Source organism: Scyliorhinus canicula, chromosome 10, assembly GCF_902713615.1.
Source record: "Scyliorhinus canicula chromosome 10, sScyCan1.1, whole genome shotgun sequence".
Lineage (NCBI taxonomy): Eukaryota > Metazoa > Chordata > Chondrichthyes > Carcharhiniformes > Scyliorhinidae > Scyliorhinus > Scyliorhinus canicula.
Genome location: NC_052155.1, coordinates 62,350,647 through 62,639,004, shown reverse-complemented (window position 1 = coordinate 62,639,004; position 288,358 = coordinate 62,350,647). Strand labels below are relative to the sequence as shown.

The following is a 288,358-nucleotide window of genomic DNA, read 5'->3' as shown; positions in this document are numbered from 1 at the left end:
ACCAGACGGGGTTCGTGAAGGGGCGGCAGCTCAACACGAACGTGCGGAGATTGCTGAATGTAATTATGATGCCGGCAGTGGAGGAGGAGGCTGAGATAGTGGTAGCGCTGGACGCGGAGAAGGCATTCGATAGGGTGGAGTGGGAGTACCTGTGGGAGACGTTGAAACGGTTTGGGTTTGGGGAAGGGTTTATTAAGTGGGTGAAGTTGCTCTACTCGGCCCCGACGGCGAGTGTAGTGACAAACGGGAGGAGGTCGGAGTATTTCGGGCTCCACCGAGGGACCAGGCAGGGATGTCCCCTATCCCCCCTACTTTTCGCACTGGCGATTGAACCGTTGGCGATGGCACTGAGGGGTTCAGGGGGGTGGAGAGGACTGACTAGGGGAGGGGAGGAACATCGAGTATCGCTGTATGCGGATGATCTACTGCTGTACGTGGCAGACCCAGAAGGGGGAATGCCGGAGATAATGGAACTATTAGCAGAGTTTGGGGACTTTTCGGGGTACAAATTAAATTTGGGCAAAAGCGAGGTTTTTGTGATACACCCGGGGGACCAGGGAGAGGGTATTGGGAGACTCCCCTTCAAGCGAGCAGGAAAGAGCTTTAGGTACTTAGGGGTGCAGGTGGCAAGGAACTGGGGGACCCTCCACAAGTTGAACTTTTCCAGGCTGGTGGAACAGATGGAGGAGGAGTTTAAGAGGTGGGACATGGTACCGTTGTCGCTGGTGGGGAGGGTGCAGTCAATCAAAATGACGGTCCTCCCAAGGTTCTTGTTTTTATTTCAGTGCTTGCCCATCTTCCTCCCTAGGGCCTTCTTCAAAAAGGTGATGAGTAGCATCATGAGCTACGTGTGGGCGCATGGCACCCCAAGGGTGAGGAGGGTCTTTTTGGAGCGGAGTAGGGACAGTGGAGGGCTGGCACTACCCAATCTTTCGGGGTACTACTGGGCGGCAAATGTGTCAATGGTGCGCAAGTGGATGATGGAAGGGGAGGGGGCAGCTTGGAAACGAATGGAGAGGGCGTCCTGTGGCAACACAAGCCTGGGGGCCCTAGTAACGGCACCATGGCCGCTCCCCCCCACGAGGTACACCACGAGCCCGGTGGTGGCGGCCACCCTCAAGATATGGGGGCAGTGGAGGCGACATAGGGGGGAAATGGGAGGTCTGTTGGCGGCGCCAATAAGAGGGAACCATAGATTCATCCCGGGGAACATCGACGGGGGATTTCAGAGCTGGTACAGGGTGGGCATACGGCAGCTGAAGGACCTGTTTATAGAGGGGAGGTTTGCGAGCCTGGGAGGGCTGGAGGAGAAGTTTGAGCTCCCCCCGGGAAACATGTTCAGATATCTACAAGTGAAGGCATTTGCTAGGCGGCAGGTGGAGGGGTTTCCCCTGCTCCCCAGTAAGGGGGCGAGTGATAGGGTGCTCTCGGGGGTCTGGGTCGGAGGGGGGAAGATATCAGACATCTACAAGATAATGCAGGAGGCGGAAGAAGCATCAGGGGAGGAGCTGAAAGCCAAGTGGGAAGGGGAGCTGGGAGAGCAGATAGAAGACGGGGCGTGGGCGGATGCACTGGAGAAGGTCAATTCTTCCTCCTCGTGTGCGAGGCTGAGCCTCATTCAATTTAAGGTGCTGCATAGAGCTCACATGACGGGGACAAGGATGAGCCGGTTCTTTGGGGGTGAGGACAGGTGTGTCAGATGTCTGGGAAGCCCAGCGAACCATGTGCATATGTTCTGGGCATGTCCGGTGCTGGAAGGGTTCTGGAAGGGGGTGGCAAGGACGGTGTCGAAGGTGGTGGGGTCCAGGGTCAAACCAGGATGGGGGCTTGCGATCTTTGGGGTCGGGGTAGAACCGGGGGTACAGGAGGCTAGGGAGGCCGGAATACTGGCCTTTGCGTCCCTAGTGGCTCGACGAAGGATATTAATTCAATGGAAGGACGCGAGGCCTCCAAGCGTTGAAACTTGGATTAACGATATGGCTAGCTATATTCAGCTAGAAAGGATCAAATTTGCCCTGAGAGGGTCGGTACAGGGATTCGCCAGGCGGTGGCAACCTTTCCTTGACTTTTTAGATCAGAGATAGACGTTCGGGGTCGTGGCAGCAGCAACCCGGGGGGGGGGGGGGGGGGGGAGGGGGGGGGGGGGGGGGAGGAGGGGAGGGAGGGGGGGGAGGGGGGGGGGGGGGGGAGGGGAGGGGGGGGGGAGGGAGGGGGGGAGGGGAGGGAGGGGGGGGAGGGGGGGGGGGGGGGGGAGGGGAGGGGGGGGGGAGGGAGGGGGGGGAGGGGAGGGGGGGGGGAGGGAGGGGGGGGGAGGGGAGGGGGGGGGGCAGCAAGGGTTGTGGGGGGACACGCACGACTGTAACGCGGGCAAGCCAGCTCGCTGCTCATGTCTGAAACTGTAGGCTGCCTTGGTTGTTAAGGTTGCGGGGGGGGGGGGGGGGGGGGGGAGGACTGGTGCGCGCGAGAGGGCGGGCGAGGGAGGGACATTTGCCTAGAGGGATTGTGTTGTAAATAATTTAAAAATTAGTAGGGGTAAATGTCTGTATGGAAAAACTCTTTCAATAAAAATTATTTAAAAAAAAAAAAAAAAGAATAATTTATACTGCAGATGAAAAGGGTGCCAATTGGTTGGCAAGTCCATTCCAAATGGTCGAGGCGTTGCCATAGAGAAAGCAGTGGGGGTCTACAGGCTCGCCAAGCTCCCGGAAAATTCACAGAAGGCGCAAGCTTTGAACATATCCCGTTTGAGAATAAGTCCCCGTATATGAATGTATGCCTCTTCTTGCAAGTGTATGAGATATGTTACAAGCTTGACTGGTTATCTTAAATTTGGTGATAGTGTAGGTTGATAGCACACTCAGTCTTGTTCAGCAAGTGCTGCCCAATCACAAAAATCACATCTAACAGCAGACATTTTGTATTGTGTTTTGCAAGTATGGCCTGGTCGAGTACGGTCTGTACTCTGCCTGCTACTAACAACTAAAAGAAGATGCTGTTTGGTTCAGTCAGTCAATCACTGGGAAATACAACTATGTACTTTGCAATGCATTGGCACTAAAATTAATACATAACATTGCTTAATTGTGTGGTAGGCATTTGGTCTGATGGCAGCATTATATTAGTAGAAAGTACCACTCATGTAGCCACTGCATGGTTGCAGCTTGCTCAACCTGTTGTTAGAACTTTTCAGACACTTTGACTTTATAGGGTAATTTGAAGTAGAACAGGCACGTTTCAGGTCAAAAGGTGGAGTCTTTGGTCCAGTTTCAGTTTACAAAAATACACAATGAACAATAATCTGATCAGGATAGCCATTGTTTCACGGGATAGATTTGATGCACTCATTTTCTGCTTCAATCTTGCAAAGTGAACAAATAGCTAGTTACAAGATCGCCGATAAGGCCAATCATCTACCGTGTACAGCTGTATGAACTGCAACGTTGGGCAATCCCAGCCAATTTTTTTGGCATGTGAGGCTATTCAGCCTGCCTTATCCGCAAAGCTGTAGTTGTCTCACTTCAACTACTAGGCTGCCTAAATGCCAAGAAACTTGGCTATCCATTTAAAACCTACAAAGCAGGTTAAATAAGTGGCTGGCAGCCTCATTAATGCAACTAAATTACCAATTTGCCTCCTCCCTGCATTTGTAAAAGCCAGAAATAAGCAAGTCGGAGATGGACACTAAATGTTTTACTTTTCACATACCTGAACTAAAATCATCCACACCAAGCACCAATAACACCCCTCGGCCAACCCCACCCACCCCTCCAACCACACCCCTGGCAACCCCCACCAAATCCAATCAGCTTTGCCGTGTTAAAGTCCCCAAATCATCAGCCACACTGCCAGGTGCAATACAGCCAATCGACACTACAATGAGACTAATTTGAAAATTTGATCAAGTTTGGATTTTGGGTCAATATAAGCTTTGCTGACAGACTTCAAGTGACACATTGCAAAAAAAAACTTGCTGTAAAATCATAAATTGAATATCACGCAGGCAGCCATGCAACATCTCCCATCTGTGCCAAGTCTGCTAAATAAATTTCTAATAGCCATTTTATTCTCACATAATAAACTTTTCAATGGACATTGAAAGTATTTTGCCTATTCCTTGGAGACTCCCCATTGAAAACTCCAAGTTGTGACCATCAGAGCTCAGCAAGTTCAGAACTTAGCAAATAATGCTGACAAAATACTGACTATAGACTTTCGGCCCATTGATTCCAAACAGGCAGAAATGTAGTGCTCACATTAGGCAATACTCATTACATTGAAGTATATCTTTTTCATGTAAAGTGAATAAATAGCCATCGTCAGTGAACAATAAAATTGTTTACAATCTTATAATACTGTTTCTGAAAAGATCTTGGGCGGGATTCTTTGGAAACCGACGGGCTAGCAACTCCGGCACGAAAGAGCGGCATGAGCCACTCCGGCGTAGGGCCGTCCCGAAGGTGCAGAATCCTCCGCACCTTCAGGGGCTAGGCTGCGCCGGAGTGGTTTGCGCCACGGTGGCCGGCACGGAAGGGCTTGGCGACACACCAACTGCCGCTGAAGGGCCTCCGCCGTGTGCTGGCGTCACCCCAGCGCCTGCGCAGGGGGAGTTCATCGCTGGCCATCGCGGACCGCTACACCAGCCAGCGCGGAGGAATGGAGTGCCCCACGGCACAGACCCGCCCGCGGATCGGTGGGCTCCGATCGCGGGCCAGGCCACAATGAGGGCACCCCGCAAGGCCAGATCCCACGCGTCCCCCCCCTCCTCTCCCGAGGACCCCGGAGGCCGCCCAGGAACCAGGTCCCGCCCGGTAAGTACCTATCGTAACATACACCGGCGGGATCCACCGAAAACGGGCGGCCACTCGGCCCATCGCGGGCCGGAGAATCGCCGGGGGGCTGCTGCTAGCGGCCGCCGACCGGCGCAGTGCAATTCCCGCCCCCGCCAAATCCCTGGCGCCGGAGAATTCGGCAGCTGGCGGGGGCGGGATTCATGCCGCCCCCCAGCGATTCTCCGACCCGGCGGGGGGTCGGAGAATCCGCGCCTTGAACTTCCAAATGCAAAATTATACAGAAAAAATTAATAATGACTTGAAAATTAATGTAGTTGATAAAATTAGATCAGAATCACATCTACCATAAAATGATTTGAACTTACATTCTTTTGCAGTGTGGGCATTTTGCCAGAGTGTTGAACCTAACTTCCATCCACTGTAAATAAACAAAACAAAATCAGGTCAGGGGCACAAATCCTTTTTTCAACTTAAAATATCTCCAAAAAGGTCATAAAGAACTTTCCATTTCTCAAGCACTAAACTTTTTTATTCCTTCGTGCCCTTGTGAGGGAAAAGTTTCAGACATTTTTCAACTGCAGCATCATATATTTGATTTGGACATCCACAGCAAATTTCACTTGATGTAACAGAAATGGTTTCAGTGCTGGTAAATGGAATTGTTCAATTTAATGACTTGGATTATGAGGCTCTTCGGGCAGGAACTAACCACTTTCATAGATTTTCAGAGGTCATAACCGCTCTGGTGACGCTTGGCTGCCTGCGTGTCTTTGCCAGGAGGCAACCAGTCAAGAGGCTGTACCTGGTGGTTCTGTTCAATCAAGGACGGCGGGTGTGACATGTACCTGGCTGCGCAAATGGGAAGGCCTACAGTATTATCCTGTCAGCAGTCCCACTAGGATAGGTGGGCTCTGCTGCAGCAGGCAGGAGTACACATTTTAGATACCAAACAATTTAGAAAAATTAGGCCCAAATTGACAAAAAAAAAGCCACAAGATCCAATCTTTCAGCCAAAGGAATAAACATTAGATCATATGATCATAGAAATGACCAGGTCATTCTTGAATGTTTCTATACGCCAATCCAAGGATGTACACATAAGCTGCATGGTTCCTAAGTGAGATCACTTTTAAGCTATCTGTAAAATGAAACCAGAAGTTATTTTGCAAATTTAACATTTGATGAATAGCAATATCGCAGGCAGGTTTCATCCTGCTTCCACATACATTTTCAGAATTACACAGAAACCTCTAAAATGACAGGTTGACAAGGAAATATTGACCTAATATTACCCTCCCAAACTGACATTCTCTCATACAGCCTGAAAACTACTGCCTCGTGTAGACATGCCTTTCCACTATTTTTCACATCCCCACTATTCCCGTTTCCTGTGATGGCCATTATCGATACCCACCCCCACCATTCTCACTTCCTGTGATGGCCATTATCGATACCCACCCCCACCATTCCCACGTCCTGAGATGGTCATTATCGATACTTTGTGAGTGTGGCTCTCTTAAATGGTTAGGCTCCTGACAAGAGAGTAATGTCCTCAGACAGTGTTATACGATGTTGCGTTAGTCATTCATAGGGTAGGAAGACAAGAAGTGACTCAAATGCTGGATGGCAGTTGTTTTTCATCTGTCTCTGGCATTCTTCCAATTACGTAGGATGATGGATAATACAGCCAACCAAATCCTTTGAGAATGGGGTAGCTTCATATGGTGCATTTTTGCAGATGTCTGAAGACACCAATCTGTGAGGACTGCTGGGCAATAAATAATATTTTGCATTGATCAAAAACAATGACTCATTTGTGAGCAATACCTAATAATTCACGAGAAATTGTGCTCACTTTAGCACTGCGAAATTCTTTTGATCACTGCTGAACTTTTCAGTAAAAATATTAGCAGAGACCTGGGGCAGGATTCTCCGACCCCCCGCCGGGTCGGAGAATCTCCCGGGGCCAGCGTCAATCCCGCCCCCGCCATCTCCTGAATTCTCCGCCACCCGGGATTCGGCGGGGGCGGGAATCGCGCTGCGCCGGTCGGCAGGCCCCCGCGGCGATTCTCTGGCCCGCGATGGGCCGAAGTCCCGCCGCTGACGAGTCTCTCCCACCAGCGTGGATTAAACCACCTACCTTACCAGCAGGATTGGTGGCGCGGGCCGGCGCCGGGGGGGGGGGGGGGGGGGGGGGGGAAAGAGAACCCCCTCCCCTGCGCATGCACCGGTATGACGTCAGCAGCCGCAGCCGCAAATGCTCCAGCGCATGCGCGGACATACGCCGGCCGGCGAAGTCCTTTCGGCCCCGGCTGGCGTGGCACCAAAGGCCCTTCACGCCAGCCGGCGGAGTGGGGACCACTCCGGCACGGGCCTAGCCCCTCAATGTGAGGGCTTGGCCCCTAAAGGTGCAGAGACCTCCGAACCTTTGGGGCGGCCCGACGCCGGAGTGGTTCACGCCACTCCAACACGTCGGGACCCTCCGCCCCGCTGGGTAGGTGAGAATCCCGGCCCTGATGTCAGTCAGATAGCAGGAAAGTTGCAAATTAAGTCAAGCAGAAAAGTTGTAAAAGGGAAAAAGTGGAAAAAGGTTGCAGAAGAGAAATAATCTTGTGAGTTAGCAGAACAGATAGTGGAGTGAAGCTAACTTTCTACATTAAGTAAGAAACATGCCTTTTTATTTTTCTAATGATACATGAACTGAAGTTGAACTGATTGTATCAAGTGACATCTTCTGCATGTTTGGTCCACTGCTTCACTCCAGTTTATAAACCAATCCAAAGAATGAGATGCCCAAAATAAAATAGAAACTGCTGGAAAAACAGGTCTGGCAACATCTGTGGAAAGAAAAACAGTGCTAACATTTTAAAGTGGCTTGGACTATTTTTTGGAACTCAAAACATTAACTTTATTAACTAAGAGACATTGAGCTGGATTCTACCTGCCAGCCCACCACAAGATCGCCACGGACGGGGCGCGGACCATGACATCGGACGGGAATTTCCAGTTGCCGGGTGGGCACGGCCGGAGAATCCCGTCCATTGATAATGTTGACAAAACTGAAAAAATAAAATCAGCTCTTTCCCCAAGAACTAGCTGGTTCTTCACGGAGTTCAGAAAGCCAATCACAATTCTGTAAAACTGAGCATCTTTGTGGATTGGTTAACGATGGAAAAATTGACCTATTCCTTTGCTTCATTTATATCCTGCCCATCAGAAATATCATATGCATATTGGGTCAGTTCCAAATATATACCAAATGATGCTGAACTCCACTTTCAGTACTTCAAAACAACCTCAGCTACCACTATGCTGCAATATTGTGTGACCAACATCAAATTATGTTTTTTACACTTTATTTCAGCTTCTTCTCACTAATCAAGGTCTTGCAAAGCCTTGACATTGTTAACCCCGACCTGAACTCCAGTAGCAAACCACTTACTTCTATCTCTGCAACAATGGTGACCTCCAGCCATGCTTGAGCTTCTTTCCTGCTGAAATCTCTATACATGTTTTTGTCACCTTGGTCTATTATTCCTATAATTCCTTGTTGATATTCTTCTGCCCATACTCCATGAACTCCAATTTAGAAAAAAATCAGCAGCTTAATCTCTGCTCGTGAAGTTACATTGGCTCCTTGTTTCTCAGTGCATGAAATATAAAATCTTCATCCCTGTCTTTAACTATATCCATGGCCTTGCTTGATACTATCACTGCATCTTCCTCCAGATATAATAGGAGCAGATGATGATCATTTGGCCCCTTGAGCCTGTTCCACCATTCAATAAGACCATGGCTAATCTGATGTAGCCTTCACTCCACTTTCTTACCTAACCCCATTACCCTTGACTTCTTTGTAGATCAAAAATCTATCTAACTGAACAATGAATATATTCAATGAAGCAGCCTCACTGCTCTCTGCAGAAGAGAATTCCAAATGCTAACAATCTGAATGAAATTTCTCATCTCCATCTTAAATAGGACACTCTTTAGTTTGAAACTATGCCACCTAATTCTAAATTCCACCATGAGAAGAAACATTCTCTCAACATCCACCGTGTCAAGGCCACTCAGAATCTTACACGTGTCAACAAGATCATCTCTCATTCGTCTCAACTCCAATGAGTATAAGCTCAACCCGCTCAGAGTTTCATCATAAGACAACCCCTTTATCCCAGGAATGAACCCGAGCTTTGTCTGAACTGTTTCCAATGCAAATGTACCATCCTTAAGTAAGGAGACAAAAACTGTACACAGTATTCTTTAAGTGAGGTCTCACCAATACGCTGTACAGTTGCAACAAAATTTTCCTACTTTCATACTCCATCCTCCTTGCAATAAATGCCAACATTCCATTTGTTTTCCTAATTTGCTTCCCATCAATCCTTCAGTCTTACTATTCACTCCCTTCTTTCACCCGATTACTGGCAGCGCCAACAGCTAGCTCAGCCCTGCTGCTTGGAACTCCTAAACTCTGCACTCTCCTCCTTACAAAAACCCATCCTTTCACAAAAGTCTTCAATCATCATTCCACTGGGAAACAAATATTCTAATTCCCATTTTTACTCAACAGTCAACTGGTTAATTTTAGAGCCACCGTTTCAGCCAGTTCCTGCCCCACTGAACCTATTTCTTCAAAATCTTCCCCCCTTGTCTAGTCTCTTCCCACCTAAATCCATGACTCTTCTGACACCAGAACACATTTCAAAAATTTCCAATTTCCTGGCCCGAACCACCACCTCTTCACTATGGACATCAATCTCTTGACACCTCCATCTCCGACCAGGGACAGTAGGAGGAGGGTTAGCTACTTCTTCCTTGAAAAGACCCAACCACTCACCATTCACCACCACCCTCCCCTGCCTGGCTCGACCTGTTCTCTCTCATAAACAATTTCTCCTTTAATTGTCATCTTGTGAACAATTTCTCCTTTAATTTTCCTCCAAATAAAAGGTATTGCTCTCAGTACCTAATTATGCCTGTCCTTTTGTAGGGTCTGTCGATTTTGCCTTGATGTGTTCTAGTCCTGCTCAGGCCTCATCTCCCAATGCTTTCTCAGGTACAGTGAGGATTGTATCTGTACCGCTTCATGCTCTCAACTCGAAATGGAAAATCTCAACTTTGCTTCCAATTTCTGCCTTTCTTTCATTTTCACATGACTAATTTCTGACACTTTCCATCCCTTCCTTGACTTCGGTCTCCATTTCTGGAGATTGGTATCGATTAATATTCATTAGAAGCTCAACTTCCAGTTACCTCGACTACACTTCCTCTCGCCCTGCTTCCTATTCTCAGTTTCTCAGTCTCTCTTACATCTGTTTCAGCAATGAAACCTTTGACAATGTGACTTTTGATACATTATCCTGTCTCCTTAACTTAGGATTCCCCTCCAGTGAGGCTGACAGGTCATTCAGCCATGTCCGCACTTCTGGTCTCACCACTCCCTTCCCTCCCAGAAATGTAATAGGATTTCCCCTTTCCACCCTACCATCCTCCATATTGCAAAGATTATCCTCTGCCAATTCTGCCATCAGCAGCATGACGCGACCACCAAACACATCTTCCCTTCACCTATCAGCGTTCCAAAGGGACTGTTCCCTCCATGAAACTCTGGTCCACTAATCAATCATCCTAATACCTCATCTCCTCACGGCATCTTCCCATGCAATCATAGGAGGTGTAATACTGGATCTTTTACTTTCTCTCTACTCACAATCCAACACCTCTAACCCTCTTTCCAGGTGAAGCAGCAATTTACTTGCACTTCTTTCAATTTAGCATACTTTATTTTCTGCTCACAATGCGGAGAAAGACCAAATGGAGATTATTCCGCTCGTCCTCGAGCATGACCCTGACCTCCTCGTTACTTGCCATTTTGAATTATCACACTTTGTTCTCAAGCTCATATTTCCGTCCTCAGCCTGCTATGTTCCAGTGAAGCTCAACAGGTTCTAGGGACAGCATCTCATCTTCTGATTAGGCACTTTACATCTCTCTGGATTCAACATTGCATTCAATAACTTTAGACCATGAACTCTTGCTTTAAGATTCAGGAACTTTTTTTTTGCAACATGCTATTTTAATTTTGTTTCGCTTTCAGACAGAGCTGTTAAATATTCTGCCATTCACACTCGCTGTAGACAAATGCCGTTTCTTTACTACAATCATTACCATTTGCTTTGCCTTTTGTTCTATGATAGCTCTGCCTTTTAATCTTTCTCTTGCTCTCCCTACCCAGCCTTTCCCTATTGTTCTTCCAGCTCCTGCACCCTTTCAACAGCATAAAACCCATCAGATCTTCAGAACCAAAAACAGGTAGAGAAGAGTCAAATTCAACTTGAAAAATTAACTGTTTCTTTTCCTCTGCCAGACCGAAGTATTTCCAGCACTTATTGCATTTTTAGTCAATGGTGCTTTTAGTTTTTTTTGTTACAGTATAGGTCTTAAAACTTTTCAGTCATTCACAGGTAGATCACATTTCCTTTTACAAGTGATTGGTATCTCAGGGGATTGTAACAATGGAAGTCCATGCGTGCCATGTTAATTGAATGAATTATGATCAAGTGTCTGCAGGTGGGGCACTCATCTGATAATGACTTGTGCATGTCAGAGGGGCTGGAGTAGATCATAAATGAAATGAAATGAAAATCGCTTATTGTCACAAGAAGGCTTCAAATGAAGTTACTGTGAAAAGCCCCTAGTCGCCACATTCCGGCGCCTGTTTGGGGGGGGGGGGGGGGGGGGGGGGGGGGGCGGGTACGGGAATTGAACCGTGCTGCTGGCCTGCCTTAAAAGCCAGATCTTTAGCCCTGTGCTAAACCAGCCCCTAAAAAGCACCCAAAACAGCTATTTAATTTTGATAAGTTTTTAGTTACAATACGCTAAAGACTTGATCATTTGTTGTTGTGATTGCTCTGGAGAGAATAAAGAGACAACCATTGAAACTGATGGTGGCTCGCAGAGATAGGAGCTATGCGTTCTTAATATCTCACTCTGTGAATAAATCTAAAACAGACTAAAGTTTGACTTTTGGTCCCCTCCTTCACCAACTGCTTTGAAGAAACTTAACACAGTAACAAAAGAAAGTTGCTGAAAGATGAAGGTTGGTAACGAAGATTATTTCTCCAGACAGAAGATTAAATTAGTGTAGCTTGTGTGAAGAATGGCCAAAAGCAAGTCTAAATGACAGGGTGCGATTACCTGCCAATGTTCTCAAAGCCTGAACGAACCTTACGCTTTGGCAGATGGGTAGATTGAAAATATCCTTGCAGTTGGCACTTCGGACTAAAGCAAGGATATTTGCAAGTTAAGTACAACAGAGAGTTGAGATAAAAGGTTCTTTTTCGGAATGGTAACCGGTGACAAGTGGTGTCCCACAGGGTTCAGTGTTGGGGCCACAGCTGTTCTCTTTATATATTAACGATCTAGATGACGGGACTGGGGGCATTCTGGCCAAGTTTGCCGATGATACAAAGATAGGTGGAGGGGCAGGTAGTATTGAGGAGGTGGGGAGGCTGCCGAAAGATTTAGACAGTTTAGGAGAATGGTCCAAGAAGTGGCTGATGAAATTCAACGTGGGCAAGTGCGAGGTCTTGCACTTTGGAAAAAAGAATAGAGGCATGGACTATTTTCTAAACGGTGACAAAATTCATAATGCTAAAGTGCAAAGGGACTTGGGAGTCCTAGTCCAGGATTCTCTAAAGGTAAACTTGCAGGTTGAGTCCGTAATTAAGAAAGCAAATGTAATGTTGTCATTTATCTCAAGAGGCTTGGAATATAAAAGCAGGGATGTACTTCTGAGGCTTTGTAAAGCACTAGTTAGGCCCCATTTAGAATACTGTGAGCAATTTTGGGCCCCACACCTCAGGAAGGACATACTGGCACTGGAGCGGGTCCAGCGGAGATTCACACGGATGATCCCAGGAATGGTAGGCCTAACATACGATGAACGTCTGAGGATCGTGGGATTGTATTCATTGGAGTTTAGGAGGTTGAGGGGAGATCTAATAGAAACTTACAAGATAATGAATGGCTTGGATAGGATGGACGTAGGGAAGTTGTTTCCATTAGCAGGGGAGACTAGGACGCGGGGGCACAGCCTTAGAATAAAAGGGAGTCACTTTAGAACAGAGATGAGGAGAAATTTCTTCAGCCAGAGAGTGGTAGGTCTGTGGAATTCATTGCCACAGAGGGCGGTGGAGGCCGGGACGTTGAGTGTCTTTAAGACAGAAATTGATAAATTCTTGATTTCTCGAGGAATTAAGGGCTATGGGGAGAGAGCGGGTAAATGGAGTTGAAATCAACCATGATTGAATGGTGGAGTGGACTCGATGGGCCGAATGGCCTTACTTCCGCTCCTATGTCTTATGGTCTTATGGTCTAACTAGGTGATACAGACATTGAAGTTCAGCAGCCGGAAAATTTAGAAAACCTTTTTGCTCTTTTGGTCACCAGAATATAGATCAATTAACATAAAAGCCAGTGGGCAATGCTTTTCTGAGGGACATCTTCTGAAACTGCAAAATACAAGGCAGATGCAGAAGGAAAACTATGGAAACTAAATGTGTCCAGGCCTGAATGATGCTTGCAGGGCATTTTTCAGAGATAGCTATACTGCCTTCAAGAAATAGATCCCAAAATGTTTTATTTGCATCATAATGCAAACCTTTCGCGCATCTTCAGAATGTACTTTGAGATTTGCAAGGTTTTTCTGCCGAATTTGAGAATGTGTGTTATAATAAGATTCAAATAGAATTTATAATTGGATTTAGGGCTTCTGGGGCTTTTAAATATTTTGGTTGAGGTATTAAGCAGAACAGCATTAAATCACCAATCCTACTTAGACAATATTATTCCTATCCCAGTAAATCGTGCTAGTCCTCACAGAATGATGATGTCATATCTAAAGAGACAGAGCAATCATGAAGCTGAATTGGTCAGTTGAACCAGGTGAACATTCTGGTTTCACCAGATGTTAATTTTGATGTGTTGGAATTAAGTACTATGATGAAACAGCCAAAAATAGAGAACATTTCAAGGGTAAATACAACATGGAAAGAATATAATCTGGAAAATGAGTTCCCATCCTGAGGTTACTCAAAGAAAATGCAATTAACTATAAAGAGTGATGCTTCACATGCCGCATGATAGTTTGTTTTCATTAATTTCAGTGTGGGTGTCGCTGGCTCGGCCAGCATTGATTACCCATCCTGAGTTGCCCTTGAGATGGTAGTGGTTATTGAACCACTACAGTCCCTGAGATATAAGTACACCCACAGTGCTGTTGAGGAAAGAATTCCAGGATTTTGACCAAGCAACAAAATCCTTGAATTCTGGTATTTATAGTCCAGCTGGCCATATGTTCTGGTCAATGACAGAGGGTTCACCCACTGCTGACTGCGATTTAAACTACACATTTACCACTTTATATTGCAGCCTTTGCAGCTTTGGTGCCAGCTCCATTCAGCGAGAGTCGGGAGGCATAGCACAGGGTGCAATTCCAGCACAGTCATGCCCTCTTTATCATCATGAATTGAAGACACACCACTTCTTCACCAACTTCCACCATTTTAAATTGACCTGTCCACCCCTGCACACCAGACGTCCCATCACGGACAGTGCTCATCTCTCGGACAATGCTGAACCCTCCCCCATCCCCGGCAATGCTCACTCCCGCCCCTCAAGCCCTGATAACGCTCATTCAAAATGTTCACTCCTACCTCATTGCCCGTCAATATCGAACCCCTCCTCACGAAAATCCTCAACCTCAGACAATGTTCAACCCACCCACAGTCCAATAACGCTAACTCCCTCTCACCAATGTTCACCCCCAATCGCTGATACTCATCCATTTCACTGCTGAACAATTGTCCAAGCTCCGTTACCCTCTGAAAATGTTCACTCACTTCCACTCCCCCAACAATGGTCCAGCCTCCTCTCTCTTCACCACGACCCCCCCTCCCCCACGCACACCGAACAATGGTCCAGCCTCCCTCGTACACCCTGACAAAGCTCCAGTCAGGTCAGAGGTGAGCACTGTTGTGGTTGCCATGGATTGCAAAGGCTTTGACACTCCAGCTGATTTGCTTACTGAGGTATGCTCCTGAGCAGGCTTCACTCCTGCCATGAAAAGCTTGAAGTAAATCAGTTGAAAAACCAGCATAGCTATAGGGTAAACAGCTAAATTTCTGTAGTTCTGGCCATCTGATCCCACTGTTGTAGCAAATCATATGTAGCATAAAAACAGCAATTGGAAGTTTAACCTTCCTGTGTACGTTTTGCACGCGTGCTTGTGGACTGCCTTAGGCTCCAGAGGCACATCATAGACATTTGCTACTCCCTAATATTGAAAGATTTGGGCCGATATATTTGATGGGTGAAGATGGGAAATATCCATCAGCTTTGGAAGCTAAAAAAATAAAAGGGTGGTTATGAATACTTTTGTTGCTAAACACTGGCAGTGAATATGGAATTCTATTTGACAAATGTTAAGATTCTGTACAGCGGACATAGTGACGTTTGTATACTGTAAAGATACTTCCAGTTGATTCCCTTATTTCCCCTTAAGTTTTGCCGTTATCATTTTGAACTATAGATGCATAATGGACATGTATCTTTAGTCAAGCAGCAGAGAGGAGGAATTCAACATAATGTATGGTGTTGCCAGCTTTGGACAACAAGGGCAGCACGGTGGCCTAGTGGTTAGCACAACCGCCTCACGGCGCTGAGGTCCCAGGTTCGATCCCGGCTCTGGGTCACTGTCCGTGTGGAGTTTGCCCCGTGTCTGCGTGGGTTTCGCCCCCACAACCCAAAAATGTGCAGAGTAGGTGAATTGGCCACGCTAAATTGCCCCTTAATTGGAAAAAATAATTGGGTAATCTAAATTTTAAAAAAAAAGCTTTGGACAACAATGCCAAGACTTTTCACTACCCAAGAGATGGGGTGGGACTCAGTTTGATTAATCAGCTGATGGCTAATGATTTGGCCAAAAGGCCAAATTTCTGACTCATAGCAGGTGGTGATTGGATTCTGCTCGAGTGGAAGGATTTTCAGAGACCTACGGAGTTTAATTTGACTCCCGGAAGTGCAGGGACAAGGACTTGTTCCTTCTCCAGAAAGGCTACGAGCGAGTTGATGTATCTGAAACTGCAGAGACCTAACTGAATCTACAGTGAAAACCTCGAACAAAAAGCCTGGACTGAAGCAAAGGTGTTAGAAACAACGCCTGAAACAAAGACTCTATCCTTTTACATATGATTTTCACCCCTCTCCTCCATCTGTGTTTGTCGGTCTCGTGTGTGTGTATATAGAGAGTTGGGGGGGGGGGGAAATAAAAGTGCGGGAAGGGGGTTAGGAACTAGATAATAGTTAACCAGTTGTTTATGTTGCATATTTCATTATAGTTATTTTGTAAAGTAATTGTGTTTAAATTTACAAACATGGCGACTATAATTATTGGGCAGCCAAGGGTTAAAGACCTTGGGTATTTTTCTAAGAATTATTGGTTAATAATAAGAATTATATTAATAATATTTACTATTGTCACAAGTAGGCTTACATCGACACTGCAATGAAGTTATTGTGAAAAGCCCCCAGTTGTCACACTCCAGCACCTGTTCGGGTACACGGAGGGAGCATTCAGAATGTCCAATTCACCTAACAAGCACGTCTTTAACCGGAGCAGCCGGATGAAACCCATGCAGATACGGGGAGAACATACAGACTCCGGACAGACAGTGACCCAAGCCAGGAATTGAACCTGGATCCCTGGCGCTGTAAAGCAACAGTGCTAACCACTGTGCTACCGTGCTGCCCTGCTCAATTGTGTTGCAACTCCGGGTCAAGTGGGGCTAACATTGATCACGCGCCAGCCCAGGGTGTCGCAACAACACCCATCGAATTTTCTGCCGATATTCATTTATTGTGGTAAGTACGCTCCACAAAAAGTGAGTGAGGAAAGTTAATGGATTGACCTCGCTGGCTTAAAACAAATGAAGTGAAAGGAAATCTCAAAAATTAAATACGACGATTAAGCATTCAACTCTTGGGATTGTTTTATAAACGTAAATGTATGTACAACAAAACAGACCAGTCAATTTAACCTTAGTGGCAGAACTACTTATAGAAACTGTAATCCGGGTCAAAATTAAGTCACTCGGACAAGTGTGGATTAATTAAGGAAAGCCAGCATGGGTTTGTTAAAGGCATGTCTAACTAATACAAAAGTAAAGCATGGCAGATATTGGAAATCTGAAATAAAAACAAAATTATGCTGGAAACACTCCGAACCGACGAAAGGTCATCTTGACCTGAAACATGTTACGGTTTCTCGCCACAGATGCTGTTTTGACCCGAGTATTTCCAGCATTTTGTTTTTGTTTCGTGTTTAACTAACTAGAGTTTTTGTTGAGGCCACAGAGGGGGGTTCCTCAGTGTAGTGAGGTGTAAATAGATTTCTATAAGGTGTCTGATAAACTGCCACTTCAGCAAAGTGTGAGGCCCGTAAATAAAATGGACAGTGCCAGAATCGATACAAAGTTGGCTGAGAGACAAGAAACAAGGAAGAGTGGTAAATCTTTCTGGCTGGAAGAAGTTTATAGTGGGATTTCCTCAGGGGACTGGATTGCCATTTTCTTGATATAATGACCTAGACTTTGGCACACAAGACATTTCAAAATTTGCAGATGACACAAATCTTTGAAGTACTTTTAACTGTGAGGAGGATAGTGATAGACTTCAAGAACAAATAGGTGGACCTGTAGCAGATGAAATTCAATGCAGACATGTGAAACTGATCATTTTAATTGGAAGAATGAGGAATACCATACAAGCTCAAGGGTAAATTCTAAAGCAGTTGTGGGGACATATGCAAAATTTTTTGAAGGTTTGTGGGCAGTGCATGTTGAAAAGTGATTAAAAAGACAAAGGGGTATGGAATTTATATATCAGGAACAGAATACAAAAACAAGGGAGTTATTAGCTCTGGGGAGATTTTACAAAGCACTGGCTTGGCCTCTACTGGAGTTGTGTGTCCAATATTGGGCATCATACTTTAAGAAGGATTGGAAGTATTTCGAGAATGTACAAAAAATATTTATGAGAATGGTTCCAGGGTTGAGGCTTTCCCTACTCATGAGAATTATTATGATCCCAGACCAGAGTGCAATAGTGGCTAGGATACTGAACCAAAACCCCAATATTTCAGTTTATTTATGTGGAAAGAATGATTCACTCTGAGTGATGGCATGAAGAAATAGGGCTTGGTTATTTTTTAAAACAAAATTTTATTATGACTACATTAATATTTTTAACTTCATACCCAAAAGGTACAGCTTACAATTTACACCTTAAATACTGCCACTACTACTCCTCAACTCCTCATTAAACATCAAGAAAATAAATATACAGCTCTCAATCTATCTTGCTGTGTGTGTGGATTGTGGACTCAGCATCAGGCAGATCAGAATTCAACTCCTCTCTCCAAAGATGTCTCCAAAAAACCCTTCTCTAAAGCTTTTTAACAAATAATGTCTCTCTGCATTCCTTGGCTCCTCCCAGCAATGACCTCATCTCCCCAAACTAGACAAATTATCTCTGCAGGCTGCAAAGCACATTAACTACCCAAGGGGCTTTCCCTGTCAAACCGCAGTCCATTAGTCCAGATTGAAAAACACATTACTTTGTCAATTTCACTTTCTGGCTGCCAGAAGCACGCAGGCCCAGCAAATCAGAATTATTTTTTTTTAAAAAAGATCATTGCAGTAAAGCAAACTCTAACCCCAGGCTTTTAGCCTTTAAATTGCCCAATACTTAGAATCCAATGTTCTTAAAGTCTTCCAATCATCACACACCTCCCTTAAAGAAAATGCACCAATGTAAACAGATGGCTTCATTTTTCTAACAGCCTTTAAACGCTAAACATTTCTTAAGATTAATTTCTTAAGATTGCATATATCTTGTACTCTATACGATCTATAATTTTACATTTTTAAAAAGGCAAACATCCACATGAATAAATCAGCAATCACATTTTCTCTTCCTGCCACATGTAGAATTCATAAATTAAACAGACGTAATAATAAACTCCATCTGAATAGTGTTGCATTTGGTATTTTTAATTTGTCCAAGAATTTTAATGGATCATGATCCGTATATAGAATTGTGTCAGATAAATTGTTACCAACATAAATGTTAAATTGTTACCAACATAAATGTTAAAATGTTGGAATGCCATTCGAAACTCCTATTGCTGGTCGAATATTTATTTTGGTGAATATTGAGTTTCCTAGAAAAATCCCTGTTTGGCCTTTCAATTCCTTCACCATCTTCCTGCAGCAGTAAATCACCAACAGCTACATCACTTGCATCAATTGCCACCGTAAATGGTTTAGCATAATTAGGTGCAAACAACACTGGTGCGGTGGTTAACACAGTCTCCACATTATCGAATGCCTTCTGACATTGACGTCTGCTGAAGTTTTGTGTTTAATTTTGCATTTTTATTTTAAAGAAGTTCAGTCATGGGAACAAGCGGGCTGCTGAAATGTGGCATGAATCTCTGGTGGAAACTATTCATCCTCAGAAATGTCAGTGCTTCTCTCCTAGCTAATGGTAATTCTCCAATAGCTTTCGTCTTCACATTCAGTGGAGCCATCTGACCATGTCCAATGGTATGGCCTAAGAAGGTGAATTTGCAAATTCGCTCAGCCAAATTTACCACTAAACCAGCTTCCTTTAATCGATTAAATAATTGTTTTAAATGTTCCAAATGCTCCTGCCATGTTTCACTGAACACCACCAAATCGTCAATGCATACTTCACAATTGTCTAGACCCAAGATTACTTTGTTGGTTAATCTCTGAAATGTTACTGGTGCATTCTTCATTCCAAATGGCATGACTCAAATTGGTACAGACCATTTGGTGTCACAAAGCCAAAACTTCCTTCGCCTTGTCTGAAAAAGGTACTTGCCAATATCCTTTAAGTACGTTTGGTAACAAAATGTGCTTTTCCCACCTTTTCAACACAGTCTTCCAAACGAGGAGTAGGGTACAAATCTGACTTTGTAACTGTGTTGACCTTTCTATAGTCCACATATGATTGTTGTATTCCATTGGTTTGGCTACCATGACAATCAGAGAGTTTTTTTTATTGGATTGAGCTTGTATGGATGTTGTTCATTGGGAATAGCATTTCCTATATCTACATCATGTATCATGGGCGGGATTCTCCCGTACCCGACTGGGAGGTGGGTCCCAGCAGACGGAGTGGTGTGAACCACTCTGGTGTCGACCCGCCCCAAAGGTGCAGGATCCTCCGCACCTTCAGGGGCTAGGCCGGCGCCAGAGTAGTTTAAGCTCCGCCGGCTGGCCTTTGACGCCATGCCAGCCGGGGCCGAAGGGACTCCGCGGCTGGCGCGAGTCCGCGCATGCGTGGGAGCATCAGCGGCTGCTGATGTCATCCCCGCGCGGGGGGGGGGTGTTTCACCTACGCATCGGCCATCGTGGAGACTGACACAGCCGACGCGTAGGAAAAGAGTGCCCCCCACGGCACAGGCCCGCCTGCGGATTGGTGGGCCCCGATCGCAGGCCAGGCCACTGTGGGGGCACCCCCCCGGGCCAGATTGGCCCTCACCCCCCAACCCTCTCAGATGAATTTTTCTCAATAGAATTGCCTCCTAAAATCTAGTTGATACATCCATTATGGTCAACAGATACTGATTCCCACTTTTTATTTTATGCAGGGGTCCCAGACAATCAATTAGGACCCGAGTAATAGGTTCTTAAAATGCTGGAATGGATATTAAAGATGCTGGTTTGATCACTGCCTGAGGTTTCCCCATTACCTGACATATGTGACCAGTACAGCAAAATTCAACTACATTCGTATGCAATCTAGGCCAATAAAATGTATTTGTATTTTTGCTTGAGTTTTCCTTTCTCCTAAATGACCCCCGACTGGGTCTCATGCGCTACCAGTAAAATATCCTTTCTATAACCCACCGGTAATACTAATTGATGAACTTCTACCCATTCCGCATCTGCTTGAATGTGTAAAGGTCTCCATTTTCTCATGAATACATTATTTCTAATGTAATAATACTCGGGTATACACTCAGATTCATTTCCGTATATGCTTTGTGATATAACAGCTTTATCTCTCAATCTTTCTGTTGTAATTCAATTTGCTTGAACTAAAGATTGCCGCTTCATCCACCACATGCTCATGTTCTATACTAACCATCTGATCAAACATGGTTTCTGACAACTGAACCTTAGTCTCCCTATCAGCACTCCTCAAGTTCTCTTCCTCCTGTCTCAATCTATGGCTTTTTGATGTGGTTCCCACACAATCAGGAAACACTCCCGAATACTCTTCTTGCAACATCTCAGTTGTTTGACTTTCCACTGGATTTTTAGCCACAGTAGTTCCCGGAGGAGTAGTTCATTAGGGACATTGGGCTATTGTGTCACTGTATCGATCAACATTGTTTAAGGGTCATTGTAAGCTATTTTCTTGTGTAATGTTAAAGATAGTTTAATTCTGTGTAAAGTAATAAAGTTTGTTTTAATATACAAATGTCAGGCAGGGAGGAAGTTGTCGAGCAAGGGAACCGTGGTTTACTAAAGAAGTTGAAGCACTTGTCAAGAGGAAGAAGAAGGCTTATGTTAGGATGAGACATGAAGGCTCAGTTAGGGCACTTGAGAATTACAAGTTAGCCAGGAAGGACCTAAAGGGAGAGTTAAGAAGAGCGAGGAGAGGACACGAAAAGTCGTTGGCGGATAGGATCAAGGAAAACCCTAAGGCTTTCTATAGGTATATCAGGAACAAAAGAATGACTAGAGTAAGATTAGGGCCAATCAAGGATAGTATTGGAAAGTTGTGTGTGGAATCAGAGGAGATAGGGGAAGTGTTAAATGGATATTTTTCATCAGTGTTTACACTGGAGAAAGACAATGTTGTCGAGGAGAACACTCAGGTTCAGTCGACCAGGCTAGATGGAATTGAGGTTCAAAAGGAGGAGGTGTTAGCAATTTTGGAAAATGTCAAAATAGATAAGTCCCCTGGGCCAGATGGGATTTATCCTAGGATTCTCTGGGAAGCCAGGGAGGAGATTGCAGAGCCTTTGTCCTTGATCTTTATGTCGTCTTTGTCGACAGGAATAGTGCCGGAAGACTGGAGGATAGCAAATGTTGTCCCCTTGTTCAAGAAGGGGAGTAGAGACAACCCTGGTAATTATAGACCTGTGAGCCTTACTTCGGTTGTGGGTAAAATGTTGGAAAAGGTTATAAGAGATAGGGTTTATAATCATCTTGAAAAGAACAAGTTGATTAGCGATAGTCAACACGGTTTTGTGAAGGGTAGGTCATGCCTCACAAACCTTATTGAGTTTTTTGAGAAGGTGACCAAACAGGTGGATCAGGGTAAAGCTGTTGATGTGGTGTATATGGATTTCAGTAAGGCGTTTGAGAAGGTTCCCCACGGTAGGCTATTGCAGAAAATAAGGAAGTATGGAATTGAAGGTGATTTAGCGGTTTGGATCAGTAATTGGCTAGCTGAAAGAAGACAGAGGGTGGTGGTTGATGGCAAATGTTCATCCTGGAGTTCAGTTACTAGTGGTGTACCGCAAGGATCTGTTTTGGGGCCACTGCTGTTTGTCATTTTTATAAATGACCTGGAAGAGGGTGTAGAAGGATGGGTTAGTAAATTTGCAGATGACACGAAGGTCGGTGGAGTTGTGGATAGTGCTGAAGGATGTTATAGGATACAGAGGGACATAGATAAGCTGCAGAGCTGGGCTGAGAGGTGGCAGATGGAGTTTAATGCGGAAAAGTGTGAGGTGGTTCACTTTGGAAGGAGTAACAGGAATGCAGAGTACTGGGCTAATGGCAAGATTCTTGGTAGTGTAGATGAACAGAGAGATCTCGGCATCCAGGTACATAAATCCCTGAAAGTTGCCACCCAGGTTAATAGGGCTGTTAAGAAGGCATATGGTGTGCTAGCCTTTATAAGCAGGGGGATTGAGTTTCGGAACCACAAGGTCATGCTGCAGCTGTACATAACTCTGGTGTGGCCGCGCCTATAGTACTGCGTGCAGTTCTGGTCACCACATTATAGGAAGGATGTGGAAGCTTTGGAAAGGGTTCAGAGGAGATATAGGACAGATGTCAGAGGCAGTTTCTTTACTCAGAGAGTAGTAGGGGTGTGGAACGCCCTGCCTGCAACAGTAGTAGACTCGCCAACTTTAAGGGCATTTAAGTGGTCACTGGATAGACATATGGATGAAAATGGAATAGTGTAGGTCAGATAGGCTTCAGATGGTTTCACAGGTCGGCGAAACATCGAGGGCTGAAGGGCCCGTACTGCGCTGTAGTGTTCTATGTTCTATACCATATTCCTATTTTGTGTGAAATCGCTCCTGGAGTGAGATATCCTTTCCTCACAGTCTTACAAAACTAAGGATTAAAAGCAAATTACTGCGGATGCTGGAATTTGAAACCAAAGAAGAAAATGCTGGAAACGCTCAGCAGGTCTGGCAGCATCTGCAGGGAGAGAAAAGAGCACACGTTTTGAGTCCAGATGACCAAGGATATACAACTTTCTTTGAACTACTGTTCTCGCCGCATCCTGAAGACACACTCAGTGGCCATGTGACGCCGCTTTGACAAAGGGTCATCTGGACTCGAAACGTCAGCTCTTTTCTCTCCCTACAGATGCTACCAGACCTGCTGAGATTTTCCAGAATTTTCTCTTTTGCTTACAAAATTAGGTCTGGGATCATAATCCCATTCTATGATTGTGTAATTATTTGGGGCCTCGAGAAGTGGGGTGTCTCACAATATAATGTTTTGTGCAGAACATGGTGGCTTGCGATTTAATTTTTGAAATGCCCAATTGTGAAATTAATCCAAATGTTTTTGGAGGGAATCAGCAGTCACGCTACATGGTTCATTGTTCTAAAAACCCATTTGGTTCACTAATGCCTTTAGGGAAGGAAATCTGCCGCCCTTACCTGGTTGTCTCTTAACTGCCCTCTGAAATGGCCCAGCAAGTCTCTCAGTTAAAGGGCAATTATGGATGGGCAACAAATGCTGGCCTTGCCAGTGATGCCCGCAGCCTCTGAAATATTAAATTATTTGCAAAATGCAGTGATCATCAAGTCAAACCTTGTACATCAAATCGTTTGCAAGTTAAAGCGTTTGGCCCTACCAGCAGCACTCATTTGGGCACAATACTGAAAAAAGTTCAAAATGTCCACTTATTGAGCAGTGAATGTGCGCTAATCAAAGTAAGCAAATGTGCTGGGGGGATAATTTAATTCATAGATAAGCTTTCCGAATGAATACTTGAGTTGGCAGATCTTATTCAAAATCATCAATTCAGTTAGTAGCTGCATACGTACCAGAAAGGTATTCCCACAATGTCCACACACCACACGTGTACCTTCAGGTTGCACTGGTAAGGCAGGCTGAGCAGGTTGTTCTTCTGGTATCAGCATTACTGGACCCAAATTGATTATGCGTCTGCTGTGGGAAACAAGTGCTGTATTAGATATTGCATAATGATCTCACAGCTCTCACAACATTCATCACTTGTTATGGCCATTGTTATAAGTTAGTTGCACTTCTATCAGACTCCAGCAAAAGAGAGGTTAGAAAACTACAAAGGGAATGCAGCCTAAAACATGTAACATGGACATGGTCCACGGACTCCACAAGGCCACAAAATGGCAGGCTTCTTGGGAGTCCGTGAACCGGTGCAATCGGTGATTGTACAGCACTGCTGCATGCAACACCCTCCACCCCAGGTCCCCCTGGGTGAAGGGGAAGACTCCTCCCGAGAGGGACCTCCAGTGGGGACCTCCGCCGCCAGACGGCAACAAGGCGCACCATGGCGTGTTCGTACGAAGGGAGAGGGTAAAGAGGTGAAGTGTGTGCAGCAGCAGTTCGTACAGGAAACCCATCAGCGGAGTGCGAAAAGGCACAGAACGTATTTCCGCGAAGCGGCTAGGATCATGGGGCACCAACCCCAGGGAAGGTTTCGGGGACTGGGGCCAATGTGGAATTCCATCCGGGCAGGGGTTCGCCCAGACGGGATACCACTGCACATCTGCGCATCCTCCAACCTGCAAGTGCTACCAGGTCCGAGCACAACTATTTTGAGGTCTCAGATGGCATTGGCCGCATGCCAGACGTCCACCGCCGCACATTGTGCTAACTCGTGGGGTGTCATCCAGCCCACTCCTCCACCACCCAGCACATCCCCGATCCTGGTCACCCCGGCAGTCACAGCTCGCTCCTCTGCCAGCCACTTGGAATGGTATTGGTGGAGGTGCGGATTCCTGAGCAGCGGCTCCCTGACGACAGCCACCACTCCTGACGGGGGGGCGGGGAGGAGAGCTGCAGCGCGAGGCGACCATGTTCCAGACTTTGAGCAGGTCCTGGTAAAAGACAAGCAACGCTTGCAGAGGGTAATGAAGACCCTGCAGATCTATGAACAGCAGCTGCACATCATAATTCAGGCCGTGCACCTGGAGGAAGAAATGCGTCGCCAGGGAAACTTTCGTGGAGGGGGCTCAACGTAAAGATATCGTTGCAGGGTCTGAAATCGGAAGGTCGCCACCTGGGTGCGAAGGCACACCAGGGCCTGGCCGCCCTCCCTAAGCGGGAGACTCAGAACCTCAGCAGCCACCCAGTGCAGTCTCTTGTCCCAGAAGGACTCTACAAATATTCTCTGGATCTTCGTGACAAAGTCAGGGGAGGGGTCAAAGTAACCAGCCGATACCACAACATGCAGGCTAACAGCTGGTTTACGACGAGAACTCGTCCCCTGTTAGACAGCACTCTGAGCAGTCCTGTTTGGCGTCTCCAGCGAGCGGTGACCTTGGTCTCCAGCTCTTGCTACTTAGCCGGCCAGGATTCCTCAGCCGGGCAAAGGTGGACTCCCAAGTAGAGGAGGCTGATCCTGCTCCAGGTGAAAGGCCTGAGCTCCTCTGGGAGCGGGTCCGTCTGCCACGGACCGACCAGGAGTCCAGAACATTTGGCGACGCGTCGGAGTACCCAGCCTGGCACTCTCGCATCCTCCGCCGGTCAGCAGGGTTGGTGAACATGAGGAGCATGTCATCAGCGTAAGCCGAGAGTACCACCTCAATTCCTGGCCCACGCAGAAGCAGTCCCGACAACATCCTCCGCAGGAAAGTCTCCACGCAAATAAAGTTGGCCAGACAAAGGGCAGCCCTAGCGCAATTTTCTCCCAAAGCGAAGGAGCGCCGTCAGGGACTCGTTAACCCTAACGAAACACTCTGCAGCAGAACTCAGATCCGGGTGACAAATTGCATCCCAAACCCAAATGTTTGCAGAGTTCCGAATAAATATTCATGATCCACCCTGTCGAACTAATCAAGGAACAGGAAGGCGCTCGACATACCAGCCCTCTGGGAATGATGGACTCATCCCCGGACCAGATGGACGTCGTTGTAGATTGTGCGGCCCGGGACCATATAGGACTGGTCAGGGTGGATCATGTGGTCCAGCACGGTGCCAAGGCACAAACACATCGCCTTCGCAAAAGTCTTGTAATCCGTGATGAGGAGGGAGACCGAACGGCAGTTTTTAAGATGGTGGAGATCCCCCCCTCTGTGACAGTAAGGTAATGGTGGCTCTGCACCATGAGAGGGCAGCACGGTAGCATTGTGGATAGCATAATTGCTTCACAGCTCCAGGGTCCCAGGTTCGATTCCGGCTTGGGTCACTGTCTGTGCGGAGTCTGCACATTCTCCCCGTGTGTGCGTGGGTTTCCTCCGGGTGCTCCGGTTTCCTCCCACAGTCTAAAGATGTGCAGGTTAGGTGGATTGGCCATGGTTAACTGCCCTTAGTGTTGGGTGAGGTTACTGGGTTATGGGGATAGGGTGGAAGTGTTGACCTTGGGTAGGGTGCTCTTTCCAAGAGCCGGTGCAGACTTGATGGGCCAAATGGCCTCCTTCTGCACTGTAAATTCTATGATATATATGATATCTCCCCGGTTGCGATACTTTCCCCAGGACACCCACATAGTCGCTCCCCAGGACGTCCCAGAACACCCTGAAGAATTCCACGGTCAGCCCATCCAGCCCTGGGGTTTTGCCCCCGGACAGGCTGTCGAGGGTGCCAGTCAGCTCCCCCAGGCTTGTAGTGGTATCAAGACTCCCGGCGCCCTCCTGGCCGACATGCGGCAGGTCTTCCCACAAAGCTCTGCAAGCATCCTCGCTGGATGGATCAGTAGAGAAGAGGGCGCCATAGAAGCTTCGAATTTGGTCCGAAACCTCCTCCGGATCAGAGACGAGGGACCCAGCAGCGGAAGGAGCTGCTGACGGACCCCGCGCCGTTTTTCCAGCAAGTAGAAGAAGAGGGAGCCACGGTCAATGTCAGTGAGGATCTGGATCCGCGACCTCACATACGCGCCCCGGGACCATACGTGTTGCAGGTCCCGCAGCGTGCCCTTCTTCTCTCTGTCCACCAGCCGCAGGTCCGTGTCCTCATCGGGCTGACCGAGACGTGACTCCAGGTCAAGTACCTTTTCTTCCAACTCCTCGACCCTGGATTTCCACCTCATTGTTGACCCCCTTGCATACTCCGGACAGAAAGTACACACGCGAGTCTTGCCCATGTACCACCATAGCCTGAAGGAGGGGAAGCCTCCCCACTTCCTTCTCCAGCCGGTCCAGAAGAGACGAAATGAGCCCAGGAATGCTTGTCCTCCAGCAGCAGGTTGTTAAAATGCCAGTACGTGGAGCACGACTGAGTGAGAGTCAGGGCGAGCCCCGCCCACCCCAGACGGTGGTCTGAGCACGGCACCTGCTGCACAGAGGCTGTCGGGACACGGTCAGGTACACCCCTGAAATGTAGAGGCCGTCGATTCTGGACGCTCCAACCCCAGGCCTCACAAAAGTGAAGATACTGGATTCAGGATGGAGAGTCCGCCAGATGTCCACCAAGTCAAAGAACCCGACCAGGTTCCTTAACTTCACCACCGCACGAGAGCTGCACTGGATACCAAGGCGTTCCTTTGTCCAGAGGGTGCAATTAAAATCCCACCCCCCAGGACGATGCACTTGCCCGCGGCGCGGCGATGGTGCCAAGATGAGTGGACACTTGTTTGAAGAAAGTTGTCTGCTGCTGGCCAATCTGTGGAGCGTAGACATTCACAAAGTGAAGTACCTCAACCCCCTCAAGAACCATCAAATGTAGCAACCGGCCTGGCACCGGCTCCTTGAACCCCAAAATCTCCGGCTGAAAATGTGGGGCCAAAAAGATAGCCACCTCGCCTAATCGTGAGGTTTTAGGGGACTCATGTAGAAACCCCCCACCACTCCAGGAGCCATGTGACTTTGTCCCCCGGAATGGTGCGAGTTTCCGGAAGGAAGCACGCCTCATACTTCCCGTCCCGGAGGACCGAGAAGTTCTGGAACCTGTGGAGCGAGTCCCTGCTGCTGTTAATGTTGAGGCTGACTATGGTCACCTCCACGTCAGTAGTAAAGGGCTATCTTCACCTTTTCAATGCTCCTAAAGAGCAGAGGAGTGCAGGCTCTTCCTCTTTAACATAGGCGCGGGTAGACCAGATGAGCAGCACCATGTCCGATCACCGGTCGAGGGCTAGCTGCACTCGGTTTCGGTGATCGCAGTTTGCATGCAGAAAGTCCCGGAGTTCCCCGCAGGGGATAAGAGGCAACTCTGTGTTGGGCAAGAGGGAGTCCACCGTCTCTCTGCAGATGGACCCAAAAATCATCCCATGCACCCCACCGAGCAGCCAACCTCCTTGGGGCAGTCGCCGTCTGGGAGCGTGTCGTCCGCCACATTCAGTGTGGCGACGGCATGATCCCACCAACCAGCCCTGGGTCTGCCTCGATCCCAGCCCCCGGACCGTCACAGACAGGGTTCCTCGCAGGCTCCTCTAATTGTATCACGCCAGAGGGAGGTGGCGGCTCAGAACCCCCCTCTTCTTGCCACGTCGGACCACCGGATAGGCCCGGGAACAGTTCCGGGAAAAGCTCCAGGATGGAGATGCGGGCTCCGACATCGGAGGCTGGGATGGAAAGGGGATTGTGGGGGAGGGGGGGGGCTCTCCTTGGCACGGGGCAGAAGAAGCCCTTGGGGGGTCTCGCTCACCTGGCGTCCTGCTCGGGGGTTGCGACAGTTCAGGGTTGACAGGTAATAGACTTTGTCTAATCACTTCCGGGGGAGTGGTGTAATGTCGAGGGGCAGGGGTCGGGGTGCCACCCTCTCCGCAACGGAGGGAGCCATGATGTTTCCTTCCTCCACCTCCAAGGTGCGGCGCCGCTTGCTGGGGATGCACTGCGCCGAAGAAACTTCCATCCTCACAACGCCCCCTCTTCCCTCAACACTCTGTCCCCGGGTTAGAGTTGGTTGCGTCTTCCCCGCCGGCCTGGGAGCACGGCCATCACTGCCTTCCCCCTTGCTGATCCGCTGCAAAACGACGCCAGGCCCAGTACACGACGGCGAGGCGCCAATGGACCCAGGATGAGCTGGGTGTCCGTGGTGGCCCCCGGGCCGGAGTCCTGGGTTGCAGGGGTCCCTAGGCTGATGGAGTCGGGGTACTTGCAGCCAATCCTCGCCTTGCGTTCTTTCGGGCCTTGCGGCCTGGTGGATGCCCTCCCTCCTCCACGCCAGAGCCGACTGGCCTGTAGGCGCCGGCACGGTGTCCCCCTGTAGGGTCAGGGTAGAAATGCCAATGGAGGGGGAGGAGCCGGCGGTGCCACTCGCAGCCACCTTGATGGCTTTGGAAGCGGGGCAGACCTTCCGCACGTGCCCCACCTTCTTGTAGGCATGGCACCGCACGCCATCCGCCGACCAGAAGATGCGGAAGGTCTCCCTTTGATAAGAGACCTCGAATCCCCCCTCTAATACATCCTCCCGGACCAAGCAGATGAAAGCCTGGCGCCAGAAGGAGTAGATGTGCCTGATGCCCATGTCCATATGCAGCAATACGTGGACGACGTTGGGCTTGGATTGATAAGTAAGTCACACTACAAAAGTCACCATCTACAATGAGAGAGAAGCTGACCATTTCCCCTTCACAATCAACGTTGTTACCATCACTGAATCCCCTACATTCAACATAATAGAACTTACCAGTGACCAGAAACTGAATTGGATGAGCCATATAAATGCTGTAGCTACAAGAGCAGATCTGAAGTTGGGAATTCAGTGGCAAGTAACTCATCCACTGACTGTACAAATCTTATCCACCATTTACAAGGCACCAATTAAGAGCATGATGGAATACTGTTCACTTTCCAAGATGAGTGTGGCTAGTACAACACTCAATGTTTGACCACAATCCAGGACAAAACAGCCGCTTGATGGGCACTCCATCCACCATCAATTCGCAGTGGCAGCAACATGCATCATCTGGCAGATGCACTGCAGCAACTCACCAAGACACCTTCAATGGCACCTTCCAAAATTGTGACAAAATACTTCATTAAGTTCAAGCTTCGCAAGAATTCAGGATTAATTGACTGGTTGAAATATCTCCATCAACATACAGTTCCTTTCTGGCAATGGATTCTTCTCTGGAGCATGTTTTATATTAATAGTGAGGCATTACACAAGTACAATTATTGAAACAATGACCATTTCAAAAGTCATGGTCAGCAGCAAATGCTATTATGATATCATCAATCTCATCTGATACCACCAGCATATTCTCACACCTGTCCTGCAAATTTTCTCAGGTACTCTCCAGATCGTCATAACTTTGGCAAAAAATAGGTGTAAACCCCGGAAAGATGCATAAATAGAAATTCCACTCATCATTGGGCTAAGTTACATATGGTCAATCAGGCGAAGCCACGAGTAATTCACATGCTAAGATTTCAGAGCCATCTGTTTGCGTAGTTGGAACGAGACAACTTTCACAACAATATGAAACATTTACATTTTTCGACAGCACACTTCACTTACAAGTGGATGCCTCCTAGACAATGACCACTTGTTTGTCACTTGTTTTATACAGAATATTTGTACTATTGCGATTGGAAAACAAGCTGCATCATGCATTCAATAAACATAATCTGAATAACTACCCATCTGAAGATATGAAAGAATCTCCTCCCCCAGCATCTATTGGGGGACAGATGTATCCACTGCAGATTGGCTAAGGTAGTAGATGTCCCCTTATGGTAGGCTGCAGGGTTTCAACTTTCATGTCTATGGGGAAATCCATCTCAGTGTCAGACTTTTTAGCAGTTGGTACAACAAATCAACAGCCATATCTTGCGTAGAAGCAGGTTTTCTTTGAAATGTTTAGTTGTGCGGAAGGAGGAAATTATGGAAGTAAACAAAACACGTCAGGTTGGATTTTAACTTTCACCATGGAGTAAAAAATTGCTGATAACAGATTGCCGGCTCTTTATACTACTTAGTCAATGGAAAGAAAAATGCAGCGGAGTGCATTACAGATGGTTGATCCGCTATTGCCAAGTTGTCCATATGACAGTTAAAGTGTGAAGTCTTTCCACACAGGTGTTGTTGGATCTGAATTGTCCTCTCATAAACCAGTTATCCCATATCTAAATCATCAAAGACTTAGAAACTTCAAATACCTTTGCAGCCCAAGTATTTTGTGGGGTTAAATAGTGGCAACGAAGAAACATATATCACAGAAGCAGCAGACTATCCAACAAAACCAACTGATGGACAGATCAAAATACAATTGGCCACATAAAAAATGCGTTTGCCAGCAACTTAAATCTTTAAGTGTCTTGCAGAAGTCAATAGACTTAGAATATATTTTACATGAGGAAATGTATTAACCATGGGCAGAGCCTTGTACAAAGCCATCAAGTTCAAGCAATTAACAGATTTCTTCAGATAAAGCTTGTGCATGCCTACTGCTTGACTGTCTTCCCAAAAAAATGCACATTTCCAAATGCTACCTGCAGAACTTATAAAATTTACACAGATTGTCAGATAGTCTCAATGTTATCACTTCATTAATGAACTTTTAGCTTGGCTATTCTTTCTTATTAAGAAAAAGGGAACCAATGACAAAAATGCATTTTTTTTAATGGTTAAAAATTGCCATTTTGCAACAAAAAATATCAAATTTTAAAAGTGTGACATTCATTTTGATGCATTTACCTCATCGGGTGTTCCTTTTGTTAACGAGGTTTATTCAATTAATTTTTTTGCCAAATGGACGATAAGTTGAAGATTTCTGCAAGCTCTAATTTAAGAAAATCGTGAATACCTATAAACTAGAATGCAGCAATTTCATACCAACCAGTTAGGTCTTGGACACCCAATGCGCCGTGATGTATCCTTGCAAATAAGGAGACAATTACAAGGGCATCGTACATACTTCTTTCCTGTTGGAGGATTTTTGATTGGCTAGGAGAAAAAAAAACAGCAATTAATTCTTCCATCAAGATTTTGAATATTTTGTTATTACAAAGTGGGATTATTTGTTATTAATCCCATCACGAATCCCTGCATGGCAGATGGTGAAATTTGAATTTAAAAAGACCTGGAATTAAAAGTTTAATGATGACCACGAATCCATTGTCAATTGTTGCAAAAAACACATCTGGTTCACTAATGTCTTTTAGGGAAGGGAATTTGCCATCCTTACCTGGTCTGGCGAGTCCAAATTCTCAGCAATGTGGTTCATTCTTACAATGCCCTTTGAAATGGCCTAATAGGCCTTTCAGTTCAAGGGGCTTAGGGTTGGCCAATAAATGCTGGCCTGGCCAGTGAAGCCCAGATCTCTTGATCGAATTAAAATAAGTTAAAGTAACGGCATACAAAATTTAAAATACACAATGCAAGTAAGAATCCTGACCAATTAAGATTTATTTGGATTAACCAGCCAATTGTTCCTTCTGGAAATACTGCCAATCTAAATATCCTTGTGTACACTGCATTAGGGCTTCTTTAAGAAACAGGAGAAATGGGATTGTCTACCATTTAATAACCGGCCTAATTCCATATAGCTGCCCTTGTCCTATATCCCTTAATACCCCTCCCGAACACCATAGACCACAGCAATTCAAGAAGGAAGCTCACCACTATCTTCAAGGACATTAGGGATGAGCAATAAATGCTGGCCTAGCCAGTGAAGCCACATCCTTGAATTAATTAAAAAACATCTTTGGTTAACAGCTACCTAGCAATCTCACATTTAAAATTCTAGATCAATTGAAATGTGCGGAAGAGAGCTCCAAACCTCTGCAATCGTGTTTGTAGAAGTGTTTCCAAATTTCACTCCTATAATGTCTGGCTCTAATCATAGACATTCCAACCAATAGGAACAGTTTATCTCTATCTATTCCCCCAACCCAGTCTCTTAATATCTTGCAAGCTTGGATAAAATAACAGCTTGCCCGCCTAAATTCCAGGCAGTGCAACCTGGGTTTGTGTAACCTTATCCTCATAATTTAACCTTTGGAGTGCAAGGATCATTCTGTTAAATCTACACTGCACTCCCTCCAAGCCCGATTTATCCAAATAAGGCTTGGTGCCCAGGACTGCTTGAAGTACTCAAGCTGTGGTCTAATCAAGGATTTGTATAACTGAAGCATGACGTCCATCCAATCACATAAAGGCCAATACTCCATTCGCTTTGATTATTTGCTGTACGAGGAAAAGGCATTTTAATGATCTAAATATCTAAAGCCCAAGCCCAAATCTCAGTTGTCCCTAGTTTTTCACCATTAGAAAATAGTGTTTTTTTTTAGCATTTTTAGATCTGAAGTGGATGATCTCACATTTGCTATTCACTGTAATTTTATGCTTCCATGTACACTACTTACAATGCCACCTTTCTATATATCATCAACAAAGTTTAATATGTGGCTTTCTAACCCATCATGCAAAACATTAAAAAATAAAGTCAATAGTTCACACTGGTCATATCCTTCCAATTGGGGGTGAGAGGAAATTCTATAAAACCAAAGTTTCTCAAAACCACTGAATGGGAGGTGGATCAAACCAGTCCTGCACATCAAAGGAAACAATGCTTACTTCCAAAGAATTTGCATTTTCATTGAATACAATGCTTTACTCAAAAACATTTTTGAGGATCCAAAGAAATTGATTTAGATACACAGATACATAGAACATACAGTGCAGAGGGAGGCCATTCGGCCCATCGAGTCTGCACCGACCCACTTAAGCCCTTACTTCCACCCTATACCCATAACCCAATAACCCCACCTAACCTTTTTGGACACTAAGGGCAATTTAGCATGGCCAATCCACCTAACCTGCACGTCTTTGGACTGTGGAAGGAAACCGGAGCACCCGGAGGAAACCCATGCAGACTCCGCATAGACAGTATCCCAGCGAGGAATCGAACCTGGGACCCTGGCGCTGTGAAGCCACAGTGCTAGCTACGCGTGGTACCGTGCTGCCCAGGGCTTACCTCCCGGAAATTTGATCAACTGAGAATTGCAAAGACTACCCAACATCTGCCAGGAGAACCAACCCAAAACAGATTTTTTTATTTAAAAAAGGAAAAGTTAAGAATAGGTCGTAACATATCCCAATATAACAATATATATATGCTGGAAAATCCCAAGAAGTGAAAGATCACAACATAAAGCCAACAACATATTTGGCCTTGGGAGAAAAAACTGCCCGCCAAGTTCAAAACAGCAATAACTGTTGTATTGTAGGTCATGAACCCAGCGTAACAGAATCTTGTATAGCACAAAGAATCTCAATGCTGCAGAATTTATTAAAGAATCAGTTCAGCACAGAAACAAAGTGATGTACAGTTACTGATTACATTGTAATAGGCATTTTTCAGTCAACAATTTTGAAAAACTGCAAACAATTTAAAGGGATTAAATTTATTATTCTATACAATACTCTACCAAAATATGCAAGCCAATTGATAATTCTGTGCAGATTTTTAATTACCCAATGCAGTCACTATGCACAAGGTCACAAGTATGTTTAAAAAACTAATGGGAAATTAATTTGTGAGTAAGTAGATGCGTTTCAGAGTAATTAATTATGCTGACTTTTACAGAGATAAAATACATGCAATCTTGACTGTATAAAAAACATGAAATCATGGGCATCCAGCTCATCATGTACTCTACTACACCTCTAGATCGTTCACTAATAGCCATCTCTGAACTATTCAACCCTACACTATTTCACTGCATTGGCTCCACTGACACCCTGCCTATGTCCTGAGCTCTGGAAAGCCCTCCTAAAAACCTCAAAGTTCCTAACTCTCTCTCTCCAAGCATTTTTATAAAATCCGGGGGGGAGGGGGGGATTGTTGTTGTATTGGGGGGGGGATTGTTGTTGTATGGTTGAGGTGCGTGAAGATTGAGCTGGGGTGGGAAATGTTTATTTTACCATGTTGATGTCATTGTTTACGTTACTGTTATAAAAATTTTCAAATACCTTAATGAAATATTATTTAAAAAAAGATTACGTGCTCAAGTCTGTGAAGTTGGGTTTGATCCATGATCTTCTCACTCAGCAGCAGGTAGCCCAAGATCAACCATGATCATATGGAATGGCAGAGCAGGCTCAATGGGCCATATGGTCTATTTCTGCTCCTATTTATTGTATTCTTGAGGATTTCACCATTACAAATGATATTCGACCCTTTGACATTGGATTTTCACTGTCCTTTGAATCTAGAAGTGCTTTCTGATATCATCGCTGAATGGCCTGTCAGTAATTTTATGTTTATGCCCCCTTGTTCTGGATATCCCCATCAGATGAATTGTTTCTATTTTTCTACCGTATCAAATACTGTAATCATCTTAAATACCTCAACTAAATCACCTCAATCTTTTATACCCAAGAAATATAACTAGTCTGTACAACTTTTTCTCATAATTTAACAACTTATTCTCATTATTTAACTGAGCCCTAGTATAATTCTGGTATATCTGCATGGCGCCCACTCCAATGCCAACATATACCTCTCGAGGTTCAATTATGTTGTTCAAATAGAGCTTTATAGTACAGCTTCTACCCCTTTTGTATTTCAGCCCCCTGGTAGGCATTTCAATTGCATCTTCACATATTTTTGTATCTGTCCACTAATTCTTAGAGAGTTTTGTACAAGGCCCCTTAAATCTCTCCACTCTTCACTTCTCACCATGGAGAAAATACTTTGCTGCATCTTTCTTATGTCCAAAGTGATTGACCTCAGGCTTTCCAACTCCATCTACCAGTTTTGCCGCTCAGTTAATTTATCAATGCCCCTTTGTAACTTTCTGCTCTCACCTGCATTATGTATTGTGCCACTCAACTTAGTGCCATTGGAAAACCCGAATACCACTCTATTCCTTCATGAAACTGTGTACAGCATTTGGAACAGTAAAATTGGACAGCTTCAATAGTACTCCATGGAAATAATCAATGAGATACAAAGAAAATTGACAGGGGAAGGGATTATGTAATCCACAGAAAATAATATTATGTTAGGATGTGTTTATTCAGAGTAACAGGATTGAAATTTATAGTTTTATTTTTGAGTAAAAAGTATTGCAGATTAAATTCTTGCTCCTTTGCATGGTATTCTATCAACTGTGTTAACTTTGTGGAATTCCCTACCACAAATGAGAGGAAATTAAACAATTAAGTGTCAATACATTTTCTCTAATATGAAAAAGTCGATCAGAGGACATGATCTTACATGGACACTAGACTTGCATATTTTAATTTTAGCTGCCAAATTTCATACAAGGTAAAAACGATATAGAGACTGATCAATGAGAGGAAGTGTTTCCACACTGACAAATGATTATTTGGTACATCCACACTATCCTTTATTATTGCCTGATCCACTATTTTGAAATTGAAGTTATGCGCTTGATTGAAAAACATGTAAGAAATAAGACTGCAATTTAATCTCCAAAGCTGGGGAACTTTGATATTTAAAAAAAAAAGAGGGCAGCACGGTAGCATGGTGGTTAGCATAAATGCTTCACAGCTCCAGGGTCCCAGGTTCGGTTCCCGGCTGGGTCACTGTCTGTGCAGAGTCTGCACGTCCTCCCCGTGTGTGCGTGGGTTTCCTCCGGGTGCTCCGGTTTCCTCCCACAGTCCAAAGATGTGCGGGTTAGGTGGATTGGCCATGCTAAATTGCCCATAGTGTCCTGAAAAGTAAGGTTGGGGGGGGGGGGGGGGGGGGGGGGGGGTTGTTGGGTTACGGGTATAGGGTGGGTTTGAGTAGGGTGATCATTGCTCGGCACAACATTGAGGGCCGAAGGGCCTGTTCTGTGCTGTTCTATGTTCTATGTTCCAAAGGAAACTGGAGTTTTGCCTGTTCCACCGTGCTTCCAGATCCTTTTTTTTTTAAAAGGAGAGTTGACGTATAAAAATAAATTGTGGGTTCATTTCAGTGTCAATCCTAATAAACAGGAGTAGCAGCTCCTGCACACACACAAAAGAAAGCTGCTTTCACAAATAATGATTTCTGGTTGCAAGATATAGACAAAAGAAATGTCATGAGCTTGAATATGGGCATGAAAATTCTTGTTTGGTTAATGACAGTCTGTGAGCAAAAATTGTAAAGGGAAATTTGTTACATCTAATATCTCAAGAGTATTATTTCAACATTAATCTACTCAGAATATTCGCAATATCACTGATAGTGTTCTAAATTTCCTTCAAATCCATAAAAACATTTATATTACACATAAGAAATTGTTCCATTTTGAAAATTCTAAAAATATATTAGGTTTCATAGAATCCCTACAAGTGCAGAAGGAGGCCATTCAACCCATCGAGTCTGCACTGGCCCTGAGCACCCCACCCAGGCCCACTGCCCCACCGTAACTCCATTTAACCTTTGGATACTAAGGGGCAATTTAGCATGGCCAATCTCCCTAACCTGCACATCACTGGACTGTGGGAGGAAACTGGAGCACCTCGAGGAAACCCACGCAGACACGGGGAGAACATGCAAACTCCACACAGAGAGTCACCCAAGGTCAGGATTGAACCCGAGTCCCTGGCGTTGTGAGGCAGCAGTATTAATCACTGTGCCACCCAATGCCTTTATAAAAGAGAAAATTAAGAACTATACACACGTTCAGGAAAACGGCTCTACATTGTTAATCATGAACTCCTATAATATTTAGATATTCTTACCGTGGCTTCATTACAAACAGTGCATTTAACAACATGCTGGTGGAGCTTGCCCTCCAAATTAATCAGGGATTGGCACACACGACAGTTTATTACTGGTACTCCTCCAACATCGGGACTCGCCACTGGGCTGTAAGGGGGTGGGAGCTCTCCTGTGAAGAAAAACAGATCAAAACGTTTTACAATGAACATCATTATAGAACAGGAATTACTGGCTCACCCGATGGGTTAGTGGATAAATGTTAGTTAGGTTGCTGCACCAGATCAGAAATGGGTGGTAAGGTCTGATCCCTGGGCTGATCTAACCTTGGGATATCAATGTGACAGTGTGGTTGGCTTCAGCAACCTTGAGCTCAGGAGGGAAGGAATAAAATAAGCCACAGTTCATGCTCATCATCGTATCAATTTATCGGTTTCTGAAAGTGTTTTTGTGGAAGCTAGCAAACAACAGAATCAGATTCAGGTCAGCAACACCTACAGAAAAGTAATGTGCCAATTGTTCCTGCCATATGCACAACTGTCGCATAAAGATACTTTGTAGGTTTTGTGAAATTATTTCTGTGAAGGCATTACTGGAAAAGTAAAGATATCTTTAACCTTTTTAACTTGCATTGTTTTAAAACACACATTATCTGTTGAATTTCTGCAATAAAACAATGTCCCAAAGTTAGCAGAGAAAGGAGATATTGATTTCCTCAATCTTAGTTACACACAAATACACACGAGCACAGAAAAGACAACCCATCTGCATTCTTTACCAGCAGCAGCTGCTCATGCACATGTAATTTTGTTATGAAGACTTCCAGAACTTTGATTCAGCAAACAATGACAGAACTGTAATTTTAACTCGTAATCAATCTCCTGCAGTATTGCTCGAGACAAGTTCCGAATGAACCATGACACGGGGAGCAATGGGCTTAGGTCAGGGTGCTCTTTCAGAGGGTCGGTGCAGATTTTATGGACCGAATGGCCTCCTTCTGCACTGTAGGAATTCTAAGGATTATGTAGCTGAAACAGGAATGCCCTTGTGTTCTGGTTCTCTGGATTTTAAGGAACAATATGTTTGATACAAAAGCCCTCAAAATTTGCACCGAATACTTGGATGTGTTGACTCCACCCAGAGTTTGTGGGAGCATGCAAGTCCTTCATTATCATGGCCAATGCACATCTCTGGACTATAGGTGCACATCCCGTAAAAAACGACTTTAAAAAAAGATCCAGTTTAGGTTTCTGTTCAATGGTAACCCTGAGGATATTTATAGTGGGGGACTAGGTGATGGTACTGCCGCTCATTCTCTTTTGTTTAGATGGTTATTGCCTGGTACTCATGTTACACTAATGTTACTTCCCACTTCTCAACCTCAGCCAGAATGTTGTTCAGGTCTTTTGCATATGGACACAGAATGTGTCCATAATCTGAGGAGTCCCTAATGTTATTTACTCTTACAGTAGGCTCTGGAGTTATCTGTATTTTATAACAACATTACAAACATTGTTGAATAAATCACTCAATGTAAAAAATAATTGTTCTCAGTTGGTGGGAATCATAGGGGGCGGGATTCTCCGAGCCCCACGGTGGGCTGGAGAATCAGCACAACCACGCCACGTAGCCCCGACACTGGCACGCAATTCTCCGAGGAGTGGAGAACCGGCGCCATTTGCGCCGGCGCATTTGGCGCGGCGCCGGTCGGGGGCCGCCGATTCTCCGGCCTTGATGGGCCGAGCGGAAATGGCAGACTCCCGGCGGCGCCGGTCACACCTAGCCGGTGGGAACTCTGTGCGCAGGGTCAGGGCGCGGCCTGTGGGGGGGGCCTCCGATGGGGTCTGGCCCGCGATCAGGGCCCACCTATTGGCGGGCCGGCCTTTCCAGCCCAGGCCCTATTTTGTTACGTGACCTTCCCCTGAACGCCCTCACAGTGTTGCGTTGGGGCCGACGCATTGAGGAAGTCCCGCGCCGCCACTGCGCATGCGCAGGTTGGCGCGGCACCCAGTTGACGCCAGGAAGGGAGGCTGGAGCGGCGTGAACCGTTCCAGCGCCATGCTGCCACCGTGGGGCCAGAATCGGTAGTGCCCGCGCCCGTTTCGCACCGTCGTGAAATGTGGCGGCGTTCACGACGGCGCGGACACTCTGCCTCCATTTCGGAGAATCCCGCCCAGGATCTCCCTACAGTGCAGAAGGAAGCCGTTCAGTCACCCATATGTCCGGTGTCACTCTGCAGAACCAGGATCAAGGTGAGTGGTCAATGGAATGCGCAGCAAGATGGCTGCCTTGCAGACCACGGCAATGGTGGTCTATGCAAGGACACCGCCCCAGTTCTGTGGGGGTTGACCCCGGCCACTGAGCCTGTTCCCCATCACCACAAACCTTCCCAACCCAGCTAGCATGGTAAGTGTCTGGCCTGACCTCCCACAGTTGCCCTTCTCCACATCCTACCTCCTCTCTCTCGCTCATCAGCCACAACGCCAGTTTCACGATTTTTAAAAGCACAAGTGAACCATGCCATCGGGAACTCGGCCCATCGGAGGCAGAGGACACGGACAATAACGGGTCAGGACCGCTAATCATAGAATCATAGGATTTCTTTTTCTGGTGGCATTGGTTGTGAGAAATGTTGGCCAGGACACTGGGAAAAGTCCCAGCTGTTCTGAGTTTTGACACAGGATATTTCCGTGTCTATCTGAACAATCATACAGGATCTCAGCTTAAAGCTTCATGCAAATGACAGCAGCAATGACAATACAGCCTTTTCATGATATTGCACAAGTATCGGCATGGTTCATATACTTAAATCCTATTTATTTTACACTTCCCTCCTTTAGCCTGCTGTGCTACATATACCCAACTCCTTATGACTTACTCACTTAACCCAGGCATCTAGGTAATTGCATTGGATAGGATTTGTTTATTGTCACGTGTACCGAGGTACATTGAAAAGTATTGTTCTGCATACAGTGCAGACAGATCATTCCATACATGAAAAGAAAATGCATAAGGCATACATAAAAGGCACAATGTAAATACATAGACTCAGGCATCGGGTGAAGCGAACAGGAGTGTAGTACTACTCAGTAGAGAAGGTGTGTGAAGAGATCAGTTCAGTCCATAAGAGGATCATTCAGGAGTCTGGTAACAGAAGGGAAGAAGTTGTTTTTGAATCTATTAGTGCATGTTCTCAGACTTTTGTATCTCCTGCCCGATGGAAGAAGTTGGATGGGAGGGGTTTTTGCTTATGCTGCCGGCTTTCCTAAGGCAGCGGGAGGCGTAGACAGAATCAATGGAGGGGAGGCGGGTTCATGTGATGGATTGGGTGGTGTTCACAACTTTCTGAAGTTTCTCATGGTCTTAGGCAAAGCAGTTGCCACACCAGGCAGTCAGATAGGATGCTTTCTATGGTGCATCTGTAAAAGTTGGTAAGAGTCAATGTGAATATGCTAAATTTCCTTAGTAGGATTCACAAGAAAAAAAAAAAGAGCCTCTTTCAATTGTTGGGTTAACATCACACTTTCACATGGTCTTCAATGAGTTGAGAATGTATATTAGAATATATATTACAGCACACCAGACTTTAATTGGCAAACAAATGTATTTATCGATGGAAGAGGCAAATAATAATAGTAACATAACATATACTTTATACTACAGAAAAAGATACTGTAAATGACTGAAACTGCTGTGCTTGTCCTTCTAGATGGTTAAGGTCATGGGTTTGTAAGGTGCTATTGAAGGGGCTTTGGTGAATTGCTGCAGTGCATCTTAATGATGGGACACATTGCTTCCACTGCAGGCCGGTGGTGGAGGGACTGGATGTTGAAGGTGATAGATGGGGTCCCCATCAAGCTTTGTCCTGATAGTATCGAGCTTATTGAGTGTTATTGGAGCAGCACTCATCCAGGCAAGTAGAGAATATCCCATCACACTTCTGACTTGTCCCTTTGCAGATAGAGGACAGGTATTGGGGATTAAGGAGGCGAGTTACGCTCCACAGAATTCCAAGCCTCTGACCTCCTCTTGCAAATTCATGAACACAAATGAGCATTCACTTATATAACATGTAGTGCCTTCAACATATCCTAAAACACTTTACAACCAACAGATACTTTAGAAGTACCGTCACCGTTGTTGTTGAAGTAATATCCTTTGCCAACTTCTACAGAAGATAATGCTCGACTATATCTCCTGACGACTTCAGACAAACTCAAAAATCTGATAATCACAAGGCCTTCAGAAAAACTGGGAACAGATTTAACTGGCTGTTAAATTCAAAAAGGTTTTAAAACGCATTTGGACAAATATCACCAAACGTTTTTATTTGGATAACTGGCTTGGAATTTCCCTGACATCTGGCCTCAGAATTAATGGTTCAAGTTAAGCTGGGTTATGATCTCTGGAATTTAAGCCATTTGTTTTTACACATTTTTTTTCATGGGATGTGGGTGTTGCTGGCTAGGCCGATATTTCTATTGCCCATCCCCAATTTCCCTCAAGAAGGTGGTGGTGGTGAGCTGCCTTCTTGAACCACAGTGGTCGATGTTTTGAAGGCATAACCACAATTAGAGAGAAAGTTCCAGGTTTTGACCCAGCAACAGTGAAAGGATAGCGATATAGCTCCAGGGCAGGATGTTGTGTGACTTGGAGGGGAATTTGCAGGTGGTGGTGTTCCCATGCATTTGCTACCCTTGTCCTTCTAGATGGTAGAGGGCACGGGCTTGCAAGGTGCTTTGGCAAGTTGCTGCAGTGCATCTTGTAGATGGGACACATTGCTTCCACTGTGTGCTCGTGATGGAAGGACTGGATATTGATAGATGGGGTCCCTATCAAGCTTTGTCCTGGCTGGTGTCAAGCTTATTGAGTGTTAGAGCCGCATTCATCCAGCAAGTGGAGAATATTCCATCACAATACTGACAAAAGGTTATTATTATTGTGCTTTTATTTTTAATGGGACAGGCATTGGAGAATCAGGAGGCGAGTTACTTTCCCCAGTTCTGATTTGCTTTTGTAGCCACAGTATTTATCTGGCTGTTCCACTTCAGTTTCTGGTCACTGGTGACTCACAGGATGTTGATAGGGGATTCAGCGATGGTAATGCCATTGAAAGTTGGATGCTCTCTTGTTGGAGATGGTTACTGCCTGGCACTTTGTATGATGTGAATGTTACCTGCCACTTACTTATCAGCTCAAGCCAATGTTGTTCAGGTTTTGCTGCCTAGAGACACAGACTACTTCCCAGATCATAGAATTTACAGTGCAGAAGGAGGCCATTCAGCCCATCAAGTCTGCACCGGTCCTTGAAAAGAGCACCCTACTTTTCTTTTACAAATTTAGAGTACCCAATTCATTTTTTTCCAATTAAGGGGCAATTTAGCGTGGCCAATCCACCTACCCTACACATCTTTGGGTTATGGCGCCAAAACCCATGCAAATATGGGGAGAATGTGCAAACTCCACACGGACAGTGACCCAGAGCCGGGATTGAACCTGAGACTTCGGCGCCGTGAGGCAGCAATGCTAACCACTGCGCCATCATGCTGCCTAAAACACCCTACTTAAGCCCACACCTCCACCCTATCCCCGTAACCCATTGGACACCAAGGGCAATCCACCTAACCTGCACGTCTTTGGACTTTGCGAGGAAAACGGAGCACCCGGAGGAAACCCACGCAGACAAGGGAAGAATGTGCAGACTCTACACAGACGGTAACCCAAGCGGGGAATCGAACCTGGGATGCTGGAGCTCTGAAGCAACAGTGCCAACCACTGTGCTACCGTACCGCCAGTATCTCAGGAATTGAGAAGGCTGCAGAACAGATTCACTGATGATTGCACAATCCCGGCTTCTGACCTTATGATGATGAAGAGAAGGTCACTGAGGAAGCAATTGAAGTTGTTTGAGTTAAGAACACTACCTGAGTTTACACATTCTCCCCATGTCTGCGAGGGTCTCATCCCCACAACCCAAAGATTGGCCATGTAAATTGCCCCTTAATTGGGAAAAAAAGAAATGATACTCTAAATTTTTTTTTTTTTTTAAACACTGCCTGAGGAACACCTGGGACAGACAATTGATCTCCTTCTTCCTTTTTGCTAGATGTGACTCAAACCATGGAGCTACCCAACCGCCCCCCCCCCCCCCCCTCCCCCCAACCACCCAAATTCCCATCAACCTCAAGTTTTGCTAGGGCTCCTTGATGCCACATGTATTCAGTCTAATGCTGCCTCTATGTCAAGAGCAGTCATCAGTCACTCTCACTTCACCTCATTTATCCATATTTGGACAAAGGCTATAATGAGGTGAGTTAGGAGTCAGCCTAGCAGAACCAAAATGGAATGCCAGTGGGCAGGTTACTGTACCAGGATAGAATTAAAACTAAACCTTGGACAAAGATCTTTTATTGTTATAGCATCCACCAGCTCCTGTTCCAGAAACTGGGAGTGTTATCAACCTCACCAAATCAACAAAGGTAACCAACAAGTCAGCAAGGTAACTGGGTCAATAGACACCTAGGTCAATGGGTAGCAGATAAAATTACACTTTAAACACAGCAATGATCCAGCATAACTGATCAGGAAAATACTCTTGCAGTTATAATTCTCAGCACAGACTCAACTAAAACAAAAATGAAAAGTTATAATTGTTGCAGAAGACTCACACAGAATAATATCTGTAGCTCTGGTCACCCAATCACAGAAATAACTGTAAAGAAAGTGAAAGAGTACTAAGATGGACAATGGAAATGATTTGAGGCATCTGAAATTTTAACTTATAAAGGAAATATTAAAGAAGCTTCTGAATTAAGAGTAGTTAATTTATAGAAAGTCTAGCAAGGAGTGATCATATGCAGGTAAAAAGATATATAGAACATAGAACATAGAACAGTACAGCACAGAACAGGCCCTTCGGCCCTCAATGTTGTGCCGAGCAATGATCACCCTACTCAAACCCACGTATCAACCCTATACCCGTAACCCAACAACCCCCCCCTTAACCTTACTTTTTAGGACACTACGGGCAATTTAGCATGGCCAATCCACCTAACCCGCACATCTTTGGACTGTGGGAGGAAACCGGAGCACCCGGAGGAAACCCACGCACACACGGGGAGGACGTGCAGACTCCACACAGACAGTGACCCAGCCGGGAACAGAACCTGGGACCCTGGAGCTGTGAAGCATTTATGCTAACCACCATGCTACCGTGCTGCCCCTCACAGGTGCAAGATCTCCTGCCATGACTACCCTTAAACCACTCATTTACTCCCTTTTAACAAAACATTAAACCGTTTACAAATACTATTTACTTACCTCCCTAAGGCTAACTTTACTTCCCTTACCCTGCTATGTTTACTTATATACGATTTTACTATAATGACCCTGACTTATACTTACTTGAGCTGTTTATCAGTTATGCCCCTCCTCCAAGAAAAAAGAAAAGCACATTTTATACTCATGACTGTTTCACTGTGACGCTGACTGCGATGTCAATGAGAACAGGAATCCGACCGTGGTGATTATGAAACTCAATTGTGTTCCGTTCCTGCCCGGACTGAGCTCCGCACTCAGACTTTTCAGTTTCACCGTCTCCCAGTTTTACCTAACTTCCTGTTGCCACCCAACGCCAAAAGAACTCTCAGTTCAGCCAAGCAGGCACTCACAGTGCAGACCATGTGAAGATTTAAAAAACCTTTTAACAATCCGACACAGATCTCACTCATATTAACTTGATAGTGCAAAGCTCCCATTCAAGAAACCAATACAAAGCTTTTAAATGTCCTCAAGTGGTTAATCGCTTAAAAAACAAAGACCCAACAGCAATGACAGCTAATCGTCATAGTCCCTTTAAACTGTCGATCAAACTTTGAACTCAGAACCCCCAAGTTATCATAACTAAAATTGAATCTCTACAGGTTTGAATAGCGGTTGAACCCCAAAAGATCAGAGTACTCCTCAGAACCAGTGTGATAACTTGTTATAAAACAGACATTGACCTACAGAATGTTTATACACCAAGAGCAACTGTCAATTGATATCCAGTCATCTTCAAGTCCACAATGTCACAACTGTGGCATTGCTATTTACAAGCTTCTTACCAGACATTCTATGGCTGATCTAAAAAGGTACATTCAGTGCTACAGTTACAGGGACGGCACAATGTTTAGCACTGCTGCCTCAGTGCCATGGAACCAAGTTCGATTCTAGCCTTGGGTGACTGTGTGGAGTTTACACCTACTCCCAGTGCCTGCATAGGTTTCCTTTGGGTCCTCCAGTTTCCTCCCACAGTTCAAAAATGTGCAGGTTAGGTGGAGTGGCCATGCTAATTTTCCCCTTGGTGTTCTAAGGTGTGCAGTTTAGGTGGATTGACCATGATCAATGCGTGGGCTTATGGAGATAGGGCGGGGGAGGGTGATCTTTCGGAGGTTGGTACAGACTCGATGGGCTGAATAGCCTCCTTCTGATCTGAAGGTATTCTATGAAAAATAAAAGAGAACATGGTTCAGCAGATAGGACTAGAATAAAATGCGGATTATCCAACCAATGCTCCCTTCAAGAATAACTCTCCTTTGGGAAGGCAGAGCACAGAAATTACCCACCTAGGTTCTGAAAATACCTGCCCATACCCCTCAACATCACCATCACCCTCTGCTACTCGAGACCCAACTTCAAATTGGGTCTAATTTTTGGAGAATGCTATTATCTCCTTTGGCTTTTGCAGTGCCTATTTTGTCTCAGTACGCTTCTGTGAAATACCTTATGATGTGTTTCCATGTTAAAGGTACTACATTATATTTCATTTGCACTTTTTTGATTGAAATCAATTCTACAACCCTACAAGTCATTTCAAACAACTGCTTGCAAAAAGAAGTCACCAAAAACCATACATTTTCTAAAATATTGCCTCAATTGGGTGGTTGGTAACCTTTGCCCAACAAAATATAATAATATAATAATAGCTTATTGTCACAAGTAGGCTTCAATTAAGTTACTGTAAAAAGCCCCTAGTTGCCACATTCTGGCACCTGTTCGGGGAGGCCGGTACGGGAAGATGTTGTAGCTTTAAGACCTTAAGCATTTTTAATGGTCAGACCCCATGTAGGGCTGTAGAGTTGATTTCAATCAAAATAAATGCATGCTAAATATAATGTAGTACCTTTAACATAGAAACACATCAAAAGGTACTTCACAGAAGCATCATGAGACGAAAAGTAGATGAGGAAAACAATTGTCATGGAGAATCTATTTGCTTTCTTACTGCCGAAATCAGTATGTTTTATATGGGAAGGAGTGCACCTTATCTTACACTTGGAAGTGTGTATTCCAATTAATCTATTCAGCAGCAAGCTTTCATAAGTTTAAAATAAAAATTATTTATTCTTCCATGTACTTACCCCTGATTAACAAGACATCACACTCGGTCTCACACGCACACAACATGAACAATGATTGGGTACAGATAAAGATAGTGCACTTTTTCGGATTACAATTAATTCAGTGAGGGCCTTGGAAAGCAAACAGTTCAGAGCAGGTTGTGAGGTTTCTTGTAGATAAATATCTCGGAGATTTCTCAGGTGAATTTTGAAACTGGAACAGGTTAAGTACTTTGCCTGGGTCTGGAAATAGCTGATGGCTGATGGATCTGCTGGGTTTGGGCAATAAGGCTTCAGTGCCTGAAACCAGCATTGATCACATGACCACTAAGTTAACATTACTTAAACCTACACAGTCTAGTCTAGTGAGAGAATTCCTTGCAACTTGGACCTGTAGCCACCTAAGATGGACACTGGGCTAACAAGATGGAGAATTGCTAAGACTGCAGGGAAAAAGCAGTTTAGCCAAGACAAGCAGTCTGCAAAGACTGATTAGCATTTTGCAAGCAGCAAAACTAGTTTCTGGCCAGGTGGAAGATCTCAAACCAAAGGTGTTAATAGCAAAACGCTTTGCATATTAATGAGGCAATCCAGATCTGGGCACACACAATGGCAACATTTGGGTTTGAATAGATACTTTAAGTGGATGTCCAGACAGAGCGGCACCAGAAGTATCCACCATAGAGACCGCCCCCTCCATCGAGGAGAGACCCTCACATTGGGGGAATTCAAAAGATATCAATTAGGATCTGATCCAATCGATACCTGAAGGTGAAAGCCCGCCCCAAAAAAGGCACGGACATTGGGGCCCTATAAAGATAGACCCCCACACATGGTCCTGTCTGTTGTTTTCGTGCTCCGGCTTTGACTTCGACCCAGAACTTCGACTTGTATCCTGACTCCAGCCGTTGAGCACCAGCCGCCGAACCGCAAGTGACAATACGACGCTCGCTACGCGAACCAGCCCCACTAGACCCCCAGCGACCAGCACACTCTCTGAAGGTTACAGACCAAGATCGAAATGAAGGCCTCGCTCCCTGACCTTGCCTGTTCCTGTTTAGTTAAGTATTCTGATCGCTTAGTTTAGTTGTAGCTTAGTCCCTTAGCGTGTGCATGCGTATTTATTATATTTTTAATAATAAATACTAATCGTTTGGAACTTACTAATCGGTGTATCGTTTTATTACTTTGAACCTGACCTTGGAATATTTGTGAGGTGTTTATACGGCACCTGGCGACTCCCGAGCTGAAAATACACATATAGAGCCTAGCAGTGTTAAGCACACGGCCTTTAAACGGAGGCGTGTTAATACACTCCAATAAACGCGAATTACACTCAAGTAAAACGTGCAACAGACCTGATGTGTGCAATTTGCAGCTCATGGAGGATAACCAAAGCAAATGGCAGTTAGTAGGTTTACACTGCAAGCAAATACAAAGCTAACTTTGTAATTTTCGACATATAATGTGGAAAGGGCTTATTCTCAGTTTGGACCTCATAGGAGAAAAGAAACTGGAGGATTGCCTAATTTGAAGCTAGTGGAAAAATGTACAGTGGGCTTTAAGAGTCTTTTGGCAAAAGAACGCGTCTGTCAGATTAGCTTTGAAGTATTGAGAAGGCAACCAGAACAAGGGATTGAAGCACCCACAGCAAAGAGGTGGTACATTGAAGTCTTCAGGGACTTCAGGGTCTTACTTCAGGCTGGTCCCAGCAGAAATAAACATCAGAATAAACATCAAATGACATCATAGTCTTTGGGGTATTATAAAGCTATGTTCCTTTATTTGTGAAAATATGACTTCTCAACTTATAACGGACTGGAAATATCGCACACTGATGTCAATGCTTTCGCACAGCAAGATGGGATAACTGGTGAGAAGTGAAGGACACTATCCTTGTAAGAATTAAAAGGTGTAGCAATGAGATTTGGAGTTCTGCCTGAAAGCCAGTAGAATGCAAGTTTTAAAATGGATGGTAAACAGAGAGGTTGAAATTGAGGATACAAATACATAAGTTCGCAGCAAAAAAAAAGATCGGATCAGCATAAATTGGAACTGAAATTTGAGACAGGCAGAGAGAGAGAGAGGGAGGGAGGCAGGCAGCGAGAAAGAGGGAGGGGAGGCAGGCAGCAAGAGAGAGGGAGGGGAGGCAGGCAGAGACAGAGAGAGAAAGAGAGAGAGAGTCACCCGGAGATCATCCGTTTTTTTCACTTCATCAAGGCCCGCAACCTGCCTTCCTCCATCGAGGAGGTCAGGACCGTGACCAGGGACTGCCAAGCCTGAGCGGAGTGCAAACCGCACTTCTATTGGCCAGACAGAGCGCACCTGGTAAAGGCCTCATGCCCCTATCAGCGCTTCAGCGTTGATTTCACAGGGCCCCTCCCCTCCACTGATCGTAACGTGTATTTCCTCAACATTGTTGACAAATACTCAAGAATCCCCTTTGCCATCCCGTGCCCTGACATGACCTCTGCCACCGTCATCAAGGCCCTAAACAGTCTTTTCACCCTGTTCGGGTTCCCCACCGACATCCGTAGCGATCGGGTTTCCTTCGACGTGTTGCATCAGTTCCTGCTCAGCAAGGGCATCACCTCCAGCAGGAGGGCCAGCTACAACCCCCAGGGCAACGGACAGGTGGAGAGGGAGAACGTGACAGTCTGGAAGGCCGTCGTCCTGGCCCTACGGTCTAGAAGTCTCCCAGTCTCCCGCTGGCAGGAGGTCCTCTCTGATGCGCTCCACTCCATCCGGTTGCTCCTGTGAGCTGCCACCAAGGTGACCCCTCACGAACGTATGTTTGCCTTCTCCAGGAAGACCACCTCCGGGATCTCACTCCCGTCCATGCTGACAGTCCCAGGGCACGTCCTCCTCCGGAAGCATGCCAGGATCCATAAATCAGATCCCCACGTCGTGAAGACCCTGCTCCTCCATGCCAATCCACAATATGCCCACGTGGCACATCAGGACGGGCGGCAGGACACAATCTCCCTTCGGGATTTGACACCTGCAGGTTCCCCAGCGACCATCACCACCACCCCCGACCCTACACTGTCTTACCCCACCTCTACTTACATACTCCACGAACTGGCACCCGCAGACCCACCGGCGACCATCACCACCATCTCCGCCCACACACTGTGCCCCCCTCCACTGACTCAACAACTGGTTGAAGACGAGGACAACACACTCCCGGACGCACATAGAACATAGAACAGTACAGCACAGAACAGGCCCTTCGGCCCTCAATGTTGTGCCGAGCCATGATCACTCCACTCAAACCCACGTATCCACCCCATACCCGTAACCCAACAACCCCCCCCCCCTTAACCTTACTTTTATTAGGACACTACGGGCAATTTAGCATGGCCAATCCACCTAACCCGCACATCTTTGGACTGTGGGAGGAAACCGGAGCACCCGGAGGAAACCCACGCACACAGGGGGAGGACGTGCAGACTCCACACAGACAGTGACCCAACCGGGAATTGAACCTGGGACCCTGGAGCTGTGAAGCATTTATGCTAACCACCATGCTACCCTGCTGCCCTTTTTTTTATACCCGTAACCCAACAACCCCCCCTTAACCTTACTTTTTTTTTTAGGACACTACGGGCAATTTAGCATGGCCAATCCACCTAACCCGCACATCTTTGGACTGTGGGAGGAAACCGGAGCACCCGGAGGAAACCCACGCACACACGGGGAGGACGTGCAGACTCCGCACAGACAGTGACCCAGCCGGGAATCGAACCTGGGACCCTGGAGCTGTGAAGCATTTATGCTAACCACCATGCTACCGTGTGCTGTAAGGCGAGAGGGCAGGAGACATGTCTTGACATCGGTGCCCACACCACTACCGGGACTGAGGCGATCACGGCGGAAGGTCAAGGCCCCCGACAGACTTGATCTTTATGACCACTTCACCCCCGCTGGACTCTTTTCTTTTAACAGGGGGTGAATGTGGTAAACCACTGTATTGCATTGTATTGTAGTGTTACATGCCTGGGCTTGTCCCTGCTGGCTCCGCCTGTGGCTCCTCCTCTCAGATGAGAGAGAGAGAGAGAGGGAGGCAGCGACAGAGAGACAGAGAGACAGAGAGACAGAGAGACAGAGAGACAGAGAGAGAGAGCGGGAGGAAAGCGGCGAGAGAGAGAGAGAGAGAGATGGAGAGGGACAGACGGCGTGAGAGAGAACGTGGTAGGCAGGCGGCAGGAGAGATTGGGCAAGATGCAGGCTGTGGGGAGGGAGCGAGCGGGAGGCAGGCGGCGGGTGAGGGAGAGGGCGGGAGGCAGGCGGCGGGGGAGGGAGAGGGCGGGTGGCAGGCGCCGGGGGAGGGAGAGGGCGGGAGGCAGATGGCGGGGGAGGGAGAGGGCGAGAGGGCGGGAGGCAGGCCGCGGGGGAGGGAGAGGGCGGGAGGCAGGTGGCGGGGGATGGAGAGGGCGGGAGGCAGGCTGCGGGGGAGGGAGAGGCGGGGGGAGGCAGGCCGCGGGGGAGGGAGAGGGCGGGAGGCAGGCGGCGGGTCCGCGGGGGGAGGGCGGAGGCAAGCGGCGGGGGAGGGAGGGGGGGAGGGGGGGAGGCAGGCCGCGGGGGGGGGGAGGCATGCCGCGGGGAGGGTGGCAGGCCGCGGGGGAGGGGGAGGGCGGGAGGGTGGGAGGCAGGCTGTGGGGAGGGAGGGGGTGGGAGGCAGGCGGCGGGGGAGGGCGGGAGGCAGGCGGCGGGGGACGGTGGGAGGTAGGCGGCGGGGGAGGGCGGGAGGCAGGCGGCGGGGGAGGGTGGGAGGCAGGCGGCGGGGGAGGGTGGGAGGCAGGGGAGGGCAGGAGGCAGGCGGCGGGGGAGGGTGGGAGGCAGGCGGTGGGGGAGGGCGGGAGGCAGGCGGCGGGGGAGGGTGGGAGGCAGGCGGCGGGGGAGGGAGAGGGCGGGAGGCAGGCGGCGGGGGAGGGAGAGGGCGGGAGGCAGGCGGCGGGGGAGGGAGAGGCGGGGGGGAGGCAGGCGTCGGGGGATGGAGAGGCGGGGGGGAGGCAGGCGGCGGGGGAGGGAGAGGGGGGGAGGCAGGCCGCGGGGGAGGGAGAGGGCGGGGGGGAGGCAGGCGGCGGGGGAGGGAGAGGGCGGGAGGCAGGCGGCAGGGGAGGGCGGGAGGCAGGGGAGGGCAGGAGGCAGGGGAGGGTGGGAGGCAGGCAGCGTGGGAGGGTGGGAGGCAGGCGGCGGGGGAGGGTGGGAGGCAGGCGGCGGGGGAGGGAGAGGGGGGGGAGGCAGGCCGCGGGGGAGGGAGAGGCGGGGGGAGGCAGGTGGCGGGGGAGTTAGAGGGGGGGGGGGAGGCAGGCCGCGGGGGAGGGAGAGGGCGGGAGGCAGGGGAGGGAGAGGGAGAGGCGGGGGGGAGGCAGGCGGTGGGGGAGGGAGGGGGGGGAGGCAGGCGGCAGGGGAGGGAGAGGCGGGGGGGAGGCAGGCGGTGGGGGAGGGAGAGGGCGTGAGGCAGGCGGCGGGGGAGGGAGAGGCGGGGGGGAGGCAGGCGGTGGGGGAGGGAGAGGGGGGGAGGCAGGCCGCGGGGAGGGAGAGGCGGGGGGAGGCAGGCAGCGGGGGAGGTAGAGGGCGGGAGGTAGGCGGCGGGGGAGGGAGAGGCGGGGGGAGGCAGGTGGCGGGGAGGGAGAGGGCGTGAGGCAGGCGGCGGGGGAGGGAGAGGCGGGGGGAGGCAGGCGACGGGGGAGGGAGAGGGCGGGAGGCAGGCGGCGGGGGAGGGAAAGGGGGGAGGCAGGCGGAGGGGGAGGGCGGGAGGCAGGCGGCGGGGGAGGGAGAGGCGGGGGAGGCAGGCGGCGGGGGAGGGAGAGGGCGGGAGGCAGGCGGCGGGGAAGGGGGAGGCAAGCGGCGGGGAGGGAGGGGTGGAGGCAGGCTGTGGGGGAGGGGGTAGGCAGGCTGTGGGGGAGGGAGAGGCGGGGGGGGGAGGCAGGCGGCGGGGGAGGGGGAGGGCGGGAGGCAGGCTGTGGGGAGGGAGGGGGTGGGAGGCAGGCCGCGGGGGAGGGGGAGGGCGGGAGGCAGGGGAGGGAGAGGGCGGGAGGAAGGCGGAGGGGGAGGGCGGGAGGCAGGCGGCGGGGGAGGGAGAGGGGGGAGGCAGGCGGCGGGGGCTGGCAGCGAGGGAGGGGGCGGGAGGCAGGCGGCGGGGGAGGGGGGAGGGCGGGAGGCAAGCGGCGGGGGAGGGTGGGAGGTAGGCGGCGGGGGAGGGTGGGGGGGGAGGGCAGGCGGCGGGGGAGGGTGGGAGACAGGCGGCGCAGTAAAAGGACAAAAGCAAGAGGCAGGAACAGGAGAGGAGAGAGAATTCCAAAGACGACGGAAAGAAAGTGAAATAATTCTGTGCAAACTGTGTAGAGAGATAGAGAGAGCCAAGGCAAGCTGGAAAAAAGTACTCCCGAAGTTCAGGACAGCGTAGTGATGCTGAAAGAGCTGGAGAAACTGAGGTAGAATCTGAAAGAGTAGAGGGAACTGAAATGGGTTTGGACCTCCTGCAGGAGGCGATGGAGCCTTGAGAGTTGGAGTGTCCTCAGGAAGAGCTACTGGGACTTGGGGAAGTAAAACAGATCAGTATATAATCCAAGGAAGTTGCTGTAACTAAGGAACGGCCATTTGAATCTAAAAGAGCCAAAGCCAGACCAGCAGCTGTAATAGGAAAAGTAATACAAAAGGTCAGATCAGGAGGAGCAAAGGAGATCCATGAAGGGCCTTCAAAGGTTAAACAGGATGAAGGGAGCTAGTAATCTGCTTAGTAGACACCTTCAGAGGGATCAGGGCTGTTCCCAAATAGACCAAGAAAGATGCCCTGTGGTAGTCGGTATTAGGGGTATTACGGTACCTAGATTGATGCTGTGAGACCATTGGTGTGGGAGTTACCTGAGACAGTAAGATCATTGGTGAAGCCTGCCTGCTGGTTCCGCCCAGTAAGGCGGAGTACAAGAGTCTGTGTCTCCCTAGCTGCTGCATTCTGTACCTGCGCTGCTGGGGGAAACATCTAGTTCAATAAAGCCTTCAATTGTCGTCCAATTTCACTTCTGGAGTCGTTGCTCAAGCATCAATTTATTAGACTAGATGTTAAAGAATGGAACACCGAATCAAGCCGGAGTGTCTGCACCTCAGCCCCCACAAGGCAAACTCAGCAGTAACCTTCAAACACTGGCTGGCGTGCTTCAACGGGTACCTCAGGACGGCCACAACTACACCCACGGAGGACCAGAAGGTGCAAGTTTTCCACTCGAGGGTGAGCCCAGAAATCTACACCCTCATCGAGGATACGGACAATTTCGAGGCTGCGATGGCACTGTTGAACGGACACTATATCGGCCCGTAAACCAGACATCTGCTAGCGACGAGGCGACAAATCCCCGCGGAATCGCTGGATGAATTCTACTGTGCGTTCCTGGTGTTAGGTAGGAACAGTGACTGCCTGCAAGTTTCAGCCAGTGACCACACAGAACTTTTAATCCGGGACGCATTGGTTGCAGGTATGCTGTCCTCCCAAATCCACCAGCGGTTGCTGGAGAAAGAGACACTAGGCCGCAAGGAGGCACGGGCCCTTGCTAGCTCCCTGGATGTGGCCTCCCGAAACGCCCGCACGTCCCCGCGGCTGATCCCGATGCACACCCCATCCCCCCACAAGCCTGTGCCGCCCGGCTACCAGGCAACCCCGGTGGGCCCCGCTGTAATTTTTTGCGGGCAAACCAAGCACCCCCGGCAGCGCTGCCCGGCCCGCTCCTCCACCTGCAAAGGGTGTGGCAAAAAGGGCCATCTTGTGGCAGTATGCCAGGCCCGGGCGATCACCGAGGTCGAACCAGGACCGCCACCACAACTCTCTCTGTGAGCGGCCTGCGGGCGCCGCCATCTTCTTCCCCAGGGACCACATACGACGGATGGGCGCCGCCATCTTGCACACCCCCAGCCATGTGCGACCAGTGGGCGCCGCCATCTTGGCTGGAGTCTCAGGACCCCGATTCAGATGACCGCACATCGCCCGAGGAAAATTTTCAGTTTGTACCACGACTCGCCTCTGACCCTGGATCAGTCTCGGCCCCGAACGCTCTCGACCGCGACGACTGTGCTCATCAAAGGGCGCGTAACATCCTGCCTGATCGACTCCAGGAGCACAGAGAGCTTCATACACCCCAACACGGTAAGGCGCTTTTCTCTTACCATCCACCCAGTTAACCAAAGAATCTCCCTGGCCTCCAGGTCTCACTCTGTACAGATCAAAGGGTTCTGCGTAGCTGACCTCACGGTCCAGGGAAGGGAATTAAAACATTTCTGGCTCTACATCCTCCCTCACCTCTGCGCTGCCACGCTCCTAGAGTTAGACTTCCAATGTAACCTCCAAGTTTAACTTTTAAATTCGGCGGCCCTATAGCCCCCCTCACTGTCTGCAGCCTCGGGACCCTCAAGGTCGAACCGCCTTCCCTTTTTGTGAACCTCACCCCGGATTGCAAACCCGTCGCCACCAGGAGCAGACGGTACAGTGCCTAGGACCGGACCTTCATTAGGTCGGAAGTCCAGCGGTTACTGAAACAAGGCATTTTTGAGGCTAGCACCAGTCCCTGGAGAGCTCAAGTAGTGGTTGTAAAGACCGTGAAGAAGCACAGGATGGTCATCGATTATAGTCAGACCATTAACAGGTATACGCAGCTCGACGCGTACCCTCTCCCCTGCATATCTGACTTGGTCAATCAGATTGCACAAAACAAGGTGTTTTCCATAGTCGATCTCAAGTCCGCCACCACCAGCTCCCCATCCAGCCGGGCGACCGCAAGTACACTGCATTCGAAGCAGATGGGCGGCTCTACCACTTCCTGACGGTTCCCTTCGGTGTCACAAATGGAGTCTCGGTCTTCCAACGGGAGATGGACCGAATGGTTGACCGGTACGGTTTGCGGGCCACGTTTCCGTACCTCGATACCGTCACCATCTGCGGCCACGACCAGCAGGACCACAACACCAACCTCCGCAAATTCCTCCATACGCAAAAATCCTTAATCTAATCAGCAACAAGGACAAACGCGTGTTCAGCACCGACCTTCTAGCCATCCTCGGCAATGTAGTGCATGATGGAGTTATAGGCCCAGATCCCGAATGCATGCACCCCCTCATGGAGTTTCCCCTCCCCCAAGGCTCCAAGGCCCTGAAATGCTGCCTGGGATTTTTTTTCATATTATGCCCCAACTATGCGGACAAGGCCCACCCACTAATTCAATCCATGGTTTTACCGCTGTCGGCGGAGGCCCGCCAGGCCTTCAGTCGCATCAAAGCGGACATCACAAAGGCCACGATGCACGCAATCGATGAATCCCTTCCCTTCCAAGTCGAGAGTGATACTTCTGACGTAGCTCTGGCGGCCACCCTCAACCAAGCGGGCAGACCCGTGGCCTTCTTCTAACGCACCCTCCACGCTTCAGAAATTCATCATTCCTCCGTTGAAAAGGAGGCCCAGGCCATAGTAGAAGCTGTGCGGCACTGGAGGCATTACCTGGCCGGCAGGAGATTCACTCTCCTCACTGACCAACGGTCGGTTGCTTTCATATTCGATAATGCACAGCGGGGCAAGATAAAGAATGATAAGATCTTATGGTGGAGGATCGAGCTCTCCACCTACAGCTATGAGATCTTGTATCATCCCAGGAAGCTAAACGAGCCTCCTGATGCCCTATCCCGCGGCACATGTGTCAACGCACAAGTGGACCGACTCAGGGCCCTCCACGAGGACCACTGCCACCCGGGGGTCAATTCTTCGATTCTTCCATTTCATCAAGACCCGCAACCTGCCCTACTCCATCGAGGAGGTCAGGACCGCCACCAGGAACTGCCAAATCTGCGCGGAGTGCAAGCCGCACTTCTACAGGCCAGAGAAAGCGCACCTGATAAAGGTTTTCCATTCCTTTGAACGTCTCAGTATGGACTTCAAAGGGCCCCTCCCATCCACAGACCGCAACACGTATTTCCTGAACGTGATTGACGAGTATCCCCGGTTCCCATTCGCCATCCCCTGCCCCGACATGACCGCAGCCACCGTCATAAAAGCTCTCCACAGTATCGTTACACTGTTCGGTTTCCCCGCCTACATACACAGCGATAGGGGGTCCTCCTTTATGAGCAACGACTGCGTCAATTCCTGCTCAGCAAGGGCATTGCCTCGAGCAGGATGATCAGTTACAACCCCCGGGGAAGCAGACAGGTAGAGAGGGAGAACAGAACGGTCTGGAAGACTGTCCTACTGGCCCTGCGGTCCAGGAATCTCCTAGTCTCCCGCTGGCAGGAGGTCCTTCCGGATGCACTCCACTCCATCCGATCACTGCTGTGTACCATGACCAACTAAACACTTTACAAACGTCTCATTGTCTTCCCTCGGAAGTCCTCCTCCGGGACCTCACTACCAACCTGGCTGGCAGCTCCTGGGCCAATCCTGCTCCGCAAACATTTGCGGGCGCACAAGTCGGACCCATTGGTCAAGAGGGTCCACCTCCTTCACGCTAACCCTCAGTACGCCTGGCGTACCCCGACGGCCGACAGGGTACGGTCTCCCTAGGGGACCTGGCGCCCGCTGGATCCCCACCCACACCTCCACCACCAACTCCACCCTCCCTCCCATCGGCGCACCCCACAGCCGCCCCCTTCCCAGGTGGATCGGTCCTCCCACTGGTCCCGTCTCGGGGCGATGAAGTTGCTGAGGAAGCCGAACCCACACTCCCGGAGCCACGGTTGCCCGAGCCAGCGCCTGCCTCACCGCCGAAACTGCGACGTTCACAAAGGACAACCAGGGCCCCCGATCGACTAATTGCTTCATTTTGAATGTAAATAAAGACTGGAAATAGTTGCGACATGTAATGAGGCAAAACACTGTACTGATGTATACCGGGTACCACGATAACCTCAACCTCACCACGGTATAACGCAAGACCACCACCCCCGCCAGACTCTTTTTTTAAACAGGGGGTGAATGTGGTAGTCTGTATTAGGGGTATTACGGTACCTAGGCGGATGCTGTAAGACCATCGGTGTGGGAAGTACTTGAGATAGCAAGTTCATTGGTGAAGCCTGCCTGCTGGTTCCACCCATTAAGGCGAAGTATAAGAGCCTGTGTCTCCCTAGCAGCTGCATTCTGTACCTGCGATGCTGGGGGAAACATCTAGTCCAATAAAGCCTTCAATTGTCATCCAATCTCGCTTCTGGAGTCGTTGCTCGAGCATCATGCCCCATTCAGCTGAAGAGGCACAGCAGAGTACAGAAGAAGCCGAATATCCACTTGGTAGCCGTATTCCAGGTTCATGGAACTCCCATTCTCGAGAATGAGTGAGAGAGAAAAACTGGACCAAGCCAGGAAATATGGGAATCTCATTTCATTTCCTGTGATGCGGAAGTCTCACAAATCTGTGTCCCTTCATTTTTGAAAATATGACTCTTCAAATGACTTGAAATGTTTCAATTTGAAATGAGACAGAACGGACTACTTAAAATACAAGGCCGCCTGCCTTCCAAGGTGAAGGTGTAAAACAAACACAGGTTCAAACAAGATGTTCAGATTTAAACGTTAATGGCCCCTGAGCAGATAACAGCAAAAAAACGAGTGTCCAAACCAGCTTTACCGCAAGTGAAACACTATAGATGATGGAAATCAGAAATAAAAACAGAAAAAGTTGCTTAATATTCAGAAAACTAAGCACCATCTGTGAAGACCTAATGTTATCACCGTCAACATTTCATTGGAACCCACATGACAAACGATCATTGCCTTAAATATTAACTCTATCTCTTTTTCTCCAGATACAGACTGACCTGCTCATCGAATAATTTTTCATTACTTCAAATTTTCAGCATTTGCACTATGTTCTTTTATTTTATTGCTTAATTCAGTGAGGGTTAACAAGGGGATGCCCCACCCACTCACTAACTAACTGGTTCGCCGTTAAGTTAGTCACCTTAAGCTACTTTGATCTAAAAGCAGATGGGGGGAGTCAACTCAGGCCAATTTATAAAGAGCAACTTTAACTCACTCCCAGTGAGCCAGAGAAGACACAGCCAGAGTGAGGGGAATAGGTGCTTTCTAATCCTTGGTAAGTAGTTTTTCTTTTCATTTGTTTATTTATTTATTTATTCTTTCATTTTTTGGAATTGTAGTTGTGCAAGTTAACATAAGAACACAAGAACTAGGAGCAGAAGTAGGCCATCTGGCCCCTCGAGCCTGCTCCGCCATTCAATGAGATCATGGCTGATCTTTTGTGGGCTCAGCTCCACTTTCCGGCCCGAACACCATAACCCTTAATCCCTTTATTCTTCAAAAAACTATCTATCTTTATCTTAAAAACATTGAATGAAGGAGCCTCTACTGCTTCACTGGGCAAGGAATTCCATCGATCCACAAACCTTTGGGTGAAAAAGTTCCTCCTAAACTCAGTCCTAAATCTACTTCCCTTTATTTTGAGGCTATGTCCCCTAGATCTGCTTTCACCCACCAGTGGAAACAACCTGCCTGCATCTATCCTATCTATTCCCTTCATAATTTTAAATGTTTCTATAAGATCCCCCCATATCCTTCTAAATTCCAACGAGTACAGTCCCAGTCTACTCAACCTCTCCTCGTAATCCAACACCTTCAGCTCTGGGATTAACCTAGTGAATCTCCTCTGCACACCCACCAGTGCCATTACTTCCTTTCTCAAGTAAGGAGACCAAAACTGAACACAATACTCCAGGTGTGGCCTCACTAACACCTTATACAATTGCAACATAACCTCCCTAGTCTTAAACTCCATCCCTCTAGCAATGAAGGACAAAATTCCATTTGCCTTCTTAATCACCTGTTAACCAACTTTCTGTGACTCATGCACTAGCACACCCAGGTATCTCTGCACAGCAGCATGCTTTAATATTTTATCGTTCAAATAATAATCGCGTTTGCTGTTATTTCTACCAAAATGGATAACCTCACATTTGTCAACATTATATTCCATCTGCCAGACCCGAGCCCATTCACTTAACCTATCCAAATCCCTCTGCAGACTTCCAGTATCCTCTGCACTTTTCGCTTTACCACTCATCTTAGTGTCATCTGCAAACTTGGACACAGTGCCCTTGGTCCCCAGCGCCAAATCATCTATGTAAATTGTGAACAATTGTGGGCCCAGCACGGATCCCTGATGGACACCACTAGCTACTGATTGCCAACCAGAGAAACACCCATTAATCCCCACTCTTTGCTTTCTATTAATTAACCAATCCTCTATCCATGCTACTTTACCCTTAATGCCATGCATCTTTATCTTATGCAGCAACCTTTTGTGTGGCACCTTGTCAAAGGCTTTCTGGAAATCCAGATATACTACATACATTAGCTCCCCGTTATCTACTGCACTGGTAATTTCCTCAAAAAATTCCACTAAATTAGTTAGGCATGACCTGCCTTTTACGAACCCATGCTGCGTCTGCCCAATGGGACAATTTCTATCCAGATGCCTCGCTATTTCTTCCTTGATGATAGATTCCAGCATCTTCCCTACTACCGACGTTAAGCGCACTGGCCTATAATTTCCTGCTCTCTGCCTACATCCTTTTTTAAACAGTGGCGTCACGTTTGCTAATTTCCAATCCACCGGGACCTAAGGTTTAAGACATGGCAGGAGATCCCAGACTCATGCCATGCTCCTCGTGTGCAATGTGGAAGCTCAGGGACATGTCCACTGACCGTGGCTCCTTCACGTGCAAGAACTGTGTCCAGCTGCAGCTCCTGTTAGACCGCTTGACGGCTCTGGAGTTGCGGATGGACTCACTTTGGAGCATCCGCGAAGCAGAGGACGTCGTGGATAGCACGTTCAGCGAGTTGGTCACACTGCAGGTGAAAATTACTGAGGGAGATAGAAAATGGGTGACTAAAAGACAGAGCAAGAGTAGGAAGGCAGTGCAGGAGTCCCCTGCGGTCATCTCCCTGCAAAATAGATATACCGCTTTGGATACTGTTGAGGGAGATGGCTCACCAGGGGAAAGCAGCAGGAGCAAGGTTCATGGCTCTGCAGGGGGAGGGGGTGAATAGCCAGCTGTTGTGGTGCACATAGGGACCAACGCTATAGGTAAAAAACAGGATGAGATCCTACAAGCTGAATTCAGGGAGTTAGGAGTTAAACTAAAAGGTAGGATCTCAAAGGTAATAATTTCAGGATTGCTACCAGTGCCACGTGCTAGTCAGAGTAGGAATATCAGGATAGACAGGATGAATGTGTGGCTCGTGAGATGGTGCAAGGAGGGAATCACATTCTTGGGGCATTGGAACTGGTTCTGGGGAAGGTGGGACCAGTACAAACCAGACGGTCTGCACATGGGCAGGATTGGAACTGATGTCCTCGGGGGGAGGGGAGGGTGTTTGCTAGTGCTGTTGGGAAGGTTTTAAACTAACGGGGGATGGGAACTGATGCAGGAAGTCAGAGGGAAATAAAACAGGGCCAGAAACAAAAAGCAGTTAGGGGAAAGTGTAAGGCATAGAAGCCATAGTCAAGAATCAAAAAGGGCTGTTGTACAGGGTACAGTGACTGAGGAGAGTGTGTAAAGGGTGGTCAATGCAGGATTGAGGGTGTTGTACCTAAATGCGCACAGTACACGGAACAAGGTAAATGAGCTTGTTACGCACATTGAAATTGGCCGGTACGATGTTGTGGGCATCACACAGACGTGGCTGCAAGGGGATCAGGGCTGGGATCTAAATATCCAAGGATGCATGTCCTATTGAAAGGACAGGCAGATGGGCAAAGGGGCGGTGTTGCATTGTTAGTAAGGAATGACGTTAAATCGATAGCAAGGAGTGATAAAGGATCAGAAGGCATAGAATCTCTGGGTAGTGTTGAGGAATCGCAAAGGTAAAAATACCCTGATGGGAGTTACGTACAGTCAAGATGTGGGGCAGAAAATAAATCAGGAGATAGAAAAGGCATGTAAAAAAGGCAATATTACAATAATTATGGGGGACTTCAATATGCAGGTGGGCTGGGAAAATCAGGTCAGTAGTGAATCCCAAGAAATGGAATTTGTGGCATGTCGAAGAGATTTTCTTTTGGAGCTGCTTGTTTGACAGAGCCTGCTAGGGAACAGGCAATTCTGGATTTGGTGGTGTGTAATGAGGCAGACTTGATTAGGGAACTTAAGGTGAAGGAACCCTTAGGGAGCAGTGACCACAATATGATAGAATTTACCCTGCAGATTGAGAGAGAGAAGCTGGAATCAGATGTAACGGTATTACAATTAAATACGGGTAACTACAAAGTCATGAGGGAGGAATCATGGGGGCCTCACGGTAGCATGGTGGTTAGCATCAATGCTTCACAGCTCCAGGGTCCCAGGTTCGATTCCCGGCTGGGTCACTGTCTGTGTGGAGTCTGCACGTCCTCCCCGTGTGTGCGTGGGTTTCCTCCGGGTGCTCCGGTTTCCTCCCACAGTCCAAAGATGTGCGGGTTAGGTGGATTGGCCATGCTAAATTGCCCGTAGTGTAAGGTTAATGGGGGGATTGTTGGGTTACGGGTATACGGGTTACGTGGGTTTAAGTAGGGTGATCATTGCTCGGCACAACATCGAGGGTCGAAGGGCCTGTTCTGTGCTGTACTGTTCTATGTTCTATGTTCTAACTGGCCAGAGTCGATTGGATAAGGAGCCTAGCAGGGAAGACAGTGGAACAGCAATGGCAGGTTATTAGGGAGGCACAACAGAAATTCATCCCAAGGAGGAAACATGCTGGGAGGAAAAGGCTTCCGTGGCTGACGAGGGTTGTCAAGGACAGTAGAAAGGCTAAAGAAAAATCATACAAAGGGCGAGGATTAGTGGGAAAAGCAGAGGATTGAAAGCCTTTAAAAGAGAGCAGAGTACAACTAAAAAAGCATTAAGGGGGGTGGGAGAGGATGAAGTATGAGCACAAGTTAGCTAGTATTATAAAGGAAGGTAAGAAAAGATTTTTTCAATATATAAAAGGTAAGAGGTAAAAATAGACATTGACCCACTAGAAAATGTGGCTGGAGAAGTAATAATGGGGAACAAAGAAATGGTAGACTAACTAAGACCATAAGACCATAAGACATAGGAGTGGAAGTAAGGCCATTCGGCCCATCGAGTCCACTCCGCCATTCAATCATGGCTGATGGGCATTTCAACTCCACCTCCCAGCATTCTCCCCATAGCCCTTAATTCCTCGCGACATCAAGAATTTATCTATCTCTGCCTTGAAGCCATTTAGCGTCCCGGCCTCCACTGCACTCTGCGGCAATGAATTCCACAGGCCCACCACTCTCTGGCTGAAGAAATGTCTCCGCATTTCTGTTTTGAATTTACCCCCTCTAATTCTAAGGCTGTGCCCACGGGTCCTCGACTCCTCGCCTAACGGAAACAGTTTCTTTGCGTCCATCCTTTCTAAGCCATGTATTATCTTGTAAGTTTCTATTAGATCTCCCCTTAACCTTCTGAACTCCAATGAATACAATCCCAGGAACGCCAGCCGTTCCTCATATGCTAGACCCGCCATTCCAGGGATCATCCGTGTGAATCTCCGCTGGACACGCTCCAGTGCCAGTATGTCCTTCCTGAGATGTGGGGCCCAAAACTGGACACAGTACTCCAAATGGGGCCTAACCAGAGCCTTATAAAGGCTCAGTAGCACATCACTGCTTTTATATTCCAACCCTCTTGAGATAAATGACAACATAGCATTCGCTTTCTTAATCACGGATTCAACCTGCATGTTTACCTTTAGGGAATCCTCGACTAGCACTCCCAGATCCCTTTGTACTTTGGCATTATGAATTTTCTCACCGTTTAGAAAGTAGTCTATGCTTGGATTCTTTTTTCCAAAGTGCAAGACCTCACATTTTCTCACGTTGAAATGCATCAGCCATTTCCTGCACCACTCTCCCAAACTGTCTAGATCCTTCTGCAGCCTCCCCACTTCCTCAGCACTACCTGCCTGACCACCTAACTTCGTATCATCAGCAAACTTCGCTAGAATGCCCCCAGTCCCTTCATCCAGATCATTAATATATATGGTGAACAGCTGCGGCCCCAACACTGAACCCTGTGGGACACCGCTGGTCACCGGCTGCCATTCCGAAAAAGAACCTTTTATCCCAACTCTCTGCCTTCTGTCAGACAGCCAATCCTCAACCCATGCCAGTAGCTCACCTCGAACACCATGGGCCCTCACCTTACTCAGCAGCCTCCTGTGTGGCACCTTATCAAAGGCCTTTTGGAAATCCAGATAGACCACATCCACTGGGTTTCCCTGGTCTAACCTACTTGTCACCTCCTCAAAGAATTCTAACAGGTTCGTCAGGCACGACCTCCCCTTACTAAATCCATGTTGACTTGTTCTAATCCGACCCTGCTCTTCCAAGAAATTAGAAATCTCATCCTTAACGATCGATTCTAGAATTTTACCAACAACCGAGGTTAGGCTAATTGGCCTATAATTTTCCATCTTTTGTCTTGATCCTTTCTTGAACAAGGGGGTTACAACAGCGATCTTCCAATCGTCCGGGACTTTCCCTGACTCGTGATTTTTGAAAGATCTCAACCAACGCTTCCGCTATTTCTTCAGCCACCTCCCTCAGAACTCTAGGATGTAGCCCATCGGGGCCAGGAGATTTGTCAATTTTAAGACCTTTTAGCTTTTTTAGCACCATCTCTTTTGTAATGGCAACCATACTCAACTCAGCCCCCTGACCCTTTATAATTTTTGGGATATTACTAACGTCTTCCACTGTGAAGACAGACGCAAAGTACTTATTAAGTTCTCCAGCCATTTCCTCATCTCCCATCACTAGCCTTCCAGAATCAGTTTGAATTGGCCCAATGTCTACTTTGGCCTGACGTTTGTTTCTTATGTATTGAAAGAAACTTTTACTATCATTTCTTATATTACTGGCTAGCCTGCCTTCATATTTGATCCTCTCCTTCCTTATTTGTCTCTTTGTTAACCTCTGTTTGTTTTTGTAGCCTTCCCAATCTTCTGATTTCCCGGTGCTTTTGGCCACTTTATAGGATCTCTCTTTTTCTTTGATACATTTCCTGACCTCCTTTGTCAGCCATGGCTGTCTAATCCCTCCCTGGATAATCTTTCTTTTCTTGGGGATGAACCTCTGTACAGTGTCCTCAATTATGCATACAAACTCCTGCCATTTTTGCTCTACTGTCTTCCCTGCTAGGGTCTGCTTCCAGTTGATTTTCACCAGTTCCTCTCTCATGCCCTCGTAATTACCTTTATTTAACTGTAACACCATTACATCCGATTTTGCCTTCTCTCTTTCAAACTGCAGACTGAACTCAACCATATTATGATCTCTGCTTCCTAAGTGTTCCCTTACTTTAAGATCTTTAATAAAGTCTGGTTCATTACATAGCACTAGGTCCAGAATAGCCTGCTCCCTTGTGGGCTCCATGACAAGCTGTTCCAAAAAGCCATCTTGTAAGCATTCCATGAATTCCTTTTCTTTGGATCCACTGGCTACATTATTTACCCAATCCACCTGCATATTGAAGTCCCCCATGATCACTGTGACCTTGCCTTTCTGACATGCCCTTTCTATTTCCCGGTACATGTTGCGCCCCTGGTCCTGACCACTGTTAGGCGGTCTGTACATAACTCCCATTATGGTTTTTTTGCCTTTGTGGTTCCTCAATTCTACCCACACAGACTCCACATCATCCGACCCTATGTCGTTTAGTGCCATAGATTTAATTTTGTTCTTAACTAACAAGGCAACCCCACCCCCTCGGCCCACCTCCCTGTCTTTTCGATAGGTTGTATATCCTTGGATGTTTAACTGCCAGTCCTGAACCCCCTGCAGCCATGTCTCTGTGATGCCTACCACATCATAATCATTCACGATGATCTGTGCCATTAGTTCATCTACTTTGTTACAAATGCTACGAGCATTCAGGTAAAGTGCCTTAATGTTAACTTTCTTATCAGTACAGATATTGGAAGTCCTAAGATGTCCAAAGTTATCCTTCCTTTTTGTTGCATTCCTAGTCTGCCTCAAGCTTAAATCCACCTGCCTACATGTTATCCTCCTGCGTATCTTGCCATTTAACTCCCTGCTCCCTGTCGCTTTCACTTTCCCTTCCCCCCAACTCAGAAGTTTAAAGTCCTAAATAGTCCTAAAAACTAAATAGTTACTTTACATCAGTCTTCACAGTGGAAAACTCCAGTGGGATGCCAGAGCTCCAGGAGAACCGGGGGCAGAGGCGAGTGCAGTGACCATTACAAAGGAGAAGGTTCTGGGGAAACTCAAAGGTCTGAAGGTGGATAAGTCACCTGGACCGGATGGACTACATCCCAGGGTTCTAAAAGATATAGCTAAGGAAATTGTGGAGGCATTACTGATGATCTTTCAGAAATCACTGGAGGCAGGAAGGGTCCCAGAGGACTGGAAGGTGGGTAATGTAACACTACTGTTTAAGAAGGGAGGAAGTCAGAAGACGGGAAATTATAGGCCGGTTAGCCTGACTTTGGTCATTGGTAAGAATTTAGAGTCTGTCATTAAAGATGAGGTCACAAAGCACTTGGAAGTGCATGGTAAAATAGGACTGAGTCAGCACGGCTTTGTCAAAGGGAGGTCGTGTCTGACAAATCTGCTAGAGGTTTTTGAGGAGGTAACAAAGAAGTTAGTCAAAGAAGAACCAGTGGACATGATTTATTTAGATTTCCAGAAGGCCTTTGACAAGGTGCCGCATAGGAGATTGTTAAATAAGTTAAGAGCTCATGGTGTTCAGGGTAAGATCCTGGCATGGATAGAGGATTGGCTGACTGGCAGAAGGCAGAGAGTCCGGATAAAGGGGTCTTTTTCAGAATGGCAGCTGGTGACTAGTGGTGTGCCTCATGGGTCTCTTCTGGGACCACAACTTAGTACAATATACATTAATGATCTGGAAGAAGGTACTGAAGGCACTGTTGCTAAGTTTGCGGATGATACAAAGATCTGTAGAGGGTCAGGTAGTATTGAGGAAGCAAGGGGGCTGCAGAAGGACTTGGACAAGCTAGGAGAGTGGGCAATGAAGTAACAAATGAAATACAATGTTGAAAAGTGAGAGGTTATGCACTTTGGAAGGGGGAATTTAGGCATTGACTATTTGATCATGAAGCACACCACCTCCATACTCCCAAAACACCTTGATCCACTGCAATTCACATACCATCGCAACCGGTACACAGCAGACCCCATTTCCCTGGCCCTACACTCATCCCTAGAGCAGTGTTCTTCAAAATCAGGGGCGCGACCCACGGACGGATCACGGGTGGCTGTAGGGAGGGTAACGGAGCAACTGTCCGCAGCGCTCCCAATCGCGCAAATCCCCGCGTAGCAGCCGGCTTTTCATAACGGCGGCCGCGAACGTGTTTTTAAAAAAAATTTGGCCGCATTGCGCATGTGCGTACGATGGTAGGCGGCATGCTCATTCCGCGAGCATGTTAAGAAAATTCGGCCGCATTGCGCATGCGCCGATAATCAGGCACGCATGCGCAGTGCGGCCGCTATTTCTTTTTTTTAACGGTTGCAGCTTTTTGTTTTACAAGTTCTGTAGTGGTGTTTATTCATTCATTCATTTATTTTATTCATTTAATTTTTATTTTTTCCATTATATTATTCATTTTATTTTTTTTTATACGTCGGGGGTTTTTATTCATTTTTTTTACAAGTTCGGGGGGGTTTATTCGATAAAATTTTACAGGAAAAAAATTCAGAACTTTGGACAGATGGAGACTCCATACTTTCAGACACCAGAAGGCTTCACCTTCATCCAACAGGTTCCATTGGAGGAGCGTGTACGAGGGCCAAAGGGACCCAAAACCATTTCCTCCATTTTTGTCAGCAGCAACAAGGCACGAGAAAATGGTGGGTCGCCCAGGTCGGCCGGCGTGGGTCGCGCAGGTCGACCGGTTGGTAAAAATGGGTCCCCGGAAAAAAAGTTTGAAGAACACTGCCCTAGAGCATCTCGATAACAAGGTCTTCTACATCAGACTCCTATTTATTGACCATAGCTCTGCCTTCAACACCATAATCCCAGCCAAGCTCATATCAAAGCTCCAAAACCTAGGACTTGGCTCCCCACTCTGCAACTAGAACCTTGATTTTCTAACCAACAGACCACAATCAGTAAGAATGAACAACAACACCTCCTCCACAATAGTCCTCAGTACCGGGGCCCCGCAAGGCTGCGTGCTTAGCCCCTGCTCTGCTCCCTGTACACATATGACTGCGTGGCAAAATTTGGTTCCAACTTCATCTGCAGGTTTGCTGATGACACGACCATAGTGGGCTGGATCTTGAATAACGACGAGTCAGAATCTAGGAGGGAGATAGAAAACCTAGTGGAGTGGTGCAGCGACAACAATCTCTCCCTCAATGCCAGCAAAACTAAAGAGCTGGTCATTGACTTCAGGAAGCAAAGTACTGGGCACACCCCTGTCAGCATCAATGGGGCAGAGGTGGAGACGGTTAGCAGTTTCAAATTCCGAGCGGTGCACATCTCCAAAAATCTGTCCTGGTCCACCCACGTTGACGCTACCACCAAGAAAGCACAACAGCGCCTATACGTCCTCAGGAAACGAAGGAAATTTGGCATGTCCACATTAACCATTACCAACTTTTACAGATGCACCATAGAAAGCATCCTGTCTGGCTGCGTCACAGCCTGGTATGGCAACTGCTCGGCCCAGGACCGCAAGAAACTTCAGAGAGTCGTGAACACCACCAAATCTATCACACGAACTTGCCTCCCATCCATTGATTCCATCTACACCTCCTGCTGCCTGGGGAAAGTGGGCAACATAATCAAAGACCCCTCGCATCTGGCTTACTCACTCTTTCAACTTCTTCCATCGGGCAGGAGATACAGAAGTCTGAGAACACGCACGAACAGACTCAAAAACAGCTTCTTCCCCGCTATTACCAGACTCCTAAACGACCCTCTTATGGACTGACCTCATTAACACGACACCCTATATGCTTCATCCGATGCCGGTGCTTATGTAGTTACATTGCATACCTTGTGTTGCCCTATTATGTATTTTCTTTTATTCCCTTTTCTTTCCATGTACTTAATGATCTGTTGAGCTGCTCGCAGAAAAATACTTTTCACTGTACCTCTGTACACGTGACAATAAACACATCAAATCCAATCTAAATGGGGAAATCAGAAGCACAAAGGAACTTGGGAGTCCTTGTTCATGATTCTCTTAAGGTTAACATGCAGTCTCAGTTGGAAGTTAGGAAGGCAAATGCAATGTTAGCATTCATGTCAGGAGGCTAGAATACAAGACCAGGGATGTACTTCTGAGGCTGTATAAGGCTCTGGTCAGACTCCATTTGGAGTATTGTGAGCAGTTTTGGGCCCCGTATCTAAGGAAGGATGTGCCGGCTTTGGAGTGGGTCCAGAGGAGGTTCACAAGAATGATCCCTGGAATTAAGAACTTTCGTATGAGAAACGTTTGAGGACTCTGGGTCTGTACTCGTTGGAGTTGAGAAGGATGAGAGGGGTTCATATTGAAACTTACAAGATACTGCGAGGCCTGGATAGAGTGAACGTGGAGAGGATGTTTACACTTGTATGAAAAACTAGAACCAGAGGACACCATCTCAGACTAAAGGGACGATCCTTTAGAACAAAGAAGGAGGAATTTCTTCAGCCAGAGGGTGGTGAATCTGTAGAACTCCTTGCCGCAGAAGGCTGTGGAGGCCAATTCACTGAGTGTCTTTAAGACAGAGTTAGATAGGTTCTTGATTAATAAGGGGATCAGGAGTTAGGAGGAGAAGGCAGGAGAATCGGGATGAGAAAATGTCAGCCATGATTGAATGGCGGAGCAGACTCGATGGGCCAAGTGGCCTAATTCTGCTCCTATCTCTTATGGTCTTAAGAGAAGGTGGTCTTAAGAGAAGATTAAGAGGAGATTTGACAGTGGCATTCAAAATCACAAAGGGTTTGAACACAGTTTATACGGAAAAACAGTTCCAACTAGTGGAAGGATCAACAATAAAAGGTACAGATGTAAAGTAATTGGCAAAGAAGAAATCGGGAAGCAATGAGGAAGAATTTATTCACACAGTAAGTGGTTCGAATCCTGAATGCACTGACTGCAAATGTCTTGGAGGCAGATTCAATTATAATAATCTTTATTGTCACAAATAGGCTTACATTAGGACTGCAAATTACTGTGAAAAGCCCCTAGTCGCCACATTCCGGCACCTGTTCGGGTACACAGAAGGAGAATTCAGAATTTCCAAATTACCTGACAGCATGTCTTTCAGGGCTTGTGGGAGGAAACCGGAGCACCCGGAGGAAACCCACACAGACATAGGGAGAACATGCAGATTCCACACAGACAGTGACACAAGCCAGAATCGAACCTGGGGCCATGACGCTGGGAAGCAACAGTGCTAACCACTGTGCTACCGTGCCGCCCAGTAAGGTATTCAAGAGGGAATTGGATTGCTTTCTGAAAAGCAAAAATGTACTGGGTTATGAAAACGAGGTGGACTGGTACAAGGTAAATTGCTCCTCCTGGCTGTCATGTGAGAGTACCTTTAAGAAGTGGGTGTTTAAGAAATGGAGCTGCCCATGTACTGGAGTGATGTCAGAGTGTGGGTGGAGCTGAGCTCTACTTCTGCTTTTTAGTTACAGTTTGAGAAAAAGCTTGGGTGTGTCTGTTTTTCAGTGAGCCGCATCTGAAGTTAAAAAACAAGCTGTACTGCTGATCTCTGTCATCCAAAGACTATTGATGGATCATTTGGTGAACCCAGAATTGTAAAAAGGTCTCAGTATTGAATGTAAACCTAATGTGCTCCTGTTTAAAGGTTTGTTAAGTCTTTTGGATGTTAATAGGACAACTTACAGGGTTACTTAGGGTTGTAGTCTTTGGGGTTGTATTTGAATTGATAGTTATTTAGATGTTCCCTGTTTGTTTTTTAAAAAGTTAACTTGCATTCATAAAATAAACATTGTTTTGTTTTTAAAAATACTTGTCCATTTTCTGCTGTACCACACCTGTAGAATGGGCCGTGTGCTCCCCATACCACAATCTATTAAAAGTTGTGGGTCAGGTGAACTCCAAGATACACTTTGAAGTTCTCTAAACCCTGGCCCATAACATGGTACAGACACAATGGATCAAATGTCCTTCCGTGCTGTCTCAGAATTTACAGTGCAGAAGGAGGCCATTCAGCACATCGAGTCTGCACCAGCCCTTGGAAAGAGCACCCTAGCCAAGCCCACACTGCCACCCTATCCCTGTAACCCCACCGAACCAGTTTTAAATTATTCAGAAAAATAGCTTTACAATAATACACATACTTAGAAAATCTCTGAAGACATTTATACCAGTCCATTATAGCATTGGTGTATTTTAAGTGAATTCAACTGAAAGGACACATCTAGAGCACTTGCCAGTGCACAATGCTTGATCGATAGGTAGCATTTGCTCATCTGGAGTGAGCTAGATCACACAGAAACTAAAATAGGGGAACATCTAAGCAATAGCGACCAAAATGTGGTTTATGCTTTAAGATAATGATTTTGTAGAAGTAAGTATGAGGATTACAAGGGAATAGCCTGGAGAAAACGGAAAAAAATATTCTTGAACTAATGAGGCACTCTTAGGCATTAGGGGGAAACTGAGGGCAAGGAAAGACGCGTTACATGCATAGCAGGGGAGACCATGACAAGGGAGAATGTGAAAGATTTAGGAACAAAGGCAAAATAACAATTGGGAAAGCAAAGAGGCGTAATGAAAACATCAAGGAACATCAACAAAATAGTCAAATATTGTAGGGAAAATAAATAAATAAAAGGAAGTTGGAATGGGAAGATGGACAGGATAAAAAATCACAAGTAGTGACAGCTAAATGGTAGAAATAGGAAACAATTACTTGTTTCAGTGTTTCCCAGAGGTTGATCATTGGATGACGAGATTAGAAATGAAGTTACTCCATTTAAGAAGACAAAAAAAGAAAAAGGTGGTACCAGCACTGTGCTAAATGGAATAGATTTTTAACAGATCCAGCAACCATGGGTCAATGTGCACCATCAGCAGCAGAATTATACATATTGGCTACGAGGTTTGCTAGTGTCACACGGGAGGGTTTAATCTAGTGTGGCAGCTGGGTTGGAACCGGAGCTATAGGTCAGAAAGCGAAGAAATTAAGGGGGAATGAGAGAAATAGAGCGAGTTAGACTCAGGTAGCACAATGGGTAGCATTATTGCTTCACAGCGCCAAGGTTCCAGGTTTGATTCCCGGCTTGGGTCACTGTCTGTGCGGAGTCTGCACGTTTTCCCTGTGTCTGCGTGGGTTTCCTCTGGGTGCTCAGGATTCCTCCCACAGTCCCGAAAGAAGTGCTGTTAGGCGAATTGGACATTCTGAATTCTCCCCACTGCTTTTCACAGTAACTTAACTGCAGTGTTAATGTAAGCCTATTGAGGGAGGGACAGGATTGGCAGCTAAACATTCCGGGATTTAGATGTTTCAGGCAGGATGGAGGGGGGGGGGGGGGGGGGGGGGGGGGAATGTAAAAGGGGTGAAGGAGTTGCACTACTGGTTAAGGAGAATATCACAGCTGCACTGTGGGAGGACACCTCAAGAGGGTCATGAAATGAGGCAACATGAGTAGAGCTCAGGGATAGAAAGGGTGCAGTCATAATGTTGGGGGTTTACTACAGGCCTCCAAAAAACTATCAGGTATTGGGGAATGAGCCCAACCAAGTGGTCAAAGTTTCAGTAGGGGAGTATTTTAAGAACAGTGACCATAATTCATAAAGTTTTAAGACACTGTTGGATAAAGATAAGAGCAGTCCTCGGATGAAGGTGCTAAATTGGGGGAAGGCTAATTATAACAATATTCGGCAAGAACTGAAGAATCTAAATTGGGGGCGGACGTTTGAGGGTAAATCGGCATCTGGCATGTGGAAGCTATCAAAGTCAGTTGATAGAACATACAGTGCAGAATGAGGCCATTTGGCTCATAGAGTCTGCACTGACCCACTTAAACCTTCACTTCCACCCTATCCCGCAACTCAATAACCCCTCCTAACCTTTTTGGTCACTAAGAGCAATTTATCATGGCCGATCCACCTAACCTGCACGTCTTTGGACTGTAAAAGGAAACCGGAGCACCCGGAGGAAACCCACACAGACACTGGGAGAACGTGCAGACAGTGACCCACGGGGAAATCGAACCTGGGACCCTGGCTCTGCGAAGCCACAGTGCTAACCACTGTGCTGCCCATAGGAATTCAGGACCAGCATATTCCTTTGAGGAAGGAGGATAAATATGGCAAGTTTCGGGAACATGGATACGAAAGATATTGTGAGCCTAGTCCTAAAGAAAAATAAAACATTTGTTAGGGCTAGAAGGCTAGGAACAGACAACGCCCGTGAGGAATTTAAGAAAAGTAGGAAAGAACTTAAGCAAGGAGTCAGGAGGGTTAAAAGGGCGTAGGAAAAGTCACTGGTCAGCAGAATTAAGGAAAATCCCAAGGCTTTTTATACACATATAAAGAGCTAGAGGGTAGCCAGAGAAAGGGCTGACCCACTCAAGGACAGGGGAGGAATCTGTGCGTGAAACCAGAGGAAATGGGCGAGGTACTGAATGAGTACTTTGCATTAGTATTCACCAAAGAGAAGCAGTTGATGGATGAGGAGTATCGGGTAGAGTGTGTAGATATTCTGAGTCATGTTGATATTAATAAAGGAGGTGTTGGGCATTGTAAAAAACATTAAGGAAGTTAAGTCCCCAGGGCCTGATGGGATTCACCCCAGAATACTGAGGGAGGCAAGGGAGGAAATTGCTGGGGCCTTAATAGAAATCTTTGAATCCTCGCTGGCTACAGGTGAGGTCCCAGAGGACTGGAAATTAGCTAATGTTCCTTTGTTTAGGAAGGGCATCAAGGAAATCCAGGTAATTATAGGCCGATGAGCCTTATGTCAGTGCTGGGAAATTATTGGAGAGGATTCTTCAAGACAGAATTTACTCTCATTTGGAGCAAATGGACATATGCGTGAGACTCAGCATGGTTTTATGAAGGGGAGGTCGTGTCTCACTGACTTGATCGAATTTTTTGAGGAAGTGACGAAGATGATTGATTAAGGTAGGGAAGTGAATGTTGTCCACAAGGACTTCAGTAAGGCCTTTCACAAGACTGACTGGCAGACTGGCACAGAAGGTGAAGTTACACGGGATCAGAGGTGAGCTGGCAAGATGGATACAGAACTGGCTAGGTCATAGAAGACAGAGAGTAGATTTGGAGGAAAATGTAACTGGTCTGATCAGTGAGTTTGCAGACGACACAAAGGTTATTGGGATTGCAGATCGTGATGAGGACCGTCAGAGGATACAGCAGGATATAGATCGGTTAGAGATTTGGGTGGAGAGATGGCAGATGGAGTTTAATCCGGACAAATGTGAGGTAATGCATTTTGGAAGGTCAAATATAGGTGCGAAATAAACAGTAAATGGTAGATCCCTGAAGAGTACTGACAGGAAGAGGGATCTGGGTGTACGGGTCCACAGGTCACTGAAACTGGCAATGCAGGTGGAGAAGGTAGTCAAGAAGGCCTACACATGCTTGCCTTCATCAGCAAGGGCACCGAGTATAAAAATTGGCAAGTCACGCTGCAGCTGTACAGAACCTTAGTCAGACACACTTGGAATATAGTGTTTAATTCTGGTCGCTACACTACCAGAAGGATATTGAGGTGTAGGTACACCCACTGTGCAGTTAGGGATTAAAAAAAAAAAAAAAATTCTTGTTGTTTGTTTGTTTATTGTCACACGTACCGAGGTAAATGAAAAGTATTTTTCTGTGAGCAGCTCAATAGATCATTCAGTACATGAAAAGAAAAAAAGAAAAGAAAATAAAAGGAGGGAGGTCCAGGATGCTGCACCAGCGACAGCAAAGGAACGGCGATATATTTCCAAGTCAGGTGATGCGTGACTTGGAGGGCTCCTTAATGCCATACTCAGTCAAATGCAGCCTTGATATCAAGGGCAGTCACTTTCACCTCACCTCTGGCATTCAGCTCTTTTGTCCATATTTGAATCAAGGCTGTAATGAGGTCAGGAGCTGAGTGACTCTGGTGGTATCCATACTGAGGATCCATGAGCAGGTTATTGCTGAGTAAGTGCAACTTGATAGCACTGACTCCTTCCATCACTTTGCTGAGTGAGTAGACTGACAGGGCAGTAATTGGCTGGGTTGGATTTGTCCTGTTGGTTGTGTGCAGGTATGGCTGGGCAATTTTCCACATTGCTGGGCAGATGCCAGTGTTGTAGCTGTATTGGAATAGCTTGGCTAGAGGTGCGCCAGTTCTGGAGCAAAAATCTTCAATATTATTGTTGGGGTATTGTCAGGGCCCATAGCCTTTGCAGTATCCAGTGCCTTCAGCCATTTCTTGAGGTCATGTAGAGTGAATCATATTGGCTGAAGACTGACTTTTGTGATGCTCGGGACCTCGGAGAAGACCAAGATGAATCATCCACTTGTCACTTCTGGCTGAAGATTGTTGAGAATGCCTCAGCCTTGTCTTTTGCACATATGTGCTGGGCTCCTCCATCATTGAGGTTGGAGATATTTGTGGATGCTGCCTGATATGGAGGGCATTAGCTATGAGGAGAGGTTAATAAACTATTTGTTCTCACTGGAACAACGGAACGTATGGGGCAACCTGATAGAAGTCTACAAAATTATGAGGGGCATGGACTGAGTGGATAGTCAGAAGCTTTTTCCCAGGGCGAAAGACTCAATTACTAAGGACATTAAGGTGCAAGGGGCAAAGTATAGAGGAGATGTGCGGATATGCAGAGCTAAGTGATTCCACAACCAACCGATCAGATCAAAGCTCTGCATCCTGTCACATCCAGCTATGAATGACAATGGTCAATTAAACTCACTGAAGGATGGGGTTCTACAAATATTCCCATCCTTAATGACGGGACAGCCCAGTACATCGGAGCAAAAGACAAGACTGAAATGTATGCTACAATATTCAGCCAAAAGTGTTGAGTGGATAATCCATCTGTCTCCTCTGGAGGTCACCAGCATAACAGGTACCAGTCTTCAGCCAATTCAAATCACACCACGTAGCATCATGAAATGGCTGAAGGCACTGGACTTTAAAAGGCTTTGGGCCCTGACAATATTCCAGCAAAACTGTAGACTTGTGCTCCAGAATTTGCCGAAACCCTAGCCAAGCTGTCCCAGTACAGCTACAACACTGGCATGTACCCGGCAATGTGAAGAATTGCCCAGTAATGTCCTGTGCAGAAAAAGCAGGACACAATCAACCAAGCCAATTATCGCCCCATTAATATACTTTCAATCATCAGTGGAGTGATGGAAGGGGTGGGTCATCAAAAGTACCATTAAGTGGCACTTTCATAGTAATAACCTGCTCAGTTCGGGTTCCACCAGGGCCACTCAGCTCCTGACCGCATTACAGCCTTGGTTCGAACATGGACAAAAAGGCTGAACTCCCGAGATGAGGCAAGAGTGACTGCCCTTAGTATCAAGACCATATTTAATTGCGTTTGGCATCAAAAAGACCAAGCAAAACTGGAGTCAATGCGAATCAGGAGAAATCATTCTGCTGATGTCATACTGAGTGCAAAGTAAAGTGGTTGTGGTTGTTTGTTGGAGGTCAATCATCTCAGCTCAGGGGCATCACTATAGGAATTCCACAAGGGTGTGGCAATGGCCCAACCATCTTCACCTGCTTCATGAATGACCTTACTTCCACCATAAGGTCAGAAGTGGGGATGTTCATTGATGATTGCATAATGTTCAGTGCCATTTATGACGCCTCAGATACTGCAGCAGTCCTTGTCCAAATGCACCTGGACAATATCCAGGCTTGGACTCAAGTGGCAAGTAACATTTGCCCCAGACAAGTGCCAGGCAACGCGAGAATCGACCCATTAGTCTTTGACATTCGATGGCATTATCATCACTGATCCCTGATCATCATCATCCTTGGGCTTACCATTGATGATAAACTGAACTAGCCATATAAATATTGTCGCTACAAGTGCAAGTCTGAGGCAAGGAATCCTGTGGCGAGTACATAAAACATACAGTGCAGAAGGAGACCATTTGGCCCATCGAGTCTGCACCGACCCACTTAAGCCCTCACCCACCTTATCCCCGTAACCCAATAACCTCTTCTAACCTTTTTTTGGTCACTAAGGGCAATTTATCATGGCCAATCCACCTAACCTGCACATCTTTGGACTGTGGGAGGAAAACGGAGCACCCAGAGGAAACCCACGCAGACACAGGGAGAACGTGCAGACTCTGCACAGGCAGTGACCCAGCAGGGAATCGAACCTGGGACCCTGGCGCTGTGAAGCCACAGTGCTAATCACTGTGCTACCGTGTTGCCCAAAGTACATCACCTTCTGACTCCCCAAAGCCTGTCCACTATCTGCAAGGCACAAGTCAGGACATTAATTAAATTCTCTCCACCTGCTTGAATGAGTGCAGCTCCAACACTCAAGAAGCTCAGCACCATCCAGGACAAAGTAGCCCCCTTGATTGGGAGGCCTTCCAGAAACTTTCACTCCCTCCACCACAGATGCACAATAGCAGTACTGTGCACGATCTACAAGCTGCACTGCAGGAACTCACCAAGGCTCCTTTAACAACACCCTCCAACCAACGACCACTACCATCTAGAAGGCAAGGGCAGCAGACAGCTGTGAACACCACCCCTGAAAGATATCAGTTGTTCCTTCACCGTAGCTGGGTCAAAATTCCTCCCAAACATCACTGTGGATATACCAACACCACATGAACAGCAGTGGTTCAAGACGGTGCTCACCACCACCTTTTCAAGGACAAAGGTAGGACACTAAGTGCGAGCCTAGACAGCGATGCCCACATCCATACAACCATAGAATTCCTACAGTGCAGAAGGAGGCCATATGGCCCATCGAGTCTGCACCATCTCTCCGAAATAGTGCCCTACCCCCCCCCCCCCCCCCCCCCCTGCACATCTTTGGACACAAAGGCTCAATTTAGCAGGCCATCCACCTAACCTGCGCATTTTTGGACTCTTGTTAGGAAACCCACAGAGACACGAAGAGAACATGCAAACTCCACGCAATCACCCAAGGCTGGAATCGAACCCGGGTCCCTGGCACTGAGTTGGCAGTGCCGCCAAAAGATTAACGATTCATTTAAAATTGACATGGGAAAGGTAGCCTTTATTGTGTAACTTCAAAAGGGAATGGAACGTTAATTTACGTATTAAATGCGAGATCCACCTCCAACTAAGAGTTAATTCCTAACCTGCTTACCAGTTCCTCAACAGCCAGTTCCTTACACAGCACCAAATTAGAGGGCGAAAAAGCTCCATATTCACCAAACTTTCATCCGTTTACTCTGCTTACAAAGCTTCACCCAGACCTCTATTTCTAGGGCGGCATTCTTTGTCCCGCCAGACCTATTTTCTGGTGCAACGCGTCCCCACCAGCTGTATGATCCTCCGTACCGGCAGCCATCCAATGGAGTTTCCCATTGTGGCAACCCCCACGGCACTGGAAAATCCGCGGGCATGGGTGTGCTGCTGGCGAAGTGGAAGATCCCGCCGAAGAAATTAGGAACGTGAGGACAGGTTGGTCAAGCGAGGCTTGTATCTGCTAGTGTTTAGATGAGCAAGAGGCAACTTGATTGAAACAGTGTCATCGGAGTGTCTCTTTAAGAAAGGTTTTTGTCTTATCACATGGCTTCAGTGACATCATTGTGTGGGTGGAGCTGGGCTGTGGTTTTGTGGGTTGTACTTTTGCTTTGCATTTGGCTGGTTTTGAACTGCACAGGTTGAAAAAGTGTTTCTCCATCTTCAATTTGAAAGCTACTTGGTAACTGAAGAGATAATTGCTTTCTGGAAGGAATTTAAACCTGCTGTTTGAAAAGGGGGAACATAGTATCATTAACAAGTATTATACAAGTAAGAATGCAGTGTGCTGGGCCATACCTTTGAAAAGGGGTTTCTGGTTTTACTTGGATTTTGTTATTGAATTGCAACAGTTAAGGGGGAATTCATTAAAAGTTATACATAGATTACTGTAGGTGTGCAAAGTCTTTATGTTTGTAGTTGATAAAAAAAGTGTGTGTGTGTGTGTGTGTGTGTATATATATATATATATATATACACACAAATGTTAACTAAATTCATAGAATAAAGCTTGTTTTTTAATTTTTGATTAAAAGCGCCTAAGAACTCTGTTGAATAACACCTGAAAGGCAGGCTCTTGTGCTCATTCTAGCCAAGTTCAATAAACACTTGTAGGTCAGATGAACTCCCACGATATACTTTGGAGTTTTCTAAACCCTAGCCCATAACAAAAGATTGTTTGGGGGGGGGGGGGTTCTTGACAGGATAGATATAGAAAGAATGTTTTCTCTTGATGAAGAATCTAAAACCATTTAACTGAAAATGAAAATCACTTGTCACAAGTAGGCTTCAATGAAGTTGCTGTGAAAAGGCCCTAGTCGCCACATTCCGGCACCTGTTCGGGGAGGCTGGTACAGGAATTGAACCGTGCTGCTGGCCTGCCTTGGTCTGCTTTAAAAGCCAGCCATTTAGCCCAGTGTGCTAAACCAGCCTCAGTGAAGTCAAAGATTAGTAGAATTGTTTTTCTCTCAAGAGTCGTGAGTCTTTGGAACTCTCTCTCAGGAAAGGTAGCGGAAGCAGAGTCTTTGAATATTGTAACGATAGATTCTTGATAAGCATTAAAGGTTATTTGAAGCTGAGGTTACACATCAGATCAGCCATGATGTTCTGAATGGCTGATCAGGTTTGGTGGGCCAAGTGGCCTACTCCTGCTCCTAATTCATATAGATGCATTTAAAGGGAAGGCTAGCTAAAGATATGGTAGTTACATAAAGAAAAAGTAGGGAGCTCAAGTGGGCAGAAAGGCTAGTCAAGTGGAATGGTCTGTTCCTGTGGTGTATATTCTATGCACCATGTTGTGTCCAGTACATTTTTCATGCTCTACAGGCACTGTAAAAGCATAATTTCATATTGTTTAGTGAGGAAATTCTTCACTCAATATTCTTTCAGTCTGCAACAAGTATTGTTATTTTTTTTTAAACTATCCACCGTCCAAAACACCATTGTCAATCTAAAAATACAAAGGTGTACCATGAAATACATCCTCCAACAACTCGCTCAACAACTGTCAAGCACCTCACCAAATCATGGCAAATGTGATTGAATCACAGAAATGTTCCAGCACAGAAAGAGTTCGGCCATTCTGCATGGTTCTCCAAACGAGCTATTCAATTAATGCCATTCTCCCACCTTCTCCCCGTAACCCTGCATATCATTTCAGATAACAGTCTAATTCCCTTTTCATTGCTTCGATTGACCCGGTCTCCATCACACTAACCACTTGGTGAGCAAAAAGATTTCCCCTCGTATAGTTTTCTTTCTTTTTGCCAATTACTTCAAATTGGTGTCCTCTTGTTTTGTCCTGTCCAATTTACTCAAGATCCACAGCAACATGGTTGACTCTTAAAAATGCCCTCTGAAATGGAAGGTAGTTGGGGATGGTCCAGCCATCGGTGCCCACAACTTGTGAACATTTTTTTAAAAAAAGTACACAGGGCTGCTATGCAGGAGTAAGTTTGAAAGGCCAGGAAGAAGATTTGTTCTGATAACATCTTGGCCATATTTACTTTTTTTTTTAAATGTTGTTTTGTTCTTTTCCTAGTTTTAGGTTATGAACACATTTGTTTATTATCCTCATTTATTTTTCTCCAACACAGTAGGAAATTCAGAGGAACTTGGAACAGAAGCATTAATGAAATAATCTTGTGCTCTATGCCCACACACCAGCACATCAACATTTACAGATATAGATGAACAGAACTGCTTCTTCAGATGATTCATACATACATAGGCTCCAACTCTGAAGGTAGGTTATGACAGCAAAACTAATTACACATGTGCATGTCAGGCCCCGAGTTACCATGATGTTAAATAGTTCCTCAAAGGTAATTTAATGACACAATGCTGTACAGAAGATGTCAAGATGATCACATCAACTACATTTACACCATCAATGTTTGCAGATATTTACATGCTGCCTGTTAGCAACTGGGTCGACACAAGAACTGACTCAGCAGAAAGAGAGAGACAGGCTTGTGCAAGCTGTTATAAGGATAGCTGCTGCCAGAACCGTGCACTTGAAGGTTGCTGAACTGTGACCCGAAATCACATCTTCACCCGTCTGCCAACATGTTGCAATGGCGATGTAGATTACTGCAGAGCACCCTCCTCATGCAGCACCAGTTCCACTTTGACAGCTGTCAGACAAGGGACATGGGCTGCACACAGGGGACTTTCAATCACCAGGTTTTAGTCTGTCAGCCTTAACCCCTGGCCTCCTGAATTTGCATTTTGTTCAGCCCAACAACCAGACCAGAACTAGCAGATCATCTGACTTCAGGCCTTTTCGATCCATTCGTCCCAATCTCCTGCACTAATTTTCCCTCAAAGCTTTGTGAAGAACCTTAGGGTATCTTCCCCCCCCCCCCCCCCCCCCCCCACCCACAAAAATATATGAAAAGGCGCTACAAAAATGCAAGTGGTTATTTTGGATTCGAACATGATTCACACCGGATCTCAACCATTTTCTGCTGACTCCCAACGGTTGACAAAATTAGGGTCCATATGTTAAATAAACAATACAATTTTATGAAGTTAATGGGAAGCTTTTTCACATTGGAAGAACTAGCCAGTCTATTATACATTGCTATGTGCATGAAAACAAAAACACGACATTTAATATATTCAGCCTGCACCATATCCACAGCCTGCTTTCGCAAAGCAAGGCCGCTTTCCAGAATCGCGATATATGCCTGAAAATCTCAGCATGATCCAAATCGCCTTTAATCCTCCATCCAGGGTCCACAAATGTGCCAGGACTTTACAGGACGCAGCTTTGTCTGGTTTAATTTGGTTTTTTTTTTTCCAAAACTCATTCGTGTGCTAAATCCATATCGCAGTGGGGGAAAAAAGTGAATTTTGCTGAAATTCGTTTTCAGCATCCGTTAACACAGTGGCCCTGAGGGTAAAGAGACGGTATCGATAACGCTGACTGGCGTGATCCTGCAGATATTGTGGGTTCATCTGCAGTGAGCTGTGTGCGCAGCGCAGACTGAGTGCGATTTCAGCCTTTGCACACCAACATGAAGCTGCTGTCCTGACTGCAGCTCACCCATTCAAACCTTCTCCGATTTCAGCGCCGCTCTTTGGCCTCTAACACACCAGTGACATTGTTGCAATATGGTGCAGAGAGGCGAAGAGGAGGAGGCCGGCCTGCGGAGAACTGGATGTTTCTCTAACCCCGCAAAGCTTCCAGCGAGTAGGTTTCTTGGTTGAAACAAAAGTAACTTTAAAAAAAATAAACAACGTTCTTTCTACAATAAAGGAAGGTGCACTCACCCCGGGGACTGGGCTCCTCCACGTACAGGGGCGTTGTCGGAGTGACATTGCCAGAGTTATTTCCCGAGAGCAGCGGAGATCGTTCGTCAACTCCGTCCGTATCAGCCATAACTGCAGCCCGGGGCCGCAGAGCAGAGACTGAAAACAGAGCTGGAGAGAAACTCTGTATCGAGTGGGGAGGGGCTTCAGTCAGTCACAAGGGGGACACGAGGGAAAAGGAAGGCTCCACATACATCAGAGACAAGGATAGCGTCAAAACAAACTCATTGTATGGCTATGTACCTATCAAAGGTACACTGCAAAGGAGAAGCGTCGCGGTTAATTCCAGGAGAGCAAAGGGTGCAGGAAGAATGAGGGCGATAGTGTGCATGTCAATCACAGTAAACAACAATTGCGTTTCTCCAGCACCTCCATGCGATAAAACATCCCAAGGTGCTTCACAGGAGCGTTATCAAAACAACATTTGATACTGAGCCAAAAAAAGGAAAACAAAGCTTGGATTGTTAAGTAAGAAGTCTTACAACACCAGGTTAAAGTCCAACAGGTTTGTTCAAACACGAGGTTTCGGAGTCCGGCGCAGCTCCTTCCTCACCTGCGCTCCGAAAGCTCGTGTTTGAAACAAACCTGTTGGACTTTAACCTGGTGTTGTAAGACATCTTACTATGCTCACCCCAGTCCAACACCGGCATTTCCACATCATGGATTGTTAAGGGCCAGGGTTCAGAGAACCCCAAAGTGTATTATGGAGTTCACCTGACCCACAACTTTTACTAGATTGTGGTATGGGGAGCACACGGTCAACTCTACAGGTGTGGTACAGCAGAAATGGAAAAGTATTTTTTAAAGCAAAACAATGTTTATTCTATGAATTCAAGTTGACCTTTTTGAAACATAGTGAACATCTTAGCAACTATTAGTTCAAATACAACCCCAAAGACTACAACACTAAGTAAACCTTTCAGCTTTCCTTTTTAACATCCATACGACTTAAAAACAAAACTTTTACCAGAAGTACATCAGGTTAACGTCACTACTGAAAACATTTATAATTCTATATTCACCAAATGATCAAGAGATAGTCTTTTGATGGCAGAGAGAACAGCAGTACACCTGCTTCAGCTCCAACACTGAAAACGAAACTAAAACACACCCTGCAGCTTGCTCAAAACCTAAAGTGAAAAGCTGACAGACAGCCCAGCTCCACCCACTCTCTGACATCACTGCAGTAGCAAACACCCATTTCTTAAAGGTACTCTCACGACAGATATTTATATACACACCCATTTATAAACACCTATTTCTTAAAGGTACACTCACATGACACCTCCCCCAACAAAAAAATAAACCATCAACTTCAAGATGGTTTCATTTATCACCTTTTCACGATCCTTTAAGAAATGCACACAGTAAATATACTTTTTTGTTTAAAATAAAACACATGCAAACAGATATAATAATCAGTCCATTTTTGTTCTTCCTCCAACTAAAATCCTTCTCGATTGACAGTCTCTTTGAACAAGAAGATCCTTGCGCGATCCGTCCATTTCTCTACGCCTCAGCATTTCTCTTTAAAGTCAGATACTTTAGTTCAATCTGATCACAGAGTCCCTTGTAATTCTCCAACACAGGAGCATTGGTTATCACAGCTTTCAAGCAGTTAAATGCCTGTGAAAGTCCGCTATCCACTGAAATTTGCGACATGTCTGCAGCAAGCCCATCAGTGGAGCAATCACGCTACAAAATGTTCGTATAAATGTTCGATCAAATCCACTCATGCCAAGAAATCGCATTATTTCGCTTCATCTTGCAGGTATCGGAAACTCCTCAATAACTGTTGGTTTCACATCATGTGTGACCATTCGGCCCTGTCCGATTGTATGGCCAAGGAAAGTGACTTGGGCTTTTCCAAATTCACTTTTGGCTATGTTTATCACCAAACCCGCCACCTGAAGTCGATCGAATAACTCCATCGGATGTTTTAAATGTTCTGTCCATGTCTGGCTGAAAATTACCAGATCGTCGATGTATACCACACAATTGAGTAATCCTGAAATGACCTTGTTAGTTAACCGTTGAAATATGGCTGGGGCGTTTTTCATGCCTAATGGCAGAATTTGAATTGGTATATACCATCTGAAGTCACAAAAACTGAAATCCCCATCGCCCTTTCGGATAAAGGTACCTGCCAGTAACCTTTTAAGTAAATCCAGTTTGGAAATAAAAGCTGATTGTCCCACTTTCTCAATGCAATCCTCCAAACATGGGATAGGATAAGAGTCCGTTCTTGTAACTGTATTAACCTTTCTATAGTCCACACACAACCGTTGGGCACTGTCTGGTTTTGGTACCATCACTATGGGTGAGCTCCATTGGCTGCAACCCACATCAATTATGCCATTTGTAAGCATACTCTCAATCTCTTTGTTGACCTGTGCCAATTTTAAAGGGTTAAGTCTATGTGGATGTTGTTTGATTGGAACAGCCTTTCCCACATCTGCATCATGTATAGCCATTTTAGTACTTCCTAATTTATCTCCACAAACTTGCCCATGTGATATCAATAACTCTTTCAGGTCAGTTTGTTTTTCCTCTGGAAGGTAACTCAACAATTTATCCCAATTTTTAAGAACATCCTCTTTTTCCAATTTAATTTGAGGTATGTGAAATTCACAGTCATCTGGATTTAGTTCATCACTTTGAGTTACAATCATTAATACCTCATCCTTTTTCTCTCCTTCCCTTTCAAAGTACCTTTTAAGCATATTCACATGACACACTCGGTGAGTCTTCCTTCTATCTGGTGTTTTTACCACATAATTCACCTCACTTAATTTCCTTGCAATCTGATAAGGGCACAAAACTTTGCTTTTAAAGGTTCACCTACCACTGGTAACAATAGTATAACTTATGGGCAGCACAGTAGCATTGTGGTTAGCACAGTTGCTTCACAGCTCCTGGGTCCCAGGTTCGATTCCCGGCTGGGTCACTGTCTGCACGGAGTCTGTACATTCTCCCTGAGTCTGCTTGGGTTTCCTCCAGGTGCTCCGGTTTCCTCCCACTGTCCAAATATGTGCGGGTTAGGTGGATTGGCCATGCTAAATTGCCTGTAGTGTCCAAAAAAGGTTAAGTGGGAGTTACTGGGTTACAGGGATAGTGTAGGTATGTGGGCTTGAGTAGGGTGCTCTTTGTAATGGCCAGTGCAGACTCAATGGGCTGAATGGCCTCCTTCTGCACTATAAATTTTATGTTTCTATGTAACTTTATCTCCACTAGCAAAACTACGAACTTTGGATTTCTTGTCTGCGACCCATTTCATCAAATTTTGTGCAACTTTTAAATGTTGTCCAGCCAATTCACCTGCTCTATTTAATCATTCCCTGAAATTCGACACGTAATCCAATAATGCAATTTCCAATTTCTCACTCACCAATTTTTCCTTAATCAATTTAAGTGGTCCTCTTACCTCATGACCACAAATTAGTTCAAAAGGACTAAATTTGGTTGACTCATTAGATACATCCCTAATTGCAAACAGTATGAATGGAATTCCTTTATCCCAATCCTCTGGGTAATCATGACAATAAGCCCTCAACATTGTCTTTAATGTCTAATGCCACCTTTCTAATGCTCCTTGCGATTCTGGATGGTACACAGTTGATTTAAATTGTTTTATTCCGAAGCTAGTCATAACTTCTTTGAATAACCTGGAGGTAAAATATGATCCTTGATCTGATTGTATTTCTGTGGGTAGTCCATATCTAGTAAAGAATTCAAGTAACTCCTCCAGAATCTTTTTTGCTGTCATATTACGCACTGGAATGGCCTCTGGAAACCTTGTAGACACATCCATTATCGTCAAAAGATATTGATTCCCACTTTTTGTTTTAGGAAGCGGTCCTACGCACTCAATTAGGACCATTGTAAAAGGTTCCTCAAATGCTGGAATGGGTATTAAGGGCGCTGGTTTTATCACTGCTTGAGGTTTCTCTATCACTTGACATGTGTGACATGATTGACAAAATGTAACTACATCTTTATGTAGTCCAGGCCAATAAAAATGTTTCTGGATTTTAGCTTGACTTTTCCTTATTCCCCAATGACTTACCACTGGTACCTCATGTGCAACTCGCAACAACTCCTTTCTATACCCTACCGGCAACACTACTTGATGAACTTCTGCCCACTTTTCATCCGCCTGTATATGTAAAGGTCTCCATTTTCCCATCAAGACGTCACTTTTACGGTAATAACACTCTGGTATACACTCAGATTCTTCTTCCATGTATGCTTTCTGACACATCCGTTTTATTTACATAGAATTTTACAGTGCAGAAGGAGGCCATTCGGCCCATCGAGTCTGCACCGGCTCCAGGAAAGAGCACCCTACCCAAGGTTAACACCTCCACCCTATCCCCATAACCCAGTAACCCCACCCAACACTAAGGGCAATTTTGGACACTAAGGGCAATTTAGCATGGCCAATCCACCTAACCTGCACATCTTTGGACTTTGGGAGGAAACCGGAGCACCCGGAGGAAACCCACGCACACACGGGGAGGATGTGCAGACTCCGCACAGACAGTGACCCAAGCCGGGAATCGAACCTGGGACCCTGGAGCTGTGAAGCGATTGTGCTATCCACAATGCTACCGTGCTGCCCACAATGCTACCGTGCTGTTGTAACTCCGCCAATTTTTCTCAACTAAAAATATCCGCCTCATCCTCCACCTGTTCTTGTTCTTTTTCAACCATCTGATCAAAAATTGTTTCTGATAATTGCACTTCAACATCATCTTCACTCTTTGATTTCTCCTCTTGTCTTAACCTGTGACTTTGCGACCTTGTTACTACACAATCCGGAAAATTCCCAGGATATTCGTCCTTCAACACTTCAATTGTCTTATTTTCCACTGGCTTATCAATCACAGTAAGCATCACACCCACCTGAGATCCAGCTATATCATTACCAAAGAGTCAAACTGTATCTCAGGCAACTTTAAATGCTTGGCCACTGCCATACTGGCCTCATCTTTTCACATTTTGTCAGGTAATGTTAACTGCAATGTTTTTGCCAAATCTAACAGTAGTCTCTGTCTGTACAGTACTGCGTGTGAACGCCTCCACCCCCAAAAACTTCAGAGCCTCTGAAAGAGCCATTATCCACAACACACTCCCTACTTAAACTAAAATATCACACCTGAAAATCACCCACAATATGCTCACCCCTCACTGTCTTTAAGTTCACGAAGCCAATCCAATAGATAAACTTTTATCCCGGACGAGCCCCCAATTTGTTATGGGCCAGGGTTTAGAGAACCCCAAAGTGTATCATGGAGTTCACCTGACCCACAACTTTTAATAGATTGTGGTATGGGGAGCACATGGCCCACTCTACAGGTGTGGTACAGCAGAAATGGAAAAGTATCTTTAAAGCAAAACAATGTTTATTCTATGAACTCAAGTTAACCTTTTTGAAACATACAGTGAACATCTTAGCAACCATTCATTCAAATACAACCCCCAAAGACTACAACACTAAGTAAACCTTTAAGCTTTCCTTTTTATCATCCATACGACTTAAAAACAGAACCTTTACCCGAAGCACATCAGGTTAAAGTCACTACTGAAAACATTTATAATTCTGAATTCACCAAATGATCAAGAGATAGTCTTCTGATGGCAAAGAGAACAGCAGTACACCTGCTTGGTCTGACTTCAAGCTCCAACACTGAAAATGAAACTAAAACACACCCTGCAGCCTGCTCAAAAATGAAAGTAAAAAGCTGACAGACAGCCCACCTCTACCCACTCTCTGACATCATTGCAGTAGCAAACACCCATTTCTTAAAGATACTCTCACTGCAGATATTTATATACACGCCCATTTATAAACACCCATTTCTTAAGGGTACCCTCACATGACAGGATAAAGTGCTAGGTTTTAAGGAGTTTCTTAAAGGAAGTTTTGTGAGCGCCATGAAGAATCCAGCATGAATTGAAGGATAGAAAGAAATAACATTTATTTACAATAACATATATATATTCAACAGCAGCAGCAACTCCTTTGCTGCTCACTCTCCTCTAGCCGGTTCCAAACAGGCCATCTTTATTTATGCAGGGAATCTGCTAATGATTTCTCCCCCCCCCCCCCTCACTGGGGAAGCTCATACTCCCAAAGGATTGTGGGATTGCCATTAGTCCCCAGCCAATTGTAAGCAGGCAGGTTATAACAGGAAGAGAGAGAGATGGGAGATATTCCTAAATTTAGAGTCCATCTAGATGAAGGTACACATGCCAATGCTGAGGCTGGACACAAGGGTGGGGGTGGGAATTAACCAGTGACCAGAATCAGAGATATGCAGAGTAGTTCAGGGGTTGTAGAACTGTAGAAGGTGACAGAGGTAGACAAGGACATGCAAGGATTTTAATAAAATGATGAAATTTATAAAATTGATGGGTTCATACAGTGTAAGTCAATGAAGGTCAGCAAGTACAGAGTTGATGGGTGTGAGGAGTTTGCACGTTCTCATCGTGTGCGCATGGATTTCCTCCAGGTTCTCTGGTTTCCTCCCACAGCCCAAAGGTGTGTAGGTTAGGTGCATTGGCCACTCTTGAGGTCAACCAAATAAAAGAAAAGAACACAAACTGAGGGATAGAGCAAAAAGGGCCGCTCCTGTTAGGGGCACTGCCCGAATATAACAACGATCAATAGAAACTTAAAAAAAACATCAAATCAGAGAGCAATTAAAGGGGTCAATAAAACACTCCAACCCCAGCGGTACCCACCAGGCATGGGCATGGAAGGCATCAATGGCACCCATGGACACTGCATGCTCCCTTTCTGGGCACAACCGGCCGTTAATGGAGCAGACAGTCTGGTCGCATGACCCCCTTGGTCATCCGCTGCCTGGACCAATAAATGGAGCGCTTTCCCAGACCCAGGGCGGGTTCACAAGGAGGTCCTCCGCATTCCCTGCTCCTCTCTGCACCGGGTGCCCATAGATCAGGAAAAGATTTGTTGGAAAACTAAAAAGGAAGTGCAGCTTATAACACGTAACATAGGCGTGGTCCACAGATTCCACAAGGCCACAAAAATGGGAGCTTGGTAGTCCATGAATCGGTGCAATTGGCGATTGTATGGCACTGCTGCATGCAACACCCTCCACCCCTGTTCCCCAAGATTGAGGGGGAAGATTCCTCCATAGAGGGACCTCCAGTGGGGACCTCTACCACCAGAAGGCAACAAGGCATGTCTGGGCAATGGGCGAGGGTATGGAGGTGAAGGGTGTGCTGCAGCAATCCGTACATGAAACCCCTCTGCGCAGTGCAAAAAGGCACAGAGAGCATTTCCGTGAGGCAGCTAGGATTGTGGGGCACCAGCCCTTGAGGGAGGATTTGGGGCTTAGGGTCAATGTGGAATTTCTTCTGAGCGGGGGTTTGCCCAGACGGGATACCACCGCACACCTGCGCAACCTCCAGACTACGAGTGCCAAAGGGTCGAAACATGACCGTTCTGAGGTCTTGAGGACCATGCTCCAGATTTTGAGAAGTGGAGTTCCTTTGGGACAAGGCACTTCAGTAACCACCGAGCCTGTGTTCTAAGGTGCAGGGTTCTCTAGACCGAAGGGGTCGGGGGTGTCTGGGGTCTTGTGGCCTGGCAAACACCTTCCCTCCCCCACGTGGGCAACTGAGGCGTCAGTAGGAGCCAGTGTGGTCTCCCCTCGTGGGGGTGGAGTGATAATGTCAGTGGAGGGAGAGGGGGCGACAGTGCCAGCTGTGGCCTCCTTGCTGTCCATGGCGGCTTTGGAAGTGGGGCAATTCTTCTGAAAGTGCCCCACCTTCTTGCAGGTGTGGTATCACACACCATCCTCAGCCCCAAAAATATGGTAAGTCTCCCCTTGATGGGAGACTTCAAATCCCGCCTCTAAACCACCTCCCGGGCCAGGCGGACGAATGCCTGATGCCAGAAGGAGTAGATATGTCTGAGGCTGGCATGTTTCAGGCCAAGAGGTAGAGGCGCTACCTCGGAATGGACCTCCCCCAGAAAATTGAGATGGGAGAGGATAAGCTCTGCAGGGACGTAGGGCAGGACATTAGAAAGTACAACCCTCTCGGCAGCAGCCTCAAAAGAGTCCATCGCCAAGTAGATCTCGCTCACTATGAGCCCCTTTTCAAGGGCGAGATGGATCATCCGTTCTGCCCTCAGGAAAAACACAACCTTCACGTATATGCGAGAGGCAGCTACAACGGCCAAGGGGCCAATGATCCCGGCCATTGCGCGAAAGCACGCCTCCATGGTCACGGTAGAGTGAGTGTCACATTTGACACCCAGCTTCGGGGTTAACAACTGGAATGGTGGCAGAGTAGTGGAGGCCGAGGAGGCCAACACCACAGCATAGGTGACTTGTGACAGTCCTGCCACCGCGTAGGTGGAGTGGGCATTCGGGCAAGTGCCACGCCCACCCTCATGTGGGTTTTGTCGTTAAAATACGGGAGGGATGATGATGAGACCATCAATTCACTCGGAACACGATTGGAAGTAAACTGTGGTTTTAATAGTCTTACAACTGAGCCTGCCTGCGACCAGAAGAACTGAGGGCAGGCTCACACGGCAGCAGTACTTTATACTTCCAGTAGTGGGAGGGGCCATGGGCAGAGCCAAGGGTGGAGCCCTGTAAAAGCTCCTCATCTCCCCCTATGGGCAGAGCAGTGCAACGGCTCACAGACAGAGCCCACAAGGACATAATACAATACAATACAATACAGTGTGAATTACATTCACCACAGGGGAGATTAGGGAAAGCGTGTGGTGGAAAGAGGAAAGAAAGAGACACAGATGGAGGAGGAGGATGGTTGGCACAGGAGAGTGGGGCACTGTGGATGGGCTGGTCCTTGAGATGGGAGACTTCTGTGAAGCTGTTGGGTGCTGGTGTGCAAGGTCTTCAGCCCGGGAGGGGCCTAGCAAACATACAGTCCGTGCTCCCACCCTCGAACGACCATGCCGATAAAAAAGCAGAGGTCCTCCCTGCCGAAAGAAGACACTGGTGTGGGAGTTCTTCAGCCCGCAAGAGGCTCAGCGAACACACTGTCTACTAGATCCCCTGCCCTGGGACAGGCACACCTGATTAAGAAGAAAAAGGATTTGTCCCCACTGAAGGCAGTCGTTGATGGGTGGGTGAACTGGGCCTTCAGCCTGGAGGTGCTTGGCAAACGCAGTTCAGAGGGCTCCGCTCCCACTTGGTTTTGAAGTTACCTTCTCCTTCTCTCCTCTCTCCTTCCTTCCCTCCCTCCTCCCTCCTTTCTCCAGATAGCTCAGCAGCAAACAGCACTAGGAATAGGCAACAAACTGATGAGCAGCAGCAACAGAGAGAGAGACAGAGAGAGATCAGCAGCCTCTCTCCATAACAACTTCACAACTCCAAAGTCTGCACTGGGTGTGCATGCTTCGGACTGGTCATGCAAAATTGCCCCTTAAGTGTCCAAAAATGTGTAGGTTAGTTTACCAGGTTACAGGGATGAGATGGGGAGTGGCCCAGGGTGGGGGATTCTTGAGGAGAGTCAGTGCAAATTTGTAACACCAAATGGCCTTCCTCTGCACTGTAGGGATTCTATGAATAGGACCTGGTGTGAGATAGGATAAGGGAAACAGAATCTTAAGTTTATGCGGCTTTCCAAAATGGAAGGTCTGCCAGAAGAGCATTGGAACATATGAGTCTGGTGGTGGCAAAAGGATGGGTGAGGGTTTAAACATAGAAGAGATAAAGATTCAGTTATCTTGCACCTTTCACAACCTCAAGATGTTATAAAACACCTGGTGGCTCATAAAATATTTTTGAAATGTTTCTTGTTCTTGCTTTCAGGTGAAGATGTTCATCATCTGGCTGTTCGGTAGCATTTCCATGGACATTGTAAGTAGGTGACTGCTGAGACTGATTTGTGCCTGGAAGCTTTCTCTGCAAATAGGAGAGTATACTATAGATTATTGAGTTGTGGAGGAATTGCTGGCTTGGGATTTCCTCTCCTTGTTTTTTCTCTCTGCCTCTGACATACACTTGGTTTTGAAGGAGGCTGCACCATTTTTTATTTGGTTGTGCCAGGAACAGTGATCCAGGCTGTATTTCTCCCAGGACAGTCAATGTCAAAACTCCTAAATGAAGCCTTCAGAGTGTTGTTGTGCTTTCTTTGACCACCACGATAGCTTGCTTTGGTAAGCAAGTGTTAGCTCAGTGGCTCTCAATATTGTGTGGATGCCAGGCATGTTAGCTTGAGTGAGCACCTTCGTGTCTGGTCTTTCGTTCTGCCATCTGATCTTTGGTAGCTTCTTGTCACAACACTCTGAAGGCTTCATTTAGGAATTTTGATACTACACTCCTGTAAGCTTCACCCAATGCCTGTGTGTGTATTTACATTGTGTACCTTGTGTTGCCCTATTATGTATTTTCTTTTTATTTCATTTTTTTTTCATGTACTAAATGATCTGTTTGAGCTGCTTGCAGAAAAATACTTTTCACTGTACCCGGTACATGTGACAATAAAGAAATCCAATCCAACACTGGTGCACAGTCCAAGTCTCATTGCATAAACAAGAGAGGAAAGGACTAATGTTCTATCGGCTTTCGGTTTGATAGGCAGCTTTAGAAACATAGAAAAAAGGAGCAAGGGTAGGTGGGGGGGGGGGGGGGGGGGGGCATAGTAGTCTTGTCACTGGACCAGTCATCCACAGACAATTCTCTGGGGACCCAGTTTGAATCCCACATGGAAGTGGTGACATTTGAATTAAATAAAAAAAATTGGAATTAACAGTCAATTGTAAGATCATTGTTGATTGTCATAAAAACTCATCTGGTTCACTAATGCCCTTTAGGAAAACTGCCAATGTACCTGATCTGGCCTACATGTGACTTCAGACATACAGCAATGTGGTTGACTCTTAAAATGCCCTCTAAAAAGGGTTAGCAAACCACCAGTTCAAGGGCATTAAGGATGGGCAATGAATGCTGCCCCATCTGCCGATGACCACATCCCATGAATGAATAAAATAAAGTAATTTGGCCCCTCGAGCTTGCTTCGCCATTCAATATGATCATAGCTGATTTTCTATCTCAATGCCATACTCCAGCTCTCTTCCTATATCCCTTGGCACCTTTTGAATTTATGAATCCATTTATTTCCTTCTTAAATATATTCAAAGGCTTGACCTCCACAGCCTTCTGTAGTAGAGAATTCCATAGGGTCACCACCCTCTGAGTGAATATATTTCTCCACATCTGAGTCCTAAATTACCTACCCCCATCATGAGTATGACACCTTGTTCTAGACCACCGCATCACCCCACCCAAGCCAGAGGAAACATAATCCAGTCTGTTCAACCCTGTCAGAATATCATTCATTTCAGTGGTTTCCACTCTAAACTCCAGTGAAATCGGGCCTACTCAACTAGGCCTGATCTCTCCTTGTATAACAATTCTGCCATCCCAGGTATCAGTCAGATGAACCTTCACTGTATTCCTTAGGCCAATGCCAATTAAATCCCAGAATTGTTAAGCTGCAGAAGGAGGCCATTTGGCCCAATGAGTTCGCACCAACTTTCCAAGTTATGATGCACCATCAATTGGACACGAGACGAGGATGAGATCCAAACGACAGGCTTTCATGCACAAGATATGTGCCCGGCAGCAGACGTACAGAAGAAAGGCCGGCTGCCGGACAGTACGGGTTCTTATACCCCGCCTCGTAGGCGGAGCTACCTACCTCTCAGCCAATCGGCAGAGAGGCACATGACTTGCCTGGGCCAATGGGAAGTGAGTCTTCTGCACCAATAGCAGCTCGGTTCCAAGGTACCGTAATATCCCGAGTCATACTACCACAACTGTCTTGACGTGGTGCTTTTCCCGGCACCCCTTGTTTCTATTCAAGCAATCATCTAATGCCCTCTTGTAAGCCTTTGATTGAACCTGCCTCCATCACACTTCCAGGTAGTGCATTTCAGACCAGAACCACGCATTGTGTCAAAAAGGTTTTTCTCACATCACATTTGCTTCTTTTGCAAATCACTTTAAATCTGTGCCTTCTCATCCTTGATCCTTTTACAGCCGAGAACAGTTTCTCCCCATCCACTCTGTCCAGCCTTCTCATGATTTTGAACATCTCTCTCAAATCTCCTCTAGGCCTTCTCCTCTACAAGCAGAACAATCACAACCTCTCCAATCTACCCTCATAACTGAAGTTACTCATCCCGGGAAGTATTCTTGTAAACCGCTTCTGCACTCTCTCCAATGTGTTCACATCCTTTAAATAGTGTGGAACCCAGAACTGTATCCTTTCTTAAGTAGGGAGATCAAAACTGCACACAAGGCATCAGTACCACAAGAGGGTGGTACTGAAAAGCATTCTTGTGAACATCAGTGAAGTTACAAGATTTTGGAAGGGGATTGAGGAGGACCCACTGCTAAGGAATGGAATAGCCCCAAATATTGCATTGCTGTAGTGTTTCCATTCCTCCTGCCGGAGTGAGACACTAGACCTGGAGGGACACCCTACTGAGTGTGGATTTAAGAAGGCAGCTGATTGGTGAGTACGTCCTTGTGAGTATATTTCTATTAATATTTAACAGGGGGTTAGTCATGGGGCTTGGTGTTCCACCTGCCAAATGTGATCAATCATGAATGCTGACAACATCCCCGACAATTAAATCCGCGGTAAGTGTAACGGGCGAGCGGCGATTCGCCCAGAGGCCAGCCGTAAATCTCGGGGCGCCGGTTTGGGGGGGGGGGGTGGGAGAATCGCGTGCGGGTGCCGGGGTCGCATGGCGGGACTCGCCCGGCGCCCCCCCGATTCTCCCAACCGGCATGGGGGGGTAGAGAGAATTGCGCCCTATGGGTAGAGCTCACAAATAGGAAGATTGCAATCACAATGTTGGCTTCCAAGCAAGATACAAAGGAACAGATATGTAGTCAGATTCTGGAAAGACGTAAAAAAAGCAGGGTTGTTGCGGTGGATGATTTTAATTTCCCCCACATTGACTGGGACTCCGAGTTCCAGAGATTCGGATGTGTTAGGTGTGATGCACGATCAATTGCACAAAAGACTCAGATTGGTACAACTGTGGCTTTATTACAGTCAGATGCGTGGCCGCCTACTGCAGCTGGCGAAATGGCTGATCAGAAGAAGGACACGCATATTTATACTGCTCCTTGTGAGCGGAGCTAGCCAGCAGGGGCTACCGGCGAACCTATAGCTCAGGTCCTACCTTACATCCCCTAATACAAATGTACACAGTGGTTCACCACAAGGTGTGCCAAGAGGGATTTTTGAAACAGTATGTTTTTTTTAAAAATAATTTTTATTGAAAAATTTTGAATTTATACAACAACGAACCATAATAAAATACCAAAAATAACAATAATATTAGCAATCATAAACATTCGCCCCACCTCCATGAACAACACAGCATTTTAACAACAATGCAAATTAACACAATATTAAGTTACATAATAAAAACTACAAGAAGGAACACCCCCCCCCCCCCCCCCCCCCCCCCCCCCCCCCCACCGGGTTGCTGCTGCTATTGGCCAAGATACCTATCTTTGAGCCAGGAAGTCCAGAAAAGGCTGCCATCGTTTATAGAACCCTTGTATTGATCCTCTCAGGGCAAATTTGACACTTTCCAATTTTATAAATCCCACCATGTCACTGATCCAGGTCTCCGCACTTGGGGGCCTCACATCCTTCCACTGTAGCAAGTTCCTTCGTCGGGCTACCAGGGACGCAAAGGCCAGGACACCGGCCTCTTTCGCCTCCTGCACTCCCGGCTCTACCGCAACTCCAATAATCGCGAGTCCCCACCCAGGTTTGATCCTGGATCCAACCACCCTCGACACCGTCCCCACCACCCCCTTCCAGAATTCTTCCAGTGCTGGGCATGTCCAGAACATATGGGCGTGGTTCGCTGGACTCCCCGAACATCTGGTGCACCTGTCCACACCCCCAAAGAACCTACTCATCCTACTCCCGGACATGTAGGCCTGGTGCAGCACCTTAAATTGGATGAGACTAAGCCTCGCACATGAGGAGGAAGAGTCGACTCTCTCCAAGGCATCTGCCCAAGTTCCGTCCTCTATCTGCTCCCCGAGTTCCTCCTCCCATTTAGCCTTCAGCTCCTCCACTGACGACTCCTCCACCTCCTGCATTACCTTATAGATGTCAGACACCTTCCCCTCTCCGACCCACACCCCCGAAAGCACTCTGTTCATTGTCCCCTGCGAGGGCAGCAAAGGGAATCCCTCTACCTGTCGCCTAGCAAACACCTTTACCTGCAAGTATCTGAACATGTTCTCTTGGGGAAGCCCAAATTTATCTTCCAGTTCCCCCAGATCCGCAAACCTCCCGCCAATAAACAGGTCCCTCAATTTACTGATGCCCACCCTTTGCCACCCCCTAAATCCCCCATCCCTGTTCCCTGGGATGAACCGATGATTGCCACCCAATGGAGCCTCCATCGAGCCCCCTGTTTCCCCCCTATGCCGTCTCCACTGTCCCCAGATTCTTAGGGTCGCCGCCACCACCGGGCTCGTGGTAAACCTCTTAGGGGAGAGCGGCAACGGCGCCGTTACCATGGCACCCAGGCTCGTACCTCTACATGACGCCATCTCCATTCTTTTCCACGCCGCCCCTCCCCCCTCCACCACCCATTTACGCACCATTGACACATTGGCCGCCCAATAGTACCCTAGAAGGTTGGGCAGCGCCAGCCCGCCTCTATCCCTCCCTCGCTCCAGGAATACCCTCTTCACTCTCAGAGTCCCATGTGCCCACACAAAGCTCAAAATACTGCTAGTCACTCTCCTAAAGAAGGCCCTGGGGATAAAAATGGGCAGGCACTGAAAGAGGAACAAGACGGTCTGCACCCTCCCCGCCAACGACAATGGCAGCATTCTCCACCTCTTGAACTCCTCCTCCATCTGATGAAATTATGTTTGTGAAGAGTCCCCCAGTCCCTGGCCACCTGCACCCCCAGGTACCTAAAGCTCTCCCCTGCCTGCCTAAGCGGGAGCCTACCAATTCTTTCCTCCTGGTCTCCAGGGTGCACCACAAACACCTCACTCTTGCCTAAATTTAATTTATAACCTGAAAAGGTCCCAAACTCAGCTAGCAGCTCCATCACCCCCGGCATCCCTCCCACCGGGTCCGCCACATACAGTAACAGGTCATCAGCATACAACGACACCCGATGTTCCTCCCCACCTTGCACCAAGCCTCTCCACCTCTCTGAATCCCTCAACGCCATCGCCAGCAGCTCGATTGCCAGTGCAAACAACAAGGGGGACAGGGGGCAACCTTGCCTGGTCCCTCGGTAAAGCCGGAAGTACTCCGACCTCCTCCCATTCGTGGCCACGCACGCCATCGGGGCCTCATATAGCAGCCTTACCCATCTAATGAACCCTTCACCAAATCCAAACCTCCCCAACACCTCCCATAAGTACCCCCACTCCACTCTATTGAAGTCCTTCTCCGCATCCAGTGCCACCACTATCTCTGCCTCCCCCTCAATCGCCGGCATCATGATGACATTCAACAATCTCCGCACATTCGTGTTCAGCTGCCTTCCCTTCACAAAACCTGTCTGGTCCTCGTGCACAACCCCTGGCACACAGTCCTCTATCCTGGTGGCCAGGATTTTTGCCAGCACCTTGGCATCTACGTTGAGGAGAGATATGGGCCTGTATGAACCACACTGCTGGGGGTCCTTGTCCCTCTTTAAAATTAACGAGATCAGCACCCGCGACATCGTCGGGGGCAAAGTCCCCCCTTCCCACGCTTCATTAAGTGTCCGCACCAGCAAGGGGCCCACTAGGTCCACAAACTTTTTATAAAATTCCACCGGGAACCCATCCGGCCCCGGTGCCTTCCCCGGCATCTGCCCGATCCCCTTAACTAGCTCCAGCTCAATCGGCGCATCCAACCCCTCCACCTGCTCCTCCTGCATCTTCGGGAAAGAAAGCCCGTCGAGGAACCTCTTTATTCCCCTCCTCTCCCCCATTGGCTCCGATCGGTACAGTTCCCCGTAAAAGTCCTCATTCACCTCTACCCCCTTCTGCACCACATTCCCACTCTTGTCTCTCACTCCAGCATTTTCCTTAGCCGCATCCCGCTTACGGAGCTGATGAGCCAGCATCCTACTCGCCTTTTCACCATGTTCGTACACTGCCCCTTGTGCCTTCCTCCACTGTGCCTCCACCTTTCTAGTGGTCAGCAAATCAAATTTAGCCTGCAGGCTGTGCCTCTCCCCCAACAGTCCCTCCTCTGGTGCCTCTGCGTACCTCCTGTCTACCTCCAGCATCTTTCCCACCAGTCTATCCCTCTCAATCCTCTCCCTGTGTGCCCGGATGGATATCAGCTCCCCACGAATCACTGCCTTCAGGGCTTCCCAGATCACACCCACCTGAACCTCCCCGTATCATTCACCTCGAGGTACCCCTCAATACTTGCCCTCCTACACACCTCCTCCTCCGCCAACAACCCCACATCCAACCACCACAACGGGCGCTGGTCCCGCACCTCCCCCATCTCCAACTCTATCCAATGCAGAGCGTGGTCATAGATTGCAATGGCCGAATAATCGGCCTCCTCCACTCTCGGAATCAGTCCCCTACTCACCACGAAGAAGTCTATCCGAGAGTAGACCCTATGTACGTGGGAGAAGAAAGAGTACTCGCGTGCCCTCGGCCTCACAAACCTCCATGGATCCACCCCACCCATCTGGTCCATAAACCCTCTCAGTACCTTGGCCGCCGCCGGACTCCTACCCGTTCTAGAGCTGGACCTATCCAGTGAAGGATCCAACACCGTATTGAAGTCCCCCCCATGATCAGACCTCCCGCCTCTAGATCCGGGACCCGTCCCAACATACGCCTCATAAAGCCCGCATCGTCCCAATTTGGGGCATACACAGTAGCCAGTACCACCTTCTCTACTTGTAGCCTGCCCCTAACCATAACATACCTACCCCCCTTATCCGCCACCATCTCCGATGCCTCAAACGACACATTTTTCCCCACCAGAATCGCCACTCCCCGGTTCTTCACATCCAACCCAGAGTGGAAAACCTGCCCCACCCATCCCTTCCTCAGGCGGACCTGGTCCGCCACCTTCAGGTGGGTCTCCTGAAGCATTGCCACATCTGCCTTTAGACCTTTCAGATGAGCAAGTACCCTCGACCGCTTCACCGGCCCATTCAATCCTCTCGCATTCCAGGTGACCAACCGAATCAGAGAGCGTCCCGCCCCCCTCCCCCGTCGACTAGCCATAGCCCGTTGACTGCCCGCCCCAGGTCAGCACCCCCTGCCCGACCTAGTCCCCACAGCGACAACACCTCACCTCTGTCCCCCCAGCACCCACCAGCTCCTTCCTGACCCTACCAGCAGCAACCCGGTATTCCCCTTTCCCCCCCTCCCTTCCCCCCCAGGCTAGGAACCCTCCTAGCTGCGAACCGTCCTCCATTGTACTTCCGTGGGTCAGCTAACGTCTGCTGACCCCGGAAACTCCCGCCAATAACCCGACCCCTCCCAAAGTGGGATCATCCCCCAATCTATCCCTCCTCCAGGCACCGCTCCAGCGCGGGGAAGAACCAGTTAAGGCCCCGCCTCCCCCCGTCATCGTCTCCACCCCCCAGCCCCGCAGCGCGGGAAACCAGAGGAAAGCCCGCGCTTTCGCACTGCCCCACCACACCCTTCTGATGCAGCTCCCAAATACCAGCCCCACTCCATACCCCCAACCCGACATAGAATACAACAAACCCCCGCCAACCCTCCCCGCAAGATACAAAACTCAAACAATGCCCCACAGCAAAAAAAACATAACAGAACAAAACCCCCATAAATACCCATATCAAAATTGCAAAAGTACAAAAAAAGAGAACACAGCAACAGCAGAATCTAGCAATAAAGTATTACAACCGACCCCGCAAACCCCAACCCCTAGTTCAAGTCCAGTTTCTCCGTCTGCACGAAGGCCCACGCCTCCTCTGGGGAATCAAAATAATAATGCCGGTCCGAATAACTTACCCACAGGCGCGCGGGCTGCAACATTCCGATCTTTATCTTTTTCCTGTAAAGCACCTCCTGCGTCCAATTAAATCCGGACCGCCGCTTAGCCACCTCCGCACTCCAATCCTGGTAGATCCGTACGACCCCATTCTCCCAATTGCTGCTCTTCACCTTCTTGGCCCAGCGCAGCACACACTCCCGATCACTGAACCGGTGGAACCTCACCAGCACCGCACGCGGGGGTTCATTCTCCTTCGGCCTCCTGGCCAGTACTCTGTGTGCTCCCTCCAGCTCCAAGGGCAGATGGAAAGACCCGGCCCCCACTAGCGAGTTCAGCATCGTAGCCACGTAGTTTGTCAGATCCGACCCCTCCAGCCCCTCCGCAAGGCCCAAGATCCGCAGATTTTTCCGCCTCATGCGGTGATCAAGCTCCTCGAAGCGTTCCTGCCACTTCTTGTGGAGTGCCTCGTGTCCCTCCACCTTACTCACGAGGATCCCGGCCTCCTCCTCTCGTTCAGTGGCCTGCGTCTGCAACTCCTTGATGGCAGCACCCTGGGTCGTCTGAATCTCCGAGAGTCTTCTGTTCATTTCCTGCAGAGAGCTCAGTACCTCAGCCTTGAAATCTGCAAAACAGCGCAGGAGAGCAGCTTGTTGCTCCAGGGCCCACTGCTTCCACTCCTCTGGAGCTCCGCCGGCAGCTATCTTGGATTCCTTCCCCCGTTTTTTCTGGGGAGCTGCTGCTGTTTTTTCCCCCTTTCCACTCCGAGTTCGAGTCATGGACTGCGGGGAAAGTCGATCAGCACACCTTCTCCCACGGGAAAAGTTCCGTTTTGGGCTCTAAAAAGAGCCGAAAAGTCCTTTTAAAATGGGAGCTCCCAAATGTGCGGCTTCCTACGTCATCGCCCCCACCGGAAGTCTTGAAACAGTATGTTGATAGTCCAACCAGGGAGGGAGCCTTACTGGACCTAATATTGGGGATTGAGCCCAGCCAGGTGACCAAAGTTACAGCAGAGGAACATTTTGGAAATAGCGATCATAATTCCGTAAGTTTTCGAATACTCGTGGATAAGGACAAGAGTGGTCCTCGAGTCAGGGTGCAAAATTAGGGCAAAGCTAACTACAACAGAATTTGGCAAGAGCTGGAGAATGTGGATTGGGAGCGGTTGTTTGAGTGTAAATCCACATTTGATATGTGGGAGTCTTTTAGAGACCAGTAGATTAGAGTGCATGACAGACATATCCCTGCAAAAATGAAGGACAGAAATGACAGGATTAGGGAACCATGGATGACAAGGGAAATTGTGCGACTAGTCAAAAACAAAAAAGGAAGCATACATAAGATCTAGGCAACTAAAAACAGACAAAGCTTTTGAAGTATATAGGGAAAGTAGGAACAAACTCAAAACGGGGAGTTAGGAGGGTAAAAGAGGCCATGAAATGTCATTGGCAAGCAGGGTCAAGGAAAACCCACTCAAGGACAAAAGTGGGAAGTTATGCGTGGAGTCAGAGGAAATTATCCTCAATGAGTACTTCAATCGGTATTCACCAAGGAAAGGGACATGAAGGATGTTGAAGTTAGGGATGGGTGTGCAAATACTCTGGGACACGTCAGAATAATGAAGGAAGAAGTGTTGGATATCTTAAAACACATTAACATCGACAAGTCGCTGGACCAGAATAGAAATATCCCAGGTTACTGTGGGAGGCAAGAGAGGAAATAGCTGGGGCTTTAACAGATATCTTTGCATCATCTTTAACCACAGGTGAGGTTCCAGAGGACTGGAGAATTGCCAATGTTGCCCCTTTGTTTAAGAAGGGAAGCAGGGATAATCCAGGTAATTTTCGGCCGGTGAGCCTGACATCAGTGGTGGGGAAGATGTTGGAGAAGATACTGAGGGACAGGATTTATTCACATTTGGAAGCAAATTGACTTGTTTGTGATAGGCGACATGGTTTTGTGTGGGAAGGTCATGTCTTACCACCTTGCTAGTGTTTTTAGAGGAGGTGACAGAATTAATTGATGAGGGAAAGGCTGTGGATGTCGTCTACATGGACTTTAGTAGGGCGTTTGACAAGGTCCCTCTTGGCAGACTGGTACAAGGTGCTGGATTCCACACGCTGCCCTGGCTGAATCTTTTGTGGGAGAGGCAGACACCAAGAACAGAGGCTGCCCAAAAACTTTTAATGCCCAACTGACTATCAACAGGCTGAAGATTGGATTTCACCCCTGCAGGAACAAGGGGCTGGATTTTCCAATTCTGGGGCTATGTCCCCATGCCGAGGTGGGAACGGTGGCATTTTACGCCAGAAGATTCCCCGTTTTGTTGTGGCCTAGCACGCCGGCAGCGCAGATCACCCGGCTCTAGCTGCCAATACAGCCCGGAGAATTGCTGGGTCCGTGGCCGGCATGTTCACGGCGGCAGCCTCCAGAGGAGCGGAGGCCGCTTGAAGACCCGGCCCGCAAAATAGTGCCCACCTTTGGCTGGCTCGTGTACCCCGGATCAACATCCCCACAGTACCCCCAGCACCTAATAAAGTCCCCCCTGCCCGCGGATCGGCCCTCCGCTGACTGTGGCGGCATTAGACTGAGTCGCAGCCGCCACACCAAGTTCCCGATGGATGAGACCACACGTGCTCTTCAACGTTGGGAAATCGGCCGGTCGGGGATGATGCCTTGAGCCGGAGGGGCTGGAGCATCACAAAAGCAGCGCAGTCCCCGATTTGATCGGGAACTCTGATTCTCCGGCCGATCGCCGAACATGATTTCAGCGTCGCCGACCAGAGAATCCAGCCCAAGAAGTCATACCTCAGAGTGGTCATCAAAGGGAAGCCATTCTCAAGAGCTTGTGGACAGAGGCTGCAGCGTCGGATCAAGATTTGGGTCAATATATGGGGCCTGATCAGGTGTCAAAATGAGAGGCCTTAGTAAGAACGTTGGGGACTGTGTATTGTGAGGCGATGGAGAGGGGGAATCGTGGGGGATAAGACCTTGGGGTGGAATGCCCACTGATGGCCTGGGGGCCTGTTAAGAAGGTACTGCTCTCCTTGCCCACAACTAACCTGCACAGGGAAATCTGCCAGGCTGGGGACTTGGTGTTGACCTCTGCTATTGCCAGTTAAAGCTTGAAGGTGGTAGAGTGAAGCCGTTAAGCCGGAACTAATTGCCCTTTTAAAGGTCTTATTAGCCCAGGTGAGGGCATAGGCAGGTAAACAGTGCGCAGGTCAGCCCCTGGATTTCACGAGCACTCTTCTGCCATCAAACCTGTCAGTGGGATGTGTAAAACCAAGCCCAAGGTTTCTGCCATAATTCCAGCAAGCTAGCAAAGCAGGCGTGATCAGCTCCAAGGAAATTCCTGACCATAGTTTAAGTTATCATATTTACATTTCATGGATGCACAACCTGAGGTAATTACTTTGATCCAATTCCGTTCCCGAAACTGTTATGAATTCTACTTCTACACTTTTTCTGCTGTTTCTGACAGGCATTCTATGTCATTACAGCTTTGAATTGAAAAAATAAAATCTTTTACATTCTCACAGTACAGTGGCATCACCCATGAAGGCAATTGAGTGAAGATTTTCACAGTAACTTCATTGCAGTGTTAATGTAAGCCTACTTGTAAAAGTAATAAAGATAAAGATAAAATTTGGTGCTGTACTTTTCCAACAGAAGTACTTTCAAAGTAAATGTTCTGATCATAGTTGCTTATTTTTTATAGATACAGATTGTATTCAAGTAACGATGCAAAAATAATGAATATTGTTAAATAGCCAAGTTTTGTCATTCAAAGACAATTTATGCAGAACTGTTGAGTATAATGTCAATAAATCAGCTCAAACCTCTCCTGATTATCATCATACAAACAGGTCTGTGCAGGTCTTAATCTTCTAATAGATACTTATGTTTACCATTTCCATACAAGTAAGCACAACTTGTGTTATGAAAGCAACTCTCTGGAATGCTGAGCTATTGCAAATTAATGTAACACAAGAGTGAAGGTCATGTCGGATGCATGATGTCATTGCATTTAGGCTGAGCTTAAACAGCGGGATATTTGTAAGAATGTTAGCGAAGACTTGGATAGGAAATCACAGTGTGACTGAACTCAGCAACTGAAAGGATTTCAGGCAGCAATCAGACTGTTGTGTGTGTTTTCTCGGAACATCATTTCCCAAATAAAATCTGTTAAACTAAGAACTTGTGCTTCGAATTTTATTTTTTCAATACAAAGCTGTAATGACATAGAATGCCTGTCAGAAAGTGTGTGGAAGTAGAATTCGTAACAATTTCGGGAAGGGAATTGGATCAAAGTAATTACCTCAGGTTGTGCATCCATGAAATGTAAATACGATAACTTAAACTATGGTCAGGAATTTCCTTGGAGCTGATCACACCTGCTTGCAGAGAGTCAACAACACAAAGCTGCTTCCTCAAACAGTATTACTCGGCAAGCATGTTACATTTTGCTGATTACCCAGGCAAATTATTGTTTACTCTCTGGGGAAAATAACTTCTTCAATTTAGCACACTACAAATCTTTCACCTCTTGTGCTTTCTTTTTTAAACGCATGGAAGTTTCCTTTTACATCCCAACATTAAAAAACATTTTTTTTTCTTAAAATATTGACCCTTGTTTTTTAGTTGTGAACAGGAGGTTTGCCTTTGCATGAGAATAAAAAAACAGCAGAGGCCACTAGGCTTTAGACCTTATTGTAGCCTTTGTCCAAACTTAGACAAAAGAGCAATGCTCTTGATATCAAGGTAGCAATGAACTGAATGTGGCATCAAGGAGCCCTCACAAAATTGAAATCAATGGCAATCAGTAGAAAACTCTCCATCGATTGGAGTCATATCTCACACAAAAGAACATGATGTTCTGTGCCACAAGCCTATCATCTCAGGTCCAGGATATCACTGCAGGAGTTCCTCAGGCTAGTGTCTTGTGTACAACCATCTTCAAATCTTTGTTATAATTTTCTCTTCATTAAGGTCAGAAGTGGGGATGTCTACCATTAATTGCAGTGTTTGGTTCCAGTTGCAACCCCTCAAATATAAGAGGCGGGATTCTCCGGGAATCGGCAGAATGGGCAGAAACAGCGCAGTGGAGTCGCGGGAACCACTCTGGCGTCGGGCCGCCCCAAAGGTGCGGAATCCTCCACACCTTCAGGGGCTCGGCCGGCGCCGGAGTGGTTTGCGCCCCGCCGGCCGGCGCGGAATGCTTTTGGCGGGTCCGCGCATGCACGGGAGTGTCAGCGGCTGCTGACGTCACCCCGTGCATGCGCAAGGGGTTCACTTTCGCGCCGGCCATAACGGAGGCTTACACGTCCGGCGCGTAGGAATAGAGTGCCCCCACGGTAGGCACCGATTGCAGGCCAGGCCACCATGGGGGCACCCATTCGGGGCCAGATCATACCACCACCACCCCCCCCCCCCCCCAGGACCCCGGAGCCCGCCCGTGCTGCTAGATCCCGCCGATAAGGGACCAACTCCAATTTACGCCGGCGGGAGCTGCATAGAATGGGCGGGACTTCGACCCATCGCGGGCCGGAGACCCAGCGGGCGGTCAGAGAATCCCGCCCAAGGTCTCCATGCAGCAAGACCTGATCAACCTTCATGCTTTGGCTGATATGTGAAAGTAATATTCACCTTACAAGTGCCAGGCAATGAACATTTGAACAAGAGGTAATCTGATCATCTATATTTTACCATCATTGAATCCCCACCATTTACATCTCAGAGCAGGTTACCATTAAACAGAAACTTAATTGGACAAGCCAATAAATACTGTGGTTACAAGGGCAGGTCAGAGTCTGGGAATTCTGTGGTGAACAATTCACCTTCTAAATCCCCAAAGACTATCCAACATTTATAAGGCAGAAGTCAGGAATGTGCTGAAATATTCTCCACTTACTCTCATCTTCCAAAATCATGTATGTGGCAGGTGTTCAGATGAGCTTTGGGGATTGTCTAGTCTCCCAAATGTATGCTGCTCAAGTACATAGTTTCTTTAACCAGAACAGCCAGTATTGAAGCATTTGGACATCCACAAGAGGTAAGAGCTTCTGCTCTCTTCAAGATCTCTCTTATTCTGCAGTCATGTGATTTGACATTATTATTATATCAGCTTCTGATGTTAACCCTTTATTGCAAATCTCTCCACAAATCGTTATCCCCGTTGTAATTTCGTACAGAGTGAGGCTCAGGGCCTACCATTAACTGGGAGAGCACAGATAAAGGAACACGCAGGAGAGGAATAAGGTATAAATAAAGAGTGAGGTTTGGCCCTAAAGTTACCTAAGAGAGCACAGAGAAAGTGGGCCTGAAAGGAGCACACTGGTGACAGAGAAGATGGAAGGAAAGAGTGATGTTTGGGACCTATAGTTATCTGGGAGAGCACAGAGAAGATAGACCTGTAGAAACACGCTGAAGAGGGAAATGATATAAATAATGAGCGAGGCTTGTGGCTGCTGGAGGTCAGCAATTTTTTAGAAATCAAAATGTGGCATCACAGGAAAGCCTTTGATGATTGGTAAGATGATTGATGAGTAACTGCTGTTAGGGAGAGTGTGTAAATAGCTTGAAATTTAAAAAAAGGTGCACTTAAAAATATTTAAAAAGTGCTGAAGGTCTATTTTACTAGTCAGGTTAAAATTAACGCAGTAAGTTGTGAAAATAATGAATTGATTAAAACTCATTAAGAATGGCAGAGGAGTCGATGCATGCAATTGCAGCATGTGGGAGATTCTGAATGCCAGTGTGATCCAGGGCCAGCAAATCTGCTGTAAGTGTATATGGCTTGAGGAGCTTCAACTCAGTCATTGAGCTGAAGGCCGAGTTGGAGACACTGCAACACATAGAACATAGAACAGTACAGCACAGAACAGGCCCTTCGGCCCTCGATGTTGTGCCGAGCAATGATCACCCTACTCAAACCCACGTATCCACCCTATACCCGTAACCCAACAACCCCCCCCTTAACCTTACTTTTTTAGGACACTACGGGCAATTTATCATGGCCAATCCACCTAACCCGCATATCTTTGGACTGTGGGAGGAAACCGGAGCACCCGGAGGAAACCCACGCACACACGGGGAGGACGTGCAGACTCCGCACAGACAGTAACCCAGCCGGGAATCGAACCTGGGACCCTGGAGCTGTGAAGCATTTATGCTAACCACCATGCTACCGGGGGGAAGAAAGTTGCCTGGATACTTTATTCCAGTCGGCAATCATACCCCTTAAGATAGGATATTCTTATTTGATCAATGGTTAGGGACAGGATGGTGTGACTGTGAGTGAGTTAAGAATGGGGACCCAGGAGGCAGGAATGCAAAAGCCTCAGCCTCTGCAATTTCCCAATAGATTTGAGGTTCTTTCAGCTTGTTTGAATGGGAATGATAAATTGTTTAAAACATTGATATACTGATTAAAAATTGATATCATGATTACCTAATTCAGTAATAAACAATTAATAATAATTATTTCATTTATACAAATAAAATGATTATACAGTAAAATAACTGAAGTTGAGTGTATGATTTGGTAATGATTGGTAAAATGATTATCAAAATTGATTATGTAATTCAGTAATAAAATTATTAATAATTCACTAATAAATGATTAATAATGCAATAATAATATAGTAAATAACATATCAACAGAAACTTTCCATTTTGGTATTATGGGCTGGTGGTGCATATGGATTACTATGAACCACGTGGGTTGGTGGGGCACTATAGGTAGGCATGCATTAGCCAAAGTATCTGATCAGCAACATCAGTCCGTAAATGATAAGTCCAAATATGCAAAACCAGGACAAGTCCCTGAATGATGTTAATTCCTGTGCCACCCAACTACCCAGAAAGCCAACCCCAAAGAGTGTAATCAAAGGGTTAGTCAAGTTTTTTTTTTAGCTTTGTATTAGATGTGTATTACCAAAACTTTGACATCTTCTGAATTATCTGGGATATAAGTCCAACACCCTACACCAATCAGGGCGCAGGTGCCACCTCTTTCAGCTAATAAATAGTCGAGTGCCATCCAATTCTGTAAAGCCACAGTTCGGATAGCTAGCATTTCTTCAGAAAATTTATCCAGGGCAGTGGCAGCATAATTAGCAACATTTTTTATGATGGTTCTTATTTTATCCAATTCGTTGGCCACTTTTGTCTCCCAATAAAAAGGAATAATTGTAGCATAGATTGTGTCTCGTGCACTGAGGGCACGTTTATTTCTTTGAACGGGTAGTCCTGATAGAGAAGGGAGATGAAGAAAATGACGGATCGCTGGCACTGCATATGCTAAATAGCAAGACCCTGACCAAAATTTTGGAAGCCAGGAGTATGCTTTGTCAGGATATGCTTTGGAAATCCGAAGCACAAAGGGACTTGAGAGTCCTTGTTAAGGTTAATGTATGGGTTCAGTCGGCAGCTAAGAAGGCTGATTACTAGTGAGATTCTGTCGGCTTGTTAAAACTCAGCAATCAATTGTTAACTGTCTCTCAAATATAAAAAAAAAACAAATCAGTCATGTCTGCTGAACTGGTTAATTTCTGTACAAAGACAAAAAAGGGGCGGATAACTCGGAATGATGCCATTTGCATATCTCTCAACATTTTTTATCACCCAAATGGACTGGATTGCTGGGCAACACGGTAGCATTGTGGGGGCAGCACGGTAGCATTGTGGGGGCAGCACGGTAGCATTGTAGGGGCAGCATGGTAGCATTGTGGATAGCACAATCGCTTCACAGCTCCAGGGTCCCAGGTTCGATTCCGGCTTGGGTCACTGTCTGTGCGGAGTCTGCACATTCTCCCCGTGTGTGCGTGGGTTTCCTCCGGGTGCTCCGGTTTCCTCCCACAGTCCAAAGATGTGCAAGTTAGGTGGATTGGATGTGATAAATTGCCCTTAGTGTCCAAAATTGCCCTTAGTGTTGGATAGGGTTACTGGGTTATGGGGATAGGGTGGAGGTGTTAATCTTGGGTAGGGTGCTCTTTCCAGGAGCCGGTGCAGACTCACTGGGCCGAATGGCCTCCTTCTGCACTGTAAATTCTATGATTATCTTTGTTATTGGGAATAGTGTAGCCACCTGGGGTGGCCACTGCCCAACACAAAATGGAAGATTGCTGACTGCTGCAGAAACCAGACAGCACTGTGAAAAGAAACCAGTTAACATACTAATGAGGCGATACCGGGCGATCCCCAGATACAATGGAAACAAGTTAAACACAGATCGATACATTGAATGGAAGGCCAGACTTTTCGGCGCCAAACAAGCCCAAAACAATAAGTCCCAAGAACCGCCCCAGTGACTGAGGAACTGCCCCATTATTGGGGGATTCAAACATATCGATTGGGAAGAGACCTAATCGATTCCAAGCAGGTAAGGGAGTCCGCCTAAAGGGGCACGGATCCCCTGGGACCTATAAAAGACAGGTCCCACACATGGTTCAGTCTTCTGATCCAGCCCTCCAGCCCTCCTCTCTCTTTGACTAGCACTCCTCCGTGGACCAGCACCTCGACCAGCTTTTGCCAAGAAGACCTTGAACGAGAGAGAGAGGAGAGGGTTCGGACAGCAGCCGCCAACAAGTAAGTGCCTCACAACGATCGCTACCAGAGATAGGCACTCCTGACCCCTTTTAACTTATACCAACCTGAAGTCTGCAGACCAGAGCAGAGCAAGAGGCCTTGTTCCCTGACCCAGCAGTTCCTTCGAGATAAGTATTAGTTTATTTAGCGGTAGGAATAAGTTTAATCCTTTTAGCGTGTATATGGGTAGTTATTATAATTGTATTATAATAAACTCAGTTGTTTGGACTTACTAATTGGTGTATGGTTTTATTGCTTTGAACTTCACCTTGAAGCTTGTCTTAACAATACCTGGCGACTCCAGAGCTAAGTAAAGAAACAGAGCCAAATTGAATGTTAAGCACATTCACCCAAAAATGACCAACAATAGCGTGCTCTGAACATGCGTTATCTTTTCAAACCTCTGACTCCTAAAGGTTTTATTATTTTTTTTAAATCAGAGTTTAAAACAGCTTCCACATTGTATGAATTTTAATTTCCAAACTAATTGTAAACATTATTTTAAAATACCAAAATGCAATAACTTGTTGAATACATGACTGAATTAATCTTGCTCTGAATTAACTTGGTTTTCTGTATATGGATTCGCCAGCTTCTCATCTTGCCATGCATAATCTCTTGGTAAGCAGAACTAACAAGACTTGTTACATTTTTTACAATAATTAATAAAGCATCATTCATCAAATGACAGTTTGGCCTTCTCAAGTTAATAGTTCTTGGCAATGAACTATTGTGTTGAGTAGCTATAGCCTTTTTTGGTGATATGTGACTTGTGGCTTATCTCTGTAGTCAGGAGGTGGGTCTTGGTCGTAGGAATCCATTTTGTAGTCATGAAATCTAAATCTCTGTATTCTGAAAGTGCACAAATTTGCAAAATGGCCGTCTTCACCAAAATAAAGGAATTTCATATATTTTCTGGAATACATTATCGGAGTGAGAACAGGGGTCGGATTTGTTGTTACCAGAGGAGGAAAAGAAGCAATTTCTGCTGCGATTGATGTGCTATTTTTAGCAGCTGCTGTTTTGGACAGGGGCTGAGATCTGTTACGGTTTTTAGTACCCTCTTGCTGCCAGTCGTGTACATAGAACAGCACAGAAGGACCACATTTAAAGCTGTGGACAGTTCTGGTTTTAAACCAGCGACAAAAGTGGTTTTAAATGGTCCTAATGTACTCATATCACAGTTTTCCTCTCTTGGTTGGAGTTCCATTATGGAATGCTCCTTCCAAACTGTTTCAAACATTTCATCATAGTCTGTGAGATATTTTAAATGGTTTTGAACACAGGCTATTGTTTTTGACACTTCAACTCCAAACTGTTTGGTGCTTAAAAATTGCACCTTTGAAACTACCACCTTCACAACTCGGCAGTTGTATTTTATTTAGTTGTAAGACCTGCACCCGATTGAATAGCTCTTTCTTTACAGGTCCTTTCGAGAGGGGGTCGTGGCACTAGCCGGTGCGGCTTTAAGACTTTAAATGAGGTGAAAAGATGTTTTCTTACCCCAGTCTAGCCGTTTTTCGGATAGATGTCTTTTGCTCTTCCATCCTTCTGGTCTTTCTATTAATGGTACGATCTTCGGTCTTCCGGTTTCCTCAAATTCCTTCCGACCGCCTCCGGCTCTGCTATATCCTCTCCTCTGCTGACTACGCCAATTGTCGAAAACTGCCCTTGTGTTAATGTATTCTCCTATACACTTAACTAGGCACAAATTTGCACTACACTTCTCGGGTGCGAAATGAAATTTTATTGGTATCTATTGATTATAAAAGAGAGTAATCTTTTTGTGTTTACAAAATCAAATGTTCTCAATACAGACCCCTGCAGAAGGTTTTACTTGAGATGATTATATTTAGTAACTTACAAAACGACTTGAATTCAAAATACAAAAGCAGTAACTTTTTTTTGCTCAAAGCAAACAGCTGTGCAAGTTAGAAATGGAAAATATGATACGAAGATAGTAGACAGCTAGTCAAATAGTATAGGGTGATTCTAGAATGGAAAATGGCAGTCTGATCTACTACCTTTAAAGAATTTGTTATCATTCTAAGTCAATCTATTCCTACCCCTGTAACATGCTGATTGGTTTGGATGAATCTTCAATACATTTGATTTGATGATTGGGTTGTCAGTTTTCAATATGCAACATTAACTTTGAGTTATCAGCCATGTTGCATCTTAGAATTCTTTAGTGTGTGTTTGAATGCAAAGTCTGCTCTTATCATTTGACTGGTTTGTTCTGAATCCTACAATTTCTTCTTTTGGACAATGGAAAGCTCATATGAACTATAATGTCAATTTGACCTCCAGTAGAAATGTTGCATTTTGCTTTTAGCTCATTTGCAAACTGTTGCAAATGCTTGTATTTTGCCTTGACTTTATTCTTGCAAACTATGGACTTTGTAAATTTGTACTGATTTACAGTGTCATGAGGGAATCCCTTTTAAACTGATTTTTAAACTGAGCTTTTTAAATCTATAATCGAAGGCTAACTAATGATCCCTTTTACCTAGCAGAAATAGTTGGTTTCCTTCAATTTGTAACAAAAAGAAAGAATGAATTGTTAGCACAAACAGAGATAAATATCAATGACCCGACAGGCATGACAGAGGTTGAAAGGTGACCAAGGCTGGCACCGGATTATTGAAGGGTATTTGACATAGCAAAATTAAACTTTTCTTCATTCTTTCATGATATATGGATGTCGCTAGCAAGGCCGGCATTTGTTACCCATCCCTAAGTTTCATTGAATTGAGTGGCAGTTACGAGTGAGGATGGCCAGGTGAGGATGGCATATTTCCACCCCTAAAGGAACTTAATGAACCAGATGGTTATAAATAACAATCGACAATGATTTCATGGTGTTATATTTATTTGTTGCTGCAAAACAAAAAGGTATGGAGGTGTCCACACCTGGATTCTTGTGAAATACAATGAGAGATTTATTAAGAGATGTTGCTCATACAATCAAGGTAGTGATCTGCCCAAAGAGCATGTTGACGTCACTGCACATCATGTGACACATAACCAGCAGGAAGGTATACCCAGATACATAACACCCTCCCCCCACTTCATTTCATTATTTCAACAACAACAATTAACATATATACAACAGATCCCCGGATACATTATTTCTACACATATATACAATCCTCTGTAGTGGACACCTGTTCCATTTTGGTAGAATTCAGCGTTCCTGAGCTCGCCAACTTGTGATCTCAGAAGTGTCCTCATTCCTTTCTGTAGATGGTACTTCATGAGTAGTTATTTAAATATCTGTCACCAGAGCATTGAAATGTCCTCAGAAACAGATTCTGAACGAGTCACTGTCTCTGGTCTTTGTTCTGAAGTATAACTCTCCAGATCTTCTAAAGGTAGAAATTCTTGCAAAGTTTCTGCAAACTCACAAATTTGGATCACCCTCTCATCAGAGGCCGGAAGGTTGGTGGCACACAATTGCACCTGCGCGTCAATGTGGCAGAAGAAGTCAGTTTGTTCACACGGTGTGGTAATGGACCTGGATAGGGCATCTGCAAAAATGAGCTCTTTGCCTGGCGTGTAGACAAGTTCAAAGTTGTAGCGGCGTAGCTGAAGAAGGATTCGCTGTAACCGAGGCATCAAGTCATTCAAATATTTCTGAATTATGTGGACTAGTGGCCTGAGGTCCGTCTCTACCGTGAATTTTGGCAGGCCCTAGGCATAGTCATGAAACTTGTCGATTCCCGTTCGGAGGCCCAGACATTCCTTCTCAATCTTTGCTCAGTGGGCATCATGGCTCTGGAGGCATACGCCACTGGAGTCATCCCGTTGGAGGAGCACTGCCCCAATGAAGTCCTGGCTTGCGTCACTGGATATCTTGGTCTCCTTGGTTGGGTCGAAGAACGCCAGAACGGGGGCTGTGGTGAGCTTCGCCCTCAGCTCACGCCATTCCTTTTAATGCATGGGCAGCCACTGGAATTCCATCGACTTTTTGACGAGGTGGCGGAGGGCTGTGGTGTGGGACGCCATTTTGGGAATGAGTTTCCCGAGGAAGTTGACCATCCCAAGAAAGAGGAGGACTGCCTCTTGCCTCTGTCCTCCGGTGTCTTCATGGCATTGATCGCCGAAACCTTGTTAGCATCTGGCCGCACGCCTTGCTGCAAGATGTGGTCACCAAGGAATTTGATGTCTGATTGACCGAACGAGCACTTGGCCCTGTTGAGCTGGAGACCATGCTCATGGATTCTCTGGAATACCTGCTTGAGGTGAGCGATATGTTCTTGGGGAGTTGTGGACCAGATGATGACATTGTCAACATACACTCGCACCCCCTCGATACCCTCCATCATCTGTTCCATGATGCAGTGAAATACCTCTGAGGCAGAGATGATGCCAAAGGGCATCCGGTTGTAGCAGTAGCGACCGAACGGGGCATTGAATGTGCACAGCTTGCGACTGGATGCGTCCAGCTGTATTTACCAGAATCCCGTGGAGGCGTCCAGCTTCGTAAAGAATTTGGCATGAGCAATCTCAATGGTCAACTCTTCTCGTTTTGGTATCAGGTAATGCTCCCGCATGATATTGCGGTTTAGATCCTTGGGGTCGATGCAGATCCGAAGCTCCTCTGACGGCTTCTTGACACAGACCATGGAGCTGACCCAGTCTGTGGGTTCTGTGACCTTTGAGATGATGCCCTGGTCCTGGAGGTTCTGTAATTGCTGCTTGAGGCGATCTTTGAAGGATGCTGGCACCCAATGTGGTGCATGAATTACAGGGGTAGCGTTCGGTTTGAGCAGGATTTTGAATCGGTATGGGAGCATGCCCATTCCGTCGAACACGCTGTGGTTCTGCGTGATGATGTCATCAATATCAGTCTGGAAGTTTTCATCAGGTGAGGCCGTTGACTGTGACGATGACATGGTGTGGACTCGCTGAACCAGGTTCAGGAGCTTGCAGGCCCGAGCACCGAGCAGGGATGCTCTGTCAGGTCCGACGATCTCAAACCGCAGCGTCGCTTTAATCGACTTATTGGACACTCCTAGTTGGCATGAGCCACTGGCAGCTATGGCATTGCCATTGTAGTCAAGGAGCTGGCAGGCCGGTGGAAGAATACTTGGTCTGACGTGGATGGTGTCGAGATCGGATTTCGAGATGAGGTTCGCCGATGCGCCGGTGTCCAGTTTGAACCAGATGCGAGCTTTGTTAACTGTGAGGACAGCACATCACTCGTCGCCGGGATCCAGGCTGAGGATCGAGAGGTGCTTCACTATCTTGGAGAAAGGCAGCGCATGCTTCGTAATAATGCCCACCTGGTATGGGGATTTGAGGCACTCAGCATCAGGGTCTGTTGGGCTGTCGGGATCGGAATCTGCCATGCCTTGCTGTATTGAACGGACACTTCTGCACCATGGGTGGGATCGCTGGCTGCTGGGCAGTGGAGCAGATCTGCAAAGGGCTGCGTAGTGGCCAAGCTTGCCACACTGCAGACACCATCGTGATTTTGCTGGACATTGCCGCTTTAAATGGGCGGAGCCACAATTTGGACAGGTCATGATGCTAACGTCAGCACGTTCCGTGCATCATCGCGCATGCGCAGTGCGGTCGAACGACGTACGCACCTGCGCAGTCTGGTCGTCGGTCTCGCCGTCCCCTCGGTCGTGGTGCGCATGCGGAGGGGCCCAGGGAAAGCGCGCGAAATGGCCACTCTCGTCGATGCTTAGGCCCTGCATTTGTGCAATAGCCTGCACCCGTTCCGCCTCGTGGGAGGCTAGCTTTGCGTTCTCTGCCGCCCTGATGTGGGAGTACCGATTGTTAGCATGTTCGTGGACAATACACGTCTCGATGGTGAGGGTGAGGGTGAGCTGCTTGACTTTCAGGAGCTGCTGGCGAAGGGAGTGGACTCCGAAAACGATCTGATCCCGGATCATGGAATCAGCTGTCGAGTCATAGTTACATGACTGCGCGAGGATGCAGAGATGGGTCAAGAAGGACTGAAAAGGGTCATCCTTACCCTGAAGCCTCTGCTGGAAAACGTACCGTTCAAAGCTCTCATTCACCTCAATGTCGCAGTGGCTGTCGAACTTCAGCAGGACTGTTTTAAATTTCATCTTGTCTTCGCCTTCAGCGAATGTAAGGGAATTGCAGATGTGGATGGCGTGGTCCCCGGCTGTGGAGAGGAATAGTGCGATCTTCCTGGCATCCGATGCGGCCTCGAGGTCGGTGGCTTTGATGTATAGGAGGAACTTTTGTTTGAAAATTTTCCAATTTGCACCGAGGTTGCCGGCGATGCGGAGCTGCGGAGGAGGGCGGACGTTTTCCATGTCACCGGATGGCTGCTTGCTGCTCGACGCTGATTCACTCAAGGTAGGTCTGTCAAATTGCAGTATCGCTCACTGGTACCATGATGTGTTAGGCAGGCTGGGTCGATGTGGATTGCACTTGATGCAGTGTAGTGAGAGACAGCTCTAACACTGGATAAGATGCAACACGATTTTATTTAACGTCTTAACTAATATACATGTTCAACTGTGGGTTGACACTATACTGACTTGACTGGAGACCTAGTACTAGCCTGACCAGACTTACTAGCTACCGCATGGTGTTTGCACTGGCTAATGCTCACAAACTCTGACTGTCTCAGTGGCTGGGTCCAGAGAGAACGGGAAACCTAGGGCGCGATTCTCCACAAATCCGGCGTGCCGTGAAGGCTGGCGTGAAACTGGCCGTGTTTCACGCCAGCCTCGGAGCTCCGTCCCGGGACCCGATTCTCCACCCTGGGCGGGGCTAGTATCGGGGCCCAGGGAATCACGGCGACGCGGAGTTAGTGAACGTCGTTAACTCTGCCCGCCAAGAGTCACGGCGGCTGACGCGCACGATGACGTCAGCCGCGCATGCGCGGGTTGGACGGCCGTGGTGCGGCTGTGCCAATCGGTGCCATGGTTGTCCGGGACGGGCACTTTGCGGCCGTTTTCATGAACGCTGAAAGGTGTGATCACGGCCGTGAAAATGGCCGTAAACTCCGCGGTATTCGGCCCATCGGCCTGCGGAGAATCGCTGTTCGCCGTAAAAAACGGCGAGCAGCGATTCATGTCGGGGGGCGGCCGGAGGGGGGGAGAATAGCGGGAGGCCGTGAAAATTGTCGGGAAGGCCCTCCCACTATTCTCCGACCCATCATGGGCAGCGTAGAATCGCGCCCCTAGTGCCCTCTGGCTTTATAGTGGTAGTGTCCAGTCTGGTGATTGGCTGCTCTGTTCTGTGTGCTTACTGGTCATCCTGTGTGTCAATCGTTGCCTGTCTGCACTCCATTATATACATAGATTAATATTATGACAGGGTCCACTCCAATTCTCTGCGGCAGCAGTTCCTCAAAATCAAACAGCTGAGCCTCTCTGTCGCTATCGAGACGTGCGTCGTCCATGAGCATGCCAAGAATCATTACTCCCACATCAGGGCGGCAGAAACTGCAAAACTGGCCTCCCACAGGGCAGAACGGGTGGAGGCCATTGCAAAAATGCAAGGCCTGAGTATCGAGTAGAGTGGCCGTTTCGCGCACTTTTCTACGCATGCACGCCATGACCGGGTGGACGACAAGGCCAAAAACCCTAATGCGCAGGTGCGTAAGTTGGCCGACCACACTGCGCATGTGCGTTAGCGCACAGAACGTGTTGACGTCAGCGTCATGACGTATCCGAATTGTGGCTCCGCCCATTTAAAGCGGCAATGTCCAGCCAAAGGACGGCGATGTCCACAGTGTGGGAAGCCTGGCCATTACGCGGCTTTCTGCAGGTCCGCTCCACCGATTATCAGCCAGCGATCCCATATATGGAGCAGAAGTGTCCGCTCGGTACAAGACATACAGGGTTCTGATCCCGACAGCCTAACGGACCCCGATGCTGACTGCCTCGAGTCTCCATATCAGGTGGGCATCATAACCACACGCGAGCTGGACTCCACTGCACCTGCAACCCGCCTTTTGATCCTCAGTGTGGATCCCAACAAGGAGTGGTGTGCTATCCTCACAGTCAACCAGGCTCGCATCCGATTTAAACTGGACACCGGCGCGTCTGCGAACCTTTTATCACAGTCAGATCTGTCTGTTGACTGGTTTGTCACCGGCGCAGATGCTCATGAATCGCAACCTGAGGACGACTGTTCCAGCCATCCATATTCCAGACCTTAACCACCTCACGGTTCTGCAAAATGTGCAGCGGTCCAGGGACCAGCAGAAGATCACTTATGATGCTCATGCCACGGATCTGCCTGCGCTGGCTCCAGTAGATGCTGTTCGCGTCCAGTTGCCTGAGGGAGGTCGGTCAGCCCCAGCTGTTGTCGTCAGGAAGGCCGCCCCAAGGTCTTTCATTGTTCAAATGGCTGATAGCTCCATTCTCCGGCGCAACAGGAGGGCGCTGCGGAGAGTTCCCCGGCCATGCCTAACCGCATTGCTCCGCTGGCTATCATGCCTCCTCCGGACGTCTCCTGCCATGAGGCCACCGATCTGCCAGCGATCCCGCCTGTCCACGACACCGCCGCAATGGCAGCAATCCCGCCTGTCCAAGTGCCGGCGTCTCCTGCTCCACCTCTGTGACGATCAACAAGAATTCGTCACTCACTTCAAAGACTGAATCTGTAGACTTTACTCTTGTAAATTTGTTCAGTTTGCTCTGTATCTGCACGATATACACCTTCCCATGTACATATGTTCGTTAACTCACCACTTGTACATAGTTAGGTATGTAGAACATAGAACATAGAACATTACAGCGCAGTACGGGCCCTGCGGCCCTCGATGTTGCGCCGACCTGTGAAACCACCTGAAGCCTATCTGACCTACACTATTCCATTTTCATCCATATGTCTATCCAGTGACCACTTAAATGCCCTTAAAGTTGGCGAGTCTTCTACTGTTGCAGGCAGGGCGTTCCACACCCTTACTACCCTCTGAGTAAAGAAACTGCCTCTGAGTAAAGAAACTGCCTCTGACATCTGTCCTATATCTACTACCCCTCAATTTAAAGCTATGTCCCCTCGTGTTGGTCATCACCATCCGAGGAAAGAGACTCTCACTGTCCACCCTATCTAACCCTCTGACTATCTTATATGTCTCTATTAAGTCACCTTTCAGTCTTCTCCTCTCTAACGAAAACAACCTCAAGTCCCTGAGCCTTTCTTCGTAAGACCTTCCCTCCATACCAGGCAACATCCTAGTAAATCTCCTCTGAACCCTTTCCAAAGCTTCCACATCCTTCCTATAATGTGGTGACCAGAGCTGCACGCAGTACTCCAGGAGTGGCCGCACCAGAGTTATGTACAATTGCAGCATGACCTTGTGGCTCCGAAACTCAATCCCCCTACTGATAAAGGCTAGCACACCATATGCCTTCTTTTTTTTTTTTAAATAATTTTTATTGAAAGAGTTTTTCCATACAAACATTTACCCCTACTAATTTTTAAATTATTTACAACACAATCCCTCTAGGCAAATATCCCTCCCTCGCCCGCCCTCTCGCGCGCACCAGTCCTCCCCCCCCCCCCCCCCCAAGCAACAACTTAGGAAACAAGGCAGCCTACAGTTTCAGACATGAGCAGCGAGCAGTCTTGCCCGCATTACAGTCGTGCATGTCCCCCACGACCATTGCTGCCCCCCCCTCCCCTCCCCTCCCTCCCCTCCCCCCCCCTCCCCTCCCCCCCCCCCCCCCCCCCCCCCCCCCGGGTTGCTGCTGCCACGACCCCGAACGCCTATCTCTGATCTAAAAAGTCAAGGAAAGGTTGCCACCGCCTGGAGAATCCCTGTACCGACCCTCTCAGGGCAAATTTGATCCTTTCTAGCTGAATATAGCTAGCCATATCGTTAATCCAAGTTTCAACGCTTGGAGGCCTCGCGTCCTTCCATTGAATTAATATCCTTCGTCGAGCCACTAGGGACGCAAAGGACCATATGCCTTCTTAACAGCCCTATTAACCTGGGTGGCAACTTTCAGGGATTTATGTACCTGGATGCCGAGATCTCTCTGTTCATCTACACTACCAAGAATCTTGCCATTAGCCCAGTACTCTGCATTCCTGTTACTCCTTCCAAAGTGAACCACCTCACACTTTTCCGCATTAAACTCCATCTGCCACCTCTTAGCCCAGCTCTGCAGCTTATCTATGTCCCTCTGTATCCTATAACATCCTTCAGCACTATCCACAACTCCACCGACCTTCGTGTCATCTGCAAATTTACTAACCCATCCTTCTACACCCTCTTCCAGGTCATTTATAAAAATGACAAACAGCAGTGGCCCCAAAACAGATCCTTGCGGTACACCACTAGTAACTGAACACCAGGATGAACATTTGCCATCAACCACCACCCTCTGTCTTCTTTCAGCTAGCCAATTACTGATCCAAAACGCTAAATCACCTTCAGTCCCATACTTCCTTATTTTCTGCAATAGCCTACCGTGTGGAACCTTTTCAAATGCCTTACTGAAATCCATATACACCACATCAACCGCTTTACCCTCATCCACCTGTTTGGTCACCTTCTCAAAAAACTCAATAAGGTTTGTGAGGCATGACCTCAGCGGCGTGCAGAGGGGGGGGGGGGGGGCGACGGTGCGCTGGCCCCGGGCAGCCATTGGATGGGGGCAGTGGCGTGCAGAGCATGGAGCGCGCCTGCGCACTGCGGTCGGGTGGAGCGAGCCTGCGCACCGCGGTCGGGTGGAGCGCGCCTGCGCACCGCAGTCGGGTGGAGCGCGCCTGCGCACCGCGGTCGGGTGGAGCGCGCCTGCGCACCGCGGTCGGGTGGAGCGCGCCTGCGCACCGCAGTCGCCGCTGGTGAAGAGGCGGCTTTGCACTCGGCGGCTGGAGAGGGAACAGAAAGGGCGCGAATTCTCCAGAATCGACGGCAATACCACCATGGGTGAGTTTTATTTATTCTTTATCTTTATCTTTTGATCTATTTTAAAACTCTTCTCTGCACCCTCTCTGTAGCTGTCAACTTACTAAACTGTCGTGCCCAGAATTTGACATTTGGGCCAGGGGCACCCATTTGGGACAGAACCAGTATTTTATAAAGATTCATCATGGCCTCTTAACTTTTGCCCTCTTACCCTTTATACTTAAAGCCCAGGGTCCTATAAATGGGAGATTCTCAGAGACTTGACTGCAAGCTGCTGGAGCTCGGATCTTGAACAGAGCTTTTATATCTGGATTTGGGGACCCTTTATGCACTGGCATAGTGCAAAAACAGGCCCCACATGACCAGGGTTTTGTGAAGAAGAAGGGATCTGGAAATGTGTTGACTGTGAAAATTATATTTGTGGAAATTGGGTGAAGTAATGCCGGTGTTTGATGAGACTTGGTGCTAAAGCTTTAGAGAAATGAAGATGGAATTTGATTTGAAGAAGTTCAACGTTTTGAAGGATATTGTGGCTGAAATGAAAGCGATACGTGCTGAATGAGCTGACCGAAATGTGTGAGATATGTCTTTGTATCTGCTATTTGTAATTTATCGGTCATATTATTGCAATTTTCCTGTTAATTCATGTTTAATTTACGTTGATTTTGGTGTGATTGCTATTATAAAAGTGAAGTCTTGTATATTGGTCTTAGTTGGGTTGTTTGTAGTTGTTTCCACAAGGGTCATAACAGTATTTCCATGACGTTGCTGCTCTTATCCTTCTCCATCGGGGTTGCAGAGGAGGGAGGCACAACTTTTGAGACATAACATCTCACCCATTGCTGCAAAGCAAAATGACTGAAGAAGAGAACAATATCCGTAGAATCCCAGCGCTAAGGGGAAATTGACTAACTTACAGCGCAATTTAACCTCAGGCAGCCGTCCTATACCTTAGAGATGGCAAAGATAAAGAGGTCAGTGAATAGCTCTAGAACGGGTGCAACTATGTTTTTTATAGGTTTTTTGGTGATATTTAATGAAATATTTACGTGGGATGTAGTAAGAGTGAAGCCTGGATGATCAGAGGACTGCTACGGCATTTAATCTCGGAATAGGAGACATTATTCCTTAACATGCTAATATTCGAATACAGATACCACTAATTTGCAAGTCTATGATATAAATTGCACAAAATTATCAGTGGAGAATCAGTGTGAAATAATTTGATACGAAGGAACAAAGAAATGAAATATGGTTTATCCGTCTGCAACTGACCGATTGTTTACCATTTTCTTCCCATTTTCTCATGCGTCTTACGGTTTTTGAGATAGAAAATGAAATGTTACGAGTATTTCGTGTACAACCGAGTGGAGCACAGAACAGGACAAAAAAGAGGACCAGAGTCGAAGAAGAGTCCCATCAAAGAGGGGCATTAGATGCATGGATAAAAAGAAGTAAAGAAGAAGTAGGAGAACCTGGAGAAGTAAAAGATGATGTGGGTGCAGAGAAGGATTTTTCTGATACGGATTCAGCTCGGTCAGAACATAATACTCTCTCTCCTCAGTCTCGTTGTCAGGATGATGATCCATGTGAAGAAAATAAAGAAGATTTTAGCATATTTTTGCAAAGAAGCGATTTTGGCTACGATAGATGCTGAACTTCAACAGCATATGTCTGCTGAAAAGAAAAGATGGAAAGCTATAACTGAACGGATTGTCGAGGTTATATCCTTTATGGCAAAACAGAATCTGGCCTATCGTGGACATCGAGGAGAAGGAATATCTGGGTTATCAGAGCCAGGGGAGACAGTCAGTGAAAATACAGGAAACGTTCTAGCAACAATCAGACTTTTGGCCAAATATGATGACATCTTAGCAAAACACTTGCAGAGAGGGAAAGAGAAACCAAAAAGTGTCACCTACTTGTCCAACAGAATTCAAAACGAAATAATCAATCTTCTTGGTGAAACGTCAAGAAAAATATAATTTCGAAATTAAGGACGCAAAATATTTTAGCATAATGCTGGATTCAACTCCAGATATTGCCCATGAAGATCAGGTTTCTGAAATTCTGCGTTACGTTCATATTGGTGAAAACAGAAAAGTAGAAATAAAGGAGACATTTCTGGGATTTTTTCAAGTCAACAAGAAAGATGCAGTCAGCCTGGTAAATAAAATTCAGGAAAAATTGGAAGAAGACAAAATTTCCATGAATGACTGTCGTGGTCAAGCATATGATAACGCAGCAGTTATGGCTGGAGTGAGAGGAGGTGTTCAACAAAAAATTCTTGAAGTTAACCCAAAAGCTGTGTTTGTGAACTGCGAGAACCACAGCCTCAATTTGGCCTGTGTCCATGCAAGTGAGGTGCAACCTGTTGTTGTTACATTTTTTGGCATTCTAGAAAAACTCTTTACTTTTTTTTCTTCATCTACTTCTCGTTGGGAAGTGTTAAAATCATTTGTCACTTGGACTGTGAAAAGACAGTGTGACACAAGATGGAGTTCCAGCCATGATGCTGTGCAAGTAATCCACGAAGAGTGTGACAACGTTATTGCAAGCCTTCAATACCTGCTGGAAGGAGAATTTTCAAGGGAAACTAAATTTGATGCAGGATCGCTACTGAACTCTATTCAACAGTTCCCGTTTATAGCTTTATTAAATTTTTGGTACTCAGTTTTATCATCAGTGGAGAAAGTCTCAAAACGTTTGCAGGATCCGAAAATGGGGTTCCATGAAGCTTCTTGTGATCTGAGAGGACTTATTCATATCTTGAATTTGAAGAATGACGAAATTATCCACAATGCAATAGATTTAGCCAATGAATATTGTGAAAATTGGGGAATACCAATTGCACGAACAAGGAGAAGGAGAATAATGCCTGGAGAGTCAGCAAGAGATAGTGGACTGACGGCACAAGAAGAAATGAATAGAGTAATGGTAGAGATTGTGAACAGATTAAAAACTGAAATTGAAGACCGCAGTGTCCGTCTTCAAAGACTCAGTGACCGATTTTCTTTTCTTCTGAACTTGAATTCAGTAGTGATTGAAGATGAACAAAAAAGAGAGAAATTAAAAAAGTAATGTTCAGACTTTGCAAATTATTATGATAATGATGTGGTTGCAATTCAGTTATATGACGAAATTATTGATTTTGTGATGCTCCTTCGAGCTGGAGGGAATAGAGTTCCCCCTGATCCTAAAGATGCTCTGGAGTCTTTACTGCAGTATGGGAGGGATGTCTTTCCGACGCTGTGTGTTTCATACAGATTACTGCTGACAATCGCATTTTCAGTCGCAAGCTGTGAAAGGTCATTTTCAAAACTGAAATTAATAAAAACATATCTGAGGTCTTCTATGTCACAGGAGCGACTGACCAACCTGGCTTTAATAAGCATTGAAAAAGAATTTCTCACGGCTGATGTAAAAAGTGAAGTAGTTCAGGTGTTTTGTGACAGGAGGTATCATTTGGGGAAAAGAACTTAATAAATTTGATTGATTTATATTAAAATCGAATAAAGCGTTTATTTCATGTTTATATATTCACAATGTTTTCCTTTCTCATAATATTTCTCAGTATATTAGGCCTTATACTTGAGTCTTTGGGGCATACAATCAAGATTTGCCCCGGGCATCACCAGACCTCTGCACGCCACTGCATGACCTACCCTTCACAAAACCGCGTTGACTATCGCTAATCAACTTGTTCTTTTCAAGGTGATTATACACCCTATCTCTTATAACCTTTTCCAACATTTTACCCACAACCGAAGTAAGGCTCACAGGTCTATAATTACCAGGGTTGTCTCTACTCCCCTTCTTGAACAAGGGGACAACATTTGCTATCCTCCAGTCTTCCGGCACTATTCCTGTCGACAAAGACGACATAAAGATCAAGGACAAAGGCTCTGCGTTCTCCTCCCTGGCTTCCCAGAGAATCTTAGGATAAATCCCATCTGGCCCAGGGGACATATCTATTTTTACACTTTCCAAAATTGCTAACACTTCCTCCTTATGAACCTCAATTCCATCTAGCCTGGTCGACTGAACCTGAGTATTCTCCTCGACAACATTGTCTTTCTCCAGTGTAAACACTGACGAAAAATATCCATTTAACACTTCCCCTATCGCCTCTGATTCCACACACAACTTACCACTACTATCCTTGATTGGCCCTAATCTTACTCTAGTCATTCTTTTGTTCCTGATATACCTATAGAAAGCCTTAGGGTTTTCCTTGATCCTATCCACCAACAACTTTTCGTGTCCTCTCCTCGCTCTTCTTAACTCTCCCTTTAGGTCTTTCCTGGCTAACTTGTAACTCTCAAGTGCCCTAACTGAGCCTTCATGTCTCATCCTAACATAAGCCTTCTTCTTCTTCTTGACAAGTGCTTCAACTTCCTTAGTAAATCATGGTTCCCTTGCTCGACAACTTCCTCCCTGCCTGACAGGTACATACTTATCAAGGACACGCAGTAGCTGTTCCTTGAAAAAGCTCCACATTTCGATTGTACCCATCCCCTGCAATTTCCTTCCCCATCCTATACATCCTAAATCTTGCTGAATAGCATCATAATTGCCTTTCCCCCAGCTATAATTCTTGCCTTGCGGTATATACCTATCCCTGCCCATTGCTAAAGTAAACATAACCGAATTGTGATCACTATCACCAAAGTGCTCACCTACATCTAAATCTAACACCTGGCCGGGTTCATTACCCAGTACCAAATCCAATGTGGCCTCGCCCCTTGTTGGCCTGTCTACATACTGTGTCAGAAAACCCTCCTGCACACACTGCACAAAAACTGACCCATCTATAGTACTCGAACTATAGTATTTCCAGTCAATATTTGGAAAGTTAAAGTCCCCCTGTTACTCTCGCTCCTGTCGAGAATCATCTTTGCAATCCTTTCCTCTACATCTCTGGAACTATTCGGAGGTCTATAGACAACTCCCTCTCCTGTTCCTAACCTCGGCCCATACTACCTCAGTAGACGAGTCCTCAAACGTCCTTTCTACCGCCGTAATACTTTCCTTGATTAACAATGCCACCCCCCCCCCCCCCCCCTCTTTTACCATCTTCTCTGTTCTTACAGAAACATCTAAATCCTGGAACCTGCAACAACCATTCCTGTCCCTGCTCTACCCATGTCTCCGAAATCGCCACAACATCGAGATCCCAGGTACCAACTCATGCTGCAAGCTCACCCACCTTATTCCGGATGCTCCTGGCGTTGAAGTAGACACACTTCAAACCAGCGTCTTGCTTGCCAGTGCCCTCTTTCAAACTTTTAACCCTATCCCTGACCTCACTACTCTCAACATCCTGTACAGTGGGACTACAATTTAGGTTCCCATCCCCCTGCTGAATTAGTTTAAACCCCCTGAAGAGCACTAGCAAATCTCCCCCCAGGATATTGGTACCCCTCTGGTTCAGGTGAAGACCATCCTGTTTGTAGAGGTCCCACCTACCCCAGAATGAGCCCCAATTATCCAGGAAACCAAAACCCTCCCTCCTGCACCATCCCTGTAGCCACGTGTTCAACTCCTCTCTCTCCTTATTTCTCACTTTGCTAGCACGTGGCACGGGTAACAACCCAGAGATAACAACGCTGTTTGTTCTAGCTCTCAGCTTCCACCCTAGCTCCCTGAATTTCTGTCTCAAATCCCCATCTCTCTTCCTATCTATGTCGTTGGTACCTATGTGGACCACGACTTGGGGCTGCTCCCCCTCCCCCTTAAGGATCCCAAAAACATGATCAGAGACATCACGAACCCTGGCACCTGGGAGGCAACACACCAACCGTGAGTCTCTTTCGTTCCCACAGAACCTCCTGTCTGTTCCTCTAACTATGGAGTCCCCAATGACAAGTGCTCTGTTCCTCTTCTCCCTTCCCTTCTGAGCAACAGGGACAGACTCTGTGCCAGAGACCTGTGCCCCATTGCTTACCCCTGGTAAGTCGTCCCCAGCAACAGCATCCAAAACGGTATACTTCTTATAGAGGGGAACGGCCACAGGGGATCCCTGCACTGCCTGCCGGTTCCCTCTCCCTCCCCTGACGGTAACCCATCTACCTTCTTCTTTTACCTGAGGTGTGACTACCTCCCTATAACTCCTCTCAATAACCCCCTCCGCCTCCCGAATGATCCGAAGTTCATCCAGCTCCAGCTCCAGGTCCCTAACGCGGTTTTCGAGGAGCTGGAGTTGGGTGCACTTCCTGCAGATGTAGTCAGCAGGGACTTCACATTCCAAAACTTATTTTTAAAAAAGGGGAGATGTCATAATATCCACTCATGTAAATAATGAGATGCAGATAGGCAGTGATTAACACACAGGATGACCAATGAACACACAACACAGAACAACCAATCACCAGACAGGACACCACCACTATAAAGCCCACAGGGCATTAAGACTCTCCCTCTCTCAGGACCCAGCTACTGAGACAGTCAGAGTGCACAAGTTAGTCAGCACTATTACCATGCGGTAGCTAGTAAGTCTGGTCAAGCCAGTAAGAGGTCATCAGTTGGATTAGTAGAGTGTCAACTGACAGCTTAACATGTGCAGCAGTCCATAGTTAAATAAAACAGTGTTGGATCATCTCCTGTGTCAGACATTTGTTTCTAGCTTCCCTGCATCCAGTTGCAGTCAATGTCCAACCAACCTTCCTAACACATCAAGCTTCACCATGAACTGGTCTTTTTTTACTGTAGTCTCCCGTGATCTTGTAACATAATAGGTGAGGGTTGCAATGGAATCTATTTGAGCCATTTTACTTCATCATCTAATAAAATAGAAACCCTTGCTTCTGTGTCTAATTTAAACTCTGTGTAGTATTCTGAGTTTAACACTCATGTGTTTTCAGTGTCAGCTATCTCCCCTTGGAAAGCTAATTTCTGTTCTTCTGGTTATTCCACTTCTTGCACATGGATATGCTTTAAAACGTTCTCACTCTTTTTCTGGTTGTCAGTGTTTCCGAGCAACAGTTTTAAAGTGGTTTAGTTTTTTACAATTGTTTCACCCTGCCGCTCCACCCACCCCTCAGCTGCTGCCCCCCTTGTCATAATAAACACCAGTATATCATGGTGCAGACACACACTGATGGACACACACAGGGACCAATCAACATGTACAAACACCGCAACCAATCACCAGTTAGAATACACACACTATAAAGGCAGAGGGCACCACAGTTCCCACTCAGTCTGGGTGCTGCCTCTGAGTGTAACAGGAACTCACCAGCCCAGCACAGACTCACAACACGTGCTGAGAGAATCAACTGGTTTGGACAAGGCTTAGGTCTCTAGTTTAAGTTAGCATCAATTAGACCCACAGTCATCGTGTGTTAGTTAGTTAGAAGTAGTTAATAAAATTGAGTTGAACCTTCATCAGTGTTGGAAGTGTCTGTTCATCTCTCAAGTCTACATCAGCCATCACTTCACCCCTGCTGATACTTTTTTGGTTTGGTTTGTTCGTGCCACACCAGGATCATTTTAAAATGCCAGCTGGCAACCCTTTTCCCATTTTGCTGGGCTTGGGCATGCTTTCCATTTCATGGCCTACAAATTAAATGGTCTCACTTGACCTACTCCATAGGACCTCTCTTTTCCTGTAAACAACCAGCGAAGTTCCATTTGTGTCGCAATGTGAACTTTTTTCACCAGTTGAATACTTCCTTGTCTACAAGAGACCGATAATGCTTTGCTTTCGACAATGATCCTTCTATGAATCAGCTTTCCTTTTAAATTATATTAGTTCAGTTTCCTGCCAGTCTATAGAGATCATTGATAAACAAACCTGTGCTTTCATCTGGTCCTTGTTTACTTCTATTAAATTTAACCCTCTCATTGATTTGTTATTCTGGATGCAAGTCAAAAGCTTGTGGGACTTCATAAGAAACGGAAGTCTCCATCCTGTTGTTAGTGATACTTTATGCTGACCTGATTTTTTCAATGTAATCCTGTACCAGTTCGGTGAGTGAAAGAGTGAAACTTTTTCCCCAGTGGTTCTGTTTTTGGATCTGCTGTGTGCCTTGCACACTTTGAAATGGTTCTAGGAGTGGTAGAGTAGTATACATGCCTTTACTGAGCCCTGGAATTGTTCCTTCACTTGATTTTGCTTCTCCGCTACTGCTTGCCGCTTTGGGCCTCTGCTTATTGATATCTGTTCTTTGTGTCTGTCATAGCTTGCCTCTGCTCCTGCAATGTTCTAGTGTCTTGGTGAGTCTTGGAATTTTTTTCTTTCGTCCTTTCTTCAAGATTCCCTTTTCTTACCAGCTCCATAGAAGATTATTTACTTCTCACTTAGCTTTTCCTTCCTACCTTTTCCTTCAACACATTTTGTCAAACTGATGGTGTGTAACAGATCAGTTTGACTTGCAGTGGCAACATGCATTTTTACATGCATGTTGCAGTCTGGAGCTGTGGATAGTGATGCTGGAGGCTCCAACTTTCTTTAAACATGGGGCTGACAAGGAATGCCTCCCACTCTAATTGCCTACTATTTGCGAATGTTGGAATGCTGATAATCAACTTGTTTGGCTGCGCCATGAACGCACATTCCTTGGCCATGCTGCCCCTCTGAAATATATCTGCTCCTCCGATTCTGGACTCTCAAACATCCAAAATGTTAATTGTTCCAATCATTGTGCCTTTAGCTGCCAAGATCCCAATTAAACTCAAGAATTCAGCCTGAAATACATCCCTCTACTTTGTTTCCCTCCTTAAAAAACCTACCTCTTTCAACATTTTGATTATGTGGCTAGGAGTCAAATGTTTGGTTTGTGATCTTCCTGCTCTGTGACATTTTAACATGTTAAACGTCCTATTTAAATGCAAGTTGTCAACTGAATTTGATTAGGGTTGCTCACTCAAAATATGGTTGGTGTTTGGCACAGTAATTGGTTATAGGATTTAAGTTGAAAAAGTATTATACTCTGAAATAGTATAATAGATAGGGGCTGGTTTAGCACAGTAGACTAAACAGCTGGCTTGTAACGCAGAGCAAGGCAGCAGGGCCAGTTCAATTCCCATACCGTCTCACCAAACAGGTGACTAGCTTTTCACAGTAATTTCATTGAAGCCTACTTGTGACAATAAACAATTATTATTATTAAATGGTTCTGATTATAGAATTTCCAATGAAAGTACACATAATGAACGATGTGCTGTCGTGTTTTGACTGAGAGTTTATGAAGAAGTCTGCGTTGTGATGCAGCTTTAATTAGTATTGGGGTTAGAGTTGAAAGGGGATGGTTCTGCTGCAGAGGAAGGTGTTTCTCAATGTCTGAGCTTCACAGGCCGCACATCAGTTAAAGAAGCGGGTCGCTACAAACACCATGGAAGAAATAGAAACGGAGGAGGAGAAGCTTTTTAAGAAGCACCGTAAGGAAAAGAAAGAATTGCAGGGTAGGTGAAACCTGGAGAAGTTTAAGGGGGAAGGAGAACACTTGACCGGGAAGGAGCTGCTCGGTGCTTGCATCTCACAGCAGATTTTGCAGCTCCCGGGTCGGGTTTCTGCCGAATGCCGGTGGCTCGCGGAGGGCCTGCAATAATTTATACCGCCTGTCTGCTGATTTTAGCGGGTTGGGGTAATTGGCCAGCTGCTGATCGCCGGCCTCAGGCCTCACTCCCCCCTTCCAGCTGCACTTGGCCTGATGTCCTGCCCGCCACTCGGGGATTTTCCTGCCCGTTTCACCCCCGACCACAGCACCTCTCAGTCACTTTTAAGCTCTGCAAAAGGTGGCCAGAAACTGCTGTCTGAGTTAATTGAAGGGTAAATATTGACCGGGACGCCAAAGATAATTAGCCCCCGAAATAGTACCGACCTAGTGTTAATCTAGTTTTGTGGTCAGGTCCTCGAGTGGGACTTGAACCTGGGACTTTGAGTCAGGGGTGAGTCGCAGCTGACATAAAATACATTTTATTTTGTAATTATATAATGTTATTAAATTAAAAGTAATATTTGACGGTGGGCTCATTTGGTTACCGAACAATTGTACACGGAAGAGCTTGGAACCAAATCTGGTGGTTGGGGGGTTTGCACAGCATTGGAATGGGTAATTGATCGAGGAAATTATGTTAACATTGGAATGAAGATGAATGGTCCCAACAATTGTTGTTTTAAAGATTATGAAATACAAATTTGGGATAGTTTAAAAAAAAATAATTTTATTGGCTAAAGAGCAAAGTTCATTTTAATAAACTTCATAGGGCCCATCAAGCATGCTCCACAATTCGGTCATGGCTCATATGTTTCACATCCCCCATTCTCCTGACTTCTCCCATTACCCCTGATCCCCCTATTAATCAATAATCATACACAGGCATTGGCAATAATTCATTCATTGCGCTTGAACGAATATTACATTTACATTGAGTTGATAATTTTTACAAGTGTTGGCAGGAATGCATTTATTTCTATCTACTGTCATTGCATTTGATAATCTTTATTATTGTCACAAGTCGGCTTACATTAACATTGCAATGAAGTTACTGTGAAAATCCCCGAGTCGCCACATTCTGGCGCCAGTTCGGGTGCATGGAGAATTCAGAATGTCCAAATCACCTAACAAGCACATCTTTCGGGATTGTGAGAGGAAACCAGAGCACTTGGAGGAAACCCATGCAGACACGGGGAGAACGTGCAGACTCCGTACAGACAGTGACCCAAGTCGGGAATCGAACCTGGGACCCTGGTGCTGTGAAGCAACAGTGCTAACCACTGTGCTACTGTGCAGCCCAATTAATATGTACTGAGTTTATATCATTAGTACAATTATTAAAACTGTTAACTATCTGATATTCAGTGCTAAATTAAGAAAAACGGAACTTTGTAGAAACATATGTTACAGACTCTAAGCGTTTTATTTAAAAGGATTGTATTTGGTACAATTCTAAATGTTTATATTTTAGTGCTGCATTATGCACTCAAAAAAAGAGGCTTTATGCCAAAGTTTAAGAATGCTGTCCCTTTACTGCAGATATAGCCAGAGACAGGTTAGTTTATTAGATTAGTAAGTAAGGAGGGCAGGTTTATCTGGACAGCTAGTTTGTGATGCAGAACAAGGCCAACTGAGGAACAACTGTGTTGACTGGGAGTGAGCGTTGAGGGAGCGTTTACAGCAGCTCCCCCTTGTTAGCGGGCGATGCTGAGGCGTGTGTTAGGTGAATCAGATGATGAGACAGCTAGTAATGGTGAGAAACCTGTGGAGGCTCATTTCCGGCACTAAGTACCGTTAAATACAGGCCACAATCTCGCCAACGTGGCCATCGAGAAACGCCCTGCCAATCGCCCCAACATGACACTTCGAAACGTTTCTGTTAAATTGTGCCCATAGTTTCAAGCTAAAATGGTGTGTCGCTTGGAGGGTATCTTGCAAGTGGAGGTGTTACCTTGTGTGTGCTGCCTTTGTCCTTCTAGGCAGTAGAGGCCCTAGGTTTTGAAGATACTGTCAAAGGTGATTTGGCGAGTTAGGGGAGACATAGAACATTACTGCGCAGTACAGGCCCTTCGGCCCTCACTGTTGCGCCGACCTGTGAAACCAATCTAAAGCCCATCTACACTATTCCATTATCATCCATATGTTTATCCAATGACCATTTACATGCCCTTAATATTGGCGAGTCCACTACTGTTGCAGGCAGGGCATTCCACGCCCTTACTACTGAGTAATGAACCTACCTCTGAGTGTGCAAGGGAGAACGAGGGACAGAGTGCGTGAGTGTATGTGTGTGCGTGAGTGTACATGTGCGTTAGTGAGAGTGGGTGTGAGTAGAGTGTGCATGTGCATTAGTGAGAGTGGGTGTGAGTAGAGTGCATTAGTGAGAGTGGGTGTGAGTAGAGTATGCATGTGTGTTAGTGAGAGTGGGCGAGCGAGAGTGTCCGACTGACCGTGTGCGGGTGACTGATCGTGCAACGTGCAGTGTGCGAACGACTGAGCGACGTGTGAGTGTGCAAGTGACTGAGTGTACAAGTGAGAGTTTGTGAGTGACTGAGTGACGTGTGAGAGTGTGTGAGTGACTGAGTGTGTGCCAGTGACTCAGTGTGCGAGTGAGTGTGGACACCCACCTCGAAATTCCCCTCCGAGCCGCACTCACCATCCTGACTGGGAAATATATCGGCCGTTCCTTCACTGTCGCTGGGTCAAAATCCTGCAACTCCCTCCCCAACTGCACAGTGTGTGTACCTACACCTCATGGGACTGCAGTGGCTCAAGATGGCGGCTCACCCACCACCTTCGAGGGACAATTAGGGATGGAGAACAATGCTGGACCCGGCCGGTGACACGTAGATCGTGTGACTTCTGTGTGACTGCCTCACACGAAGGGGAGTGACAAAATAATTAATGAACAAGGTGGGTAATGAGGAGAGAATGGAGCGGGGAAACTTTCTCCTCAAAAGGTGCCTGTGCTGAGGATGGGGGGTCACAGAGCCGGTTTAGGAGAGAGAGAGTGGAGGCCGAGTGAAAGGAAACACATTCGTAGATTCACTGAAACAGCTCTCACCTCCAAATAATCCAGGTCTGTCTGGGAAATCTTCGAAGAAACGTTTAATATCAGATAGGAACTCAGTCGGTGTTTTTTTTTTTACTTCCATGGGATATGGGCAAGGTTGGCTAGGCCAGCATTTTTTAGCACATGGCTAAATAGCTGGCTTTTAAAGCAGACCAAGGCAGGTCAGCAGCATGGTTCAATTCCTGTACCAGCCTCCCCGAACAGGCGCCGGAATGTGGCTACTAGGGGCTTTTCACAGTAACTTCATTTGAAGCCTACTCCTGACAAGTGATTTTCATTTTCATTTCATTTGTTGCTCATCCCTAATTCACTTTGAACTGAGTGGCTTGCTTTACCATTTCACAGGACATTTACGTGCCAACCACATTACTGTGCATCTGGAATCACATATAGACCAGACTAGGTAAGAATGGCGCATGAGGGGGATTTGTGAACCAGGTGGGTTTTTACAAGAATTAACAGTGGCATCATGGTCACTGTTACTGAGACTAGCTTTCAATTCCAGATTTACCAATTGAATTTACTAGCTGCTGTGGTGGGAAGGGAAACCCTGTCCCAAGAGCATTCGCCTGTGCCTCTGGATCACTAGAAAGTGACATTACCACTACCACTACGCCACGCTTTCCCTCTCTTGTGGCAATGTCACTGGACGAGTAATCTCTAGGCCAAAGCTAATGCTCTTGCTACAAGGGTTTAAATCCCAGCCTGGAAGCTGTTGAAATTTTAATTTAATTGATTAATGAAACTTAATTAATAAATCTGGAATTGAAAGCTAGTCTCAATAATTGTGAGAATGAAACTAACATGGATTGTTGTCAAACCCATCTGGTTCACGAAGCCCTTTAGGGAATGAAATAAGTCATCCTTACCTGGTTTGGCTGACAGGTCACTCTATCATATAGATCCACAGCAATAGGTTGACCCTTAACTATCCTCCAAAATGGCTCAGCAAGCCACTCAGTTGTGCCAAACCACTGTTATGATTTAACTGAATTGCTCAATTAGATTACACACAGATGGGCATATCCTCTGTAGTTTAGCTCAGTTGGCTGGATGACTGGTTTCTGATGCGGAGTGATGCCATTAGGGTTCAATTCCTGCACCTGCTGGGGTTATTCATGAAGGTCACCTTCATTTAACCTTGCCCTACCTTTTTTATCCTTGCTCCTTGCCTCAGGTGGGGTGATCCTCCGGTTAATGACCACCAGTCAGTTCTCTCTGGAAAGGGGAGAGCAGCCCATGGTCTTCCGGAACTGGGCAACATTTACATTTACAGAAATGATTTGTATATGCAGAAAAGTAAATGACTAAATTTTTTGCCTTCACTTTGAATTACAGCTAAAATACAGGGAATGAAAAATGCTGTAGCTAAAAATGACAAAAAAAGAAGAAAACAACTGGTAGAGGAAGTCGCCAAATTTGAGGCTGAATTGGAACTGAGACACGAGGAGGAAGTTAAACAGCTCACTCGGTCGCTTGATGAATCTAGTACGGTGAGGGGATGGCATTATGTTTAGATTCCTCAAATCAGATTCCTTTTTCAAATAAAGATTCACCACACAAGAAGTGAAAAGCATTAGTAATCTTTCTTTAATTAAACTTGCAAACCCAAATCTCAGATCATCTTTCTCCTATTTTGAATAGAATAGTGAAAGGTTATTTGGTTTTGACACAAATCTTAAGCTTTATTCTCATAGTTTATATGCATTCTGAATAACTGGCTTGCCAAATGTAAAATCGATTCCCAATCTCTTTCTATAAATATTGCAATAGTAAACTGACATATAACATTGAAAAGAAACATGAATTTTTGCAAGTTCCTGATGCTTTTTCATTGGTTAAGACAAAGTTGAGACTAAATGCCGCTTTTGATATGTGCCAGTTCATTCTCAGTACATCATTTATAGGAGTACTGGTACATGCATTCTCAATGCATTTTCAAAATTGGAGTTTTACCACAGAAACCTTTTTCTGAATGGATACCGTCAGTGAAAATGTCTCTGCATGGGAAGACCATAGAATTTACAGTGCAGAAGGAGGCCATCCATTGAGCCTGCACCGGCCCCCGTAAAGAGCACCCAACACATCGAGCCTGCACCGGTCCCCAGAAAGAGCACCCCACCCAAGACAAATCTCCACCCCATCCCAGTAACCCCACCCAACACTTTTTTGGATACTAAGGGCAATTTATCATGGCCCATCCACCTAATCTGCACATCTTTGGACTGTGGGAAGAAACTGGAGCACCCGAAGGAAACCCACGCGCACACACGGAGAACGTGCAGAATCTGCACAGACAGTGACCCAAGCCGGGAATCGAACCTGGATTGGTGTTGTGAAGCAACAGTGCTAACTACTGTGCTACCGCGCCGCCCCTAAAGGACAATAAAGTCTTCACCATAATCAAACCTTAATACAGTTTGAAAGAAAGTGAATGATAGAGCCTAATTCTATAAACCAACCAAATGATGGATTAAAAATATTAAGTTTGCTAAATCTTAATTTTATTTCATAAAATTTACCAATGCAGTAATATGCCCAAGTTGCAGGAATTGTAGCCAGAACGATGTAATAACTGGCACAAAGTGCTTTAATGATGCTACCTTCAGCAACTCACAACTAACCAATCAAAAGTAGTAATTTACAATGTGACATGTTTTCAACATAAATCGCTCCAAAATCCCAAGTTAGCCAATAAATCCTTATTGTACTGATTTTATGCTGTTTTAGGTCACTATCTTTTCGTATATTAAAACAAATGCAAAGGACGTTATTCATTAATATGACTACTGGGGGATGATATAGATTCTATTGATCAGTTTAACTTTAATTTAGATGATGCATGTACATGTTTTCTATCATATAGCATTCAAAATTGGTAAGGCAACAGGAAGCCTTGGTATTCTGCTCCGGAATTTAGTAAAACAAGGGCCATGACCGTAATAATGTGAATTAATGCTCTAGAGCTATGTTACAATGGGTATCTGAAAGAAGTTTTCAGTTTTGATCATATTATTTCCCTTTTAGGTTGAATCATCTATCAATGGAATTACAAATTTAGAATTGGAGATCGAAAATGAGACAGCAGTTAAGCAGTCTCGGATATCAAAGGCACAGAAGAGAAGGGTGTGTTTTTTGACTACAAATATTTTATTGCATTTTCTCTCTTGACTTTTTGAGAAATGAAAACATGAAGCAAATGTATAGGTTTAAGTTCAAGATGATGTGAAATTCCATTTTCTAATTGATTTTAATCATTTTCAACTCCAATACAAGGAAAAAAAAGCTGCTCAGGACAAAGAAAGGGAAGAGAGAATAGCTGAAGCTGAAATTGAGAATTTGAAAGGAGCCAGGCACCTGGAAAATCAGAAACTTGCTGAAATCCTTGCTAAAAGGCAGTTACAGATCAAGCAGATTCCATCTGATGGTCACTGCATGTACAAAGCTATTGAAGATCAACTTAAAAAACAGAACAGTCTATTGACCCTTGCAGAGTTAAGGATACAGGCAGCTGAATACATGAGAAGTCACGTGGATGATTTCCTGCCTTTTCTGAGCAACTCTAATACAGGAGACATGTATACACCTGGTAAGTATCAGCTCCGTGCTTCACTTGCTTGAAGTTACTTATTAACTTGCAATCATATTTATATTTTATGCCAACGTTGTACAAAGGAGTAAACATTGCAGTGCCATTTGTTTCTTCTAATATAAGCTGTTTGTGTACTTTACCGAACACATGTCCAGTATCCTGTTCACATATTGGCAACCCCAGAGAGCTTAGATTTTAATCCAGTCTGTCTCCTGTGCCTCATTTATGTGTTCACTTTTGACCTGGATTCGGCAATTCCCTTTGTTATTCCTCGGTAACTACTGGAGTCTAATTTTCAAATGTGGAAATCCAGAAACTGATGTCAGTGATTTTATGCTTCAGAGGGTGCACTATTCAGGAGCCTGCAGATTGCAACAAATGGGAAATCTTTGAGCTGGTGCAAGTTTCTACTCTTACAGTCTTTGTTTAATTCCCTTGAAAAAATTACACCTTATTGAATAAGGTATAACTAGACTTTTAAAAGCATGTTCTGTACATAATTACGACTGAACAACATTACTGGCCCTGGAAGAATCATTTTATATCTGTTGATTAGAATTTCTTATTACAATGGAAAAAATTGACACTTTATTAAAGTTGGGTTGAAGCTAGAATATCATAAAACGATGTGTATGCCATTATAAAATCAAGGTAAAACAGTAGTAGTTTTCATTTCCTGGGTTGTTGTCTGCAATTGGCTACTAACCCTGCTTGATGATATGACTGTTGCTGTACATCTGGAGAACGTCCTTGACTTGGAGCCAGATTTATACTTGATGTTGGAGAAAGGGAAATCCAGGTCACAGAGACCTAAACCCCCAAAATAACCTTCTCTGCTCTCCATAAGGCAAAAGATAAAGCTGAAAGATTTGTAAAGATCTTCAGCCACAAGTGCTGAGTGGATGATCCATCTCTGGGAGTTCCCCAGCTTCAATGATGTCAGTCTTCAGCTAATTCGATTCACTCCCATGTGGTATCGAGAAATGGCTGAAGGTACTGAAAAGTAGAAAGGCTATGGCGCCTGACAATATTCTGACCATAGGAATGAAGACTTTTGCTCCAGAACTTTTGATGCCTCTAGCCAAGCTGTTCCAGTGCAGCTACAACACTGGCATATACCCAGAAATTGCCTATCCACAAACATTCACTCCCTCCTCCACCGGCACACAGTAGCAGCGGTGTGTACTCATCTACAAGAAGCACTGCAGGGAATTCGGGTGGCTGCCATGGAGTAAGTGGTCGCACATTTGGCAGCTCCTGCTCGAGGCGGTATTTTTGGTCCTTTTCCCCATTTGTTGGGCGGATGTTTCGGTGGGAAAAGGTGCAGAGGTGGTGGAGGAACTCTACTGGTGTCGGTGGATGGATTTGTGGACCAGAAGTGGGTCAAGAGGAAGGAGCTGTGAGAGCAAGAAACTCTTTGTGCAACACAGATGAAGATGGTGGAGGGTAAAGGGTCAGCCCTACCAGCCCAGTGGTTGACAGAGCAGCTGGTGAACTTCTTGAATGAGAGGTTTAGCCAGCAGAAAAGGGAGGCTCAGGGGGACCTGGCGAAGGTGGTAGACCTGCTAAAAGCAGGGATTGATTGGGTCAACAGAGGCTGGAGACCCAGAGCCAGGTGATCCAGAAAGTGGAGGAGGCAGTGGGGGAACACGACGAGCAACTTGCCTCATTGTCGGCCAACATCGGGATTATGCGGGAGACCCAGAAGTGGCTAAAGGAGAAGGTGGGGGATTTGGAGAACCGCTCCCGGGGACAAAATTTAAGAATTGTTGGGATGCCAGAGGGCATTGAGGGAGCGGACGCTGACTCGTATGTAGCCAAAATGCTGGAGCAGCTGATGGGGGAGGGGGTATTCGACCGACCCCTGGAGGTTGACCGGGCGCACAGGGCGCTGATGAGGAAGCCTCAAGGGAACGAGCCACCGAGGGCAATGGTGGTGAGGATCCATCGGTTCCGAGATAAAGAGATCTTGCGGTGGGCCAGGCAGATGAGGAGGTGTACCCGGAAACGCAATGAGCCCTGAGTATACTAATACCTAGGTGTGGAACTGGCTAAGAGGAGAGCCGGGTTCAACCGAGTAAAGGCTGGCCTCTTTTTAAGGGGGTGAAGTTCGGGATGCTGTACACAACCTGTCTCTGCGTGACATACAACGCCCTGAGCATTATTTTGGGACACCAGAGGAGGCAACAGAGACCATGAACTGGCAGGAGAGGGAGGACATTGAACTGTGGAGGAAGTGTGAGGAGATGTTGGTTCTCTTGACCTTTTTTTTCTATTGTTTTTGGGATGATGATGATCAGAGGAGAACCTCTCTTCTTTGAGATGTTTTTGTAAGGGGTTCTGTGGTGGGATGCTGGAGGAACAATAAGAACCTTTTTTTTATTGTATTGTTGTTTGCACTGGGGAAGGGGAATCAGTGGGGGGTTGGATGTTTGGCGTCATGGGCAGTGGCTGGCAGGCTAGCTGGGCGGGCTGGTTAACGGGAATGCAGCATGGGGTGAGCAGGTGGTTAAAGTGATAGAGGGGGATGAGATTGTTGTTTTGTTCAGGGAAGGGGGAAGATTACTGACGTGGTGTAGTGAGGAAGAAGGTGGTGACGGTGACACCTGCGGGCGCGGCTGGAGGATCGCGTAATGCAGGCCGGGAGCTGGCCCATGAAGGGATATGGCTGATCGGCAGGGAAGGAGGAGAGGTTGTCCCCCGACCAAGTTGGTCACATGGAATGTGAGAGGGCTGAATGAGCCAATCAAACGGTCACGTATTTGAGCACTAGAGGAGCTTGAAGGTGGACGTGGTCTTTTTGCAAGAAACACATTTGAAGATCGAGGACCAGACTATGCTAAGGAACGGTTGGGTAGGGCAAGTCTTCCATTTAGGATTAGATATGAAGATGCACGGGGTGGCGGTGCTGATAAATAAGTGGGTAGCGTTTGAGGTAAGGAGTACAGTATTAGATTCCGGGTGCAGGTTTGTGATGGTGAGTAGGAAATTGGAGGGGTGTCAGTGGTCTTGGTGAACATTTATGCCCCAAATTGGGACGATGTTGAATTCATGAGGCAGGTTTTGGGGACGATCGCAGACCTGGACTCACACCGATTGATCATGGGGGTGACTTTAATACGGTTATTGAGCCAGCGTTGAACCGGTCGAGTCCGTGCACAGGGAGGGTCTGACGATGGGGAAGAACTGAAGGCATTCGTAGAGCAGATGGAGGAGGTACACCAGTGGAGGTTTGCGAGGCCGAGGGAGAAGGAATTCTCGTACTTCGCCCATGTGCACAGGGTGTACTCGCAGATCGATTAGTTTGTGGTGGATAAGACTCTGCTGGCGGGAGTGGTCGACTTGGGGTATTCGGCAATTGTGGTCTCTGTGTTGGGGGGGGGGGGGGGGGGGGGGGGTAGAACCTGCAGTGGAGACTAGACATGGGATTGGTAGCAGATGAAGAGGTGTGTGAGCGGGTGATAGCCGCCATTCGGGGGTATGTGAAGCTGAGTAACACGGGTGAGGTTTTGGCCGCCACGCTATGAGAGGGGTTTAAGGCGGTGGTTAAGGGGGGGGTTCATATCGATCCGGGCACATAGGAATAGGGCGGAGCAGGCTGAGAGGGCTAGGCTGGTGGATGAGATTCTCCTGGTGGACAGGGGGTACTCTGAGGCCCCGGAGGCAGGGTTGTTGAAGAAACGGCAGAAGCTCCAGATGGAGATCATGCTGGTGTCAAAGGGGAAGGCAGTGGGGGCGGTGTATGAATATGGGAAGAAGGCGAATAGGATGCTGGCTCACCAACCTAGGAAGCAGGAGGCAGCAAAGGAGATTGGAAAGGTGAGGGGAAGAGCTGTTCTGGACCAAGTGGGGGGTGGATGGGGTTTCCGAGCAATTTTAGAGGAGGCTTTATGAATTGGCCACTGGTCAGTGGGGGGGTTGGTGGAGGGATGGAATGTGGTGATTCCTCAACCGGCTGGAGCTCCCCAGGTGGAAGAGAAACTGATGGAGGGGCTGGGGGCCCCATTGGATTGGTGGAAGTAATGGATGGTATGGGGGCGATGCAGACAAGGAAGGCCCTGGGCCCAGATGGGTTCCAGGTAGAAGTTTTCTGGGGATCCGGTAGTAAGGGCATACAATGTGTCGAGGGGTAACTGGGAACTTACCCCTCCATTATCGCAGGCTTCAATATTCTTAATTTTGAAGATGGATAAGGACCCGGGCAATGTGGGCCCTACCACCCAATATTGCTTCTAAATGTGGATGCCAAGCTGTTGGCAAAGACTTTGGTCTTGCGGATTGAGGACAGTGTGCCTGGGGTGAAAGGGGAGGATCAGACGGTGTTTGTAAAGGGGTGGCATCTGTCAGCTAATGTTAGGTGGTTATTAAATGTGATAACGTCCCCAGAGGGCCAGGATGTAGAGGTGGCAATCGCTATGGATGTGGCGATGGCGTTCGATCAGGTGAAATGAGAGTATCTGTGGGAAGTGGCTGAAAAGGTTTGGGTTTGGCAGGGCTTTATGGACTGGGTCCAGTTGCTGTATAGTGCGCCGGTAGTGAGTGTAAGTACAAATCGGGTGAGTTTGGGGTGCTTTAGACTACACCATGGGACAAGGCAGGGATGCCCACTTTCCCTGTTGTTTTTTGACTTGGCTATAGAGCCACTGGCAATGGCGCTTATAATATCAAGGAGTTGGAGAGGGATAGAGCGATGGGGGTGTGGTGGGGGATGATCTGCTTTATATATTGGATCCACTGGGAGGTATTGGAATTATGAACATATCCGATGAATTCAGCCAGTTTTCCGGATATAAATTAAACATGGGGAAGAGTGAGGTCTTCCTAATCCAGACAAGCGGGCAGGAGAGGAGGTTGGGCGAGCTGCCGTTTAAAGTGGTGGGGTGAGCTTTCGGTATTTGGGTATCCACGTGGTGCGGGGATGGGAACAGCTACATAAATTGTATTTGACGCAGTTGGTGGAACCGATGAGGGGGGATTTTAAGACCATAAGACATAGAAACCGAATTAGGCCACTCAGCCCATCGAGTATGCTCCGCCATTCAATCATGGCTGATGTTTTTCTCCCCCATTCTCCTGCCTTCTCCCCATAACCCCTGATCCCCTTATTAATCAAGAACCTATCTATTTCTGTCTTAAAGACACTCATGATTTGACCTCCACAGCCTTCTGTGGCAAAGAGCTCCACAGATTCATCACCCTCTGGCTGAAGAAATTCCTCCTCATCTCTGTTTTAAAGGATCGTCACTTTAGTCTGAGATTACGTCCTCTGGTTCACAAAAAACAAAGAAAATTACAGCACAGGAACAGGCCCTTCGGCCCTCCCAGCCTGCACCGATCCAAATCCTTTATCTAAACCTGTTGCTTATTTTCCAAGGATCTACTTCCCTCTGTTCGCTGCCCGTTCATATAGCTGTCCAGATGCATCTTAAATGATGCTATCGTGCCTGCCTCTACCACCTCCGCTGGCAAAGCATTCCAGGCACCCACCACCCTCTGCGTAAAAAAACTTTCCACGCACATCTCCCTTAAGTCTGGGGTTCTCGTTTTTCCTCCAAGAGAAAACATCCTCTCCACGTCCACTCTATCCAGGCCTCGCAGTATCCTGTAAGTTTCAATAAGATCCCACCTCATCCTTCTAAACCTCAACAAATGCAGACTCAGAATCCTCGACTGTTCCTCATGTGACAAGTTCTTCATTCCCGAGATCATTCTTGTGAACCTCCCCTGGACCCTTTCTAAGGCCAGCACATCTTTCCTTAGATACAAGGCCCAAAACTGCTCACAATACTCCGAATGGGGTCTAAACTGAGCCTTGTATAACCTTTGAAGTAAGTCCCTGGTCTTGTATTCTAGCCCTCCTTGACATGAATGCAAACATTGCATTTGCCTTCCTAACTGCCGACTGAACCTGCACATTAATCTTAAGAGAATCGTGAACACGGACTCCCAAGCCCCTTTGTGCTTCTGATTTCTGAAGCATTTTCCCCATTTAGAATAGTCTATGTTTAAATTTCTCCTTCCAAAGTGCATCACCTCACACCTTTCCATGTATTGTATTTCATCTGCCACTTCATTGCCCACTCCTAGCCTGTCCAAATCCTCCTGCAGCTACCTTGCTTCCTCAATACTACCTGTCCCTCTACAGACCATTGTATCATCTGCAAACTTAGCAACATCCTCTTCATCCTCTTCTCAGAATTCTCGTGTCTCATTTTGAGGACGCTGCCTCTTCACTTTGGGTAGTTCATCACTTAGTGGTACTTGGAATGACACCCAAAGCATGTAATAACTGTTCCTTGGACATATCCTGGGATTGGGATTTATTTGTCTATTATTGCTGTTCCAATTTTGCCTTCTGCTATAATAGCCAGATCTGCTAAAGGTACTTTAATCTTAATTCTGCCTGCTTTTAATCCTTCCATGTTTCAACGCTTGCATCAGTACCTGGACTATTTTGAAATCTGGTAATCATTATGTTCTCTATTCTTTGTGACACCACAGAGTGTCTCATTTGATCCATGAAGGAAATGCCCGTTTCCCCAGGATTCTTTTAAGGCAACAGAATTTGATCCAACAGTGGCCCCTTCCCCAGAAGCAAATACCTAATAGAACCAATTTCCTGCCCATGTGAGACACCTCAGCACAATCTAGTACTGATTCAGTGACCCTCAAAATTAATTTTGTCAGCCTGTGAAAGTCTGATATATTTTTCCATGGAATGAACATCTGTTTCTGAAATCATAGAATCACTACAATGTAGAAGAAGGCCATTCATCCCATCGCATCTGTACCACCCCTTGGAAAGAAGACCCTACTTCAAGTCCATGCCTCCACCCTATCCCTGTAACCCAGTAACCTCGACAAACCTTTTGGACAATAAGGGCAATTTAGCATGGCCAATCCACCTAACACATCTTTGGACTTTGGGAGGAAACCGGAGCACCTGGAAAGACACAGACATGGGGACAAAGTGCAAACTCCACACAGACGGGCACACAATGCTGGAATTGAACTCAAGTCCCTAGAGCTGTGAGGGAGCAGTGCTAGCTACTGTGCCACCCAACCTATCAAATTCTAAGCATGACTTGCAAGTATTTAACTGGTGATCTTTCTTCTAGATTTTATCCAGGAACTCTATTAGAAGGTCCAAGTATTCATCAATATATCTGGTTTCCATCTCACAAAAATACTTCAATTCTGTTTTTTCCTTGTAGAAAGCAAAATATGGCATCTTGTTTCTCTTTGGTAGGGTGTAACTCCTGTCCACTTAATTGTTCCGCTTGTCATTTTTTCATTCAGACTGAGAACTTTGGTAATCATACCTTTATTTAGTTAATTAACTTAAAAGTTGCTGTTTGGTCTACAAGAAGGTGAATTTTGAATCCGCTTTAAACAAGGTTCTACTTGTACTTACTTGCAGCTGGAGCTTGTTAATTAGTTAATTGGATTAGGCCAGTTTTCAGAGGCTAGAGTCACAGTATAAATAGGAGCTAGTTACAGTGCAGACTTTGTTTGCACTGGAGTGCTGAGCTTGTGGCATTTGAGTGCGACAGTGAGAGTTTGGTGACTGAGGGAGTGCTGAGCTTGTGGCATTTGAGTGCGACAGTGAGAGTTTGGTGACTGAGGGAGTGCTGAGCTTGTGGCATTTGAGTGCGACAGTGAGTGTTTGGTGACTGAGGGAGTTAGGTGAGGAAGGAGTAAGGTGCTCCTTAATTTCATTTCCTATATTTATCAAAGAGCGTGAAGGGAGCCAGGAGTTTAGAGTACAGCTGACTGGAAGCAGAGTCGGAGGGCGGAGGTCCAGTTGGTCCACGGGGCATCTAATTCTGTAAAGTAAGAGGGGATGGAGGCTAGGGCAGTTGCATGCTCCTCCTGTAGGATGTGGGTGGTGAGGGATACCACTGGTGTCCCCGCTGACTATTCCTGCGGGAAGTGCACCCAACTCCAGCTCCTCGGAGACAGTGTTAAGGAACTGGAGCTGGATGAACCTCGGATCATCCGGGAGGCAGAGGGGGTTATCGAGAAGAGTTACAGGGAGGTAGCCACACCAAAGGTACTGGACAAGAGTAGCTGGGTTACAGTCAGGGGAAAGAAAACTAACAGGCAGACAGTGCAGGGATCCCTCGTGGCCGTTCCCCTTCAAAACAAGTACACCGTTTTGGATGCTGTTGGGGGGGATGACCTACCGGGGAAGGCCCCAGTGGCCAGGTCTCTGGCACTGAGTCTGGCTCTGGGGCTCAGAAGGGAAGGGGGGAAGCATAGAAAATCAATAGTAATAGGAAATTCAATGGTTAGGGGAATAGATAGGAGATTCTGTGGTCGCGAGCGAGACTCCCGAAAGGTATGTTGCCTCCCGGGTGCCAGGGCCAGGGATGTCTTGGATCGTGTCTTCAGGATCCTGAAGGGGGAGGGTGAGCAGCCAGAAGTCGTGGTGCACATTGGTACCAACGACGTAGGTAGGAAAAAGGGTGTGGAGGTAATAAACAAGTTTAGGGAGTTAGGCTGGAAGTTAAAGGCCAGGACAGACAGAGTTGTCATCTCTGGTTGGTTTGTTGCCGGTGCCACGTGATAACGAGGCTAGGAATAGGGAGAGAGTGCAGTTGAACACGTGGCTGCAGGAATGGTGTAGGAGGGAGGGCTTCAGGTATTTGGATAATTGGAGCGCATTCTGGGGAAGGTGGGACCTGTACAAGCAGGACGGGTTGCATCCGAACCAGAGGGGCACCAATATCCTGGGGGGGAGGTTTTCTAGTACTCTTCGGGAGGGTTTAAACTAATTTGGCAGGGGAATGGGAACCGGATCTGTAGTCCAGCAACGAAGGAAGCCGATATTCAGGAAGCCAAAGCACGTAGTGATGCAGTGGGGAAGGTAACACTGACAAAGGAGAGTACTTGCAGGCAAGGAGATGGGTTGAAGTGTGTATACTTTAATGCAAGAGCATCAGGAATAAGGTGGGTGAACTTAAGGCATGGATCGGTACTTGGGACTACGATGTGGTGGCCATCACGGAAACTTGGATAGAAGAGGGGCAGAAATGGTTGTTGGAGGTCCCTGGCTATAGATGTTTCAACAAGATTAGGGAGGATGGTAAAAGAGGTGGGGGGGGGAAGGGGGGTGGCATTGTTAATTAGAGATAGTATAACAGCTGCAGAAAGGCAGTTCGAGGGGGATCTGCCTACTGAGGTAATATGGGTTGAAGTCAGAAATAGGAAAGGAGCAGTCACCTTACATAGAACATAGAACATAGAACAGTACAGCACAGAACAGGCCCTTCGGCCCTTGATGTTGTGCCGAGCAATGATCACCCTACTCAAACCCACGTATCCACCCTATACCCGTAACCCAAACAACCCCCCCTTAACCTTACTTTTTAGGACACTACGGGCAATTTAGCATGGCCAATCCACCTAACCCGCACATCTTTGGACTGTGGGAGGAAACCGGACCACCCGGAGGAAACCCACGCACACACGGGGAGGACGTGCAGACTCCGCACAGACAGTGACCCAGCCGGGAACCGAACCTGGGACCCTGGAGCTGTGAAGCATTTATGCTAACCACCATGCTACCGTGCTGCCCCCAAATGCTACCGTGCTGCCCCAAACCTTGTTGGGAGTTTTCTATAGGCCCCCCAATAGCAGCAGAGATGTGGAGGAACAGATTGGGAAACAGATTTTGGAAAGGTGCAGAAGTCACAGGGTAGTAGTCATGGGTGACTTCAACTTCCCAAACATTGAGTGGAAGCTCTTTAGATCAAATAGTTTGGATGGGGTAGTGTTTGTGCAGTGTGTCCAGGAAGCTTTTCTAACACAGTATGTAGATTATCCGACCAGAGGGGAGGCCATATGGGATTTAATACTTGGTAATGAACCAGGGCAGGTGATAGATTTGTTAATGGGGGAGCATTTTGGAGGTAGTGACCACAATTCTGTGACTTTCACTTTAGATATGGAGAGGGATAGGTGTGTGCAACAGGGCAAGGTTTATAATTGGGGGAAGGGTAAATACAATGCTGTCAGACAAGAATTGAAGTGCAGAAGTTGGGAACAAAGGCTGTCAGGGAAGGGCACAAGTGAAATGTGGAACTTGTTCAAGGAACAGGTACTGCGTGTCTTTGATATGTATGTCCCTGTTAGGCAGGGAAGAGATGGTCGAGTGAGGGAACCATGGTTGACAAGAGAGGTTGAATGTCTTGTTAAGAGGAAGCAGGAGACTTGTGTAAGGCTGAGGAAACAAGGTCAGACAGGGCGCTTGAGGGATACAAGATAGCCAGGAGGGAACTGAAGAAAGGGATTAGGAGAGCTAAGAGAGGGCATGAAAAATCTTTGGCAGGTAGGATCAAGGAAAACCCCAAGGTCTTTTACACATATGTGAGAAATATGAGAATGACTAGAGCGAGGATAGGTCTGATCAAGGACAGTATCGGGAGATTGTGTATTGAGTCTGAAGAGATAGGAGAGGTCTTGAACAAGTATTTTTCTTCAGTATTTACAAACGAGAGGGGCCATATTGTTGGAGAGGACAGTGTGAAACAGACTGATAAGCTCACAGAGATACTTGTCAGGAAGGAAGATGTGTTACGCGTTTTGAAAAACTTGAGGATGGACAAGTCCCCCGGGCCTGACGGGATATATCCAAGGATTCTATGGGAAGCAAGAAATGAAATTGCAGAGCCGTTGGCAATGATCTTTTCGTCCTCGCTGTCAACAGGGGTGGTACCAGAGGATTGGAGAGTGGCGAATGTCGTGCCCCGTTCAAAAAAGGGAATCGGGATAACCCTGGGAATTACAGACCAGTTAGTCTTACTTCAGTAGTAGGCAAAGTAATGGAAAGGGTACTGAGGGATAGGATTTCTGAGCATCTGGAAAGGCACTGCTTGATTAGGGATAGTCAGCACGGATTTGTGAGGGGTAGGTCTTGCCTTACAACTCTTATTGACTTCTTTGAAGAGGTGACCAAGCATGTGGATTGAAGGTAAAGCAGTGGATGTAGTGTATATGGATTTTAGTAAGGCATTTGATAAGGTTCCCCATTGTAGGCTTGTGCTGAAAGTAAGGAGGCATGGGATAGTGGGAAATTTGGCCAGTTGGATAACAAACTGGCTAACCGATAGAAGTCAGAGATTGGTGGTGGATGGCACATATTCAGCCTGGAGCCCAGTTATCAGTGGCGTACCGCAGGGATCAGTTCTGGGTCCTCTGCTGTTTGTGATTTTCATTAACGACTTGGATGAGGGAGTTGAAGGGTGGGTCAGTAAATTTGCAGATGATACGAAGATTAGTGGAGTTGTGGATAGTGAGGAGGACTGTTGTCGGCTTCAAAGAGACATAGATAGGATGCAGAGCTGGGCTGAGAAGTGGCAGATGGTGTTTAACCCTGACAACTGTGAAGTTGTCCATTTTTTAAAAAAAAATAATTTTTATTGGAATTTTTTACAGAAAATATAAAATATAACAACAAACAATGAAATGCAACAAAATAACCCATAACAACTGTAACACCCCGCAGACCGCCTCAACGCATGTATCATATCCCCCCAACCCCAACAAAAGAACTTAAAAATAAATTAAAATTAAATAAACAAATAAATTAAAATTAAATAAACAAGGTTGTCCATTTTGGAAGGACAAATATGAATGCGGAATACAGGGTTAACGGTAGTGTTCTTGGCAGTGTGGAGGAGCAGAGAGATATTGGGGTCGACGTTCATAGATCTTTGAAAGTTACCACTCAAGTGGATAGAGCTGTGAAGAAGGCTTATGGTGTGCTAGCGTTCATTAGCAGAGGGGTTGAATTTAAAAGCTGTGAGGTGATGATGCAGCTGTACAAAACCTTGGTCAGGCCACATTTGGAGTAGTGTGTGCAGTTCTGGTCGCCTCATTTTAGGAAGGATGTGGAAGCTTTGGAAAAGGTGCAAAGGAGATTTACCAGGATGTTGCCTGGAATGGAGAGTAGGTCATACGAGGAAAGGTTGAGGGTGCTCGGACTTTTCTCATTAGAACGGAGAAAGATGAGGAGCGACTTGATAGAGGTTTATAAGGTGATCAGGGGAATAGATAGAGTAGACAATCAGAGACTTTTTCCCCGGGTGGAACACACCATTACAAGGAGACATAAATTTTAGATAAATGGTGGAAGATATAGAGGGGATGTCAGAGGTAGGTTCGTTGTGGGGGCATGGAATGCACTGCCCGTGGAAGTAGTTGAGTCGGAAACGTTAGGGACCTTCAAGCGGCTATTGGATAGGTACATGGATTAGGGTAGAATAATGGAGTGTAGGTTAACTTCTTCTTAAGGGCAGCACGGTAGCATTGTGGATAGCACAATTACTTCACAGCTCCAGGGTCCCAAGTTCGATTTCGACTTGGGTCACCGTCTGTGTGGAGTCTGCACATCCTCCCCGTGTGTGCGTGGGTTTCCTCCGAGTACTCCGGTTTCCTCCCACAGTCCAAAGATGTGCAGGTTGGGTGGATTGGCCATGAAAAATTGCCCTTGGTGATTAACCTAGGACAAAAGTTTGGCGCAACATCGTGGGCCGAAGGGCCTGTTCTGTGCTGTATTTCTCTATCTCCATCTCTATACCTGGACAATGCATACCTGCTTTCCAACGATTTTCACAATGGCCACTGGGGTTTTCGTTTTTTGTCTGAAAATACTTTATTTAGTTTCCAACCTTCTCATTTTTGGACCCATTCTCACCTACCATGTTATCTAGACAGCCAGGTGGTGAAGAGTACGAGTAGAGCCACTTTTTCTACCAGCATTTATTTCAGAGAAACACATTAACAACATGCACCTCCTCCTCATCTACCAGCAGCAGTTTCAGCCTGCTCCTTTGTATAAGGCACAAGCAATATATCCAGTTAATGCCCACTACCAACATACAACTAAATACAACTAACAATAAGGGATATGGGAGTAGGGTGGAAAGATGGAATTCATGATCTTATTGAATGGCAAATTATTCATGAGTGGTTGTATGGCCAAATCCAGCTCTTAATCCTTATGTTATCATCCATATTATATCAGTAATTAATCCAGCCATTTGAAGTTCTTGCTCTTTAGTTTAAACAATGCGATTTTTGTTATGGTGATATACTGCATTGAAATACCACAGGTTGGTAAGATGTGTCCACAATATTTCCACCTGCGGAGTTCCTCATTGAGACTTATAAATTACAAGCTTTTGTTTTGAGTCTTTTTATTGAATGGAATAATACGATTTGCATCATACACTTTGCAACTTTTTTCCGTCATACTTTCAAAACATATTTCTATTTCAGAGGAATTTGAAAAGTATTGTGATGAGATTGCCAACACAACAGCCTGGGGTGGACAACTTGAGGTAAGGAACTATCATTTTACTGTAGCTATTTTTAGATCATATTTTAAATCATAAGTGATAATAGAAGTAATCAATCAGTACAAAAGCTAGTCCTTTCACTGGAATAATGTTCTCCCTCTCCTTCAGCCAATCAAAACCAGCAGATTGTGTAGCTGCTTTACTCCTTGCCTAATGAGGAGGAGTCAGGTTTTAAATTGATGCACAAGATGTGATTGTAGTTAGTATGTGTTTTTCTTTTCCTTTTGTGTACGATAACCCTTCATTTTGTCACTTTGGGGAAAATCTTCCAAATACTCTGCCTTCTAGAAAGTTATTTAATTTAGTTTTTGTGACATGTCCATATGCAAGAAATACAAAGTCAGCATACAATCCTGGATATCTAGAAGTACCAGAGCATCAAATACCTGGGAGCCCCAACCGCCTGGAAATTTCCCTCCAAGTCACCCACCATCCTGATTTGGAAATATATCGCCGTTCCGTCACTATCACTGGAGCAGAATCCTGAAACTCCCTCCCTAACAGCACAGTGGGTGTACCTGCATCTCGAGGACTGCAACGGTTCAAGAAGCCAACTCAACACCATCTTCTGAAGGGCAACTAGGGATGGGCAATAAAGGCTGGCCTAACCAGTGACGCCAATGTCCCATAAATGAATTTTTAAAAAGCAGGCAATTAAGAAGGCAAATGGTATGTTTAATAGTTTAATTCCTGGGATGAGTTGTTCATTAAAATGGGACTATGCTCTCTGAAGTTAAGAAGAAAGCATTTGATGAAGTGCCACAATAAAGGTTACTGCGGAACATAAAATCTCATATTATAGGGGGCAAGATATTGGCATGGATAGAAGATTAGCCGCTAACAGGAAGCGGAGAGTAGGCATAAATGGGTCTTTTTACGGTTTGAGTGGTGTGCCACAGGGATCAGTGCTGGGACCACAATCTTTTTCAATTATGCAAATCATTTGACTGAAGGGATTTAAGAGATGTTTGCCAAATTTGTTGATGATACAGATAGGTAGGAAAGTAAGTTGTGAAGAGGACAAGTCGAGACTTGTAGTCACAGGAGTTTAGAAAGGTAAGAGGTTGATATACCTTCAATTCACAGTGAGGCAGAGAGAGCGAGTGAACAGTAGGCTTTATTAGTCATGAACTTGCCCAGCCAGAATCAGTAGTACAGATGGATGCTGCCCACAAGAGGTCGGCCTATATATGGCCCCAGTGTGGGTGGAGCTAGAGGCGGAGCCATACCGGGGTTACAGTACAGTACCTGGAACCAGTTCATATCACCACTTCCAGGTCATAGGTCACAGTTTATGGTATCATGCATTATGGTGAATACATTCACCCCCTGTTTTAAAAAAAAAAATCAAGTCCGACAGGGGTGACGTGGGGTCATTACATATTCCGTCTATCTGGAGGCCGGGTCGTTCTCTTCGACCTCCGCAGCCCTGGCGGTGCGGTGGGCACAGTTGTCGCAGGTGGTGACTCCAGGGGCGTTGTGTCTGGAGCTTGAGCCTCAGTCCGGGGTGTCGGAGACGGTTCGGGTGCGGTGGTAGGGTGGGGGGTGTTGGGTGTCGGCAGTGTCGGCGCAGACAATACAGGAGACCCAGGATGGCGTATGGGGCGCTGTGAGTAGCGCTGGCAGCAAGGAGGAGGGGGGTGTAGGTGGTGGGAGAACCAGCTGGCGCCAGGTCCTGTAGCGAGACCATAACTTGCCGTCCGTCATGGTGCGCGATGTTAGCGTACCGGGGGTTAGTGTGTAACAGCTGGACCCTCTCGACCAGGGGGTCGGTCTTATTGCTCCTCATGTGCCTCCGGAGAATGACTGGTCCCGGAGTTTTCAGCCAAGGTGGAAGCGAGACCCCGGAGATGGACTTCCTGGGGAAGATAAACAAACGGTCGTGAGGGGTCTCGTTCGTGGCCGTGCAGAGGAGCGATCTGATGGAGTGGAGGGCGTCAGGGAGAACCTCCTGCCAGCGGGGGATTGGGAGACTTCTAGACCTAAGGGCCAGAAGAACAGCCTTCCTTACTGTCTCATTCTCCCTCTCCACCTGCCCGTTTCCCTGCGGGTTATAGCTCGTAGTCATGCTCGAGGCGATGCCCTTGTTGAGCAGGTACTGACGCAGCTCATCGCTCATGAACGATGTGCCCCGGTCACTGTGCACGTAGGCAGGGAAACCGAACAACGTGATGATGCTGTGCAGTGCCTTTATTACGGTGGCTGAGGTCATGTCGGGGCAGGGGACGGCGAAGGGGAAGCGGGAGTACTCATCGATGACGGTGAGGAAGTATATATTACGCCTGCAACATAGAACATAGAGCAGTACAGCACAGAACAGGCCCTTCGGCCCTCGATGTTGTTCCGAGCCGTGATCACCCTACTCAAACCCACATATCCACCCTATACCCGTAACCCAACAACCCCCCCCTTAACCTTACATTTTAGGACACTACGGGCAATTTAGCATGGCCAATCCACCTAACCCGCACATCTTTGGACTGTGGGAGGAATCCGGAGCACCCGGAGGAAACCCACGCACACACGGGAAGGACGTGCAGACTCCACACAGACAGTGACCCAGCCGGGAATCGAACCTGGGACCCTGGAGCTGTGAAGCATTTATGCTAACCGCCATGCTGCCCCAACATAGTCTGGTCCGATGGGGGTCATGGCGAGGGTGTCCATGAGGGGTTTGGCAGGCCTGCGGGAATGCGCTGAGGTTCTGGTAGGCCACCTCTAGTGAGGTCGCTAGTTTTACCGTTTCCCGCAGGTCGGAGGGCCCGTTTTCCAGGAGACGCTGCCAGATATAGTTCGAGCGGACTCCGCCACGTAGGTGTCCCGGATCTGTGAGTTCACATGTTCCTCCGCCGTCACATCTCGATAACTGCAGTTCCTCGCGAGTAGAGTCAGGGTTTCGGGATACTCGTCCAGCGATTCTCTGGCGTGTTGACGGCGAGTAGTGAGGAGGTGTCTGGCGAACACCTCATTTATGGGCTTCACGAAGTGTGCCTTGAGAGTTGCGACCGCCGCCTTGTACGTGGACGCTTTCTTGATCACTACGGAGATTCAATGGCTCACCTGGGCGTGGAGGAGATGCAGCTTGAGAGTCTCTGGGAGGCGTTGTGGAGGAGTTGAGGTAGGCCTCGAAGCATCGGAGACAATGTTCGAATATTACCTTCGCTTCGGACACGCAGTTGTCGAGTTCGAGCCTGTCTGGCATTAGAGCGGCTTCCGTAGTGCTGTCGATGACTAATACATTGATATATCTTGAATTCACAGTGAGGCAGAGAGAGCGAGTGAACAGTAGGCTTTTATAGCCATGAACTTGCCTAGCCAGAGTCAGTAGTACAGATGAATACCGCCCACAAGAGGCCTGCCTATATATGGCCCTGGTGTGGGCGGAGCTAGAGGTGGAGCCATACCGGGGGGTTACACTACAGTACCTGGACGCAGTTCATATCACCACTTCCAGGTCATAGGTCACAGGTTATGGTATCATGCATGCATTATGGTGAATACATTCATCACAGAGATGGATTAATTGAAACACATAAGATTCTGAGAGGTCTTGACACGGTTGATGTGGAGATGATGTTTCCTACTATGAGAAAATATGGAAATCGGGGTCACTGTTTAAAGATAAGGGGATCACCCATTTAAAACAAAGATGAAGTGAATTTTTTTCAGTGAGGAGCTCTCTTCCTGAAAAGGTTGTGGAAGCAAGAGCCTTTGAATATTTTTAAGGCAGAGATAGATAGATTATTGGGAAGCAAGGGCTTGAAAGATTATTGGGTATAGGTGCAGTGCCGATTTGAGGTTATCATCAGATCAGCTGTGATCGTATTAAATGGAGAAGAAGGTTTGAGGGGCTGAATGGCCTACTCTTGCTCCTTGTTGATATGTAAGTAGAAGGTTTGAAGGGACTCAACCAGGCCCATACTGATAAGCTGTTTCCCGCTGGCTGAAGAGTCTAGAAACCAGGGGCATTGCCTCAGGAGAAGCACTTGATCATTTAAGACAGAAATATGCAGGATTTCTTCAGACTTTTTCAATCTTTTCTCTACATCAGAGAACTGTTGGATGTTCAGTCATTGAATATATTCAAAGCTGAGAAAGTGTTTTGGGACTCTGGAGAATGAAAGGATATGGAGATCAGGCAGAAAAGTGAAGTTGAGGGGGCGGCGCAGTGGCTTGCACTGTTGCCTCCTGGCGCCGAGGACCCAGGTTTCATGTTTGGAGTTTGCACAATCTCTCTCAGTCTGCTTGGGTCACACCCCCATAACCCAAAGGTGTGCAGTGTAGGTGGATTGGCATGCTAAAATTTCCCCTTAATTGGAAAAAAAATAATTGGGTACTCTAAATTTGCATTAAAAAAAGGAAAGTGAAATTGAGGTTGAAGATCAATAGTATTGAATGGTGGAGCAGGCTTGAAGGACCATACAATCTCCTTGCTCCAATTTCTTATGTTCTTAAAGAATGCAAAGTGAAAAGTTTTAAAAACAAATATAGGATTTTGAATTATGGCCATAGGATGCTGACACTTTTGTTGTTTTTAAATGTTTTTTGCAAATTTGGTGCAGTCAGATATTGTATCAGATCATTGATGTGTCAGAATATCGATGTATGCATCTATAGATTGGAATATTTAAAGGATGCTTTAAGTGGCAGTGCGATGTCATCTGCATGGGGAAGTGGAGGAATAAAGAAAGTTACTGCAAGAAGCATAGGTAGATGCAACCCAGGCTATGGTGACAGAGGAGGGAATGCTGTCAGTCGAAGGGTTCAAAATTAATAAGGAAGATGTATTGGATAAACTGCCAGCAAGTTCACGTGATACTGGGACTGGATGAGATACATTAAAGAATTTGAAGAAAGAGAGATTGGAAATTGCAAGAGCACTGGCCATAATCTTTCATTTTCCCTAGACTATGAAGAGGTACCACAGGATTAGACAATTGCAAACGTTATGCCCTTGTTCAAAAACAAAGGTTGTAAAGCTAACCCAGTAATTACAGACAATTTAACTTTGATGGTGGGGAAGCTTCTAGAAACTATTATTCAGCATGGAATTAGTAGCCACATGGAAAAATGCGGGTTGGTTGGAAAGAGCCAGCATGGATTTCTGGGTAAAATTGTGTTTTGTTTTTGAAGAGGTAACAAAAAGGGTCGATCAGGGCACTGCTATTGATGTGGTGTACATAAGTTTTCAAAAGGCATTCGATACAGTGCCACATAACAGACTTGAGAAAAGTTATAACTTACAAAGTAAAGGAGACAGTAGCAATGTGAATAAAACAAAAATGGCTTGAGTAATGGTAAGCAGAGAGTAATGGTCAATGGATATTTTTCAGGCAGGGGAAAAGTTCGTAGTGGAGCTCCCCAGGGGTCGATTAATGAGTCTCTTGCTTTTCATGAGATACATTAACAATCTAGATTTTGGTGTAATGGGGACAATGTCAAAGTTTGCGGGATGATGTGAAACTTGGAAGCATTGTAAACTGAGGAGGGCAACGTAGAACTTCAAAAGGACATAGACAAGTTGGTGGAGTAGGTAGATAGGTGACCGATGAAATTCAGTGCAGAGAAGTGTGAGGTAATACATTTTGGTAGGCAGACATGGGATGCAAATATCAAGAGAGTGTAGGAGCAGAGGGACCTGGGTGTGTATAAATGAAACTTGCTTATTGTCACAAGTAGGCTTCAAATGAAGGTACTGTGAAAAGCCCCTAGTCGCCACATTTCGGCACCTGTTCAGGGATGCTGTTATGGGAATTGAACCGTGCTGCTGGCCTGCCTTGGTCTGCTTTCAAAGCCAGTGATTTAGCCCTGTGCTAAACAGCCGTGCATAGATCATTGAAAGTGGTAGCACAGGTAGAGCAGTTAATGAAGCACATCGTATCCTGGGCTTTATTTTTTTCTAATATGCTTTGTTTTTTATGAATTTGGAGTACCCAATTTATTTTTTCCTTTTTAAGGGGCAGTTTAGCTTGGCCAATCCACCTATCCTGCACATCTTTGGATTGTGAGGGGTGAAATCCACGCAAAAGGGGGAGAATGTGCAAACTCCACATGGACGGTGACCCAGAGCCTGGATCGAACCTGGGGCCTCGGCGCCATGAGGCAGCAGTGCTAACCACTGCGCGACCGTGCTGTCCCGTCCTGGGCTTTATTAATGGGCGCATAAGAGTACAAGAGCAAGAGATACTAGTTAGAATTCAGCTGGAATATTGTGTACAGTTCTGGGCGTCACAGAAGAGTGTGAACGCATAGGGTAGAGTGCAGAAAAATTTACAAGAATGATTCGGGGATGAGAAGCCTCAATTATGAAGATAGATTGGAGAAGTTGGAACTGTTTTCCTTGGCAAAAAGGCTAAGAGAGGTGTTCAAAATCAGAAGGGGGTTGGACAGAGTAGATGGGGAGAAACTGTCCCCGCTTGTGAAAGGATCAAGTACGAGAGACACTGTTTTAAAGTGATTTGCAGAAGAAGCATTTCCCATGCGAGATAAAACATTTTCACACAACAGGTAGTTTGTGTCTGGAATGCACAGCCTGGAAATATGGTGGAGGCAGGTTCAATAGAGGCATTCAAAAGGGCATTAGATGATTATTATTCAAATAATGTACAAGGAAAAGGCAGGAGAATGGCACTAAGTTATAATGCTCGTTTGGACAGCCGGTGCAGACGCCATGGACCGAATGGCATAATTCTACGCCAAAACAATTCTGTGATTAATTCAGAGGATGCAAATAAATTAAATTGAGACAGTGAGTAGAATAGCTGGCACTAAATTTAATTACGAAACCTCCTACAGCAAGACAATGTGGAAGGATAGAAGCCCACTTTAAGCAAAGAGTTGCTTTTCAGATTAATGACTCTGTATAAATGACAGATACCACCTACAAGGTCAACCTTGTACTAATCCAGAAATCTAGGTGATTAAGGATAGAGCTGGAGTCTAACTTTTTGCAGTTACAAGCTTTTATTTAGAGAGACATACGTGCATCTCCTACCCAGTAACCACAGTTCCAGTCTGCTGCTGTAAAATCATAGAATTTTACAGTGCAGAAGTAGGTCATTCGGCCCATCAAGTCTGCACTGGCTCTTGGAAAGAGCACCCAAGCCCACACCTCCATCCTATCCCCGTAACCCCACCTACCCTTTTTGGACACTTAAGGGAAATTTATCATGTCCAATCCACCAAACTTGCACATCTTTGGACTGTGGGAGGAAACTGGAACACCCGGTCTCATTAACGCAATGTCTCTTTAAGCATGAAATGATTGTGGTCAAATACACAAATGCAGCTCTGAACCCGAGTGGCTATGGATTTTGCCTCCGAATCTCCCAGATTGTCACGTGAGAATTTCCAAACTCTACTCTTAAAAGCAGACTTCAAATTCTTGGTTCACAATAATGCATTCCATTAGTGGTTTGCATTCTGAACTCGGTCCACAGTTTCCAAATGACTCCTATAAAAAGCGTTTCCAGTCCACTTTTAACACCTGATGCCATCCAGGATTTTACATCAACCCTTTTAGGATTTCTTTGTCTTGACTGCTGTACGAACTGTTCACAATTGATTTAATTCTCAATTCCCAGACAATTAAAATGGTATCAAAAGTTTCATTCACCTCTGAAGTCTGCTGTCCTATTTTAGATCTAGTTAACTGCAGTTGTCTCTTTAACTCAGAATAGTTTGTTTACTCTTCCTTGAATCCTTGTGATAAATACCTTGATTTCTGTTCTCTTAACTTCAGTCTTCTTAATGTTATTTCCCAATCCCTGGTGACCTGGACTGTAACTTGTTCCTTCGGAAGCTTGCATCTTTGCAACTCCCAGTTTCTCTTTGGCAGAGTTAAGAGAGGTTCACTCAACATTATTCTGCTCCAATTACAATATATCCAACTAAAACATTTTTTTCCCTTTGTAAAAGGGCCTCTAGTTGCTAAGCAACATTTACATACTTAACCCTTCTATTTATTCATCACGCTGTGGCCCTCTCTAAGCATGATAGAAACACAGTGGGAATTGAAACCAACCCTTACGTATACAAACACCTTTGTCCTGCATGAATCTAGTTCTCTGTTTTTACTATTCCAGGCACAGAAACATTAAATTTAACACACTTTAAACCTATACCAAATTTCTAATTTTCACCAGTACAAATATTTAAAACTGCCCGTTTTCCGAACACTGTCAAGAACCCAACATACTAGGGCTAAACGGTAAACCCCGAACCAAACAGATCACCACTGTAACTGAAGACAAAATTGAATAGATGCTCTCACTGGTTTGGATAAACAGCTCTGAACGCTATGCCCAGATGTTCATGCCAAGTGTATGTAATGGTACAATGCGATGTGAACAAATGCGCTCTTATTGAATGTTCTATTATTGCAGTGTGCCCAGGGATTATAAATTTCTACCATTACACTCTTCATTTCTAACCTTCAGAATTTGGAAAAAAAAATGGAGCTGTCAGATTTGCTGACAGTTGCTCTCAGCTGTAATTGCTGTTTCTGACCTTCGGGCACCTCTGTGGGTTTCTGGCTGCCTTTTTAAAACAAATTGGAACTGACAGGAATTGGGGACTATCAGAAATTCCAGTCACTAGAGCATTCTAGTTAGTGACGGATAATGCAAACATTATTCAACTTCAGTAATTCAACTTAAATTATTATCTACATCTCATTCAATGGACAGCAGGATCCTCTGTCCCGGCAGCCGGCCAACGGGGTTTCTCATTGTGAGCACCCCCACGTCGGGGTGAAGCGAATGCGCTGGCTGCGAAGTGTAGAATCCTGCCGACAGAGAATCCAACCCATTGTCTAGATATTAAGCAAATATGTTTCTCAAATTAGGTCCTCATAGAAAAATAATGTTATGTATAAAGAATAGACAGAGCAATTGCAAAGTTTGATTGGTCAGTTGAAACAGAGATTGGATAGGTTAAGTGAATGGGCTAGGGTCTGGCAGATGGAATACAATGTTGACAAATGTGAGGTTATCCATTTTGGAAGAAATAACAGTAAAAGGGATTATTATTTAAATGATAAAATATTAAAGCATGCTGCTGTGCAGAGAGACCTGGGTGTGCTAGTGCATGAGTCGCAAAAAGTTGGTTTACAGGTGCCACAGGTGATTAAGAAGGCGAATGGAATTTTGTCCTTCATTGCTAGAGGGATGGAGTTTAAAACTAGGGCGGTTATGCTGCAATTGTATAAGGTGTTAGTGAGGCCACACCTGGAGTTCAGTTTTGGTCTCCTTACTTGAGAAAGGACGTACTGGCGCTGGAGGGTGTGCAGAGGAGATTGGCTAGGTTAATCCCAGAGCTGAAGGGGTTGGATTAAGAGGAGAGGTTAAGTGGACTGGGACTGTGCTAGTTGGAATTTAGAAGGATGAGGGGGGATCTTATAGAAACATATACAATTATGATGGGAATAGATAGGATAGATGCGGGCAGGTTGTTTCCACTGGCGGGTGAAAGCAGAACTAGGCGGAATAGCCTTAAATAAGGGGAAGTAGATTTAGGACTGGGTTTAGGAGGAACTTCTTTACCCAAAGGGTTGTGAATCTATGGAATTCCTTGCCCAGTGAAGCAGTAAAGGCTCCTTCATTAAATATTTTTAAGATAAAGATAGATAATTTTTTTAAGAATAAAGGGATTAAGGGTTATGGTGTTCAGGCCGGAAAGTGGAGCTGAGTCCACAAAAGATCAGCCATGATCTCATTGAATGGCGGAGCAGGCTCGAGGGGCCAGATGGCCTACTCCTAGTTCTTATGTTCTTGTGTCTACAATGGTGATTTGGGGAGGGGAGCTGGAACGAGCTTTCAGTTACTGTGGCTTCTTGAGGAATGTGTGGGTAGCACGGAACCATCCGGATTTTGCTTTTGTAGATGCAGAGGATGCTGTGCCTGGGTTGGATGACAAGATTGAAAGAGGCAAAGGTCCAGGAAGCATTTTCAATATCAGTGACTCTTGACATTCAAGACATTTTAGGGGAAACATGTTGCTGACTGGTAGTACACTCAGCAGAGGGGCAAGGTTTGTGCATGGCTAGCATCTAGGAAGGTCTCGACCCGTTCGTAATCCAGATCAAGGGGGCTATGTTACACCAGATCCCCCAGTTGCAATTGGTGATCCGGTTCCTTTGTCGTTCGTATACGAAGGAGAGGTCAGCCCCTCACTCTCAAGTCCAGATCTCCAATTTGAAGAAGTCTTCAAGATCAGGTCTTGATCAAGGCTTTTTCCATTAAATTAGAAAGTCGTTCCACTTCAGAAAGTTCTCAGAAGAGGCCAAGTCCTCCAGAAGACGATTGAAATGGGAAGACTTTGCGAATAGCAGAGCAACAGGGCCCTTGTCATCTGACCACTTTTTAATTAACTTGTTGTTTCAATGCCTTTTTACATACATGCATTCCACAGAAAAGTGTTACTATTGTTCACTTAGCACCAATAAATGTTATTAATGGATTGTTGTGAAACAAACTGTACAGCTAGAATCATCATCGAATCATAGAATTTACAGTGCAGAAGGAGGCCATTCGGCCCAACGAGTCTGCACGGGCCCTTGGAAAGAGAATCACACTCAAGTACATGCTTCCTCCACCCCATCTTCTCAATACAGTAACCCCACTTAACTTAACTCAGAAACACATTTTCTCAACTATGGGATAATTTTTCTGACATTAGAATCACTTCCAGATGCTTTCTCACTCTCCACTTTTTCACCCCATTCTTCCACAATGACCATTGGTGTTTTAGTTTTATTTCTGAACTTTTTTTTCAGAGTTTCCAAGCTTCACCTTTAGGCAACATTTCCTGCTGCCCTGTTGTACTCTACATAGGAAAGTGATGAAGGATGGAACTGGAGCCTAATATTTCCATACTTTCATGCTTTTATTTGGAGTCTCGCATATTACAAAGATACACTTCCTAACCCAATAACCATAGTTTCAGGCAGCATGGTAGCACAGTGGTTTGCACTGTGGCTTCACAGCACCAGGGTCCCAGGTTCGATTCCCGGCTTGGGACAGGGAAGTGGGGGGGGTGGGTGGTCTCCCTGGCCATTGGAGACGCCCCCCGGGTGGTCATGGACAGGGAAGTGTGTGGGGTGGGGTGGGGGGGGGGGGGGGGGGGGGGGGGGGGGGAGTAGTAGGAAGGAAGAGAGATCAGGTTTGCCAGCGGGAAATCCCTCTAGGTGCGATGTTGTCAGGGAGAAACTCACCGAAGCCAAAAACAGCGTAGTGCCTTTGGATAGTGGGGTGTTTCTCAGAGCTACAGCTGCCGAGAAACACCCCGCTAAATGTCCCCTTCAAATCGCGGACTTTAACTTGAGTCCTCCGAATTGCGTCTCTTATGTCTTTGGCTTTCATTCAAAATTGCAAAATGATTGAAATATCTAATTTTTCTTCAATATTTGTTTAATTCCTTGCAGTTGAGGGCTTTGTCTCACGTTTTGAAAATGCCAGTGGAGGTGATACAAGCTGACTCTGCTCCAGTCACAATAGGTGAAGAGTATGGAACCAAACCAGTAATTCTAGTGTAAGTGGAAATTCTGGGGATTTTATTACAAACTACAATAATTCTGGTCCAGTGTAAATTCCATAAAGTTGAGAAAATGTTACTAGGACCACATATTGCTTTTAAAATTATGTCTTTCCTGGTCACACATTGGCAATGAGGAGAAAGATGGCCTGTTCTAATACTGCTGTGGATCAGAAACTGGGACCGCAGGCCTGGATGACATTCCCTCCACATTGTCAGGCTACTAAGTGCCTTCTGCTACACACAGAACAGAGTCAGGCCTGTGCTCAGCACAGTGTAGCCAAGATGAGGAACTACTAAGTGTTATTCTTGTTACGTACCTGTGAAACAGACTTGCCTCTATCTATTCTGTGTAAGAAAAATGGTAAGTGGGTCAAAATATTCCATTTCAAATTTGAACCCCTATATTAACTAGCCTCTGCGGTTGAGTGTTTTCAGTTTAGATTTACATGTTAGCCTGTAGATGACACATGTTTAAGTTGCATGTTAAGGTAACACATTTTATATGGGAATCAGCAAAACTTAAGGAAATAAAACATCAGTACTAAAAGATAGGGCAACACAATGGCACAGTGAGTAGCACTGCTACCTCACGGCGCCGAGGTCCCAGGTTCGATAACGGCTGTGGGTCACTTGTCTGTGTGGAGTTTACACATTCTCCCCGTGTTTACATGGGTTTTGCCCCCACAACCCAAAAGATGCGCAGGCTAGGTGAATTGACCATGCTAAATTGCACCTTAATTGGAAAAGATGAATTTTGTACTCTAAATTTATGAAAAAAAGTACTAAAAGATGGAAACAAATCAAGACCAGTTTATTGTCAGAGTATTGTTTTTCAATTAATTTTTTTGTTGAAGGTGAGTTGTCCATAGACCTCCTTTCTGAGCCCAGCATCACTGGTCTGTGTTATCTGACCTTGTAGCCTCAAATCACTTTTCTACCTTCGTGTTTCAGACTGGCTTCTGGCCGCTCCACACCACTGACGACATATCCTCTGCTTCTTTATAAATGTTACCTTGGGAAAAGAAAATATCACCCACACCCAGCTTTGAGCACACAACCTCTCAGCCCCTGCTGTTGATGTGGATTGACTTTATATTGTAGGACATATTTTTGATAACATGAGCTGACAGTGATTCACTATATTCTGACAAGTCGACGCTTCTAAAGTTGACTATGAGCGCTTCTAAAGTTGACATTGAGCACTTCTTGCTGGGGCAAGAGGAAACAATAAAGCAGTACAAGCATACATACATGACTCGCTGGAGCAAGAGGAAACAATAAAGCAGTACAAGCATACATGACTTCCAATCAGAAAAGTCAGAATTCAAATATCGACTATGTAACTACAGTTGCAACAGCCATTTAAATACATGTAATTTTAGATGGTGCAACTCTTCAATATAAAGGGGAATGACATTATTTCAGGGTAAGCAGAGGTCAAGTATTGAAGATTAGATTAAATCAGGAAACATTTGCTGAATTGCTAGCTGTGCTGTTTTAATGACTTGAGAATTAATCTGTTGTCATGGTTGGTCAAAGAATATGCTATTTTGTAACAATTGGGGTGTTAATATATTTTAAAAATCAGTCAGGAATGGGGCTGTTGTGAAATCGGAACACTTGCTAATGGTGCTTATTCTATGTAAAAACTGCTTCATGTCATCCGATCTCATGATATTAAATACTTTCTCCTTGTTTACAGGTACATGAGACATGCATATGGTTTAGGAGAACATTATAACTCTGTAGAACAATTGACTGACTTACCTGCAGAAGACATATGCTGAATACTAATCAGTATTTACATTTCAATTCTTGCATCAAAGTATTTGAATTTCTCAATGTTGTAATTTTCATGTTGAGCTGAAAATTGTACTGTGTGCACAGTTCATATGGAAAACTTGAAAATGATGATGCATATCTCAGTTTTTCTTTCTTGGACAGACCCATGTAATTGTGTGAAGACCAGCAATAAAGGCTGAATGAAGACTGCATGCATTCATTGGTACTAAAACGATGTCAGTGATCCTGCTGTTCAGTATATGCTGTGCATAGTGAGACAAATACAATTTCAGGTGTGAAAAGCAATGGAGATGAACCCAGTAGGTTGTCTCTCATATCCATGTTTTCTGTAAACGGAAGTTGCAGCAGTTGACAACTTCTAATTTTTATTCAGTGTTATAACACAAAACGTGTAATGCTTACTATATATTTTGTGCCATTCAATTTTAAGACAAATCATGCTGTAATACCGATTGTTAAAATCCGCTGATTGAGTAATTTTCTTAAACTCTGAAAATGACACTTTTTGCAATTCATGTGGAATGGCAGAATAATTTGCGGTGTGATTTATTATTAAAAATCGACTATTGCGTTGTGAAAATAAATCGGGAATAACTTGTGCCATCACAAAAAGTTGCCTTTGCTTTTTTTTTCTTTCTCTGCACATAAATAAGATACAGCTTCATGGGTACTGGTTTCCCTTTACTGCAATTAGCCAGTTGTTGAACGTTAAGCCAGAGCGTGAGTGTTGAGTATTGTCAAGTCTGTTCCTATCCTGTCTGGATCCACTTGTTCGTTCAGCAGCAGTCGGTCTATAAAAATCCACTTAAAATCTTTAGAATTTTGCTGAAAAAACATAAACATTATTCATAGTATTTTAAGAAATAATTGTGCACCTTTGGGGAGAAATAGAACCCAGTGGGGGGAATAGAGAGAGAGATTCCTGACACTGCTTGAAAATATGTCGGGTATGTTTGAAATTCTGATTTGCACTTGTCTCAGATAACCCAACAACTAACCTGATCGAAAGTGTAAATGCTAAGTAAAACCAACTGATTTCAGTTGAACATGCACCACAGGCATAAAAAGATATGAGATTAAAACTGAAGCAGGTTTCAGATGCTTTAATACTTGTGCATCTATTCAACAGTGAGATGCACCAAAATAGATCCTATTTTTCGAACATTAGTAATATGGTTGTTCTACTGTGATCAGCACTTGGCAGTTATATTATTGGATAAAGCAAGAAGCAATTTACACATCTCTTGTGTCTTTTACCTGACAAAATGTTCCAGGATATTTCAGAAAGTTAAGAGACGTGAGCGTGAATAGGAAAATGGGTAGGTGACAGAGAGGCAGATTGAAAGACTTTTAAAGACTGGAAAAGAGTTGATGGGTTATTCTGAATGGATGGCTGTCGGCATATGGCTTGGCCATGGTAGTGAAGGTATTGTAAGCAACAAAATGGATACTCTGTTTTGTGCACCAAATCCATGTGTTGTTTCCTTTTTTGAATTGCAATGAAGATGTAGAGTAATTAATTGAAGGAGGCAGGTAGTGTTGAAGAGGTAATTTTGGTTGTCTTTACCCTCTGGCAATAAGATAACTTTGTCACAGAAAGACGGAGACTAAATTGTTTCAAGTGGTCATGTCAGCTCTATTGAGTTGTGTACAGTAGCTCAAGTTTGAAGTACAGCAGTTCAAGTTTGAAGTGTTATGACATCCTGGGCTAGTGCAGAGTCAGTTCCAGCCTTGATCCATGGTTGCAACACCAGTGAAATTGGATTTATTTAAATACCTGAGGTTTTTGGTCAAGTCCAATGACGTACAGTCACCAGGTTTGTAACTTTAAAACGCAAATAACCTTTTTATTATGAACTGTATATTTAATTAAACAGACAGAAAATGTAGATGGCTATCTACTACATATCCCCCCCCCCTTCTAACTAAAGATCAACAAATTGCTGCTTTGATGCACTTCAACTTCACCTACAGGCAGCATAGAGAGAAAACTGCTCCCATCACTTCTGAGGTCCAATCACTTCTAAAGATTCTCTCAAAAGTGTTACCCAGCAGGAACCAATCGCTAACTGTTGTCAAGCAGAACACTGTCCCTGGCCAACCCATTGGTTGCCAGTTAACCAACCAAACTGATTCTCTCCAAAACCAGTTCCTTCCCATCTGCTTGGTGCCGGAAGAATCTGGCTGCTCCTCTCAAACACAGCCTGAGAATACGGTGTCCTGGCAAGCAGGCTGTTTTGAGTCTTCCGCTTCCTTCTCTCTACTAGAAGACACATCCCAATTATTGATCTGCGGACCAAAACAATAAAATAAAAAGAAATGGGAACAAAGGAAATAGACAAAATAATAATTCGTAAGGAAGCTATTGTGAATAAAGCTGAATTTATTTAAATATTTACAATTACAGGCTTAGCACAACATCTCGCTCCCAGTGTAGACCTTGCTGGAAGGATAGATGTGATCAGGCCCTGAGTTGGGGCTGCTTTTATCTCTGCTTTAACGAGCCCAGGTCGTTGGCTGCCACCCCTTACCTACAGGGCTCTTATTCCATGAATCCCACAGGGAGATCAATGATTGTATCCCTATGGTCCTACAGGTTATAACAGACAGGAAGGATTGTTACAGAAGGCACAATGTTTGTAACAGATATGATGTGTCTGCTCAACAGTCTCTGCCTCCTTCAGCCATATCACTTTGGAGAAACCATTACGGATCTGCTGAAAATGTAGGATGAAGGCAGCAAAGGATGGTCTTGAGTTCCAATATAAATAAATTAATGCATCTCTTGCCTTTGTCAGTGATGATGGAGTGGGAGGTAGTTACGTGCTTATTTTAAGTACATAAGAAATAGGAGTAGACCTTATAGCCCCTTGAGCTTTCTCCTCTGCCATTCAGTAAGAACATGACATATCTACCTAAATTTACCCCTGTACTCTTTGATTCCCTGAGTGCTCAAAAACAAATTAATTGCTCTCCCATGAATATATGCTATGACTGACACCCACACGGCTCTGGGGAGAGAATTCCGATAGTTCACAACCTTTTGAATTAGAAGATTCCCCCTCATCTCAGACCTAAACAATTGGTCCCTTGTCCTGAGACTATGATTCCTTGTTCTAGACACGAAAGGGCAAACAGCCATTCGGCATCTATTATGTCAAGCCTTTTGTATGTTATACATTTTTCAACTTCATAGATTATAGACTATTCTACTCAATCTCTCATCGGAAAACTGGCTCATCTCGGGAGGCTCCTCCAACTCTGACCTCTTGTACATCCCCAATTTTAACTGCTCTACTGTTGGTGGCTGCCCTTTTTGTCACCTAGACCATGGAATTTTTCCCTACACCTCTCCATTTCGCTTTCCTCTTTTAAGACATTCCTTAAAAGCTACCTCTTTGAGCAAGCTTTTAGTTCCCTGACCTGTTGTGATGCTTTGTTTTCTATTGCTCCTGTGAACTGCCTTGGGATATTTTATGTTAAAGGTGCTATATTTATGTAAATTGTTATTGAATTAATCAGTGAACGTCCATTGTACCCATTCTAAGACAAGCATATCCTTCCTTCAGTCAGGAGACCAAAGTATACAGCACTCCTGGTGTAGTCTCACCTTAGTCCTATCTAATTGGTGAAACATAGAAAATAGGAGCAGGAGAAGGCCATACGACCCTCTGAGCCTGCTCCACCATTCATTATGATTATGGCTGATCTTCCAACCCAATAGTCTAATCCCACTACCCTCCAACTTCCCCCCCCCCCCCCCCCCATGCCCTTTGATCCTCTACACTTTCAGTTCTCTATATCGAAAAGCTTCTTGAAAACATACAGGGCCACATTCTCTGATTTTGAGGCTGTGTCCGGAGGATCCACGGTGTTTTATGTGGGAAAACTTGGCGCCGTCCCCTCACTGATCCTCTGACTGGTGAGGGGCTAGTAGTCGCGCCACATAAAAAGTCAGGCCGCCACGAAATAAACTGCCGGAGAATTGCCGGGACCGTGGCTGTGGATGTGCACGGTGACCTGCAGTGGTCGTGCCCTACAACATGGAGCCGGCCGCGCACAGACCCAACTTGCCTGATAATGTCCCACTGGACATCCCTTCGGGCTGGGGGAGCCCTCGCTAAAGCCCCCCCCCCCCCCTCCCCCCCGGCCAGCTGCACGGCTCCCACCCGACTGTGGCGTCGCTGGACATGCCAGGTTCCTGCACAGCTGGGACCACACGTACCCTGAGTCATGAACTCGGCCCATCGGGGGAGGACCTTCAGGTGATGTCCTGAGGCCTTCCCAACGGCTTGAGGTGCGCCACGATGTCGCCATTTTGGAGGGGGCGAACCATTCGAAAACAGCCACCGGCCTGATTCCATCGTAAAAAGGGATTCTCCGCCCGATTTCCAATTACGAAATTGCTGTCAGGAAACAGAGAATCTCACCCACAAAGTTTTGGTTTCAGCTACTTGCTGTAGCAACGAATTCCACAGGCTCACCACTGTCTGGGTGAAGATATTTATCCTCTCTGTCCTAAATGGTCTACCCCGTATCCTCAGACTGTGACTCCTGGTTCTGGACACATCCATTGGGAACATCCTTCCTGCATCTACACTGTTTAGTCCTGTTAGAATTTTAAAAAAAACATTTTATTAGGGTATTTATAGGTTTTATAATAACAATAACAACAACATGACATAATATATAAAACATTTCCATCCCTGACACGTTCCTCACGCCCCCAACAAAGAAACAATAGCCTAACCCCCCCCCCCTCCCCCCCCCCCCCCCCCCCCCCCGTTCCTCGATTTCTGCCTCTGCTGACATTTAGTTTTCATCGAAAAAGTCGACGAACGGCTGCCACCCTCCAGACGAACCCTTACATTGACCCTCTTAGGGCGAACTTTATTTTCTCAAGTCTGAGAAACCCAGCCATGTCGCTAACCCAGGTCTCTGATTTTGGGGGCTTCGGGTCCCTCCACATTAACAGTATCTGTCTCCGGGCTACCAGGGAGGCAAAGGCCAAAACGTCAGCCTCTCTTGGCCCCTGGACCCCCGGCTCCCCGACACTCCAAAGATCACCATCTCTGGACTCGGCACCAGCCTTGTTCTAAGTACAATGGACATGACATCAGCGAAACCTTGTCAAAATCCTCTAAGCTTCGGGCATGCCCAAGACATGTGGACATGATTTGCTGCCCCCCCCCCGCACACCTCGTACACCTGTACTCTGTCCCAAAAAACTTGCTGATTCGGGCCACCGTCACGTGTGCCCGGTAGACTACCGTAAATTGTATCAGGCTGAGCCTGGCACATGAAGAGGATGTGTTAACTCTGCCTAAGGCATCCATCCACAAACCCGCCTCTATCTCTCCCCCTAGCTGATCTTCCCACTTGCCCTTTAGCTCCTCTATCTGAGTTTCTTCCAACTCCATGAGCTCTTTGTAGATATCCGGTACATCCCCTCCCCCACCCCCGTTCTGGAAACAACCCTGTCCTGAATACCTGGTGGTGGCAGGAGCGGAAAGGTCGGAACCTGCCTTCTCAAAAAATCCCGTTCCTACAGCTACCTAAACCCATCCCTGCTGGCAGTTCAAATTTCTCCTCCAAATCCTTCAAACAGGGGAAGCTCCCATCTATAAATAAATCTCCCATCCTCTTGATCCCTACTCTCTGCCATCTCCGAAACCCTTCATCCAGGCTTCCCGGTACGAATCGATGGTTATTGTAACCACCCTCAGGGCATTATGGTAACGTTTAGGAGCCTTCTAATATTGGCCGTAAGTTGCCTGCCCTTCACAAACCCCGTCAGGTCTTCCCCTATCACCTCCGGAATACAGTCCTCTATCCTTGTGGCCAAAATTGTAGTCAGCAGTTTGGCGTCCACATTCAATAGGGAGATTGGCTTGTATGACCCGCATAGCTCAGGTCCTTCTCCCGCTTCAGAATCAATGAGATCGAGGCCTGCGACATTGTTGGGGGAAGGACACCCTGCTCCCTTGCCTAATTAAATGCCCTCACCAGCAGCGGGCCCAACATCTCCGAGAACTTCTTGTAAAATTCCACTGGGTAGCCGTCGGGTCTTACCTGACTGCATGGTCTCCAGCCTCTCCATTATTTCCTCAATTTCAATTAAGGCCCCCAACCCTTCCACCAGTTCTTCCTCCACCTTCGGGAACTTCAACTGACACAGGTACTGCCTCATCCCCTCCAACCCAGCTGGGGATTCCGACTCATATAGCTTGCCATAAAACTCCTTAAACACCCCATTCATCCCTACTGGGTCCAAGACCGTGTTCCCAGTTCTGTCCTTTACTTTCCCTATCTCCCTGGCTTCTCCCTTTTCCTCAGCTGATGTGCGAGCATCCTACTGGCCTTCTTCCCATACTCATATACCGCCCCCCCTCGCCTTCCTCAATTGCTCCACCGTCTTCCCTGTAGATAACAGCCCAAACTTCATCTGTAGCCTCAGCCGCTCCTTCAGTAACCCCACCTCCTGGGCCTCCGAATATTTCTTATTCACCTGGAGTATCTCCCCAACCAGCCTATCCATCTCTGCTCATTCCATCTTTTCTCTATGGGCCTATATCGAGATTAACTCCCCCCTAACTACTGCCTTCAGAGCTTCCCACGCCATTGCTGCCGAGACTTCCCCTGTGTCATTTATTTCCAAATAGTTCTGGATGATCTTACTCACCCGCCCGCACATCTCCTCATCTGCTAATAGTCCCACATCCAACCTCCATAGCGGGCGCTGCCCTCTCTCCTTATTCACCCATAAATCTACCCAATGTGAGGCATGGTCCGACACAGTGATCGCCAAATACTCGGTATAAACCACCCCCGCCAGGAACGCCCTGCTCAAGATAAAAAAGTTGATCCAAGAATATACTCTGTGCACATGGGAGAAAAAAAGAAAACTCCTTCACTCTTGGCCATCCAAACCTCCATGGATCTACCCCCCCCCCCCCCCCCCCCCCCCCCCATCCGCTCCATGATCCCCTTTAGCTCGTTCGCTACAACTGGCACTCGATTTTGACCGGTCCAACCCTGGATCAATGACTGTATTAAAATCTCCCCCATGATCACCTTATGTGATTCTAGGTCCGGGATCTTACCTAACACCCGCCTCATAAATTCCACATTGTCCCAATTTGGTGCATGTATATTCACAAGTACCACCTTCAAACCCTCAAGCTTCCCTCTCACCATGATGTACCTACCCCCCCACATCCGACACAATTCTCCCTGCCTCAAATGCCATCCGTTTGTTGATCAGGATCGCGACCCCCCCCGGTCTTAAAGACCAGCCCTGAATGAAATACTTGGCCGACCCACCCTTCCTCAGTCTTGTCTGGTCCAAAACCTTCAGGTGTGTCTCTTGTAACATTGCCACATCCGCCTTCAGTCCCCTCAGATGCGCGAACACGCGAGCCGTCTTACCGGCCCATTTAGCCCTCTGATCATCAGCCTAGTCGGGGGGGGGGGGGGGGGGGGGCTCCTTGCCGATCAGCAATCCCCTTTCTTAGGACAGCCTCTAGCTCGTGTCCCTCACCTCCTTGGGCCCGCTCTTGGGCATCCGCCGTCCTCGACCTCGCTTTTGCAGTTCCCACCCACCACTCCCCTATTTGCAGAACCAAACTCCCAGCCCCCCATAACAGGCTTATCACCTGCTCACCCCCCACTGCGCTTCTGTGAACTAGTCACCTAACTAGCCTGGTAGCTCCCGCCCATGGCACCAAACATCCTATCTCCCTATTGTTCTCCCTCCTCCCCCCCCCGGCTCGGATATAGATATTCAGAGCACCACAGTCCCCAGTAAACAAAACAGTGCAATAAATCCCTCCACCCATCACCCACCAGAACAGAGTTAAATTGCATTTCCGAGCAACTGCTCAGACATCTTAACAAAACGAAAACCAAAGAAAAAGGAAGGGGCAAAAATAAGAATAATCCCTTGTTGCAGAGAGCACTGCATATCCAGAACCTCACATAAATAACTTTAAACCAAATCGACCCCGCAATGCCCTGCCCCAAGGATCAGTGTCCTTAGACCCCTGCCAGCATTTTGCCCTTGATAAAGTTGATTGCTTTCTCCGGCGATTCAAAGTAAAGTTCCTAGCCCTCAAAAGTGACCCACAGACGCTCTGGATATAACATCCCGAACTTCACCCCCTTCTTGAAGAGGGCGATTTTGCCCTATTAAATCCAGCTCGCCTTTTGGCCAGTTCCGCGCCCAGGTCCTGGTAGATGCGCAACTCACAGTTCTCTCACTTGCAGCTCCGTATCTGCTTGGCCCACCGCAAAATCTGTTCCTTGTCCAGGAACCGTACATCCGCACCACCATCACCCTTAGCAGTTTGTTCACTTGCAGCTTCCTCGTAAATGTTCTATGCGCTCTATCGACCTCCAAGGGTCGAGTAAACGTCACATCTCCCATCAGCTTTTCAAGCATATTTGCCACATATGCCCTTGCATCCGATCCCTCACTGCGCTCCGGGAGGCCTACTATCCTCAAGTTCTGTCTCCTGGACCTGTTCTCCAAATCCTCCATCTTCTCCTGCAGCCTTTTCTGGTGGTCCTTCATCAGTCCCACCTCGGCCTCCAACGCGGCGAGATAGTCCTCGTGCTCGGACACCTTTTCCTCCACTTTCTGGATCGCCCATCCGTGGGCTTAAAGCCCCTGTTCCACTCGATCAATTGGTGCCTTAATCGGGTCCAGCGTATCCTTCTTTAGTTTGGCAAAGCAAAGCTCTACTCAAAGAGCTTCACCAGCTGTACCGTTGACCACTGTGCCACCACACCAGGATCCTGCACCTCCGCCATGCTTTCCTGTCCTGCTGGTTCTGCACATGCCTTCTTTACTCGACCATGTCTCCTTGTTATGCCACTTCTAGTCCGCTGCTCCATACTGCGTTGGGGAATTTCTCCTCACTGTCTCACTCTCTACCGATTATTCCAATAAAATTCTGACAAAATCGGGAGAAAAGGTCCAAAAGTTCCGTCACAAGCGATGAGCTACCAAATGTGTGATCTCCTACTCCATGGCCGCCACCGGAAGTTCCTGTTAGAATTTTATAGGTTTCTATGAGATCAACCTGCCACCACCCATCCCCGCCCCCCCCCCCCCCCCCACCCCCCACCCTCTGATTCTTCTGAACACCAGCGAATGCAATCCGAACTGATTCAATCTCTCCTCATATGTCAGTCCTGCAATTTCAGGAATCAGTCTAGTTGATCTTTGCTGCACTCCCTCTAGAGCAAGAACATCCTTCCTCAGGTAAGGAGACCAAAACTGCACACAATATTCCAGGTATCCTTTATACATCCACTTGCCGTAAAGGCTAATATATAATTTGACTTCCTAATTGCTGGCTGTACCTGCATTTTAGCTTTGAGATTCATTTGCAAGGACACCCAAATCTTTCTCCACTCCAGTATTTACTAGTCTCTCATCTTTAAAAAAAAAAATCTTGCCTAGTCCTCCTACCAAAGAATTACATTAGAACCTTTCTATCTCAGAACGTTTGTTTCCAAAGACCATATAGAATTATAGAATTGCTATAGTGCAGAAGGAGACCATATCGTAGAACAATCATAGAATTTACAGTGTAGAAGGAGGCATTCAGCCTTCTAGACTGCACCAGCCCTTGCAAAGAGAACCTTACTTAAGCCCATGCTGCCACCCTATCCCCATAACCCAGTAACCACACCTAACCTTTTTGGACACCAAGGGGCAATTTAGGATGGCCAATCCACCTAACTTGCACATCTTTGGACTTTTGGACAAAATCGGAGCACCCGGAGAAAACCCATGCAGACACGGAGAAAGTGCAAACTCCACACAGTCACCCAAGGCTAGGATTAAATCTGGGTCCCTGGAGCTGTGAGGCAGCAGTGCTAGCCACTATGCCACATGTGCTCTTGGCCCATCAAATCTGCACCGACCCTGTGAAAGAGCACCCTATCTATACTCCCCACCTAACCTGCACAACTTTGGACTATAGGAGGAAACCCACGCAGACAGGGGGAGAAAGTGAAAACTTCACATAGCCAGTCACCCAAGTCCTGAGTTGAACCTTAGTCCCTGGCGCTATGAAGCAGCAGTGCTACCCACTGTGGCACCGTGCCACTCATAAAAGCCATCTTCCGGACTGCTTATTTAACCTACATAACTCCCTTCTAACAGCTTACTTTCCCACCTAGCTGAGTATATTCAGTAAATTTGATATCGACTGCAACCTGTGCGGTCCTGAAATCTATTGTTCATAAACACCAGTTGTTTGGAACTTTTTTGAGCGGACCCACGCAACTCGTGAAATTATTTTGATATAGCACTTCAGGAATGGAAACATGGAAGATTCAGTATTTGAATGAGTAGAACCAAATTTTATTACTACTTTATAATGTTTCCTGTGTCATGATATGCAGACATGCAGATAATGATATACAGACAGGCACATACAAACAGCTAATGAACATAGAGAACAGGACATGACCAATGAGCAGGCAGGATACTCAGGGGTGGTATCTCACTATAAAAGGCACGAGGCACTCACACTCTGCCTCTTTCCACTGATGAACATCGACAGAGTGAGTCAGGGTGTATGTACAGTATCACACCTCCAGCACATGGCTAGTCTGGTTCAGTCAGACAGAGTAACCACACTTAGGTTAGCAGAGTGTCAAACTCATAGAGAACTGTGCTAACTGTGCTACTGGTTCAATAAATCAGATTGAACTAACTTCAAGGTCTGGAGTATATTTTGGTTAAAACTGCATCCAGTTGCAGCCTGTGTTATTCCAAAGTACATAACACATCATTTTGTTTCATGCTTCCTGTAATTATTTATATCTACAGTATTTTATGATTCATATACGTGTGGCTGGGCATTCCAACGTCATTCTATAATCCTGAAAATTCCAAAATCCAGAAATGACTCAGTCCCAAACGTTCTGAGATAGAAAGGTTCTATTGTAATCAGTCCCCTCATCCTAACGCATTGATATGGACGGTAAATTATTGAGGGTCAAGCAGTGATCCTTGAAGTATCCACTGCTGGCGTTCACAAAAACCCAAAAAATGACCCGTTGATTCCAATTTTGTTCTGTTTATTAACCAGCCCCCAGGCATGTAAATACATTACCCTACATCTCATGAAACCTAATCAGGTTCTGAGATTGTCTTCGGTGTCGCTCCTCCCCCCATGAATAGCTGTTATCACCTTCAAGGGCTGGTTTAGCACAGTGGGCTGAACAGCTCGCTTGTAATGCAGAACAAGGCGAGCAGCGAGGGTTCAATCCCCATACTGGCCTCAGGAAGGTGGTGACTAGGGGCTTTTCACAGTAACTTAATTGAAGCTTACTTGTGACAATTAGCGATTATTATTATTAAGGGCATGAAGGGCAGTCGCAGAGTGCCCACATAACACTTGCTTGTCTATGATCGCTGATCTATATTGAACCTGGTGACCATTGTTTTCAAGATTATCCGATTAATTGTTTGTGGGTAAACGGAGTGATCATCCCCTTTTGCCAGCATTAACTCACTGGTTTGAATTAGACCTGTGGAGTGAGAACTGAGCACGATATTGAGAAACAGGTAGACCCAGTATATTCCACCCTGTCTGCTGGACACTTAGTGTGATTCAGTCAGCCGGCTATAGAGGGCGCATCATCCTGCGCCTGCGCGCTGGCCTCGTCTCCCTGGAGACGGGACGCGGTGATGGGAGATGGCGGACCGGCTGGTGCTTAAGGCCCTCCGGGGAAATGCAACGCAGCTGGACCTGAACGGCAAGAATCTGAGCCGGGTCCCGAAGGCGGTGGGAAGGTTGTTCGAACTGAGCCGCCTCCATCTGAAAAACAACCAACTCAGCGACCTCCCCGCGGAGCTACAGGTGCTCAACAATGTAAGAGTCGGAGAGGCAGCAAGAACAGAACATCCAGCTGCCCATGTTTACTACAAAAACATATCCTGATCCGCCCCCACATTCACTGCACTCCCATATTCAAACCAGTCCCAGCTTCATATTCACTCTAATCCCTCCCCTGCTGTGCATAATCCCATCCCAATATTCACTGCCATCCCAACCATGTATTTATCTCATTCCTCACCCCCACTCCAACTCACCCAAATCCCTGCCTCCTGATCATCCCAATACCTGCTCTTGATGAACTTAATCCCATCCCAATATTCACTGTAATCCCAATCCTGAATTTATCACATTCCTCACCCCCACTCCAACTCACCCAAATCCCTGCCTCCTGATTATCCCAATACCTGCTCTTGATGAACATAATCCCATCCCAATATTCACTGTAATCCCAATCCTGAATTTATCACATTCCTCACCCCCACTCCAACTCACCCAAATTCCTGCCCCCTGTTTATCCCAATTATCCCAATACCTGCCCCATATTCACCCCAACGCCATATTACTCCAATCCCTCCTCCCATTCATTGCAATATCTGCTCCATATTCACTCCAACATCATATTCATCCCAATCCCTGCTACATATTCAACCCAATCCGAGCCCCGTATTCAACTCGGTCCCACCCCTGCATTTATCCCAATACCAAATTCACCCCAATTTAATCTCTTTCAACTCATCCCATCCCATATTCACCCCAGTCCCAAATTCAACCCAATCCCTACCAGTACCTGGCCTAATCAGCATAATGCATTCCATATTAACCCCAATCCCAGCACCATATTAACTTTATACTGTATTCACCCGAATCCTAGTCTCATAGTCACCTGACTCTAAATGCCTTATTCACCCTAATCCGAGCCCCGTATTCATCTAAATTCCAGCCCTATATTCCTGCCATCTCAACCTGTATTCATTTTAATCCTCCACCCTATATTCACCTCCATGTTGACCATAATCCCCAGCCCTGTATTTACCCCAATTTAACTTAATTCACCTAAATATCAGCTCCACCCAGTATTCTTCTTAAGTATGTATTTTTGGCTGGTTTAGCTCAGTGGGCTAGACAGTTGGTTTGTGATGCAGAACAAGACCAACAGTGCGGGTTCAATTCCCGTATCAGCTTAACCGAACAGGTGCCGGAATGTGGTGACTCGGAGGTTTTCACAGTAACTTCATACTTGTGACAATAAAAGGTTATTATTATTATTGACACAGTTGGCTGCACTCTCACCTCTGAATCAAAAGTTATAGGTTCAAGCTGCACTTCTGGATGTGAGCATAAAAATTGAGACTGACGTGCTAGTGCAGCGCTGTGGCAGCTCTGCACTGTCACCATTTTTCAGATGTTAAACAGGCCCTGTATGCCATCTCAGGTAGATGTAAATATCCCATGGTATTATTGAAGATGAACAGGGGAGTTATCCCTGAAGCCGTGTCCAATATTTGTTACTCAATCAACTTCACAAAAACAGATTAGTTGTTCACTATCATGTTTCTGGCAACTTGCTGTGCTCAAATTGGATTCTGTATTTCCTTTCCTACATTAACAACAATAACACTTCAAAATGGCCTTCGTTGATTTAAAACACATCAGACGTTCTGTGATGATGAGATATAAATGTGTCTTTTTTTCTTTTAAATCACCCATTCCGTTCAATCATAACCTCCTATCCCACAGGCATACAGATCCCTTGTAAATTGTCTCCACCACTCAAACTCCCCGCAGTGCCCTTTCCCTGGAATGCCTGTAAATCCTTGCCCCGAATCCCCTTAATGCCTACTCCAAATCCCCTAACATCAGTCCTCCAACTTATAGAATCATAGAATTTACAGTGCACAGGAGGCCATTTGGCCCATTTGCACCGACCCTTGGCAAGAGCATTCTACTTAAACCCATGCCTCCATCCTATCCCCGTAACCCAGTAACCCCACCTAACCTTTTGGACACTAAGAGACAATTTAGCATGGCCAATCTACCTAACCTGCATACCTTTGGACTATGGGAGGAAACTGGAGCACCTGGAGGAAACCCATGCAGACACAAGAAGAAAGCGCAAACTCCACACACAAAGTCACCTGAGGCCGTAATTTAACCCGGGTTCCTGGAGCTGTGAGGCAGCAGTGCTAAGCACTGTGCCATCGTGCCGCCCGAATCCTCACCTGAACACCATTAATTCCGCCCTCCCACTCACCGTAATTCCATTATATTCACTTATATACCCTTCAAAATTACCCCCCTACCCACTGTAACCCCCTGCTTCCACTTATTGTAAACCTCACCTTCTAATCACCATTCTATTTAACTCCCATCCACTGTTAACCAAAGTCACAATCATGCCTACTGCACCTACCCACCATTACCACTGCTGTTCCCACTCTTGATAAAACGTGCAACTCCACTCTCCTGTACTGTTGCCCCCATCCAACACCCACCACCACTCCCAACACAACACCACCTCCCATCCACCATATCCCCCTACTGTTAAACTGTCGGTCTTCTTTAAGGTGTAATTTACTGCAGCCAGACATCAGGACTGCCAATGCTGTTACCTGACTTGTGCCACAAAACTTTTATCTTTATCATCAGTTCCATTCTCTACCATTCGCTGACAAATGTCTCAGGTTAAGTCAGACTATTTGCAACTTTCGCATTTTAGTGAATTTCCAAGTTGCACTTTCACTTAGAAACCCTCTTTATCACAGAGACCCTGTGCGGGATTCTCCGTTGGCTGACTCTGAAGTTGGAAAATGCGATTGTCAGAGAATAGGTTCCGATGCCAAAATCGCGGCAGGCGCCAATTTGATGCCAAATCGCAATTCTCCGTCAGGTTCAGTGCAAGTTTTGCTCTTGTGAAAGTCCACGAATCCTGCCCCGGCGTCAACATTTAGTCCCAGGAACAGAGAATCCAGACCCCTACATTCCATCTCCATAACATCGCCACGTCTTCCCAACCTCAATTCATCTGCCATGAAATCTTCATCCATGTCTTTGTCATTTATGGATTCTCAGATTCCAATGCTCTCATGATCAACCTCCCATCCTGCACTTTTCATAAACTTCTGCTCATCCAAAACTGTGTTGCCTGCATCCTATTTTGCTTAAAGTCTCACTCTCCCATTACCCCTTATACTCACTGTCTCACATTGGCTCCAGCTCTTCTCCCATAACCTCAAACTATAAGTGTTAAACTTTAAATCCCTTCATGGCTTTTACCCCTTACTTTCTCTCTAACCTCCTGCAGTAACCCACCCCTCCCCCCAACCCCCTCCCACCACCCCCCTCGGCAGAACTCTCCATTCTTCTGACTTTCATAATTTGTGTAGCCCTGCCCTCCTTTTGCCTCACCACTGGTGGCCATATCTCCAGCCACATAAGCCCTACATTCTGAATATTTTCCCTCAATCTCCTTGCCTTTACAAACCTTAAAACTCACATCTTTTACCAACTATCTGCTGACTTTTAATCTCTGTGCAATACAGCTCACAATGATAAAATAAGTTTTAAATAAGTGATTTTACGCTGTTATTATCTAGTGTAGTGGTGTCCAAGTTACAAATAGTGCGCCAACATGTGCCCCACAATCCTGTCTAAGAAGTTCAGGGAGCTCAGTCTTATTTTCACTTATTTCTTATTATCTGTTTTGTTTCTTTTAAATTCATAGACTGAGTTTTTTGAAATTACTCATGTTATCACCATTGTTTTTTGTTGGTACCTATAAATATTATAACTGCCTAAGTTCTGATATATTCACAGCATTATTTTGTGTGTTTCCGATGTCCAAAGTTTACAGATTTTTTCTAAATCCAAACTTTATATGTGAACCCTGAGCCATGTAGAATGTGAACCTAAGCAGCCCATGAATGCAAACAAGATAACTTGGACATCCCTAATATGGTGACAGCAGCTATTGTATAAGCATAGTTGACTATTTTTGTTTCAAAGTATATTAAAATCTTTATATCTATTTTGTAGTTGACAGAGCTCAACTTAGGAAATAATTCCTTCGAAGAGCTTCCAGACGTTTTGAAGCATCTAAGACAACTGAAGAAGCTCCACTTGTTTGGTAACAAGCTAGAAACATTGTCTCCAAGTGTGTTTGGTAAATATAAATACACTCTCAATTCTTGTTCGTATTGTTCAAATCAATTATTTAATTATGAAAGTTGGTTACATTCATTTTAGATTTGTGAACTATTCTGTAGATCAGTTGTTTTGACGTGGAGATGCTGCCGGTGGACTGGGGTGAGCACAGTAAGAAGTCTTACAACACCAGGTTAAAGTCTAACAGGTTTGTTTTGAACCACTAGCTTTCGGAGCGCAGCTCCTTCATCACCTGATGAAGGAGCTGCGCTCCAAAAGCTAGCGATTTGAAACCTGGTGTTGTAAGATGTCTTACTGTGATCAGTTGTTAGGAAGAGGCAACAAATAGACAAAAATGGAACATGCAAATGTCTATTAGATTTTGCATTCCATAGTGTATGAATATTTGTTGTAGTATATACATTTATCTATTGCAATTACAACCACAGTATTTAGTTTACATTTTGGGACTATGCTGAAATAAATCATTCAACGTTCATGGATAGTGTCAGTTTTATTGGCCCAGAAATTCCAATCTCTCGATAGTCTTGCCCTGGAAGTAGTCCCCAAGTTGCACGAGGCGACCCCTCAGAAGTCCTGACACACTGACTACGTGAGAATTATTTGGGAAGTTTGGACTTTTGATGGGCAATTTACTTGCGCCTGGAACCCTCCGAAACTCTGAGTTAGAGTCGGAGACGTTAGCTAGTTCAGAGTCATTTTTCAGAATAGTTACCAGGAAGAGTTTTAAGGATTAAAACAAGTTCTAACTTCTGAGGAAGTATACTACTGACCCCTGACTCCCCACTGGACCTCCCAAATACACCCCACCCCCTCCCCCCCTCGCCACAACCACCTGCTTTCCCCTCCCAACAACCTCCGGACCCACCTTACCCCCACCCACCCATCTACCACTTTACCTCTCAATGACCGACCACTTTATCCCCTAATCCTGCCACCCTACCCTCTCTGCCACCCTATCTTTCACCCACCCAGCTGCAACCCTACACCTTCACCCACTTACCTTACGCACTTAGCTTCTCTCTGTAGCTTCTCAAAGTGACTTTTGGATCTTTACACTTACTGATATCGGGCAGCTAGTGCCATAGAAAAGGGAGAATGGCACAGCCTTCCCTAATATCCTGCCCTACAAACAAGGACTCCCAGAATCAATGTACTGCACATTTCTGAAGAGGCCTTAGAACATAGAACATTGAAAAATTCAGGCCCTTCGGCCGACGATGTTGTGCCGAACTTTTGTCCTAGATTAAGAACAAATTAATCTACACCCCATCATTCTACTGTAATCCATGTACCTATCCAATAGCTGCTTGAAGGTCCCTAATGTTTCCGACTCAACTACTCACAGGTAGTGCATTCCATGCCCCCACTACTCTCTGGATAAAGAACCTACCTCTGACGACCCCCCTATATCTTCCACCATTTACCTTAAATTTATGTCCCCTTGTAATGGTTTGTTCCACCCGGGGAAAAAGTCTCTGACTGTCTATCTATTCCCCTGATCATCTGATAAACCTCTATCAAGTCGCCCCTCATCCTTCTCCGTTCTAATGAGAAAAGGCCGAGCATCCTCAACCTTTCCTCGTAAGACCTATTCTCCATTCCAGGCAACATCCTGGTAAATCTCCTTTGCACCTTTTCCAAAGCTTCCATATCCTTCCTAAAATGAGGCGACCAGAACTGCACACTACTCCAAATGTGGCCTTACCAAGGTTTTGTACAGCTGCATCATCACCTCACGGCTCTTAAATTCAATCCCTCTGTTAATGAACGCTAGCACACCATAAGCCTTCTTCACAGCTCTATCCACTTGAGTGGCAACTTTCAAAGATCTATGAACATAGGCCCCAAGATCTCTCTGCTCCTCCACGTTGCCAAGAACCCTACCGTTAACCCTGTATTCCGCATTCATATTTGTCCTTCCAAAATGGACAACCTCACACTTTTCAGGGTTAAACTCCATCTGCCACTTCTCAGTCCCGCTCTTCATCCTATCTATGTCTCTTTGCAGCCGACAACAACCCTCCTCACTATCCACAACTCCACCAATCTTCGTATCGTCTGCAAATTTACTGACCCACCCTTCAACTCCCTCATCTAAGTCATTAATGAAAATCACAAACAGCAGAGGACCCAGAACTGATCCCTGTGGTACGCCACTGGTAACTGGGCTCCAAGCTGAATATTTGCCATCCACCACCACTCTCTGACTTCTATCGGTTCGCCAGTTCGTTATCCAACTGGCCAGATTTCCCACTATCCCATGCCTCCTTACTTTCTGCAGAAGCTTACCATGGGGAACCTTATCAAATGCCTTACTAAAATCCATGTACACCACATCCACTGCTTTACCTTCATCCATATGCTTGGTCACTTCCTCAAAGAATTCAATAAGACTTGTGAGGCAAGACCTACTCCTCACAAATCCGTGCTGACTATCCCTAATCAAGCAGTGTCTTTTCAGATGCTCAGAAATCATATCCCTCAGTACCCTTTCCATTACTTTACCTACCACCGAAGTAAGATTAACTGGCCTGTAATTCCCAAGGTTATCCCTATTCTCTTTTTTGAACAGGGGCACGACACTCCACTCTCCAATCCCCTGGTACCACCCCTGTTGACAGTGAGGACGAAAAGATCATTGCCAACGGCTCTGCAATTTCACCTCTTGCTTCCCATAGAATCCTTGGATATATCCCGTCAGGCCCGAGGGACTTGTCTATCCTCAAGTTTTTCAAAATGCCCAACACATCTTCCATCCTAACAAGTATCTCCTCGAGCTTACCAGTCTGTTTCATACTGTCCTCTCCAACAATATGGCCCCTCTCATTCGTAAATACTGAAGAAAAGTACTCGTTTAAGACCTCTCTTATCTGTCCTGACTCAGTACACAATCTCCCGCTACTGTTCTTGATCGGACCTACCCTCACTCTAGTCATTTTCATATTTCTCACATATGTGTAAAAGGCCTTAGGGTTTTCCTTGATTCTACCTGCCAAAGATTTTTCATGCCCTCTCTTAACTCTCCCAATCCTTTTCTTCAGTTCCCTCCTGGCTATCTTGTATCCCTCAAGCACCCTGTCTGAACCTTGTTTCCTCAGCCTTACATAAGTATCCTTCTTCCTCTTAACAAGACATTCAACCTCTCTTGTCAACCATGGTTCCCTCACTCGACCATCTCTTCCCTGCCTGACAGGGACATACATATCAAGGACACGTAGTATTTGTTCCTTGAACAAGTTCCACGTTTCAATTGTATCCTTCCCTGACAGCCTATGTTCCCAACTTATGCACTTCAGTCTGACAGCATCGTATTTACCCTTCCCCCAATTGTAAACCTTGCCTCGTTGCACTCACCTATCCCTCTCCATTACTAAAGTGAAAGTCACAGAATTGTGGTCACTATCTCCAAAATGCTCCCCCACGAACAAATCTATCACTTGCCCTGGTTCATTACCAAGTACCAAATCCAATCTGGCCTCCCTTCTGGTCGAACAATCTACATACTGTGTTAGAAAAGCTTCCTGGACACACTGCACAAACACCACCCCATCCGAACTATTTGATCTAAAGAGTTTCCACTCTATATGTGGGACGTTGAAGTCACCAATAACTACTACTCTGTGACTTCTGCACCTTTCCAAAATATGTTTCCCAATCTGTTCCTCCACATCTCTGCTGCTATTGGGGAGCCTATAGAAAACTCCCAACAAGGTGACTGCTCCTTTCCTATTTCTGACTTCAACCCATACTACCTCAGTAGGCACATCCTCCTCGAACTGCCTTTCTGCAGCTGTTCTACTATCTCTAATTAATAATGCAACCCCCGCACCTCTTTTACCACCTTCCCTAATCTTATTGAAACATCTATAACCAGGAACCTCCAACAACCACTTCTGCCCCTCTTCTATCCAAGTTTCCGTGATGGCCACCACATCGTAGTCCCAAGTACCGATCCATGCCTTAAGTTCACCTACCTTATTCCTGATGCTTCTTGCATTGAAGTATACACACTTCAACCCATCTCCGTGCCTGCAAGTACTCTCCTTTGTCAGTGTTTCCTTCCCCACTGCCTCACTACACGCTTTGACGTCCTGATAATCGGCTACATTAGTTACTGGACTAAAAATCCGGTTCCCATTCCCCTGCCAAATTAGTTTAAACCCTCCTGAAGAGTACTAGAAAACCTCCCTCCCAGGATATTGGTACCCCTCTGGTTCGGATGCAACCCGTCCTGCTCGTACAGGTCCCGCCTTCCCCAGAATGCGCTCCAATTATCCAAATACCTTAAGGCCTCCCTCCTACACCATTCCTGCAGCCACAGGTTCAACTGCACTCTCTCCCTATTCCTAGCCTCGCTATCACGTGGCACCGGCAACAAACCAGAGATGACAACTCTGTCTGTCCTTGCTTTTAACTTCCAGCCTAACTCCCTAACTTTGTTTATTACATTCACACCTCTTTTCCTACCTACGTTGTTGGTACCAATGTGCACCACTACTTCCTGGCCTTGTTCAGAGATCCAAGGAAGAAATGTTTGTTGGGTGCAAGGTAAGAAGATAGAAGCGGAGTGGCAATCTGATTGTGATTGCCACTCCCAGGAAGATTTGAACCATTATCTTTTCACCTTTCTTATACCACCTCTATTCAGTCACATTACAGCAAGATAAGCTACAAATTAACAAAATATATTTATAGAGGATCACAAATAGCTACAACCAAGGGTAACCCTCTGGTTTTCTCCATTTACCCCTCAAGATTAGAGACCTATATTAGTGTAGTTCAGTGGCACTAGAAGCCCTCTGGTTCTTCACCCAAGTTGTAAATATAGCATTTTGTAATTGGCATGTTTGACTTCCAATAAAAACAATTCTTCCTCCGCAATATGTTTCTGATTATTCTGATGCCCAATTAAATGTTCCTTTGAATCTTCATGAATGTAATTGAATTCTGACACCTTTTGGAGACCAAATAAGTGATCTTTAGATTTGGTTATATAATCATCAGTTGATCATCTGTGATGCTGTCAATAGTGAGTCAAAGGTCAGAGTCTGGTATTTGGCATAGGCAGTGTCCTGTTAGAAAAACTGACACAAATATCGCAAATAAATAATGCCTTGCAGAGGTGAAAGGCGGATTCTCCATTGGCTGACGCTGAAATCAGGAAAAGCTATTGGATGGAGAATCTGTTCCGACGCCAGAATCGCAATTCTCCGTCACCTTGACAGTAACGTCAATGCGGTCCGGAAAGCATGTACAGTAAACACTGTTTGCATATCATTAGCGGCCCAACCCGATATGCTCCTTGACCTCCGCGATTTTCCTCCTCCAATGGGCCGAGTTCCCGATGGCACGGTTCACTTGTGCTTTCAAAAATCGTGAAACCAGCATTATGGCTGCTGTGGGAGAGAGAGGGGGTAGGACACAGAGAGGTGTAGTCATGAGCTACTGGGCCGCACACTGGTCAGGCTGGCTGGGGCCCTGCCAGGGCCGGGGAGGAGGAGGGGGACATTTGAACTGGCTGACTGGCAGCCTCCTTCCCGGGCCGGGGTACAGGGTCAACCGCCTCTCCTTCACAGCGTCCAGGAGGATCTCCAGCTCAGCATCGGTGAATCTTCTAAAAAAATAATCTTTAAAAAAAAAATTTAGAGTCCCCAATTATTTTTTTTTCCAATTAAGGGACAATTTAGCATGACCAATCTACCTAACCTGTAAATCTTTTGGGTTGTGCGGGTGAAACCCATGCAGACACATGGAGAATGTGCAAACTCCACACGGACAATGACCCAGGGGCGTCAGTGAATCTTGGGGCCACTCTCTTCGCTGCCATCTTGTTGGCTGGGATGGTGTGGTGGGGAGTGAAGTGTATATATGCGGTGTCAATCTCGAAGCTGCCGAATCCGGCACCGTTGGAATTGATTGTCTTCCACGTGGTGCCGGTGCTAGCCCCTTAACAGACGCTGAACCGGTCCAGGTGTGGCACCAGTTTTCCTGTCATGGAACTCCACGAATCCTGCGCCGGAGTCAACACTTTGTCTCAGGAACGGAGAATCCCGCCGGAAGTATGCATAGCTGCAAGATTTCAGTATATAATTTAGGTATGCCTGTTCCTGGTTTTCATTTGTTTTTGCTGCCAGATTTTATTTTTCTTCAAGTCCTGACATTTTGTTTCACGCTTTTCCGAGATTTGTTTGTGATTGTAGGAAGTCACATGAGCTGTTGCAGTTTACTGGAGAAATTCCATTTTGTGGTGAGGACACCTTTACCTAAATCTTACCTTTCAAGTGATGACCATCAATTAAAATTTGCTTAAAAAATAAACTGAACCGAAAGGAAAGTTTCATAGCAAAGTGAAACTAAAATTAAGAAAAGAAACCGTAAAGAAGTTGACTAAGTATATTACAAATCATTTTGCCACATTTAGAGCCTGGAAAATAATCTTCAAACTCAACCTTTAGAGGGCACTCTAATACAGTAACTCACATTTGGAATTTGTCTTATTTCTTTAATGTGAGTGAGACACATTAATCAGTATCTGTCTTATGTTACGCCCTCTAGTTGCAGGTGTTCCAATTTATTCTAAAATTGTGTAATGATACTGCAGGTAGGTACTTGCAATATGTACCAATATTCTGAATGTATAAATAAATGTGTACATAGTGCCTGTTCCCATTTTGCTTGGTTACACATGTTTAAAACTCCTTGCAGGTGTATTTGGGGAAAGGTGTGGTCAGATATGTAGAGGTACTTAGATAGGCAGTTTCACAATGATCATAACATTTTGACATCATTATGTGCATTGATTACTGGGTCAAATCAAGCTGTTACATTGGAGTCAAAACTGTTTTGCCGTCAGTTGCCTTGAAATCTTTGTTGTTTTGCTCACATTTCAAGTTACGTACTCAACTGTAACTGCTCTAAATCATGACAACTGTGTCAGCTATATCCACATACAGGAAAAGATGTAGTACTATCAATTCTAATCTTAACAATGGCTTGGATTAGTTTCAGTATGGTTAGCTTCCCCTTGACTTAGCTTTGAACTCCTTTTGCTTCTCTCTCGCCTCCCTTATGCCTTCTAATCAGCTCATCCATGAGACCTATCACCTGTTTCTTTTACCTTCTTACTCCACTTGCAAACTCCACTTACCTTCCTGGCACAAATGCTAACTAACCTTGTAAATTATTCTTTCTTCTCAAATGCTGTGCCTCTCCCTTTTAAAACAACTATCATCACTCCCCAACTGAAAATAATTCACCGTCAACTCCAATGACCTTGCAAGTTTTGTACTATCTCCAACTTCCCTGCTTCACCAATGTCCTTGAACACATTATTGCCTCCCAAATGGTCCCACACGTGCAATTTCCTACTTCAATCTCCGCTATCAGATTTCTGCTCCTTTAAAAGCACTGAAATAGTCTTAAACCAAGTATGGAATGACATTCCATGTGAATAATCATGATGCATTGCACCCCCTCATGTCACGAGCCTTCTCTGTATCTTTAACATGTTCTGCCACATTATCCTCCTCCAAGGCCTCACCATTGTTTAGCATAGTGGAATTGCCTTTGCTTGTTTCCTCTGTTTTTAAAACATCTACAACAGTGACCTATAGTTCTGTGCCTACACCATTGCCTTTGGAGTTCTCCAAAGAGGTGTTGTTGACCTCTTTCCTCATCATCTTGCTGCTGCTTTGCAATACCATTCACAGACAAGGGGTCAGTTTGTATATGACAATGAGTGATACCTCTCTCCAGTGTCTGTCAATGCCTCAACTACTCCTGTGTTTCAGACTGAATGTCTGACATCTAGTTTTGAATGAAGGATGGCTTCTGCAAGCTAATCATTGGAAAAACAGAAATAATCATTTTTAACCACCACAAACGTTATATCCCAGCCTGCAGTACTGACTCTCTTCCTGAGCTCTGTCTCAAGATGAACCAGACATTTTGCAACATTGGCATCCTATTTGTCCATAATCCCTCCATCGCAGCTGCTACCTAGTTTCACGTTTGCAGTATCACCCACCATTGATTACCTCACCTCAACCCATTTGCCCCTGAAACATTCATCCATTCCTTTGTTGACCTGACTATTCTAATTGTCTTCTGGGCAGTCTTCCATCCTGCACACTCCATAAATGCCAACTCTTCCAAAATACTGCTGCTTGTATTCATTTTTGCACCAATTCCTATTTATTCTTTGACCATGTCCTCACTGACTTACAATGTTTGTAATGTATTTGTAATCTCATATATAAAATCCTACACGGCCTTATGTTTCACTGGCCTGGATTTTTGCTTCTGGATCAGAACGTCTAAATCCGGACATAGTTATGACACCCTGGGCTAGGGCATGGTCAATTCCAGCCCCTCTTGACCCGGAGTCGCAATATAAATGAATTAACAAATAATTCTTATATTGTTTTTGTGATCTTTGGCCTTGGACTGCTCCAATGACTAACAAGCACTAGACTTGTAAGTAAAGCAAAAAAACTTTATTTATAACAAGAAAAGTGTTAAAACATGGAAATGGCCTGCTAATCTATTACTTTGCCCTTTGACTGTCCCACCCTCTACCCAAACACACACAAGACAGGCGAACACAGAGGAAGGGAAAGGGATAAAATGATAGGGGATTAAAATATGGAAGATTCTGGTTGCTGATATTGAAGACTTTGTCGTCGGCTATCTTCACAGGATGCGGAGTGTTGAAAAATCCAGTTCAATTGGATCTTCTGGCATGTGCATTCAGTCAGAACTTGTAATTATCACCCTCACAGAGGTAAGATTAGAGTTATCCAATTATAAGCTTTTAAAAGGAGGTTTTCAATTAACCTAACATGCATTGTTCGTCAGTCTCTAACTGAGCCAGCCTCAGAGATTATAGTTGAGATGGATGTGGTTGGATTGGTTCAAACGTTTTGAACACCATGTGTAGTTAACAGAGTTCCTCTTGGTGCTTCCCTACAACTCCGTCTATGCTCCTTCAGTACCTTTGCTATACCTGTCTCTTGCTGTCACTCATCCTGACTAACTGATGCCGTGCTGTCAAGTACACTTTCCTTCAAAGCAAGTCTGCTCTGGGACATTCTTTCACCGGAAGGGAATGGCAATGGATTTACGGTAAGAAGTGGTTACAAATTACTTTTAAGACAAGTCCAATTAACTTTCTTCATACCTTAGACTCCTACTCTAACAAGGCAGTATAAACTTCCTGTGGTCCTCCTGCTCAATTCACTTTGCAGGGGTAATGTCCACCTTGTTTTTGACCACTCCATTTGGGTTGCTTTTTTTTCAAATCCCCAATAATTCTTATAAAGTTTTTGAGATCTTTGGCCCCAGACTGCTCCAATGACTAACAGGCACTAGATTTGTAAGTAAAACACAAAAACTGATTATTTATAACAAGAAAATTATAATATTATTATTATTAAAATAGTTAAAATATGCAATAATTAAACTAGAATAATCGCCTGCTAATCTATTACTTTCCCCTTTAACTGTCCCACCCTCTACCCAAACGCACACAAAACAGAGGAAGGGAAATGGGTAAAATGATAGGGGATTAAAATATGGAAGACTGTGGTTGTTGATGCAGAGTGTTAAAAACCACCATTTGGATTGGATTTTCGGGCATTTGCATTCAGTCATAACTCGTAATTATCAGCCTTGCTGAGGTAAGATTAGAGTTCTCCAATTATCAGATTTTAAAAGGAGGTTTTCAATTAACCCATCCTGCCTGCAGCTGGTGTTGCAGAAAATCGTCTTGGAGGTTTAACTGGCTATGGAGAGGGAAAGGCCTTTTCTTCAAGACTTAGAGGTCATCAGGAGAGAGAGAGAGAAATGAGAACGATGGCTCTCCAAGCCGCTTAATCAAAAAAGTGGACTTCACTCCACAAAATGGAGGCTGTCTGAGTTTGGCAGAACATTCCGGACACCAACACCAATCATCACCGAGAGCCAGTCAAGTCCTAGGAAATCAAAGTAGTTGATTGGCTGCCAGCTAAATTCATTAAAATATATCATCACTGGGCCAGACCAAACAGAACTGGTAACAAAAAAGTAAATAAAGGGAATGCACATGGGATTAAACAGGTGGATCCTTACAACATTTCCCAGCTGCACAAACCTGACCTGGGAAAAGTGCCCCATAAATTGGTATTTTCATTTTTCAGTGGAGGTGTTCTCTGGAAGTCCGCTGCTGGCAAAATGAGTAGAAGCTGCAGGGTGTGGAGGCTGGCTGAATGGGAGGCCTGCCTCTGAGCTTGGCACTATGCCCAAAGATTTTTAAAATGCCATAAAACAAAAAGCAGCCTTCCAGCCCCTACCCCTCAAAACTCTTCATCACCCACACATTCACATCCATGTGAATCCATGTCCCCTCTCGCTCTTTCCACAACCTTGTGGCCCCTAACCCTTCATGCCAACATAGATGCTCACCTCCACACCAATTTAAAGGGCCCCAGTGCCAACTCATGCCAACCCATGCCCCCACCCATCACTCTTTGTCATTATAACTTCCATAACTATTCACCCAGTATCCACCATCAGCAGACATTAGGACTTATGTTGAGGTCAAACAAAATAAAGTTCTAAGTGTCTACTATGGACTTTATTTTTTAAAAAACATTAATTCATTACATTTACATTCCTTCAACTATAACCTTGAAAAACAAACATTTAATTCAAGTTCTTAATCCCATATAAAAGAAACATGGGAATTTACTGTGCCAGTTAAAATAGTCTATATCTGCTTGGAACTGACAAACTGTGAAGTAGAGGGCACCCCACTGTGATAATGGAAGGTTGGAAAATCAGTCATGCTGCACTAATCCAGTAATGGCAACCCTCAAGCTTATGTCAACAGACATAGTGAAATAACCCAGCATTTAAAGGGCAAGAGTTTAAATTTAAAGCTTAACATTTGCCTTTGACTGTTTCTTTTGATACTTTTTACAGTTGCTTCTGAAAGTTTATTTGGACTCTATGACAGTTGCAATGAGCTTGACAGTTATTGGGTTCAGGCACTTATTTCTTTACACATGTTCCAAGTGTACTTTTGAAATTCCAAAGTAACACCTTACCTTTCCCAACGGACATCTGACCTCCCTCCTCCCCAAAGGTGTCCCTGGACCATATCCCTACTTCTCCAAAGTAATGTATAGAGTTCAGACCTTCCCTTACCAGGTCTAACCTGTGCATGTTGTGTTTCACATACCTGGAACATGAAAATTAGATGAGTGGAAGCAGGTGCCTCCGCAAAACGAACATGTGCAAATCCGACCCAGGCCCATTGTCATCTCCATGAAAAGTTTAGCTGCTATATTTGGGGATGGGACTTCCAGTTTTCAAATGTTATAGAGATAGTGGCCTGGATTTCTGAAATGCTATAACCTGCTCCAGCCTTACAATTATCCCCCTAATTTCATCATTCCTTGTACTCTAATCGCTTGTGCATTTCCTCTCCCTTTACCCCACAGTTGGGTGCACCTTCTGCTCAATGCTCTGCAGTTTTCTCCTTAAACATCTCTGTCTTTTTACCTCTAACTTGTTACATCTACCTCTTTGACAAAGCTTTGGTCATTCTTCCAAATGTATCTTTGACCTGCCATACATTATGATTACACTTTTTCCATATTAAAGGCAAGCTTTTTTTCTGGCTACATGTGACCAGCAGATGACATCTGCAGTGGCATCATGGTTGTGTTGTAATTCACCGACTGACCACTAAGAGTCTCACTAGTATATAAATGAATGTTAGAATCAGGTGACCTCAGACTGAGTGGAGAGCAGGGAAAAGAGAGATTTCTTGTATGATCATACTGTTAATCATCTGTTGTTTTGTCTGTAGTTGACCCACAGTGAACGTTAATAAATAATTTATAGGGAGGCATTGCACAAGTTAAACCTATCCTGTCTCGTAGAACAAATGAAAGAGGACTTTAAGAGATGGGACACGCTCCCGCTATCACTGGTGGGAAGGATACAGACTGAAAATGATGGTCCTCCTCAGATTTCTGTTTGTCTTTCAGTGCCGCCCCATCGTGATACCGAGGGCCTTTTTCAAGCGAGTAAATAAGGTTATTTCGGGCTTTGTGTGGGCGGGTAAAACCCCGCGAGTGAGGAAGGTGTTGCTGGAGTGCAGTTGGGGGGATGGTGGGTTGGCGCTGCCGAATTTTTGCAATTACTACTGGGCGGCTAATATAGTCATGATTAGGAAGTGGGTAGTGGGGGAGGGGTCGGTGTGGGAGCGGATGGAGGTGGCGTCATGTAAAGACACAAGTTTGGGAGCACTGATAACGGCACCTCTCCCGTTCTCGCTGGCTCGATACTCCACAAGTCCGGTGGTGGTGGTGGAGGCTCTGAGAATCTGGGGGCAGTAGAGGAGATATGAGAGTGAAGGAAGCATCGCTGGGACCCCGATTTATAACAATCATTGGTTTGTACTGGGTAGGCTGGATTATGGGTTCCGGAGATGGCAAAGGGCAGGAATTAGGAGGATGGGGGAGCTATTTATAGACGGCAGCTTTCCCAGCTTGAAAGCCCTGGGGGATAAATTTGAATTGCCATCTAGGAACGGGTGTAGGTATCTGCAAGTGCGAGACTTCTTGAGAAGGGATGTTTCGGCCTTCCAGCGGCTGCCGCCACGGGGATACAGGACAGAGTAGTCTCCAGTACCTGGGTGGGAGATGGGAAGGTATCAGATATCTACCAGGAACTTTTGGAATCGGAGGAAAAGAGCTTAAGGGCAAGTGGGAAGACGAGCTAGGAGGAGAGATAGAGGTGAGTATGTGGGTGGATGCCCTAAGCAGGATTAACACATCTTCATCATGTGCCAGGCTTAGCCTGATACAGTTCAAGGTAGTTCACCGGGCACACATGATGGTGGCCCGGATGAGCAAGTTTTTTGGGGTAGAGGACAGGTGTGCGAGGTGCGCGGGAAGCCCAGCAAATCATGTCCACATGCTTTTGGCGTGCCTGAAGCTTAGAGGGTTTTGGCAGGGTTTCACTCAGGCAATGTCCACGGTACTCAAAACACGGGTGGTGCCGAGTCCGGAGGTGGCGATCTTTGGTGTTTCGGAAGAGCCGGGAGTTCAGGGGGCGAAAGAGGCCGACGTCTTGGCCTTTGTCTTCCTGGTAGCCCGGAGACGGATCTTATTAATGCGGAGGGACTCAAAGCTCCCAAGTGCAGAGACCTGGGTTAGTGACATGGCTGGGTTTCTCAGTCTCAAGAAAATAAAGTTCGCCTTAAGAGGGTGAATGGTAGGGTTCACCCGGAGATGGCAACCGTTCGTCGACTTTCTCGGGGAAAATGAAAATGTCAGCAGAAGCAGAATTCCAAAAGTGGAGTGGGGGGGGGGGGGGGGGGGGGAGGACCAGACTTTTGTTTTATTGTTGGGGGATGTGAAGACTGGGATGGGGGTGGAAATGCTTTTTGTACCATGTTTATTTCGCTGTTATTGTTCTCATTATAAAAACTTGCAAAGACCCTAATAAAAATATATATTTTTAAAGTAAATCATTTATAGCTTTAGCTACAAGTGTTTTTGGAATATAATCAGGCCATCCGACAAGAATATTATATGGCCAAAAAGGCAAAATACTTCCAAAAAAAGGCAGGAAAGTTCCTACGGCTATTCGCACACCAACAAACAGGTTGGAGAAGTATTTCTGTGTAAAAGATGTGATCAAAGCACAAATTAAGGTCATGTTCAGCGTTTGGCAAGTTTTGTTCCAGATGCAGAGAAAAAAAAATCACTTTGCACAGAATTGTTACTCTAATCTCAATGCCAGATCAGTCAGCACAGTCTCCTGTAACGAAACAGCACTGTTTGTTGGAGTAATAACAGAGAAGAATAATTTTTTGGAGACATCAAAAAATTCTCCAGCGCTTACAAAAATGCAAACTGATGCTCCATTTAAAATAAATGTGGTTGATGGCTGCTGCCACTTGAAGTGAACGGTACAGTGGTCCAATTGAAGTTAGACACTGGTGCCAAAGCCAATTTAATCAGCATGATTGATTTGAAAAAATTAAAAATTCAGCCTAATAGAAGAAATCATAAAATATCTCTTGAGAGATTATAATGGTTCAAGCATTAAATGTGCTTGTGACCTGAGTGTGGTGGTGAAGAACACAGTTTATTCCGTCTAATTCTACATTGTGCCCGCGGGTTTGGATTCATTATTAGATGATCAGTCTTGTGAAGAATTAGGTCTAGTGCAGTTGGTATATGGCATCCACAAAGGATTGGATCACCATTTTGACGATTCTGAGTATATTATCAGCAAATTCAGCGATGTGTTCACAGATTTTGGTACACTACCATTCACTTACAAGATACAACTCAAAGAGGATGCAAAACATGCGATACAGGCACCAAAAAGTGTACCTGCCCCTCTTCAGGATCGCCTCAAAAAGAACCTAGACAGAATGATAAAATTAAAAGCAATCAGAAAGATAGAAGAACCTACCGATTGGATAAACTCCATGGTTTGTGTAAAGAAAAAGAATGGCGATATTCCCAAATGCATGGATCTAAAAGATCTTAACGGACATCACCAAATACCAAAGCATGAGGAAATCACATCAAAGATGGCTGGTGCACAATTCTGTTTGAAACTTGACGCATCTCTAGGTTTCTGGCAACTAAAGCTAGAGGAACAAACTACAAAATACTGCACTTTTATTACGCCATTTGAATGGTACTGGTTTCTGAGAATGCCGTTTGGCATAATTTTAGCATAAGAAAGTTTTCAGCATGCCATGGAGCACGTAATTGAAGGCATCGAAGGTGTACGTGAGTATAAGGATGATATCATAGTTTGGGGCTCAACGATAGATGTGCACAATACGAGATTGCTTAAAGTTCTAACAAGCGTCAGAATAAATGGGCTGAAGCTCAACAAGCAAAAGTGTCAATTTGGAGTAACTGAGGTCACATTTGTAGGTGATGAACTCTCATCATATGACATTGAACCTGACAAGGCCAAAATCCAAGCAATTCTCAACATGCCAAAACCACACGATAAGAAAGCCATCTTAAGAGTGATGGGTATGATCAATTTTTTTTTTTTAGAACGATACAGCGCAGTACAGGCCCTTCGGCCCTCGATGTTGCACCGACATGGAAAAAAATTAAAGGCCATCTAACCAACACTATGCCCTTATCATCCATATGCTTATCCAATAAACTTTTAAATGCCCTCAATGTTGGCGAGTTCACTACTGTTGCAGGTAGGGCATTCCACGGCCTCACCACTCTTTGCGTAAAAAACCCACCTCTGACCTCTGTCCTATATCTATTACCCCTCAATTTAAGGCTATGTCCCCTCGTGCTAGCCACCTCCATCCGCGGGAGAAGGCTCTCGCTGTCCACCCTATCTAACCCTCTGATCATTTTGTATGCCTCTATTAAGTCACCTCTTAACCTTCTTCTCTCTAACGAAAACAACCTCAAGTCCATCAGCCTTTCCTCATAAGATTTTCCCTCCATTCCAGGCAACATCCTGGTAAATCTCCTCTGCACCCATTCCAAAGCTTCCACGTCCTTCCTATAATGAGGCGACCAGAACTGACCAGACCAGACCAGAATTTTAAAGGGAAATTCATTCCAAACCTGTCAGCAAAACAACACATCTATGTAATCTCCTGCACAAGACACGGATTTCACTTCAACTGCGCAACAAGAGCAAGAGTGGAAGAAGCTCATGACTTCACTATCCATCACGGCAGTTTTCACATTTTGTGACTCATTTAAGCAAATTGAGGTGTCAACAGACGCATCCAAAGATGGTCTAGGAGCAGTTTTACTGTAACTCGAGCATGACGATTGGAAACCGTATGCATCACGATCCATGATGACAGCAGACCAGAGCTACGCTCAAATTGAAAAAGAATGCCTAGGTTTAGTTGTAAGCTTGGAGAAATTCCACGACTACATCTATGTTATAACCTGCCTGCTTACCACTGGCTGGGGACTAATGACAATCCCACAATCCTATGGGAGTATGAGCTTCCCCAATGAGGGGGGCGGATAAATCATTAGCAGACTCCCTGCATAAATAGAACTGGCCAGTTTGGAATCAGCAGCGCGAGAGGAGTGAGCAGCAAGGGAAGTTGCTGTTGCTGTTGTATATATGTGCTATTATAAATAAATGTTATTTCTTTGTATCCTTAAAACTCGTGCTGGATTCTTCATGGCCCCTCACAAAAGTCTATGGGCTTCCAACTTTCACAGTTGAGACAGGTCATTGTCCTTTGGTTAACATCATCAATAAAATCTCAACCAGCTGTCTCCGCACATTCAGAGGTTGATGATGAAGTTACAATGCTATGACTTCAATCTCATCTACGTGCCAGGCAATTATTTGTTCTTAGCAGATGCATTATCGAGAACGCCGATACAAACTATTAGTAGTGAAATTGCTGAAGATGTAGATCTGCACGTCAATCTTATTTCAAAACTACTACCAGTATCAGATACCAAACTATGTGAGATCCAAGAAGATACCGGGAAGGATCAAACTCTTCACGAGGTGATGAGGGGCATCAACTCATTCTGGCCCAGAGGTCAATGGATGGAGTTCTACAATATTAGATCTGAACGCGGTCTCATTAATGGACTGGTGCTTCATTTGAACACTATAGTTATACCTCAATCTCTTCGCAAAGATGTACTAAAGAGAATGCATGAAGGACATTTCGGGATTGAAAAATGTAAACGGAGAGCTTGTGTCTCTGTTTACTGGTCATGGAAAAAACAGGATATTGACAGGGTGGTCAGTTGTTGTGACACATGCCAGACGCATCGTTGCAAGCAAACAAGAGAATCTATACAAATATCTGATTTACCTACGGCACCATGGCAGAAAGTAGCTATGGATCTCTTTTACCTATGAGGGAAAGATTATTTAATGATCATAGACTATTTTTCAAACTATCCCGAAATGGCTCTACTGTCAAGCATAACGGCAAGCAGTGTAATGCTGCATACCAAGTAAATTTTTGCTGGACACGAAATTCCCCAAGTCATCATGAGTGACAATGGTCTTTGTTTTAGCTGGAAAGAGTGGCAACATTTCGCCGTCAGGCATTATTTCAATCACGTCATGTCAAGTCCATTGTACCTTCAAGCCAATGGAAAAGCCGAAAATGGCGTACATATTGTTAAGTAATTGTTGAATAAAGCAATGAACAGCCAATCTGATCCATATCTCACTATATTGAGTTACAGAGCGTCGCCATTGGCACATGGTAGTTCGCCAGCAGAGTTACTCATGAATAGAAGGTTGCTTAGCACACTTCCATACTTGGCAAAGAAGGAGGACATTGCAGTGGTACTGCAAGAGATGCGAAACATTAAAACAAAACAAAAGCTGTTCAATGATAAGAGTGTCTAGAACTTTACCACCTCTGAGTAGTGATGACATTGTGAGTGTAGAAGATTCAGGCAATTGGTTGAGAAGAGTCATTGTACTTGAAGAAGTAGCACCTCGCTCCTACAAGGTACAGACAGAGAATGGGTTGGCTTTAAGAATAAATCATCACGTACTCTTGAACACCAGAAAAGACTTTCACAGCAATGCGATGGCTGACGAATCTACATAAGAATCAACGTCAGCGGCAGTGTCAGATCATTCAGCAGTTCCTGAGCATGAGAGTGTTATGGAGAACATAGAATCTACAAGTTCTGAGCAGCAAGGTCAAACTTTGAGAAGATGAACCAGAGTCAGAGGAAAACCTGATCAACTCAATTTGTAGATTTGGACTATTTGTATATAGTCTGCTTGCTGTTCTTATATTTGTTAAACCAGTTTAATTTAAAAAAAAATAATACTGTTAGACTCACAGGCTCATGATATCACATGTAAATATACTGATGACAATATATTAATTTATTCCCTCAAAGGAAAGGGGATGCAGTGATATTATGGTTGTGTTGTAATTCACCAACTGACCACCAGGAGTCTCACTAGTATATAAGTGAATGTTAGAGTCAGGTGACCTCAAACTGACTGGAAAGCAGGGAAGAGAGAGCATTCTTGTGCATGATCATACTGTTATTCATGTGTTGTTTTGTATATAGTCGACCCACAGTTAATTTGTATATGGCTGACCCATAGTTAATGTTAATAAATCATTTATAGCTTTAGCTACGAGTGTTCTTGTAATCGGTCAAGGTCACAGAAAGCAGTATCAGCCAAGGCCACTAATTCAAAGTTTCTGTGGAAATAAGGAAATAAACATGAACGACAATCTTTAAAACATTGTATAATAAATTGAAATTTGACCTCATGAAATAATTACCCTAGTTTTGAATGTTTCATGGTTCTTGAATGGACAATAGTGAAATGCAATATAGTTGCAAGATGGCTGACCTTTTTGTTGCTCCATGCTCCATTTGTATAGGTAATATATCTTGAGGCAGGTTTGAAGTGACAGCTGACTGTTACTGTCACTGGCTGACTGACACAACTTCCAGTACCATTGCCGATCTGTATCTGACTCCCTGCTGACTGGGACTCTGGCAACATTTACCATTGAACATTGCAATATAAGTGTATGCACCAAAGCCTGCAAACATGGTTGATGGGATGCTAGTGGATGTATCCAAATAGGCCATGTTTCCTTTCATATAATGCTGCAGAAATAATGAGGTTCATTTACTCAGACATTCATCTGTTGCATTTGGTCATCTGCCTATTGTTATTAGCCCACCTTATAAATTGGAGCTTCCTTCCTTTTGATGCAAATGTGACAGTAGTGGAGTCATAGAGGTCTACAGCACAGAATAGAGGTTTTCGGTCTATCGAGCCTGTGGCGGTCAAAGAAAAACACCTAACTGATATAATTCCATTTTCCAGCATGTGGCCCATTCCCTTGTATACATTAGCATCGCAAGTGCACGTTTAAATATTTCTTAAATGTTATGATGGTCTCTGACTCCACCACCCTTTCAGACACCCACCACCCTCTGGGTGAAAAATCTTTTCCTCACATCCCCTCTAAACCCCCTGCCCCTGACTTTAAATCTATGCCCACTGATCGTTGATCCCTTAACCAAGGGGAAAAGTTTTTTCCTGTGTACTCTATCTATGCTCCTCATAATGTTATACATCTCAATAATGCACCCCCCCCCCACCCCCACCCCTCAGTCTCCACTGCTCCAAGGAAAATAACCCCAGTCTATCCAAAGTCACCAACTATTATTGGTGGTTTGTTTTCCACTTCATCCTGTAGAAAGGTGAGATTTCTATTTCGAGATCTTTTGGCGATCGTAATGGTCTGTTGGTGGAAAAAAAGCAATTGGGCCAAAGATTTTGCAAAAGAAGTCTGGCTCCTTTCTTTCAACTGCTTTGGCTTAGGTGGCCTTACAAGAAGTTATCCTCCCATTATCCAGTGAAAAATTGCAAAAACAGTGAATATCATCAATAAATTCTGTAAGTTGCTTCCAGTCTCCAGTATCATCATTACAGTATCACTTTCACTTATGTAAACCAAATTTTATGTTCTGATTTGTAATTTACATTGAATATCCTTCAATTTGTGTACAAGTGAGCTGAATGTTGGATGATATTGCAATGCTAGTTCATTTATTTTTGAATACTAGATGTGACCGATGGCTTTCAGACATTTTCCTCGCTAAGTTCTTGTACATGTGAAGAACAAAGTGGTTTAGCTGGTTTGATACAAATAGTTATGGCTGACTCTTTTCCATCTGATGCCCATGCTCGTACTCCATTGAACAGTTAGTGGTCCCTCACAATATGATACATATGAAAGTAGAAATAACAAGTATAGGTTCTATACGTCTGAACTAATCTATAAACAGGTACAATTGATGCATCTGCCTTTGTTTTTACTGATGCTGTTTATATATTTCCAACATTTCAGTATACATTCATAAGTAGGGCTTTACAACAAACAAAATAAATATTTTGTCATGCACAAGTACCCTGCTTAGCAATGGATTAATGAAATTATTTGTGTAAGATATTACAACTTTAACCACTATATTTGTTGTTGTTCTATAGATAAACATGCAGAGAGCAAATTAAAAGATTAAGTATAGAAAATACTGGAAAGTTAAAAGAAACAATATCTAAAATGAATATCCATTACTACCCAATATTCTTAAAGTTAGTATCACGAGTTTTAGTACAAAACAAAAATAAATCTTTCATCCTAAAAAGTAGCTGGGTTTTACTTGACCATTTATAATAAAGATCGCAGGGGCAGCACGGTGGCGCAGTGGTTAGCACTGATGCCTCACGGGGCCGACGTCCCAGGTTCGATCCCGGCCCTGGGTCACTGTCCGTGTGGAGTTTGCACATTCTCCCCGTGTTTGCGTGGGTTTCACCCCCACAACCCAAAGATGTGCAGGGTAGGTGGATTGGTCATAGTAAATTGCCCCTTGATTGGAAAAAATGAATTGGGTACTCTAAATTTAAAAATAATAATAATGATCGCAATCTCCACTCTTTCGTCCATGCCATGCCAGATGGAAACACTTCTGCTGCACTCTATCCATGTGTTTCTTAAACCTACTTGCTTAATCACCCAATGCATAGCCTCATCCCCTCTGTCAACAGCCTCAAACTCTTCCCCGTCCTTTCACCTACTTCCTGACTCTTATTTTTATTCAACTGCACTTGTCTTCTGCTTTCACTTAGCAGTTGATGAGGATCGAGAGTATTATGTGGTGAAGCTATCCTAAGTACAAGTGAAATAAACTATGTAAAGTTAAAGCTCATGGGATTGTGGGTAGTGTCTTGCTGCGGATAGAAAACTGGTTAGCAGATAGGAAGTAAAAAGTTGTAATGGGTCTTTTTCTGATTGGCAGGAAGTGACTAGTGGGATTTGGACAGGTTGAGTGAGTGGGCATATGCATGGCAGATGCAGTATAATGTGGGTAAATATGAGGTTATCCACTTTGGTGACAAAAATAGACTGACAGATTATGATTTGAATGGGTGCAAATTGAGAGAGATGGATACAGAGCAAGATCTTTATGTCCTTGTGCATCAGTCGCTGAAAGTAAGCAGACAGGTACAGCAGGCAGTAAAGAAGCAAGTGGTATGTTGGCCTTCATAGTGAGAGGATTTGATAACAGGAATAGGGATGTTTTACTACAATTGTATTGTGTAGGGCATTGGTGAGGCCTCATCTGGAGTATAGTGGGCAGTCCTGGTGTCCTTATGTGAGGAAGGATGTTCTTGCGAGGGAGGGAGTGCAGCAAAGATTTACCATGCTGATTCCTGGGATGGTGGGACTGTCATATGAGACACTAAATCGATTAGGATTATACTCCTTGGAGTTTAGAAGAGTGAATGGGGATCTCATAGAAATATGTATAATTCTAACAAGATTAGACCGGGTAGATTCAGAAAGAATGTTCCTGGTAGTGGGGGAGTCCAGAACTAGGGGTCATAGTTTGAGGATGAGCCGTAAACCTTTTAGGACTGAGGTGAGGAGAAATTCCTTCATCCAGAGAATGGTGAACCTGTGGAATTCACTGCCACAAAAAGTAGTTGAGGTGAAAACATTGTGTAATTTCAAGAAGGAATTAGATAGAACACTTGTGGCTAAAGGGATCGAGGTATTTGGGGGGAAGGCAGGATCAGGGTATTGAACTTGATGATCAGCCATGATCATAATGAATGATGGAGCAGGCTCGAAGGGGTAAATGGCTGCCTCCTGCATCTATTTTCTATGTAAACAGATTGATTTCAGTAAGAATGCCAGGATAAGCATGCTGCAAAATAGATTGGCAATGGTACAAAGAAAAATTGATGCGCTGTGCAATTAAGTTAAAAGAGAAATCTGAGGCAAATAAGGAGCAGATATAGTTTTATTAAAGATTTTTTACTGCTAGAAAACACATCAACTTCAAACAGCACAGAAAATAGCTCCGACATAATACAATAGGCCATTTTCAAACCCAGGGTCACGACCTGTGTATGGGTCGCGGACGGCTGTTGGAAGTGTTCCGGGGCCATGCATCATGGCGTTCCTGTTCGCGGGGCCATGCACTGCGGTGTTCCTGATTGCGGAAGGTGGTGATCAATGGCACAACTGGCTTTCAGAATGCTGCCTGTTCTGCACATGCGTGCCCCTGAAGCAGTGCGCAGGCCCAAGCCCAATGGGGCAAAACGCCACCTCCTGATGTCAGCGCGCTGACCCAGGAACAGGTTTCTTTAAAATCACTGGAGTTCTCCTGCCTTGAGTGGTGGCAGAAAACAGGTTACGCTCCCCATATGCTGACGTCATATCTTCTGGATGCGAGAGAGATTCCTCCGTTTTGCAGCTGCCAGCAGTGCTGGTGTGAACTCCAGGGCCTCTGATGAACAACCCATGAAGAAGAAGCTGAAAATATGAACAAAGGAGCAGATAGATGATTACTTGAGGCATGGGTTATTAATTGTGCTACCGCAAATCAGGATTCCAAGTTCATGTATGTTATATACAGAGAAGCACTGGCAAATAAAAGTTTAAAACCTCAAAACTTCAAAGACATTTGAAGACTAAGCATGGCGAGTTTGAGGACAAACCTCTTTATTGTTTTCACCGGATGCAGTGAGATCTCAACTCATCAGTTGAAGTCAGTATCAAAAATATAACATTGAACAACAAGGCAAGTGAGATCATGAGAACTGAGCAGGCTCACCTGTCACATTAAAGGTAAGCGAAGTTCAGTCTGCATGGATCGCGAAGGTTGGGCTGCCTGGGTTGCAAAAGTTGGCTGCATGGGTCACGAAGGTTCGCCAGCATGAGTCACGAAGATCAGCCAGCGCGGGTCATGAAGATCGACCGGTGTGGGTCCCAAAGGATGGCCTGTTGGTAAAAATGTGTCCCGGGCAAAAAGGTTTGAAAAACACTGTAGTACAGTGTCATAATAGAAATATACAAAATAGATACAGGAGTAGGCCATTCGGCCCTTCAAGCCTGCATCACCATTCAATATGATCATGGCTGATCATGCAAATTCAGTATCCCATTCCCGCTTTCTCTTTATATCCCTTGATCCCTTTAGCCGCAAGGGCCACATCCAGCTCCTTGAATATATCCAATGATAATATATGGCGCCTGTTCGGGAACACGGAGGGAGAATTCCGAATGTCCAATTCATCTAACAAGCACGTCTTTCGGGACTTGTGGGAGGAAACCGGAGCACCCAAAGGAAACCCACACATACACGGGGGGAGAACGTGCTGACTCCGTGCATGCAGTGACCCAATGTCATGTGAGAGTACCTTTAAGAAATGGGTGTTTAAGAAATGTACCTTTAAGAAATGGGGGTTTATCAGTGATGTCAGAGTGGGTGGAGCTGGGCTGTCTGTCAGCTTTTCACTTTCATTTTAAGCTGTTTGCTGCAGGGTGTGTTTTAGTTTCGTTTTCAGAGCTGGATAGCTGCAGTCACAGCCAGAAGGGGTATTAGTCTTTCTCTCTGTAATCTAAAAACTGTAATCAATCCTTTGGTGATTTTAAACTAATAACTTCTCTCAGTAGTGACTTTAACCTGATGTGCTTCTATTAACATTTCTTTTTTAAGTCTTGTGGATGTTAAAAGGACAGCTTAAAGATTACGTAGTGTTGTATTCTTTGGGGTTGTATTTGAATTAATGGTTGCTAAGATGGTCACTGTATGTTTTAAAAAGGTTAACTTGAGTTCATAGAATAAACATTGTTTTGCTTTAAAAAAACTTTTCCATTTATGCTGTACCACACCTGTAGAGTGGGCCATGTGCTCCCCATATCACAATCTATTGAAAGTTGTGGGTCAGGTGAACTCCATGATACACTTTGGGGTTCTCTAAACCCTGGCCCATAACACCAAGTAGGAACAAAATGGCCCCAACAGCTTTTTGTTGTAGAGAATTCCACAAGTTCACAACTCTCTGAGAGAAGTTCTTCCTCATCTGAGTCCTGAATGGCTTACCCCTTATTCTTCAGCTGTGACCCCTAACTCTGGACGTCCCCAACATCATGAACATTCTTCCTGCATCTAGCCTGTCCTGTCCCATCAGGATTTTATATGTTTCTATGAGATCACCTCTCATTCTTCTAAACTCCAGTGAGTACAAGCCCAGTCGATTCAGTCTTTCTTCATATGTCAGTCCTGCCATTCCGGGAATTAGTCTGGGGAACCTTCGCTGGACACGCTCAATAGCAAGAATGTCCTTCCTCAAACTAGCAGACCAAAACGGTACACAATAATAATATGTATTAAAAAAACAGCAGAAACCCCAACCGACCTTATAATTCCCACCAGCCCTTCAAAACCTACCTACCCCCAACAATAATAACCACAATTATAATGTGACCACCTCCCACTCTCCCGCCCCTCCTATCAGCTGATTGTGACTAATTATTTTTTTTCCAAGATCAAAGCATGTATTTAGGGAATTTTACCATCACTGCAGTTTCAACTATTATATATAGGGTCTATCATCTCGACCCTGAGGGCCTGACATACAAGGTTCAAAAGTTGAGGTCACAATGAGATCGAGACAAAGAAGTGTCTCACACAAAAAGAAAAACTGCTGTTGAGCATTGGCTGGGCAAGGCCATGGACTGGAGTATGTTCATAAGGTCATGTGGGGCCAGTAGCTGACAGTGCTCCCATGGGAGGGAGCCTCCGCATAGCTATGGGGAGTGGGGGGAATCCCTGCGAGGGAACCCCAGTGGGTTGCCATCGGAGCTCTATGCCTCCCAGCACTTAGCTATGCTGGGGGGGAGGGGGGGGGGGGGGGGGGGGAGGGGGGGGGGGGGGGGGGGGGGAACGCGTGCACTGCTGTGCTCTTTCGTTTGTCGCCTTTTGTCCGTTGTGGTTCTCCCCCTTCCCTACTTGCCATGCGCTTTCCCTTGGTGCTTTTATTCCCCTCCCCCCCTTGCCTGCCTTTGACCCCCCCTGCCCCCTGCCTTGCTCCTCTCCCCTCCTTTTCTGTTCCCTATTTTGTGACTTGTCCTCCTGTGTCTCCACCACCTCCTCCCCCTCCTCCTTGCCTCACTGGATATGAACAGGTCTTGGAACAAGTTGATGACCAGCCTTCACGTTTTGTGGAAACCTTCCTCTGATGGCTTACTTTATTTTCTCTAGCCTGAGAAATTCTGCCAGGTCGGACAGCCAGCCTGCCGCCTTCGGTGGTGCTGTCAATCACCAGCCGAGCACGAATCTCCAGCGGGTGATCAAGGAGGCAAAGGCCTGGGCATCTGCCCTTCTCCCCATGAAGAGCTCTGGCTGCTCTGATACCCTGAAGACTGCCAACAGCGGGCAAGACTCCACCCTCACTCCCACAACCCTGGACATGACCTCAAAAAAGGACGTCCTGTACCCAACAAATCTTTGGCAGGCCCAGAACATGTAGGTGTGGTTGGCTGGGCCTCTGTGGCACCGTGCACACCTGTTCTCTCTCTGGGAAGTACCCATTTATTCTTGTCCTGGTTTGGTGCACCCTGTGCAACACCTATAGCTGCGTTCGGCTCAGCCCTGCGCGCGTGGAGGTGAATTTCGCCCTGTGTAGTGCTTCAATCCAGAGTCCTCCCCCTATCTTCCCGCCTAGTTCTTCCTCCCATTTCTTTCTTGTCTCGTCCAGGGATGAGCATGCCTCCTCCGCAGCCGTCCATACATGTCCACACAGCTCCCCTACTTCGTCGGCAGTCAGTAGCACGTCCAGTAATCTGTGTCCCGGTAACTGGGGGAATAGGAGCAGATATGGGTTTGATGGTAATATTGAGGGGGAAGAAAGGTTTGATGCAGCAATATGCTAGGAAAAAGATGCTTTTCAGCAACATAGAATATTTGAAAGGTTAGAAAAATTGGGGAATTCTTTTTAAGGTATGGAGTGTATGGTGATGTCCTATTCTTTCCAATTCTCAGTTCTTAAAATTGTGAAAAATTGTTCACATATCAGTAGGGAAGCCTTAATTTTCTCTAATTTTTTTGTTACTAGTCTGCTAAATAAAAATATCTTGTGATTAACTTCTAAATTAATGTTTGCCTGTATAAGAGGGACAAAGAGAATGGATTCATCGTAAAAAGTGGGGGGGGGGGGGGGGGGGGAAATGCAGAGAAAGTCAGGATTGAATGACTATCAGTTGATCTTTTCCCTATTAATTAAACCAGTATGCCCTTTCTCTTCTTATTGTTATTGATGTTATTTTGGAGATGGAGGGGTGGGGGAGAACCACTTTTGTAGCTAATGTTCTCTGTGGATGTTTCCCAGGACCAAATGGGAAATTTGCCAACCTGTTTCCAGGATTTCATCAGTATTACTCTGTTCTAGACCAGTGTTTTCAAACTTTTCTTCTAGGATGCACTTTTGCCAACCGGCCAACCTTCAGGACCCACGCCAACTGAGCTTCGGCACCCATGCCATGTCCGCTTACCCAATCTATCCTTATTCAAGGCAGTGTTTGAGACACTAAAGTTTACTTGCCACAGGCATGAGAGAGGGAGGACATCATCTAGTTTTCCTGTTCTTGATGCTGTCAAAAATTCAATGCACCAGGGGCTATTGGATAGTGCTTAAGTAAGGACAAGATCAGATATGCCTGTGATGACCTCCCATCTATAAATATTCACTTTCGCACATGAAGAATGGTTACTCATGTGAGATACTGGAGGGCCGCCATCAATTGTGAATCTGCATTTATCATGGGACACTGCTTGGAGGAAACAAGGAAGCAAAGGAAGACGACTGAGGAGAGGAGAACAAAGAACAGATGTCACTGGGAGGGAGCGATATGTGGTTCTTGTAAATAAAACATACCTAAATCTGAAGATAGTGATAGTAAAATTTTGAATTGCATTTAAGCCAATTATAAATCAAGTTTATTCAACTTCAAAATACACTATAAGAAACAATTTAATAAATATTGATGAATACTGAAAACACAAATACTGACAACTCCAAAGCTGCCCCACAGACAACTGACAAATTAACTGTTCTGGTTGTCATTAATTGGACATTCTGAATTCTCCCTCCGTGTACCCGAACTGGCGCAATAGTGTGGCGACTCGGGGATTTTCACTGTAACTTCATTGCAGTGTTAATGTAAACCTACTTGTGAATACTTGTAAAAACACTAATAAAGATTATTATTATATCTGAGAAAACTTTGTTCAATGTCCATTCTGTCTGATCAATTATTTTCTCAGATATTCAATTGTGCCATCGTGATGTACTCTTGTCTCCCCAACTAGAAGACATGCGATTGCAGTCATATCAGGGAGACTGATTTCCTGCCAACAGTTGAACTGTTTCAGGCCAGACCACCTTTATTTCTGAACAGCCGCTCCCTAACTCCAGCCTGATTTAGTCTCAATATCTGCCAATAATTAGCCCTCACCCCCATATCTGGCAAGACCCCCTATCCCAGCTGCAGACAGTAATTATAAGATGGTTCAAACTAGCTGGGGGCAGACTCAGTGGATTATATCATGGATATTTCCAAGCTCAATCCTTCTCTGGATCAGTTAATTCCTGTCTGTGTGGAGTCTACACGTTCTCCCCGTGTCTGCATGGGTTTCCTCTGGGTGCTCCGGTTTCCTCCCACAATCCAAAAGCAGGTTAGGTGGATTGGCTATGTAAATTGCCATTAGTGTCCAAAAATAAGGTTAGATTGGATTACGGGATAGGGTGGAGGTGTAGGCTTCAGTCGGGTGCTCTTTCCAAGGACCGGTGCAGACCCATAAGAACATAAGAACTAGGATCAGGAGTAGGCCATCTGGCCCCTCGAGCCTGCTCCACCATTCAATGAGATCATGGCTGATCTTTTGTGGACTCAGCTCCACTTTCCGGCCCGAACACCACAACCCTTAATCCCTTTATTCTTCAAAAAATATCTATCTTTATCTTAAAAACATTTCATGAAGGAGCCTCAACTGCTTCACTGGGCAAGGAATTCCATAGATTCACAACCCTTTGGGTGAAGAAGTTCCTCCTAAACTAAGCCCTAAATCTACTTCCCCTTATTTTGAGGCTATGTCCCCTAGTTCTGCTTTCACCCGCCAGTGGAAACAACCTGCCCTCATCTATCCTATCTATTCCCTTCATAATTTTATGTGTTTCCATAAGATCCCCCCTCATCCTTCTAAATTCCAACGAGTACAGTCCTAGTCTACTCAACCTCTCCTTGTAATCTAATTCCTTCAGCTCTGGGATTAACCTAGTGAATCACCTCTGCACACCCTCCAGCACATGTACGTCCTTTCTCAGGTAAGGAGACCAAAACTGAACACAATACTCCAGGTGTGGCCTCACTAACACCTTATACAATTGCAGCATAACCTCCCTAGTCTTAAACTCCATCCCTCTAGCAATGAAGGACAAAATTCCATTTACCTTCTTAGCCACCTGTTGCACCTGTAAACCAATTTTTTGCGACTCATGCACGAGCGCACCCAGGTCTCTCAGCACAGCAGCATGTTTTAATATTTTATGGATCGATTTTACTCGATGGACCGAATGGCCTCCTTCTGCAATGTAAATTCCATAATTCTAACCAGTTACATTGGTTACTCTACACTGATAATCCTGCACACATTCTCTTCAGTCACAACTCCTCAATTGTGTCTCAGATGCCGAGACGTGCGGCGGTGGTGGGTTGGGGGGCGGGGGTGGAGAGTGGGACAATGCTTGTAGGAGCTTCCCCTGTGCCACATTAATCAGCAATTTTCATTTATACATCAGCTCGTAAAAGTCTGCTCAACGTTGTACTTGCCAAAAAGTAAGAAAAAAAATTAACAGTACACTTTAAAATATGGATTGAATTACCAACCCAGGATTTTAGATTTGCTCGAGTTAGGTGGACAATATGTTACTCACCAATCAATGCTTGCCGATTTCCAACTCATTTAGGAGTAAATACAAAGAATGTTTAGATGAAGATTTCAAGCTCCTAACTTACGCTTTCCTTTTCCTCCATGACAGCTCTGTCCTTGCAGAACACTGCATGTCTGTAGCCTGTCAGATCCCAGACAGCAAGAGATCATTCATAAGGGGTCTGCAGTGGCACTCACACTCTCTTTAACTACACGTATAAGAGCAGACAGGTCTGCAGCTTGTCTCACAGCGTGCAAGTAATACACCATTTAAACACAGTGTACTCAGATAAGGACTGAATTGACATTTTAGGCAGGATTTTCCATGCAGGCTTCTGAATGCTGCCATTAGGAAATTACGTCAGTGACTGGTGGAAACAACCCTTAGCTCCCAAGATCCTTCTGACACCCGCCCGCGGCCTGCACTTTGAAAAATCCTGATCTAGACACTGACAGGCAGCAAAAACAGACTAATTAATATTTCCCTGATTTTGCTTTGTGTGTTTGTAGGACAAAATAAAATACTGCAGATGTTGGAAATCTGAACTAAATCAGAAAAAGTTGGAAATACTCAGCAGGTCTGGCAGCATCTGTGGAGAGAGTTTTAAAGAACCGTCATCCTCCTGAATGGCCAACCTCCTGAACGTTTATTTTCCACAGGTGATGTTACCAGACCTATTGAGTATTTCCAGAATATTGTGCTTTTATTTATGTTTCTAAGATGTTTTTCTGCACAATTGTTACTAATTTTTTAAATCTCCTTTAATTTACAACAATACACATTTTGTTCTGTCATTTCAGAATCGTTAACAAATCTAGTTTTATTGAACCTGAGTAACAACAAGCTAACAACCTTGCCTGAAGAGATACACAGGTAGACTAATTTCTATTCTATTGCATTTATACAATTGTGCTGCCCATCAGGTAAAAATTGTTTATCTCCGCAATTACTTCTCCTTCAATCCTAAATGTGGCTAGGGTACAGTTCCGCAGATATTGCCAACATTTCAATACCACACCAATTCTTCTTTTATTTTTCCAGATAGTGGGTGTTGATAATTATTTGCCATCGGCATTACCATTACAGACAAACCAATTCCTGTTCTTACCTGACATCCTCACATGGCTAGTTTCCAGGTGGCAACGGACAGTTGGTGGGAGTGAATTATGCTTTATTTTTCTCCAGTCCCATGTATTGAAATCAGTAATAATGCAACCCCTGCCTGCCTTGGTTTAGCTAACTCAGGATCTATGGGATTAGTATAGATTGGTATTTGTTGGTCAGGAAAGACATGGTGAGCTGAAGAACCTGTTTCTAACGGAAATGAAACCTTAAACCTCTGGCTTATATGGTTCAGTGCCACATCATGCTATGTATGTATACACTAAATGGTAGGGACATCTAAATATTTTATTTTTAACCAGTTCTTAAATTTGCAGTAATCCATAATAATTTAATTTGGAACTCCTGATATTAACTCATTAACGTTTAGAAAGTCTGACACTTTTTGGATTAATGCACCAACATTGTCAGGCAATAAGAACACATATTATAGGAATGTAGAAATGTACAGAGCAGGGAAAGACAATTTCAGTCCATCTAGTAGATTCTAGTTGGTCCCAAATATCACACAGTTAATTCATAAGTGGCATCCCAATGAGTGGAATTTCAGTCCCCACTGGAGTGAGCTGAGGGCCGAAGAATTGGGAAGAAAGTGCCTACCACCTTCCAACTCCACGATTATCATAAGAACATGAGAAATAGAAGCAGGAGTAGGCCATTCAGCCCTTTGAGCTCACTCCGCTGTTCAATGAGATCATGGCTCATTTTCAACTTTAACTATTTTTCTGCGCTATTCCCGTATCTCTTTATGTTTTTAATATGTAGAAACCTATCGATCTCAGTCTTGAACAGACTCAACAACTGAGACTCTAAAGCCCTCTGGTGAACCTTAATTGCACTCCCTCCTTGGCAATCTTTTTTTGGGTAAGGAAACCAAAATAGTATGCACAACTCCAGCTGTAGTCTCAGAAGGCTCGATATGATTTCAGTAAGACATCTTTACCCCTATCCTCAAATCTTCTTCTAAGAAAGGCCAATGTATTATTTGCCTTCCTAACAGTTTACTGTACCTGCATATTAGCTTTCAGTTACTTATGAACAAGGCCACCAAGTCCTTTGAAGTTCAACATTTAACAGCCTCTCACCATTTAATAAATACTTTGAGCTGGATTCTCCATTTCGGAGGCTAAGTGCCGGCGCTAACGGAGAATCCGCGGGAGGTTCACGACAGGAATTTCGGTGTGAACCCCTCACCGATTCTGGTACTGGTGAGGGGCTAGCACAGGTGCCGCGTGAAACTCCCGCGCATCGTAGCAAAAATGGCTGGAACCCAGACCGCACAGGCGCATGGCTGCACCAGTCACGCATAAAACATGGCGCTGGCCGTGCGCGAACCCGAACCCACCAGCGGTGACTCCATAGCCCACCCCTTGGCTACCCCGAACCAGTCCCCCCAGCCCTAGCAGAAGGCTCCCCGGCCAGCGGCACAGATCCCGGCCGAGTGTGGCGGTGTTGGACACTGTCTGCAGCCAGCACGCCGGCTTCCCGACCGCTGTGGTCCACGGCATCAGGAATTTGGCCCATCGGGGGTGGAGCATCGCGGGTGGGCCGGCTGATTACGCGACAACGGTATTGAAGCGGCACGCGCCATGATGACGCCGGTTTGGAGGGGGTGGAGAATGGTGGATTGGCGTCAAACCGGTGCGGACCCTTATTTAGGGATCAGAATCCATTCTCCGCCCGATCCCCGATTACGCTTTCGCCGTCGGGCTACGGAGAATCCCGTCCTCTGCATTTCTGTTTTTCCCACCAAAGTGGATAACCTCACATCTCTCCACATTGTTTTCCAACTGCCAAATTTTTGCCTACCACTTCGCCTCTCCGAATCCCACTGAAGCATCTCTGCATCCTTTTCACAACTCATAATTGGACCTAATTTTGTATCACTTGCAAACTGGGAAATATTGCATTTTATCCCCACACCTAAATTAATGATATAGATTGTGAATAATTGTGGCACACGTATTGATCCTTGCAGCACCCCCACAAGTCACAGACTGCCAACCTGAAAATGACCCGTTCTTTTTACCCGGTTCTCAATCCATGCCAGTATGTTCCCCCAATCCCACATGATCTAATGTTGTTCAATGTTTAATATCCTCTGGACCTTATCAAAATCTTTCTGAAAATAAAAATATACCACATCCACTAGTTCCCCCTACCTATTTTGCACGTTACATTCTCAAAAAACTTCCAACAGGATTGTTAAACATAATTTCCCTTTCATAAATTCACATTGGGCGTGATTCTCCGCTCCCATGCCGGGTGGGAGAATCGCGGGAGGGCCGCTCTGGTACCCCCCGTGATTCTCCCACCCCCCCAAAATGTCGAGTCGCGTTCTGCGACACACCGCTCGGAGAATCGCGGGCCGCCGTTTTTCACGGCTGTCCGCGATTCTCCGACCCGGATGGGCCGACCGTTCCTGACCGGTTCACGCCGGCGGCAACCACTCCTGGTCGCTGTTTTGTGGCCGAGATTCACGGCACGGCCCTCCTAGCACCCCGGCGGGGGAAGAATAGGGGGCCAGGAGCGGCCTCAGACGCCGTCGTGAACCTCTCTAGGGGCTGGATTCTCCCCTACCCGGCGTGACGGAGGGTGCCGGCGTAGGGGAGTGGCGCCAACCACTCAGGGGTCGCGCCTCCCCAAAGGTGGGGAATTCTCCCCACCTTTGGGGGCCAGCCCCGCGCCGGAGCAGTTTGCACCAGAAGACTGGCGCAAACACCCGGCGCCGTCGGAAGCGGGGCTGGCCGAAAGGCTTTCGGCGGTCGGCGCATGCGCCGGCAGTGACGTCAGCGGCAGCTGGCCGCTGACGTCACTGCCGGCGCATGCGCGATGCGGGGTTCTCCTCCGCGTCCGCCATGGCGGAGGCCGTGGCGGAGCGGAAGGAGAAAGAGTGCCCCCACGGCACTGCCCCGCAGAGTGAGCGGGGGGCCCCGATCGCGGGCCAGGCCTCCGTGGGGGCACCCCCCCGGGTCCGATCGCCCCCCCGCCCCCCCAGGACCCCGGGGGCCCGCTCGCGCCGCTGAGCCCGCCGTTTCAGAGGTGGTTTAAACCTCGGCGGCGGGAGAAGGCCTCCCAGCGGCGGGACTTCGGCCCATCCGGGCCGGAGATTTGTGTAAGTTTTTTAACAAATGAAATCCCGCCGGCGCCAGCTGTTTTCACAGGCTGCCGGCGGGATTTGCACAATGCCGGTTTTTGACCGGCGGGAGAATTACAAAACCTGCGGGAGCGGAAATAACGCCGCTTCCCGCCAATTCTCCGACCCTGCGTGGGGTCGGAGAATTTCGCCCCAGGTTTCACGACGGCGTCGGGCCTGGCGGAGAATTCTGCCCATTGACTCTGTCCAATCCTATCACTTTTTCTGAAGTGTCCTGGTAACACATCTTTATTATAGATTCTAGCATTTGCCTCCAACAGATGTTAGATTCGCAGGTCTGTAGTTTCCCCATTTTCTCTCTTCTTCCTTTTTCAATTAGTGGGATTACATTTGAGTAAGGGGCAGGGAAGGTCAAGGAGGACAGTCGAGGCCTTTAAGACAATTAATAATCACTTGAGGAGGCACTTCCGGTGGCGGGATGTAGGTGGAGGTCACTCGTTAGGTGGCTATTGTTCGAGGCTCTGGTTTTTGGACTTTTATGCCTGGCTTCAGGGCAGTTTTTGAATGAGCTGGTGTGTGAAGGTGTGAGATGTTGAAGACCCAGAAGAAGGGCACTGGAAAGAACGGGGCGAGCAAAAATCCATCTTCGAGTGACTTGGTGAGTCCGACAGGAAGAAATATGGCAAAGATTGGGTTGCTGGGTGGGGCCACTCCCCTCATCGAGATACGGGAGCAAGGAGAGAAGTTGAAGGAAGTGTAGGAGACTCTGTCGCAGTACAATAACCTCGATGTGTGAGGAGCTGCAGAGGATGGCGCAGGTTAACAAAGGGCTCAGAGCTAAGGTGGAGGACCTGGAGAACAGGTCAAGGTGGCAAAATCTACGGTCTAAGGCCAACCGAGTACTTTGCAAAGATGCTGGCTGAGCTGGTGGGGGAGAGGGAAAAACATTCCTGATACGCGTTGGACAGAGCAGATCAGTCTCTCTTGCCAAAACCGAAACAAATGAGCCACCAAGGATGGTCATAATCTGCTTCCATAGATTTCATGTGAAGGAAAAGGTCCTGACTTGGGCGAAGCAGAGGTGAGAGGTGAGATAGAAAGGCATGGTCTGGCCTTGGAAAGGGTCCAGAGGAGGTTCACAAGAATGATCCCTGGAATGAAGAGCTTGTTGTGTGAGGAACGGTTGATGACGTTGGGTCTGTACTCATTGGGAGTTTAGAAAGATGAGGGGGGATCTTATTGAAACTTACAGGATACTGGGAGGCCTGGATAGAGTGGACGTGGAGAGGATATTTCCCCTTGTAGGAAAAACTAGAAGCAGAGGATACAATCTCACACAAAAGGGACGATCCTTTAAAACAGAGATGAGGAGGAATTTCTTCAGCCAGAGGATGGTGAATCTGTGGAACTCTTTGCCGCAGAAGACTGTGGAGGTCAAATCACTGAGTGTCTTTAAGACAGAGATAGATAGGTTCTTGATTAATAATGGGATTGTGGTTATGGAGAGAAGGCAGGAGAATGGGGATGAGAAAAATATCAGCCATGATTGAATGGCAGAGCAGATTCGATGGGCTGTGTGACTTAATCCTGCTCCAATGTCTTATGGTCTTATAATATACCAGGACTTGATGGCGGAGTTGGCAAGAAGGCGGGCTGCCTTCAGACGGGTGAAGGTGGCACTGTACAGTAATGGCGTGAGGTTTGGAGTGGTCTACCCTGCAAAGTTTGAGAGTGATGCCCCCCCTTCTTTCTATTGGCTATAGAGCCCTTGGCCATTGCACTGAGGATGTTGGGGTTGTGAAAGGGGATAGTGAGGGGTGATGGTGGAACATATGGTATCTCTATATGCTGATGATCTGCTGTTGTATATTTCGGAGCCAAGCGCGTCGAAGGGGAGTATAATGAGCTGCTCTAAAGCTTTGGGACATTTCGGGGTATAAATTAAAATTAAGGAGAAGTGAGTATTTTATGGTCGCCCTGCCGGGATTTGGAGCGGGGATGGGGCCATTCTGCTGGGCAGCAACTCACTTTAGGTATTTGGGGGTGCAGGTGGCCCAGAACTGGGCAGGGCTTCGGAAACTTAATTTCACTAGTGTGATGGGGAGCTGATTTGCTGAGGTGGGACAATCTCCCTCTGTCGTTGGCAGGCCGGGTGCAGCCAATTAAAATTAATGTTTTGCCATGATTCCTGTTTTTGTTCCAATGTCTGCTGGTCTTTTTGTCTAAATCCTTCTTCAGGGGCCTGAACAGGCTGATCCCAGCCTTCATTTCGGGGAGGGGAAGGTGGCCAGGATTAGGAGTGTAGTACTGCAGAGGTTATGGCAGGCGGAGGGGGGTGGTGCTAGGACTCCCAAACTTGCTGTATTGCTATTGGGCAGCAAATGCACAGAAGGTGCGGGCTGGTGCAAGGAGGTGGGTTCTTTGGGTAAAGATGGAGGCGGGCCCTTGCAGGGGCTCACGGTTGCGGACGCTGGCAACAGAGCCGTTCTCAATGGCCCCAGGAAAGTACTGTCAGTCTGGTGGTGGTGGCCCCATGGAAGATTTGGAGGCAGTTCAAGCAGCACGTTAAGCTGGGGGCAGGTCAGAGGGGATACCGATTGGGGGAATGATAGCTTCAAGCCGGGGAGATTGGATGCGAGTTTTCGCGAATGGGACGAGGGGGATTAAGGAAATGAAGGATTTGTTCTTAGGGGGACGATTTGCAAGTTTAGAGGAGCTAGGAGAGAAGTATGGGTTGGCGTGAGGGGGAGGGTTTAGGTAAATGCAGGTGCGGTACTTTGCAAGGAAGGTTTTCCTCACCTCGCGCTGGTCTCCTCATTGCTAGAGGTGGTGCTGTCAGCGGTGTGAGGGGGTTGTCGGAGAGTGGGGTCGTGGAGTTGTCTCGGCAATTCACAGGAGGATTCTGGAGGTGGATAGGGTGTCCATAGAGGGGATTAAGGCAAAGTGGGAGGAAGACCTGCAGGTGGCGCTGGAAGATGGACTGTGGTGTGAGGCACTGCGGAGGGTGAATGCCCTCGGCTTTGTGGGTGAGGTTGGGGCTGATACAGCTAAAGGTAGTGTAAGGGGCTCACCTCACAAAATCAAAGATGGGCTAGCTTTTTGAGGAGGTGGAGGGTATCTGTGAGTGATGTGAAAGGGCCTGGCAAACCATGACCATATATTTTGGTCTTGCCCGAAGCTGGAGAGATTTTGGAAGACGGTGTTTAGTACAAACTTGGAGGTCTTACATGTGGATGTGAAGCCATATTCGGACCGGCCTGAGCTGCAGACGGGTGTGGGGGCAGATGTCTTAGCTGATTGCTCGTAGGCAGGTCTTGTGTGACGTTCAGCTTCTCCACCCTGTGCCTCGGCGTGGTGGGGGACCTGCTGGAATTTTTGTCCCTGGAGAAGGCGAAGTTTGAGTCTGAGTGGGGTGAAGAAGGGGTTCTAAAATTGTTAAGGTTTGTTCATCATGCACTTTCGAAAGTTAGCTACCATCGACTGTTGAAGAATGGGGTTTTTGCGGGGTTTGTGGGGGTTCTTTTGTTTGTTTAGGGTTGTTTGGGTTATTTTTGTGATGTGAAAATGTTGAAAATTTCTACAATAAAAATACTTTTAAAAACAAGGTCACTTCAGGGCCTCATCCTGCCACTGCTGACATTTTACCAGCTGAGTGGGGTGACGGGACATATGCCATGTGGGGAGGCCAGCCATTTAAGAGCTGATGATTTCCTTGGGGTCCGGTGGAAAGTGCTCTACTGATCAGGTACCCTGCGGCCCATGGAAGGCTACGCCACGCCTCATAAAATGAAATCCCTCCAGACAGACTCTGGTGATTCCTGTGTTTAGGAGCCTCTGCTACATTGGCTGCTCTGGGCTTGCTGCAGTCAGAGCTGTAGCCACTGCCCTTGGTGTTGCTGTTACTGAACTGCTGCTGGCCATCCAATAGTTGGCTGGCAGTTCTTGGAAGTGGGAGCTTTTCCTTTAATGGCATGGAAGTGCTGATGGCAGGGAGTTAAATGCCTGTTTTCAAGCAATCCCATTGGGTCTTTCAAAAATAACCAGGGTTGCCCCTGGCTTTCAGGCTGGTGGACAAGGCCACTTTTAAATTAGCCCTTTGTATACAGGACATAGGCTGCCACTAGTATTGGTTGCATAAGTAGTGTGCGTTCCTTGAAATATTAGTTAGAAGGTTGATTATTTCTTAAAGTCATGTAGAAACCTTTAAAAATGCCTCTTTTTACTGAAATGGATTGCTATTAGAATAGACGGAAGGCATATCAGATTATATAATCACTTGGTGGATGCCTTTTGAGTCTGATACTGTAGGAAATGCAGTGAAGCACACTTAATGAACAGCATCATATCAATAAGGTTATAAGAAAAGATCTTTTCTTTTGCTTGCAAATGTGTAACAAATAATGGAATCCTGAGAAATCTGGTAAATTAGATCCAGTTTTCTGAAAAAATAAAAATTATCTGTAGAGGGCACTACTGTATCGCAACAAACAATGAAGTTCTCCGGTCCTTGTTCTGCAGGCTGGAACAGCTCAAGTATCTTACTCTGAACAACAACCAATTGGAGAGCATTCCAAGCAAACTTTGTGTTCTGCAAAAGCTTTGTGAACTACATGTAGCTCGCAACGAACTCAAATCACTTCCACATGACATTGGATATTTGACTAATCTTAAGACGCTTTCTGTGCCAAGAAACCAAATCCAGGAGCTCCCAGAAGTAAGTTATTTTGACAGAGAATTTTCTAATGTATTTATTTAACATATGTACATGAAAAGCATTAATTCATTAATTTCCACAGGGATTCTCCAAATATCTGCCATAGCTTTAGTGAAAGATCCATAGACACCCCAGAAAAATGTCGTGAATGTTGTTTTTCTAGGTTTCCATGGGTATTCCACTGAAGGTCTGTCAGGTAATATGGACAACTCCAGTGGAAATTGAAAGAATTTATATTTATATGTCTTATCTCATCCTCCAGAATTCACAAAGTGCTCTCCAGTCAATGGATTACTGATAAAGTCTTAATGCATGTTATGTAGGTAAACATAAAAATATTTTTGTGCACAGAATGTCCAAAAAAAAAAGCGGATGGGAGAACTCACATCTCTTCTTCAAACCAACAGTGTCATAGAACATCATTGCATTCATCTGAGCAGGCCCAAAACCTTAAACTGGCATCTCATTTGAAAACTGGCAGCTCTTGACAATGCAGCACTCTCTTGGTACTATCTGTTTACATTGTATGCTTAAATCTGGAGTGGGGCTTGAACCTTCAATCATTTGACACAGGAGAAAATGGTGTCGACTGATTTAAACTAGTATGTATATATAATTGTACCTGTGCTATCAGCCCAAATTAATAGGTATGTGTAGGATGTGCACATAATCAAGTAAGTTGTCCCATAACAAGATATCTGAGTGAAATTGCCTACTGACCAAACATTTGGCTCACTTGTGAAAACTACTGTTAGCAATTTATTCTAGACTGCGATGAATTAGTAAAGTTAGCTATTCCACAGATAGTTGGAATTTGTTGTTGTCTCGGTTAGAGGGCTAAATTGACCTTTGAGATCAATCCTGGTGTTCTGGCTTAATTGTTTGCAGGAGGGAACAACCTACTTATATAAAAGCAATGCCAGTAAATAATCAAAGCAATATTCAGGGGTTTTTGGTACAGAGGATAGTGGATTTAACTTTTTTGTACTGTAATAAATAGTTAATGTTAAATTTTAAAATTATTTTAATTGAGGGTAGGGCGGCACAGTGGCGCAGTGGTTAGCACTGCTCCCTCACCGCACCGAGGAACCGGGTTCAACCCCGGCCCAGGGTCATTGTCCGTGTGGGTCCATGTGGAGCTTGCAGCACATTCTCCCCATGTCTGTGTGAGTCTAACCTCCACAACCTAAAAAGATGTGCAAGGTAGGTGAATTGGCCACGCTAAATTGCGGCTTAATTGGAAAATAAAAGAATTGGATATATTAAATTTATTAAACAAAAATTTAAAATAATAGTATAATTGAACGTAATCAACATATCTGTTTGGCATCTCTATTTGGAAAACAAGAGATGTCTATTTCATGACAAAATTTGAGTAAATGCAGCAATGAGAAAAGACTATTAAGTCCAAAGCTGTTTATTTATCTAGCATATTAATACTCCCATTATGGCATCTAATTGTATTTTGAATAAGACCACTATTTTGTCTTTCATTACCTTGCCAGTTAGATTATTCCAAACAATGATCAGATCTTGTTTTTTTCCTGATAACTGATCTAAATTTATTTTACATTTATATCCTTTGGTATCAATATATTTTGAAGTCATGGTTAGCACTGCTGCCTCACATCGCCAGGGACTCGGGTTCAATTCCGAGCTTGGGTGACTGCCTCTGTGGGGTTTGTACATTCTCCCTATGTCTGCATGGGTTTCCTCTGGATGCTTTGGTTTCCTCCCACAACCCAAAGATCTGAAGGTTAGGTGAATTGACTATGCAAAATTGACCCTTAGTGTCCAGTGATGTGTGGTAGCTGGGGTTACAGGCTTGCAGGGATAGGGCGGAAACCTGGTTAGGGTGTTCTTTCTGAGGGTCGGTGCAGATTCGTTGGGCCGAATAGAATCCTTCTGCACTGTAGGGATACTACGATTTTACTTTATCTGTATTGTTCAATATTTTGTATATATGAGTGAGCTTTCACCACTGCATTGTGAAGTTTTGACACACCTTGTGTTATTACAATCCCAGACCACACTCGATCGAAACCCCAATATTTTAGTTTAATTGTAAAACTGTGCGGAAAGAATGATTCGCTGCAAGAGTGATTGCATGAAAAATTAGGGCTTTCATATTTCTAAAACAAAACTTTATTGTGAACACAATATTAAACTGTTTAACTTCACACCCAAAATGAACAGAATACACTTCCACTCAATTTCCCATTAAATAACAAAAAAAGAAACATACAGCTCTCAATCTATCTTAAAATCAGCAGGGCACAGAGTAATACTTGCTTTATAGAACAGATGTGGCTCCTGATAGAAGCCCTTCAGACTCTGGCTGAATGTCGACAAAAATGACGTCCTGGCATATTTCAGCTTCTTCCTGGTCCCGAGACAAGATTGCTCTGCTTTACATGTTATTACTATTTTGTAACTATCCTACTGTGAGAGAATTTTGGACTCGGGGGTCAGGCAGATCAGAATTCAGCACCTCTGTCTCCCAAAACGTCTACCAAAACTGAGCTGCCTCTCTGCATTCCTGGGTTCCACCCAGCAATGCCCTCATCTCTCCAAGCTGAAAACCAAAATACCTCAGCCAGCTGCGAAAGCACATTAACTCCCCAGGGACTCCCCCAGTCAAACCACATTCCTTTGGTCAATTGGACCTTCTGTTTCCTAGAAGTTCCCAAGCCTGTACAAAACAAAGTTATTTTTAAAACATGACCATTGCAGTCAAACACACCATAACCCCAAGCTTTTAACCCTTAAATTGTCCCAGTATTTAGAAGCCACTATTCCTAAAATCCTCTACTCGTCACACTGTAGATTCCTATTCTAGCTATATTTGGTGGCATTGATTTTTAAATAGCTTTGTCACATTGTCTTGGCAGTGGGAGTAATGTGTCTGCTGTGACTCCCAGCTCCCTTTTTCCAAGGTTCCTCACACTAATTCAGTTCCATTCATTGCGTTTTTAAAAACAATATGTAATTGTTTTATAGTCATCAATGTATTATTGTTACTGTACTTTTATCTGTCTAATTATCCAAGTACTGACTTCTGCATGACTCAATTAAATGTTTCCCAGAGGGTTAACATTATAGAGTAGATGTTATACATTTTCTCCTTAGTACAGGATTTTAATAAGTGGAAAATCAAACAGGGGGTACTAACCTGCATACATGAACTTCCGATTCATCATCGCATCTCATCAGGCTCTCTGTTGGGAGAACAAATACATAAAATCCACGCTCATTGCTCTCCTGAATATCCTGTTTTAAGAACATTTTTAAAACCCTTGTGCTCCCCTAAATTCTTTTAGTTTAATTATCAGTTTTTAGCTGGAATTTTATCAAAAGATTTCTGGAAATCTAAATGAATTATTCCGTCGGAAATGTCACTGTCTACTTAATGTTTGCAACATTCGCAAATAAATTCAGGGGAATTTGTTAGGCGGAATCTTCTATTGTAAACAATGCTTGTTAGTTCTTGAAATACTCCTCAGAACAGGTTCTATTATTTTACTTATTCATTTTTTTATAACCAATTGACATTTAATCACCATTATGCAAGACGACATGGCAGCCAATTTGTGCACCACACAATTTCTCAAATAACAATTGGATGAATGACAATTATATAATAGTTTTATTGGTCAAATACAGCCCAGGTGTACTCCTTCGGTGTACTATGGCAGGAGGGCCTTCGACTATGGCCTTTCCCCATTGTGCCTTAACGGCGGCTGCCTCAAGCTTCAATGTGTCCCTCAGTATGTAACTCTGGACACTGAAAACTGCCATTCTGTAACTCTCGTTCTGGTCAGTTCTTTGCACTGATCGACCAATATGTTTATGGCATACCGAAGAGTGCCTTTCACTGAGTTATGGACCTCCAGCAGAAGTTGATATTTGTCTTGGTGTACATCCCTTGGAACAGCCCATTGAGCACAGAGTCCAGCATACTGAATGGACTGCAATAAAAACTACGGCATCACCGGTCTGATCAGGGTGGATCACCAAAGTTCAAGCAGTATTGGCCTTATTGGCAATGAATGTGGACAGAATTGTGCAGTCCACGTTAAGAATTGAAATGGGCCACCAATTTCTGATTTCCTCTCCCTTTCCCTTGGGTTCGCAGCTAAAGGTGATTCTGCCTTTCACCATGGAATTTGACATCAGAAGCATATTCTCATACACTTTCAGCAGCTATAGACCGACCCAGTCCCACAGAGTTGAATGCAACTCTGCTGATAAACTGTTGCTTCAGTGAGTTTTTCACATCTTAAAGCACCAAGCACGCTTTCTTTCCTATCCTAGCTATTTTCCCAAAGCATTCCCATTTTCCCATTTACAAACCAACTGATCCCTATTCTCCTTGGGATGGTGATAGTTTGCGAGTATGGGTTAAAGTGATGCTAAGATTGCTTATTTGGGAGTGGAAATTCAGAATGAAGTAAGCCTTTTGTGGAAATTCTGTAATCCAATACCTGAAATAACAATTTCTGGAATATTATCGGGCACTTTTGAAAATAGTACATCGGCTGGCTCACTAATGTAACCTGAATGGGTACATCCGTCATTGAGAGTTTAGAGTTCTTCCCAGTTGGCTACAGGAAACCCTGCAAATAAATGTGACCATAGGAAGGATCAACTTGGCAGCAAGTCCCTTGTTATAGACTCTTGCCATGAATTCAACATGAAACTGGGAGAAAGCCTGAAGAAAGGTCCATTTATCCATTTCTCTGGGACTTCTGCTGGTTTTCTACCAAAGTTAGAGGAGGAGATGAATGATATCTTATGGAATCTCAAGGCTCACCTAACCTGCAACCCTTTGGACACTAAGGAGCAATTTAGTGTGGCCAATCCACCTAACCTGCACATCTTTGGACTGCGGGAGGAAACTGGAGCACCTGGAGGAAACCTACGCAGACACGGGGAGAAAGTGCAAACTTCAGACAGTCACCCAAGGCCGGAATTGAACCAAGTCCCTGGTGCTGTGAGGCAGCAGTGCTAACTATTGTGCCACTGTGCTGCCCTATGAGTGAAAAAATCAAAATGAAACAGCAGAAAGCCAGATTTAATTTTGACAAAACTGCCAAACCATTGCCAGTTTTGAGCATTAGTGTGTCAATCAGGCACAAACCTTCGAAGATTTCAACAGGAGTCAGCCCACATGATATACCCACTGATTTCTTTTTTGCCTTGGGTTCTCTTGCCATACTTTTGCTCAGTTCCATCCTTGAGAACTGAATATAGTTTATTTGGCTGGAAATCAATTACATATCTGGTATGGCTAGAGTCAAAACATGTTATGAAGTACCATCTGTTTTTCTATTAATACAGAGAGATGGGCCAAGGCAGCGCAAAAAAATTGCACTTCAAATATATAGACAATTTTTTGGCTGGATAAATATCTAGGCCGTAAACTGGAGATTTAATTAAAATTTAACCTCTTCTGTGCTTCCTGTCAAACAACCACTGACTCACAAATTGTAGTTGAGTAAGTGTTTTATAAAGAGAAAAATAATCTAATAGTGGGGATATATATTGGGAGGAACACATAAAATAATTTTTAACTTGTGTTTACTTTCCAGGAACTGTGCATGCTAAGAAACTTGAAAGTATTAGATGTCGCTGGAAATCAGTTACATATTTTCCCAACAAAGGTCAGTGCTTTTTTCTAAACATAATCTGGATTAAGATGCATTAAATCTATCATCAATTTCCGTTGTGTTTAAACATTTAACCTTTATTCCCTGAGACAATCCACTATGAACCTTTTAATTTCTTTAAATTTTTCACTTGTCTTTTGAACTAGGAAAGCAAAGGTAGTTTAAGAGATTTATATCTGTATTGGTAAACATTAGAAAAAGGGTATAGTTTTAAGTTTTTAAGTTTGTTTAATTTATTGTTTCTGTAGGGAAGGGTAAAACCTATAGTTAGATTCATGCTGGACAACGGTATTGTATGTGTGTGGAGGGGAGTGTGCAGTGGTTAAGTTTCAACTGTGGCTCTCTTGTGCTTAGAGAGGGCTATGACATGAAATACATATTGGCCAGCAAAGGTATGCGGGCGTTTCTTAGCAACTGAAAGCCCTTGTTAAGTAAAAAAGCTTTTAGGTTCTAGCTTTATTTAGATATTTTGGAGTTGGAGACAGGACATCGGGCTTTGAAAACATCTCTCAACTTTGTCAGAGAAAAGACTGGACAAGGATGGGAGCTGCAAATAGGAAGGCTTCCCAGGGTACCAGTTACTGTCCAGATAACCAGGGAATTGGGACAGAAATAATTTCTTAAAACGACTGGAGTTAAGAGAACAGAGACCAAGGTATTGTTCAGAAGAATTCAAGAAAGAGTAAACAAAGTGTTCGGAGTTGAAGAGACAATTGCACTAACCAGATTTAAAGTGAAACGGCAGACTTCAGAGGTAACTCAAACGTTCGGTTCCATTATAATACAGTCTGGGAATGAAGAGTTAAAGCAGTTGTGAACAGTTTGTACAATAGTCAAGAAAAAGAAATCCTAAAGGGGTCGCTTTAAAATCCTGTATTAGATGCACTGTTAAAAGTGGAGTGGAAGCTATATTTAAGACTGTCATTTGGAAAAGCTGGACTGGATTTCAGAACGCAAACCACTAAAGGAAAGCATTATTATGAGAGAAGATTTAAAAGCATGCTTTTGGGAATGGAATTTGGAAACACTCATGTGACAATCATATAGAGGATTTCTGAGGAGAAATCCACAGGCATTGACTTGTGGTGACAATCATCCAGGGGAATTCTGAGGAGAAATCCACAAGGATTCACTTGAGGATCAGAGTGGAGAGTATATTTGACCACAGTCATCACAGTTTAAAGGGACGTTGTGTTACTGAGACATTTGTAGTTTAAGGCATATTTCATAATCTGTGTTAATCTTAAAATCTATATATTTGTTAAACTAAGGGGGAGTAAAGAAATATTGTATTATAATTCAATTTTTTCATGTTTAATTATTTTTTCTTGCTCTTAAAGCTAATTAGAGGTCCTGTGACTCTGTTCTTTTTAAAATTAATTTACTGGATGTGGGCATCGCTGATTAGGCCAGCATTTATTATCCATATCTAGTTGCTCTTCAGAAGGTAGTGATAAGATGATGTTGAGCTTCAAGAGTGCTGTTGGAGCTGCACTCATCCAGGCAAATGGAGAGTATTTTATTACACTCCTTGATTGATTGATTGATTTGATTTATTGTCACATATATCGGAGTACAGTGAAAAGTATTTTTCTGCGGCCGAGGGACATACACAGTACATACATAAGAACATAAGAACATAAGAACTAGGAGCAGGAGTAGGCCATCTGGCCCCTCGAGCCTGCTCCGCCATTCAATGAGATCATGGCTGATCTTTTGTGGACTCAGCTCCACTTTCCGGCCCGAACACCATAACCCTTAATCCCTTTATTCTTCAAAAAACTATCTATCTTTACCTTAAAAACATGTAATGAAGGGGCCTCAACTGCTTCACTGGGCAAGGAATTCCATAGATTCACAACCCTTTGGGTGAAGAAGTTCCTCCTAAACTCAGTCCTAAATCTACTTCCCCTTATTTTGAGGCTATGTCCCCTAGTTCTGCTTTCACCCGCCAGTGGAAACAACCTGCCCGCATCTATCCTATCTATTCCGTTCATAATTTTAAATGTTTCTATAAGATCCCCCCTCATCCTTCTAAATTCCAACGAGTACAGTCCCAGTCTACTCAACCTCTCCTCATAATCCAACCCCTTCAGCTCTGGGATTAACCTAGTGAATCTCCTCTGCACACCCTCCAGCGCCAGTACGTCCTTTCTCAAGTAAGGAGACCAAAACTGAACACAATACTCCAGGTGTGGCCTCACTAACACCTTATACAATTGCAACATAACCTCCCTAGTCTTAAACTCCATCCCTCGAGCAATGAAGGACAAAATTCCATTTGCCTTCTTAATCACCTGTTGCACCTGTAAACCAACCTTCTGTGACTCATGCACTAGCACACCCAAGTCTCTCTGTACAGCGGCATGCTTTAATATTTTATCGTTTAAATAATAATCCCGTTTGCTGTTATTCCTACCAAAATGGATAACCTCACATTTGTCAACATTGTATTCCATCTGCCAGACCCTAGCCCATTCACTTAACCTATCCAAATCCCTCTGCAGACTTCCAGTATCCTCTGCACTTTTCGCTTTACCACTCATCTTAGTGTCATCTGCAAACTTGGACACATTGCCCTTGGTCCCCAACTCCAAATCATCTATGTAAATTGTGAACAATTGTGGGCCCAACACGGATCCCTGAGGGACACCACTAGCTACTGATTGCCAACCAGAGAAACACCCATTAATCCCCACTCTTTGCTTTCTATTAATTAACCAATCCTCTATCCATGCTACTACTTTACCCTTAATGCCATGCATCTTTATCTTATGCAGCAACCTTTTGTGTGGCACCTTGCAAAGGCTTTCTAGAAATCCAGATATACCACATCCATCGGCTCGCCATTATCTACTGCACTGGTAATGTCCTCAAAATATTCCACTAAATTAGCTAGGCATGACCTGCCCTTTATGAACCCATGCTGCGTCTGCCCAATGGGACAATTTCTATCCAGATGCCTCGCTATTTATTCCTTGATGATAGATTCCAGCATCTTCCCTACTACCGAAGTTAAGCTCACTGGCCTATAATTTCCTGCTTTCTGCCTACCTCCTTTTTTAAACAGTGGTGTCACATTTGCTAATTTCCAATCCACCGGGACCACCCCAGAGTCTAGTGAATTTCGGTAAATTATCACTAGTGCATCTGCAATTTCCCTAGCCATCTCTTTTAGCACTCTGGGATGCATTCCATCAGGGCCAGGAGACTTGTCTACCTTTAGCCCCATTAGCTTGCCCATCACTACCTCCTTAGTGATAACAATCCTCTCAAGGTCCTCACCTGTCATAGCCTCATTTCTATCAGTCGCTGGCATGTTATTTGTGTCTTCCACTGTGAAGACCGACCCAAAAAACCTGTTCAGTTCCTCAGCCATTTCCTCATTTCCCATTATTAAAACTCTCTTCTCATCCTCTAAAGGACCAATATTTACCTTAGCCACTCTTTTTTGTTTTATATATTTGTAAAAACTTTTACTGTCTGTTTTTATATTCTGAGCAAGTTTACTCTCATACTCTATCTTACTCTTCTTTATAGCGTTTTTAGTAGCTTTCTGTTGCCCCCTAAAGATTTCCCAGTCCTCTAATCTCCCAGCAATCTTTGCCACTTTATATGCTTTTTCCTTCAATTTGATACTCTCCCTTATTTCCTTAGATATCCACGGTCGATTTTCCCTCTTTCTACCGTCCTTCCTTTTTGTTGGTATAAACCTTTGCTGAGCACTGTGAAAAATCGCTTGGAAGGTTCTCCACTGTTCCTCAACTATTCCACCATAAAGTCTTAGCTCCCAGTCTACCTTAGCTAGTTCTTCTCTCATCCCCTTGTAATCTCCTTTGTTTAAACACAAAACACTAGTATTTGATTTTACTTTCTCACCCTCCTTCTGTATTTTAAATTCCACCATATTGTGATCGCTCCTTCCGAGCGGATCCCTAACTATGAGATCATGAATCAATCCTGTCTCATTACACAGGACAAGATCTAGGACCGCTTGTTCCCTCGTAGGTTCCATTACATACTGTTCTAGGAAACTATCGCAGATACATTCTATAAACTCCTCCTCAAGGTTGCCTTGACCGACCTGGTTAAACCAATCGACATGTAGATTAAAATCCCCCATGATAACTGCTGTATCATTTCTACATGCATCAGTTATTTCTTTGTTTATTGCCTGCCCCACCATAACGTTACTATCTGGTGGCCGATAGACTACTCCTATCAGTGACTTTTTTGCCTTACTATTCCTGATTTCCACCCAAATGGATTCAACCTTATCCTCCATAGCACCGATGTCATCCCTTACTATTGCCCGGATGTCACCCTTAAATAACAGAGCAACACCACCTCCCTTACCATCCACTCTGTCCTTCCGAATAGTTTGATACCCTCGGATATTTAACTCCCAGTCGTGACCATCCTTTAACCATGTTTCAGTAAGGGCCACTAAATCATAGTCATTTACGATGATTTGTGCCATCAACTCATTTACTTTATTCCGAATACTACGAGCATTCAGGTAAAGTACACTTATGTTGGTTTTTTTACCTCTGTTTTGAATCTTAACATCTCCAGTTTTATTCCTTTTGTTATTACTGGGCCTATTCACTGAGCTCCGCTCAGTCACTGTACCTTGTACTGTCGCCCTTTTAGATTTTTGACTATGTCTTCTCTGCCTTGCACTTTTCCCCTTACTTCCTTTTGCTTCTGTCCCTGTTTTACTACCTTCCAACTTCCTGCATCGGTTCCCATCCCCCTGCCACATTAGTTTAAACCCTCCCCAACAACCCTAGTAAACACCCTCCCTAGGACATTGGTTCCAGTCCTGCCCATGTGCAGACAGTCCGGTTTGTACTGGTCCCATCTCCCCCAGAACCGGTCCCAATGCCCCAGGAATTTGAATCCCTCCCTCTTGCACCATCTCTCGAGCCACGCATTCATCCTATCTATCCTGACATTCCTACTCTGACTAGCTCGTGGCACTGGTAGCAATCCTGAGATTACTACCTTTGAGGTCCTACTTTTTATTTTAACTCCTAACTCCCTGAATTCCGCTTGTAGGAATTTTTTACAGTCCCATTTTTTACCTATATCGTTGGTGCCTATGTGCACCACGACAGCTGGCTGTTCACCCTCCCCCCCAGAATGTCCTGCAGCCGCTCCGAGACATCCTTGACCCTTGCACCAGGGAGGCAACATACCATCCTGGAGTCTCGATTGCGTCCACAGAACCGCCTGTCTATTCCCCTTACGATCGAGTCCCCTATCACTATAGCCCTGCCATTTTTCTTCCTGCCCTGCTGTGCAGCAGAGCCAGCCACGGTGCCATGAACCTGGTTGCTGCTGCCTTCCCCTGGTGAGCCATCTCCCTCAACAGTATCCAAAGCGGTATATCTATTTTGCAGGGAGATGACCGCAGGGGACACCTGCACTGCCTTCCTACTCTTGCTCTTTCTTTTGGTCACCCATTTTCTATCTCCCTCATTAATTTTCACCTGCGGTGTGACCAGCTCGCTAAACGTGCTATCCACGACCTCCTCAGCATCGCGGATGCTCCAAAGTGAGTCCATCCGCAGCTCCAGAGCCGTCAAGCAGTCTAACAAGAGCTGCAACTGAACACACTTCTTGCATGTGAAAGAGCCAGGGACAGTGAACGTGTCCCTGAGCTCCCACATCGCACACGAGGAGCATGACACGGGTCTGGGATCTCCTGCCATGTCTTAAACCTTAGGTAAACTTATACAACAACAATTTCAAAATAAAAATAAATAAATTAGACAATGAAAAGAATGAAAAGAAAAACTACTTACCAGTCACTTACCAGGGTTAAAAAGCACCTCTGAAAAAGCACCTCCTCACACTCTGCACTGAATTACCTCACTGCACCAAATTACCAAGTTGCAATCCCACTCTAGATGAGTCTCACTCCGGATGTGTCTCCTGGAAAAGCGCTAGCTTACTGAGTGCGCTCTCTGTCTGTCTTTTATACAGACCTCAGCTAATCGATGACTCAAAAAATACCTAAACTTCAAAGAGAAGAATACAATGTGCCCCTAAACAGGCCTCAGGTGATTGACAGATAACTGCCTCTCAGCAATTAGGGTGGGGGCAGCTTCAACCAATCAGACACTAAGCTACACACTGCACTTTTAACTGAAAAACAGCAGAATTAGATTTTCCACTTACCTTTCCTGATTTACCTCACTGCACCAAATTACCAAGTTGCAATCCCACTCTAGATGAGTCTCACTCCGGATGTGTCTCCTGGAAAAGCGCTAGACAAAAGAATAATCAACAGAGAACATTGACAAATGATATATCGACAAACAGTGATTGGTTACAGTGCGGAACAAGGGGCCAAACAAAGCAAATACATGAGCCTGACTAGTGCCTTGTAGATGGTGGACATGCTTTGCGGGTGGGGGGGGGGGGGGGGGGGTGGTCAGGAGGTGATTTACTCACTGTAGGATTCCTAGCCTTTAACCTGGTCTGGTAAACACAGTGGGCGAGATTCTCCGCACTCCCGACGGTGCGGAGAATAGCGTGGCTCATAAAATTTTATGGCCACGCTGTTCCGACGCCCTCCCGCTATTCCCCCCCCCCCCCCCTACGCCCAACTCCCGACACGAATCGCTGCCGCCGTTTTTTTACGGCCGGCAGCGATTCACAGCTGATAGATGGGCCGAGTTCCCAGCCCTTTACGGCTGTTTTTACGAACGGCAAACACACCTGGTCTGACCATTCGTAAAAACGGCCGTAAACACTCACATTTTATAACCATGGCACCGATTGGCACGGCAGTACCACGGCCGTGCCAAGGGTGCCATGGGCCTGCGATCGGTGGGCACCGATCGCGGGCAGCGGGCCCGATGCCCGCGCACTATTTGTCCTTCCGCCGCCCCGCAGTATCCATTCGCGGGGCGGCTGAGGGGCATCCCGGCCCGCGCATGCGCGGGTTTTGCGCAAATACGCGATGACGTCATCCGCGCATGCGCGGGTTGGCGTCTTCCAATCCGCGCATGCGCGGCTGACGTCATATGACGCGTCAGCCGGCCCTAACTCGGGCAAGCGGGCTTAACGAAATTCGTTAAGCCCGTGATGCCGGAGCTTACGGCGTCGGGCTGCTAGCCCCGACCGGGGACCAGAATCGGTTCCCGGTCGGGAAGGGGGGGGGGGCTGGCGTCAAACCCGCCCGGATTTGACGCCAGCCTTACGATTTCTCCCCATATGGGAGAAACTCGCCCAGTATTAATATGGCTAGTCCAGCTTAATTTCTGATCAATGGTAACCCCCAGGATGTTGATTGTGGGGGGGATTTATCGATAGTAATGCAGTTGAATGTCAAGTGGTGGTGGTTAGGTCCTCTCTTGTAGGAGGTTGTCATTGCCTGGCACTTGTGTGGCACAAATGTAACGCCACTTGTCAGCCCAAGCCTGGATATTGTCCAGATCGTGCTGCATTTGAATTTGGTGTTGTAAGACCTCTTACTGAGCCCACCCCAGTCCAACGTCAGCATTTCCACATCATAACCCCTCAAATTGCCCCAACCCTTTCAATCTCCTCCAAATCTTCACCTTCCCACTCTTAACCTCTCCTCAATCTCTCCCCCAACCTCCCCCAACCATTGCCTCAACCCATCCTCCATTATCGCCCACCCAACCTACCCCCCCATCCACCCTAAATTCTTCCCAACCCATCTATCTCTTTCCTAATCTTCCCCACCCCCTACAAACACACAATCCAATTGGTTCAAAAGTACAAGAATTTGACTCACTATTCTTTCCGAGCAAGAGCTCTCGCCTGACAGTTGCTGTGTCGCTGTTGACCTTTGAGCAGCTTTTTGATTTCTGGCAGTCATTTAAAAAGAAAATCTGAACCAGGACGCTGCTTGAAGGTCGGAAGCAGCAGTGCAGAAACTAGTGAAATTGATACTGATACTGACAGACCTGATTTAAAAAAACTTGAACTTTCAGCGTGACGAATCATTTTGTTAAGCCGGTCTGTCAGGTCTGCAGCTCTGCCTGCATTCTGGACACCGAGAAACTCCATTGAGAACACAGATCACGGGCTCCCCCCGCTCCCTGGGTGTCCCCAGCCTCTGTGTTTGATGCCATCTGCACCCCCCCTCCCTGAAGTTGTAACTGGAGAATTTAAAACAGAACCAACATCAAGCAAATAACTTGAGTAAGAACAGGTAAACAGAGAAAATCTGCTGATTGTAAGTAGGCACAGGACAGATGCAATATTTGATGTAGGTAAAAGCGACTTGTCAACAAAGCAGGCAGAATCATGGTGAAAATAGTGGAAAGGTAATGAGAGAAAAGTCTCTAACCTTGGATACCCACTCTGTATAAGGGCAAGTTCAATGACTTCATTAAATCAGCAAAGGTAAATATGATTGCAGGAAACCCAAATTTATCTGTTTTAAAATTTATAACTCTAAATGTGGAATAGCAAGCTTACAGTTATAGCCCTGTGAACTAAATGAACTGCGTAGATCCATTCACATGGAACAATAAAATTGAAATGCTCCATACAGACATCTGAATAAGGAGCAGGAGTAGGCTATTCAGCCCCTTGATTCTTATCCACCATTTAATAAGATCATGGCTGATTTGATAGTAACCTCAAATCTATATCCTGCCTGCCCCGATAACCTATGTCTGAAGCCTCTGAGATAAATATTTTTGCCTCCCCTGTGTTTTAAATGGGTGACCCCTTATTTTAAACAGTAATCCCTAGTTTTAGATTCTTCCACAAGAAGAAACATCCTCTAAGTATCCACTCTGTCAAGACTCCCCAGATCTTATATGTTTCAACCAGGTCGCCTCATTCTCTTCTAAACTCCAGCGGATATAAGCCCAGCCTGTCCAGCCTTTCCTCATAAGACAATGCTCCCATTCCAGATATTAATCTGGTAAACCTGCTGGGAACTGTAGCCACCTGGAGTGGCCACATCCCGATTCAAAATGGACACTCGCAAGGAGTGCAGGGAAAAACGGACAACACCAGAGAAAACAAGCAGGTAGCAAGGTTTCCTGTGTATTAAGATTTGCAGAACCCAGACAGATTAATGAGCTATCTCCAGGGACAAAAAGAAACATTGAAACAATCGTTTCTGACTCCCCGGCGCCAGTGGGAGTTAAAACAAAGGCAGGCCAACAACCACCTAGGGCCCGCCCAACGATCAGGGAACAACAATTGGAGAAAATCAATAGGAACGATTGAGACATGGTCCAATTAATTGGGACCAAGTCCGGGGTCCGCCCAAAAGGGCGCAAAACTCCTGGGGACTATAAGATAGCGTCCCCAAGTTCAGTTCGCTCTCTTCGCTCTTGGCTCTCAGCGAGGAGAGACCTGCCTAGCAGCTGCACCAACCAAGTAAGTCTAAGGTCAACGCACGCTACGAGATAGACGCTCCTAGCTACTATTCCGTAACCAGTTCGAAGCCAGCAGTATCAGAACCGGACAACGGCCATTGTTCCTCTGACCTGGTGGGCCACTCGAAGCTAAGTATAGGATTTTAGTAGTAGTTGTAGTTTAGCGAGTAGAGTTTATGCATGAGTAATAATTGACTGTGTGTAAATAAATGTGTATTGATTTCAAACTTACTAACTGGTGTATTGAGTTATTGATCAGTACTTGGCTTTAAACCCTGTGGTGGTATCAGAAAGATACCTGCCGACTCTAGAGCAAAGGTAATTAAAACAGAGCAAATTAAGGGAAAGCATAACGAGCAACAGAACAGCTTCCAACACATTAACTAAGTTTGCCAGTACTGTACACAGTAACCTCCCTACATTTGTATTCAATTCTCTTTGCAATAAATGATAAATTCTATTAGCTTTCCTAATTAATTGCTGTACTTGCATGTTAGCCTTTTGTGATTCATCCACTAGGACACCCAGATCCTCTGCAATCTCTCACCGTCATATAGTTTTTTTATTCTTCCTGCTAAAAGGGGTTGGTTTAGCACAGTGGACTAAACAGCTGGCTTGTCATGCAGAACAAGACCAGCAGTGTGGGTTAAATTCCCATACCAACCTCCCCGAACAGGCGGCGGAATGTGGTGACGAGGGGCTTTTCACAGTAACTTCATTGAAGCCTACTTGTGATAATAAGAGATTATCATTATTATTATTAAAATGGACAATTTCATATTTTCCGAACTCACTTAACCTGTCTATATATATTTGTAGCCTCCTTATGCCCTCCTAACAACTTACTTTCGTACCTATATTTATGTCATCAGCAACCCATCCATCCCTTCATTAGAGCCATTTATATAAATTGTAGAAACTTGAGGTCCCAGCACTGATCTTGTGGCATACTACCTATTACATCTTTCCAACCTGAAAAAGACGCATCTATGCCTACTTTCTGTTTCCTATTAGCCAGCCAATCTTCTAGTCATGCCAATATGTTATTACCCGTATGTGATAAGCCTTTGTTTTCCATAATAATCTTTGATGCGGCGCTTTATCAAATGCAATCTGCAAATCTAAGTACAGTACATCCACTGATTCCCCTCTATCATCAGCACTTGTTACTTCCTCAAACAACTCCGATATGTTGGTTAAACATGGGGTTGGATTCGCCAAAAATGAGGCTATGTCCCTACGCCAGCGTGAAAACTCTGGTGTTTCACTCTGGACTTTCCTTGAGAAAGTCCTGAGCAATTATCCTATCTGCTGGAGGCTTGCAGGGCCCTGGAGTGCTTCTCGCAGCTCTGGCTGCGGATATGGGGCCCGCACACCCGGTCTGAAGTCTGTGCATGAGCACGGCGGTGGCCACCCTGTGCGTGCGACATGGCGGACTCGCAGTGCGGAGCGACAGCAAAAATGTAGGCCCCCCCCGAGATCGTGTGCACCCATGGATCAGTGCCGCTCCCTCGGCCATCCATGAGGCCCCCCCCTCCGGTGAACGATTCCCCTGCCTCCCATTAGGGCGGCCAACCGAGCGTCCCGACGGCCGATACGTGGTTAGAACCACGCCGTCGCGAACTTGGCCAGCTGCACATGGATAATTGGGGGTGGGCCTCTGTCAATGGCCCCCTACCTGTGCCACGTAGATCGCGCGCGCGCACGTTCCCAAGCAATTCTCCGGGGATCGGAGAAACGCTTCAGCAGCGCCGGTCACAATTCCCGTGCGAACACCCATTCTCCGCCCCTCCCCGCTTAATGCAATTTTAGGCAAGGAGGCTCGAAGAATCCAGCCCCATATCTTCCTTTCACAAAACCATATCTGATTACTATGAAATTATCCAAGTGCCTTGTGATAGCTTCTTCAATAATAACTTCTGACACTTCCCCTTTGACAGTAACTAACCTGTGATTTTCCGCTTTCTGCCTCCTTCCCTTTCTGAATATTGGAGGTACATTTGCCAGTTTCCAATTTAATTAAACCATCTAGGGAGTTTTGGAAAATTAAAGCCAATGCATTAACTATCTCATTAGCCACCTCTTTTAAGATCCTCGGATGAAGTACATCAGGACCTGGGCAATTGTCATTATTGTTCCAATAATTTACCTCAGTACTAATGAATGGCGAATGGGAGTGTTTCCTGCCCTGCCAAACAGAGTCCAGCTCCACTCCTAACAACTCCTGCTGCTATTTAATGCTCTTTGGAACATTAATACTTTGGAACATAATGGCTTTCGTACTATGGAAGCCATGCCTGCCTCAGCTATTCCATTCTGGTCCCCAGATGCTTGGCTGGCTACTTGCCATCAGAGGCTACCTTTTATGGAGGTGGCGTCTCACTCTCTTAAAACCCACAGATGGGGCTCAAAGGTGTTATAATGCAAACCATATTCATACGCGGACCATCATTGAACAGTGATTCAGGGTGTTAAAGATGCACGTTCAGTGTCTTGACTGCTCTGCAGTAGCCATCGATATTAATGAGCCAGTGTCTCCAGGTTAATGGTTGTATGATGCATCTTGCACAATGTGGTGCAGATAAAGCAGGGGTTGGGGGGGGAGGGGGGAGCCGTGCACCTTGAGGGGGGGCAGATGCAAAAGAAAGGCCTGTGCCAAAAACAGAGGAAGAGGAGAGAGAGGAATGGGCCGGGAAGGCAGAAGGTGAGCCATCAGAGGCATAAGGTTGTGAGTGAAGCATTGATGGATGGCATGGTCAGAAGCCTTTTGAAGGTTCCATGCAAGATGCCATTATTGCCGGGAACCTCCAAGCACAGCGGCGATTCACCTGGGCAATCATGAGGAGCTCACAGCACAGAAAACGTATGCGGAGGGAGCAAGCCTGAGTCTTGCTTTGGAGGACATCCATGCCAACATTCTTCACAGTCCTAACATTACTGAAAGATGGTTTACAGTCTCTTTGAAGATCACAGAATCATTACAGTGCAGGAAAGGAATTCAGCACATCGAGTCTGCACTGGATTTCTGAAAGAGCATTCTACCTAGTCCCACACTCAGCCTTATCTCCGTAACCTTACACATTCTTTCTTTTCAGATAATTTTCTTTTGCCAAGTGCAGAGTTTATCATTTTGTTCAGCAGTTACACTTCTTTGATGAAAGGTTTTTAGGTCAGCATGAAACAAAAGATGGTTGCAAAGCATCAGATCATGAAGACACTGCTTAATCTCTCTGAAAATGTGCAGAAAGTGACAGGGCTGGTGGCAGAGTCTAATACCATTGTTCTCAGCAACATCAGAAAAGGATGCCCAATAATACAGAGCAATATGGAACAATTGGCAGTTACAGGAATATTTTTTCTGCAACCAGAGACAACACTGATCTCATGACTAAAGGGAGAGCAAGATACAGCTTCAAATCCATTTCTTGCCCACAGGACTGCAGCATAGAAACATTTTCTGCTCATTTCCTCAAAGTCTTCACAGGTAGAAGGAAGACATCAGGCTAAGGATGTGGAGATTTCAAGGTTCGAGAAGCAGTCCATTATTGGTCCTTCCCAAGACTGAACAGAGGAAAGGTCGCCTCCATCCCATCAGGATCATATTCATATGGAGCAGTTGTCCACACTTCTGACCATAGCCCCTCAGTTGGCACTTAGAAGAAGCATTGAAATAGGACTGAGGGAGTTTGGAAAAGTCACATAGTGTAGAGTGGTGACTGTCATAATATACACCAGTATATCATGGTGCAGACACACACTGATGGACACACACAGGGACCAATCAACATGTACAAACACCGCAGCCAATCACCAGTTAGAATACACACACAATAAAGGCAGGGGGCACCACAGTTCCCGCTCAGTCTGGGTGCTGCCTCTGAGTGTAACAGGAACTCATCCAGCCCAGCACAGACTCACAACACTTGCTGAGAGAATCAACTGGTTCGGACAAGGCTTAGGTCTCTAGTTTAAGTAAGCATCATTTAGACCCACAGTCATCGTGTGTTAGTTAGTTAGAAGTAGTTAATAAAATTGAGTTGAACCTTCATCAGTGTTGGAAGTGTCTGTTCATCTCTCAAGTCTACACTAGCCAGCACTTCAGTGACCATCATTGATTTCTGCTAAGGGAGTTAGAGAGAAAACAGGGAATTATAGACCAGTAAGTGTAATGTCGGTAGTGCGGAAAATTCTTGAATCCATAATCAAGGACTTTATAGCGGATCATTTAAAAAAGTGGCAGGATCAGACAGAGTCAGCATAGATTTATAAAGGAAAAATCATGCTTGACAAATCTATTGGGATTCTTTGAAGATTTAACTAGTAGCATTGACAATGGGGAGCCAGTTGATTTGATATATTTGGACTTTCAGAAAGCGTTTGACAAAGTCCTGCATAAGAGATTATCATGCATGATTAAAGCGCATAGGATTTGGGGAAGTTCATTGAGATGGATAGAAAACTGGTTGGCACAAAGGAAACAAAAGAGTAGGAATTAACGGGTCCTTTTCAAATTGGCAGGAAGTAACTAGTGGGGTACCACAGGGATCAATGCTGGGACCCTAGCTGTTCACAATGCATATTAATGATTTGTGTGGGGGGACAAAATGTAACATCTCAAGGTTTGCAGATGATACCAAGTTGGGTGGGAGGGTGAACTATGACGAGGATACAGAGATCCTTCAGCATGATCTGGACAGGTTGGGTGAGTGGGCAAATCAGTGGCAGATGCAGTATAATTTGGATAAATGTGAGATTATTCACTTTGGAAGTAAAAACAAGAAGGCAGATTACTACCTGACTAGCTGTAAATTGGAAGAGGGGAATATGCAGCGGGATCTGGGTGTCCTTCAGTACCAGTAGCTGAAGGTAAGCATTCAGGTGCAACAGTGGTAAAGAAGGTGAATGGTATGTTGGCTTTCATTGCTAGTTTTCAGTACAGGAGCAGGGATGTGTTGTTGCAATTATACAGGGCCTTGGTGAGGCCACACTATATAATATTGTGTGCGGTTTTGGTCTCTTTTTCTGAGGAAGGATGTTCTTGCTCTCGAAGGTGTGTAGCAAAGGTTTACCAGACTGAATCAGGGGATGGCGGGACTGACGTATGAGGAGAGATTGACTAGGTTAGGATTATTTTCGCTGGAGTTCAGACGAATGAGAGGTGATCTCATAGAGACTTCTAAAATTCTATCAGGACTAGACAGGGTGGATGCAGGGAGGATGTTCCTGATCGTGGTTGTGTCCAGAACCAGAGGTCACAGGCTGAGGATTCAGACTAGACTATTTCGGACAGAGATGAGGAGAATTTTCTTCACTCAATGAATGGTGAGCCTGTGGAATTTGTGACCACAAGAAGCAATTGAGGCAAAGACATTGAATGCATTCAAGAGGCAGCTAGATATGGCACTTGAGGCGAATGGGATCAAGGTCATGGGGTGAAAGCAGATTAGGCTATTGATTTGGACGATCAGCCGTGATCGCGACGAATGGTGGAACAGGCTTGAATGGCCGAATGGCCTCCTCCTGCTCCTATTTTCTATGTTGCTATGTTTCTATAACATTCCAGAAACCATATAGTTTTCTGTTGTTAGAAATAAAGTTTTTGATTTCTTGAAAACCAACCCACGTTGGAGGAGGTTCAGAGGTTTACTAGGTTTATACATGGAATGAGTGGGTTCACTTATGAAGATAGGTCGGGTGGGGGTGGGGGGGGGGTGCAACACGATGGCACAGTTGTTAGCACTGCTGCCTCACGCAGCCAAGGACCCGGGTTCAATCAGTGTGGATTTTGCACATTCTCCCCGTGTCTATGTGGTCTCACTCCCACAACCCAAAGGTGTGGAGGATAGGTGGATTGGCAATGCTAAATTGCCTTAACTGGAAAAATAAAGAATTGGGCACTCTAAATTGAAAAAAAAAAATTAAGATGGGTCGGACAGTCTGAGTTTGTTCACACTGGAGTTTAAAAGATTGAGAGGTATATAAACTTGTGAATGATCTTGACAAGGTGGACATGGAAAGGATATTTCCTCTTGTGCATGAGTCCAGAACTAGGGAGCGCTGTTTTCAAATTAGGTGTTGCTTAAGGATTGAGATGAGGAGAAATTGTTTCTCTCAGAAGGTTGTGCAAGTTTGAAACTCTCCACCTCAGAAGGTGGTGAAGCAGGGTCATTGAATAGTTTTAAGGCAGACATAGACAAGGGAATCAAAGGTAATCAGGGATAGAATGGGCTGTGAATCTCTAAACGCAAACCCATCAGCCATGATCTTATTAATTGGTGGAGCATGCTCAAGGGGCCAAATCGTCTTCTTATCCTATTCATATGTTTGTGTAAAGTTGGTCTGGATCTAATTTGGGACCTTCAACGGCACTTTTATTTTAATGAGGGATGGTGTGTTTGGAAGGGTTGCATATTTAGATTATTTGGAGCATCCTGGTACTGAAATGTTTGATAGCTTTAATGTGATCAGATTTTCTAGAGGTTTCTCTGATAAGTTTGTCTCACAGCTCTAATATAGCTATCTCTGACAATAAAGTGTGCTCCTCATATCTGAGTTGATTAGTCTTGGGATATTCAGTTTCTACGTCTGTCTCTCCTTTGGAAATCTCATTTAACATGAGTTTTTGAATAACAGTTATGAAGCAGGTTATGGCAATTTATGAAATAGCATTGGAATTATCTTAGATCTTTGTAGGCACCGGACAGTGAAGGAACGGTGATATATTTCAGAACGGTGAGTGACTTAAACAGGAATTTCCAGGTGGTGGTGTCCAATTTCCTTTAATGTGTGTGCTAATGGAAACTTTGCAACATTTGTCCACTTCGTTGATAGTCCCCCTTTTTGGTTTTTGGACAAAATATTCAGTGACTGAAACCAACCTGATAACTGAAAAATATTTTGAGATATATCTTGAATAATTAAAATGATACAGTTGTTGTTTCTACTTATTTTTTAAATATAGATTATTTAGACTATTCAGGATTAGTTGTTTTCATAACTATTTGCAAGTTTCTTATTTGGATTTTTTTTAGTTGCTTACCTTGCTTTTGGTTCATACCTTCTCTACTTCTTCATCTTCATCTACTGTTTCTTTGACACCATTTGTCCAAATGTTCAGGCAAAAGTGTGAAACAGAAATATGTGTCAACTGAAAATATATGTAGGTGCAAGACTTAAAAAATATTATAGATACAGCAAATTAATTGTACACACTTACCAAAGATATTTTTTGTTTTATACTTTGAATTGTCAAGTTATTGGAGCTTAAACTGGAAGAATTCTACTATGAACAGAATCCCCTATTGGAAAAAAACCTCATTATGTCAACACAACAGAATGAAGTTTTAACTCTCCAGGTAATTGTTAAACATTACTCGAGATATTTCTGACAAAAAAAAATCACAGTTGTGGAGGCAATCTATATATTCAATGGGCCGAATGACCTCCTGCCCTGCAGGGATCCTGTGATTCTTCCATCCGTTATAAAATATTTTAGTAAATTTTTAAATATGCAAATTCTAAAAATCTGAATAAAAATTAAAATAAAATGCTGCAAGTATACTACAACCTGTAAAGAGAACAGACAGGTTATGTTCTTGGTGTGATGGCGGTCAACAAATCTGAAAATCATAAGCTGTCCTTCCTCTTTACAGATGCTGACTGACTAATGTAGTTCCAACATGGTCTGTTGTAGAATGCTTTCATGATTAATGTTGGTGATTGCTGAATTTATTCACATATCTTGAACACTCGTGTAGTTCTTGTTATGTATGAAAATAATTAATAAAAGGAATTACATGAATTCTGTAAGAAGGCATTACATTTGTAGAAATCAATATGGTTGTGCTGTTAAATTCCTCAAATGAACTTAAATTTAAGCAGTGAGTGTAGAACTTTACATTTTCTCTTCATAACTGAGTGATAAACAACATAGTTCATCTGAATAGCTTCCATTGTGTTTATTGAAGGAACTCAGTTCAACTCCTGCTACAAATTAAACATATTTCCTGGAATCTGGAATTGTGTTTCTTGGTCAGCATGCAGAAAATGATTGAGCTTTACTAGTTCACTTCAGTATTTCTGCTTTAGTACCCATTTGGCTTTGATCTAACAACATACACGTCAAAATATTTGTCAAAATAAAGCAGAATCCTAACCATTTATATCCTGCTTGTAAATCTTAAGACCAGTTTGTTTACAGTGAAACAGATACAAATGGCATTTGAAGTATGAACTATGGCAATGTTTTTCGATTTTTGTTTTGCTGGAGCAATGAAAATATAATTTCCAAGTTACAATCTTTTGAATACTGAATTCTAAATATGACGTTTATAGCAGAACACAGAAGAAACAGTGAATAAAATGGGTTAATAATTGGTTTGCACAGTTTTTTTTGGACACAAGTCCACTGCCTACTACCTGTTAACCTTTGTGCTGCCTCCTCATTTAAGTGATTGTAGTGTGCAGCTAGGAGTTACCCATTTTGCTGGTGACTGCATGCACAATAGGATCATATTGGGGCTGCACTTTAAGAAAGATGTGAGAGACCTTGAGACGGGGCAGAGATTTACCAGAATGGTCTCAGGGTTGATAAACACTAGCGACATGGTTAGGGCTTGGAGCAAAGGAGATTGAAGGGAGATTTGATAAAGATGTCACAAGATTATGACAGGTTTAGATAAGATAGGCAAAGAGTCCCATTAGCTCTTAGTACAAGAACTAAGGGATGCAGTTTGAAGCTTTTAGGCAAAAGGTGCAGGGGAGGGGGATTTGCTAAAATAATGTCTTGTGCAGTAAATGATAATGACCTTGAACTTGCTGCCTACAAAGCAAGTCGATTGACTACTTCAAAAGGAAATTGGTTAAATATTTGAGGGAAATACGCTTTTAAGGCAATGTGGATAGAACAGGGGAATAGGACTTACTGGATTGCTGTAATGCCAGTATGAACTCAATGGGTCAAATAACCTCCTTCTATGCAGTAAGAGTGTGTGAGGCTAGCACATTTCAAGCTAAACGCCAGGACTTAAAGGCAGCCTTACCCTTTTAAAGGGGAGTTGCACTGGATAATTGAAAGCTTCAAATAACTCATACTGATACAGTCAAAGTGAAGGATCATGGAATAACAGGCCAAAGAGAGGGCTCTAAGATTCTCAGATTTAAAAAAAATAATTTTACGGGATGTAGGCTTTGGTGGCCAGGCTAGCATTTTTTGCCCATTCCTAATTGCCCTTGCCCTTGAGGAGGTGGTGGTGAGCTACCTTTTTGAACCGCTGTAGTCCATGTGGTGTAGGTACACCCACTATGCTATTAGGGAGGGAGTGCCAGGATTTTGACCCAATGACAGTGAAGGAATGGTGATATATTTCAGAACGGTGAGTGACTTAAACAGGAATTTCCAGGTGGTGGTGTTCCAATGTGTTTGCTGCCCTTGTCCTTCTAGATGGTAGTGGTCATGAGTTTGGAAGATTCTGCTTGAAGAGCCTTGTTGAGTTCCCAGGAACCTTGGTGGGTTACTGCAGTGCATCCTGTAGATGGTACACAAGGCTGCCACTGTTCATTGGTGGCGGAGAGTTTGAATGTTTGTGGAGGGGGGGAGCAATCAAGCGGCTGCTTTGTCCTGGATGGTACCAAGCTTCTTGAGTGTTGTTGGAGCTGCACTCATCCAGGCAACTGGAGAGTATTCCATTCTATTCCTGACTTGTGCCTTGTAGATGGTGGACAGGCTTTGGACGGTCAGGAGGTGAGTTACTCTCTGTAGGATTCCTAGCCTTTGACCTGCTCTGGTAGCTACAGTATTAATTCCTCCAAAGCTATTCTGACTGCACCAACGACAACTCACCTCCCAGGGTTTTAATCTTGTATTCCGAGACAAAATTCCACAGGATTCTTGAGTCTGCTCTTCAGCACCAATTCGTAGGCATAACTTCAGCTTTTTATCGACAAGGAGCAGAACATCACTGTTTCTAAAGGGTTACCTTTGCCCCTTGGAGTTACCGTGTGAATGGTGCCAGCTCTGCATCCAAGGATGCCCCTCACAACATTTAAGAAGCATTTAGATGAGCACTTGAAACACCATATCATAGAAGACGACAAACCAACTGCTGGAAAATGAAATTAGAATAGATAGGTGCTTAATGGCCAATGCAGACACAATGGGCTGAAGGGTCTCTTTTAGTACTGTAAAACTCTATGACTCTATGGTATGTCTAATTGGTTGGAAATTTCACTCTCCCTGTCAGAGCAAATTGAACCTTTTTTCTACACTTGATCCATGTATTCTGTATGACCTCTCTGGTATTCCAGCAATCTGCATCCATGACACCTTGGTCTCAATGGGTGGCATTCTCATTCCACCATCAGGGAATATAATCTTCCTCCTCTCCATCAGAGCTCAGTCATGGCCCCAGCTCAGCTTCTGAAAATCTGTCGATGACCATACACTGGCTCCCAAATGATCCCTTGTCCAATTTACCATGCACCTCTATAAAACCACTAAAGACTTCCTGGTTCACATTGGGGCAGGCTTGCAATCCAGATATGAACCCACTTCCCTAATCCGTTCTAGTATAAAGAATTAACAGATGGAATAGACTAATGTATGGCTTAGATAATGATGTTTCATGACATCGGTCAATCATATGTTAGACTCTTGACAGAGAGAGGTTAGAACATGCCAATCGACAGCATACCTACTCTGTAACCAGTTTAAATGTAACACTAATAAATAGATGTTAAACAAGTACCAGAGTATTACTATAGTCTGCTCAGTAACTACTTACCATGTCCAGAGACCACTGATAAAAAGGACCATCAGAGAGCATCTACCTTCTGAACAAAAATCAGGTCCTTGATCTTTGTTGAGTGACCAGCAAAGTTGCTGAATGGACTGCATGGTCCAAATTTGGAAAATTGGCATTCCATCAGCTGGTAGTTCAATGTGGAGTAATGATGTCACTGCTTCCTCTGCATGCAAGGCAATGCTGTCACAAGTGCCCTTCTCAGGTCAAGTCAGAACTGGTTTGCAGCACACCACGTACTCCCTCCAGATGGGCATTTGACCTTTTGATTTGAATTTTGTATCCAACATATTAGGTCAGAAAAGGACTCTAATATAATGCTGTTGTCATAACAGATCATTTTCCTTCATTGTTTAATTACTGCCAGAATTTGATTAATTACAGCAGTTAATGCTCTATTCTGGTGGTCAAGTATGTATCAAGTACGTATGGGGGTAGTACAGTTGATGTAGTTTATATGGATTTCAGCAAAGCTCTTGTTAAGGTCCCACATGTGAGGCTTATAAAGAAGGAAAATGCACATGGGATACAGGGTAACTTGATAAGATGGATTCAAAATTGGCTTAGCTGCAGAAAACAGAGGGTGATGACAGACGGCTGCTTTAGTAACTGGAAGCCAGTGTCCAGTGGCATACCACAGGGATCTGTGCCGTGTCTCCTATTGCTTGTCATTTATATAAATTACATGGATGATTATATGGAGGTAGGATCAGAAAGTTTGAGGATGACACCAAGATTGGCTGGGTGGTTAACAGTGAGGTTGAGTGTCCCGGGTTACAAGAAGATATAGACGGGATGGCCAAATGGGCAGATGGAATTTAACCCTGAAAAATGTGAGGTGATACACTTTGGAAGGAGTAATTTGACAAGGAAGTATTCAATGGATGGCTTGACACTGGAAGTACGGAGGAACAAAGGGACCTTGTCGTGTTTGTCCATAGATCTCTGAAGGCAGAAGGACAGGTTAATAGGGTGGTGAAAAAGGCACAAGGGACACTTATCTTTATCAATAGAGGCATAGATTACAAATCAGGGAGGTCAGGTTGGAGTTGTGTAGGACCAGGTGAGGCCACAGCTGGTGCACTTAGAACATAGAACATAAAACATTACAGCGCAGTACAGGCCCTTCGGCCCTCAATGTTGCGCCGACCTGTGAAACCACTCTAAAGCCCATCAGCACTATTCCCTTGTCATCCATATGTTTATCCAATGACCATTTAAATGCCGTTAATGTTGGCAAGTCCACTACTGTTGCAGGCAGGTTATTCCACGCCCTTACTAGTCTCCGAGTAAAGAACCTACCTCTGACATCTGTCCTATATCTATCTCCCCTCAATTTAAAGCTATGCCCCCTCGTGCTAGTCATCACCATCCGAGGAAAAATGCTCTCACTGTCCATCCTATCTAATCCTCTGATCATCTTGTATGCCTCAATTAAGTCACCTCTTAACCTTCTCTCTGACGAAAACAACCTTAAGTCCCTCAGCCTTTCCTCATAAGGGGCAAAATTCTCCGACCCCATGCAGGGTCGGAGAATCGGCCGGCGGCGGCGTTATTCCCGCTCCCGCCGGATTTTGAATTCTCCGAGCGGCCAAAAACTGGCGTTGTGCAACTCCCGCCGGCAGCCTCTAAGAACAGCTGGCGCCGGCGGGATTTCATTTAATTTTTACTGTCAACAAATCTCCGGCCTGAATGGGCCGAAGTCCCGCCGGCGTGGCCACGGGTCACGTCGGCGAAAATCACAGTAGGTTTCTACTGGTGATGGTTGACGCCGTTCAGTTACCAATATTGAGTGCGGGGGGGAGGAGGAGAGTACCGGTGTTTGTGTGGGGGGTGGGGTGGTGGTGGGGAGAGAGAGTACCGGCGTTTGTGGGGGGGGGGAGGGAGAGAGAGTACCGGCGTTTGTGGGGTGGTGGTGGGGGGGAGAGAGAGTACCGGCGTTTGTGGGGTGGTGATGGGGGAAAGAGAGAGTCCCGGCGTTTGTGTGTGTGGGGGGGGGGGGGGGGGGGGGGGGGGGGGGGGGGGGGGGGGGGGGGGGGGGGGGGGGGGGGGGGAGGGATGAGAGAGTACCGGCGTTTGTGGGGTGGTGGTGGGGAGAGAGAGTACCGGCGTTTGTGGGGTGGTGGTGGGGAGAGAGAGTACCGGCGTTTGTGGAGTGGTGGTGGGGGGGAAAGTACCGGCGTTTGTGTGGGGGGGAGGAGCGAGAGTACCGACGTTTGTGTGGGTGGGGAGGAGAGAGAGTACCGGCGTTTGTGGGGGGGGGGGGGGGGAGAGAGAGAGTCCCGGCGTTTGTGTGGGGGTGGTGGAGAGAGAGTACCGGCGTTTGTGTGGGGGGGGAGAGAGTCCCGGCGTTTGTGTGGGGGGGGGGGGAGAGAGTCCCGGCGTTTGTGTGGGGGGGGGGGAGAGAGAGAGTACCGGCGTTTGTGGGGTGGTGGTGGGGAGAGAGTACCGGCGTTTGCGGGGTGGTGGTGGGGGGGGTAGAGAGAGTCCCGCCGTTTGTGTGGGGGGGGGGGAGAGAGAGTCCCAGCGTTTGTGTGTGGGTGGGGGGGAGAGAGAGTCCCGGAGTTTGTGTGGGGGGAGAGAGAGTCCCGGCGTTTGTGTGGGGGGGGGGGGAGAGAGAGTACCGGCGTTTGTGGGGTGGTGGTGGGGGGGGAGAGAGAGTACCGGCGTTTGTGGGGTGGTGGTGGGGAGAGAGAGTACCGGCGTTTGTGGGGTGGTGGTGGGGGGAGAATACCGGCGTTTGTGGGGGGGTGGGGGGTAGGGGTGGGGGGGGGTAGGGGTGGGGGGATGAGTGGGGGTGGGGGGTAGGGGGTTGGGGTAGGGGGCAGCGGCGTGCAGAGGGGGGGGGGCGACCGTGCGTTGGCCCCGGGCATCTATTGAATGGGGGCACCAGCAGATCTTCCTCAAGGCTCCCCTTCCTCCCAGCTGCCTTGTCTTTGTTTGAGAGAGAGAGAGAGGGAGATTGTGGGGACAGACAGAGAGAGAGAGACAGAGAGAGGGAGTCCCATCCGTCCTCTGGCTGAGAGCAGGGCTTTGGTGAGTATATTGCAATCTGCCTAAACCCAGGAATATTGCCTGGTTAGAATGCAGAGGGAAATGCCGGGATCTCGGGGTGGAAGATGTGTCTGGATTTCTCTATTTCAGCTTCAGCCTCTGCGATTTCAGGTCAGCTTCACAACAACAGGAAAAACGCGCCGAGAGAGAGGGAAAAACTTTTGGCTCAGTTTCTGGGTTCTGCCTTTCTAAGGCAGCAGGGTAGCATGGTGGTTAGCATAAATGCTTCACAGCTCCAGGGTCCCAGGTTCAATTCCCAGCTGGGTTACTGTCTGTGTGGAGTCTGCACGTCCTCCCCCTGTGTGCGTGGGTTTCCTCCGGGTGCTCCGGTTTCCTCCCACAGTCTAAAGATGTGCGGGTTAGGTGGATTGGCCATGCTAAATTGCCTGTAGTGTCCTAATAAAAGTAAGGTTAAGAACATAAGAACATAAGAACTAGGAGCAGGAGTAGGCCATCTGGCCCCTCGAGCCTGCTCCGCCATTCAATGAGATCATGGCTGATCTTTTGTGGACTCAGCTCCACTTTCCGGCCCGAACACCATAACCCTTAATCCCTTTATTCTTCAAAAAACTATCTATCTTTACCTTAAAAACATGTAATGAAGGAGCCTCAACTGCTTCACTGGGCAAGGAATTCCATAGATTCACAACCCTTTGGGTGAAGAAGTTCCTCCTAAACTAAGTTCTAAATCTACTTCCCCTTATTTTGAGGCTATGCCCCCTAGTTCTGCTGTCACCCGCCAGTGGAAACAACCTGCCCGCATCTATCCTATCTATTCCCTTCATAATTTTAAATGTTTCTATAAGATCCCCCCTCATCCTTCTAAATTCCAACGAGTACAGTCCCAGTCTACTCAACCTCTCCTCATAATCCAACCCCTTCAGCTCTGGGATTAACCTAGTGAATTTCCTCTGCACACCCTCCAGCGCCAGTACGTCCTTTCTCAAGTAAGGAGACCAAAACTGAACACAATACTCCAGGCGTGGCCGCACTAACACCTTATACAATTGCAACATAACCTCACTAGTCTTAAACTCCATCCCTCTAGCAATGAAGGACAAAATTCCATTTGCCTTCTTAATCACCTGTTGCACTTGTAAACCAACCTTCTGTGACTCATGCACTAGCACACCCAAGTCTCTCTGAACAGCGGCATGCTTTAATATTTTATCGTTTAAATAATAATCCCGTTTGCTGTTATTCCTACCAAAATGGATAACCTCACATTTGTCAACATTGTATTCCATCTGCCAGACCCGAGCCCATTCACTTAACCTATCCAAATCCCTCTGCAGACTTCCAGTATCCTCTGCACTTTTCGCTTTACCACTCATCTTAGTGTCATCTGCAAACTTGGACACATTGCCCTTGGTCCCCAACTCCAAATCATCAATGTAAATTGTGAACAATTGTGGGCCCAAGACGGATCCCTGAGGGACACCACTAGCTACTGATTGCCAACCAGAGAAACACCCATTTATCCCAACTCTTTGCTTTCTATTAATTAACCAATCCTCTATCCATGCTACTACTTTACCCTTAATGCCATGCATCTTTATCTTATGCAGCAACCTTTTGTGTGGCACCTTGTCAAAGGCTTTCTGGAAATCCAGATATACCACATCCATCGGCTCCCCGTTATCTACTGCACTGGTAATGTCCTCAAAAAATTCCACTAAATTAGTTAGGCACGACCTGCCTTTTACGAACCCATGCTGCGTCTGCCCAATGGGACAATTTCTATCCAGATGCCTCGCAATTTCTTCCTTGATGATAGATTCCAGCATCTTCCCTATTACCGAAGTTAAACTCACTGGCCTATAATTTCCTGCTTTCTGCCTACCTCCTTTTTTAAACAGTGGCGTCACGTTTGCTAATTTCCAATCCACCGGGACCACCCCAGAGTCTAGTGAATTTCGGTAAATTATCACTAGTGCATCTGCAATTTCCCTAGCCATCTCTTTTAGCACTCTGGGATGCATTCCATCAGGGCCAGGAGACTTGTCTACCTTTAGCCCCATTAGCTTGCCCATCACTACCTCCTTAGTGATAACAATCGTCTCAAGGTCCTCACCTGTCATAGCCTCATTTCTATCAGTCACTGGCATGTTATTTGTGTCTTCCACTGTGAAGACCGACCCAAAAAACCTGTTCAGTTCCTCAGCCATTTCCTCATTTCCCATTATTAAAACTCCCTTCTCATCCTCTAAAGGACCAATATTTACCTTAGCCACTCTTTTTTGTCTTATATATTTGTAAAAACTTTTACTGTCTGTTTTTATATTCTGAGCAAGTTTACTCTCATATTCTATCTTACTCTTCTTTATAGCTTTTTTAGTAGCCTTCTGCTGCCCCCTAAAGATTTCCCAGTCCTCTAATCTCCCAGCAATCTTTGCCACTTTATATGCTTTTTCCTTCAATTTGATACTCTCCCTTATTTCCTTAGATATCCACGGTCGATTTTCCCTCTTTCTTCCGTCCTTCCTTTTTGTTGGTATAAACCTTTGCTGAGCACTGTGAAAAATCGCTTGGAAGGTTCTCCACTGTTCCTCAACTGTTCCACCATAAAGTCTTAGCTCCCAGTCTACCTTAGCTAGTTCTTCTCTCATCCCCTTGTAATCTCCTTTGTTTAAACACAAAACACTAGTATTTGATTTTACTTTCTCACCCTCCATCTGTATTTTAAATTCCACCATATTGTGATCGCTCCTTCCGAGAGGAGGGGGTTGTTGGGTTACGGGTATAGGGTGGATACGTGGGTTTGAGTAGGGTGATCATGGCTCGGCACAACATTGAGGGCCGAAGGGCCTGTTCTGTGCTGTACTGTTCTATGTTCTATGTTCTAATTCACAGCGCAGAAAGGGTTCTGCGCTGTGAATTATCAAGGCACCTTTTCTAATCCTGGGGAGAAACAACCTTTTGAAGAGTCCGAGGAAATAAGCAGGAATTTGGATTAATTCTGCCTCCCCACCCCCTGGGCCTCTCTCTCCTCCTTTCTCCTCCCTCCCCCTTTCTCCTCCCTCCCCCTTTCTCCTCCCTCCCCCTTTCGCCTCCCTCCCCCTTCCTCCTCTCTCCCCCTTTCTCCTCTCTCTCTCTCTCCCATTCTCTTCATCCTGCCCTTTGTTCCAGAGCTATTTGATCCCCCTGTGCACTGGCACAAATTTACAGTCCGGTTTAGGTTCTGTGTTTACCCCAGGTGTGGGGGCGGGGAAAAGAGGGATGGATGAGGTTAGATGGAGGATGATTTGGGAGGGGGAATGGGGGTGGTTCAATGCAGTGCCCCTGAGGAATGCCGAACCCTCCCTCATTTCCCCCCCCACACCCCCCCAACCCCCCCACCCCCCCCAAACCCCTCAACCCCCCCCAACCCCTACCCCCCCAACCCCCACTCACCCCCGAACCCCTACCCCTACCCCCCACCCACCCCTACCCCCCCATCCACCCCTAACCCCACCCACCCCTACCCCCCACCACCACCCCACAAACGCCGGTACTCTCTCCCCACCATCACCCCACAAACGACGGTATCTCTCCCCCCCCACACCTCTCTCCCCCCCACACAAACGCTGGGACTCTCTCCCCCCCCCACACAAACTCCGGGACTCTCTCTCCCCCCCCCTCCCCCCACACACAAATGCCGGGACTCTCTCTCCCCCCCACCACCACCCACAAACGCCGGTACTCTCTCCCCACCACCACCCCACCAACGCCGGCACTCTCTCTCCCCCCCCCACCCCCACCCAAACGCCGGGACTCTCTCTCTCCCCTCCCCCACACAAACGCCGGGACTCTCTCTCTCCCCCCCCCCACACAAACGCCGGGACTCTCTCTCTCCCCCCCCACACAAACGCCGGGACTCTCTCTCTCCCCCCCCCCACACAAACGCCGGGACTCTCTCTCTCCCCCCCCGCCCACACACAAACGCCGGGACTCTCTCTCTCTCTCCCCCCCCCCCCCACACAAACGCCGGGTCTCTCTCTCCCCCCCCCACACACAAACGCCGGGACTCTCTCTCCCCCCCCCAAACGCCGGGACTCTCTCTCCCCCCCCCCCCCAAACGCCGGGACTCTCTCTCCCCCCCCCAAACGCCGGGACTCTCTCCCCCCCAAACGCCGGGACTCTCTCTTCCCCCCCAAACGCCGGGACTCTCTCTCCCCCCCAAACGCCGGGACTCTCTCTCCCCCCCCCAAACGCCGGGACTCTCTCTCCCCCCCCCCCCCCCCCCCCAACGCCGGGACTCTCTCTCCCCCCCAAACGCCGGGACTCTCTCTCTCTTCTCCCCCCCCAAACGCCGGGACTCTCTCTCTCCTCCCCCGCCGCAAACGCCGGGACGCGCCACTTCCGCAGCGGGTGAAACTGACGCGTATCGCGTCAGTCCGCTGCTGGCCCTTTCACCGCTTTTGCCCGCCGGAAATGGGCGCGGAGAATTTCGCCCAAGATCTTCCCTCCATACCAGGCAACATCCTAGCAAATCTCCTCTGCACCCTTTCCAATGCTTCCACATCTTTCCTATAATGCGGCGACCAGAACTGCACGCAATACTCCAAATGTGGCCGCACCAGAGTTTTGTACAGCTGCAACATGACCTCATGGCTCCGAAACTCAATCCCTCTGCCAATAAAAGCTAACACACCGTACGCCTTCTTAACAACCTTATCAACCTGGGTGGCAACTTTCAGGGATCTATGTACATGGACACCGAGATCTCTCTGCTCATCCACACTACCAAGAATCTTACCATTAGCCCAGTACTCTGTCTTCCTGTTACTCCTTCCAAAATGAATCACCTCACACTGTTCTGCATTAAACTCCATTTGCCACCTGTCAGCCCAGCTCTGTAGCTTATCTATGTCCCTCTGTAACTTGTAACATCCTTCTGCACTGTCCACAACTCCACCAACTTTAGTGTCAACTGCAAATTTACTCACCCATCCTTCTACGCCCTCCTCCAGGTCATTTATAAAAATGACAAACAGCAGTGCCCCCAAAACAGATCCTTGTGGTACACCACTAGTAACTGGACTCCAGTCTGAACATTTCCCATCAACCACCACCCTTTGTCTTCTTCCAGCTAGCCAATTTCTGATCATAACTGCTAAATCACCCTGAATCCCATGCCTCCGTATTTTCTGCAATAGCCTACCGTGGGGAACCTTATCAAACGCTTTACTGAAATCCATATACACCACATCAACTGCTTTACACTCATCCACCTGTTTGGTCACCTTCTCAAAGAACTCAATAAGGTTTGTGAGGCACGACCTACCCTTCACAAAACCATGTTGACTATCCCTAATCAAATTATTCCTTTCTAGATGATTATACATCCTATCTCTTATAAACCTTTCCAATACTTTGCCCACAAAAGAAGTAAGACTCACTGGTCTATAGTTACCGGGGTTGTCTCTTCTCTCCTTGAACAAGGGGACAACATTTGCTGTCGTCCAGTCTTCTGGCACTATTCCTGTAGACAGTGATGACATAAAGATCAAAGCCAAAGGCTCAGCAATCTCCTCCCCAGCTTCCCAGAGAATCCTCGGATAAATCCCATCCGGCCCAGGGGACTTATCTATTTTCACACTTTCCAGAATTGCTAACACCTCCTCCTTATGAACCTCAAGCCATAATAGTCTAGTAGCCTATATCTCAGTATTCTCCTTGACAACATTGTCTTTTTCCTGCGTGAATACGGACAGAAAATATTCATTTCGCGCCTCTCCTATTTCCTCGGACTCCACGCACAACTTCCCACTACTGTCCTTGACTGGCTCTACTCTTACCCTAGTCATTCTTTTATTCCTGTCATGCCTATAGAAAGCTTTAGGGTTATACTTGATCCTACCTGCCAAAGACTTCTCATGTCTCCTCCTGGCTCATCTTAGCTCTCTCTTTAGGTCCTTCCTAGCTAACTTTTAACTCTCGAGTGACCTAACTGAACCTTCACATGTCATCTTTACATAAGCCTCCTTCTTCCTCTTGAGAAGTGATTCAACTACTTTAGTAAACCACGGTTCCCTCGCTCGACCACTTTCTCCCTGCCTGACAGGTACATACTTATCAAGGACACGCAGTAGCTGTTCCTTGAACGAGCTCCACATTTCAATTGTGCCGATCCCCTGCAGTTTCCTTCCCCATCCTATGCATCATGAGTCTTGACATCGCATCACAATTGCCTTTCCCCCAGCTATAACTCTTGCCCTGCGGTATATACCTATCCCTTTCCATCGCTAAAGTAAACGCAACTGAATTGTGGTCACTATCACCAAAGTGCTCACCTACCTCCAAATCTAACACCTGTTCTGGTTCATTACCCAGTACCAAATCCAATGTGGCCTCGCCTCTTGTTGGCGTATCTACATACTGTGTCAGGAAACCCTCCTGCACACATTGGACAAAAACGGACCCCTCTAAAGTACTCAAACTATAGCGTTTCCAGTCAATATTTGGAAAGTTAAAGTGCCCCATAACAACTACCCTGTTACGTTCGCTCCTATCCAGAATCATCTTTGCAATCCCTTCCTCTACATCTCTGGAACTTTTCGGAGGCTTATAGAAAACTCCCAACAGGGTGACCTCTCCTTTCCTGTTTCTAACCTCAGGCCATACTACCTCAGTAGACGAGTCCTCATCAAACGTCCTTTCTGCCACCTTAATACTGTCCTTGACTAACAATGCCACCCCTCCCCCTCTTTTACCACCTTCACTGAGCTTACTGAAATATCTAAACCCAGGAACCTGCAACAACCATTCCTGTCCCTGCTCCAGCCATGTCTCCGAAACGGCCACAACATCGAAGACCCAGGTACCAACCCATGCTGCAAGTTCACCCACCTTATTCCGGATGCTCCTGGCGTTGAAGTAGACACACTTTAAACCACCTTCCTGCCTGCTGGTACATTCCTGCAACCTTGAAACCTTACTCATGACCTCACTACTCTCCACCTCCTGTATACTGGAGCTACAATTCAGGTTCCCAACCCCCTGCTGAATTAGTTTAAATCCTCCCGAAGAGCATTAGCAAATTTCCCTTCCAGGATATTGGTACCCCTCTGGTCCAGGTGTAAACCATCCCATTTGTAGAGGTCCCACCTACCCCAGAATGAGCCCCAATTATCCAGGTATCTGAAACCCTCCCTCCTGCATCATCCCTGTAGCAACGTGTTCAACTGCTCTCTCTGCCTATTCCTCGTCTCACTAGCACGTGGCACGGGTAACAACCCAGAGATAATAACTCTGTTTGTTCTAGCTCTAAGTTTCCACCCTAGCTCCCTGAATTCCTGCCTTACATCCCTATCCCTTTTCCTACCTATGACGTTGGTGCCTATGTGGACCACGACTTGGGACTGCTCCCCCTCTCCCTTAAGGATCCCGAAAACAATTCTGGTCGCCACATTATAGGAAAGATGTGATTGCACTAGAGGCGATTCACTAGGATGTTGCCTGAGATGGAACATTTAAGTTATGAAGAGAGGTTGAATAGGCTTGGGTGTTTTTTGCTGGAGCAGAGAAGACTGAGGGGCGACCTGATCGAGGTGTACAAGATTATGAGGGGCCTGGAGAGGGTGGATAGGGAGCAGATGTTCCCCTTAGTTGAAGGGTCAGTTACGAGGGGCCACAAGTTCAAGGTGAGAGGCAGGAGGTTTAAGGGGGATTTGAGGAAAAGCTTTTTTACCCAGAGGGTGGTGACGGTCTGGACTGCACCGCCTGGTAGAGTGCTATAAGTGGGTTGCCTCGCAACTTTTAAAAAGCACTTGGATGAGCACTTGGCACATCATACCATTCAAGGCTATGGGCCAAGAGCTGGCAAATAGGATTAGGTAAGCAGATCAAGTATCTTTCATGCGTTGGTGCAGACTCAATGGACCAAAGGGCTTCCTCTGCACTGTATTATTCTGTGATTCTGTTTTATTATTGGTTCTCAATATAACATGTGTGATGATACACCAGAAAGAAATCAGACATTTACCATCCAGCAACATTTAGACATGATCTCTGCTATTGTAAGGCATACTAATAATTTGGAATAATTTCTGACATCCCATAAGTATAGTAAACACTGATACTAGATATCCTTCACTCAAGAATTCACCAGCGTATCCTTGATATAGTATCTTTGACTTATTTTTAAACAGTTCTTTGCTAAAACCTTTTTACATGTTAATAATTTATAAAGTAAAAGAAACAAATTTGTATTTCACAATAGTAAGAGATTACTGATTGACAGTGCTATTGGTGATATTTTCAATATTAAATAGATTGTGAATATTTACAAATCCCACATCAGTCTATCATAATACACTCGCACAGCAGCGTTGAATATAATGGTATTATGGAGAAATGGTACTGCAGTCCAAATTTTAATTAGTGTAGTTTTAATATTGCAATGATGCAGATGTTGAAATTTGACTGTCGATTAAATATATTGAATTGACAGTGCATCAGAGTTTGGCTAGTCATGTGAGATGAGTTGCTTATCAAGACAACGATGTGGGGCTAATAGTATTGGTATACTGGAGCCTAATATTTTGTGATAAGTGCCTGTCTTTGTACTTTCTTGTCCACATGTCTCCAAGGTGATTAATGGAATGTTAGTTCATTTTCTTTAATAAATGAATACCTAGTTTTGACATTGGTTGTGCAGAACATTGAAGTTCAATTCAGTTTAGCAACAGTTGGAATACGTTGCATTTATCTCTTTCATGACATAAGGACATTCCAAAGTGCTTTACAGTTAATTTATTTTTATTCTTTCATGGGATGTGGGTGTCACTGGCTGGGGCAGCATTTATTACCCATCCTTAATTGCCCTTGAACTGAATGGCTTGCTAGGCCATTTCAGAGGGCAGTTAAAATTCAACTACATTACTGTGGGTCTGGCATCACATGTAGACTAGAGCGGATTTCCTTCCCTAAAGGACATTAGTCAACCAGATAGGTTTGTATGATAATCAGCAATGGTTTCATGATCATTATTCGGCTTTTCATTCCAGATTGAGTACATTGCGCTGCTTTGCAGCAGTCAGTTTGCTCTTGGCAAGATCTCACAAAAAAGCAATGCAAACAATGAAAGAAAGATTTATTTTAGGTAAGCCAGAGAGATCTTGGTGCACAGGTCCACAGGTCACTGAAAGGGGCAACACAGGTGGAGAAGGTAGTCAAGAAGGCATATGGCATGCTTGCCTTCATTGGCTGGTGCATTGAGTATAAAAATTGGCAAGTCATGTTGCAGCTGTATAGAACCTTAGTTACGCCACACTTGGAGTATAGTGTTCAATTCTAGTCGCCACACTACCAGAAGGATGTGGAGGCTTTAGAGAGGGTGCAGAAGAGATTTACCAGGATGTTGCCTGGTATGGAGGGCATTAGCTATGAGGAGAGGTTGAATAAACTTGGTTTGCTCTCACTGGAATGAAGGAGATTGAGGGGCGACCTGATAGAGGTCTACAAACTTATGAGGGGCATAGACAGAATGGATGTCAGAGACTTTTTCCCAGGGTAGAGGGGTCAATTACTAGGGGACATAGGTTTAAGGTGTGAGGGGCAAGGTTTAGAGGAGATGTACTAGGTAAGTTTTTTTACACAGAGGGTAGTGGGTGCCTGGAACTCGCTGCCGGAGGAGATGGTGGAAGCAGGGACGATAGTGATGTTTAAGGGGCATCTTGACAAATACATGAATAGGATGTGAATAGAGGGAGACGGACCCCGAAAGTGTAGAAGATTTAAGTTTAGACATGGCAGCATGGTCGGCGCAGGCTTGGAGGGCTGAAGGGCCTGTTCCTGTGCTGTACTGTTCTTTGTTCTTTGTTCTTCCTTACGAGGTACCATTAGATTTTTCACTTCCACCCAACATGGCGGTTCACTATTTTGTTCGAAAGATGGTGCGTTGAACAATGCAGCACCTTTCAATACTGCATTCAAATTTCAGTTTGGACCATACTTAGATCATATTGGGATGGGACTTGAACTCACAACCTTTTGATATGCATTGTAAAAGTTCTCTCACTGATCCAAATTGGCAAACTTAATGTTACGCATGGATGTCCTTTATGCTGAGTGTTTTAATGTGATGAATTTATACATTTGTAAGTTTGACTCACCTTATCAGCACTTTTAATTTTAAATATAATTATAAACTGCATCTAACCGCCACTGCTATTGCATGACTCCAAATGCTTATGCAGCTTAGCAATATGACCGTGTGCAGTTGTCACCATTCCACATAATAGAGTACTTATTTGTAACAGCTGGTGATTCTGGTAAATTTAGCTTCACAATTAGAGTACATTGGGTGGTGGGTGAAGTTGAAGAGAGTAAACACACTACATCATTGACCACAACTGTTAAGGAATATTTGCCAGCAAAACATTTTACAAAAACAAAATTTTATTGAGTATAACAATAGTCAAACAATGAAATAAATTAACTGAGAACTAAATTGCAGCTAGTGTATTTTTAAATATTAGGTTATGCACGAAACAAAAACCTTGAAGCATTGCAACTACTGGGTAATAGAGACCTATGTGTTATGAAGAAGTAATGTATCAAAGGATGTTGATGTACATTCAAGCATTAGGTAACCTATGGCTCAATTGCTAACACTCTCGGCAGAGTGAGAAGATTCTGGGTTCAAGCCCCATTCTGGAACCTGAGCACAAAAAACCGAGTCCTGTATACCCTCTCAAGATGGGAATAAAATATGCCATGTCACAGTTTCAGAGACGAGCAAGGGATTATCGCTGGGGTCCTAGTCAATAATTATGACTGATCAACACCACAAAAGTAGATTATCTGGTCATTATCACATTGCAGTTTATGAAATCTTGCTATGCTGATCTGACCTCAGTTTCCAACATTACAACAGTGACTGCATTTCAAAAATACTTCATTGGCTGTCACACCTTAAACCTATGGCCCCTAGAATTGACCCCTCTTTCCTGGGAAAAAGTCTCTGACTATCCATTCTTTCAATGCCCCTCATAAGTTTGTAGACCTCTATCAACCTCTTTTTGCCCGAGACCCATTTTTACCAACCAGCCATCCTTCGGGATCTAGCCGGCTGATCTTTGCAACCCACGCCGGCCAACCTTCGCGACCCACGACGTGACATTCGCGACCCACGCCGGCCGACCTTCGCGACCCACGACTTGACATTCGTGACTCACGCCGGCCAACCTTCACGATCCATACCGGCCGACCTTCAAGACCCACGCCAGCGACATTCGCGACCCACCATTTTTTCTTACCTTTAATGCGAGAGATGAGCCTGGGTTTATATTCTATAGTCTAGAGTAGCGAAGAATAAGAAATGACCTCATTGAAACAGGCATTATTCTCTCTGGACTCTACAGAGCAGATGCAGAATGTAAGTTTTCCTCAGATAGGTGGTTTACAGCCTGGGGATATAGTCTGCAAATTATAATGCGACAATTTTAGACATAGATGAGGAGGAATTACTTAACTCAAAGTATTGTGAACATTCTAATCTCTAAAATTCACTATCAAAGAGAGTTCTGCAGACATTAAACATATTCAAGACAGATGCAGGAAGACTGAATTGAATTTTTAAAAGAATCTTCTCCTGGGTCAGCCCGCTGACATCAGAAGGAGGTGCTGTTTCTCTCTGGGCTCCGGGCATGCACACTGATGAGCGGGCACGCATGCACAGCGCACCCACATTATTAAAGCCGGTCTCGGCCGTCATTTTTAAAGCCGCTCGCAGCATGCATTTTTGAAAGCCGGCTGCTGCGGCTGTTGTGCCTGAATTCCCGCGATCGGGAACGCTGTGATGGATGGCTCCACGACCCTCCCGACACCCGCTCATGACCCCCACGGGTCGCGACCCCCACTTTGAAATTGCCTGCTGCAGAGCACTCTGGGACTCCCCATATAAATGCAAGTTTTTTTTATTTTCTTGGTTTACAATTGTCAATGCAAGTTGTAGCGCATTCTTAAAACAATAATTTTTGTGCATGAATGGTTAGAGGAAAAGTTAATGAGTTATCAAATCATGTTGCAGAGATTAATGGGTATTGTGTCTTGTAACAATGGGCAATATTTTCACACCAGTATGGGGGTGAGAATGAAGGCAGGTGGGCATGATACTTTGCACCACTGGCTGGATTGCCAGTTTATTAACAGCACAGTGACTTAGTGGTTAGCACTGCTGCCTCACAGCACCAGGGACCTGGGTTCAATCCTGGCCTTGGGTGACTGTGTGGAGTTTGTACATTCTCCCCGTGTCCTCGCGGGTTTCCTCCGGGTGCTCCAGTTTCCCCCATAGTCCAATGACTTGCTGGTTAGGTGAATTGACCATGCCAAAGATATGCCGGTTAGGTGGGGTTACAGGGATAAGGCGGGTGGGCATAGGTGGGGTATTGTTTTTGTGGGTCGGTGAAGACTCAATGAGCTGAATGGCCTCCTTCCGTACTGTAGAGATTGGGGATAGCCGATCAGGTCAGGGCAGATGGCTACTACCTTTGGATGCATTAACAGCCCAATTAAGCACAAGGTTCAGAGGCTAACTGGATTTTTCCATTTGACTCTTGGCATCAGCAGATGCCAGCTGTGGTCGCTCAGCATCAGACTGGAGGCCAGTACTCCAGGAAGACTCTGAGGCCCCCCTTCCCCACATTTATCGTGCTCCAGCCACAAGTCTCAAGGTGGCGGTATTCTCTCACTCTCTTGCCTGCATTAGAAGGCTGTAGTTCCTTACATGCAAGAGGGCTTCCTACTAACCCTGCATCTTTGGGAACTCACCCACTTACCAGCTATCCCCTTGCCTGCAAATGAGCAAGTCATTAGGTGGGTGGTGAGTGCATCCTTTGGCCACTAATTGACCCGCTGTACATGAGCTGCTCAGTACTCGAGATCTGCAATATCTTATGTTAGCTGGAGTTTTCCTGGCAGTTTTTCAAGTGGAAGGCACACAATTGTGTCTTGCAAGGGCTACCATTCAGAGACCAGGCATGATCGCATACCTGAAACCTGATAGCATATGTGGACTCAGGGAATCAGGATGCTCTGCAAGCCCTCAAGTATTTATGATTGGATAGTGATGCAGATATCATCTGTACAGATGAATCTTCAGACTGTACAGTTTTCTTTTACCCTGCAGGAAAATTCAAGTATCAAGAAAGACATTATAATTTTCCATTTTTACTGACATTAAACAATCTTATTCTGGCATTATTACAAGTTTCTGCATTCAATAAAATGCTGCAATTTGCATCCAGTTTGAACAAACATCAGGAGAAGGTGGCCATGAGACCAATTTCCATATTGACCTCGACAGATATCCAGATGTGTAGACAACAATTCAGGAACTGAGGATGATAAATTCCTTATTCTTGGGTGAGTTGAGGGAGTTCTTGCTGTTGATTTCTGTGACCCTATTTGTATATGTGAAGGACCTGTTGTCTGTTTCAGGGGTGACTCCTGGATGCCTCTTTTATCTATCCCAATATAGCGAGCTGTAAACCTCCCACTCAAAATGTGTACACAAATGCAGCCTGCCATATTGGATGCTTTAGCACCCAATTTAAGCCTGTAAATAGGTGTAACGTCTTTGAATTTCTACACCCTTATGTCTTTATAAAATGACTACTCATCATTTCTTACCATGTTGTCTACACATCTGGATATCTGTCGAGGTCAATATGGAAATTGGTCTCATGGCCACCTTCCCCTGATGTTTGTTTAAACTGGATGCAAATTGCAGCATTTTATTGAATGCAGAAACTTGTAATAATGCCAAAGGCCTTCCAGGTCTTCTTTGTGGATTTGAAGTAAACCAACAAAAGCAGATCTTGAACAAATGACATATGTATTTTTAATGCAGCATGTAGCCCAATAACTGGCAGCATTATGTGTGTTATCAGCTGTTTTTGAATCAAGTGCAGGTGTTGTGAGTAAACACAGACATAAGAAGAGTGAAAACATATTGCATCAGCTGGCCTCATTGCTGAAATCCCAATGTACACCCTAAATGCAGAATTCCTGTACAACTGGTGAGCTGGCAAGAGTAAACGTTAGGAATTGTAAGCATCTGCCAGTGAAATTTGTGCAGCATCTGTTATTTTATTATTGCCTTCCACAGATGTCCCACAAATCAAAAATGATTCTTTCTCTGCCCAATATGTGGTTTCACTCTTTGCTCTATTCCTTCTTATTTTGTTCTTCATAAAGTTACCAACAACATGCCAAATTTAAAAATAAATTGTGTGTATTAGCCTTCAAATAGCGATGTTTGTTATTCAACTGTGATTGCACAGACATTATAGGGCTTTTGAAAATAGATGCACCAACTTAAAGCTACCAAAAAGCAGTATATATCTGAATTATTTCCATATTGTAATTGCTAAATTGGATACTTCTCATCTGATCAATTTATTTTTAAAATTCTCCCGTTAAGATGCCACTGATAAAAAGGGCAAAGGTGCACAAGATTGCTCAATGAATCATAATATATTTTTTTAAATTTTAGAGTACCCAATTCATTTTTTCCAATTATGGGGCAATTTAGAGTGGCCAATTCAACAACCCTGCACATCTTTGGGTTGTGGGGGCGAAACCCACGCAAACACGGGGAGAATGTGCACACTCCACACAGACAGTGGCCGAGAGCCGGAATCGAACCTTGGACCTCAGCATCATGAGGCAGCAGTGCTAACCACTGCACCACCGTGCTGCCCTGAATCATAATCATTTGATACAAAAACAGAAAAGGCTGGAAATACTCAGCAGGTATGGAGGCATTGGTGGAGAGAGAAATAGTGATACCATTTACATTTGGTGACCTTTCAACAGGTTGTCAGGACCAGTTTTGAGGGAAGGTCACTCATCTGCAATGTGTTAACTCTTTCTCTCTGCACAGATGTTTACTGACCTGAAAATTTCCAGTATTTGCTGTCTAATTATTTCAGATTTCCAGCATCACTCGAACCCTGTCCTTCCACTCTGACATCAGCATATGAACATTTTCTTTTTGAGAATTACTGGATAGCAATTGGGCTTGGATAGTTGATTTCACTCTCATCCTTAGCCCGGAGCTGGTGAGACCATTCAATCTTCGGCTGCCACCCTCGTTAAGATGGCAGATTCAGTGCAAATATAGATCTTACTACAGACCTTCCACTTTATAAAGCTCAACATTAAAACGTGCAATGCATTTAGCTAAGGTGTTATTAGATGAAATCAGCAGACAGCTTTATTCTTAATCTAGCAATTCAATTTATCATACCAGTCACCCAATTGTAACCACTGATTAAAACTAACAAACTACAATTGTTAAAATAAAAGCAAATTACTGTGGATGCTGGATTCTGAAACAAACAAAAAATACTGGACCATCTCAGCAGGTCTGACAGCATCTGTGGAGAGGCCAATTTCGAGGGTACTGGGCGGGAACTTTCAAAAGTTGATTGGAGGTGCCTATTTGCAGGCAAGGGGACAGCTGGTAAGTGGGAGTCTTTCAAAAAGGTGTTCACTAGGGTTCAGGGTGAGCACTTTCCTCTTAGAGTGAAGGTTAAGGCTGATAGAAGGAATGAAATGAAATGAAAATCGCTTATTGTCACGAGTAGGCTTCAATGAAGTTACTGTGAAGAGCCCCTAGTCGCCACATTCCGGCGCCTGTTCGGGGAGGCTGGTACGGGAATTGAACCATGCTGCTGGCTTGCCTTGGTCTGCTTTAAAAGCCAGCGATTTAGCCCAGTGTGCTAAACCAGCCCCTGGAGGGAACCCTGTAAGACATATGACATGCATAGGCAGCTGGGATCAAATGGATCCCTTGAGGGGTTTAGGGCTTGTCAGAGTAGAGTTAAGAGAGAATCAGGAGGGCAAAAAGGGACACGAGATTCTCTTGGCAGATAAGGCAAAGGAAAATCCACAGAGCTTTTACAGATACATAAAGGGTAAAAGGGTGACTCGTGAGAGGGTAGGGCTTCTTAAGGATAAACAAGGTCATCAATGTGTCGATCCATAAGGGATGGGAGCAGTCCGAAATGAATATTTCTCATCAGTATTTACTGTTGAGAAAGGCACGAATGTTAGGGAAATTGGGGAAATAAAAGGGACCTGATGAAATGTATCCCAGGACGTTGTGGGAGGCTAGGGAGGGAATTGCCGGCCCCCTAGCTGAGATATTTGAATCATCGACAGCCACACGAGAGGTGCCTGAAGATTGGACGATAGCAAATGTTGTACCCTTGTTTAAGAAGGGCTGTAGTGATAAGCCTGGAAACTACAGACCGGTTAGCCTTACTTCTGTAGTGGGTAAATTTTTAGAAGGTATTCTGAGGGACAGGATCTACAGGCATTTAGACAGGCAAGGGCTAATTAGTGAAAGTCAACATGATTTTGTCAGGGGAAAGCCATGTCTCATGAATTTGATTGAGTATTTTAAGTGGTAACCAAGAAGGTAGATGAGGGCTGTACAGTCGACATTGTCTACATGTACTTTAGCAAGGCTTTTGACAAGGTACCGCATGGTAGGTTGTTGCAAAAGATTAAATCTCATGAAATCCAGGGTGAGGCAGCCAATTGGATACAAAATTGGCTTGGAGACCGAAGCCAAAGGTTCGTTGTGGAGGGTTGTTTTTCAAACTGGAGACCTGTGACCAGCGGTGTACCTCAGGGATTGGTGCTGGGTCCACTGTGATTTGTTATATATATATTAATGATTTGGATGAGAATGTAGGAAACATGGTTAGTAAGTTTGCAGATGACACCAAGATTGGTGGCATAGTGGATAGTGAGGAAGGTTATCTAAGATTGCAACAGGATCTTGACTAATTTACCCAGTGGGCCGATGGATGGAAGATGGAGTTTAATTTGGATAAATGTGAGTTGATGCATTTTAGTATATCAAATCAGGGCACGACATACTCAGTTAATGGTAGGGAGTTGAGGAGAGTTACAGAACAAAGAGATCTAGGGGTGCAGGTTCATAACTCCTTGAAGGTGGAGTCACAGGTTGTCAGGGTGGTGAAGAAGGCATTCAGCATGCTAGCTTTCATTAGTCAGAATATTGAATACAGGAGTTGGAACGTCTTGTTGAAGTTGTACAAGACATTTGTAAGACCACACATGGAATACTGTGTTCAGTTCTGGTCACCCTATTATAGGAAGGATATTGTTAAACTAGAAAGAGTGCAGAAGAGATGTACAAGGATGCTACCAGGACTTGATGGTTTGAGTTATAAGGAAAGGCTGGATAGTTTGGGATTTTTTTCCCAGGAGCATAGAAGGCTCAGGGGTGATCTTATAGAGGTCTATAAAATAATGAGGAACACAGATGAGGTAGATAGCATCTTTTCCCAAAGTTAGAGGAGTCTAGAACTGGAGAGCCTAGGTTTAAGGTGAGAGGGGAGAGATACAAAAGAGACCAGAGGGGAGATTTCTTCACACAGTGGGTGGTGAACGAGTTGCCAGAGACAGTGGTAGAGGCGGGTACAATTTTTTCCCTTAAAAAACAGACAGTTACATGGGCAGGGTGGGTATAGAGGGATGTGGGCAAGTGGGGCTAATTTAGTGATAGAAACTGGGCGGCATGGACAAGCTGGTCCGAAGGGCCTGTTCTATGCTGTAAATATCTATGACTCTATAACTCTGAGAAGGGAGCTGACATTTTGAGTCTGGTGACTGTCAAAGCTTACAATCATTAATGAATCATGGACAATTATGTAATGTTGATTTATATGCATTAGTAATTGAACCTGGGTACTATCCAAAATCATTTAGGACTGTCATCACAATGAATTTCTCCTAATTAATCTGAACCGTATTCTGATGTTGATCTTTTTAGTGAAACGACAATAAACAATTCCACTGTTGCTCACCTAATTGTATATTCTTTTTATAATTTGAAGGAAATTACAGCAAGGTATATCATGAATGAGTTAAAGGATGATTCATTTAATGAAACTCTTAAATATTACCCAGAAGCAAGAAACATATTGGGTCATGCAAGCTTATGTGCTGTATGTAAACATAGCTTTCTGAACACTTGGCTTGAATGTGTGAGCTTTATGAATCTGAAAAAGGTAAAATATTTTGTTTTGACTATTATGTTTTATAAATGCATATAAATTTAGAAATATACATGAGTATATATTTAGATCAAATCTTGATTTTTGAAAAATAGTACAAAAAAGCTTAGAAAAATTTCAATAGAAATAAACTGAATGTCTAATACGGCTGATATGTGTTCACATTCTACACTGGAAGTACACCACCTGCCACAGTGATAAAGGCTCCTCCTGCATTAGGCATCCAGGGCTCAGGTATTATTGGATGTACAGCCTCATCATAGAATCCCTACAGTGCAGAAGGAGGTCATTCGGCCCATCGAATCGGCACTGACCCTCCAAAAGAGCACTCCAGCTAGGCCCACTCCCCCACCCTATCCCCATTATGTAACCTACACATCTTTAGGCATTAAGGGACAATTTAGCATGGTCAATCCACTTAACCTGCACATCTTTGAACAGTAAGAGAAAACCAGAGCATCCGGAGGAAACCCACGCAGACGCAGGGAGAAAGTGAAAACTCCACACAGACAGTTGCCTAAGGCTGGAAATGATCCCGGGTCCCTGGCGGGTGGGAAGCAGTGCTAACAGCTGTGCTACCGTGCTGTCCTTAGGTCCTTTTCACATGCAAATAGGAAACCTAGTGCCTGTTTTAAGTCCTTATTTTCAAAATTGTAATCGACAGACTGACACGTGTCACACGTGCTGCAATCAGTATTCTCAGATTCTTGGCAGCAAATCCAGTGGTCCTTAAATTACTGTAGGTTGCCTCCGAAAAAGTCAGTGGCTTTTTTTTGCTTGCCTTACGATGAAGTTGATAGCCGCAGGAAGACTTCTGTTTCTGCAGTAAGTTGCACTGCTGCCAGCCACCCCATCTGATTGCCTTCTGCCCATCCCAGATTCTGGTCACCACCTAACTGTCATTCAAATCAGCTAATCTTAATGTTTCTCAGTACTGGCAAGCTTCTCCTGAGTCCTGGCTTTCTATGGATGTTTCCATCCACCCTTGATGAAATGACCTCCCTCCACAATGTGGATCTCAAACTAAAAGGAGCATAGATGGAAGATAGGATTTCCAAGTTCATAAATGAAATTTCCTTGCCTAGAGCGTCCTGATTCCTGGTCAGTATGCTGAATGAAGATAATTGTGGTGGCCAGTTGAAATAGAGCCCACCCTGGAGAACAGGCCTAGGTTATAAACTTTGCAGACTTAAATCTCTGCAGATTAAAAAAAACTCCTTTCAGCCTTCTGAATACAGGAGTTAACAGGCTATCTGAACAATTGTTTCGATGTGGAAGAGATCCTTTTCTGGAATTCTCAAGGAAATTGAAACAGAGCACCCATTATCTGCTCCTACTGCTGTGGATATTATATATGTGGGTATTATCCCCCGATTCTGAACACGTGTGTTCAGCATGAAAGGTAACCAGCAGCTGCATCCTGAAACTTGGACCATAATGGAAGGCCTGCAGAAATTCAGGTCCAATTGATCTCTTGCCAATTCCTCAATTTTTAACTGTTTTATTTTAAGTTTATTGATATTACAAAAAATGTATATTTTAATATACATGGCGAGGAGAAATTGAAACAGCGTAATAATTGAGCAATTTTAATCTATTTTAGCGATTAATACCATCATTGCATGAGTTGGACTTTCTATGGTCGGAGTGGCAAATCATTTGACAAATTTTACTTCACATAAAAATAATTCAATGACTTCAGGGGAACATTTTCAGTACCGACTGTAATTTATTCTTGGGATTTAACGTTAAAATTGTTTTGAGGTGAAAATGAAGTATAACACATTGTTTTGTGTTACAGATTATTTTCTTTTTTATCTTTCAGAAAATTAGCAGAATTAGTCCTGTTCACGTTGTACCCATCCGAGCCTTGCTTTGTTCATACAGATGTTTCAATGAACCAGGACATAAATTCTACGGGATAGCAATACCATGAGCAATATAACCTGACAACATTAACAAACTGAAGACCAATTCCGTATCAGTGAACTGCAAATAACGTTTTAGGTTGCAATTTAAGAAATAATGAGAGTTTGCAATGATAAAGTATCGGCTATTTATGGATTACATATCTTCGACATCCCCAAGCATGAGAATACTGTACGCTGCATTTTATGCCTGTTTCTTTTTCTTCTTCCTTTTCCAGCTTTAATGTTAATGAATTCGTGATCCACCTTCTGGGAGAAGATGTCCTTTATGACCTTATATAGTTTTTACATCCTGGTGCTTAAGTTCCTGCTTGAAATAACTTGTGTTATACCAACAACAGAAAATTGCTTTCTATCTTCTTGCTTGCCTCGTCTCTGTGCTCCATTTCCAATTCAAGATGCAAATGCTAAGATAGCCATACATTCATTCTGCATGGATTGTAAATCAGTGATTCATGTCATGTTGGATATCTTTCCAAATTCTTACAAAATGGGTTGTTCTACACTTTTATGGTGTTATAACTTCACAGGTAATATCAAAGGTCATTGTGTTTACAAATATCTAAGGGTTATTGGTTGTAGATATCCTCAAATTTTTAACAAAAAATGTTGGCTGGACTTAACAGCTTACCAGCATATATCTGTATTTATACAAAGAAGGCCAGCCTTCAAGTATAGGGGCTGGTTTAGCTCACTGGGCTAAATCGCTGGCTTTTAAAGCAGACCAAGCAGGCCAGCAGCACGGTTCGATTCCCGTACCATCCTCCCCGGACAGGCGCCGGAATGTGGCGACTAGGGGCTTTTCACAGTAACTTCATTGAAGCCTACTCGTGACAATAAGCGATTTTCATTTCATTTTCATTTCATATGGGCGGCATGGTAGCACAGTGGTTAGCACTGTTGCTTTACAGCTCCAGGGTCGCAGGTTTGATTCCCGGATTGGGCCACTGTCTATGCGGAGTCTGCACGTTCTCCCCGTGACTGCATGGGTTTCCTCCGGATGCTCCGGTTTCCTCCCACAGTCCAAAGATGTGTGGGTTAGGTGGATTGGCCATGCTAAATTGCCCACAGTGTCCAAAAAGGATAGGTGGGGTTACGGAGATATGGTGGAAGTGTGGGCTTAAGTAGAGTGCTCTTTCCAAGGATCGGTGCAGATTCGATGGGCTGAATGGCTTCCTTTTGCACTGTAAATTCTATGATTCTATTCCGGGATTGGACCCCGAGAGAATGTGGGGCAGTTAGCAGGAAAAAAAAGTAACATTTTCTTCATTCAGAGAAAGTTTTCACCAAGCTTCTATTCTTTCTCCTTTCCCTTGATCTCAGATATGCCTCTTGTTAGGCGTAAAATTGATGCTTGATGCTTTTCCTCAGGAATTGGAACATCAAGCGGGATTGTTTCCTGCATTCCTCAGTTTACTGTGGCATTGACAAGCGAGGGCTTATGGACAGATGTCTAAGAACAGGCCAGCTATGGCTGGCATGCCCTCTTTGTAAGAATTCAATTTTATGTGAAGGTAAAGAAAGGAGGGAATCAATAAGAATTTGCATTAATCTTCCAGGGAGATGACATGGCTAATGGATGAGGAAAATGGTGTGTATGATTGACTCGTGCCTGGATAAGATGGACATGATTAATTAAATATATTTTTTCTGTACTTTTTGTGTGTTTATATTTTATCAAACAAAACTGTAGTCACAATTCAGCTAACCAAAGAATGATACTGCACAAAAGGCAGCCATTGAATCTGTGTCTTATGATTGGTACTGCCTCTGGAAACAGGTTCTCCTTATTTTTATGATTTTAAACAGCTTTATTAAATGTCTCCTTAACTTTCTCAGCTTGAAGGAGCTTCTCTAGTCTCTTCACAAAACTTAAATGGTGCGTTTTCAAGGATTGAGTATTGAGCTGGCTTTTACTTGGGGTTCCTCCTTCATAGTTACAGCTCGGCTCAACACAAAGACACGTCAATCTGGTTAAGACAGCTTTATTTTACCAAGCTTGGTCAATATTCGAGGGTCAATAATTTGGATAAATGCCAAAACCCTCTACTTTACACTGGTTCAGGCGTAACAGCTTTACAATTTTCCAAAAACCAATAGCCCACCCAAGTTGGACTCAATCTAATCATTCGAGCTGTCAATTTTATCTTGAGCAATTAATTTTATTTTAGACAGCATGATAACAGTGTGATCAGGTCATAATTTAACCCCATCCTGCCACCTGTCATTTTCCTGGATTCTTGTATCCGCCATGTCCTGTTCCTTCCTATTCCCATGTTGCTTATCTCAGCCAGTTCCTGCCTATCTCATTGTTTGTCTGGATGCAGGATGTTGAAGCTGGTTCCTCTTTGTACTATGGATTGTCTGAGACAGGGGGCGGAATTCTCCGCTCCCGCGATGAATCGGGAAGGCCGTCGTGAAACTCGGCCGAGTTTCACGACAGCCTCGGAGGCCGTTCCTCACACCTTATTCACCCCCACCCGTGGGGGCTAGGAGCGCCGCTCCGTTATTCTTGGCCGCCGGGCTTTGACGCTTGCGTCGATGCGGTGCGCCGAGAATGACACGACGGCGGCGCCTAAGTGACGTCAGCCGCGCATGCGCAGGTTCGCCATCTCCAACCCGCGCATGCGCGGCTGACGTCACGACGGCTGACGGCTCCAACCCGCGCATGCGCGGTTGCTGTCTTCCCCTCCGCTGCCCCGCAAGACGTGGCGGCTTGATCTTGCAGGGTGGCGGAGGGGAAAGAGTGCGTCCCTTTGAGATGCCAGTCCCCTCCCGAGCACGGCCTTGGTCCTCACTCCCCTCTCCGCCCCCCACAAGCCACAAACGAGCATCTGGCGCCCATGTTCACGACGGCAGTGACCAGGTGTGGTTGCCGCCGTCGTGAACCGGTCGGGAACGGCAGGCCGCTCGGCCCATTCGGGCCGGAGAATCGCCGGTCGCCGTGAAAAAAGGCGAGCGCCGATGCAGGGGTGGGAGAATCGCGGGAGGGGGGAGGGGGGGGCAGAGCAGCGTGTCGTGAGTCGCCCGGCCCTCCCGCGATTCTCCCACCCGGCATGGGGAACGGCGAAACGCGCCCAGGATGTTGGGGTTACTGATGAGAACTGTTTATTGAACTGGCTGTATTGCTGACAACATTATTTCTGTCTGATTCTGTTTGTCTTAAGAACATGGGCAAGTTAGCTAGCTTAAATCAAATCATGCATTGTGGTCACTGCTCTTGGCAAAAGTTTAAATGCTTGGTACTGCTGTGTTCTAAAAATACATGTGTAATAATGGTTACTGGATATACTTTCTATGATTAGTCTCAATCCTCAATAAACTAACTTTCGCAGAACTATTCTAGTGTTATCCTAGCTATCCGGTTTTAAGGTGTCTCATCACAGGACAATTCTGTTTAATCTCCTCCCATCCTTTCTAAATCACTGGCATCCTTCCTAAAATGTGGTGACCAGAATTGGATACAATACGCCAGTTTATGTCTGACCAGTCATTTATCAATTTATATCTATAATATATCAACTCTCCTACAGGTTAGCATTGGCCAGAAATTGAACTGGATTAGCAATATAAATATTATGTCTACAAGAGCATTTCAGAGACTAAGAATCCTGCAGCGAGTAACTCACCTCCTAACTCCCCACAGCCTGTCCACCATCAAAAAGGCATAAGTCAGGAGTATGAATGAATATTTTTCACATGCCTGGATGACTGTAGCTCCAACAACACTCAAGAAGCTAGCCACCACCCATTACAAAGCACTTGATTGGCATCCCATCTACAAACATTTAGGGCGAGATTCTCCCAAAACGGGTTTTACGGCAGCGCGCCCCTTCCCGACGGGGGACCGATTCTGGTCCCCGGTCGGGGCTAGCAGCCCGACGCCGTAGGCTCCGGCAAGACGGGCTTAACGAAAATCGTTAAGCCCACTTACTGGAGTTAGTGCCGGCTGACGCGTCATATGACGTCAGCCGCGCATGCGCAGTTTGGAAGACTCCAACCCGCGCATGCGCGGGTGACGTCATCGCGTTTTTGCGCGAAACCCGCGCATGCGCGGGCCGGGTTGCCCCTCAGCCGCCCCGCGAATGGATACTGCGGGGCAGCGGAAGGACAAGTAGTGCGCGGGCATCGGGCCCACTGCCCGCGATCGGTGGGCACCGATCGCGGGCCCATGGCACCCTTGGCACGGCCGTGGTACTGCCGTGCCAATCGGTGCCATGGTTATATAAAGCGAGTTTGTGACGCCGTTTTTACGAACGGCAAGACCAGGTGTGTTTGCCGTTCGTGAAAACAGCGGAAAGGGCTGGGACTTCGGCCCATCTAACAGCTGAGAATCGCTGCCGGCCGTAAAAAAACGGCGGCAGCGATTCGGGTCGGGACTTCGGCGGGGGGGTGGGAGAATAGCGGGAGGGCGGCAAAAATGTCGGGAAGGCCCTCCCGCTATTCTCCCACCCGTCGTGGGGGGCGGAGAATTTCACCCTTACTCCCTCCACCACCAACAAACAGTGGCAGCAGTGTGCACATTCTACAAGATGCACTGTAGGAACTCACTAAGACTCCGTCGGCAGCACCTTCCAAACCCACAACCGTCACAATCTAGAAGGACAAGGGCAGCAGACACATGGAAACACCACCATCTGGAAATTCCCCTCCAAGCCACTCACCATCCTGATTTGGAAATATATCGCCGTTACTTCAGTGTTGCTGGGTCACAGCACAGTGGGAGTACCTACACTACACTGACTGCAGCGGTTCCAGAAGGCTTACCACCACTTTCTCAAGGTATATTAGGGATGGGCAATAAATACCGACCTTGCCAGTGATGCCCACATCCCACGAATGAATTAAAAAAATTATATTTTGTCCCTTAGCCAATTGCATATCCATGCTGCCACTGCCCCTTTACCCCATGGGTTTCAAATTTGCTAATAAGTCTACATTGTAGCACTTTCATGTACCTCAATATGTTCTTCATAGCCAGGTATACTTTCAGAAAGGTTTTTAGTGTTTTTTTTAAGCAATATATATTGTAGAGTTGACTTTAAAGTGTTACATGTGGGCTGGAACTATTGATTCATGATTATTTTTATGACTACTCTATGCTTTGAGTACTGCCAGTAGTTTTGGCCTCCATATTAAAAGAATGATAAAGATACACTGGAGGGAAAGCAAAAACTTTTACAGGAATGAAAGCCAAACTGTGAAGTTATCAGGAAAATGCTGAGCTTCGTTTCTCATGGAAAGAGAAGGCTGAGGGGGTGACTTAATAGAGATCTTTAAAATTAAGAAAGGTCTTGATAGAGTAGACAAAGAGTCAAGGCAGGATTTTTCACAGTTGCAGAGTGGCCCGCCATTGGCCAGTGGCAAGATCACCTGGTCCAGTTGCTGTAAATGGGTTTCCGGAAAATTCCGGCCATAGTTTCATTGTGGGAAACAGCAAAACTATAAGTTACCAATATAAGATACTGTTATATGTTATATTATTTGCAAAGAACAGAGGCTAATTGTTATGTGAATTTTTATGATCTTGGTTGAGACAAGTAACTTTGTAATCTGAAATCTTAGTTATTTACTGAAATAATGAAGCCACAAGATTCCATGGTTTAAAATAAAATAATTTTTGATCTACAAGAGTCAAACAAAGCAAACACTAAATACTCCCTTAGGTAACTATCTATGTTCTAAAACCCCACATCAGCAGGAGATATACATAAACCAACAGGCAATTGCCAGTCATTTACAAACTATAAATTACACATTAAATGGCAGATGCAACTAATTCAGATTTTACAAAATGGCTTGGCAGTCAAGTCAGCCTATGGATGCGATTAACCAAAACATTTCTAAGTGTGGTAACGAGTGGGAAATATCGCGAGCTCCCCAACGCTCGGCGAGGCCATCACCACGATGAAATGTTAATTGGTCCAATTAATGAGTCCCCACGATATTCACTCTGCACATCATGGTTCGCCGGCTGATTCGCTCAGGACCGTGCTAACCTGCCCCCTGCTAACAAGTGACAGCAGCATTTAAACTGCTCCTCACAACCCCACTCAGCTCACACTGACCCCAGCTTGAAATGTTTTTAAGTGGAGAAAACAACCAATTTGCTGAGTACTTTGCCGGAGCAACTGGAAGAGAGGCCATCACCAGTGCCCCCAAAGTGGACCCTGTACCCGACCCAGACTCCATCCGTACCCAGGTGGACCCACACCATCCCAACACCTTTTCTGCATTAGTGGCCCAGTAATAAAATACCATATTTATAGAATCATAACATTTACAGTGCAGGAGACCATTCAGCCCATCAAGTCTGCACTGGCCGTTGGAAAGAGCACCTTACTTAAGGCCACACCTCCACCCTATCCCAGTAACTCCATCTAACCTTTTGGACACCAAGGGCAATTTAACATGACCAGTCCACCTAACCTGCGCATCTTTGGACTGTGGGAGAAAACCGGAGTACCGAGACGAAACCTATGCAGACACAGTGAAAAAGTGCAAATATCTAGTCACCCGAGGCCGGAATTGAACTCGGGACCCTGGAGCTGTAAGGCAGCAGTGCTAACCAATGTGCCACCGTGCTGGCCAATTTGCCAGCGCAAGGTCCCCCGACTGTCTCCCTCTGTAGGACACCCTCCAAATCCTTCGCGTTTTTCCCCGTCCATATGAAGCCTAATATAAGCCGCTCAATCCCCTGATAAAATGACTTGGTTTCTGTGTCATGACAGTGGTACTGATGCACACAAAACATCTAGTTGTCTGATGAGAAAGGTGATTTATTAACAAACATGCGGAAAGATAACTAACAAACTATAATACAGACGATGGCTAATAAATGAATTCAGTGAATTCTGGAGCTACTCTGAGTGCAACCATCCTCATATGTCTTACTACCAACTGGCCATTGTCTCGAGTCATGTGATAGACCTGCTACTGTAAGCAGCAATGCAATACACCTCTCGTCAGGCTGTGCCTGCAGGTCAAAGACTGCAACATAGAGTCTAAATTGCTGCAAGAAAACACGCCAATCTTCATCTCCGTTACCCGAGACCTGAAGCTGGTTGGGTGCCTTCAACCCATACATCTCTAACTTCACAGTCTTTTGTTGCATTGCGCTCCAGATGGCTGTGGTTCACCAGGTCGATGGAAGAATTTTCGCTTTTCTTTCTTCAACCTATTTTGCCCCGTCTTCTCCGTTGTTATCTTTAATTGTTCCTACACCTGGTACCATGTTGTGTTCTGTATCATGACCATGGTAATGATGTATACAGAACATCTAGTTGTTTAACTATAATGATAATTTATTAACAAACATATGGAAAGATAATGAACAAACTATAATACAGATGATGGCTACTAAATGAATTCAGTGAATTCTCTTGAAGCTACTGTAAGTGTGACCAGCCTCTTGTACACCATACTACCAACTGGTGGGTGTCTTGAGTCACATGATCGACCTTCTATCACCACCAGCTGGTTGGAGGTTGCCTTGTTAACTACATACAGAACTGTGAACAGGCATATCACCACAGAATACCCTCCGAATCCTTTGAGTTTTTCCCACCATATGAAGCTTGATATAAGCCGTTCAACCCCCCGACAAAATAACTTGGGTAGAAATACGGTAGGACACTGAAAGAGGAACAGGAACCTTGGCAAGATGTTCATCTAGATTGTTTGAATCCAGCCCGCGAAAGACAATGGGAGGCTGTCCCAACTTTCCAGGTCAGCTTTGACACTATCCACTTGTCTGGTATAATTCAATTTGCGGAGCTGCATCCAATCTCGAGCCACCTGGACCCCCAGGTACTGAAAGATAGTCCCGGTCAGACAGGAAGGTAGTGCCCTCAGACCAGCTCCCTTCCCTGAAGTGCTGGCCAGAAAATACTCACTCTTCTCCAGATTTATTTTATATCCAGAGAAGGAGCCAACACCCTTCAGTTAATTCATTATGTCTCCCATAGCTGGCCCCGGATCTTTCACGTATAACAAAAGATCATCTTCATACTGGACAGCTTGTGTTCCACACCACCCTTGAGTATCCCGCTCCACGGGCAATGGCAAGTGGCTCAATTGCTAAAGTGATCAGAAGTTATCTCCCAGGACGCCACGGCCTTGTCCCCCAGTGCAACCGAAAAGACCACAAACTCATGGAGCTTCATACAACAAACACACCCATTACACGATTCCTGAGCCAAACCCAAATATCTCCAAAACTGCAAAGAGGTACCTCCACTCGACCCTATTGAACATCTAATAACATAATTATCACAGGTTCCAGCCCAGCAGTCCCCTCACATTGGACGACAACTTTTGGCCCTTTACAGATCTTGTCTGGTCCTCCCCAACTACCTCCGAGAGACAGGGTTCCAGCCTCAGTGATAGAACCTGAGCCAATAGCTTTGCACCTACATTAAGCAAAGAAATTGGGCAATCCTGTATTCTGCAGGATCCTTATCCTTTTTCGGGAGAAGGGAGATGGATACCTGCCCAAGCGTCTCAGGGAGGGAATCTCATGCCAGAGAGTAATTAAACATCCCCATCAATAATGGAACCAGCTGGTGCGCAAACATCTTTCAAGATTCCACTCAGAATCAATCCGGCCCCAGTGCCTTCCCTGCTGCATATGTCCCAATGCTATTTGAACCTCCTCCAGATCTAATGGTGCATCCAGTCATTCCCACAATTCCTCCTCCACCTTTGGGAGCTCCAGGCCCTTTAAAAACTCTGCCATTCCTGACTCACCCGCTGGCAGCTCCGACCTATACAGCCTCTAGTAAAAGCATCGAAATGCCACGTTTACCTTTCCTGGGCGAAAACCAGTCTGCCCCCTGAATCCTTAACCTAGATGATCTCCCTAGAAGCCACTTGCTGCCTTAGCTGGTGAGTCAAGAGACAGCTGGCCTTCTCCCATACTCATACTCCACACCCCTCAAATGCCTCAGCTGACACACCACCCTATCTGCAGACAGCAGGTCAAACTGCATTTGCAGCTTTTTCCTTCATGCCAAGAGTTCTGGAGTTGGGTCACTCACATTAATTATGCTCCACGTCCAAGATCTCATCAGCTAACTTCTGCCATACCTTCCCGTGTTGTTCCTCGTGTCTTAATAAAGCTCGTAGTCTCAAATGTGGAGAAGATGCTTTATTGTGAATTCGTTCTCTCTTCAGAGCTTAACTTACGGCTACCTCAAATGCTGCCTGCTTGTGTGTCTGTGTCCTGCTACGAGTTCTGCCTTCCGTGAAGTGTTTCCTCACTTCCTGTCCCGGTGTATTTATAGCTCTCCCGTGCTCCCTCTAGTGTTTGCTCAGTTGTATTGCATCTAGTCAAATCTACGATCACCACACTTCCTAGTCTCCTTGTTCATGTGTGCCTTATATGATATGATCTCTCCTCTAACCATCGCCTTGAACGTCTCCCACAGAATACAGGGAGAAACCATTCCATTCTCAATGAACTACACATTTTCTCCTATGGCACCCGGAATCTTCATGCAAAACACATACCCAAGAAAATAATAATACTAATTTTTATTAGTGTCATAAATTGGCTTAGATTAACACTGCACTGAAGTTACTGTGAAAATCCCCTAGTCGCCACACTCTGGCGCCTCTTCGGGTACACAGAGGGAGAATTCAGAATGTCCAATTCACCTAACATGCAACGGGACTTATGGAAGGAAACTGAAGCACCCGGAGGAAACCCACGCAGACACAGGGAGAATGTGCAGGCTCTGCACAGATAGTGACCCAAGCCGGGAATCGAACCTGGGACCCTGGAGCTGTGAAACAACAGTGCTAACCACTGTGCTGCCGTGCCGCCTAAAGCACTATATCTAACCTCCATCGCGTGCGCTGCACCTGGCTCACCTCCAGCACTTGGTCTACCAAGGGTCTACCCTCTTATTGATTGAAATCACCATACCCTGGGCCATCCTATCAAAGCCTGAATGAAAAACCTGGCCCACCCAGGCCTTCTGAAACCTGGCCTTATCTGGTCTCGCACTCGAAAATGGGTCTCCTGTAAAACACCACATCGGTCCCCAAATTCTTTAAAAGAGAGAAAAATCTCACCCTTTCCACAGGATCCTAGGCCCCAAACATTCCAGCTGTCTAGTCTTGTCGGGGGTCTCTCACTGCCACCCCCAATCTTCGAGTCACCCATTACCACCGTGATGAATCATCCCTTCATTGCAAATTCCTAGGCCTCAGGCCCACCCAAAGGATGAGACAAAGACAATCCCCTAGTCACTGTTAGCTCTATGCCTCCCCCCCCCCCCCCCCATCTCCCCTCATTCTTCCCAACCAGTATATTCTCCCTCCCCCGGCCCCCGAGCTTTCAGACTACCTGCCACCTCAACTAACTCCTTCCCCCCACCAAACAAACAAACTGGACGCATTGTGCCTCTCCAAAAATTGGGTTGCAACCCTACTCCGCTCCGGTTCACTACCTTACCCCTAATTACAAGTGAGGTTGCCCCCACCCAGAGTCTAAGCCCAAAAAGACAATAGGAAGCAAAAACATAATCCTGTTATATAGCTACTCAGACTGACAAACCAGTCTGCTACAATCCACGTGGTGGGTGTGATGTTGAATCAACCCTGTGTCTGTATCACTGAGTGTCTCCACTGGAAAGAGGAAGATCATGTGTGCTGTGTCCTTTATATATGGGTTCGTGTAATGCCCCCCTGTGAAAAATGAAATGACAATCGCTTATTGTCACGAGTAGGCTTCAATTAAGTTACTGTGAAAAGCCCCTAGTCGCCACATTCCGTCCCCTGTTCGGGGAAGCTGTTACAGGAATTGAACCGTGCTGCTGGCCTTCCTTGGTCTGCTTTAAAAGCCAGCGATTTAGCCCAGTGTGCTAAATCAGCCCCTAAGGTGGTAGTGTCACTTCTGTGTGTATCGTGAATGCCCATTGGTCATGTCCTATCTTACTGACCTATTGGTTGAGTGTCTGTGTGTCATGTCTCTGGTGCTCCCTCTAGTGTCTAGCTAGTCTACGTGTACTTACATGAACACCTTGTGTATCTACAGTGACGCATATCACCACAAGGGTAGAGGCAAGCAGGACCGATGCCAGGGGGCCGATATTAATTTACACTTGTGGTCCGGTGGATGTTGATGGTCTTCCTCCTGTAGTGGACGGAGGGCTTCCTGGTCACGCTGCTCGAACTGATCGCCGCTGCCACTGCCTCCCAGGTGGCATTGGCGGCCCTGTGGCAAGTCCTCTGACTCCCTCAGGGGGAACAGGGTGCATCCTGTCTCGCCTCCACAGCATCTAGCAGCCTGGCCACTAAGCCACCGTGCCTCTTCAAACTTATCAGTCTCAAAACAAGCTTGTTCAAAGCGCCAGGGATTCCGGGCTTGGGTGACTGTGTAGAATTTGCACATTCTCCCTGTGATGGCGTGAGTTTCCTCTGGGTGCTCCAGTTTCCTCCCACAGTCCAAAGATATGTAGGTAAGGTGGATTGATTGTGATAAATGTGCAGGGTTACGGGGATTAGGCAGGGGAATGGGCCTAGGTGCAGACTTGATAGGCCAAATGGCCTCCTTCTGCACTGTAGGGATTCTATGGATCTTATGGAAGCTGTGAGAAATTGCAATATCATCTAAGCAGATATCCAAATTGCATTTGGAAGCAAGATATCGTTGTGCAACCCTATTCACAGTGTGCTGCTCCATCTAGTGACCGAGCAGTAAACTGCAGAAACACACTCCATAATAAAAAGCAAGTTGGTATAACTGAAGTTGTGTGACTTTGTTCGTAGAGACTGAATAATCAACTACCAGTTTTGTTGCATGACATTCAAAAAATTGTTGATGTTTTGGGAATCATATTTCAGAATTTGGTCTCTTTTTCTTTGAATATGAAGAACTAGTAACCTTCCATATGCTGCACAAAGGCTCTGTTGTTCTAAATAAATAGGGCTTTTGGCTCACAATAACTGAATAAATCAAAAACCACTTTGTTGCCTGGGATCCATAGATTTTTATCAGGATTTCAAAATAATGGGTGCAATCTAATGGAAAGGTTTCAAAGTTTCAGCTGGATTCAGCTGGGAGTTTCTCCCGGCTCTGTCAGTGAGTTCCCCACCGCTATCTAACCACACTTCGGCATATTTCTGGCCCTGGGGGTTTTCTCCCCGGGCTAGTCCACACTTAATGCGCGATTCAATGGAAAACTATTTAAGTGTGGTATTGAGCAGGAACTGCCGCGAGCTTCCCGATGCTAAGCCCGGTGAGGTCATCACTGGTATCAAACGTTAATCGGTCCACTTAATGAGGCTCCACAGGTTTCACATCACAAATGATGGTCCCGCCAGCTTATTCACTGGGTTGCGCCCGCCAGCTCCCCACTAACAAGGGGGAGCAGCACTTAAACCGACTCCACAGAGCAAAGTCCACACAGCTCGCAGCCACATCACCGAGGTGACAAGCCCCACAATTCGCGGATGCTGACCTGGCCAGATTGTTGGACATGGTTAAGACCAGACGGCATTCCCTCTTCCCCTGAGGGGCTCAGAGCATCAGTCACAGGGCAGCCAATAGCCCTGAGAGGAAGTGGCACTGACCGTCAGCTCAGGGAGCATCACCAGGCGGACCCACACCCAGTGCCGTAAGATGATCAACCACCTCTACCGGGCTGCATGGGTGAGTTGGCACCGTCCCCTGGCACTGCTCCCACCTTCCAGCGTCCCCCCCTCCCCCCCCAGTATGGCCCAGCACGGTACCGTGCCCCAGCCCACTCATGTCCAGCAGTGCCGCCCACGCCATCCTCATCCCGTCCCACAAGCCACCTCCATCCCCCTCCCCATACTCCCCAACACCCCCCATACTCCCCATCCATCGCCCATACTCCCCACGATGAACTAAACATGTGGTTAACGATGCACCCTCTGTGTCTCCACATGAGAAGATTGCCCACAACAGACCGGAAAGGGGCCAGCCGGGCGGCGGGGCACCGGACATCAGAGCCCTCACCCCCTATGAAGAACGGGGGCAGATCGTTCACTGACGTAGAGTTTGGCGAACAGCACAGAAGTGAGCATCCCCTGGCCACCACCCAGATGACCTGTCACACGTAGGTTTTTAATGCCATAAAGACTAACCCATCCCTTCCACTGACCACACATCCATTCTCCCACAGGAGCCCCAGCTGATGGTGCCGGCCCATCCGGGGTGGTCTCCCCGTCTGCCTTCCATGAGACCACCTTGGAGGGGAGCTCCGAGGAAACCACTGTATTCATGGCACGGCTGTCATCCCCACCCTCCACCAATGCAGAGACATACACACACTTCAGTGGGCGACAGTAGTCGTCAGGCTTCTGCGGCACATTCTGCTGAGTTGCTGATGCCTATCAGGTGGAGGAAGGAACACTCAGGCGAGAGAGCAGTCAGAAGTCTGCTGGATCCCAGGACTCAGCTGGTCCCAGTCAGATGCTGAGCCTCTGGACCAGGTTTACCCGGAGCTGATGCAGTCAATAGGGTGCGACCGTGATATTCAGAGGGAGATGTCAGCGACACTCCAGCAGTTCCATAGCCGATTGGAGATGTTCCAGAGGCTACGAGTGCAGGAGATGGCGGCGTCAATGCGTGGCACCGAGGCCAACACTGCTCTGGTGACGAGAGCATGTCCCAGTCGCAGGTGGGCATTGCTGAGGCACTCCAGAGCATGTCCTGGTCACTGAAGGAGGTATCTTAATCTCAGTTGGGCATTGCCTGGGCACTCAAGAGCATGTCACAGCTACTGAGGAGCATTTCCGAGGGTGTTAAAACCATGCAGCAGACATTAGGGAGCCCCCAGGGCTGGCAGAGCCAGATGAATGGAGGGGCAGCTGGTGCTCAATCTGTCCCGAAGTGACCCCCAAGGCCCTATGGGCACAGACTGGGAGGATGGGGCATGGTGGCAGCACACATTGCGGAAGTAATTGCAAGAGGCGCATATTTCTTCAGTACAACATTTTTAATGCTGGACGTATCTGACCCCTAATTGCCCCTGATGGTACCACCCCACTTTCCCCACCCGGCCCTATGGGCATCGACCGGGAGGACGGGGCACTGGGTGCCAGCCTGGAGCCACCCTATGGAGTGGCAACGTCAGGCTCCAGCTCCACTGAGTTCCACCTCCCTGACAACAGCACATCTCGGATTCAACCCCCTGAACAGGGTGGCACGACGGGGCTTGTGCCGCAGGCAAGTGGGCCGGGGTCCTTCTGTCCCAGGGTCCCCAGAGGATGCCCGCCAGGGTCATCGAAAGCCATGGGATGTGCTCGGCAGCAGGCTGCCTCCAGCTCTGATGTGCATACTGGGGCACCTGGACACAGCGGTTCAGCACGAAGCAGTTCGCGATTTATTGAAAGGGCACTGGCAGGAATGGGTTAGAGGTGTGGGGGGGGGGGGGGGGGGGGGGAGTGGGGTGAGGGGTGAAGGGGTTTGGGATGGGTGAAAGTGAGGTGGCACCATCGGGGCAGTTGGCATATGTACAGCATTAAAAATGTTTTACCCAAGAAATATGACTCCTCTCACACTTACTTCCGCAATGTGTGCTGACCACCCAGCTCCCCCCGGACGTGGAGGGCCTGGATTTTGCCCCTGGGGGGGGGGGGGGGGGGGGAAGAGGGGGATGGGTGGAAGGGGAAGGGGAAGAGAGGGTGTGTGATTATGGAAAAGGCCACATCCTATGTGAAGTGGCCAAAGATTTGGGCCTCCCGGGCCCTCCGGGCTTGCCGGACCTTTGCCGCTTCCACCAGTACTCCATCTTTCGGCTGGTCCTGTCGGTACTCCCTCGGTTTGACCACCGGCCCCTCCTGGTCCAACACCTCCTCGCCCTCCTCCTAGGAAGCGGCCACATGTTCCTCCCCCTCTGCCTCCAGCACGTCAGCCCGCTGTTGTGTCAGGTTGTGGCAGGCACAACTGCCACCACAAAGTAGGCAACCCTCTGGGGCGTGTACTACAGCATTCCACCAGGTGAGGCATTAGAACTACATTTGGAGGACTCTGGTGCACCACTCAAGGGCAGCCCAGGTGGGCCTCATTGTATTGGGTCTCCTAATCGGCCTCCATACTGTGTTGTTCCTTGTGTCTTAATAAAGCTCGTAGTCTTAAAGTTGAAGTAGATGCTTTATTGTAAGTTCGTTCTCTCTTCAGTGCTTAACTTAAAGTTACATCGATGCTGCTTGTCTATGTCTTGCTACCAGTTCCCGTTCTGTGAAGTGTGCCCTGACTTCCTGTTCGTCTGTATTTATATCTCTCCCGTGCCCCCTCTAGTGCTTGCTCAGTTGTATTGCACCTACATAGATATACAATCACCACATCCCCCCTTTTTCTTTACCTATTTTCTGTACATTGTTAAAGAAAATTGTACAAAACAGTTAGATTACTTATGATATGTGTATCTATACAAGTGATGATGATATTGGATATTTTACAAAGCCAATTAATATTTATGAGTCCAATCTTAATTAAAAACATTAATGAGTCCAAACTTGATGAATTTGTTCATTGAGTTTTTCTTTTTCGTTGTTGACGTGGTGATATTGATATTGCAACTCCGTTGTGAATGTTGTCGGTGTTCTTGTTTTTTTTTTAGTAATTTGAATGGTCGAACCACTGATGTTAACTGACATGGACTTTTTTCTGTGCTTGTGGTATCGATTTAGTGTGTCATCTGTCTTGAAAGCTGGTGTGCTTGCTTGTTCTGGAGCAGATATGAGTTTGTGAGATTCATTGTCATCCCATGGTATGTTTGTAGTCTTGTCATTGTTTTACAGTGTGCTGTGGCATTGTCCTTCATGTGCAGAGTTGTACCATTTTGTACAAGTCGTAGTTTCATTGTTGTTGTTTCTGTCTTTGTTGTTTTCGTTGTCATTCGTGTTTCTGTTTTTGTCGTTTCTGTCTTTGTTGTTTTCATTGTTGTTCTTGTTGTTTTTGTCATTTCTGTCTTGGTTCTTGACGTGCTTGTTGTTGTCTTTGTTATGCTTCTTGTTGTTTTTGTTGTTCTTCTTGTAGTTTTTGTTATTGTGCTTGTAGTTTTTGTTGTTGTTCTTGTTTCTGCAGTGCTTCTTGCGATATTTGTTGTTCTTATTGCGCTTCATGTTGCTTTTGTTCTTGCTGTTGTTGTTTTGTTTCTGCTCTGCTTCTTGTGGTTTTTGTTTTTCCTGTTGTGCTCAATGAATGTCCCCTGATGATAATTTGAATCATTGTCACAGTTATTAGTGCGAGTGTCCTTTGTGGTATCTGTTACATTGAACGTTTCGTCTAGAGAATGGTGAAAATGATCTGATGTTGCATTGATGCTGGTGACATCAATCATTTGTGGTGGATTTTATTCTTATTCTTTGCTTCCTTGATGATCCGCTTCTGGAGTCAAAATCTTCACAATTTCTATTGACGTGGTCTCTCTGGACTCTTGGTGCTCCTCTTCTGGAGTCAAAATCTTCACGATTTTTATTGACGTTGCCTCTCTGGACTCTTGGTGCTCCTCTTCTGGAGTCAAAATCTTCAAGATTTCAATTGACGTGGTCTCTCTGGACTCATGAGTAGCCCTACTCTGTGCATCTGTACAGACGAGCTGAGATCTGTCAGTCTCGTTGTGATCCTGCACCCCCTGTATGTCGAGTGTGATCACATTGTCACTGTTTTTGCATGCAGTGGGTAGATTTACATTGTCTTCTTCTTGACTATGTGAGCTTGGTAGACTTTCATAGTCTGCTTGCGGTTGCTCAGATACGGTGGGTTGACCTTCATGGTCTTGTTCATGCATGGTGTTTGCTAGGGCGTGTTTGCTTGCTTCCATTTTGGATTCTTTCAACAAGCTGTCTGTGGAAGCTCGCATCACTCTCTTTGTGGAGTCTTTCATCACTCTCTCTGTGGAGCCTATCATCGCTCTCTGTGTGGAATCTTTCTGTGCTCTCTGTGTGGCGTCGTCTTCGTCTTGGGTATCGTTGTCATCCAATGTATCGACGATCTGCCATGGCACCATGGTGTTGGATTCAGCTACCATGAGTAGAGTCGTGTTGAGTTTTGCGACCGTGTTGCTGATGCTGTGATCAGCATACCCGAATAACTCAGCCATGTCTGAGTAGTATTGTTCAAAAAACAAATCATCTTTTTTTGTTTCGGATTTGGTATCGTTTTCTTCATCTTTTTTTGTTTTGGAATTGTTTTTGTTCTCTTCACTTTGGGTGGTGCAGACTGCTTGTTCCAGGGTGTTGTGAGAGTTATTTTCAACTGCTGGTGTAAGTTCAGGCGTTTTTCTGTCTTTTGAGGTAAGAAAATTGGGTTTTACAGCTTTAACTATCTTGTTTTTAATTTCCGGGCATGTCCCTTTAAAGTGGGCGTGGTCCGGGTCCTCTGACGTCATGACGCTCGTGATGTCATGCAGAGGAATCGATTGCACATGCGCAAATCGGTCTTCCTTTACTGTGCGGTTTTGTGTCCTCTGCGCATGCGCGGCTTGCGCATGTGCAGAACCATCTTCGAATGGTGCACTCGTTCCTTTCAACTGGGCATGCGCATAACGATCCACGACCAAAACTTTTTTTAACTGCGCATGCGCGGCTTCTGTTTCCTGCACATGCGCAGACGCAGATTTTCGTCCTTTGTTCCCCAGAGACTGTGAAATAGAACATAGAACATAAAACGATACAGCGCAGTCCAGGCCGTTCGGCCCACGATGTTGCACCGACATGGGAAGTCAAAAACTAAAGGCCATCTAACCTACACTATGCCATTATCATCCATATGCTTATCCAATAAACTTTTAAATGCCCTCAATGTTGGCGAGTTCACTACTGTTGCAGGTAGGGCATTCCACGGCTTCACCACTCTTTGCGTAAAAAACCTACCTCGGACGTCTGTCCTATATCTATTACCCCTAAATTTAAGGCTATGTCCCCTCGTGCTAGCCACCTCCATCCGTGGGAGAAGGCTCTCACTGTCCACCCTATCTAACCCTCTGATCATTTTGTATGCCTTTATTAAGTCACCTCTTAACCTTCTTCTCTCTCACGAAAACAACCTCAAGTCCATCAGCCTTTCCTCATAAGATTTTCCCTCCATACCAGGCAACATCCTGGTAAATCTCCTCTGCACCCGTTCCAAAGCTTCCACGTCCTTCCTATAATGAGGCGACCAGAACTGTACGCAATACTCCAAATGCGGCCGCACCAGAGTTTTGTACAGCTGTAACATGACCTCATGGCTCCGGAACTCAATCCCTCTACCAATAAAGGCCAACACACCATAGGTCTTCTTCACAACCCTATCAACCTGGGTGGCAACTTTCAGGGATCTATGTACATGGACACCGAGATCCCTCTGCTCATCCACACTACCAAGAATTTTACCATTAGCCAAATATTCCGCATTCCTGTTATTCTTTCCAAAGTGAATCACCTCACACTTCTCTACATTAAACTCCATTTGCCACCTCTCAGCCCAGCTCTGCAGCTTATCTATGTCCCTCTGTAACATGCAACATCCTTCCACACTGTCTACAACTCCACCGACTTTAGTGTCGTCTGCAAATTTACTCACCCAACCTTCTGTGCCCTCCTCTAGGTCATTTATAAAAATGACAAACAGCAACAGCCCCAGAACAGATCCTTGTGGTACGCCACTCGTAACTGAACTCCATTCTGAACATTTGCCATCAACCACCACCCTCTGTCTTCTTTCAACTAGCCAATTTCTGATCCACATCTCTAAATCACCCTCAATCCCCAGCCTCCGTATTTTCTGCAATAGACGACCGTGGGGAACCTTATCAAACGCTTTACTGAAATCCATATACACCACATCAACTGCTCTACCCTCGTCTACCTGTTCAGTCACCTTCTCAAAGAACTCGATGAGGTTTGTGAGGCATGACCTACCCTTCACAAAACCATGCTGACTATCCCTAATCATATTATTCCTATCTAGATGATTATAAATCGTATCTCTTATAATCCTCTCCAAGACTTTACCCACAACAGACGTGAGGCTCACCGGCCTATAGTTACCGGGGTTATCTCTACTCCCCTTCTTGAACAAAGGGACCACATTTGCTATCCTCCAGTCCTCTGGCACTATTCCTGTAGCCAATGATGACATAAAAATCAAAGCCAAAGGCTCAGCAGTCTCTTCCCTGGCTTCCCAGAGAATCCTAGGATAAATCCCATCAGGCCCCAGGGACTTATCTATTTTCACCTTGTCCAGAATTGCCAACACTTCTTCCCTACGCACCTCAATGCCATCTATTCTAATAGCCTGGGTCTCAGCATTCTCCTCTACAACATTATCTTTTTCCTGAGTAAATACTGACGAAAAGTATTCATTTAGTATCTCGCTTATCTCCTCAGCCTCCACACACAACTTCCCACCACTGTCCTTGACTGGCCCTACTCTTACCCTAGTCATTCTTTTATTCCTGACATACCTATTGAAAGCTTTTGGGTTTTCCTTGATCCTACCTGCCAAAGACTTCTCATGTCCCCTCCTTGCTCGTCTTAACTCTCTCTTTAGATCCTTCCTCGCTTCCTTGTAACTATCAAGCGCCCCAACTGAAACTTCACGCCTCATCTTCACATAGGCCTCCTTCTTCCTCTTAACAAGAGATTCCACTTCTTTGGTAAACCACGGTTCCCTCGCTCGACCCCTTCCTCCCTGCCTGACTGGTACATACTTATCAAGAACATGCAATAGCTGTTCCTTGAACAAGGTCCACATATCCAGTGTGCCCAACCCTTGCAGCCTACTTCTCCAACCTACACATCCTAAGTCATGTCTAATGGCATCATAATTGCCCTTCCCCCAGCTATAACTCTTGCCCTGCGGGGTATACTTATCCCTTTCCATCACTAACGTAAAGGTCACCGAATTGTGGTCACTGTTTCCAAAGTGCTCACCTACCTCCAGATCTAACACCTGGCCTGGTTCATTACCCAAAACCAAATCCAATGTGGCCTCGCCTCTTGTTGGCCTGTCAACATATTGTGTCAGGAAACCCTCCTGCACACATTGTACAAAGAACGACCCATCTAATGTACTCGAACTATATCTTTTCCAGTCAATATTTGGAAAGTTAAAGTCTCCCATAACAACTACCCTGTTACTTTCGCTCTTTTCCAGAATCATCTTCGCCATCCTTTCCTCTACATCTCTAGAACTATTAGGTGGCCTATAGAAAACTCCTAACAGGGTGACCTCTCCTTTCCTGTTTCTAACCTCAGCCCATACTACCTCGGAAGAAGAGTCCCCATCTAGCATCCATTCCGCCACCGTAATGCTGTCCTTGACTAGCAGCGCCACACCTCCTCCTCTTTTGCCCCCTTCTCTGAGCTTACTAAAACACCTAAACCCCGGAACTTGCAACAACCATTCCTGTCCCTGCTCTATCCATGTCTCTGAAATGGCCACAACATCGAAGTCCCAGGTACCAACCCATGCTGCCAGTTCCCATACCTTATTTCGTATACTCCTGGCATTGAAGTAGACACACTTCAAACCACCTACCTGAACACTGGCACCCTCCTGCGAAGTCAAATCTGTGCTCCTGACCTCTATACTCTCAATCTCCCGTACCCCAAAACTACAATCCAGGTTCCCATGCCCCTGCTGAATTAGTTTAAACCCCCCCAAAGAGCACTAACAAATCTCCCCCCCAGGATATTGGTGCCCCTCAGGTTCAGATGTAGACCATCCTGTCTATAGAGGTCCCACCTTCCCCAGAAAGAGCCCCAGTTATCCAGAAATCTGAATCCCTCCCGCCTGCACCATCCCTGTAGCCATGTGTTTAATTGCTGTCTCTCCCTATTCCTCATCTCACTATCACGTGGCACGGGCAACAACCCAGAGATAACAACTCTGTTTGTTCTCGCTCTGAGCTTCCATCCTAGCTCCACCTGCATGTTAACTTCCTGCACACCTTGTACAAGCACACCCTGAATCTCCTTGAACAGTAGCATCTACAGGCTTCTCATCTTCTAAACAATATTCTGTGCTCAGACGCCATTTTACAGTGGATTTCAGCGTTTTTTCTTTCTAAAAAGTTCAAGTTACTTTTTCCTTTTGATCTGGACTGGATTTCAGCATTTTGTCTTTGTGAGAAGTTCAAGTTACTTTTTCCTTTTGATCTGGACTGGATTTCAGCGTTTTGTCTTTGTGAGAAGTTCAAGTTACTTTTTCCTTTCGATCTGGACTTTTCACTCGCGATTTCTAGACTGAACCCTTTCTGTTCTGATAGTGATTGTTTGAGTTTTGCATCACTCAGTCCCTGTGCAGTTTGGTCTTTGAGCATTCAGTACTGTTCAAATTTCATACAGTGCTCTTCAAATTTTTTTAGTATTATTTCTAATTTGGTGTCTTCATCTTTCAAGTATTTAAAGCAATTATATGTTTCTCTAGCTTCATGTCCTGCGATGAGCAGTGCTATTTTCATTTCGTCTGAGGCTGCTTCTAAATCATTAGCTATGATATATAAATTGAACATTTGTTTAAATCTTTTCCAGGCATTACTTAAATTACCGAGTATGTTCAGCTGAGATGGGGTTCCAACCAATATCATCGAATTAGCAAAGTTTTCCCAAGTCGAATGTCCGGTAGGAGTTTTCCTTGCCATTTTTGTCTTTCTGTGTTTGTAGTTTGTGTAATCTTGTA

At 45.8% G+C, this 288,358-nt stretch overlaps 3 protein-coding genes across 5 annotated transcripts in view; 2 read left to right on the top strand and 1 right to left on the bottom strand.

Moving 5' to 3' along the window:
* The window catches only part of pip4p2 (phosphatidylinositol-4,5-bisphosphate 4-phosphatase 2), a 132,850-nt gene extending 49,768 nt beyond the window's left edge, over window positions 1–83,082 (bottom strand). The window contains exons 1-5 of the mRNA XM_038809069.1: window positions 82,750–83,082; window positions 37,916–38,064; window positions 32,073–32,179; window positions 24,193–24,316; window positions 5,156–5,208 (exon numbers count right to left, since the gene is read on the bottom strand). Coding sequence (XP_038664997.1) covers window positions 5,156–5,208; window positions 24,193–24,316; window positions 32,073–32,179; window positions 37,916–38,064; window positions 82,750–82,858 — 542 coding nt within the window. The 5' untranslated portion in view covers window positions 82,859–83,082. The remainder of the gene's footprint in view (window positions 1–5,155; window positions 5,209–24,192; window positions 24,317–32,072; window positions 32,180–37,915; window positions 38,065–82,749) is intronic.
* A 47,372-nt stretch (window positions 83,083–130,454) lies between these two features.
* On the top strand, window positions 130,455–164,662 carry otud6b (OTU deubiquitinase 6B). 2 transcript variants are annotated; one of them, XM_038809068.1, is made up of 8 exons: window positions 130,459–130,648; window positions 134,102–134,159; window positions 135,095–135,249; window positions 136,784–136,882; window positions 137,033–137,345; window positions 150,633–150,694; window positions 162,135–162,241; window positions 163,950–164,662. In XM_038809068.1, exons 3-8 carry the CDS (start codon window positions 135,109–135,111, stop codon window positions 164,032–164,034), a joined length of 807 nt encoding a protein of 268 aa, XP_038664996.1. In that variant the 5' UTR covers window positions 130,459–130,648; window positions 134,102–134,159; window positions 135,095–135,108; the 3' UTR covers window positions 164,035–164,662. The 2 variants fall into 2 exon arrangements, with proteins under 2 accessions (XP_038664995.1, XP_038664996.1); XM_038809067.1 differs by lacking the exon at window positions 134,102–134,159 and having other exon boundaries at window positions 130,455–130,648.
* An 11,105-nt stretch (window positions 164,663–175,767) lies between these two features.
* On the top strand, window positions 175,768–267,393 carry lrrc69 (leucine rich repeat containing 69). 2 transcript variants are annotated; one of them, XM_038809066.1, is made up of 8 exons: window positions 175,768–175,932; window positions 179,944–180,070; window positions 209,706–209,778; window positions 217,643–217,838; window positions 223,430–223,501; window positions 240,141–240,242; window positions 264,605–264,778; window positions 266,610–267,393. In XM_038809066.1, the coding sequence occupies exons 1-8, from the start codon at window positions 175,768–175,770 to the stop codon at window positions 266,718–266,720; spliced, it is 1,020 nt and encodes a 339-aa protein (XP_038664994.1). In that variant the 3' UTR covers window positions 266,721–267,393. The 2 variants fall into 2 exon arrangements, with proteins under 2 accessions (XP_038664994.1, XP_038664993.1); XM_038809065.1 differs by having other exon boundaries at window positions 175,768–175,944.
* Window positions 267,394–288,358: the final 20,965 nt, after the last annotated feature.

Bases quoted from the DNA above. Each gene is read 5' to 3' on its own strand.
- otud6b (XM_038809067.1), top strand. From the start codon at position 130,579: ATGGAAGAAATAGAAACGGAGGAGGAGAAGCTTTTTAAGAAGCACCGT. The intron at 135,250-136,783 runs GTGAGGGGATGG...TTTCCCTTTTAG, and splicing joins CGCTTGATGAATCTAGTACG to GTTGAATCATCTATCAATGG. The intron at 150,695-162,134 runs GTAAGGAACTAT...AATTCCTTGCAG, and splicing joins CCTGGGGTGGACAACTTGAG to TTGAGGGCTTTGTCTCACGT.
- lrrc69 (XM_038809065.1), top strand. From the start codon at position 175,768: ATGGCGGACCGGCTGGTGCTTAAGGCCCTCCGGGGAAATGCAACGCAG. The intron at 175,945-179,943 runs GTAAGAGTCGGA...TCTATTTTGTAG, and splicing joins AGCTACAGGTGCTCAACAAT to TTGACAGAGCTCAACTTAGG. The intron at 240,243-264,604 runs GTAATTGTTAAA...TATAATTTGAAG, and splicing joins ATGAAGTTTTAACTCTCCAG to GAAATTACAGCAAGGTATAT.